At 41.6% G+C, this 252,931-nt stretch overlaps 4 protein-coding genes and 1 non-coding gene across 5 annotated transcripts; 3 read left to right on the forward strand and 2 right to left on the reverse strand.

Moving 5' to 3' along the window:
• Positions 1-11,017: 11,017 nt before the first annotated feature.
• On the forward strand, positions 11,018-135,351 carry ARHGAP31 (Rho GTPase activating protein 31). The gene is made up of 12 exons (XM_025375519.1): positions 11,018-11,647; positions 82,863-82,965; positions 85,838-85,982; positions 97,949-98,031; positions 99,027-99,134; positions 99,819-99,961; positions 106,526-106,724; positions 109,560-109,684; positions 115,246-115,308; positions 117,891-118,451; positions 125,402-125,682; positions 129,756-135,351. Exons 1-12 carry the CDS (start codon positions 11,548-11,550, stop codon positions 132,171-132,173), a joined length of 4,329 nt encoding a protein of 1,442 aa, XP_025231304.1. The 5' UTR covers positions 11,018-11,547; the 3' UTR covers positions 132,174-135,351.
• LOC112619803 lies at positions 59,251-59,357 on the reverse strand. Its single transcript, XR_003118306.1, has one exon. It is a non-coding gene; the product is annotated as a U6 spliceosomal RNA (small nuclear RNA).
• Positions 135,352-147,169: 11,818 nt separating the features above from the next.
• Positions 147,170-184,313, reverse strand: TMEM39A (transmembrane protein 39A). The gene is made up of 9 exons (XM_025375520.1): positions 183,967-184,313; positions 182,597-182,783; positions 175,744-175,966; positions 169,761-169,844; positions 164,093-164,247; positions 155,393-155,741; positions 154,441-154,628; positions 152,378-152,498; positions 147,170-149,853 (listed from the first exon to the last, which is right to left on the reverse strand). Exons 2-9 carry the CDS (start codon positions 182,707-182,709, stop codon positions 149,620-149,622), a joined length of 1,467 nt encoding a protein of 488 aa, XP_025231305.1. The 5' UTR covers positions 182,710-182,783; positions 183,967-184,313; the 3' UTR covers positions 147,170-149,619.
• Positions 184,314-189,799: 5,486 nt separating this feature from the next.
• POGLUT1 (protein O-glucosyltransferase 1) lies at positions 189,800-215,601 on the forward strand. Its single transcript, XM_025377435.1, has 11 exons — positions 189,800-189,961; positions 190,678-190,768; positions 192,137-192,280; positions 198,424-198,559; positions 201,177-201,298; positions 206,467-206,526; positions 207,991-208,090; positions 210,113-210,171; positions 211,687-211,854; positions 212,636-212,692; positions 213,143-215,601. Exons 1-11 carry the CDS (start codon positions 189,877-189,879, stop codon positions 213,297-213,299), a joined length of 1,179 nt encoding a protein of 392 aa, XP_025233220.1. The 5' UTR covers positions 189,800-189,876; the 3' UTR covers positions 213,300-215,601.
• Positions 215,602-218,891: 3,290 nt separating this feature from the next.
• TIMMDC1 (translocase of inner mitochondrial membrane domain containing 1) lies at positions 218,892-243,870 on the forward strand. Its single transcript, XM_025375586.1, has 7 exons — positions 218,892-219,709; positions 221,457-221,622; positions 224,270-224,358; positions 224,693-224,760; positions 232,862-232,940; positions 236,606-236,716; positions 243,383-243,870. Exons 1-7 carry the CDS (start codon positions 219,516-219,518, stop codon positions 243,531-243,533), a joined length of 858 nt encoding a protein of 285 aa, XP_025231371.1. The 5' UTR covers positions 218,892-219,515; the 3' UTR covers positions 243,534-243,870.
• The last annotated feature ends 9,061 nt before the right edge of the window (positions 243,871-252,931 follow it).

Genomic DNA, 252,931 nt, shown 5'->3' on the forward strand with positions numbered 1-252,931 from the left:
TAAGAAGGACATGAGATTTGGAAGGGGTCGGGGCAGAATGATATGGTTTGGCTCTACATCCCCACCCAAATCTCATGTAAAATTGTAATCCCCATGTGTCAGGGGAGGGACCTGGTGGGAGGTGATTGGATCATGGGGGCAGATTTTCCCATGCTGTTCTCATGATAGTAAGTGAGTTTTCATGAGATCTGATGATTTAAAAGTGTGGCACTTCCCTCCCTCACTCTCTGTCTCCTGCTTCACCACAGGAAGATGTGACTTGCTACCCCTTAACCTTCTACCATGATTGTAAGTTTCCTGAGGCCTCCCAGTTATGCTTCCTGTTAAGCCTGCAGAATTGTGAGTCAATTAACCCTGTTTTCTTCATGAATTACTCAGTCTCAGGTGGTTCTTTATAGTGGTGTGAAATGGACTAATACAAGCACGTTTAAAATAGAGGTGACTGGATGTGTGGCCATTTCTATGTCTTCTTTGGAGAAATATCTGTTCAGATCATTTGCTAATTTTTTAATTGGATTGTTTGTTTGTTTGTTTTTGCTGTTGAGATATTTGAGTTCCTTGTATATTCTGGATATTAATTCCCTCTCAGATGAGTAATTCGTAAATATTTTCTCCCATTCTATAGATTGTCTTTTCACTCTGTTGAATGTTTCATTTGCAGTACAGAAGCTTTTCAGTTTGCTGTGATTTCATTTGTTCATTTGTTTTCTTTCCATTGGCTAGGATTTTGAGGTCTCATTCACAAAATATTTTCCCAGACAAATGTCCTGAAGCATGTGCCCTATGTTTTCTTCTTGTAGTTTTATTGTTTCAGGTCTTACATTTAGGTCTTTGATACAGTTAGAGTTGATTTTTATAGAGAGTACATGGTGAGGGTCTATTTTCATTCTTTTGCATGTAGATATCCAGTTTTCCCAGCACCATTTATTAAAGAGACTTTTCTTTACCCAGTGAGTATTCTTGACACCTTTGTCAAAAATTAATTGGCTATAAACATATGGATTAGTTTCTGGGATCTTGACTTTGTTCCATCGGTCTGAGTGTCTGTTTTTTTCCAGTATCATGCTGTTTTACTGTTAAAAAAATCTGTACTACTACAGTTTTGTAGTATATTTTGAGATATAATATTGTGATACTCCCAGCTTTGTTTCTTTTGCTTAGGATTGCCTTGGCTATTTGGGATCTTTGTGGTTCCATAGAAATGTCAGGGCTTTTTTTTATTTTTATAAAGAATGTCATTGGTATTTTGATAGGGATTGCATTAAATATATAGATTTCTTTGAGTAATTTTAACAATGTTAATTTATCTAATCAATGAGCATAAGATGTTTTTCCATTTGTACCATCTTCAATTTCCTTCATCAGTGTTTTGTAGTTTTCCTTGTAGAGGTCTTTTACCTCCTTGGTTAAATTTATTTTCAGATTTTTTATTGTAGCTATTGAAAATGGGATTGCCTTCTTGATTGCTTTTTCAACTACTTTGTTGTTTGTGTAGGAAACACTACTGATTTTTGTATGTTAATTTTGTATCCCGTAACTTTACTGAACTTAAAAATTCTAAAAGTTTTTTGATAGAGTCTTTAGGTCTTTCTATATGTAAAATCATTATCTGCAAATGGGGACAGTCTGACTTATTTCTCTCCTATTTAGATGTCCTTTATTTCTTTCTCTTGCCTAATTACTCTAGCTAGGACTTCCAGTACTATTTTGAATAAGAATGGTGAAAATAGGCATCCTTGTTTTGTTCTAGTTCTCAGGGGAAAAGTTTTCTGCTTTTCCTTGTTCAGTAAGATGTTAACTGTAGGTGTGTCATATATGGCCTTTATTATGTTGAGGTACTTTTCTTCTATTCTTAATTTACTAGTTTTTATCATAGAGGGCTGTTGAATTTTGTCAAATGTTTTTCTGCATCTATTGAGATGATCATATAGTTTTTGTCCTTCATTTAACTGATGTGATGTATGACATTTATTGATTTGTATGTGTTGAACCATTCTTGCATCCTTGGGATAAATCCCACTTGATCATAGTGTAGTATCTTTTGGATGTGTTGTTGGATTTGGGTTGCTACTATTTTTTGAGGATTTTTGTTACTGTGTTCATCAGCGATATTGACCTGTAGTTTTCTTTTTTTTATTGTGTCTTTGTCTGGTTTTGGTATCAGGGTCATGCTATACATCATAGAATGAGTTAAGAAGAATTCCTTCTGCTTCAGGTTTTTTTTTTTTTAATTGCTTGAGGATAATTGGCATTAGTACTTCTTTAAAGGTTCAATAGAATTCAGTGGTGAAGGGATCCCATTCTAGACTTTTCCTTGTTGGGAGATTTTTTTATTACTAATTCAATCTCATTACATGTTACTAGCCTGCTCAGATTTTCTATTTCTTCTTGATTCAATCTTGGTAGGCTATATGTGTCCAGGCACTTATCCATTTTCTCTAGGTTTTCTAATTTTTTAGCATATAGCTGTTCGTAGAGTCTCTAATGAGCCTTTGTATTTCAGTGGTATCCATTGTGACATCTTTTTCATGTCTGATTTTCTTTATTTGGGTCTTCTTTCTTTTTCTAATAATCTGGCTAATGGTTTGTCAATTTTGTTTATCTTTTTTTTTAAAAAAAGCAGCTTTTTGTTTCATTGATTTTTTTTGTTTTTAGTCTCAATTTTTAAATATTTTGCTCTGATCTTCATTGTTTCTACCCTTCTACTAACTGGATTTGGTTTGTTCTTGCTTTTCTAGTTCCTTGAGGTGCATTGTTAGGTTGTTTATTTGAACTCTTTCTACTTGTTTGATGCTGGTGTTTAGTACTCTAAATTTCCCTCTTAACACTGTTTTTGCTGTATTCCATAAGCTTTGGTATGTTGTATTTCAATTTTTATTTGTTTCAAAGAATTCTTAAATTTCATTCTTAATTTCTTCTTTCACCTGTTGGTTCTTCAGATACAAGTAGCCTAATTTCCACGTATTTCTACAGTTTTTAATATCCATCTTGTTATAGTGTCTAGTGTTATTCCATTGTAGTCCAGTAAGATACTTGATATGATTTTAATTTTTTAATATTTTCTGAGATTTGTTTGTGTGTTAATATATGGTCAAACCTGGAGAATGTTCAATGTGCTGCTAAAAAGAATGTGTATTCTGCAGCTGTTTGGTGAAATGTTTTGTAAACACCTGTTTGGTCTACCTGGTCTATGGTGCAGTTTAAATCTGATGTTTCTTTGTTTTTATGTCTAGATGATCTGTGCAATGCTGTGAGTGGGGTGTTGAAGTCCCAAACTATTATTCTATCGGGGTCTATCTTGCCCTTTAGATATAGCAATATTTGTTTTATATATCTAGGTGCTGCAGTGTTGAGTGCGTATATGTTTATAATTGTTATATTATCTTGCTGAATGGATTCCTTTATTATTATATAATGACCTTCTTCGTCTCTTTTTACAGCTTTTAACTTAATGTCTATTGTTCCTGATATAAATATAGCTACTTCTGCTTGCTTTTGGTTTCCATTTGCATGGAATATCTTCTTCCATACCTTCACTTTCAGGCTATATGTGTCTTTACAAGTGAGGTAGATTTATTGTAGGCATCATATAGTTAGATCTGGGTTTCTAATGCATTCGGCCAATCTATATCTTTTAAATGGGGTCTTTAATCTATTTACATTTAAGGTTATTATTGACTGGTGAGGACTTACTCCTGTCATTTTATTGTTTTTTCATTATTTTGTATATCCTTTGCTCCTTGCTTCCTCTCTTGTTGTTTATTCTTGTGGTTGGGTGGTTTTCTGTAGTAATAAGATTTGATTCCTTTTTCCTTACCCTTTAGTGTATTGACTCTAACAGAGGTTTATTTTACATAAGTTTTGCATACTTTCGTGATTGCAGTTATCATCCTCTCAATTCCAGATGTAAGACTCCCTTGAGTATTTCTTGTAAGACCAGTTTAGAGGTGATGACTTCCCTAAATTTTGCTTGTTTGTGAAATTTTACATTTCCTTCATTTGTAAAGGATAGCTTTGCTGGATACAAAATACTTGAGTGGCAATTTTGTCCTTCAGTATTTGGAATAGATCACCCCAGTGTCTCCTGGCCTATAACGTTTTTGCTGATAAATCCACTAATATTTATAATAATCTAACAGAGATTCCCTTTTGTGTGACTTGATACTTTTCTCTTGTTCCTTTTAAAATTCTTTGTCTTTCAATTTTGAAAATTTGACTATAACGTACCTCAAAGAGGATTTGTTTAAGTTGAATCTCTTTGGGGTTCTTTGAGCTTCCTGGATCTGAATGTCCATCATCTGTCTCCCAAGACTTGGGAAGTTTTCTGCTGTGGGTTCATTAAATATGTTTTACTCACCTTCTTCTTTCTGTTCTCCTGGAATGCCCATAATACAAACATTTGTTCACTTAACAGTGTTCCATAAACCCTATAGGCTTGCTTCACTCTTTTTCATTCTTTTTTTTTTTTCTTCCTTACTTCTTTCTTTCTGTTTTCTTTCTCTCTTTTTCTTTCTTTCTTTCTTTCTTTCTTTCTTTCTTTCTTTCTTTCTTTCTTTCTTTCTTTCTTTCTTTCTCTTTCTTTCTTTTTCTTTTCTTTCTTTCTTTTCTTACCTTCTTTCTCCTTTTCTTTCTTTCCTGCCTGTATTATTTCAAAAGACATAACTTCAAGTTCAGAAATTTTTTCTTCTAGTCTATTGTTGAAGCTCTCAATTGTGTTTTTTATTTCCTTCATTACTGTATAATGACCTTCTTTGTCTCTTTTTACAGCTTTTAACTTGAAGTCCTTTTTGTCTGATAAAAGTATAGGTACTTCTGCTTGCCTTTGGTTTCCGTTTGCATGGAATATCTTCTTGGTTGATGTTCTTGCATGGAATTCTCTAGCTCTAGAATTTCTGTTTGGTTCTTGTTTATGATATCTATCTCTGCTGAAATTCTCATTAAAATTATGAATTGTTTTCCTGATTTTGCTGAATTGTCCATTTGTATTATCTTGTATTTCACTGAGTTTCCTTAAGATTATTATTTTGAATTATTTCTCTGGCATTTTGTATATTTCCTTATGATTGTGGTCTGTTACTAAACAATTACTATATTCTTTTAGGAGTAATATGTTTTCTTATTTTCATGGTTGATATGTCCCTACATTGATTTCTATGCATCTGGTGGAAAAGTCACCTCTTCTATTTTTTTGGAGAAGATTTTATAGGGAAAGACTTATTTGTGTGAATGGGTCCTGGGTGTCAGTTTGGTGGGGTATGTTGACGTTGATTGTAGGTGGACACAGTCATATAGTCTCAGTGTAGTTTCTTCAGCTGTAATCCATACTAGTGGCATTTGCAAGTTTCTCAGTGGCCTAGGCTGAGAGAGTTTGTGGTGACTATGCTGTGGTTTTGCCAGGAGTGGGCTTGCTGGGCTGTTTCTCAGGTTGAGAGTACATGTATACATGTGATGAGTTTGTCAGTTTGTGGTCTGGCTCACTAAGGTTGGGGCCACAAGGCTGTTACTCTGGCTGGGAGCATAGACTCATGGTTGCTCAGTCAGTTTGAGTGCATGCCTGCCAGGAGTGTTCTTCAGTGTTGAGATGCAGGTATACAGCTGCTTGGCTGAGCTGGGAATATGTCTGCCACGGGTAACTGGATGGAGTGTTTCTCAGGCCCAGAACATGGTGCAAGGCTGCTCAGTTGGTCTGAGGGTGTGCTTGCCAGGGATGGTCCATGGGGCTCTTTTTCAGTCCTGGTATATAGGTGCAGGGCTGCTTGGCCAGCTTGTCTGTAGAGGGCAATCCATGAGGCTGTTTTTCAGGCCCAGGATACAGCTACACAGCTGCTTGGTTGGCCTTGGGTGTGTTGCCAAGGAGTGGCCCATAGGCAACTTCTCAGATTTGGGACACAGGTGCAAGGCTGCTCAGCTGGCTCAGGGCTGTGCCCACTAGAGGCAGCCAACTGGGTTGTTTCTCAGGTCTAGTATGCAAATGTATGGCTGCTTGTCCAGTTTGGGGCGTGTCTGCCAGTGGCAGCCCATGGGGCTATTTCTCAGGTCTGAGACATGGACTTTTAGTGACTTGACTGTTCTGGGGGGATGCTCACCAGGAGTGACCTTCAGGACTATTTCTCAGGCCCTTTTAGGGAGTGCAGGGCCATTGGGCAGGCTGGGGCATGGTAAGGTAGAGGCTCTGGGGACACAGCGGGGCTGTTTCTCAGGTCCTGAGCATGGATGTGTAGCTACTTCACTAGCCTGGGAACGTATCAGATGCTTGGAGGCTCGGGGGCCTCTCCCACTCAGGGAAGGATATGTAGCGGTTTGGCTGGCTCATGGGTGGTTTCACCCTGGGCAGGACTGGCAGACTGTTCCTCCTTCTAGAATTGTGGTGGCAGGAGTTGGTTTCCCTGCTATATAGGACCAGAGTCACAGCTGATCCTTGGCCCAGTCTCCATACAGCTGGGGTTGTGGCATTCAGCCACCCATGTGGGCTTGGTACAAGGAAGATGGAGCCCCAGTACTAGGGAGGTGCGGTGGCTGCCGGCCATCAGAGCAGGGCACACTCCAGAGGTAGCTCTGGTCTCAAGATGGTACCATGCTGCAGCAGCTTGCCTCACAGAGGGTGGGTGTGGGTGAGGAGTGCACACGTTGTGCTCTTAATCAGGGCCACGTCGCTGTGTGAATTTCCATCAGCTCTCCCAACTGGGCTCAGGGCTTGTGAGGACTGTGGAATTCTCCTGTTGTAAGGACTGTAGGCTGGGCCTTGTGGCTCATTCCTACAATCCTAGCACTGTGGGAAGCTGAGGCAGGCAGATCACCTGAGTCCAGGGGTTTGAGACTAACCTCTGGCAAGATGACAAAACCCCATCTCTACAAAACGTTAGCCAAGCATGGTGGTGCATGCCTGTAGTCCTGGCTACGCAGGAGGCTGAGGTGAGAAGACCACTTGAGCCAGTGAGGCCAAGGTTGCAATAAGCTGAGATCATACCACTGCACTCCAGCCTAGGTGACAGAGTAAGATTCTGTCTCAGAAGTCCCTCCTGTCTATGGGCTGATCTGATTTGGGCAAAAGACATGGGGATGCAAAGGCTCCGTACCTTCATGCTGCCTTCCTGGACTTCCAATCACCACAGGTCCATCTCCACTCGCACACTGCACTCCAGCAACTCTCCTTTTGACACTTCAGTAAAATCTTAGCTGTTTATTTGTTGCCTGGGTCCTTTATTGTCAGGGGGATGAATGCCAGGCATCTCTAGTCAGTCATCTTGCTTTTATATATCTCTTTATTTACAGGAGAGAAGGTTGTTACCATCCTTGGTAATGAAGGAAACAGCACATGTTGATAGGCATCAGTTCTCAACAAGTGCAAATAAGAGGGATCACAGGCAGCAACAGAATTCGGAGGTATCTCTGTGTGAGCAAAGAGCTTTTCTAGTAAATTGCACCATGACAGTCTGCTAAAGGTATAATTTACAAGATCACCAAATAACTTCTCAATTAGTCTTTCTGTTAACATTCCTACACTATCTCCATACCAACTTGTTTCTTAGGTAATGCTCAGCCAAACAGAAATCAGATTTTGGAACCAAATCAGATTTTTTTCCATAGACCCAGAAAAGACTCTGCTTAGAATAAGCAAGGAGAAAGAAAAAAATGGCAAGAGAAAGAGATATGTAGAGGAAGAAAAGATAAAGAAAAATTGGAAAAAAAACCCTAAAACAAGCACTAGATTCCAGTTTGGCATCTATCATAGGACATACTCAACATTAAGAGGAGGCAGAAAACAAATGGGGAGGGGGACAGCTTTCCAGCTCCCCAAATCAGGTTGTCACCATGTGACTTCATTATCTCGCTTGATATATTGTGAATTCATCCCACCATTTGATGTGGACAATTGAGTTATCATCAAGATAACCTTGAAATGCACATCATGTGTACATTTCAGATAAGATTTGTTTAACCAGCACAGGAATAATAAACACCTTGCTAGGTGCTCAGTGTTACCTCCACCTTGAACTCTTACAAACTTGAACCCAACTTAACATGAAGCAGGGATCAAAAGGTCCATCAGGCCATTCCAGGTTGAAAATCCTGTTAATGCCAGAGGCATTTGGGGAAATTCCAAGTAAAGCATAGAAGAATCTCAGGGCTATGTTAAGGTCACCAACTGACCTCACTGGTTCACCTAGACAGCCCTGTTCTTCAACAAACTACATCTGCCGGGTTTGATGGTTATTATGGGGATTTTGTACATAGCTAAATTTATACTGTGAAGTGCTTTAAGAATTACTTATAAATTATTATTTGCATACTTAACTGATAGCCTTCATTATGAGAAAGACCATATTTAATAAAAATTGTATGTAATTAAAAAATTAATTCAGATTTGAATAAAGTCTTGATTAATATTACTGTATCAATATAAACTTTCTAATTTCTCATTATATAAGATATTAATATTTGGGAAAGTTGGGTGAAGGGTATACGGGAATTCCTTGACTATTTTTTTGTAAATTCTGTCTTTTTTTTTTTCTGAGACAGAGTCTCACTCTGTCGCCCAGGCTGGAGTGCAGTGGCGCAATCTCGGCTCACTACCAGCTCCCCCTCCTGGGTTCACGCCATTCTCCTGCCTCAGCCTCCCGAGTAGCTGGGACTACAGGTGCCCGCCACCACCATGCCCGGCTAATTTTTTTGTATTTTTACTAGAGGCAGGGTTTCACTGTGTTAGCCAGGATGGTCTCGATCCTCCTGACCTCGTGATCCACCTGCCTCGGCCTCCTAAAGTACTGGGATTACAGGTGTGAATCACCGCGCCTGGCCTGTAAATTCTTTATAAGCTGGAATTACTTGAAAATGAAACATTAAAAGAAAGTTTTAAAATATTTAAAAAGGTAATTCACAGAGCTTCACAATTTCTCCATTATTTGCACCCAGAAAAGGGGCTCCTTCAGCCTCTCTCTTTTGTTGACAAGATGATGAAATCCACCATAAGTCAGATGAAAGAATGAATGCAAAAGTCCTTGCTGAAGTAATCTGCTAAGCAAATGTTAATAGTGAACATTATAGTCCCATATGGAGCTGCTTCTCTATAAATAAAGGGAGGAACAAGCCATTATACGAAATGCCCTACCAGAGAGTCTCCAAGCAGTTTACAAAATGCTTAGAAATTGCTGCCCTAAAAGTAGGACTCGGGGAGCTATTGAAAGGTGTTCAGCAAGGCAGGCAGGCATACAACAGCAGCAATCCTTCAGGATGACTCCTCAGCTTTTAATACATAGGATGGAGGAAGTGGAGGAGATTGGACTCAACAAATCCCATTAGGAGTTACTTTAATAATTGAGGAGTGGATGGTCCTCACTGAGTGGGCCTGGAAAGGAATAAACCAAACTGAGAGGCATGGTGAAGAGCTCATCCGTCTGGGCGGGACTAGCTCGGAGGTGGAAGAGGAGGGAGACAAATGAGTCTGTGGTTACTTGAAGATGTTTCGCCAAGATGACTGGGGCAAATGCTTCTCAGTGTCACTGAGAGATGGAAAATGAAAAAAAAGGAAAGACAATTCATAGAGGTTCGGCTGCAAACTCAAGCGGCTGCAGAAGACAGGCAGGTGCAAAAGGGGGAAGACAGGTCATGGGGGCTGCAAAATTGCAAGAGTAGTTTCTCTAAAGAGGGTGCCTCCAAGGGGCCTGCCACAACTCAGCATCAACCGTCCTTGCCATATGGGAATGCACTTGTGGTGTAACCAGATCTTCCATATTTTCAAGAGAAGCCAGAAATTCAGATCTTATGTGAAATCTCTTAACCTTTTAATGCTAGCTTCTAATTTTAAAACATTTTAAAGCAGGGTGTCTGCCAGCCAAGCACATCTATGGGCCAGATCTGGCAGGCTGGCTATCAAGTTGCGACCTTTGACATAGAGAAAATGTCAAGGGTCAAAGTTCATAGACTGTTAAGGTGATACATAGAGAGACAGTGACTGTAAAGGGATTCAGTACCTAAAATGCTACAGATGCAGCTTTGCCAGCAATCTGAGCTGTATGACATACACCCCTACCCTTCAAGCCTGTATATGGATTTGAATTTATACAGAAGTTTCATCTAATCCTCAAATGGTTAAATCACAAGAATTTGAGTGCTTTCTGTGTGCTGAGTACACAGAAGTTAAAGAATTTAAAATCTAACTGGAGAAGCAAAAAACATGCCCTCTTGAAACAACTTGAAACAAATTGTGAAACAACCTGGGAGACTGCTTTCTTCACATTTAAGGTGTCAGAGGCACCTTAAATCCTGATTTGTCCCCCCCAACTCACTTCCATTTAGAAAACTTTGCAGTAGTGTGTGTGTGCGCGTGTGTGTGTGCGTGTGTGTGTGTGTGTGTGTGTGTGTGTGGCTTGAATTTGTAACCAGAAATCTGATTTCCTGGGCAGTGGTTACAAAGCTGCAGCCTCTCTTTGCCCAGGGGTATCTTTACCCAGCGTGGGGTGGGAGTGAGCTGAGGTGGGGGTGCACGGACGCTGCAGCGGAGGTTGGGATGGGAGTGGCCGGCGTGAAGCGACTGCCTGTCAAGTCTCTCCGCTGGAGTCCCCTCTTTGTCTCTGTCATAATTCTTTAAGTGTTTGCGTAGCAGACGGGCGGGCACCGAAATAGAAAGTGTCAAAGATACGATGACCATGAGGATAAAACCAGGGCAGAGGGTTCTGAAAGTCCCATCCAGCACGGTCCCCGCAGAATGCCAGCACACCTCCCGCCGCTTCAAAGAGCCGGCTCGGCGGGGCAGGAAGCGGCGGCTGCGGCTGCGGGTCCTGCGAGGAGAGCGCGATTTCCTCCGGGGCTGCCCAGTTATCTCTGGAGTCGCAGAACGGCTCTCGGGAGAACGCGTTCTCTACCCCCACCCCGTGCTCCTCAACCCACCCACCTACTTCCTCCAGCTCCACACACTCACAAGCACGGAGCTGCCAAAAATTTCCACCCTCCGCCCCCCTCCCTAGCTAACTTCCTTCCAGCGTTTCCTGAGCTGGATGATCCTAGGATTTGTAAGACAGGAAAAAAAGGAAGGCGTGAGGGCGGGCAGGAGGGACAGGATGCTTGTTTTTCGCTCTACCAAAGCCGACTGAAGGCGAGACAGCGGGCCCAGGGCGCAGGACCCACCGCAGCCCCCTGGGCAGTCTTCTCACCCCGCGTCCGCGTCCTCTCCGGGGCACTTAAGAAGCGGGGGGAGAGCTTGCCCTCCGTCCTAAGCGGAGGAGGAACACCCGAAGACACCGCAGGAGCCTGTGAAAGTCCCTGGGACTCCAAGTGAGGAAGTGACACTCCCAGGCGAGCCGGCCCGCGGCTGCCAGTCTGACGGCCTCGGCACGGCGGCCCCGGAGCGGCGCGGGGTGGATCTCAGGCTCTGCCGGCCCGCGCCCCGCGGGGTCCATGCGCAGGGCCCCCAGCCCAGGTTCTTCCATCTTCCGATGCGGCCCCCCAGAGCCGCGGGGCAGCCGGTGATCTAGCCCGGGAGCCCATCTTACAGCGGTGCCAAGCAGAGGGGCGGCAGAGACGGAGGGGCAGCCTCTTTGGGACTAACTCATGAAGAACAAGGGTGCCAAGCAGAAGTTGAAACGAAAGGGAGCCGCCAGCGCGTTTGGCTGTGACCTGACGGAGTATCTGGAAAGCTCGGGACAGGATGGTAATGTGCCTTGGCCTTTCCTCCACTTCTTTTTGTTTGAGGGAGAGATGGACTCTCTCGAGTTGTGTTAGAGTCGGTTCACAATTTAATGTATTCCAGGCCTGTGCGCTCATTGTACTTTTTTTTTTTTTTCTAAGAACATAAACGATTCTTAAGGTGCACAGCGCTGCCGTCCCGACGCGCGGAGACTGCTGTGTCAGTCCTTCCGTTTGTCTCACACAAGCTGTTAATGGGTGGTACTGCCGCAAGTTTACCGGGCCACCTCGGGGGATGGGGGTGGAGGCTGCAGAGGTCCCGATCCTAAATCTGGCATGTTGGTAGTAGGGAGGGAGGAGGGGTGGACATGTGGGATGGTGATCAGTGGGCTTCCCTGGGTACAAAATCATAACGGCCTTAGCTGTCCCTCCTGGGCTCTCCAATTTCGTCTGCTCACATCTTTTTTTATTAATGTGTTAGAAGGCAGTTGGGGGTGGGTGGTGGGGGAGGATCCTAACTGGGGGAGTGGTTGCGCAAACATTTCTGAATTTCTGAGCTGATGCCAAATATATAGTACCTCCACCCCCTTTCCACACCACCCCCCCCAAGACCTTTTCCCTCCTCTTGGCTTTCAGATTAACATTTGGTGTGTCAGGCAAGAAGAGTGTTGTAAAAAGGTCAGAGGGCCTCGATTTTTAAATAGTTTAGGGTAAGTAGAGGAAAGGAAAACTTCTCTGTTTTCAAGGTCAGAAACGGGAGGGCGGGAAGTTGGGGATGGCGGAATCCAGCGGAGACAATTTAAACATTTGTTGGGGAAGGGGGAAAGAAAACACCATCTAGATTACAATAACAGCGTTTGAGCTTAGAAGTGTTTAATCATAGGAAAGTTGGAAAATTGAGCATTAAATGACTCCTTTTGTAAGGTTGACTGGTTTTGCACTTACCCATGACAAAAAGGCCTTGTCTTCAAGAGGGAAAATAGCCTACTATATGGGCCATGTGTTTATACATAGATAGATACAACAAAGGGGAAAACATAAGGGCTGTGTAACTGTGCAGAATAATTCTGCCTCCAGGAAAATAATCTCAAAAACTATTTGATTAGTCCATATCGAATATGCATTTCAAAAACAGTGCGATGCTTTTGTTTCACTTCCGTTTTTTGGGAGACTCAGCACCACCTAGTAATTTGCAGTGGTGTGATATTCCTGTGGTATTCTAGAGTTCAGTGTGCTGTGTCATTAGGACAAATAGCTTAGGATTTTAGAGCTTGGAGAACCACAAGTTTCAAAACTGACTCTTTTGAAATTGATGCATAACTGAACAATTCGTTGAATCCTCACCAACCATCTGGAGAGGTAGATTTGAGATAAAAATCACTTGGTTTGAGTTTTTTTTGAGCGTGAGAGAACTCTAAGTATGCCTCTTAGCCAGTGTCATCAGAAGTTTACAATGAAATGCTTCCCTTCACCTGTTTTTGCAGGGGCCTTCAAGTTAACCTCCAGGTACACTAGGAATGCTCCTGGGATGCCACCTTTCACCATGCGGGTGTTATTCTGGCCCCTCCCTCAAAGCTATGAGAGTTGCATAGGGGCGCTTGCCAGCCCTGTTCATTCTTACAAACTAATAGATCATAGGATGAGCCAGAACCCCAGGGTTCTGTGAAGATACCTCAGAGGCAGCTTTAGGCAGCTGTTCTTTCACCTGCTTTATATTTTGGGCTTCTGCATATGTTTCATTTAGACAAAAAAAAAAAGGAAAGAGACTACTGCTTAAAAGAACAGCAAACCAGTACCCAGGGTTCCCCACCCTGGGGAGGAGGAAAAGAAGCCCAGAGGGGTAAATTGGCCTGCCTAAGGTGATACAGCTAATCATGAAGGATCAGAGGGCCCTCCCTGGCCTGTTAGGTTCCTCTGCCCTCCCTGGCTTCTATGTCTAAGCCAACATTCTCTTCTAATGATATTTTCCCCCTAAATTGAAAGCAGACAGCCCTGCTACAGGATCAGCAAACTTTCAAGACTGAACATACCTGATGAGAGTTCAGCTTTGAAAGGAAAGGCAACTGACCCACTTAATGATCCACACACTGTTATTGTGCTACACGGAAATTAGGCATGCATAATATACTGCTTATGTAAATAAGAGTAATTAGAATTTATTTTTTCCCACAGCTAAAACTAGTTGGATAGGTTTTTTCCATATATTTGTCATAGTGTAGCATCAATGAACAAAGTTAGTGCTAATGGTTTTCTCTAAAAGTAATGTTGCTTCTTCCTGGACTCTCTGAAACATGTATTGGTTCACAGACAAAGCCTGGACTCTGCTTCTGGGAGGAAAAGCTGAGCTGGGCACTGGCCCTTTGCCCACCACCTTGGAAGATCAGCCCAGAATGCTGAGGGTGACAAGTCAGTGTGGTAACTGGGAACCAGGGGGCTGGAGAAGGGCTCCCTGGACTAACATCATGGTTACTGAGCTTTGAAGGTCAAGGGTGGTGCAGTGGACCTGCACTGAGATAGGAAAAATAGGTTCGGGTCTGGGAGTACAAAGGGAGAGGGGAAGACCAAAGATTTAGGGACGCAAAGACAGCCCCTGTCCTTGGACAGGGAAGGAAAGCCCTGAGCTGGAGTGGAGGACAAAGCAGGGTGACAACGAGCTATGCTCAGGGCATCTGAACATGGGGACTCCACACGCTTGAGTGGGAACTCTGGGGAGACAAAGGCTGAAGACAGAGACTTAATGTCGTATGCTTCTGTAATTTGCTGAGGTTCAGCCCTGCTACTTTCAACTGGAGAAATCTGACAAGGCCGGGCGTGTGGTTTACAAATAGGTGTTCAGCTTAGGGCAGACATTGCTCAGGGACAGTTGTCAACCTTAATCTTTGGGAAGCTGATGAAAAACAGAAACCCTTTCCTTAGAATCACACACACACACACACACACACACACACGCACACACACACCGTGTATGCAATTTCTGCAGGTATCTACATAGATGCCAATTTCAGACCCTGCTCTGATCACCCCTCACTGGCTACACAGCGGGGCCTGATATCCAGGACCAATTTTCCCTCTTCTTTGACCACTTTTCTCTAGCCTGGTAAGAAGGGAGCAATGAACACTCTTAGCCTGGTAAGAACACTCAAGAATGGCATGAAGTGGCTCCTGGCAGACTTGTCCAGAGCCTGTTGCACTTCCCCTCCAACACAGTGGCTGCTGTCCCCAACCCCCAGCTCTCCCCTGGGAACCAGCTAACTTTCTCTTCCTGTCTGCAATAAAGGGAGATCATCCCTTCCTTACTGCTGCTGCTGAAAATAGTACAGTTTTCTTTTTCTTTTCTTGACCACTGAATAAGAAGGCCCTTGCTTCAGCTGTATAATGAAAACCATATCACGTTCCTGCCTAAGGTTGGAAGGTTGTGGGTGAAGCTCTGCGAGGTCATAATGTGCCCATGGTCATTTGCTACCTCTCCTTTATACGCCAAGTGTTCTGGGTCTTCTAGTAGAGCTTGGAGATGGTTGGGGCCAGGAGCCAAGAGACAAGTAAGAGAGTGTTATAGGGAAAATTGTCTTCTTCCTCTGGGTTGGCTTTACTTTAATGGCTGAGGATTTTTTGCTGCTCTGAACAAACTTGTTCATTTTACCCACTCCCTGGTAAAAAGTGATACCGAGCTTCCCAGTTGACAAAGAAAAGAAGGGGCGATGATTGTGCCGAAAAGGGCTGCAGCTACCTGCGGCCTCTTCGCTGCACAAACTGTGCCCAATGCGTGCCCAAAGACAAGGCTATTAAGAAGTTCCTCATTCAAAACATAGTAGAGGCCACTGCTGTCAGGGACATTTCTGAAGCAAGCGTTTTCACCGCCTATGTATTTCTCGAGCTGTATGTGAAGCTACATTACTGTGTGAGTTGTGCCATTCACAGCAAGGTAGTCAGGAATTGATCTCATGAAGCCTGCAAGGACCAAACACTCCCACCCTGATTTAGATGTGCCTGTGTTGTCCTACGGTCTCCACCAAAGCCCGTGTAAGGAGCTGAGTCTTTAAGGGCTGAGGGAAAACTGTCCTCTCGAGAAAAATAAAGTGGAAGTTGTACTTAAAAAAAATTAAAAGGTGATATTGCTTGCTCTGGCCCCATGGCTCTCAGTGATAGCAACACATTAGAATTACCTGAGAGCTTTAAGAAAAAAACGCTGATGCTCAGACCCCTGTAAGAACGATGAAATCAGAATCTTTCCTAGAATATGTGGATACGTAGGCAGGGTGGTAATCTCTGCTCAGATTACAGACCATTTTCCCCTGGATAAGCAGCCTTAGCCATTCAGAATGCACCTTCTGAATGTTTGATAAGAACCGTCAGCCTTTTTATTCCTAAAATTTTTTTTCCTAGTTCTTACCGCACTGAAAAAATATACATTAACATATATATGACATATCTTTAATATATAATGTATATGTTTGATTTGAGGCATGACAGAGGGAGGGTTCATAACAAATAAGTGCCCATTACAAGTATGACTTCAACCTTGATGAGAGTAAGCCCCAGTATTTCAAAGAACAAGGACAAGGCAATGGGAACTTTTAGATGTGACTCTTCTACGTTTCTGAGGCTAAATGATTCTCTTTCTTTGTTTATCTATTTATTTAACAAATATTTATTAAGGCACTGTGGTAGATACTGTGAAAAAAAAAGATGGGCTGCAGGCTCAAGAAAGTTATGGTCTAAGGGATATGAACAAACTTTCAGATCAATTAAGCTTTGAAATTAGCTGTCATAGCTGAAGGAAAAGCTGAAGAAGAAAATTTGAAAGTTTTGATCTCCAGTTAAATAGACAAGATACTCAAACATCAGCAGCAGCAAAGTCTTAGCAAAGAAGGTAAATATTTTCTGTTCAAGAAAATATTTAACCTTGAATGGAGAACGAAGGCAGGGGTTTTTTTTTTTTTTTTTTGGCTTAGTTGCTTCCTTTCCAGCAGCTTGCCTGGCACATCATGGTCACACCTTCCCTGACTAACTCTTCATCCTTTGACTCAGCTTTGGAAGATTCTGGAAATCTCTGATCCTCCTGAGGCAGGTGCCCCTGCTGGAGGATCCCATTAGGAATTTTGGAACCTTACTGCCTGGAATAGAATGCCAGCTTTGCTTGTTCCCAGCTGAGTGACCCTGGAGCCAGTTGTTTACCCTCCCTGGGTCTCAGTATCCTCACTCATGAAATGATAATAGGATTGATATGAAAATAAATGAGTTAATATAGGTAAAGCACTTAGCAGAGGGCAAGCACATGGTAAACCATAAGTGTAGCTATTATCATGGCACCCTGAGTTTACCCTAGCATCACCACCTACCATCCAGGACTGAGTGATGAGGCTCCAATTAAATGAGTAAATGATATGATAAGATTGAGCTAATCCATCACCAAAAGGGACCCGAAGCAGGTTGCTTGCCCTACGGAATGAAGAAGTCAATTTATGCAGGGATTTCTCACAGTCACTACAGGGTGGATCATCAGTATACACTCAGGAACTAAAGGTCACCTTAAAATTAAAGGGCCCTCAAAAGGCCTGAGAAAGACACAGCCACAGCCGGGCACGGTGGCTTACGCCTTTGGGAGGCCAAAGGGAGTGGATCACTTGAGGTCAGGAGTTCGAGACTAGCCCAACCAACATGGTGAAACCCCATCCTACTAAAAATACAAAAAAATTAGCCAAGCGTGGTGGCGGGGACCTGTTATCCCAGCTACTTGGGAGTCTGAGGCAGGAGAATCGCTTGAACCCAGGAGGTGGAGGTTGCAGTGAGCTGAGATCGTACCACTGCACTCCAGCCTGGGCGACAGAGTGAGACTCCATCTCAAAAAAAAAAAAAAAAAAAAAAAAAGAAATAAAGAAAGAAGGACACAGCCACTGCTGAGTCCAGCAGAAATGAAGCAGAAGTCAGATCCTGAATGTGGAGCTTGTGGAGTGAGAACAGCAACTTTGTGGGCTTGAGTTTAGCGGGCACCCCCGCCTTTGGGCTCCCAGAATGAAACAGAAAGAATTGAAAAAGGAGAATTAGGCTTTAAACGTGGAGCAAACTGACTGGCTAACTTGAGGCCGAGCTGTAACTTACTCTGTGTAGTCTGGAGATGACAACCCACACAGAGACTAGAAAGAACCACTTCCACATGCCTCCCTTCTGCCCACTCTTTAGACCTCTGCCAAGAGCCCCTGGGCCACAAGGACAGCCTCACCCTTTCTTCTCCCCTGTCTACCCCCACTGGCTGCCAACCAGATGCCTTCCAGCTTCAGGAGGCTCAGGCTTTGGGGCTGCTAAGGAAGCCCACTCCCTTGTTGCCCCAGCCCTTCCCTGGAGCTAAGAACCGTCTGCAGGGTGAGGGAGAGCTGAAGGCCTGCTCTTGTACTGGCACAGAGGGAAACATGTTGAAACTGGGAACACATTTTCCCATAGCTGATGCTGTAAGCGGTGGACACTCTCCAGTGCCATTAGAACTGTAGTTTTTGATGCATTTGTTTTATCATCCTCCCCTTAGCTTGTTAGGCATCTGTGGGCTAGCCTGGGAACCTTTTCTGTAGGATGGAAGCAGGTGTGAGGGGAAACACATTCCGAATTCCAGAAGTTGACTGATCAAGACAGTTCTAAAGCACTTGATGGGGACTATTTTTTACCAGGAATCACCTCACTGCAGAGAGGTTTCCTGGGCTTTTGTGGCTGTGGGTGAGGCTCTGCTGCAGTGGGTGGAGAAAGGGGATGGGGCTCTAAGTTCCAAGACTCTGGGCATAAGAACTGTCACTGCCCTGCCACCTCCCTTGCCATTAGCTAAGTCTAGCTAAAGATTCTGGAACAAAGTAGTGATAGAGTCTTCTAGTTGGGGCTACCCCCATTGCTCATTTCCTCCAGAACAGATCACACTTGCGCTGAGCCGCCTTCCCACCCTGGCCTCTGCGTCTCAGGACTCCACTTCCTTCTGGCGGTGCCTTCAGACCAGCCTTGAGGCCCAGGAACATGGAGTTAGCTTTCTTTCCATTCAGTGCTTGCTGTGTATTTAAGCCAATGTGACATTTTTCCACTTATCCCCAAGCTTCAAGTTATTTTTCTTTTTGCCTATGGGTACATGGCCTACCCAATTTCCTGAGCTGTTTCCCCCTATGCACCAACACAAATGCCACTCTTGAGTTGAACTGATCTTGCTATTTCTCCCCCAAGGGGCTAGCCTCAAGTACTGATTGAGCGAGGGCCACAGCCTGCTGGAACTTCAGGAGTCTAGATAGCACTCCCTGTCTCTCTAGACTTTGCTGCAGTATACAATTTCAACCAAGGCTTCAAATTTAAAACCCCTGGGAACAAACAGGCTGACTGTAATTCAGAGGAGAATAAGTATTGGTGCTAGATTTTTTTTCTAAGAGCAGAATTTGATAGAGAAAGATGAAAACATCAGGCTGCTGAGTGGCTGAAGGGAAGAGGAGGAAGAGGAGGTCTCTTTGAGGAAGAAAAAGGACTTAGGCATGAAGCCTGAGTCCCACATCAGGCCTTGTTGTTATTTTCATTGGTAGTAAGTGCTACTTATCTGTGTTGATTGTTTACTCTGTGCCAGTTACTTTACACATGCAAAGTAATATTTCAGTATGTTTAAGAATTGGGCATTTTAATCCCCATTTTAGAAAAGAGAAAACTGAGTGATTTAACCAAGTGATGCCGAGATTATAGAGATGGGAAAGGCAGAATTGAAATCAAGATCTGTATGACTCCTAAGGCCATGGTCTTAAGCATGAATCACATCTCCTAGGATAGCACATTTCATAATTTGGCATTAACAGTTTTGCCCCAACCTATGAAAAACGATTTTTCTCCCTTTGCTTTGTTTTTCCCCCAGCCTAAACCATGAAGGCTCCTAACAACAAAGGACATTTGCATAGCACTTTACCTTCTGCAAGGTGCATTTCACACACATGGATCTAAACCTACCAGCTTTGAAGCCCAGCCGGACCCTATCTTTTCCTCTCAGGTCCCTTGCCCACTGCAGCTACATCTTCACCTCTTGGAATACCCACTGCTTTAGGGTCAGGAGTACCCAATTTGTTATGCATTCTACCTGTTGTTTTCTTCTTTAACACTTTGTGTATGCAAATCGATGGTGAATTCCCCTGAAGGCAGATCTGGTAGCTCACTGTGGCTCTCTCAGGATGAGCCCCTTGTGGGACATGCAGCAGTTAATTCATTGACCCTAGTTCCTTCTTCAGAAAACCAGTGCTTGTGCCCTTCTAGGAAGCTCAGGACAAAGCACATTACTAATGTGTTGGATTATCAGGAATCCAATTGCTTAATGGTCCCCACAGGGGTTCATTGCTACTCCCAAATAGAAACTGATCCAGGCTTTGCACAGAACTCCCCAGAAACACCGCCTTTTCCTAGTGCCTCACCAATCACTCCTTGGTATGAACCACATTCTTGGCGAGGCCCCAGAACCAACTGAGTTTCTGGGATCGAGTCTCAGGCAGTCTTTGTTCTTGTTTAAGCTTGGTTGATGCATACCAGGCCCTGGTACCACGCCCATGGCCTGATGCTGGCCCAGAATGCCTTGCAGGCCCCCTTCCCACCACCACTGGAGGGAGACGGGTGAATGTCACCCCTCCCCCCAAAAGCAACATATACCAGCTCTCACCGTTACGGACACTAGAAAACAGAAACCGTAAATAAATCTATAGCCTATGTGAAGGCAATTGAGCTAATTTGTGTGATTATGCATATTTCTTTCCCCAGCTCTTTTCATGTTTTTTTTTTTTTTTTTTTTTTTTTTTTTTTGATATGGTGTCTTGCACTGTCGCCCGGGCTGGAGTACAATGGTGCCGTCTCGACTCACTGCAACCTCTACCTCCCAGGTTCAAGCGATTCTCCTGCTTCAGCCTCCCAAGTAACTGGGATTACAGGCGCCCACCACTATGCCTGGCTAATTTTTTGTATTTGTATTAGAGACAGGGTTTCACTATGTTAGCCAGGCTGGTCGTGAACTCCTGACCTCGTGATCCACCCACCTCAGCCTCCCAAAGTGCTGGGACTACAGGTGTGAGCCACTGTGCCTGGACTCTTTTCATGTTTTTAATCAGAACCTATCTGGAATGGGACTTTCAATTCAAGGCAACAAGTATATAATGGGATTCTAACATGCCAGACACTGTTGGCTTTACAGAAATGCTGTCAAGTTGCTCTTGACCTAAAGGATTCAAAGAGGGAAAACAACTAAAAGAAGTACAAAGAAGAATGGAATGAGGGCTGCAGAGGATGAGCAAGCAGGGGACATGCACATGTGAGGCAGCCAAGTGAGAAAGAAGCATCAGACAGAGTGGGTTGTTTTCACCAGGGGAAAAATCAGTAAAATTATAAAACAAACATCATCTGACTGAGTTATGACAGAGCTATGGGAGGATGGGGTGGTTGGTCTCTAGAGGCAGGAAACCACAGGGATTTGCCTGACACTTGGAATTGGTCACACCCCTCTGCACCCTGGGGAAGAAGAGGCTTACAGCTGAGGGTACTTAGAGTGGTGAGGCCGAGACTGGCTGGGCTGACAGAAGCCTGCCTTCAGCTGCAGGGGAGTGAACCTGCCCTCAGGAGATGGCAAACCAGCTGATAGTAACAAGAGTGGCCTTTGATTTGCTTATCGTGGCTTTGTCTATCCCCTGCCCAAGCACAGAAGAATGGAGAATTCTGTTAAAATTAGCTAGGCTTGGTGGCGGGCGCCTGTAATCCTAGCTACTTGGGAGGCTGAGGCAAAAGAATTGCTTGAACCCGGGAGGCGGAGGTTGCAGTGAGCCAAGATCACGCTACTGCACTCCAGCCTGAGTGACAGAGTGAGACTCTGTCTCAAACAAACAAAAAAAAAGATAAAACTTTTAAAAATGATGCTAGCTGACCCTCTGTTTCTTGATTAAATCTATCTGTATGGCATGAATGTCCAACTGCAGAGTCTTTGACTATATGGAAAGTTCTGTTTTATCCCCATCTTATAAAGGTGGACCAACTCAGAGAGGTTAAGTAACTTGCCTTATGTCACCCAGCCAGGAAGTGGGAGAAGCAAGACTCCAGCTGTGTCTGTCCAACATTAAATTCTCCTTCCACGGCTTTGTCTGCTCTTGACCCAACGAGACATAGCTATGCTAGCAGTAAAACAGGTCTGATACGCAGAGCTCCATTTTGCCATGCATTGCCAAGGTGATAAGTTCAGTAGGATTTAGTTAGACTTAATAACACTTCTGGCAATTGAGTTCCCATCCCCAGTTTTTCAAAGTAAAACACTTAGGTTCCAGAGAGCATGCCCTGTTACCATAAGTAGCCCCTTCCACCACTTCTTTCCCATCTGTTTCCTGCATGCTGAGTATTATTGGGAAACAATGATGTCAACTCTTCCATATAAATCTACACCTCCCTGCCAGCCCCTCCCCTACAATGCATATTTTTGTTCCTCTTTCTGGCTTTTGTCTTGCTGTTCTGCTAAGGACTCACGCTTTTGGCGACAATTGTTGGCTTTCTTTTTAATAAGTTTTAGCGATTTAAGCTTTATTGTGGCCTTCAAAGTGCACATGCTTTTTGGGGCCTATATTTGGAAAATCCTTTGTTTGGCTAATAGCTGGAATATGAGCTTGGTGCTCATGGAGAAGAGCCATTTTGCTTTCTGGAAAAGCAAAGCCAAATGCAGGTCTCCGAATCAAGCTCAGAGCTGAGGACAGAAACGCTGCTTGGGTTGGGGGCCCTCTGAGGCTGCATGAAAGCTGTAGCTGACCTGGGCACAGAGCCTATAGCTAAAGGCCAGAATATCCCCTTCAAGTAATCTGTAAAGGTCCTGTTTTCCCCCATCCTAAGCCTGACTTCCAAATGGGGCATGGTTTCCTCAGTTCTCCTTTCTTTAGTACCTCTAAAGACAATTTGGTTTCAGATGGAAAGGAGGGCTAGTTCTCTGGGTACAGTATGAGTTTTGAATACAGAGTCCAAGAATTCTGGACCTCTCTTGTTAACCCTTGGGCAGCATTTCTCAAACTTTACCGGGCATAAGAAAGACTAAAAATGTAATTCTTACTTTTAAATTTAAAATTAAATATTAGTCAAATTTAGTATACTACTAGAGATACTCTTTAAATCCAGTTTTGGACTCCTTGAGACAAAATGGACATCTAATAAAAGTTTTCAAATGGGGCGGGTGCGGTGGCTCAGGCCTATAATCCCAGCACTTTGGGAGGCGAGGCGGGCGGATCACTTGAGGTCAGGAATTCAAGACCAGCCGGGCCAACACAGTGAAACCCCGTCTCTACTAAAAAAATTACAAAAATTAGCTGGGCATGGTGGTGCGTGCCTATAATGCCAGCTACACGGGAGGCTGAGGCAGGAGAATTGCTTGAACCTGGGAGGTGGAGGTTGCAGTGAGCCGAGATCGCACCACTGCACTCCAGCCTGGGGGACAGTGTAAGACTCTGTAACAAAGAAGAAAGTTTCCAAGGCCGGGCGCGGTGGCTCGCGCCTGTAATCCCAGCACTTTGGGAGGCCGAGGCGGGCGGATCACGAGGTCAGGAGATCGAGACCACCCTGGCTAACATGGTGAAACCCCGTCTCTACTAAAAATGCAAAAAATTAGCCGGGCGTGGTGGCAGGCGCCTGTAGTCCCAGCTACTCGGGAGGCTGAGGCAGGAGAATGGCGTGAACCCGGGAGGCGGAGCTTGCAGTGAGCCGGGATCGCCCCACTGCACTCCAGCCTGAGCGACAGAGTGAGACTCTGTCTCAAAAATAAAAATAAAAATAAGTTTTCAAACGGGAATTTGCATAGGTTGTGTAGTGTCTGGGTCCTTGGAGAACATATGATTCTACTGAATGGGTTCCATAGTTTGTAGGGCAGCAAACTGTAAAGCGCTGCTGCAAGTCAGGATTCTGAGGTCCAGTTCCTCAGGGATTTTACTTTTGTTGGTCTGGGGTGGGAAATCCGCATTGTAAAGATGAGGTCCAGGTGATCTAATATCCTTGGCCTACTGATCTCACTTTGAGAAACACTGATTTAGCACATAGAAAGAAGCAGCTATGTGAAACGACGTGATTTTTATTTTCTTCATTATACTTTAATATTGCCCAACATTTCAACAGTGAAGATATATTTTTATCTTTTAAATTAGAAAGAAACATTTCTAAAATTATTGTAGGAATAGTGTGTCTTGAGTCACTGGCTTTTTCATAAATGCCCTTTGTTTCAATCCTTATTTTTAGAAAAATACTAAGTCTGTTAGGATTTTTTTTTTTTCCTGCCTTAATAGATGCAGTATAATGAAGCCAATTAATCTTTCCGCAGTGTAGCAGGGTGGTTGAGCATATGGTTTGTTTGCTGATAGTCTACCATGGTTCAAATTCCAACTCTACCACATGCTAGGTTTGTGACCATGGGCAAGCCACCAAACCGCTCTATGCCTCAGTTTCCTCATCTGTAAAGTAGAGATTATGATGATAATGGTACCTACCACATACGGTCATTATGAGCATTAAAGGAACTGGTGCACTGTTTGGAATTTAGTAAACCTTCCATACATGTTAACTATGGTTATCATTTCCTTGATGATTGGAAATCTTACCATGTTTCAGCCTTATTACTGAAAGTGTGGTTCCTGGGTTATGCTACAGATGGTGGAAGTTGAGAAAGCTGAGAACAAATGTTCCGAGATCCCCATCTATTCCTAGGGGCTCCTTTCTTTAAGAAGTTCTCTTATATGTACACAATTATTTATTTCCCTTGGATGGATGTATCAAAATGCTAGTTTTAAGATTCTAATCTGTTGATAAATATATCTGAGGTGGGAATGTGGCAAACTTTCTAAGTTTTATATTTCTTTAGCAATTAGAAAAAGAAAATAATCTAAAAATAATTCTTCCTGCCTTACAAAGCTTATGGTAAAAGGCTATAATCACAGTGACAGCCATCCAGCCTGCTAGTTTCCATCTGTATTTCAGGAGAGTTATAAATCTGGTGGTGAAGCCTGTTTCCATCATTGATGGAACAATGTAAGTCCTGGATTTTTGCTGGGCCATATTACATCTCTCGTATGCCTATTTATTTGCCCCAAAACTGCATTTTGGAAGTTGACGGAATGAGGTAAATCTGGCCTGAGAGTGAATTAATGGAAAAACAAAAACAAAAACAAAAACAAAAACTCAATCTTAGGCTGTAGGAACAGCAGCAGCGCGTATAGATCAAGGGATCCATCCCGCACTCTTCAGGACTGGAGTCACACACGGAGCGTTGTCTTTATTCTGGAGCTGCATTTTAACATGGAAGCTTGTACACAGAATTATATTTAGGAAGGTGATCAGAAGAGTGAAGGATTGTAAAATGCTACAGATGACAAATGAAGTTGCTGAAAATGTTTATTATAAGCAAGTAAAAGCTGCTTCCTTTGCAGACATGACCATGCTGGCCTCTCTGGGTTGTTGTGTTCGTTGTCATTTGTCTTAGTTTCCTATTGCTCCCATAACAAATTACCACAAACTTAATGGCTTAAAACAATACAAATCTATTAGTTTTGTAAGTTAGAAGTCCAACACAGCTGTCACTAAAGTCAAGGTGCAAGATGTATTTCTGGAGACTCTAGGGAAGAATCCATTTCCTTGCCTTTTCCAGCTTCTAGAAACCACCCACATTCCTTGGCTTATGGCACCTTCCTCCATCCGTCTTCAAAGCCAGCCATATTGCATCTCATCCACCATTTGTCCAAAGTCATGTCTTTCTCTTCCCACAGTGGGAGAGCTTTTCTACTTTCAATGACTCATGTGATCAGATTAAGCCTGCTTGTATAATCCAGGATGCTATCCCCATCTCAAGGTCCTTAACCTAATCACATCTGTAAAGCCTCTTTGCATAGAAGGTAACATATTCACAGGTCCCAGGGATTATGCATGGACATCTTTGAAGGGCATTATACTGCTTACCACCCTCCAGAAAGATGTCACACTGGGCAATTTGCCCATACCTGATGCCTTTGAAGTCTTCCCCAATTCCCCAATTCCTAAACGTGGTCATTATATGATTTTTTTTTTTTTTTAAGTTTAGACAGGGTCTCACTTTATCACCCAGGCTAGAATGCAGTGGTGCAATCTTGGCTCACTGTAGCCTTGACTTCCTCGACTCAAGTGATCCTCCTGCCTCATCCCCCCAAGAAGTTGGGACTACAGGCATGCACCCCCACGCCTGGCTAATTTCTGTATTTTTTGTAGAGACAAGGTTTCACCACATTGCCCAGGCTGGTCTCAAACTCCTGGACTCAGGTATTCCACCCACCTTGGCCTCCCAAAGTGCTAGGATTACAGGTGTGAGCCACCGTGCCTGGCCAATTAATCCTATTTGGTACACTGTTAGAAATACTCCCTAAATTCCATTTCCGATTGCTCGAAACAAAATGGACAGACAGAAAGCCGTGTATGTCAGGGTTTTGTGGAGAACATGTCATTCTACTAAATGAGTCTCTAGTTTGTAGACTGCAAGTGTAAAGTGTTGCTGGCCTGTCAGTAATATGTGTCCAGCCCTGTTGACTGCTGAGGAAGCCACAGAAGTGATGGAATCATGGTTCCCCTCGATTGAGAACTTGCCTCTTGCCAGGTCCTGTACAAATGTTAACTTACGTGTCTCTGAAAACAGCCCTAGGAGGTCAGAGAAGAAAATAGAGGGTGGGTGCAGTGGCTCACACCTGTAATTCCAGCACTTTGGGAGGTTGAGGTGGGAGAGTTGTTTGAACTCAGGAGTTCAAGACCAGCCTGGACAATATGGCAAAACTCTGTCTCTACAAAAAAAAAATACAAAAATTAGCCAGGCATGGTGGCACGGGGCTGTGGTCCCAGTTCCTCAGGAGGCTGAGGTGAGAGGATTGCGTGAGCCCAGGAGATCAAAGCTGCAGTGAGCTGTGATGGTGCCACTGCACTCCAGCCTGAGACACAGTGAGACTCTGTCTCAAAAAAAACCATCCCCCCCAACCACCGCCACCACCATGGAAAAGTTGTCTTCTTCAAAATCCGTCCCTGGTGCCAAAAAAGGTTCGGGATCACTGACTTAGACAACCACCATTTAGCGAGAGCACTTTCAGTTAGGTAATGCCTGTTGTAAATGCTCACATGCTTAGGAAGATTAAAGGCACTACCAACGGTTTTTTTAAATCTCAGGTTTCAAAAAAGAAAACAAAATAAAATAGAATCTCAGAGAAGTGAAATGATGTGCCCAAAACCACATAGCTGGTACTTGGCAAAGCCAGAATTCAATCTAAGCCCTGTCTCAGTCCATCACACTACATGGTCCCTTTCTAAATTATCCTCCCGTCAAGCTGACCAGCATTCACAGGAGAAGCAGCTAGAGAACAATAGATTACATCAGGTAATTGAATGCCTCGGCCACACAGGGAGCCCAGGCTCAGTCTTCAGGGGTCAAAAGAGAAAATCAGTTAGGGACTTGGCCTGGAAAAGCTTCCAGGAGAGCAGCCAGAGATGACACAACAACATTCTGTGGTCACCCAGTGGTGTGCAAGAAAGGAGATCCAGACTCCAGAACAGATTCTTAACCAAGTGATTCACCCTCCAGGGAGTTCTTGCCTTGGTAATATGGTGCAGACTGGGGGTCCCCAAACCTCAGGCTGCAAACAGGTATGATCCATGGTCCCTTAGGAACCAGGCTGCACAGTAGGAGGTGAGGGCAGGCAAGTTTCTACCGCCTGAGCTCTGCTTCCTGCCAGATCAGCAGCATTTCTCATAGGAGCATAAATCCTACTGTGAACTGTGCACGAGGGATTTAGGTTGCAGGCTCTTTATAAGAATCTACCTAATGCCTGATGATCTGAGATGGAACAGTTTTATCCCAAAACCGTTCCCCCCACCCCACCACCACCATGGAAAAGTTGTCTTCCGTGAAACCGGTCCCTGGTGCTAAAAAGGTTGGGGACCACTGGCTTAGACGACCAGCATTTAGCGAGAGCACTTTCAGTTAGGTAATGCCTGTTGTAAATGCCCACACGCCTGGGAAGATTAAAGGCACTACCAACTGTTTTTTTTTTTTTAATCTCAGCGGGAATTCATTTAATCAACTTCCTTTTTCCCAGCCCTAAATTGGAATTAACTGAAGAAACAGGCTTTTAAAGGGGAAAGGACAGCTTTGAAGGATAGACATGCGGATGAAGTGGGTGGGCTGGTGGGATGCTAACCTCCAGCAAGGCAGAAAGTGGTCAATGAAGAGCATAGAAGTGACAGCCTATATTCCCCTTCGTCTGCCTCCAGCTCCCCATCACTCCTGTCCATTTTAATGCCAGTAGATTCCCCAGTTGACCAATCGTCTCCATTCCCAGTGTTTCTGCCCTAGAGTAGACCCCTGTTACCTCTCACTTCCAACCGCTGTCATAGTTTCCTCCCTTGAGTAAAAAGAAAATGAGCTCCTTGAAGACTGGCACCCATCCTCTGTTCATCTGTGTATTAGGTGTCTGCAGGGCTGGTTCGTTTCTGGAGGCTCTAAGGGAGAATCCTGCCATTTCCGGCTTCTAGAGACCTTCCTTATTCCTTGACTCACGTCACCTTTGCTCCTCAGCCTCCATCCTCACATTGTCTTCCCTGTCTGATCTCCTGCGTCTCTCTTATGAAGTGATTACATTAGGACCACTCAGACAATCCAAAATAATCTCCCCATCTCAAGATCTTTAATTTGATAACATCTGCAAAATCCCTTTTGCCATATAAGGTAACATTCACAGATTGTAGGAATAAGGATGTGGACCTCTTTAGGGGGACATTACTCAACAAACCACAATTTGTTTTCCCACAGGACATGGTTGGCTAGTAGATAGCATTCACTTCAGTGAAGAGAATAGAGTGGTGATTATGGGAGTGGAGGAAAAGATGGACATCAAATGCCACCATCTGCTAAGCACTTATCAGGCATTGGGTCAGCTGGGACACTGGGAGGAACAGGTATTATCTGTCCTGGGGAGGGAATGTGGGAGAGAGGGTCACAATCCCATGCAGGAGATGGACATATCTTCAACTGATTCTCACACAAACCACAATAGGAACTAGATTACATCAGTTCTGACTCAGAGGAGTGGGATCTTAAAAGATGACTGGAATCTGAGTAGTCTCTGTCTGAAGGGAAGATATTCCAGACAGAGGTAACAACATAAATCAAGGTAGAGTGGTAACAACAGTACAGCAGGATCAACATTCTCAAAAGAGAACAAAGGTGACAGTATCTATCTGCCTGAACTCTATGTTTACAGGAACAAATGGCTAGATTTTAAATCTTCCAGGGAAAAGAGAGTGGTGAAGACAAATGTGTCCATTTAAATTCCAGACTGATAAAGGAAGGGGAAGCTCACAAGAGCCACATTTAAAACCACCTTGTCCTTTTTGTTGTTTTTGTTGTAGTTGTTGAGAAAAAATTGGACCCCCATCAGGGAATAAACTTATTTCAGGTGGAGAGAAAATGAGGTACCTGGGACAATTCTAAACCAGAGTTTCAAAATTTGTTCCATTTATTTATAATTTTAGGAAATTTCATTTCACTCAGTCCTGGGATGATAACTAGAAGGATGGTTAACCTTTCAAATCCAAGTTTTATTTGAGGTGAAAAACTTTGTAATGCTCCTTCTCACCCGCTTCCTGGTCATGCTTCTACTCCCTCCTATCTCTTTTTCTTCCAGCCTTCTCTTCATCTGTGTCATTTCCCCAATTTGAGAAACAGTGCAGGATATGATTTAATAAGGAATAAACACCTGACACAAGTACAAGCTGTCTTCTTCTCTTGTAAAATTACAAAAATAGCAAAATAAAATAGCAAAAGTAATTGTTAACAACAACAACAACAACAATGTGATTTATAAAGTATAAAGTCCCTTCTCACATCCTTGCAGTCCCATTTGTCAGTTATCAGTCTAGACAGATTCACCTAATTCGGTATAATGGAGCTTTCCGCAAAGATGGAAACTTGCTCTATCTGTGCTGCCCGGTATGGCAGCCACTAGCCACATGTGTCTGTTGAGCACTTGAATGTGGCTGGTGCTACCCAGGAACTAAAATTTTAATTTTAATTAATTTAAATGTGGCTATTGGCAGTTCTACTGCATAGCACAGAGACCTTTCTCCGTGTGTTTACTAAAAATTTACATGCAGATTGATATTTTTTGTTCTTTTCCCTCAAAAATAAAGTTATATCATACACATGTTCTGAAATATGCTATTTTCAAGTGAGAGTAGACCTTGGAGAACTATCGATTTTGTAACTATAATTGCTTTCTTTCTTTTTAATCACTGGATAGGATTCTACTGAACGGATGGTTTTTAAAGTGTTAATTATTTTTAAAACCAGATATCACATTCTTGTTGTTTAAAATGTAAAAGACTCTAAAGAGTATAGCAAAAAAACTTCCCTCCCATCCCTGTCTCCAGGTTCTCTGTTTCTCTTGCCAGAAGCAACTAGTGTTAATTTTCGTGGAAATCCTTCCAAAGATATTTTGTGTATATACAAGCAAATATACATACGTTTTATTTTTAAAATCATATTTTACCATTTCTTTGTGTATGAAACTTTCTCCTTTTACAAGTTCCTGTAATACTTAGTTTATTATCTAAATATTGATCACTTATCTATTGAATATATGAGCCACGTATCATTTTCATTGATAATTTCTATTGTCTATAACTTGTTAAATATCAATAATGGCTTCCCTTTGCTGAAGGAATGAGGGTAGAATTTACCAGCCCACATAGTTCTAATTATAGTTTAAACTTGTTTTCCAGTATTCGTGAGGGATTTTGTCTGGTCAATTGATATTCTGTTAGCTGGACAGCTGGAGTTTAGACCCTGGCGTAAAGCAGAAGCTGAGAACAGGGGAGACTTAGAAGCTGTCTGGCCCACAAACTGGCATATCCATGCATCTTGGCCACAGTGGTTATCCAGGCCAACCTGGCACAGATCACAGAGACCCAGGAAGACTGGCAAAAGCAGGTGAAATGGAGGTGGCAGCCTAAACTGAAAACGTATCCTGAAGTTGAGTATCTATATTTTTGCAGATGCTGTAACCAGAGTATATCTTAAGGTAGGATCAGAAAACATTTATACCCATAGACTCTTATAGTGGGCAAAAAGAGAATGTCTTGATAAGAGCTTGTCACCAGTGGCGCTCACTAAATCCGTCAATGGCTTTCCAATGCCTGCAAGACAAACACCAACTCCATCAATACCAAGGTTTACCGCCTTCACACACAGACACCTGCTTCCTTTGCAGCCTCAATGGACACATCTCCAGACAAGAGCATTATCCCTGGCCACACTCTACCTCTCGCAGTTCCTCAAAAGTGCCATGCTGCTCTTGCCTCCAAGTTTTTGCTCCTTCCTCTGCTTGGAACACTCTCAACTCTCTTTTTAGCCTCACCTTGGGCCTTGCCAACTCCAACTCATCTTTTGCATTTCAGCTTAGATGTCTCATCCTCCAGGATGCCTTTCCTGGTCCTTCAGAAAAAGAGTTAGGTAGGTGCCCTTGGTGTGTGTTCTCATTTTATCCTGTACTTCCCCAACGCTGCTCTTACCATCCTCACGCCCACCTTATCCCTGTCTCATCCTAGACTCTGAATGATCCTGGGTCATCTCTGTGAGACTCAGGAACTGTGTCTTCCGGTGTTCATTATTTTGCTACCAGGGCCTAGCATAATGCTCATAAACATGTGTTGACTGAGTGGCTGGGTCCAGAGAAGGGCAATGCTGTCTTGAGATTGCGTAGTAGTGAGGTGGAGGTGGAGGAGTGTTCTGTACGAGTGTTTTGCACATATGTGTGCATCTGTCATGGGTCTGTGTCCATCCAATGTGGAGACTGGAGAGATGGCGAAGGGATCCACTGATGGAGGTCAGGATTGTCTTCATTCTGCAGATAATCATCATCTGGTCTTAAGCAAATCATCATACTCTCTGCTTCTCAATTTCTTCATCTAAAAGAGGAGTGAGAATTAGGTGAGATAATATAAGCAAAAGAACTTTTAAAATACATTTGAATACTATGATTGTCCGGTAGTTTAGGCACTTGTGTTCAGGAAAAGCTAATGGCCCCAGAGCCTGTATTTACTGATAGGCTGTGAATGGAATGAGTCCTTGTAGACATCCCCCACTGCCATAGTGGAAGGAAATTGGCAGAGCTGTTTTCCTGACACAACCCTCCTCCCGACCCTTGTGCCTCCCCCCAGGCCTGACAGCTTCAGTCATCTGCTACCAGCAGAATTCCTCCAGGGCCTTCTAGTACATTGTCCAGGTGCATAGCTGGGGATCCCCAGGGGACCTCCTTTCATGCAGTACCAAGGTCAATGCAGAGATAAGTGAACTGGGAGATAATAAGTCATTTTAGGGCTGAAAGAATCATAGAAAATCTCTATCCAAACCTCTTATTTAACACTCAGAGAACCTGAGGCCCTGGCTGAATAAGTTGTCTGAGAAGATGCAGCTGGCTCGTCGCATTTCTGGCTGGCTGTTTGTGTTGGTCAGAAATCACAGGCCAGTGTGTTTCTCAGAACCAGCCAGCATCGAGGACCTCTGAAAGGGTGGGAGGAGGAGATGATGATGGTGCCTTTAGAAGAGAAGACTTCCAAAAGTAAGACTACCTCACAGCTTGTGAAAAATATCATTGATTATACAACTAGTTACAAAGATGACACATACTGAACGGCATGGAAAGATGTCCAAGAACATATTAAGTTAAAAGGTTTACAAAACAGCATATACAGTGTAATTCCATTTGGGTAACTATATAGATATAAGAAAAAGTCTGGAGGAAAATACTCAAAAACATTAGCAAGAGCTTTCTCTGGATGGATGCTTTTCTCTTCTGTGTATACTGCTGTTGCTGTGTTGTCTGAATTGCTTTTTGTAGCAATGAACATGTATAATGTTTATACTTTGAAAAACCAAAAAAGTTGCTTTCATTCTATAAAACGTACATATTTCCTAAATTATTCCAAGTTTCTTTTACTTTGATTTTATTTTTATCAAACACATTTTATTATCTGCAACTTGCTCTCCTCAGTGAGGCCCCCATCTATCTATAAGAAGCCTAAACCCAATTTTGAACACCTATACAAAATAATTCAATTGCCATTTGACATTACAAAGTCATCCCCTCTGAACTTAGCTGCAGAGCACAGATCACCTTCTAGTGAACTTGCCAAATTCAGGTTATGATTCTGCCAAGGAAAAGACAAGACCCTGGCCTGTGATGACTCTGCAAAGGCCCAGCTTCCCCCTGCCACCTCTTAAGGCCTCGCTAAGACATCAGCCTGACCCACAGTCCCTGGGGACACTGCTTGGGACTAGGGGTAAGGCAGCCTTACAAACCTTTGGTGGTGCATACTCAAATCTCTGACTGGGAGAGATAAAGAGCTTGGTTTGGTGCAAAAGAGGAGCTAGCTGCTGCCTGTGGATGCTGACCAGCAGCTAAAAATAGTAAGAGGCTTGCACAACACAAACAGAGAGTGTGCAACAAATTGTATTTGGTTTGTAAAAGTGAGGTCCAAGTTAATAGAAGGACAGCAAACTTGCCAAAATGTTGGGGTGGGGAAGGGAGAGAGTAACTAATCCTTAGATAGCACATGACAGACTACTTTTACAAATCGTCTCATTGTTCTTCAAAATCCTGTGAAGTTGTGAGGCATGTAATTATCACACATGCTGTATAATGAGGGCACTGATGTTCCCCAGGGACATAAAGCTGGTAACACCAAATCTGTGGCCTTTACTACTACCTCCCTAGGATGCAAGATCTATGTACACAGCATGTGTGTTTAAAGCTCGGGATGGGAATCAGAACTATGTGTTAGTCGTGTGACCTTGTAGCATTCTCTTCATCTTTCTGAGCCTCAGCTTCCTCATCTGTAAAATGGGATCATAATACCTGTCTAGCTTGCCCCATGGAGTGGGGATCTAACAAGACAATGGATGCAAAAATAGTGTGCTTTGAAAATAGTGGGTTGTTAAAGGAATATAAAGTATGATTAATCTCCTGGTGCAGTACTGAGGGATATAGGTTGAGAATAACTTTCTCTAAACAGAACTGTTGTTTTAGGACTGGATAAACTTGATACAGCCCACAACAATCCTACAACCCCCGCCATTTCCCTAGGAAGCCAAACCTATTTTCACACCCCTGTCCTGTGTAGGGTACACTCAGCTTTAAAGATAGGTAATCAGGTTTCTGGGAAAAAGAGGAATCCCTGGCCAGCAGCCTCTTCTCTCTGAAACCCTGAGCTGGAGTGAGCTTGAGTTGGGGGCTCTTTGTGAAATAGTTGCTGTGGGGCCCATACTTTAATCTTAAGAAATTGTGTTTGCCTGCTTATTTTAAAGGATGGTTTAGTACAAAAACCTCAAGTCTGTGCTATGCTTTTCCCATCACAGAAGCCACTAGCAAGGCCTTGGAGGGAAGGCTCTAGGGTTCCCCATCCGGCTTCAGCCAGAGAACTCTGCTTCTTTCGTGCTATTTGTTTTATGCTTTGGGGTGAAATTTATCTGAACAAAGCACTTCATGCTTTAAAAAATAAGCTGAAAACCACTGCTGCTTGAATCTGCAAATCAGCAAAACTTCTTTTGTGCGGCAGGTCACCCACCCAGCCAACCATTTATCCCCCATGTCTCTCCTGTCTTTGCTCTCCCTGACCTCACTAATACCTGCTTTCTGCGATCAGGCTTACTCCAGAACCTTTCCTCTGGGCAGTCCATGTGTTTTGTTTTGCGTAAGACATTTTGTAAATAGCCTGAAGAATACATATGCAAAGCCATGTATATTTTTGTTTGATAAAAAATGCTCAGCACTAATACGTCATGTGATGTTTTATGTTTTGTATGGTATGCCACATTTCTATTTTCAATAGAAGCAGTAAAGAAATAAAGCAGGATTGAAGTGCTGATATTAATGCCACTTAATACCAGCATTTCTATGAATAGTTCTCAGCCCTCCTGCCACTATGGGTATAAATATTTCTTATGTGAACACTAACAACACAGCATAATTCCTACCACTACAGATTCATCCCAATTACTGTAGGAGGAAAGGGAAGAAAGAAGAAGTGAGAGGGAAAAAGAAAGGAACGAGGATAGGAAGAATGGAATTAGAAGCTGGTACAGAAAAGTACAAGGTAATTTAGAATTTTTGAAGTAGTTGACTAAGTGGAAGTACTATTGTGACATGGGGTAAGATTCTTCCCTGAGCCTCAGTTTGCTTATCTGGAAACTGATGAATATGGAGATAAAAATATTTGCTTTGATAGACCTAAAAGAGATATTGTGAGGACCAGCTGAAGTAGTGAATAGGAAAGGGACTTTAGTTAAAGAGGGAATTGCTGTTCTTTCAGCTGAAGAGTCCTGTCAATTTTTTCACTGTTTTTAAATAGATGGTCTGAAGGGTTAGGATCTTTCCCTCTATTTTATTTTGGAGCAGCACCCAGGGCAACATACTGAGACTTGGTGTCTACCAAAAAAAAAAAATTTAAATTAGCTGGGCATGGTGGCTCATGCCTGTATCCCCAGCTACTCAGGAGGCTGAAGTGGGAGGACTGCTTGAATCCATAAAGTCGAGGCTGCAGTGAGCTATGATCGCACCACTGTACCCCAGCCTGGATGAAAGATCAAGACCCTGTCTCAGTAATACCCGGCAGTTTCTACAGAGTTTTCAGATGCTAGGTCTAATGGTTTTTCACTGGTGGACTTTCAGAATCGATTTACGTTGTCTCCATTTGAACTCTTGAAGGTGTAATAAGAATATTTCAAAGATGGCATTATTGACACAGAGGTTGTGCTCTGATCTTTTTTAAAACATCATCTAATAATTTGAGTATTGCATTAAATATAATTTTTCTACCCAGTAGATGCAGGTCAGCTTGATTTTTCTTAAACCTTACCTTAGTTAGCAAATTAAGGAGATACTTTACTTCCTGATTAATTTAATTCTGTTTCATAGAGCCTATAGAAGGAACAGTTCTCTCTTTTCTTGGCTAGGGTAGAAATTCACAAATAATATATTTACTTATTTTACCTAGACTTTCTCTCTAAGACAGCTAGAACGTTTTTACTCTTTCATACTTCTAATTTAATACTGTAAAATCAGTCTCTCGCTTATAATTATTTTGAGTTAAACATTTAAATCTCTAAAAATTCAAAATCTAAGCTCTGGTAGTAGAGAATGCAGCAATAATTCAATAAACAAATATGCCTGGGAAAAAATTGAGAAGATGAAAACGAGCTAAACTACATTCCAGTATTAGATGGACCTCCATCTCTTGGTCCAACAACCTGCCCATTTTTTTTACATACAGGTCAGATTGCTCTAAAAAAACAAAAAAATGCCTTTTCAAAATAAGCAGTGCTGCTGGTCTAGTCTATCTTGGGACTCATTGTTAAAAATTCTTCCCTTCTGCTGCCTTCTTTTGAGTGATACCAAACAAACATTAACAACTGTGGAACAGATGTTCTAACTGGTGAGGATTCCAAAGCTCGGCTCAAACACATTTTCAACCAGAACAAGACACCAACCACAGAGATTAATCTTCTGGTATGGGTGTTACGAGATAAAAGCACCTTCTGGATTTCATCATATATTTTGTAAAAATAACCTCTAGAGTTTTTTGTTTGTTTGTTTATTTGTTTCTTTTTAAGGATGGGTCAGAAAAATTTTCTATTTTGTGAGCCCAAGTGTCATACAAATACTTATGTTGGTGTTTTGATTTTAGACAAAGCAAAGATAATTGCTTTCTGTTCTGCTGTAATAACTTTTAAAAAGATAATTTCTCTGCCACCCTCTTTTATTTTTGTGGAAAATATTAAGAAACCACTGTACATTATAGCATAAGACGTCTTAAGAAGATAACATTTCACTGCATTCCATAAGTTGCAGGATATCAAGCAAGACAGTTCCCACCTTCCATCTAGGCGCCAGCACAAAGTCATATACAACCCAAACGTTTGCGCTTATTTCATTTAACCAACAAGTTTCTGTAGATAACCTAACATTTTCCTAGTACTGAAGCATCATATCTCCTGGCTCTAACAGACTTTAATTTTAAAAGTCTAAAAAGAGCTATGAGTGGTTCCTCTTCCTTCCCTATAATCTGTTCCAGTGATTGGAAAATAGGGTGATGAGGCTGGTGAGATGGTCAGGTTGTTACAGGAAGGTCATGAATCCACGAATGTCCAGGGTCTGGCCCTCAACTTAGTGGGACCTCCCATTTAATTCCCAGTAAAACGTGTACAGCTTTCAATAGGTGAGCTTTTCAACGATGATAAAAAGCCCACACAAGGTGAGATCAGCAAGGGATCCCCCCAGGCAGGGGAAGAATCAAGGGAGGGGAACTGGAATGACCCAAGATTTCCTTAAGCCCAGACCCACAGCGCTCTGTGTATGGCTTGGTAATTCTACATCTACCACCCAGAGAGTCCTAGATTTCAATCCCAGTGCAAAAGCTTTGCCTTCTATCATAACATAGGTCCTTGGCACAGTTTATGCTACATTCCTTGTTTAAGGTATGGTATGTAGTGTTACTTGAAGGATATTGCTGCATTCTCCATTCTACCAGATCCTCCCACAAGACTGAACAGTTCTCAAACTAGGGAAACCTGGTTTTATTAGTGTCTATTCTCTGCTGCTACATAAAGATCTCCAGGGATACAGGGCACTTAGACATGAGGCTTTCCGGATATTCTTTCCTTCCCTCCCTATAGAAGAGGAATAGGCCCCAAATAAGGGGCTACATGATCATTAGGCATTTTCCAACCCAAAATAAGCATAATCATCCTGTTGCTAAGGTAAGATAATAATACTGGTATCAACAACCTTGGGACAAATGTGAGGATGTTAAATTCATTTTGCACACCTATTCTTCAGGATTAAAAAAATATTATCCTAATAAATACAGTAAACCCATTGTAAACAAAACTTCTCATGATGCTGTAACCTTACCCATTACTCCCTTACCTCCTATCTTAAGTAATGTTTATGAGTGTATTCTTCCCTTTGCCATTAAAAGTTCCATTCCTTCTGCCCGCGAACCAGCAAGTTCTCACCAGTCAAGAATCAGCTGCGATCTCATCGTTTTCTTTTTGTGTATTCTAAAACTCAGATGTTTTCTCTCCTCTGGCCCACTGTAGCATGCCCTTCCCTTTCACTAATATCTTGGACATTGATATGGTTTGGTTGTGTCCCCACCCAAATCTCATCTTGAATTCCCATGTGTTGTGGGAGGGACCCGGTGGGAGGTAACTGAATCATGGGGCCAGGGTTTTCTCCGGCTGTTCTTGTGATAGTAAGTCTCACAAGATCTGATAGTTTTGAAAAATGGGAGTCTCCCTGCAAAAGCTCTCTCTTCTCTTGAGTGCCTTTCATCTTCCACCATGACTGTGTGCCCTCCCCAGCCATGTGGAACTGTAAGTTCATTAAACCTCTTTCTTTTGCAAATTGCCCAGTCTCCAGTATGCCTTTATCAACAGTGTGAAAACAGCTAATACAGACATATAAACATTGACCCATCCTCTTTAACTTCCATATACCCTTTTTAAATTGCAGAAAAATCATTCAATTAGTGGAAAAACTGCTCAAGTAAATTTTGTCATCTTTCACCTAGGCCCAGTGATTTCCTATTCAGCAGCAATTTCATATATATATATATGTATTATATATAATTATATATTATATATGTAAAATTTTGAAATCAATGTTTTAGTATTTTAATTAATAATACATGCTTATCCTCATTGTAGAGAAACTGGAAAATACGTAAATGTTTTAGAAAGAAAAAAATACTTGTATGTAATTCTGTCACCCAAAGATGTAACATTTTGGTGGATTTCCTTTGTTTTTTTTCTATGTGCATTTTCATATTGTGATTACACTCTGTGTGTGTGTGTGTGTATATACATATATATATATGATTTTGTATCTTGCTTTCTTATAACCAAAGTCTTTATTCAAGTTATAAAACCCTACATATAACATTTTAAGGCTCTGTAGGTTTTGTTTTGTTTTGAGACAGTGGCTTACTTTGTTGCTCAGGCTGGAGTGCAGTGGCACGATCTCGGCTCATTGAAGCCTCTACCTCTTAGGCTCAAGTGATTCTCCTGCCTCAGCCTCCCAAGTAGCTGGGACTATACCACCATGCCCAGCTACCCTTTTTTTGTATTTTTCGTGGAGACGGGGTTTCGCCATGTTAGCCAGGCTGGTCTCGAACTCCTGACTTCGGGTGATCTGCCCGCCTCAGCCTCCCAAAGTGCTGGGATTACGGGCGTAAGCCACCACACGCCCTGTGCCCGTAGTAGTTTATTATATAAATATGCCAGTTTATTCCCTGACTCCATTACTGGACATCTATATTTATGATTGTTTTAATTTTATGAACAAGCCCACAGTGAATATTGTGAGGCATATGGCTCTTTTGTTGTGTAATAATATTTCTTTGGAATAAACTCCCAGAAGTAAAATTGCTGGATTAAAAGGTGTGTTATTAGTCAGGACTCTCTTGGTTGTGAGTGAAGGAACTCAGACTGACATAAAAAAAAAAAAAACAAAAAAAAAACATGGGGGCTGATTACTGATTCACAAAAGCAAACTTTGGCAAAGACAAGAAGGGAGCTGGCTTTAGGGAGCTGGGACCAGAGGCTGGAATTTTAACCTTCGGACTTTCTCCTTGTCTCTTGAATGGGGTAGTAGCATTTATCTTAGACATAAATGAAAATAGAGGTAACTCAGTGTCTAACCCACAGTGACAATTGCTGCTCTGTTTTTAGAGCCGGGATTTTGTTCGTGGACTTGCCTTGCCTGGTGGTTGAACTTTGCAGCCCCTTCCTCCTCGGGGCAGCTTCTCTCAATGGCAGCTGTGTTCCCCATGGTTTGTCCTGGATGTCTCCCTTGTGCTATCCTTGCAAGCCCGCGACCAGCGCCTCCACCCACGCTCCGGCCTTGCTCCCACTCCCACCGCTCTGCCACCTCCCACCTCAGCCTCCCACCTTGGTGGGAAGGGGCCAGCGCCGAAGACAAAGGAATCTCTGACGAGGTCCGGCTAGTCCGGGAGGGACGGCGGGGAAGGGGGTACTGCTCTGGCGAAGCCCTCACTTCACTCGGTTCCCCTCGAGCGCCCCCCTAGCTGAGGACGCTCTGGGCCTGCTCCTCCTCCCGCGCCTGTTGCGGGGCACCGGGTCAGACCCTACAGGGGGCGGGCTCCGCCAGGGGAAGGGGAAGAGGGGCTCCCGCCAAACTCGGCCTGGCCGCGGGGGTCCCAGGTGCCCTCAGCTGGACTCCTTCCACGTCCTCTTCCCCCCTGAACTCCAGTTCCAGCCCTGCCCCCGCCCCCCAGCCGGGAACCGACTCGCTTCTGCCCCGCCCCGGTGTCCGGGCGCCCGCAACGTCAAGGCCACGTTCCCTCTGCTCCAGCTCGAAAGACGGTGGCGCTGACTCTGCTCTGCGCGCCGCAGCTTCCTCCCGCTGCTCCGCCCAGCGGTTTCTGATCCCCTTTCAGCGCTGGGGACCCACACGCTGCGGCGGCGGGAAAGCCCGCGCCCCCGGCCGCTTCCCGGAATGCCCTCGGGGACGGCTGAGTCACTCGGCGCCCGCCCGCGCGGCCACCGAGCCCAGAAGCGGGGAAACCCCAGGGACAGCCGCTGGCGCTGGGGGCAGCCAGCACTCCAGGCCGCTCAGCGCCTCGGGCCCGGAAGGGCTTTTCGCGCCCCAGGGCTGCGGCCACACCCCGCCGGGCCAGATTCCGCGGGTAGAGAAAGGAGGTACAACCCTGAGAGCCAAGACTTGGGGCTTTGCTTTGCCTTCCTTTCTTTCTTCTTCTTCTTCTTTTTTTAACCACATCCAGGAAGAGGAGAAACCTGCCTCATGACAGGAAACGAAGAGGGAGGATGCATCCGAACTGCAGGACATGGTTTCGGTTGCCTCACCTGACATACTGTCTCACCTGAGAGAGGGAAGCCGAAGAGGGAGCCAGTGCTGGCTGGAGCAAGCCCTGCCCTCGTAACCTGGGCTGGGGCTGAGCCCTGGGGCTCGACCGCTGTATGGCCTTGGGCAAGTCCTCGGAGCCTTAGATTCTCTGCAAAGTGGAAATGATGTTTAACAGAAAATATTTCTATAACTTTTATGGCTCACTTTTTGAAAAGCGAGAGAGGGATTTTTTTCCCTCCTCGCATCTCAGTCGCAGTGCTGGTTCACAGTCAGGCTGTTAACGCGGTTTCCACATTTTCTGTCCTCCCCCTTCTCCTTTCCTACTGGGAATGGGAATGTGGGCCCCCAAGGAGACAGAGGGTACACTCGTGCCTGGGCGACAGAGCCAGACTCCGCCTCAAAAAAAAAAAAAAGAAAAGAAAAAAAAGAAAAATCAGCACAAGGACCCTTTGCCGCAGAGATTTCTTTTTCCAGGTATCCTAGCTGGGGCTCTCGCCATCCCTGCCATCCCTGCCATCCCTGCTCAATACCAAAGGGGTGAAGTCCTGGGACTCTTATCCCTATCTGTATGTACTCCTAGGCAAGATTATTACAGTAGCGCTTTGCTCTCTACTTTTCTTCTTTTTAGAATATACCCTTGTCTAGCCCCTACCCCATCTTCAGGACAGTAAAGGTTCTCCACTCACTTCAAACCCTCCTAGCCATCTAGAACAGTGGCTTACAACTGCAGACCCATAGGAAATGTAGGGCCATCTATGTAATAAATTTATCCGGATGTATTATCACAATTTTAAGGTTACACTTGTCCTTTTTTGAACAGGGCAATTCTTTAAGACTGTATGCTTCACAGTTTTAGTTATTTTGAATTGTCCATTCTATTATGAAATATGATAGTTGTTACTATTGGTTGATGTCCTCTCTCAGAAAAATAAAAAATGAGTAGTTCTAGGTGGATCCCCAAAATCTTTTAAACTCGATCTGTGAAATCCAAAAAGCTTGGGTACCATTGCTGTATTCCATATGTGGTTCACATCAAGGTCCCTTGTCCCTCCCAAGGAGATTTGTAGCTATTAAAAGAAACAAACAAACAAATACAAACAACAAAAACCCTTTCAAGAATCAGATCCCAAAGAATGTTTAAGGATGGACATGGAAAAACAAAGATTGGGGAGAGGAGCCTTTCTCTATACTCTCAACCCCTAGCCCTTAGTGTAGGTGAAGGCAGCACAGTTGTGTCTATTCTAACTGGTATTTAGTATTGGGCAAGACTTTTAATGGACTACTTTTAGTAAAACAGAGAACCTATTTTGAATAAGCCAGGATCTCTTGGTCTTTCAGTTTGCAGATCAGCGGAATGGCTAAATGAAGGTGCAATACTTTACTTGAAAGGTGAAAATGTGGTCATTTGGGCAAGCAGTAAGTAGTACTCCTCATGTCAATAGTGGCATAGTGTGGACTTACATGCTGCCGTCTTAAATTAGGCCTCATTGGTTAATATTTATTGAACACTCTCAGTGTGTTCGGTGCTAATTAAAATATCTTCAAGTCACAGAACCACTGCCGTCCATAACTAGTGATGCAGCAAGCTGTAACTGTTGAATTATGCCTACCTATATTGACACAGATACTGCACATGCATATTCATCTTTTTTTGGTTGCTAAGATAAAATTTTGCTTAAAATTCTTGCTTAGTTGTGTGGGAAGTAGAGGAAAGGAAGATTTTAAAATTTGAAATGGTTATCCTAGGACAGGAAACCATCCCAGCTGTCACGCACATTAATATTTTAAAAACACTTTCACATATCATCTCTGTTGATCTTCCCAGACCCTGTGACTCTACAGGCTGATTTCAGAGATGTTGTTGCTCCCCTTTTACAGACAAGATGTTTTAGTGGCTTGCCCAAGGAGGCTTACCTAAGTCCGCACTGCTGGGTCGGGAGTCTGCCCTGGGTCTGCCTCCTCCTACTCTCACTGCTGTGGGCCAGTCCCAGAGCCTTTGAACCAGGGGAGAAAGGGTGGAGAGGAAGCATACTTCTACTAGTTCTGTATACGAAAGAATCCACCTCATGGAGGGGAAAAAATTACTTAGCCTGAAGGCGGGCTATTTGACAGCTAGGGCAAAACAGTGGCGAGAAGAAACTGAAGGAAAGGAGAGAGGAGCTACCAGTAATTTTCAAACTTTGCTTACTATTAGAATCACCTGGGAAGTTTTTAAAATTTTTTGATGCCTAGCTCTCATCCATACTGATTAAATCAGAATCTCTGAAGGTGGAACTAGGCTTTGGTATTTTTAAAAGCTTCCCAGGACTGGGCACGGTAGCTCATGCCTGTAATCCCAGCACTTCGGGAGGCTGAGGCGGGTGGATCACCTGAGGTCAGGAGTTCAACACCACCCTGGCCAACATGGTGAAACCCTGTCTCTACTAAAAATGCAAAACATTAGCCGGGTGTGGTAGCGGGCGCCTGTAATCCCAGCTACTCAGGAGGCTGAGGCAGGAGAATCACTTGAACCCAGGAGGCGGAGGTTGCAGTGAGCTGAGATCATGTCATTGCACTCCAGCCTGGGCAACAAGAGCAAAACTCTGTCTCAAAAGTAACAACAACAACAATAATAATAATAATAATAATAATAATAATAAAAGATTCCCAGGGTTTTAGAGTGTGTAGCCACATTTGAAGACAAGTGGCCTACAGCGATTCTCAGATTTTTGTGTGCATTTTCAATCACCTGTGGATCTTGTTAAAATTAGGGTCTGGTACAGTCAGCCGAGGATATGACGTGCTACTGTACAGATCCAGAAAAAGGAAACCCTGGGTGCTCGGTGGTCAGAAAGAGTTTTGTGAAGGAGAACAAGTCAGGGTGGGCTTTGGACATTGTGTAAGATCTAATACTTAAGAAAATATAAGAGCATATTCCCGTCTGGGAAATGAGACAGAGGCCTAAAGGTGGAAATATCCAATGTTTCAGGGGACCGTGCTGGTCCAGTATACCTGGTGGGGAGAAGTTTTTCAGAGATCTGATCTTCCAAATTTAGCACTTGGCAGTTAACTAACTATTGTTTTTGGTGCATTTGTGTTCTTCCCTCTTCAAGACCTTGGTGTTCAGAAACCTGCGTTTTAGTGTGTTTTGCCGTACATGATACTAAGCATTCAGCAGGTATTCAGAACAGACTGGAATCTTGCATTTGTATCTGCTCTTCCCTTTATATTCTGACAGATACTTACCCTGATCACTCGCTGATTTCCTTTGTGGCTTACACCTCAATTTATGCCAGGTGGGTTGGCTCATGCCTGTAATCCTAGCACTTTAGGAGGCCAAGGCAGGTGGATTGCTTGAGCTCACAAGTTCAGGACCAGCCTGGGCAACATGGCAAAACCCCATCTCTACAGAAAATCCACAGAATATTAGCCGGGCATGGTGGCAGGCTCCTGTAGTCTCAGTTACTCGGAGGCTGAGGTGGGAGTATGGCTTGAGTCCAGGAGGCAGAGGTTGTAGTGAGATGAGATGGCGCCACTGCACTCCAGCCTGGGCGAGCCAGACCTTGTCTCAAAAACAGAAGCAAAACCAAAACACCACAACAAAAAACCTCACTGTCACTTTCTCAGTGGGGCTTCCTTTATTTAAATAGAATTTAAAGGGGCTTGACCGCTCCATTGAAATTGCAACATCAGCCAGGCGCAGTGGCTCACACCTGTAATCCCAGCACTCTGGGAGGCTGAGGTGGGCGGATCACCTGAGGTCAAGGAGTTTTGAGACTAGCCTGGCCAACATGGTGAAACCCCGTCTCTACTAAAAAATACAAAAATTAGTTGGGCATGGTGGCACGTGCCTATGATCCCAGCTACTCGGGAGGCTGAGGCTGGAGAATTGCTTGAACCCAGGAGGCGGAGGTTGCAGTGAGCTGAGATCATGCCACTGTACTCCAGGCTGGGCAACAAGAGCCAGACAATGTCTCAAAATAAATTAATTAATTAATTAAATAAAGTAAAATAAATTGCAACATTCTCTTTCTCTTCCCCCACCTCTCCCATGCACTTCTTTCTGCTTTAGTCTTCCCTTTAGTGTTTGTCACCAGTTCGTTTATATTTTATCTTGTATATATTTACTTCTTTATCTTATTTACTCTCTGTCCCCTCCATTAAAAAGCAGGTCCACAGGAGCACAGAATTTTGTTTGTGTTTGTTCACTGCGGGTTCCCCAGCGCCTAGAACAATATTGGATACTCCACAATTATTTGTTGAATGAATGAACAGTACATATTGAATTGAATGCATATTACTTTTCATGTTACCAGCACAAGTAAATTCAACATTCAAGGGCAAGAGAAACCGAAATAATCCATCTTGCTACTGTTTCATTTTAGAAGAGACACTTATAGCACTATTTGATCATTAGATAGAAACATTTTGAATAACGTGTTCTGGAAAATAAATTGCCTTCCCAAGGATCAGAAAGTTGTTTTTAGATGTCTCATATTAGAAATCCAGGAAAAATGTTTGATTTAAAAAATCAGATTTAAAAAAATTAGTTTAAGAAAATCTCATAAAGCTACCAATAATTAGGTTAGCTTGATATTGAACTATTTTAAAATATAATTATGGCACAAGTGAAGGGAAAGAGTAAATGCCACCTAGTATAGCAGACTATGTGCAAATAAGACATTAATGGCTGGGGGGAACCTAATTTAAGAAGACAGTTCTGATGGTAGATTAACTGGTGGATTGTGGAATTTGGGGTTGGAAGGGACTGTGAAGGTTAGAGGGTCCTGATGCTTGACTCTCTTTGTCTCTGTATGGACATCTCCAGTGATGGGAAACTCCTACCTCACAAAGCAGACGATTCCATCTGTGAACAGTTCCAAATACTGGAGGGCCCTTCTTTCTTTTGAGCAGTTAGCAACGTCCTTATACTGGTTTTAGAGCTACCTGTTAGCTGCTGTACTGGGGAATTCCATTCTTCTTCTGGACAGCATTTCAAGCTTTGAAGATACCGATTATATCCCTTTTCCTCCCTGCCTACCCAAACCCCTATATATCACAAGAAACTCCACCTTTTTCTTTTTTTTTTTCTTCTGAGACAGAGTCTTGCTATGTTGCCCAGGCTGCAGTGCAGTGGCGCCATCTTGGCTCACTGAAACCTCCGCCTCCTGGGTTTAAGCGATTCTCCTGCCTCAACCTCTGGAGTAGCTGGGATTACAGGCACATGCCACCATGCCCAGCTAACTTTTTGTATTTTTAGTAGAGATGGGGTTTCACCATGTTGGCCAGGCTGGTCTCGAACTCGTGACCTCAGGTGATCCACCCACCTCAGTCTTCCCCTGCAAAGTGCTGGGATAACAGGCGTGAGTCACCACGCCTGGCCTCCAACTTTCCTTAAAGCCAAATAATCTCAGCCCCTCAGTTTTTCTACATAGGTTTAGGGTCCACTCACCTTCTGGGTCACACTCCTCTGAACATTTCAGATTCCTCTGAAACTCCAGTTTACCTATGTCCCTTATAAACCGTGTCCCCAAGAATGGAACACAATGTTCCAGGTGTGGACTAAGGAGTGCAGAGAGTAGCATTCTCCTCCCTCTTTCCAGACATTGTGCTTCTAATGCAGCCTTAGACACATCAATGTCTTTATCAGCCACATCACACTTTGGACATAGTGTGCTCCCTGTTGTCTGCCATAGCCAGGAGGACGATGAGTTGTGTTTTCAGAGATGAAAAAGTGATACTCAAAATGGAAATCACATTATATGACATTAAATATAAAATATTTATAAGATATTTTTAAATTGAATGTAATGTTTGCTTACTACTTTCTCAACTTTATTTATTATTAGAAAGACACAGGCTTTGGGATCAGACAGGCCTCGGAATGAAAACTATCTTGACCCTTTCTAGTTATGCAGCCTCAACCTCTCTGTACTTCTGTGTTTTCACTTATTAAAGGAGATAATACCCACTTTCCAGGATTGTTGAGGAGAGGAAATGAAACCATGTAACTAAATATGTGGCATATGATAAATGCTTTAAATGACTCCTAGAAAAATAATAATCATTGTTACGATTCTAAAAGGTAACTATTAGACAATTAAATCACCTATGTTGGAACCTCATGACATGATCATATAGCCATCTCATGTACCTTGGAAGGGACCTGAAAGTCGTATGGCGAGGCAGTCTGTCTGAGAATGCAAGTGAGTCCAGTGCGCACAGTCCCCAAAGGCTATCCAGAACTGGAGACCTTAGAGGTCCCTGCCACTTTGCTGCCTTCTAGATCGTGCTGGCCAATGGCCACCAAGCTCATCTTTCTTCACGGTTTATTCTCTTGAGCCACATGTCAATATAGCCTGCACCAAGTTACCTAGAATTGCCCAACATGCCATTTCATGACCAGAACTACACGCACATGCCACAAAAACACCACAGGCTCCTGGAAGTCCTCTGTAAAATCTTTGGCGCCTTTGTGAGTGGGAGCAGCTAAAAAGGAAACATTCAGGAGGTATTGAAGGAAAGCTAGAAAATACAGAATGCTTTTTGCAATGGATCTATACCTGACTGGGATCCTTTCTTTGTGAACCTGCAGAAGTTCTGAAAAGAGAAGTTCTCTTTCTAGTTTTCTCCCCTCCTCCTTTGCAAGGCCCCAAATCCAGCTACCCATAACCTCCTTCCCCGGAGTCTCCAGTTATAAACAAAGGCCTCTCACAGGGCCTTCCCACCCCCAGCCAGCTGTATCCAAGGTTACAGTGGGGAACTTCGAAACAGGACTTGGCTCTCAAACAGAAGATGCCCTGCCTGCCCGCTCACAGAGCTCATGCTCATTCCACAGTGCCCAGTGAAAGGACAGACTGTTCTGTGACTGAACCATGAACGTATTGAGAGGAGTCTGTCTGCAGTGTCCCCACCAAAGTGTTATCCAAGCCTCATTGTGTGAGTCCTCATTGGTGCTGAGAAACCTGGCAAATGAAGACCCTGTCTGGGTAAACAAACAAAGAGGCTGAAGAAGTCAAAGTGGAGAAGAGAATGAGGCTGTGTCTATGCGGAGTGAGTTTCCACTATCATCAGTGACTCCATTAGCCAGTTGCTTCATAAAACCAACTAGTGTGATAGATATTTCCATTCAATCGTCTGGTTGTTTGAACTGATGTAATCACCCCAGTTAGTGTTGTGGAGAGAGCCTTCAGGAAAAGAGCAAATGAGGCTCAAAGGCAGGAGCTGCAGTTGGGAGAATGTAGGGGGTGGGATTTGTACATTTTCCCATGTGCCTCTTCTTATCTTTAGTGGATCAATTCAGCTATCCTAGAGAACCCAGAACAGCCAAAGCTGCAGAGGATGGCCTGGCTAGATCTACCATTACAAAGCAGGGTGATGCCATCGGCTCAGCGTGTGGGCATCTAGGAAAAACCAGCCATCTTGTATTCCATACCAATGGCATGATTATCCCATGACCCCGATGGTCTGTGTTGCAATGGTGAGGAAATCAGACAGGGTGTGCATTCCTTCGCTGGGATAAGAACCATGACTCCTGGCTCTCAGTGGCTTTGTTTGTTTTTAGGGTTATTTTGTGGTTGTTTACAGTGTGGATGGTTTCTTTTCACCATCACTTAGTAAACTCTAGTTTTGGAACCATAAACCTGGATTTATTATTATATTAGAGCTAATTTTCTGGTGAGCCTTAAGCAAGTCACCTCCCCTTGGAATCCCAGCTTCCTCATCTATACAGTGAGGAAAATGGAGATTGTCTCCAAGTGACTGTCAGCTAGAGCCGTCTATGGTTCTGTGGGAAGGGCCCTTGCCCTTTATCTCTTTATCGTTTACCCACACTACTTAGGAGAAACTATAACTAAATGGGCTTTGAAATGCTTTTAAATAGACTGTTGCATACACACATTATGCATAGGAACAGACCTGTTCTGTATATGTGCGATATATTTATAAAGTGTGTGCCTTTGAAAGCATTAAAAATAATCTCGGCTGTCAAACTCTTGCTTCACCAGGGTGCTTTCAAGCTGCTCTCCTCCTTATCAATGGCTCCTTCAGATCCACCACGCTGCACATTCTTCAGGAGGTGGCATGGCTAGTGGTGGGAGTGAGGTTGTTTATAATCTTTCAGATTAAAATGTCATTGGGTGCTCCTCTGAAACTGCTGACATGGTTCAAATGTCCACTTCTGATGGTCTGCCCTTGGTCAAATCTTGAGTTCCAGGGGTGCTTGGCTAAGACCATAGGGTCCACAAATCCGCCCCAGAGTCCCCATGCTAAATAATTAAACATTGTTTCAGCCCTGAATCACATTTCTGTAGCACTCCATGATTCAGATGAGATAACTAATGTAGTTTACATGGTTGTATTTGGGAAAAAAAGGCGATCAAAATCGGCCCTTTAATTACTTTTCTTCTGTGTGTACGTATAGTATATGTTCTGAACAATTTGAGAGAAAAGAATAAAAATGAAAGAGGTTAAGTGAAGCCATATGAATTACTTTTAGACTTTAAACTTAAAAATACTTTAAATTTTAGACAAAACAGGGAAAAATAAAACTCTGACTCCATGTTGGATTTTGAAAAGGAGTGAGGGAAGAAGGTGTGTATATAGTACCTGCAAACTCTCGTAAATATTCATGAGTCCTGGACTAGAATGAAAATCATCAAAAACATTCTGAATCTAATTACAAAAAGAAAACAACTCCAAGAGCCCTAAATTCACTATTTCCTCTGGCTTTTAATGTATTCAGGCATAATCACCTCTTCAAACATTTTGAGGGACTTGAGATTGATAAAATATGATTTAATAAGGACAAAACAATTTTAGCAGGATTATGAAAACCAGGGCTCTTTTAAAGTTTGACTCAGAAGAAACCCCATAGGGCAGCTAATCCCAGCCCAACCCAGTACAGGAATCCTGGACCCAGGAGTCATCCAGCTTCTGCTCAGCTTCTGCAGTGCCTGGCTTCCTGCACCGCCTCACTACACAGCCTGTTGCCTTAGGTGAAGAGCTCCATGGGACTGACAGTCCTTTCTACTACTGAGCTGAACAGCCTGTGTCATTTCTGACTTTGGGTCCTGTTTTGCCTTCTAAGTCACAAAGAATATGTTTCCACCTACTTCTGCTTGAAGCCCTTTAATTATTTTAAAAGTTATTACTTCGCCTCTAGATTTCTCTTTTCCAAGTTAAATCCGCCAGCTCCTTCAACCATTCTCCAAATGAGCTGGTGTTTAGGTCCTCTGGATTCTCTTCATCGTCCTCTGGATTCCTTTTTTTTGTTTTGTTTTGTTTTGTTTTGAGACAGAGAGTTTTGCTCTTGTTGCCCAGGCTGGAGTGCAATGGCATGATCTCGGCTCACGGCAACCTCTGCCTCCCAGGTTCAAATGATTCTCCGGCCTCAGCCTCCCAAGTGGCTGGGATTACAGGCACCCGCCACCACGCCCAGCTAATTTTTGTATTTTTAGTAGAGATGGGGTTTCACCATGTTGGCCAGGCTGATCTTGAACTCCTGACCTCCAGTGAGCCACCCACCTCGGCCTCCCAAAATGCTGGGATTACATAGACAAGAGCCACCTCACCAGCCAGATTCCCTGTATTTTAAGATGTGCTTCTACAAGCTGTAACCAATCCTCCAGATGTACTCTCACTGGAGCGGAGTGCACAGCGCTCTCTTTCTTTCTGTCTCTCTCTCATACACACACACACACACACACACACAAACACACACACGCATACACGACTTCCAGACCTATAGTGGTACTCATTACTCATGCAGCCTGGCTGAGTGAGCCTTTTTTTGGCAGCTTTGCCCCGCTGCTCACTCATGTTGACAAGTAGCAGGCAATTGTCATGGTCTTTGTCCCTGACTTCCTGGCAGTGCTAAGCAGAGGTCAAGGTACTTTCACAGTGATAATGAGAACTTCCATTTACTAGTCCCTCCTCTGTGCCAAGCACTATACTTGAAGTATAGCAGATGTTATTTAATTCAACCTATTAGGTAGATACTGCTATCTTCATTTTGCAGTTGAGAGCAGCAAGGTTCAGTGAGGCTAAAGAACTTGCCTAAAGTCATACAGAAGACTAAGGGCCAACTTGGATAAGAGCCCAGGCTCATCAGATTCCAGAGCCCATGCGTCTTCTATTGCATTGTGCTGCCTTCATCAAAGGTGCTGTTTGCTCCATATGTTGGAAATACTGGACCCAAACAGCCCAACCCAGCATTCTGGTTTGAACCAGGCATGTTTGTTGGAAAGAAATGTTGCTCTTTCTTCTTCAAAAAGGGACTCTGAATTTTTGTTAATATTAATTTTCCACTATGAACCTATTATCCGTGGATGTATCCTAACTTTTTGAGAAGATATTTATGTTTTCTAACTGTTGTACATTTCTGGAAGAGCCAAGGTTAGCAGCTCCCACTAGCATATTACCCACTGTATAAAGGAGCATTTCTTTAGTGTCTGAAGTTGTTCTGATTGTGCTGTAGTACTAGAATTTGTTCATTATGTTTACTCCAGCTATATTCTTTTAAAAAGTATTTCGTCTTTTCTGAGCTTTTTTCTTAAAACATGTGGTAAATGTTTATTTTAGAAACTCCTACTTTATTATCATATTGGAGAGATGCCTAGCTTAGATTTGTGTAGCACTCCACAGCCTTTGTAATCTGTGCCTCCCCACACTTTTCCTTCCCAGCACTTATTACCTCCATTGACAGGCAAGCTCAGGGAGGTGAAGTGACTTACCTAAAAATTCTGAGTCAGGAAGAGGCAGAACAGAAACAGGATAGAACCTAGTTCTGACTCTCACCATTTTATTCCTTTCATTTCACAATGCTGCCTCTTGATTCTTCGTGCTTTCAATTATTACACCTCATTTATGAGAAGTGTTTTATGACTGCTACTTTGTGAGAAGTTAAGTACTGAAGTAAAATTGAAATAAGCTGCCAATCCTGCTCATTAAATGTGGTGGGAGGTTTAAATGATACTGCCTGCTTTAAGTTTGGTCTTTGTTATCACCAACAGTCTCAGAGTCACTGATCAAGCCTGTCACATGTGCACAGCACCATGGAGGAGGATATGACCCAAATGTGCCCTAGACAGTGCCTCAACTCCTTTACAGACAAAGAAGAGTGGAAGTAGGCTCCCGGAGGGGGACTGATGCCCAGGGACCCCCCTTCCCCCAGGCACAGTGAGACCTCTTGCCCTTCCGGCACCTTGCTGACCTCCCTTACTGGTGTCCCTGACACTTCATCTCCCGGCTCCCCCTCATCTCCTGTTTGGCTTGCTGTCTTGGCCCCCACTCCAGCCCCCACCCTGCCCTTTTGGCCTGGCTCCTTGGCAGGGCTCCTGTCGGACCAGACACTTGCGTGACTGCTGGTGCCTTTGGCTGGACTCCCTTATCCCTGAAGACTCTCTTCCTGGCTTCAGACCCTCACTGGGAACCCAGACGCTGCTTCTGGAAACATCCAAACAGTAGCTCTCAGCTCCCTGGTGAGATGCTCTTGACAAAGGCCAAATTTCCCTGTGATTAAGGAGCTCCAGCCTTGGGGCTTTGTGGTCCCCTAGAAGTCACGCCTTCTGGGCCCATCTTCAGGTAGGTTGACCCATATAACTTATCATCCAAGTTGGGGCACCTGAAGAGTACAAGGGAGTGCTGTTAATAATTTCATCTGCACTATAGGAATAAACAAGGACCATCCCTGGCCAGTAGGGATATGTTCTAGGTTGTAGTCAGCCTGACTCTCCCATTGAACAACGAAGGTCCACATTTATTGGAGGCTGACTCTGCACCAAGCACTGCACTAAGCACTTTACAAGCACGCACCGTTCATTTAATTCTTACAATAATCTTCTATGTGTAATGTTGCCCTTATTTTACAAAGGAAGAAACGGAGGCCCAGATAAGTTAAGTAATTTGCTTGAGGTCACATCAATTAAGTGGTAGGCCCCCGTCTGACTCTAAAGCCTTTACTTTTCAATCCTCCTTTTGTGTCCTGACCAGTAAGATAAAGTAATCAATAGAAATGAAACCTTCAGTGGGGAGACAATGGAGATAGTCTCCAAATTAAAAATGAGTTACGCTCTAGAAGAACACTTGTATGTTGATTGCTCAGAATTTGAAATTCATTTTCCCATGGGAAAAAAAAAAAGATCTAAAATGGTGGTTAGGCTCCAAGCCCAGCCAACAGCAGTCTATGCAGACTATAATTTCACTGTGGCCGTCTCCTCTATGTAATACTGAACTGGCATGGGAAACAGAAGCCATAGATTCCTATCATAGTTTTTTCACATACTCGCTGTGTGACTTGAGACAAATTATTTAATCTCTCTGAGCCTCAGTCTTATCATCAAAATTGAGATAATGTCTAGCTTCTAAAAAGTGCAAGAATCACAGGCGATAATGTACATAAAGTCTTTTGAAAAACAGCACTCATCACACTATAGGAACTGACCACCATTTATGACATTGCCAGGATGCAAGCCAAGTTTTGGAGAACCCTAACCCTAACTCAAAGGGGAGACATAAACTCCTATGGGATGGATGGGGTAGCGGGAGGATGGATGACCAGGCCAGGGCAGGCCAGGGGACTTCTGTGGAAATGTGTTCTCCTTGGTGAAGCCAGTGGGCCTGTGAGAAACATAGGAAGAGAATGGTATCGGGGAGGAGAACACAGGCTTCCACAGGGATTTGGGGCCCAGTTAGGCGAAGAGGAGTATGTGGCAGCCACAGAGCAGTGGGGGTCTGCACTCTGAGGAGCAGGGGCATTGGTCTGTGGCTGCAAGGTAAGATAGTCTCGGAGGTGGTGTCTCCACAGCTGTCAGGAGCTGTTCTAGTTTTGGGGTTGGGAAGAGCAGCAGACATTTGTACCTAGGGATTGTTCATGGTTCAGGAAGACAGCCACTCTGCAAATGGGCATGAAGAGCTCCCCGAGTGCACAGGAAATCTAGATCCTGGGTTAATTGAGTTTAAAAACTGTTTCTGGCCGGGAGCAGTGGCTCAGGCCTATAATCCCAACACTTTGGGGGCCAAGGTGGGCGGATCACTTGAGGTCAAGAGGTCGAGACCAGCCTAGACAACATGGTGAAAACCTGTCTCTACTAAAAATACAAAAAAATTAGCCAGGTGTGGTGGTGGGTGCCTGTAATCCCAGCTACTCGGGAGGCTGAGGCAGGAGAATCACTTGAACCTGGGAGGCAGAGGTAGCAGTGAGCCAAGATCATGCCATTGCACTCCAGCCTTGGCGACAAGAGTGAAATTCCGTCTCAAAAAACAAAACAAAAATACTGGTTCTGTGTAAGAAGTCTACAGAAGAGTCATTTAACTATGTAGAAGGCTTTATTTCATTTGAAATGGCTCTTGACTTCCTAAAATGGTTTTCACCTTATTTTTCAAATTCTTAAAATTTCTTGTAAGTCCCAGATTAGACTTTTTTCTACATATAAGCGATTTACATCAGCCAGTCGCTAGATGGGCCATAGCGTAGATCTACACTGACTGTGTTAGCAGGGATGTACCAGGTTGCAGCAGCGGGAGAGGGGAACCTTGCATGCTCAAAAGAAGGGGATGTGTGGTCAGCAGAAAAGTGAAAAATGACAATAAAACCAACTAAGAGTGGGTTTTAATCACCAAACACTGGTAATTCTAATATTGACAGTGGTAAAATATTCCTCCCCACAAAATCTTTTGTTGGTCTAAGTTCTAAACAATTGCTGCATTTACTGCTGGTTTTATTTTTAAATTTTATTGAGATATAATTAACATACCACACAGCCACCTATTTAAAGTATACAAGTCAATAGTTTTTAGTATAATCACAGAGCTGTACAACAATGACCACAATCAATCTTAGAACATTTGCGTCACCCTAAAAAGAAACCTCATACCCATTAATAGCCATTTCCCATTCCCTCACCTTCCCACCTACTCCCCCAGCTCTAAGAAACCATGAATGTAGCTTCTATCTTTATAGATTTGTCTATGCTGGACACTTCATATGAATGGAATCATCTGGCTTTTTGTTTCTGGCTTCTTACACTTAAACAATGTTTTCAAGGGACATACACGTTAAAGCTTGTGTTGTTAGTTAAGTCCTTTTTATTGTCTAATAATATTCTATTCTATGGATATACTACAGTTTATTCATTCATCAGTTGATGGACATTTGAGTTGTTTTCCACTTTTTGGCTGTTGCGAATAATGGTGCTATGAACATTTGGGTACAAGCTTGTATGCAGATATATGTTTTTATTCATTTAAGGTCTATATATGCCTAGGGCTAGAATTGCAGGATCATAGGGTAACACTGTTGACAGTGTATTGACATTTTGAGGGACTGTGAGTTTTAATAATATGTATGCAAATATATTTAGCATATTAGTACACTTTTATTATTTATCCTTTAATAAACATGGATTAGTACATTTTCATTCCTTGTCCTTTAATAAATGCTGTATCAACATGGATGTTACTTGGAGAACTCCTACCCATAGTGACATCCATGACCACATAACACAAGGGTGTTACATGGGTGTTACTCCTAGTTGAGTCCCAACCCATGTCCACGTAACACGTGGACTCAACTAAGTGTTCATTTAACAATTAGCTCATACTCATTTAAATAGTGTGACCTTGTTTCAGGTGCAGTGTGTGTTTCTAGCTCCTGCAGTACTACATATTCCTGCATTTAATCAGCAGATGTGAAATAAACAAAAATAGCATAGTAAATACAGAAAGAATCAGAACTTAAGTCATTATATGACCACTTGAGGTTTTTATTTGTGTTTTAAACTTAAAACAGTGACTTGGGATGCAGACTTCAAGGTATGATATTTTTGTTTCATAAGTACAAATTTTAGTTAATATGTGAAATATTTGACTGAATTTGAGTATCTTTAAAGTAGAATTCTTTTTTAATTGAAGCTCAGAATTCAAAGCTAAAAAACAGAATTTTATTCAAGTTAAGCTTGAAAAGAGTTTTAGTTTTAAAATAAAACTAAAAAACAAAATCAGAAAATACCAGTGATTGCTGTTATTGCATTATACACTTATTACTGAACATAAATCCATTCTGTAGAGGAGAGTAGCATTAAAAATCACCTGTTCCAGATGTCAGATATGCTAGGCCTGCCACTGTGTATGAACTCGTACAAGATGACCAAGTTATTTAGGAAATATTTCTTGCATTGAGTAAGCTTAAATTGACAGAAGAAAATGGAAGCAGATTGGCAGAGTGGAAGGAATTCCTGGCTAAGTTATATGTTTAGGGAGCAGTTCAGAGTCATGAGTTACTTGGGTGTATCAAGACTGAATGAGAAGTGGAAATTGGGGGAGTTTGAATAAGAGGGTAAACCTGGGCCTAGGTCTGGAGTAGGAAGAAATTTGAGATTCATAAACAAGACAGCAACTTTGGTGGGGGAGAGCTAGAGTTTCATCATTTTGGCAGCAACACACAGCATGAGTGGGAACAACAGAAGACCATAAAGAAAGGTGAATTATAAGGTTGGTCAATAATTTCAGGCATTAGCTAATGACATTCTCCTTGAGGGTCGCAGTTACGCAGAAGGAACAAATCAAAGAGATCTTATAAACAACACAGTAAAGATGTCTATTTTCCCCTAAGTTAACTGTAAGTTTAATGCAATTCTTATAAAAATCCCAGCAAGGTTTTTTTTGTAGATATAGATAAGCTTATTCTAAAACATATATGGAAAGGCCCTAAATTAGCTAGAACAATCTTGAAAAAGAAAGATAAAGTGGGAAGAATCACTCTACTCAGTATCAAGGCCTAGTATATAGCTACAGTATAAAGGTGGTGTCCTATTAGCAGAAGAACACATAGATCAATGTAACAGAATAGAGAATCCATTAACTCCCCCCGACCCCCCACATCCCCGACCCTGCACAAGTACAGCCAACCAACTTTTGAGAGAGTTGTAGAACCAATGCAATGAATGAAGAAGAGCATTTCCAAAAAATAGTGCCAGAACAACTAGACATTCCTAGGCCAAAAAAAATGAACCTTAATATAGACTTTATTTTTATTTTTATTTTTATTTTTTATTTATTTTTTTTTTTGAGGCAGAGTCTCACTCTGTCTCCCAGGCTGGAGTGCAGTGGCGCAAGCTCAGCTCACTGCAAACTCCGCCTCCTGGGTTCACACCATTCTCCTGCCTCAGCCTCCCGAGTAGCTGGGGCTACAGGCACCCACCACCACGCCCGGCTAATTTTTTGTATTTTCAGTAGAGACGGGGTTTCACCGTGTTAGCCAGGATGGTCTCCATCTCCTGACCTCGTGATCCACCCACCACGGCCTCCCAAAGTGCTGGGATTACAGGCGTGAGCCACCACACCCGGCAAGACTTTATACCTTATATAAAAGTTAGCTCAAAAGAGATCATAGACTTAAATATAAAATGCAAAACTATAAAACTCTTAGGAAAAAAAATTAAGGAAAATCCTTGGAATCTCGGCCCAAAAGACTTGACACCAAAAGCGTCACCCACAAAGGGAAAAACTGATAAACTGGACCTCATCAATGTTAAAAATGCACACTGCAAAAGACCTTGTTAAGAAGCAGAACAATCAGATAGCGAGAGGAAGAAAATAGGTGCAAACTGCATATCCAACAAAGGACTAGCATATGGAATATATTTAAAAAATTTTCAAACAGCAGTAAAACACAAACAATCTAATTAGAAAATGTGCAAAAGACATAAGCAGACATTTCATCAAAGAAGATAGACAAATGGTAAGCACACAAAAAGATGTTCATCATCATCAGCCACTAGGGAAATGCAAATTAAAACCACAATGAGACACATGCCATTTGGTCATTTCTGATTTGCCTGGGCCACACATTTATGGCACACACAAAGGGTCTAGTGCCTAGAAATTAATAGTTTATCCAGGAAAAGAGCTTAGCTGATACCAATGGCTATCTCTTAAAGTGACTTGTTCCCTTCTCGTTTTGTCATCAAGTGTTCTAATAGTATTCCCAAATTTGAAGATCCACAAAGGTCTCCAGAGGTCACTCTCCCAAATGCCATGTCTAAGTCCAGCAGGATTTAGTGACCAATTAGATATAGGAGTAGCTCAAGTGTCTTTGAAAATTAGCACCCTTTGACCTTACGTGGGGCAGAGAGCCTGGGCCACTTGCCAACTGTATGATGTGACAAGACATATTTCTTTGAGATTCAGTTTCCTTCTCTTAAAAGGAGAATAACAGTTCTTCCCTTACAAGGTCTTGTAAGAATTAGATCAAACACCATGAATATGAGGTACCCAGCCTAGTGCGCAGTGTGGTTGTGGGTGCTGTTTCCATGCACAAGCCAAGGCTGTGGTCTCCAGGAAAGATTTAAAAGTGAGTCTCTTTCCGGAGTGACTTAATTTTGTTGACCATGTGGCTGAGAATATCTGAAAAAATCCCAAATCTATTCTTCTGCCTTGCTCTTCTTTTAAGTATGCTAATGTTTGTCTGAACACATATCTTGTTTTTTTCAAAACACAAGATCACTTTAACTATACCTGACTTCTTCCCGTGCTCACTCAGCTGGCCAGAGGCGCTGAGCAAATGTCTGCGTGAGCTTTCCTTCAGTGTGTACGTTAGTGTGGGAAATATCATGGGATTTTTTTTCTCACCCAGCAGAGCCTGTACAGAGAAGATAACCATAAATATTTGCTGAATGAAAAAAAAATGAATGAGTCTTGATGCTATAGAGGAGTTGGGAGTCAGGAGTCCACATATATTCTCTTAGCCAGGAAGATATTTGGAGTCAAGGACAGCAGATAGTCAGGGAGGTAGGGCACATAGTTTAGTCTAGGTAGAGTTAGACAGATGGTCATAAAGGTCATGGAGGAGAGGATGCATCCAACTGAGGAATCCTGGAAAAGCTTCAGTGAGGACATGACATTCATGGTTGTCGTAAGCTGGTGTTGCTGTTGCTGATGATAATAATAATAGCAAACTAGTATGTAACACTTTTTATGTCAGGCACTGTTCTAAGTGCTTTCCACAGGTTAACTCATTTAATCTGCTCAGCAACTCTGTGAAGGAGTTACTATTATTCTCCTAATTTAACAGATGGGGAAGCTAAGGCACCAAGAGGTTAAGAAATTTGCTCAAGGTCACATAGCTTGTGAGAAGAAAATCTCCCCAAAATTAGCATTATGAACCCTTGCAATATGGTTCTAGTGAAACCAAGGGAGTTCCATCTGCTCTGATAATGGTATGACTCCTATCTTCTTAAATATGTATCTATAAACATGGGTAGTTGGACTTCACAGGGCTACTATATATACTCTTGTTGTACACTTAGAATGGTCGTGGTAACTTGCAGTAAAAAATGCATCACTGATACTATGTAACAACCAAAGATCTGTGTGTAAGACATTCCTGCTACCTCTCAGGGGTCTCCCAGACATCCTCTCACTTTTTTTTTTTTTTTTTGAGACCGAGTCTTGCTCTGTCGCCCAGGCTGGAGTGCAGTGGCGCGATCTCGGCTCACTGCAAGCTCCGCCGCCCCCCGGGTTCACACCATTCTCCTGCCTTAGTCTCCTGAGAAGCTGGGACTACAGGCGCCCGCCACCACACCTGGCTAATTTTTTTTTTTTTTTTTGTATTTTTAGTAGAGACGGGGTTTCACCGTGTTTGCCAGGATGGTCTCGATCTCCTGACCTCGTGATCCACCCGCCTCGGCCTCCCAAAGTGCTTTTTTTTTTTTTTTTAAATATGGAACGCTTCATGAATTTTCATGTCATTCTTGTGCAGGAGCCATGCTAATCTTCTCTGTATGGTTCCAATTTTAGTATATGCGCTGCCCAAGTAAGCACGCCTCTCACTTTCTGACATGAGACTTACAAGTTCTGGGCACTCCTAAAATGTTGATCAAAATGATAGCAGACCACAGGTCACAGCTTGTATCTAACCTAGTCCCCACCACTTTTTTTTGTTAAGATCATGGTTGTTTTACTTTTTCATATTCATGGCCACATTCCTCAAAGTAGATTCCCTCTCTGTTTCACAACCTGCTGTGACTCTGTGTGTGTGTTTGTGTAACAGAATGTGTGTTATGGCTGTGTGAGCTTTGAAAGAGCAGTTATAACCTAGGCCCCTCAATGATTTTTTGTTAATGAGCCCTGCATCCTCATCCAGCTCTAGCAATGCTTTGCTAAAAACAGACAGCGGTCATTCATGTGTAAATGGAAATACACCAAGAAAAAAATTAATACCAAATGTACATCAAGATCAAAAGAAAAAATAAATTTCTCAATGGACTACTCAGAGCTATGCAGAGACCATTGGTTACTGCTGCTTCCCATAAAATTGAAATTCAGAGCATGTTTCAGTAAGGTTCTTAAAAAGGCTGGGACAAACCAGAGACTGTGATTTGAGAATCCCACAAGGATGACGGCCCCCAAAACTGGCTGCATCCTGAATTACACAGGGAATATGTACCCACCAAAAACTGTAATACATGCCAAAAAAAAGTAAGAGCCTATGGAACTCAGGGCCTAGAACCAAAACATTTTCATTTAAAGACAAATACAGGCCAGGCACGGTAGCTCACGCCTGTAATTCTAGCAGTTTGGGAGGCCGAGGTAGGCGGATCAACTAAGGTTGGGAGTTCGAGACCAGCCTGACCAACATGGAGAAACCCCATCTGTACCAAAACTACAAAATTAGTGGGACTTGGTGGTACATGCCTGTAATCCCCACTACTCGGGAGGCTGAGGCAGGAGAATCACTTGAATCCGGGAGGTAGAGGTTGCAGTGAGCCGAGATTGCGCCATTGAACTCCAGCCTGGGCAACAAGAGTGAAACTCCATCTCAAAAAAAAAAAAAAAAAAGACAAATACACACAATGTTATAATAAAATTAGCATCCAGAGGCTGTAATTTGAACTATTTGATCACAAATTATAATTTGATGAATTTTTCAAAATCAAAAATATATAAACATGTCAGAACAAACCATTCTTCTGATTATCATTGACAGGCGAGTCTACAGAAATAAATGTAGACCTTAGAATGACCCATTCGTTTATACATTCAATCATACATTCCTCCAGGGAGTATTTATTGAGCACCTAGTAGGTGCCAGGGTGAACTCTGAAAACAGAGCAGTATAAGAGGCTGGTTAAGAGTGGGGTTGGGAGTCAGAGAGACTGGGCTTAAATACCTGCCCCACCACTTTACAAACTGAATGATGTTCAGCAAGGCGGTAAACTTCCCTCAGCCCCTGATTTCTCAGCTGTAAAATGAGGACTGTTAAACTTGCCTTGCAAGGTTGGATTGGATGAAGTAATATGTGTGACAGACTTAGCCCAGGGCCTGGCCCACAGTAAATATTCTGAGGAAAAGGGAGGAGCCAGGGGAGGTGGTACTCTTAACAATTCATACTTCCTAAACTCAGAGATACCCTGGCATCTTCCTCCTCACTTTTCTAGAAGAGTGCTCCAAAGGTACATCCCCCTGCCCCAGCCCATCCACATATTCATACCATCAAAAATGTGGCTGGTAGCCGAGGAGCAGAGCCACCAGGAGGTTCATGCAGAGGCAGGCTTAGAAGACAAAGACACCTATGGGAAGGGAAAACCTGATGAGGATTTCAAGGCTGGCTTCATCCTTGCTCTCCCTTTTCTCCCTGAGGCCAGGTAAGAAAACAGCTTCCCCTTATCTCTTCAGGGGGAGGAGCTCAGAGACACTCCTGGACATCTGGAAGTCTCTTTAACCCAGTGGGCAGTTTGGCACCCTGACACACTGACATCTGCTGCTGCCCACTCTTTCTCAGTTCCTCCTGGTAGAAGAAGCTAAATCATGAGAGGTGTCCCACGAGTAGGCCTAAGGTTGGCCCTGGAGGGCAAATAGGAGGCGGGGAAAGATTTGTGGTTGTGGCTGTGTGAGTGTGATACTGAGAGGGAGCACTGCTGCTGGCCGGGGGCCACAAAGAGTGGGAAAGGAACCCAGAGACAGAGTTGCCACATTCAGCAGATAAAAATACTAGACCCTGGACTAAACTTTGAATTTCAGATGAACAACAAATCATGTTTTAATCTATGTCCCATGCAATACTGGGGGCATACTGATACAAAAAATTATTCATTATCTGAAATTCAAATTTAACTGGATGTTCTGTATTTATCTGTCACCTCTAATCAGAAAGGGAAGAAGGAGAACATCCACCATTTTCCCCGTGTTTCCGTCTGAAACCAGATAGGACACAGTATCTCTGAACAGTCCACCCATTCTGCAAGTACAGCCTCATATGGCTGAAGCCTGTATCCCAGTCTCTTTGAGGAGACATTGAGTCCAAGTCACCACTGTGCAGGGTGTGGTGCTGGGTGCTAGGAATACAGAGGTGTACAACAGCCCCTCACTTAAGGACCCACTCACTAATGGAGGACCAAAGCCCAATGGGACATTAATCACAATTAAAATAATAACAGCAATTGTTAATATGTATTAAGAGCTTATTGGGCCAATGTTCCAAGCCCTTCATAGATATTTTATCTATGTTTTTGTTTTGTTTTATTTGTTTGTTTCGTTCTGTTGCCCAGGCTGGAGTACAGTGGCGTGATCATGGCTCATGGCAGCCTCAACTTCCCCCCATCTCAGGTGATCCTCCCACCTCAGCTTCCCAAGTAGCTGAGACCACAAGCATGTACAACCACCCTGGCTAATTTTTACCATCCTATGAGGTCGATTGTATTATTAACTTCAGTTTTCAAATAAGGAAACCGAACCTTGTAGGTAAGGTAACCAACCATACAGTTTTTTTACCCTAATTTAGATGTGTTTTGTTTATTTTTATTTCTAAGAGAAATTTCACTGCTGGTGGGATTTAAAAAAAAAAAAATTTTAGAGATGTGTATTTAAGTGAAAGGGAGCGCAATCCGTAACTGCACAGAGCAGCAGGTGTCCTCTGGAGCTGCCCCAGCACACTGCGGTTATGGCGTTCTGCTTACAGGAGGCAGGCCTGGTCTCAGTGGTTGAAAGTGGCAGTGGGAGGCTTTGAACCCAGGCAGAATGGTTCCAGAACTCATGCCCTTAACCAGGAACAGTAAGAGAGGAGACTGATCAACAGGCACTTCCTCCCACTGGATGCTAAGCTCCTGGGGATGGGGCCTCCTGTTTTGCTTCCCACTGTGTCCTTGGAACCTAACACCCAGCACCCAGTACCCAAGCACAGAGTGGGTGCCAAAAAGCACTTGATGAGCAAATGAAGCTGGAAGGCTTTTATGGAGAGGGCAGGATATGAGCAGAGCTTGAATAACAGAGCGGACCTGTGCAGGGACCCCTTTCTCTTCCTGGCTGTGTCCCTCTTCCCAGGTGTTTGAGGCAGGATCAGCAAGAGAGGGCCATTCAATGAGCTGTGCACGTGACTGTAAACCAAATCTCTGGGACGTAAAAAAGTGACACCTATTCTAGAAACTAAGTCATGAAGGGCTCTGTTAGCCCTGACTTGACTCTTCTACGTGGACACTCAGGTGCTCACTGCCTGCCCTCTCCAGTCCAGACCCTACAGATTTAGAATCCGTCACATTTCCTGCGTCCTGACCAGCTGACTGCCCTCTATTGGGTCCTGTAGCACCAGTGGTACTCTGTCTTCTGGGTGAGCTGACCCCTAGGGAAGTTTCCCCAGCTTCCATCTCCTTCACCAGCTCACGACTGCTTTCCTCTGTGTTCCCACCAGAGGCCCTAGCCTGAGGCTACCCACTCCCAGCTGCTCTGACTGCACCCACAAAGCCTGCTGCTTCCATCTCTTCAGTGAGTTTAAGCCTACAACAATCTACTGCAAGCCTACACCCTCTTTAAACAGGAATCATGAGATCTTTAGAACAATAAACAAACCCCTCCTTCTTGCTGAGGATCAGCTACTCACTATTTAAGAAGAGAAAGCAAATTTATAGAAGGGGAGTGACAGCCTCTGGCAGCTGGCTGTCCCCTCTCTCCAGAAAGATATCATTAAACCCAGTGACTCCTGCCTGACAGCTGTAGAATGAACAAGGAAGGGCTCTCTCTGGCATTTTTGTTCCACCCACGATTTAACTGCATGTAATTGAACTAACTAGACTGTAAACTGAGGTTATGGGCAGTGTCTTATAAGTATAAGCTACTTCTTTGAATCCCAAAAGTCTAGCACAGTGTTTTACTTGTGGGAATCCAATAAACATAATTAATTTAGCTGACTGCTAAGGGTGTGTCTAAGCTTAAATACTCTAAATTACTTCTGACACCAAAGTGCTAGTTAGTCTGGGGCAGAAAAAAGCCCAGGTACTTAAGCCCTAATCCTGAAAATCAGAGAGAAAAGGAAATCTTAATCACTTTTCAAATCACTCTGGTCCCCTCGTCTCAGTCTCTTTCCAACTCTAGGGCTTTGCTGCTGTCAAGCTGGGTGACCTTGGATACGTCCCTAAACTTCCTGGGCTTCTTTCTGCCCCAGACTAACTAGCACTTTGTTAGTCCTGGTGCTGAATCAGGCAGGTTCAATACGATGATCCTACGGTCTCTTCCAACCCTGACATTCCAGGATTCTGGTTGACCAAAAAGTGGAGAGCAGGGATGGAATATGGAGTGGATCCTTGGGGGTGGGGATGGTGTCTCTGGGAAGGAGAAAATAAATATAGATCTGGGAAGAGACTAAAAAGCACTAGAGACTAGGGTACACTTTCTCATTCCTTCAAAGGCTCACTGTGCTCTCACTAAGATGGTGTCATCCGTCACATCCTACATGGTGTCCAGCTGATGCCCATGCACCTGAGCCCAACCTTTTCTTCCACTCATTCCTCCATGTATGTGCTCTGCCTTGTTCCTGGCACTGCTCAAGGCACAGGGAAATTACTGGACTGTAAACTGAGGCCAAGGACAGTGTCTTGGAAGTTGAGTAAGACAGACATAGCTCTGCATATAGTTTACAGAATAGAAGGAAGGCAGATGTTTTAAAACAAAACAAAACAACTCAATTAAGTATTAAAAGTGAACCCATTGATTTAAGACTGTATCAAGTATTCCCTACTCTTGGATATCAGGGAAGGTTTCCCAGAGGAGGTGACCAGGAGATGGGTCACCCCATGCCTGGATTACTTCCCAGAGGGTCTTTCTGTCTCTAAATGATCCTGACAGAGCTTTTAAAACACCAGTGTCTTCATGGAAGCTTTACAGTGGCCTCCTTGGGTACAAGCTCGAGTAGAGATTCAGTCTCCATTTGAAACCTCTTCCTGGCTGTTGCTCCCAGGACAGGCTGTTGCCCTTGGGTGCCCAGAGTGCCCTGGATATAGCTCTGATACCTTCTGTGTACCCAAGAAAAGGGATCAGAATATGAGCCTTACCTTGTGAAAGCTCATCTTCCCTGGGCTACCCTTGAATCAGATCTGACCACTGACATTTTCAGTAGCAAACAACTGAAAATTCTAATTCTGAAGCTCTTAAAGTGTGAGGAGAGAAAAAGTTAGAAATTAAAAGCAAAAGAGATCTGTTTGATAACTCAGAGTCTCTAATTCTAGAAATAAGAGTGTCTGCATGATAAACTAGCATTCTCTTTGCTAGTTATATGTGCCCTTTACATTAGGGGTACCCAAGCCCTGGGTTACAAACCAACACCTGTCCATGACCTGTTAGGAACTGGACTACACAGCAGGAGGTAACGGGCGGGCAAGCCAGCAAAGCTGAGCTCCACCTCCTGTCAGATCAGTGGCATTAGATTTTCGTAGGAGCCTGAACACAGTTGTGAACTGCACAGGCAAGGGATCCAGGTTGCAGGCTCCTTGTGAGAATGTCATGCCTGATGATCTGTCACTGCATGTATTACATGTAATAGCATATACATGTATTTACATTACAGATTACAATGTAATAATAATAGAAATAAAGTACACAATAAAGGTAATGTGCTTGAATCATTGCGAAACCATCCCCCCGACCCTGGTCTATGGAAAAACTGTCTTCCACGAAACCGGTCCCTGGTGCCAATAAGGTTGGGGACCACTGCTTTATATATGATTTATGACTTCCTCCCCCTATAAGGAGGTGCCCACATATTTGACAGTAATCCTTTGTATCATCTTCATCATTAAGCCTTAATCCTAAAAAGAGTTGTCTCCTGGTACTCAAGGGGAGTTGGTTCCAGGACCCCCATGGATACCAAAATCTATGGATTGTCGAGACCTTGATATAAAATGGTGTAGTATTAGCATGTAATCTCTGCACATCCTCTCGTATACTTTAAATCATCTCTAGATTACTTATATCTAATACAACGTAAATGCTATGTAAATAGTTGTTACACTGTATTGTTTGGGGAATAATGACAAGAGAAAAATCCTGTACGTGTTCAGTACACACACAGCCATCCATTTTTTTTCTGAATATTTTCAATCCTCAGTTGGCTGAATCCAAGGATGCAGAACCCACAAATATGGGTGGCTGACTGTATATCTGGTGCAAATTACTTCTAAAAACAGTGCTGAGAGCAGAGGTATAACAACTGTTAGTGAGAAGAGGAGTGAGCAGGTTTGGATAATATCTGGCCTCTGAAATGAATGCTGGTTCCTCATAGGAGGCATTTCAGAGAATACTAAGCAATTTTTGAGCTGTAAAACTTCAGGATAAAAGCTTCAATATCATCACCCCTTGCTGTTTTAACAAACCACAAATTGCTACTATTTTTTGTCTGATTTTATATAAGGAATAATATATTATCTATAAAGGTAAAAGTATAGTCTCTCTGCAGAAAGCATATCTTTTTGTTGGGATCTGTCAGAGATATGGAGAGAAAATTGAGGAAGAGGCCAATGTGAGTCTCCAAAATACTTTACATCTTATCCCTCAAGTATATTCCCTGGGGCAAAACAGAAGCTCATAGAAATTCAAATATCTTGATTTGCACCATAAACTAGTGTTCAGAGACCTAGACACTGCAGCGGAGCTTGGTGTCCCATTTTTGGTGAGTTATTCTATTTGAGGTTACAGTAAAAGCCCTAGGGAGGACTTCTCTGGGCTGGGCTCTGAAGAACACAGGAGAGAAGCATCTCCTGGGGACAATTTCCATCCTGGACAGAGAATGCAAAGGCAGAAGGGGTGTTCTGAAGAAAACTGTGGGGAGTTTACGTGATTGGAGAGGGTGGTGTTGGGGAAGGGGTCACAAAGAACTTAGCATTCCTTGCTGTAGACAAACAACTAGATCTGTGTTTTCAAAAGCTCATTGGAGCAGCTGGCAGGCAGCTGGATTGAAGAGACTCCTGGAGTCCTGATAACAGTGGGCTCTCCCTCCTCCCTACCCTCTTCAATTGCCCCATGAGCCTCTCCCAAATTTAACAAACTATTTAAAGAAGATCTCTCTCAGAGTTTCTCCAAGTGTAGTCCTGAGAATTTGCAGGGGAATCTCCTGGAGTTTGCACTCTTGTTAAGCTGCTGGGAGGCCCTTTTGCTCAGAAATATGAGAACCTCCAGGAGAATGGATTCTGGGCAGGCTTCCCTGCTTCCATTTCCACTATTGAGAATGGTCATCTATTCAAGCCCTGAGTCTTGTGGTAAATTTTCTGTACATAGATGCATAATCTTAAAGCATGAACACCAAAGAGATTTCAGTGCTAATAGAAGGGGAAGAGATTTGGTGATTTTTTTTTTCTTTTGCTCATCTTTATTTTTAACTTGCACTACTTGTAGAATAAGAAAAATGTTAACTAAAATAAATGCAATGAGCAGTCAGTATTTGCAAGCACTGAACAAGCCCATGGAAGAAATGAATTGCCTGAAAAGGGTTACAAACTGCAGGGAAGTGCTGTTGTTTTCAGCAGGAAAGAGAGGCCTGGTAACAACAGGAAGCGCTGAGAGGCCTCAGTACCAAGGCTTCCAAGCAAAGCGGTTCTGGAAACAATGGCTGCCTGTGGCTCGGGAATATTGGGCAGGAAATGAAAGGATGCTGGGGTGGGGGCTGGGGCAGAGCGAGGAACTGATAAGCATTACCTGGCTGTTCTTCACATAGTCGTAGCTGGCCCAAGATGAAATCATTTTTCATAAATGCTCCCCATCTCCCATCAGTAAAATTGATTCTAGAAAAATACAAAAATGAAAAGCACCCATAGTGCTGTAGGTCTGGAAACCATTAGGAAGCTCTACAGCCTGGGAAACCAGAGGGTACAATAAGCAAAGGAAGGGATTTCTCACTCTTAGGCCATGGTCATATCAGTGCGGAGAGGACCTTCGGATGAACTAGGCATCTTTTAGAGGTAAGTCCCTGGAGGATTCCAGCCTCCATAAAAATAAAAATAGCCTTGGGGTTAACGGGCGTCTAGCCATACCAAAGGAGATATGTATAAACCTCCTGAGATTGCAGTTTATGTTTTATTTAACAGAAATTTCCATTTATATGGGTGGAGTAAGCTGGGGAACCATTAACAGTACAAATGAGAAACAAAAACAAAACAAATAAAAAATTACCTTAATGTTTTGTCCTGAAAGACCTAGCTGTAAACCAGAGCTGGTAGGAATCAGGACCTGAACATCGGCAGATAGAAATCGAATCTGCCTTCTTAATTTCCAGCCCAGCCTCTCCTCCCAGTGTCATCCAAGAAGCTGACAGATCCTGGAAGGAGGTTAGACCTGGAAGAAACATAAAGATCCAGAAATCATTTGGATCCAGAACTTGCTTCTAGCACAGATGAAAGTCTGAGGCTGGCAGTGGCTGATTTGCTGGAGGACATACAACTGGTTCATGTTGCTGTAACTGATGGATACCATAGCACCTACTGCCTGCAAGATACCTAGGGGAATTCAAAGAAGAGGAAGACTAGTCTCCTCAAAGGTCAAGAATCTCATACATGTAGATTAGGGCAAGAATCCATGTTTCTTAATTCATTGTCTAAGTCCTTCTCTCTCATCAAGTTGTGCTTAGTTGTGAAGTCAGTCTCTACCTTCTGCTGCTTTCTGGTCTTGCCCATTCTTGGTTTCCCTAGTGTGGAGGTTATGCTTATAAAATGTACTGGAAAGTGCATGAATTTTGGATTCAAACAGACTTATGACTGCACCCTAGTTTGCCACTAGCTGTTTGAGCTTGGACAAGTTGTCTAACCACACAGAATCTTAGCTTGCCATCTGAAAATAGGAGTAGTAATGCCTACATCTCAGAGTTTTAAGAATTAAATGAAATAATGATGGTGAATTCATCCCCATAACCACCCATGAGGTATGCAAGAAAAAAAAAAAAAAAGAGGTGGCCTGGACACACTCAGAGTAGAAAAAAATTTACATTGTCCTCATTCTTAAGATGATCAGTGTTAGTGAAGCATACAGTTCAAGAAACAAGTTTGCTTCTCTCCCATTAATCTGCTCAGTTCACGACCTTCTCCCCTGGGGCTCACTCTCAGGCACATGAGGCCATTCTCTGTATCCATTAGCACTTAAGAGCCTCCACCAGTGGTATCCCAAGGAGCAGGTGGCAAGAAAGCTGCTCATCCAGTAAATGAAACCCTGATCAAGTGATTCCACTGATGTGCGCTTTATGCAGTTACACTGAGGATTTAAATGATTTTAAATGAGTTGTTGTTGCCTAGGAATGTGCTAGGGGTTGACTGAGATCTTTCTGTCTTCCATCAGCAGCCCCATGGAGTGAGTGATGTCTGCCCCTACAAATCTGCTAATAACAAAGCTTTCTCCACAGACAGACAGTAGAAAGGATGAACCACATAAGTCTTTGTCAATTACACAAAGCCCAGCAGCTTCATCAATGGGACAAAACCCTTCTGTACAGTTTCTGTGTACAGATGAGCAGGGCCAGCTCTAAGACCAAGGTCATATGGGGACTCCTTGCAGGTTTGTTGTCTATGTTATAGCATTTGAACCTTTTTCTCTACCCTTCCTCAGCCACAATCACTCCCACCCCAAACACACATACCCAGAGGCACCCTGTGGGAGTCCCTCCTAAGCTCTCCCCACTGGCTCTTTTGCCACTAATGACCTGTGGACCCAGACACATTCACCACTCTCAACCAGCCTTTTACATGTGAGTCAGATAGGCTCTTACCTTTCCTAAAGAAATTTCAGGCAACAGCTAGAAAAGAGTGAGTCCTCTCACTTCCCCTTTCATTGACAAACCATGAGAGGTTGTCCCTTCTGACCCTAAAGGGACTCCTTATTTTTTTCTTTTTGTGGCAAGTCTTTTCTTCTAGATTACCTCCCATCCCTATTTCCCCCGCCCCTCCCCCAACACACAAAGGCCTATTTCTTTGAAGGGAAGAACTTCAGGGTGGCCCTGATGAGGAAGCTGAAGGTCTAGTCCCAAAGCTGCCTGTATTGGACATTATTCTACAGGCAATGGGGAGCTATTGATTGTTTTGGTGTAGGGGAGCTTTATCATCAAGGTAGTGTTTTAGAAAGATTTGTCTGGAAGTGGAGATCAAGATAGAATGCAATCTTCCCAGGCAGTCAGTAAAAATGCCCCCAAGTTCCCTGATGTTTCTCTTCCACCGGACTAGTCTAGTCAGCATTCCTGGAATTCACCACATTATTTCTTGCCTTTCACCTTGTTTATACTGCTCTCTGTTTCCTGTCCCAAAAGAATGTGTATGACATTTACTAAGTGCTTACTCTATGCTAGGCACTTACATGAGCGTTCTGCATGTATTGTAATGTATATTGCATCACGTCAATCACATCATATGATAGCATCTCACATCCTATCAAATCATCCCTCTGCACCAGTGTCAGAATTCTTATTGCAGCACCTTGACTTGTCCTTTATCCACTTAGCTCACAACATTGTGAGCCCCTGAGCGTGAGGGTCCTGTCTCAGCACTCCCCAACGTGGTCCCTCTCAGACAGCTGGCTCTCTATAAATGCACACAACTTCCTGTTCTTGTTCAACATCTAAAAGCTCTGCCTGACTTCCCCACCAGCTGTAATCTTTTTAAAAGAACTTTCGTTACATTTTTTGTGCCTGTCTAGGTTCCTTAGCATATTTTGTTTGATATTTTCATACTGGCCAAGTTACTTAATACCTTTGAGCTTCAGTTTCTTCATTTACAAAACAGAGATAAATACGATAAATACCTCCCTCATAAGGTGACTGTGAGGATTGCACTGGGTACAAATAATGGATAAGAAGTGTATAGCTCTGGGACCAGCACATACTAGGTTCACAATAATTACCCATTCCCTTCTTGGCTTCTTGAGGGCAAAGATCTTATTACCTTTTGTTCCTCTAGATGGGCCCTCAGTGCATCTGCTTTGGTAGAAGGAGAATCACTGTCATTGGGAAAGACACAGCATTGGCAGCAGAGACCTGAGGGTCCCAGCAGGGATAAGTCACAGAGTGGACCAGAGGAGGACCTGGACACCTCTGCAGGAAAGTGCTGGTGTCTAGCACTAGGTGCTAGAAAAGGCTTGACATCTGAGAGCCTAAAAATGAGGAGGGCAGGGACCCGCAGCCGGTGAACCGGGCTCCAGGCTGCCTTGCTCAGCAGGATAGCAGAGCTAGTCCTCAGCCATCCCAGGCCAGCAGGTTGGGCAAATACTTCTGCTTCACAAGGGGTAATAACCTCAACAGGGTCACCGGAAAGGACTTCAGCAAACATTTAGAACTTGGGTCACTGATTTCAGAAGCCCCTCCATCTTCCTAAATGAAACTTGTTTTTCAAAATCCCATTTCTTTCTTTAAAAAAAAAATACTTTTACTATATCCCCTTCACGGAAAATTTAGAAAAGCAAAATTAAAAATAGAGAAAAGCAAAAATCATTTGTTTTCTACCACTTAGCAGTAACTACCATTAACATCTCAGTGTGTGTGTGTCTGTGTGTGTGGTTTGTGTGTGTATGTGTGTGTGAGACAGAGTTTCGCCCTTGTTGCCCAGGTTAGAGTGCAATGGTGCAATCTCAGCTCACTGCAACCTCCACCTCCTAGGTTCAAGCGATTCTCCTGCCTCAGCCTCCCGAGTAGCTGGGATTATAGGCACCCGCCACCATGCTGGGCTATTTTTTTTTTTTTTTGTATTTTTTAGCAGAGACGGAGTTTCACCATGTTAGTCAGGCTGGTTTGAACTTCTGACCTCAGGTGATCCACCTGCCAGTGTGTGTTATTTTTTGTTATTTAATATACTGGGGGAGAGGTAGTTTTAAAGAGACATTCTGTACTCTATATTTATATATAATTTTAATTTATCAACTTTTTTGCTATTTTTTTCAAAAGGAACTTAAAAATAGATACTAACCATGAGCTGTTGAATACTTAAAGATCAGCCCTGCAGTGGTAGGATTTAGGCATTTTGGCAGTCAACAGCAAGGAGCCACTCCACTCTCCTCAAATCACACCTCCAAAGTTGCCACCAACTCATAGGACCTGCCTTCCTGTTGGGGAGTGTTTGAACCATGGTAGGTGTAGCTTGGGGCTTTTTCTATTCCTCGTCACTTGTGGTATCACAGAAAAAGCATGCACTTTGGCAGCGCACAAACCTGGGTTTGGATCCCAACTCTGGCACTTCCTAGCTGCAGGCCATTGGGCAATTTATCTATTCCCTCTGAGATTCAACTTTCCTATTTTCAAAATGGAGATCATTTTGTCTGTTTCATGGGTTGGCTACAGTTATAGAATGGAGAATGCTATAAAACAAACAAACAGGCCGGGCGCCGTGACTCACGCCTGTAATCCCAGCACTCTGGGAGGCCCAGGCGAGCGGATCACGAGGTCAGGAGATTGAGACCATCCTGGTTAACACGGTGAAACCCCGTCTCTACTAAAAATACAAAAAAAAAAAAAATTAGCCGGGTGAGGTGGCGGGCGCCTGTAGTCCCAGCTACTCCGGAGGCTGAGGCAGGAGAATGGCGTGAACCCAGGAGGCGGAGCTTGCTGTGAGCCGAGATCGCGCTACTGCCCTCCAGCCTGGGCGACTGAGTGAGACTCCATCTCAAAGAAAAAAGAACAACAACAAAAAAACAACAAATAAAAACCCACCTAAAGCCATGCCTGACACATAGTAATTATTTTCTTTGAGGAACCCAGATAGCAAAGGAGCACAGAAAATTCATCTGGAGAAAAATGAACAAGCTCCTGTTCAGGAAAACATTTTGAGTGCATCTGTTTTCTTTTTTCTTTTTTTTCTTTTTTTAAATTACACTTTAAGACTTTAAGTTCTAGGGTACATGTGCACAACTTGCAGGTTTGTTACATAGGTATACATGTGCCATGTTGGTGAGATGCATCCATTAACTCATCATTTGCATTAGGTATATCTCTAATGCTATCTCTTCCCGCTCCCCCCATCCCACAACAGGTCCGGGTGTGTGATGTTCCCCACCCTGTGTCCAAGTGTTCTCATTGTTAAATTCCCACCTATGAGTGAGAACATGCAGTGTTTGGTTTTCCGGCCTCGAGATAGTTTGCTCAGAATGATGGTTTCCAACTTCATCCATGTCCCTACAAAGGACATTAACTCATCCTTTTTTATGGCTGCATAGTATTCCATGGTGTATATGTGCCACATTTTCTTAATCCAGTCTATCATTGATGGACATTTGGGTTGGTTCCAAGTCTTTGCTATTGTGAATAGTGAGTGCTTCTGTTTTCAAGGCTATTCTGGATGAGTAAGACATGGGACTGTCCTCATTGTCCCCAAGGATCTCACAACTTAGTAATGGAGATGAATTAGAAACAAGCACCTCACACCTAGTGCTAGACAGAGTAGGCTTACAGTAAATATTTGCAGGATTAAATTTATTCTGACAAATTTTTTCAGAAAAGGTAATATATTCTTCTAGTTCAAAATTCAAAAGTACAAAAGAATATACAGTGAGAAGTCTCTCTCTTACTCAGAGGCCTAGCGCCAGCTTCCAGTTTCTTTTCCTGTAGACAACTAAAATTATTGCTTTCTTATGTATCCTTCCATAGATATTGAATGCATGTATAAATAGATGTGTATATTTAATCTTTCATTCTCTCTTCACAAAAAGGAAAAGAAAAAAAAAAAAATCATGGCCAGGCACGGTGACTCATGCCTATAATCCCAGCACCTTGGGAGGCCGAGGCAGGTAGATCACCTGAGGTCAGGAGTTCAAGACCAGACTGGCCAACATGGTGAAACCCAGTCTCTACTAAAAATACAAAAATTAGCCAGGTGTGGTGGCATGCACCTGTAATCCCAGCTACGCAGGAGGCTAAGGCAGGAGAATCACTTGAACCCAGGAGGCAGAGGTTGCAGTGAGCTGAGATTGTGCCACTGCACTCCAGCCTGGGTGACAGAACAAGACTCTGTCTCAAAAATAAAAAAAAAAGAGAGAAAACAACTAGATGCTAGCATACCATTCTTCTGGTCTGCTGACAATATATGTTGTTCTTTTTGCCTAACAATATATCTGAGAGACCACTCTATGTCTGTACATAAAAGTTTTCTCATTCTTTTTGGTGACCACATAGTATTCCACTATGTGAATCTTCCATTATTTGTGTTACTACCTGCTCTTAATGACAATCTTGTGCAATTATGAAAACTGCTGTAATGAATAGCCTTGCACATGTCTTACATATCACGTGTACAAGAATATCTGTGGGATACATTTCTAGAAGAAGAACGACTGGGTCAAAGGGTATGTGTACTTATAGTTTTAACGGATATTGTCAAATTGCCCTCCAGAGGTTGTATCAATGTCCCCTACCAGTTGCAACGCATGAGAGTACTTGTTTTCCCATAGCCTTGCCAACACTGTGTGTTAACAAACTTAGGTACCTTTGCCAATCTGAGAAGTGAAAAATGATATATCAGTGCAGTTTTAATTTGCAGTGGAATTGAATTTAGATAATTCTAGAAAGTGCCACAAAGGGAGGAGGCACAGGAGAGATGCGAACACGGAGGAAGGAGAACCTCGTTCTGCTTGAGGAAGGCTTTATAGAGAAGTTGGGGGTAGAGCTGAATCCCGAAAGATAAGCAGGAGTTTCTCAGTGGAGAAGGGGCAATGGGCTCAGACGAGGGAACATCGGGTACAAAGCCGGGAAGGTGTGAAGGTGCAGAGCATATTCAGGAAGTGGCAGGCTGTCCAGCGTGACTGGAACATGGCATTCCTGTGTGGGGCTGAGAGGGAGGGAGAGCTCCGCAATTAGCAATGAGACTGGCAGCGGGGAGTGTGGCCAGATTGTGGAAAACCTCCTAGGCCTCCTTCTAAATCAAATCTCGGTTTTTAAAAGATAAAATATATTCCCTGTGTGTAGGAACTAAAGTGAAAACAGAACTAAAGCCCATTCTCCCCAAAACGAATTCGAAAGTGAAATAATAATAAAACAATCGCTTTGAATCCTGTAGGGAAAATGAGAAGTACAGTATAAACACTTCTCACTCTTTTTTTCCTCTTTTTCTCCTGGAAGGAGGTTATACTTGAGTTAAATGTATACAGTTTCTAACTAACAGTTCCCAAAGGATGGTTTCAAAAATGTTCTGAGCCAGATAATGCTCTAGTTTCTCAAAGGATAGTGCTCCTTTGGATTTATATGTTCTCGTCTATAACAATAAGAAACAGTTGCATTACTTATAGCATCACTCTTTATGCATGTGAATAATGATGAACCATTATTCCAGTAACCAGTAATGAAGGATATGGACAATATAAATCAGAAATAAGAAGCTTTTCTCCTGATATAAAAAGCACAAGCAATAAAAGAAAAAAATAGATAAATTGGACTTCACTGAAATGTAAAACTTCTGTGCTTCAAAGAACACCATCAAGACAGTGAAAAGACCACCCACAGCATAGGAGAAAATGTTTGCCAATCATAGGTCTAATAAGAGTCTAGTATTCAGAATACATAAAGAAATCTTATAACCCAGCAAAGACCACCCAACTAAAAATGGACAAATTATCCAATTAGACATTTCTTCAAAAGAGATGTACAAATGGCCAGTAAGCACAAGAAAAGATGTTCTACATTGTTAGTTTTCAGGGAAATGCAAACCAAACTTCAATGAATACCACTTCACAACTACTAGGATGACTACAATAAAAAAGATAGACAATAACAAGTACTGACAAGGATATGGAAAATTGAAACCCTCATTCATTGCTGGTAGGAATGTAAAATGGCATGGCTATTGTGGAAAACAATTTGGCAGTGCCTCAAAAGTTCAATGTAGAGTCACCGTATGACCCAGCCGTTTCACCCCTGGATATATATCCAGGAGAATTGAAAACATATATCCATACAAAAACTTGGACGTAAAGGTTCATAGCAACAATATTCCTAATAGCAAAAAGTGGAAGTAACTCAAATTTCTGTCAACTGGTGAATGAATAAACAAAACGAAGGCTTTATTTGGAATTTTATTCAGCCATAAAGATGAATGAAATACTGACACATGCTACAACATGGACAGACCTTGAAAACACCATGCTAAATGAAGAAAGTCCATCACAAAGGCCACATATTTTAAGATCTAATTTATAGGAAATGTTCAGAACGGGCAAACCCATAGAAAATAGAAAGTTGATTAGTGGCTGCTGGAGCTGGGAGAGGGGAAAATGGGCAGTAACTACTAATAGATACGGGTTGCTTTCTTGAGAGATGAAAATATTCTGGAATTAATGTGATGGTTGCTTAACCCGTGAATATACTAAAAATCACTTAGTCGTACACTTTAAAGGGTGAATTCTATGGTATTTCAATTATATCTCAGGTTTTTTGTTTTTAACTTTTTCTTTTTTTTTGAGACAGAGTTTCACTCTTGTTGCCCAGGCTAGAGTGTAACGGCGCGATCTCGGCTCAATGCAACCTCCACCTCTCAGGTTCAAGCGATTCTCTTGCCTCAGCCTCCCAAGTGGCTGGGATTACAGGCATGTGCCACCAGGCCCGGCTAGTTTTTTATTTTTAGTAGAGACGGGGTTTCTCCATGTTGATCAGGCTGGTCTCGAACTCACAACCTCAGGTGATCTACCCGCCTTGGCCTCCCAAAGTGCTGGGATTACAGGCATGAGCCACCGTGCCTGGTCAACTGTTTATTTTATTTTATTTTATTTTTTTGAGACAGCGTCTCACTCACTCTGTTGCCCAGGATAGAGTGCAATAGTGTGATCTCAGCTCACTACAACCTCTGATTCCCAGGTTCAAACGATTCTCCTGCCTCAGCCTCCTGAGTAGCCGGGATTACAGGCATGCACCACCACACCTGGCTAGTTTTTGTAGTTTTAGTAGAGACGAGGTTTCACTGTATTGGGTAAGCTGGTCTTGAACTCCTGACCTCAGGTGATCCACCTACCTCGGCCTCCCAAAGTGCTGGGATTATAGGCGGCATGAGCCACTGCAATTGGCCTATATCTCAGGTTTAAAAATAAAAAATAAAAGATTTAAAAGGAAATTTTCTCCAAGGAGGACAAGCCAAAGCCTCAACATATTTTTAAATCTTTTTTCTTAGAAAATTAGAAATTGGTTAATTTTTTTTTTAAAGAACAGAACACATTATGCTTCATTAAATAAATACCACAACTTTTCAATATTTCTTTAATTCCACATTAGGCCAGGAGGAAGAGAGTAGAAATAAAACAGGGCAGAGGAAGGAGACTCAGAGGGAAAACTGGGGTGGGCAGTGACCTCCAGGCAGGGAGAGCCTCGCAGAGGCCAGGGAGGAGCATGGGACAGAAGAGTGGAACAGGGATGGGGAAAGGATGGGACAGGAACGAAGAACAGAGGCTGGCAGAGAGAGCTCTTGGATTCTGCGGGGGAAACGCCTAGAAAGTTCTGTACTCAGAACCCAGAGAAATGAGGAAGTAATGTAAATCTTTACTGCATCTCTTGGGAAAATGCGGAAGAGGGGCCCATTCACAGCACAGCAAAACTGTTTAAAACTCCCCCCTCTCTCCCACGTGCATCGCAACAAATGCTCACAGGATTTCTTCCTGTGTAGTGCCTTGTCTCTCTCATTATCTTACCCTCTTCCCTCAAGTATCATGATTCTTTGCCCACCAGCAGCTCTTGGTTCTTTTTATTACCTCAAACAAGATGATGAACATATCCATCATGCCCAAATGTTTCCTCGGGCTCCTTTGTCATTCCTCACTCCCGCCTCTGCCCTGCTTTCTCTTCCTAGAAGTTAGTTTGCATTTTCTAGAGTTTTACATCAATGGAGTCCTACCCTATGTAGTCTTCCATAATCTGGCTTCTATACCCAGCCGAGTGTCTTTGAGCTGTACTCATAGGCTTTATCGTATACTCCTTGTTGCCGAGTATATTCTGTTATGTGTACACACCATGAGACTTTACTTTGAAGGTCAGGATTGCAGGACTCAGAGAAGGGACAAAATCTGACCACGTCAAGACCTTACCAAATTCCAGAATGGAGATGGGGGAGTGCCTGTTTCCCTAAAATACAAATGCCATTTGCACTATGAAAGAATGTGGCCACCACAACCACGTAAATGACCAAATACAGCTGTGCTTCCTTCCATCTCTGTCTCCAGGTCTGATCAGGTCCCAGGCACACGGGGAGCTGAGGCAGCTTAGCAGTGTTGTGACTTCTGGGGGTAACTCTGAGAAATGTTTGACTTCTGGCCTTTTCTGCACTAAACCCTTCAAGAGGTTAGGACTTGAGGAAAACATGTTACTTATAAGTGTAAAATATGTTACTTGTAAATAAATAAAACAAAGGACTTTATAATGTTTTATAAACTGTAAAGCATAAACCAAAGGCAAGATTTTATTTTCCCTCAGAAACCACTTCAAGTTGTATTTTGTGCTCAGATTAAAATTTAACATTTAAGGTAACTGATCTAGGAAAAACAAAATGAAACAAGGGAGTTAGAGGGCCATCGGTGAAACGATTCTAAGAAGCTATAATATTATGTCATCAGCAGCAACTATGTGTACCTCTGTAGGAGGAGACTCAGAGTTCTGTGGGCCCAGGATGAATCCCACAGAATGAGCTCTGTGACTCTGACCTCCAGTGTCACTCCTTCCCATGCCTAAATCGACAATAGAAGCTTGCTTTCTGTCTGTAACTACTCAGCTATTTTGATCAAGCTTCTTCTACCCTTTTCAGAATCCTAGAGTGTCCCCAATCTGATTGGACCCCCGGGACAATAGTTTAAAGAATTCTGAGACTTTGAGACTAAACAGTAGCCACTGCAACACTACCCTCCAGGGCTATTTTCAGACCCTTGCTATTCTGAGTGTGTGCTGCAGATTAGCAGTACCTGCATGACCTGGAATTTGTTAGAAAGGCAAATTCTCAACACTCCTACCACCTACCTCCCTACTGAATTGCAATATGCATATTAGTGAAATCCCCGGGTGATTTTTTGCACATTAAGGTATGTGAGAAGCCCTGGTCTAGACTAGTGGTTCTTCAACATTCCTTTTTTTTTTTTTTTTTTTGAGACAGAGTCAGAGTCTAGCTTTGTCGCCCAGGCTGGAGTGCTATGGCACAATCTTGGCTTACTTCAACCTCTGTCTTCCAGGTTCAAGTGATTCTCCTGCCTCAGCCTCCTGAGTAGCTGGGATTACAGGGGCCCCCCACCACACTTGGCAAATTTTTGTATTTTTAGTAGAGATGGGATTTCACAATGTTGGTCAGGCTGGTCTCGAACTCCAGACCTCAAGTGATCCACCCACCTTGGCCTTTCAAAGTGCTGGGATTACAAGCGTGAGCCACCGCGCCCGGCGGTTCTTCAACTTTTGAGTACATCAGAATCATCTGGAGGACGCTGGGCTGCAGGACCTGATCCAGGGACTACAGTCTGAGAACCGCTGCTCTAATGTCTAGAGCTGGATGGTGACACAGAGATTGAGTCCTTTCCCATTACTAAGTAACAGTGATGGAGAATTCCTACATCTTCCAACTCAGCCCAAGATGAGAAATCCAAGAAAGCTAACACTCCACAGTGAGTGGCACCACGACCTCTTTCTGGGTTGTTTTAACATTGCCTCCCACTTAAGCAAAGCCACGGACAATAGGTTCTAAGGCCTTTGTACCAAAGCCAGAATAAATTTATGGCAGAGGCTCTGTCTCAGAATGTGTTTTCCCACCTTTGAGACAAATGGAGCCTGAAGTGCTGCAGATGAGAGCTACGGTACTGGGAGGTCCCTATCTGAGAACAGGCTGGAACAGGTTGGTTACCCTGTACTGCTCCTTTTGTGGAGTGTTCTTTATCAAGGTCCTTAGAGTCCAAGGCTTTTGTGCTTGAGTCCTCCTTGTGAGTGTTCCGAGTTCTTAAGTCCACTTGTGCCCAGCCCAGCACAGCAGCCATGCAGTGTGGTACAGACTTGAAATGCAGACCATCCTGAGTGCCAAGCACAGCTCCCAGACTGCTAACTCACAACCCATACACTGTTAGATCCTGCTGCCTTTGTGCTGCAAAGATACACCTACGTGCACAGAGAAGACATCTCATGGAAGCAAAATTACTCTCAAATAAAAAAATTTGCTAAAGAAGGACACAACAGCCATTCTAAGAAGTAGAGATGAGGCCAGGCGTGATGGCTCATGCCTGTAATCCCAGCACTTTGGGAGGCCAAGGCAGGTGGATCACCTGAGATCAGGAGTTCAAGACCAGCCTGGCCAACATAGTAAAACCCTATCTCTATGAAAAATACAAAAATTAGCTGGGCGTGGTGGCAGGCACCTGTAATCCCAGCTACTCGGGAGGCTGAGGCAGGAGAATCACTTGAACCTGGGAGGCAGAGGTTGCAGTGAGCCGAGATCACACCATTGCACTCCAGCCTGGGTGACAAGAGCGAAACTGTCTCAAAAAAAAAAAAAAAGAGGGGGAAGTAGAGATGAGTTTTGACCTGTACAAGGTTGGTCATCTACCCCAAGTGCCCACTGGATGGGAAGAGGCAAGCTCTGTTTTCACCAAGAAAATCAGATTATCCATTTATATTATAGATAAGTTGCAAGTAGAAATAATATTGGTCATTGTGGAATGCTTCTTATATGCCAGGGTCTGTGCCAAATATTTGTAAATATTATTTCAGTCCTAAGCTACAAGATTAATATCACTATTATCCTCCTTTCACACACATGGAAACTAAGAAACAGAACTCTTGTATATTTTGCCCAAGGGTACAAAAGCAGTTTGGTATCCAAATCTGCACTCTCAACCATAGACTGTATGCTGGCAGGTTACCAAACAGTGAGGTGTGGTGGGGAAAGAATCCACCATCATTGTTCACAATAGGGATTTTGAGAGAGAGAGAGGGAGAGAAAGAAAGAGAGAGAGAGAGACTTTAAGTATCATTGGAACTGTTTCTATTTATCTATCTATTTGCATGAGCATGGGAAACAAAATGTCACGAAGAACGCTATTTTATAAAACAGATCAAATCATAGCTCTTCTGGCTGAAGACAGGCAGAGGCTCTGGAACCCCGCCCACTCCCACAGCACCCCCCACCACACCCTACTCCCATGCTGTGCTCACTCCTAGGAAGTGGTTCCACCTCTATGGTCTCTGGCGGTTCCACCTCTATGGTCTCTGGCGGTTCCACCTCTATGGTCTCTGGCCTCAATATTTCCAATTCCAAGTCCATTCCCTGAGGGGCAAACCATGGATGTGTGCTGGAAGGGAACACTCCAGCCTTTGAGAATGCACAACCTTTGAGAGGCAGCAGAATAAGTATGGTGAACTTTATTGAGCACTTAAAATTACAGTTACTTGAAGGTCACAAGAGAAAGGAACGCTTAGAGCACATTATAATAGGGAGTTCAGGTAGAATGTTGAGTCTGAATGCCTTGTGTCTAACCGCATAAAGATCCAATCCAGCTTCGAATTGTGTGTAGGCATGAGTATATGTAATAAGCATTAATGTATTGGCATTGGTCTGATCTACAGCATTATGGATTGAGTATGTGTTGGAAGTGTGAGCACAGTAGTAGCCCAAGCGTTAATTCATGGAGGTCCCACATCACGGTGGTAGCCTCCAGAAGCCAATGAAGATCTCAGAGCCTTCAGTGGGTTGTTTGGTGGGTGGGGTTGTTCTATCCCAAACCTCCATTCACAGCACTCTCACATGGCGGAACTCAGGTGCATCTGTCCAGGGACCAAAGTGGCAAGTGATCTGCTGCTCTCTCTGTACCATCCAGAAGGCCTGTATCTGCCCCTCTGGGTCACTGAGCTGGCTGGTTCTCTCAAAGTCAGCCGCCAGGAGAGAACAGCACAGCCAGACCCTTCTACCAGGGCACTGAACCTCTGGAGAGGCAGGAACTCAGGAGGCCCTGTCAGTCCCTTTTATGTTGTCCATTAAATCAATGACTGGTTTCGATCCACGGCGGGTGGGGGGTGGAGGTGGGGGGGCAGTTCTCACCTTAAGAAACAAACAAACAAACAAAAAACACTTTAACCTTTAAATCACCTTCGATATTCTGGCAGATTTTCTTCCAGTCTTTTTTCCTTTGAATTTTTAAAATACAACTGAATTTACAATGTATATTCAGTTTGTCGAAGATTTTTTTCTTCTGAAAGAATGGAATTGTAAGCATTTTCCAATGTATTAATTATTTTTTTAAGCAACAAGTAATCATGAGTGACTTAAGTAAATTTGCCTGTGCCTTGATGTCCTCAGGTTTAGAATAAAGCAGTGGCTCTCTAATTTTTGCATGCATCAGAGTCACCCAGAGGGTTTGTTAAAAGGCACAGATTGCTGGGCCCCACCCCAAAATCTCTGAGTTAATAGGTCGAGAGTGGGGCCTGAAGATTTGCATTTTCAACTTCTTAGGAGATGCTGATGCTGCTGGTCAGAAGACCATACTTGGAGAACCAGTGAAATGAAGAGACCGAGTTGTGGGATGTCCAAGCTTACCAATGGTCTCAAAATCTAAGTTTCTGAATATTTTTAAAAATTATTTTAAAAAAACAATTCTTGGCCAGGCGTAGTGCCTCACACCTATAATACCAGCTCTTTGGGAGGCCAAGGTGGGTGGATCACCTGAAATCAAGTGTTGGAGACCAGCCTGGTCAACATGGCGAAACCCAGTTCTCTACTAAAAATACAAAAATTAGCTTGGCCTGGTGGCGGGTGCCTGTAATCCCAGCTACTTGAGAGCCTGAGGCAGGAGAATTGCTTGAACCCAGGAGGTGGAGGTTGCAGTGAGACAAGATCGCGCCACTGCCTCCAGCCTGGGCAACAGAGCAAGTCTCAAAAAAAAAAAAAAAAAAAAAGCAAAACAAAAAAACAATTCTTTAGCAACACCCTATGATTTTTTTTTTTAATACGAAAGGAACATCACCTACCACTTACAAGTAATCGTTTCCACTTGTAAGTCATATGAGTTCCATACTTATATCTCTTTGAAGATACCTGGATTTTTAAAAGGATATCTTTAAAAGACAGGCAGATTTACATCTAATACTTAATTGTTTTCTTCTTTTCCTTTACATAGTTCCATATGTTTTGAAGAGCTGTGCAGAATTTATAGAGACTCACGGCATCGTGGATGGAATCTATCGGCTTTCAGGCGTCACCTCAAACATACAACGGCTAAGGTAAGCTAAAAGAATAGCCCTAAAAGAATTCTCCCATGATTCTTCCTGTGTCCTTGCCTCTGTCCGCCGATGTCCAGAGTATTAAAAACCCAAAGGAACTGAGGGAAGTGTGGCAGCACTGAAGATCAGATGCAGTGGTTTTCAGATGCCTGACTGTTCTTAATCTAATTAGGAAACCCTCCAGCCTGATATAATTCTTTCCAACAGAAGCTCCTAAGGCTTTCAATCTGTTTCTTTGTCTTGCACTAGATATATTCTTCTTAGGTGAATTTGATTTAACTCAAATGATTTAAATTACAAGTTAAGGAAAACGTGATTTATTATCATTTGCTGGCCAGCCCAAAGCTCAGTTAGACTAGGTTCCTATTACTTAGTGTTCAGAACCCTGAGATCCATGTCAGTTTTTCTGCTGGCGCACCCTCAAATCTGATGTTTTGTCTGGTTGAGAAATCAGAAGCCTGTATGATTGTACGTGTCTCTAACTGATGCTAGGATTTTAAGAATTACTGATGACTGAAAAAAAAATAAAAATAAATAAAAAAAATTACTGATGGGTGAACTATTTCCAATTTTATGTATTTATCCTAAATATTTGGAAGAAATTTATATCACATTAAATAAAGAGGGCAAAACATTTTATACAAAACACAGGTATGTGTGTGTTTTATATTTATACAGAGAGTATATAGAAGGTAGAGTGTATATATATATGATTGTATATGACTTAAACAATAGATCTGCATATTTTGCATATTGTTCCTTAACACCAAAAGGAACATAATTTAATGTTATTTTAATTATAACATTTTATTATTACCTATGTTTATTATATGTTCTTTAGTTACAAATGTAGACTTTTAAAACAAAAAAATTATTGTTACAAGGTTAATATAATAAGTTGTGCAGGTAATTCAGTTTTCATATTCTTTCTCCTGTTTGGTTTCTGCCCTTTCCCCCCAGATTTAGATTGTAATTAAATTATACCAAAGAAATAGAGCGTCTTTTTTTTCTTCTAGAGAAGTGGTAGCTGTTAAAAAATTGGTTTATTGCAGCCATAGATTTTAATGAATCTATGTGTTTACACAATTTCACTAATTTACTAGTACTCCATTCAATGGCAAATACTTCTTAATGGTTTGAAATATACTGCATAGTAGGTTGCATCCTGGAAGGACACTTGGGTAGTAATGAATTATTTTTTATTTCAGCACTGACCTTATCCTTGACAAGAGAAATCTTTGGCTAAATAAATGAATAAGCTCTAGATTGCTCTTGTTCTGCTCTCTTAAAAACATTCTCTTTTTAAAAGAGAGCTATGCCAAGAGAACATAGCATGGCATAGTTCTGTTTTAAAACATAGCATGGGCCGGGCGCAGTGGCTCACGCCTATAATCCCAGCACTTTGGGAGGCCAAGGTGGGTGGATCACTTGAGGTCAGGAGTTCGAGACTAGCCTGGCCAACATGGTGAAACCCCATCTCTTCTAAAAATACAAAAATTAGCTGGGCGTAGTGGCGGGCGCCTGTAATCCCAGCTACTCGGGAGGCTGAGGCAGGAGTATCGCTTGAACCTGGGAGGTGGAGTTTGCAGAGAGCTGAGATTGTGCCAGCCTTAGTGACAACAATGAAACTCCATCTAAAAAAAAAAATAGCATTTCATAGATCTCTTTTCAAAGCCCCACTCAGTTTCTTTCAGGTTCTGAAAGCATCAGGGATTTCCCTACCCTTCATTAAAGGGGTAGGCCCAGAGAATAGGAGAATGGGCAGTGAGCTGTTTCAAAAATGCTGGTTCTGAGAGTACTGTTGACTTTGTCACATTAGATGACTAAGTGAATACTCTCAAAAAGCTTAACTTCTCTTCTATATTAAAGCTCAAATTTGTCATTTTTAAAACAGATTTTAATTTATAAGTATTAATATATATATTATTTGAGGCAGTATATTCATGTGACCTTTTTAGGAAATGTTTTCTAAATGTTTTTCAGGCCTGAAATTGGATGATGTTCCAAGACATCTGTCCTGTAGGAGTCACCATCAGGCAGTCTAGAAGGTTCTATTGAGCACCAAAAAGATAGTTGATTAGGCTGGGCATGGTGGCTCACGCCTGTAATCCCAGCACTTTGGGAGGCCGAGGCGATCGGATCATGAGGTCAGGAGATCGAGACCATCCTGGCTAACATGGTGAAACCCCGTCTCTACTAAAAATACAAAAGATTAGCCAGGTGTGGTGGCGGGCGCCTGTAGTCCCAGCTACTCAGAGGCTGAGGCAGGAGAATCACTTGAACTCGGGAGGCGGAGGCTGCAGTGAGCCAAGATTGCGCCACTACACTCCAGCCTGGGTGACAGAGCGAGACTCCATCTCAAAAAAAAAAAAAAAAAAAAAAAAAGGTCGATTAAAGTTCCAAAGTTTGGGTTTGAGTCTCCAGATAAAACCAGTTTGTTGATATGGATATATGGAGATGAGCGACAACAACCTGACCTACCCTAGTTTCGGTCTCTCCTGTAAGAAAGGGAAATTCATTTTGAACAATATTTTGGAAAAACTGAAATCTCAATAGGACTTTTTGGCAAATTGTGTTGCTATTTCCCCAATGTTCATAACCAAGACTGCAGACATGATGCCATGGGAAATCCATTTGTAAATGAGCATTGTGTCTTTCTCATCACAGCAGATTTTGCAAGGAAGATCCAAACCTGAAATGGAAGTCTTCCTGTGACTTCCTCGGGCCTGCAGTAGAAGATCTTCTTGAATTAAGGTCAAAAATATAGTCAGATCAGCAGTTTAGGGTCTTTTTACCCCTGAGCAGCCAAGCAGCTGCTGACATGGAACATACACTCCCTGGGATTGTTATGTCTCCGTCTGTGTTGTTTCAGGCAAGAGTTTGGCTCAGATCAATGTCCAGATCTGACAAGGGAAGTGTACCTCCAGGACATCCACTGTGTGGGCTCGCTCTGCAAGCTCTACTTTAGGGAGCTGCCCAACCCCCTCCTGACTTATGAGCTCTATGAGAAATTCACGGTGAGTGTTTGGATTTCCATTATGGTTACTGGGTGGGATGCATGGATGGGCCAAGAAGAGTTTCAGCACTAAAATAACAATAATAACACTCACCAGATGGTTGACATTATCTTAGCATGGTGAGGGAGGTAGGATAATATGGTAAGGAAAATAGGGTAGTGGAACTGTTTGCTAAATTTTTCTTTCTTGAATTTTCAGAATCATGTTGTTTGTTTTAAGAGCTGGGTTGAATTATCTCCATGTTTATTCAACTGAATGTGCCTTATTGTATAGGGAGGAAACTGAGAACCCCAGAAGTAAAGTGGCTGGCCCAAGGTCACACAGCAGAGGCAGGACAGGAACCTGAGACTTCTCGTGCTACACCCTTTGCTAGCTTTTTTATCAGACGATTCCCTCTGTGTTTCTTTTGTGGGCTGGGGAAAGAGGTGGGTGGGTAGAGAAGGGAGAGGGAACAAACAAATGTCAAGAGGGGTCAGAAAGCTGGGAAGCAAAAAGAATATGAGAAAAACAGCCAAGAGGGAGAGCAGGATAGGACGGTGAGTTGGGCTGTTGGAGAGGATGGATGGGCATTAGCAAAACACCTAAGTAGCAGCTGTATGGTCACCAAATAGGGCACAGTAGAAAGAAGAATAAATGCTGACAGGGTGGCTGTAGAGATAGCGTGAAAAACATGACTTGAACATTTGGCAGCATGAGAGAAGGTGTAGAGTAGGCAGAGGGCTGGGTTTAACCAAGGTTGGGGTTCATCTGGCAAAGAGGGATGAGGGAGATGAGAGCGTGTGCTGGGAACATTGAAATAATTGACCATGGAATTTAGTGTAGATGCGAAAGGAAGTGAGGGCACAAGGTAGATGAGTAACAGTATAAAAGTAGATCATCCCAGTGAAGTCAGTGGAGTGTTGAAGTATGGTAGTTAGAGAGGGATGTTTGAAAGTGAGATTATGGCGAGGTTACGATTTTGGGTAAGGACTAGATCTAGTCACCAACAGTGGGAGGGAACGTTTCTCATGGCTCCTGTAATAAATTTATTTTGAGTATATGAAAGGTTCTTCAATTTGAAATGATATAGGAATAAATGAATGGTATTTCTTAAAAATGGGCTTGGGCTGTAAAAATATGTTTAGGAGTTTTCAGTGGTACAGGGAAATATTCAAATGATAATTGAAGAAAAACTAAATGCACAACTGTATATTAAGAAAGGATTAAAAGGAAAGATGTTCAAAAGACTAAAAGACTAACAGCTATTCATTTCAGTGATGGGATTTCAGACAGTTTTTCCTGTTTCTTTAACTTTCATAATTTTGCCCACTATTAGTTTTTAGCAAACAACAACAACAACAAAAATCTTCTGGTTATATATACTTAAAGAATTTTAAAAAGGGAAAACAAAATCAAGAAATAGGGAGAGAAATGAAGATTTAAAAAAAAAAAGAAAAAAATAGTCCAAAGCACATTAAAAAATGGGCATAAATGTTGACCTCTAGAGAAGTCAACATGTACCAGCTGGCATAGGTTAGGGGACCCCTTTCCTTTAGATCTAAGGCAGAAGGTAAAGAAGCCTCCAATCTGCATGGCTAAGTTGTAAATAATGGTATCCCCTACCCATGGAACCACAGAAGAGTCTTTCCTAGGAACCAAGAAGGAAGGTGTTGTGAGCTTCATGTGGGTCTGTCAGATTATAATCACTTTCACCATATGTAAGTATTTGGTCATTTTAAGAGTAATCCTATTTAATAATAGACACTATGAAAAATGAAGGAAAGTAAAAAGGAACCATCAGTCTGTCTTCTTAAAGACCAAAGACAATTACAGTTAATATGTTGTCGATATTTCCTTCCATCTTTATTCTTTCCATAGTGTTTTTGCTGTGTTTTGTGTTTTGTTTTCCAAAATCAAAATAAAATTTTATTGCAAAAGTTAAAGTAATACAGAAACGTATAAAAGAGAAAGCATAAATCTCAAGTCACCTGAAATTCCATACCCCAGGCATATTTGCTGTTAACAGATGGAACTATTAACTATATCTGTAGTAATAAATGTTAACAGATCTCACCACACATACACACATACACAAACACACACACACACACACACACACACACACACTCTCACTTGTCAGTACTACATATTGCTGTTTGGGGATGCTTTTAATTCAACAGTGTGATCATCTTTGTGTGTTAAGAAATACAGGAAGACACTGTGTTTACAGCATTCTCTCATGTGTGCCATGATTTCTGAAACCAAGCTCCCACTAATGGACATTTAGCTTTTTCATTTCTCAAGACGTTCCTTTTATAAACATTATAATACACATCTTTTCACCTATATTTTTACACTATTTTTTATTTGTTTATATCCTTAGAGAAAAATCATTGAATTAGATTTGCTGTGTAAAAGGTTCTTGTTTAAAATGTTGTCACATATTGCCAGTCTGGCCTCCAGAAAGACAAGGAATGCTCTTTTCCCTGCAGACTTTCCAACCCTGGGTATTTCCAATTGGTTAAATTATTTGTCGACCTGAATTAACTAAAAATAATACCTTATTGTTGCTTTAATTTGTGTGTAAGACTTTATTGTTTTCAATAGAGTCATAATCCTCTTATCAGTACGATATTACCATCTTTGAATATGACAGAATGGAATATCATTATGTTAATGAACTGAATCAGTCTAATTTCTATTAACTAATATCTCATTCTATTATAGTTGGGGGTAGATAGGAATTCTTTGTCTGGAAACTTTAGAAATACAATTTCTCCTTAGCTCTTGTCTACAGGCTCAGAATGAAACCCGTATTTATCTCTCCCCTCTCCTGTTCCCTGATATTGCTAATCATTCTGTTTTCTCACAGCAACTGAAAAATACCAAGGCAGCTTGTCAACCTGCCATCAGAGTTGAAGGAAATCTGACATTGTATTTAAACAGTTTATTTGACATTAAAAAACAGGGATGTTTTGTTATGACAACTAACTCTATATACATAGGACCTAGTGAAGTTAACTATGTTGGAGAATGTTGCATTTAATAGATTTCTTTGATCACAGATAATATAAGCAAACCCTCAGGGGTTTGGAAATAGCTCTGTTACATTGTCATACATTCTCCCTATAGTTTACCCAAACCTACTTGCACAGCTAAAGTAGAATAATACCTTTTTTTAACTTTTATTTTAGGTTCAGGGTACGTGTTCAGGTTTGTTATATAGGTAAACTTGTGTCACGGGGGTTTGTTGTACAGATTATTTTGTCACCCAGATACTAAGCCTACTCCCAGTCAAGTAGTCCCCAGTATCTGTTGTTCCTCTCTTTGTGTCCATGTGTTCTCATCATTTAGCTCCCACTTATAAGTGAGAACATGCAGTATTTGGTTTTCTGTTCCTGCATTAGTTTGCTAAGGATAATGGCCCCCAGCTTCATCCATGTTCCTGCAAAGGACATAATCTGATTATTTTTTATGGCTGCATAGTATTCCATGGTATATATGTACCATATTTTCTTTATCCAGTCTGCCATTGTTGGGCATTTAGGTCGATTCCATGTCTTTGCTATTGCAAATAGCACTGCAGTGAACATACGTGTGCGTGTGTCTTATGGTGGAACAATTTATGTCCCTTTGGATAGATACCCAGTAGTGGGACTGCTGGGTCGAATAATAGTTCTGTTTTTAGCTCTTTGAGGAATCGCCACACTGCTTTCCACAATGGAAATTTTTTTACACTCCCAACAGTGTATAAGTGTTCTCATTTCTCTGCAACTGCACCAGCATCTGTTATTTCTGACTTTTTTATTTTTTATTGTTTTTTTTTTTGAGACAGAGTCTCTCTCTCATCGCCCAGGCTAGAGTGCAGTGGTGTGATCTCAGCTCACTACCACCTCTGCCTCCTGGGTTCAAGCTATTTTCCTGCCTCAGCCTCTTGAGTAGCTGGGATTACAGGCACTCACCACCACGGCCAGCTAATTTTTGTACTTTTAGTAGAGACGGGGTTTTGCCATGTTGGCCAGGCTGGTCTCGAACTTCTGACCTCAGGTGATCCACCTGCCTTGACCTCCCAAAGTGCTGGGATTACTGGCATGAGCCACCACGCCCAGCCTATTTTTGACTTTTAGTAATAGCCATAGAAGAATATCTTAATGGAATGATGAGAGAATTAGAAAAAATATTAACGGACTAATAATATTAATAATGATAATAGTCATCATTAGTTGAGTGCTTACTATATGATAAACTCATGATAAATATTATTTCATTTAATTCTCAGAATAACCCTGTGAGGTAGGTTTTATTGTCTCCGTTATACAGATCATTAAAATGTGGCTCAGAGTGACTCTTGCCTGGGGTGGTATAGCTAGTAGGTGGAGATAAAGATTTATTTCTGTCTCGTAACTCGCACACTACTTAAAAGTAGAGGTAACGACACTTAATTAAGGCTCAGGTATTAAATAACTTAATATGAAATAAAATAATGAAGGAACAATGCCATAAACAGTGCTAGGAAAATTGGCTATCTATTGCAAAAGGAGGAAATCAAGTTTCGTCTTTACCATTTAGCAGATTTCAGGGTGGAGAAGGGCTTCCTAACTATAAAAGCAAAGGAAAAAAGTCACACACACACACAAAAAAACTTAAAAACTCTACTACACATAAACTATTTTTCTTTATAAAAATATATTAACAAAATTAAAAGGCAAATGACTAAATACAGGAACTATTTACATAAAGGTGACGGGGATTAATGTTCTTTAATTATAAGGAACCTATCAATAAAAAGAAGTAAAACACATAATACCTCACTAGACAAGTAAACAAAGGACCTCGATAGATAATTTATAAAAAAAGAAATTGAATTGGGCTGGAGTGCAGTGGCGCGATCTCAGCTCACTGCAAGCTCCTCCTCCCGGGTTCACGCCATTCTCCTGCCTCAGCCTCCTGAGTAGCTGGGATTACGTGCGCCCACCACCATGTCCAGCTAATTTTTGTATTTTTAGTAGAGACGGGGTTTCACCATGTTGACCAGGCTGGTCTCAAACTCCTGACCTCAGGTGATCCACCTGCCTCGGCCTCCCAAAGTGCTGGGATTACAGGCGTGAGCCACCATGCCCGGCTGAGACTGGTTTTTTTATAGTTTTCTGTTGGAAGTGTAAATTGGTTGGACATCCCCGAAAGTCATATGAAATTACTATCAAGAATACTAAAATGCTCATATTCTTTAATCCAGTAACTCTATTTCTAGGACTCCATTCTAGGGTGACAATCAGATCGGCACACAAATAATTGATGTACAAGTATGTCCATTGCAATATTACATATAATAGCAACATTTTGGAGAGTACCTGTCTAACAATGGGAGATGATTTAAATAAATGATAAATCTATTATTGTTCAAACTGTGTAGCCATGAAAAGTCACAGTTTTGAAGAATGTTTACTGACCATATGATATGGTTTGGAGGCTTGTCCCTCTAAATCTCCTGGTGAAGTGTAATCCCTAATGTTGGAGGCAGTATCCTAGTGGGCGGTGACTGGATCATGGGGGTTGATCCCTCATGAATGGCATGAATAGCTTAGCCTCATCCCCTTGGTGATGAATGAGTTCTCACTTAGTTAGTTCGTGTGAGATCTGGTTAGAGTTTGGGACCTCCCACTTTGCTGTCTCATGCTCACTCTCTCACCACGTGGCATCACCTGTTCTCCCTTGGCCTTCCACTGTGACTGTTGGCTTCCTGAGGCCCTCACCAGAAGCAGATACTGGAACCATGTTTATACAGCCTGAAGAACCGTGAACCAGTTCAACCTCTTTTCTATGTAAATTACCCAGTCTTAGGTATTCAATATGGTTTGGCTCTGTCCCCACCAAAACCTCATCTCGAATTGTAATCTCCACATGTCGAGGGAGGGACCTGGTGGGATTGGATCATGGGGGTGGTTTTCCTCCTGCTGTTCTCATGATAGTGAATGAGTTCTCACAAGATCTGATGGTTCAGAAGTGTGTGGCAATTCCCCCTCAGCCCTCTCTCTCTCACTCCTGCTCTGCCGCGGTAAGGCCTGCTTGCTTCCCCTTCACCTTCTGCCATGATTATGTTTCCCAAGGCCTCCTAGCCATGCTTTCTGTGAAGCCTGTGGAACTGTGAGTCCATTAAACCTCTTTTCTTCAGAAATTACCCTGACTCAGGCAGTTCTTATGGCAATGTGAAAAAGGGCTAATACAGTATTCCTTCATAATGACACAAAAACAGACAAACACACCGTAATATCAAGTTAAACAGGGAAGAAAGCAATATCTGTAACTAAATAGGAAATGAAGCCAGTGTTTATGTTCGCTGCTTGGAGGCCTGATCAAACTGCTGCTTTTGTTTTTTGTTTTGTTTTGTTTTTTGCTTCACCTGTAAGTAGGTTAGTAGTAGTTATTTCTGGGTGATGTGATAAAAGGGGATTTTTTAATTTTCTGCAGATTTCCTACTTTAATTTTAAGTACATGTATTAGTTTCCTGTTGCTGCTGTAACTAATTGCCATAAACTAGATGACTTAAACAACAGAAACCTACTCCCTCACAGTTCTGGAGGCCAGAAGTCTGAAATTGGCCTCACTGGGCTGAAGTTAAGGTCTCAGCAGGGCGTGCTCTCTCCAGAGGCTCTAGAGGAAAAGCTGTTCCTTGCCCTTCCCAGCTTCTGATCGCTGCTGACATTCCTTGGATTGTTGGTGCATCACTCCGTCTCTGCCTCCAGGGCCACATTGCCTTTTCTTCTTCTGTCTGTGTCAAATCTCCCTTTGCCCTGCTCCTACATAGATACCTGTGACTGCATTTAGGATGCGACCAGATAATCAAGGATAATGTCCCCACTCAACATCCTTAATTTAACCACATCTGCAAAGAGTCTTTTCCAAATAAGGTAACACTTACAGGTTCCAGTGACTAGGATTTGGTATCTTCAGGAGCAGTTATTCAACCTACTACATTTCATTTTTATCAGAAAATAACACCATTTATTTTAGGAAAAATTCAGTTTTGTTCAGATTGATCCAGCTAAAACTATTACACCCAAAATAGGAAAACTTTGCTGACATGAGATTTTTGGAGAAGGCCATTAAAAGAGGTGTTAAATTATGTATTTGCCTTTTTTCTTTTTTTAATTAAACTTTTCACCTGTCAGAATGTATATTTAATTTATATCAAAATAGTATCTTTTTAAATTTTTTGAAATTTGTTTATTTTTAGAGATGCACTCTTGCTCTGTTTGCGAAATGTGGAGTGCAGCGGTGTAATTATAACTCACTGCAACCTCAAACTCCAGGGCTCCAGCAACCCTCCTGCTTCAGCCTCTGGAGTAACTAGGGCTACAGGTGTGTGCCATCAAGCCCTGCCTGAAATAATGTGTTTACCCATCAGTCTCCCTAGGTTAAATTGTAAGCTTCCCGAGGACAGGAATTGTGTTTATTTTATTTATTGCTGTGTTTCTCTGCTCCCTAGCTACTGGAAAATGTTGTAACTGTTACTTAGGAAATATTTACTGACAGATTTGTTGACTAGCAACTCTCATTTAAAATGTCCCTTAGGGCCAGGTTTGGTGGTTTATGACTGTAATCTCAGCACTTTGGGAGTCTGAGGCGGGCAGATCACTTGAGGTCAGGAGTTTGAGATCAGCCTGGCCAACGTGGTGAAACCGCATCTCTACTAAAAATACAAAAATTATTCGGGCATGGTCGTATGCGCCTGTAATCCCAGCTACTTGTGATGCTAAGGCAGGAGAATCGCTTGAACCTGGAAGGTGGAGGTTGCAGTGAGCCAGGATTGCGCCACTACACTCCAGCCTGGGTGACAGAGTGAGACTCCATCTCAAAAAAAAAAAAAAAAAAGGCAATGTCACTTAGGGCAGACACCTAACACCTTGCAACAGGTAAAGTCAGGCTGGTTGTGAGCTCAAGATGGCTGCAAAGGGGAACAGTAGCCAATTGTCTTGGTTTGCCAGGGACTCTCCCTGTTTCAACACCGAAAATCTCATGTTCCAGGAAAACTGTCTTGGGCAAACCAGGACATTGGTCATCCTGCCGGGAGCCCAGAGTCAAAAGGAGCTGCCTCTGCAATGCTGGTGTTCATCACGATGGGGAATGAGCCCAGGATGCTGGTCTGGAAGTGTGGCCCAAATGTGGCTATTTAGCATTTTCAAGCACAAAGCAAAATACTGACTCATTCACTTAGTCCTTCCATTCAACAGTGTTTATCGGGCATCTACTACATATATTTGGCAGGCACAGTTCTAGTTGTGGAGATTTAATGGTGAATAGAGCAGAGAAAATCCTTGTGCTTGTGAAACTTACATTTTAATGGAAGGGACAGATGATACACAATGTAAGACATAGACCCATAATGTGAACTGTTGATAAGTACTGTGAAGAAAAATAATGCAGGGCACAGGGGAGAGAATGATGGGGACTCTTCTTTTAGACAGGATAATCAGAGGTCTCTTTAGGAGGTGGCATTTGAACAGAGGCAAGGATGAAGTGAAGGAACAAATTGTGCAAGTATCTGGGAAAACAGGGTGCCAAGAAGAAGCAGCAGGTACAAAGGCTTTGGGGACAGCCGGGATACACTGGGTTTGCTTAGGGGACATGTGGAGGCCAGTGTGGCCTGTATGGAGCAAGGCAGGTGGAAATGATGAGAGACGGAGCAGGGGAATTTGCAGAGGGACCAGCTCAGTTAGGAGTGCTTGCTTCCAAAGGTGTAACAAAGACGTAGCTATAAAGACTGCCCTGAAGGACACACAGTGGTTCCTCTGGAGTCTGTAGTTGGAAGGAAGGTTAACTTTCCTTGTATATTCCTTTGGATGCTTTCCTTTTTTTTTTTTTTTTAAATTATGTGCATGAATTACTTTTTAAATTATGTGCGTAAATTACTTTTTAAAGGTCTGGTAAATAGCTTAAAATACCTTAAAATAATAAAAATGGTTTGATAATTTTAAAGTAATGAATAAAAAGTTAAAGTTGCAGCTGGGGTGTCGTTGGAAGGGAGAGCCTCAGACTGTGTTGGGCCACCCTGGTGACAGGGCTGCCTGGGCAGCAGGACTTGAGCTCAGGGACCGTGGTCGCTTTGAGTAAACAGAAACCCAGAGTGAGGATCCTACCACAGAGGACAAGAGCGCAGCCTCTGCTAGCGTCCTCCAAGGGCAGGAAGCTGGCCTTATTGATACTGATTTGAAAAGAACAAATAGTCACAGATTCATCTTAGATCTTTTAAGATTTAACCATTAGCCATCTTGGCCTGACTAATGCTGAGTGAAATTCTCTTATAGGCAAAAAATTGGGGTAGGTAAAATTTCCACTCCCATCCCCCAATTGGCCAGCTATGGGTTCTGTGGTCCTAATGGGAGAACATAGAGAAGCTCAAAATAAGGTAGCAGTGGCCAGGCCCCTCCAGAAGGAAAACCTGGATTTAGAAAGCTTCCGGAGAGGTTTGGGGTAGGATGGGGAGAGTTTGCAAATAATGAAATAAACGCCAGTCCCAAATGGGACCTGCAGGCATCCGGGGATGAGCCTGCCCCGCCTCTTGGAGAACAAAGATGACTAACAGCTTCCTAAAATATTAAAGGAACTTTCCATGAGGGTTGTTAAATTGACCTACACCTTTATTCCCCAGACACATTTTTTAAAGGAGGGTGGGGTTAGTGGTACAACATATGTGAAGCATGAGTCGGGCTTTGCAGAGAGAGGAAGAGAAGCTCCCCCTCCCGCGGCCCTGTGTGCACAGCAGAATGTGGGAGAGTCCACAGAGCATTCCGGCAGCCCTTCCCTCCCCCAGAGCTTCTCTCCCTCGGCTCCCCGTTGCGAGGTTCTCACTGCCTTGCAGAGCCAGGGTCCTCTCCACAATCATGTTTTCCAAATGACAGCCCCAGGGAAGAAAAGGGAGGTGTCAGGGTGCTTACCGGAGGCCCCATTCTTGCCCCTACCCTACACCCTGCGTATCTCACAAAGCAAGGATTGCGGCAGCGATGTTGCTTAGGCTGGGCCTGGTCTCAGGCTGGCAAACCCACCAGAAGACTGGACCGCCTATGACTGTAATCCTCCCAGTCCCACGTTTTTCCCCACTTCTGCTTCAAATGTGAGACCTCAAGATTTCCACATAGAGAAGTCGGATTGCCTTTAAAAATGGTGGGCTTCTGTATATTTGTTTTACTTCAATTAAATAAAAAAGATAAAAAAGAAAAAACTTGGTGGGCAAAGCCCTGACCTGCTGTCTCACACATACTGTGTGCCAGGCACTGTTTTGGACACAGGGATTCATGACGTTCCTGCACTCACAGAACTTATGTTCTAGCAAGGGAGACAGACAGTAAACAATAACTCCAATAACTAAGTGTATTCTTGTAGTGTAATAGCAGTGAGTCCTGTGGGGAAAAAGTGGGAGGGATTGGGAGGCCCAGGCTGGAACAGAACCTCAGTGGTCTCCTCTAGGCTAAAACAGATCACACTCAGCTGGTGGGTCGTAGGAACTGAAGATGCTGGTAAAATTAATTCCCTTCCACTTTTCTGTGCCTAAAACTTCTCATTACTGAGAGTGTGAAGTTCAGTATTTACATGCAACAAGCACACAGCAGCTAAAGGTTGAACAGAGGTGAGCAACATAAGAAAACCATCACCTCGTTAGGATCTTATTTTGGGTTGTATGGCAAGGGGCAATATTTATCAAATTAATTAAGATATTCCATGATTGTACCTTTTGTTATGTATCAATCTAAAGCAAGTTTCCAGCACTGGGAGGAAATATAAGACTAAGTGATGTGTGCCTGTGAATTCATGATGTTAAAGCCCTGTTTAAGGTACATCTTGATCTAGGTGGGTTACCCAGGTGTATACATATGAAGTAAACTCATGAAGCTATAGTTTAAGATCCACACGTTTTTAATATACATAAATTATATCTCAGTGAAAAATAAAAGATAGCTGTGGTTACCATGGACCTTAGGCTCAGGCGCTGCTCAGATGCTGGCAGTTCATGAGCACTCACACTGCAGTGGGAGGGGCCATGAGCACCGCAGGACAGATTCTCAGAACAGGGGTGCAGGGCTGGGACCAGGGGAATCTGCCCAGGGATGCCTGCATCGTGCAGCAACCCCCAGCAGGCAAGAGATGGACATGGGCCAGCCTGTAATCACGTTGCCTTTATTGCTATTCCTGCCTCTCCTTGAAGGCACTTGGGCTGATGGGAGAACAAAATACCCAGACAGCAAATAACTGGAGAGCAAGTCTGGGCAAGGCCACCAGGTTTCAGGGACTATCCCTGCCAAGAAAGGCACATCTTCCCTGCTTTCTGGCTTCTAGGACAGGCAGCAGCTGAGTCCTTGAGGTCATGGAGTAGTCGCGGGATAGGTAGGCAGTAGCTGTTTGCACCCACAAAGACAGCTGGCTGAGTGGACTTGGCACCACCCTGTCATCTCCATCTCATTCTGTATATGTCTCTTTTATTTATTTATTTACTTGCTTGTTATTCATTCATTCATTCATATTTTAGGGATGAGTTGCACTATGTCACTAGGCTAGATCCAAACTCTTGTGCTCAAGCAATCCTCCCACCTCAGCCTCCTGAGTAGCTGGGATAACAGGCATGTGCCACCATGCTGGGCCTGTCTCTATCTCTTTATCTCTCTGTGTGTAAGTCTCTGTGTCTCTCTACCCCCGAGACACACCCGAGATTCTACACATTCTTACCAGATGCCTAGCAACCATCTTAGGATACTCAGAGTCCCAGGCAGCCCACCGCCCCCTGTGCACACACGGTGAGGCCCTGCACACACATCCAGAACCGACAGAAACTGTCATGGGTTGGTGGTTTTCATAGTAAAGCGTGCCTCTTGGAAGGGTGATCTCTAGGCATGGTTGTGAGGCTGGAGTATGAGGGCTCAAGTGATTCCAGCGCATGCAGATGGCCGTCTCCACTCTCAGGCACTCACCAGACTGCCTTATGTTCTTCTCCACAGGAGGCAGTGTCGCATTGCCCTGAAGAAGGCCAACTGGCCCGAATCCAAAATGTTATCCAGGAGCTTCCTCCATCCCACTATAGGTAAGAATGGTTGGGGAAAGAAACCTGTGGCCTCTCAATGCAGTGTAATACCAAAGAGACAGGCTGGCATCATGGAAAGGAACCAATGTAGTGGACAGTAGCCAGTTTAGGCTTTCCCGAGGGCATTTTGAAGTGGGTGAACAGGTCACTATTTTCAAAGTGAGTTGGTGTCTGACCAGGGACATTGGCAGCAAGGAGCAGGCCGTCTCCAAATCACCTGCAGGACACCCCTCAGAACCCCTCAGGAAGTCATTCCGATGATGCATACTAGCCTCTTGGTGGCATTCTTGGTTCATACCCAGATTTGTAGCATAACCAAATCTATGGCAACCAAGATAGCTTTTCAGCAGGGGTTGACTGTGGGCTCTTGAGCATTGGCTGATTGTTCTATTTGCTCATTAGTACCATCCCTATCATCATCCCCCACCCTTTCATTTCATTCTCACAGTTTAGCCCCTAATTTTGCCACCTTTCCCAATGTTCCCTATGCCTGCCCATCTTTTACAAGGGGGCAGATTTTGATGTGGTATAAGAAAGAACTTCCTAATAAATGTTGTTTATCCATGAAATTAGCTCCCTGACAAGTACCAAGATCCCTGTAGCTGGGAGAATTTTTATTAAAACAAGCCTAGAGGAGAGCCTATTTCAAAACTGCTTGAAGCCATCCTACCCTGGTTGAAAAGAGGAACAAATGGCCACTAAGAGCCTCCGGGCTCTGAGGTGCTGTGATTCCCTGGTTCTGTCTCCGACTGGTGCTCCAGGGGCCTCTGCTTACATCTGACAAGATGGACCCCCTTCCCCACCCTGGGTCAGTGTGCCTAGGGCCAAGAAAATTACTTCTGGTCAATCTTGACATCTTCCCAATATTCCTTCCAAATTCATTAAGATAGAAATATTTAAAGTCTCTTAAATCCAAATTTAGAAATTATCTCCATATGTCAGGCTTCACACGGGCACTGAAGTTTCTTACTTTGTCAAAAAACAAACCATTCTAGGACCTTGGAATACCTGATTCGACACCTGGCCCATATCGCCTCCTTCAGCAGCAAGACCAACATGCACGCCCGGAACCTGGCCCTGGTGTGGGCGCCAAACCTCCTCAGGTAACCACTGTACCCTCCCCTTGTCACCACGCCGGGGGGCTCAGAGCAGCCCCCGATTGAAATGAAGATTGAATTCTTCACATTGAAGCCCCTTTAAAACAAATCTGTGGCTTAAGTGGTCATTTATAACACATATAGAATTAAAGGTGATTTAGGCGATAATAGCCTAAGCTCTCTGTCTGCTAACTTGGAAACTCTGAGTTCTAAAGACATTTTTGGCTACAGCTACAATATGGCTGAACTTATGGGTCTGTATGTTACAATTTCTTGAAAAGGCCTTTATTGTTTTGGGGCTCACTGGCTTGTTTTGGTGGAGTCACAGCTGGCTACAACTTGAATCAGCTGCTTCATATGATTTAATAGATGAAGACCTGCTCCACAGAACGGGTAGGTGGGAGCGGAAAGGCATACCATGCAGGAAACGAAAGTCCATTTCTGTATGTGTAAGGGATAGTGTTTATAGTATTGCAATGTAGAGTACCTGGTAACTGTTTCAAATTTGTTCAGTTTGTTGGGCTTCACAGCCTTTGGGGAGTTCCTTTAATTGGCCCTAAATAATTAAAATATTCTATAAACTGTATCAATTTAGGAGATGAGGCTTGTGCAAAAGGCCTACTGGCTCCCCTTGCTGCTTTAGGTTGTAAGGCAAACTCACTCACTGAATATGTTTCTTCCACACCGTAGGTCTAAAGAAATTGAAGCCACTGGTTGCAATGGAGATGCAGCTTTCCTTGCAGTCCGGGTCCAGCAGGTGGTGATTGAGTTCATACTGAATCATGTAGATCAAATCTTTAACAACGGTTCACCTGGGTCTCTGGAGAATGATGGTAAGGACTCCTGCTAGCATACACCCCACCAGCCTATCCTTCTTTCTTGCAACTAGTGGTGGGATTCAACAGAAAGTGAGGGTGGGCTTAGTTCTAGCTCTGAGTGTTGGCTGTGTGTATGCTGACTACTGTGTGTCAGTGTCTGAGGATCGTGCATATATACATCTGTATGTGTGAAGGGAAACTATGGCGTGCTTGCATGTGGCTTTAGCATGTTTCTAATCAGTCGTATACATGGCCTATCCTGTGAATGTGGTATGCTGAAATAGAACTAGAATAATGTTCTACTAGTTTTAGTGAGTTCTTAAACTCCAAGTTATTTTCTAAAAGAGGTACTGCCAGCATTCTTCTCCCTGACTGTTAGACTTCATCTTTACTTTCACTGTATTTCAGAAGACCCTTATGCCTTCACCTTGAAGTCTTAGAGGAACAAGTTAAGAGGCAGCGTGTTCATACTCACACATATATTCAGAACGCATTCTCTTCTCAATAATTTCTTGAATGCTTTGTTCTGCGCTGTGCCAGGCAGTAGGCATACAAAAGTGAGTGTGTTTGTGGGCATCTTGTAATGAATATAATGAGCCCTAGGAGTGAATTAAACTCCCATGAACCCAGTTGGTAAAGACCAGAAATCTTGCTGACTAAGAAGCTTGGTACATGAGAGTGGTTTTCCAACATCAGTGTAAATCAAAATTACCTGATGAGTTTGTTAAACCAAGGTTACTGGACCTCATCCCCAGAGTTTCTGGTGTAATATGTTTGGAGTGTGGCTGATAATTTGCATTTCTAACAAGTTTTCAGGTGATACTGATGCTGCTGTTCAGGTCCACACTTGGAGAATCACTGGTGCATAAAAAAAATATCTGCAATATATTTTTTAGCTGATCAAAGAACTCCTTTCCAGTTTGTCCAATATTTTGGAAAAACCAGTTTTCAGAATAATCAGTTGCAATTAATATCAAATTTTGATTCCTGGTATAACTGTTCCCATCCCTACCCTGTCCTCTATGTAGTTTATGACCATTTAAAAAATTATTTTATCTACATAACATAAAATTCATCATTTTAACCATGTTAATGTGTAAAATTCCGTGGTTCTTAATGTAGTCACAGAATTGTACAACCATTACCACTGCCTAATGCCATACTATTTTCATCAGTCCATAAAGAAACCTGTCTTAATCCGTTTTGTTCTGCTATAACAGAACACCATAGACTGGGTAATTTGCAATGAAAAGGAATTTATTTCTCATGGTTCCAGAGGCCGGGAAGTCCAGAATCAAGGGGCTAGCATCTGGTGAGGGCCTTACCTTCTTGCTGCGTCCTCCTATAGTAGAAGATGGAAAGTTAAGAGAGTGTGAGAGAGGGGGCTGAACTTGATTTTATAACAAACCCACTCCTACAAGAATGAACCCACTCCTGCAAAATGACATTAATCCATTTAGAAGGGCAGATTCCTCATGACCTAATCACCTCATAAAGGTCTCACGTCACAACAGTGTTGCATTGGGGCTCAAGTTCCCAACACATGAACTTTGGGGAACACATTCAAACCATAACAAACCCCATACCCATTTAGCAATCACTTCACATGTTCCTCTCCCCACAGGCCCTGGCAACCACTAGTCTACTTTCTGTTTGTATGGATTTGCCTTTTCTGGACATTTCATATCAATGGAATCATGCAATATATGGTCTTTTGTGACTTTTTTTTTTTTTTTTTTGGATGCAGTCTCACTCTGTTGCCCAGGCTGGAGTGCAGTGGCATGATCTTGGCTCACTGCAACCTCTGCCTCCCAGGTTCAAGCCATTCTCCTGCCTCAACCTCCTGAGTAGCTGGGATTACAGGTGCCCAGCACCACACCTGGCTAATTTTTTTTTTTGTATTTGTAGTAGGGAAGGGATTTCACCATGTTGGCCAGGCTGGTCTCAAATTCCTGACCTCAAGGGATCTGCCTGCCGTGGCCTCCCAAAGTGCTAGGATTACAGGTGTGAGCCACTGTGCCTAGCCGACTGTTTTATTTTTATTTTTCCTTAGCATATGTTTTCAAGGTTTACCCATGTTGTTGTATATATCAGTACTTCATTCCTTCTTATGGCTGAATAATATTCTGTTGTATAGATATACCACATTTTTATCCATTCCTTAGTTTGGGTTGTTTCTGCTTTTTATGATTACGTATAATGCTGCTGTGAACATTCACGTACACGTTTTTGTTTGAATATATATTTTCAATTCTCTTTATTATATATGTCAGAGTGGCTGGCCTTTCTTTTTTATTTCAACTCTCCAGTTATAGATTTTTTCTTTTAAACTATATAAAAACTTTTTTGAAAGTAAAAGAGAAGTAATATGCATACATTTATTCATTCACCCTTTTGAGCCCACAAAAAAATTTACTGAGGATTTACTCTACAGCGGGAACTGTTGTAGGTTTTCCACATGCAGCATTTCACTGATTTATTACAGCAAACATGATAAAGTCGTTATCAACCTTATTTTATACATGAAGAACAGAGAACCAGAATAGCTTACTTAGTAACTTCCCAGAACCACCTAGCGAGTAACTTGCTGCATGGGGACTGCTGAACCCAAATCTTTTAGCCCACGCTCTTTCCTTAACTCTATTCTGCCTCTGTGAGGAAAAGAATACGAAAATAGATAAATAAATCATTGTGGAGAACTAGGCCTTTTGGGAAATATTCTTCTGGACAGCAAATCCCATCCATGATTGTTAATGTTAAGGCTCATCCTAATTCCAACCTGAAAATGCCTTTTCTCTTTATGGCTATTGCCTTAACCATCTTTTTGTCCTGCATATTAAAATCCAGTTTTCTCTTTAGCCTTTAACTCTGATTGCCTCCGGTGCTCATTGTTCACATACATTTCGTTTAAAGGTTCTTATTATAAATTCTTACTGACTTTGGTAAAGTGCCATACTTAATATTTACACAAAATGGAATTTTATTCCCTATTCTCTGGAATTTTAGATTTGCACAGAGTTCTGCTTCAAACTGACAAGATTTTAGAAGTTGTCTTAGTCCATTTGGGTTGCCATAAAAAAATACCATGAACTGGTTAGCTTATAAGCAATAAACGTATTTCTCTCACTTCTGAAGGCTGGGAAGTTCAAGATCCAGGGACCGGTAGATTCAGTGTCTGGTGAGGGCCCATTCCCCACAGTCGGCACCTTCTCACTGTGTTCTCACATGGGAAAGGTGAAACAAGCTCTCTTGGGCCTCTTTGATAAGATCACTAATCCCACTCATTAGGGCTCCACCCTCATGACCTAAAGGCCTAAAGGCCTCACCTCTTAAAGGCCTCACCTCTTAATTCTGTTGCTTTGAGGATTCTATTTTAACATATGAATTTTGAGGGGACAGAAACATTCACAGCATAGAAGAAGGCATTGAATCCAGTAATTTTATTTGATAGATGAGAACACTGAGGCCAAAAAGATTGTGATATCTCTAATATTCACTGAAAAATAAATGTGTATTGAATATCTCCTATGAAGTAGGTGCTGTTCTAGACACTGGAGACACATCAGTGCACAAAATGACAGAGACCCTCTCCGGCATAGAACTATGGTCTGGTTGGGAAGACAAGCAATATATACCTTTACAAATAAATATATTATCACTCTAAAGACAATAAATACCAAGAAGAAAACACAGCAGAGTAAGGCAATAGTCAGTGACTTGGGGGTATGATTTTGGAACAGAGTGGTCATGGTTTCTAAAGAAGTGATCTTTGAACTGAGACCCGAATGACATGGGGAACCAGGCGTGTGAGGATCTATGAGCAAATGTTCCAAAGACAGAGAACAGAGGTTGTGAAAGCTGTGAGGCAGAAAACTTGCGGTGTTGCAGAACATTGGCCAATGTGGCTGGAACCAATGTGGCCTTCAAAGTGGGGTGCCCCACTCTGATGAGTACCAAAGACCAAAGTAATGAGTTATGGGTGTTGGGAGAAACTGTTCGAATTTCTTTTTTTCATTTATTTTTGTCTTATACTGTGTAATTTCTATTTTTTTATATGTTTGCTATTACACATGACACAAACACAGTGGCATGTGTGTATATATATAATAGGTATACATATAATTTATATATATATGTATATGTATACATTTTTAAATGTTTACTATATTTTTGGAGACTACTGGGCCAGTGGGCAAACAGGAAAGGGGAAGCAGATGAAAGATCCATTTAGGTCATGCGAAGGGATGGGTTTGTTCTGTGTCTTGGGAAAGCACTGGAGGGTTTTGAGCAGGCCAGTGCAGGATCTAAGCCTTCCAGCTGCTGTGTGGAGGAGAGGCTGAGAGGCTGGAAGCAGGGAGACCAGTTGAGAAGCTATGGCAAAAGCAGTGGGAAATCATGGCAGCCTGTAACAGTGGGAAGGAGGAAAGTGGCTGGGTTCCGGATGTATTTTGGAGGTAGAGTTACAAGCCTTGCTTATAGGCTGTATATGGAAGGAGAGATGCATTAAGGAAATGAATAAATAAAAAATAACAACCCCCCAGGCTTTAGCTTAGGCACTGGGTGGTCCGTGGTGCCACCTACTGACACAGAGAAGATGAGAGGAGGTACTAGAGTAGAGCAGAGGAGCACAGATCACAAGCTCTGTTACAAAATGTAAAGTTAGAAATGGCTAAGCAGAGGCCAGGCGCGGTGGCTCATGCCTGTAATCCCAGCGTTTTGGGAGGCCGAAGCAGGCAAATCACTTGAGGTCAGGAGTTCGAGACCAGCCTGGCCAACATGGAGAAACCGCATTACTATTTTAGAAAATGCAAAAAATTAGCTGGGCATGGTGGTGGGTGCCTGTAATCCCAGCTGCTCAGGGGGCTGAGGCAAGAGAATCACTTGAACCCAGGAGTCAGAGGTTGTAGTGAGCCGAGATTGCACCACTGCAGTCCAACCTGGATGACAGATTGAGACTCCATTTCAAAAAACAGAAAATGAAAACCAAAAACTTAGCTAACACACACACACACAAACATCTAAGCAGAGATGCTGAACGGGCCTTAGTCCTAGGAGCCTGGAGCTGAGGGGAGAGGTGGGCACTAAACTTGGTCTTCTGCAGTTTATGTTCTTCCCATTGTTGCAGTTGCTCCCAGAGTGAGTTAATGTATGCATTTATTTTTATGTATTTTTAAGCAAATACATAATCATGAATAATAAAGAATATGTGAGAGTCTTTGAACAAATACTGAAAGTAGATTAAATTTAAATATTTTACCCCTCTTTGGATTGGGTCAAAAGACTGCGCTAAAGCCAGAAAGTTTACTGAAAAGTTTTCAGGATCCCAGGCTGTATTTAACAGTAGTCCTACTGAATGAGTGCCATGCTAGTCCTCCCCAGAAACACCCCATTGTCACATAACAGTTGTCTCCATTTTCCATGAGGCCCTTTTTCAATAGTTTTACTTCTCCCCACCCACAGAGGGTCATGCGCTGCAAAGAGAAATAGTGCCATCAATTTGCTTTCTGAAAATACAGTGAGTCTTCCACCAAAAGTGATTTCAATTGATCTAAATTATCCCTGAGTCTCTTTACTACTTCAGAAGTCATAGAAAACTGGCAAGGTCACCAAAAGCTAAATAGAAGCACACTCAGACTATTTTTTAACTTAGATCAGCTTCACAACCTCAGCACTATTGATATTTAGTGCTGGATGATTCCTACTGTGGGGCACTGCTCTGTGCATTGCAGGACGTTTAACAGCATCCCTGGCCTTTGCCTACTAGATACCAGTAGCACTCCCACACACATTGATGACCATCAAAAATATCTCCAGACATTGCCAGATGTCCCTGAGTGGGGAGGGGAGTGGTACACAAAATCACCTCAAGGTGAGAACCACTGACTTGGAGAAAAGAGAATCCTGTGCGCCAGTGATTGTCATCATCGCTTCCGTTCCTTAAAAAAAATGCCATAGAATAGGAAGGGATCCGCTACATACACTAAAAGACAACTGGGTAGTGAGTAAGAAAACCGCAGGGCATAGTATAGGCTGTATCTTCCTGTGGCAGGGATATAAGCCTAGATGATCTGGGAAAGTAGAGGTTCTAACCTGAAATGGCCTTAGAGCATGTGCTCTCCAGCTGTGAGGAGGAGAGGCAGCCTCCTATCCTACTTTGGCCGTTAGGCTACCTCCGTGGCTAGACAGACATTCCCACCTGGCTGAAGCATGAGGCAGAGGCAGAGTTTTCAGGAGTAAAGACTCGTCGTTGTCACTCTGGCTCACAATGAGTGTTCAGTAAATGCTTGTTATAGGCATGAATGAATGAATGAACGAATAAGTGAATGGTCCCTCTCTGAAAAGTATGGAAGGTGCAGCTACCTCCTGAAGCCCCTGTTTGTCCTCTGGCAAGTCTGGCCAGGAGAGTCATCAGTTTCCTGTGTGCAGCCTCAGCCCCAGGCCCCACCATGCCCAAGAGAAGCCAGGGTGGCACTCAGCCCCCATCATGGGATCAGGAATGGAGGGACTGTGGATGGGGAGTCTGGATGGATGTGATGAGCAGGCCTCCTCCAACACTGAGCTCTTCTGTTGCCTTTACAGCAAACCGGCCTATCATGAAGAGCCTGACCTTGCCAGCCCTCTCCCTGCCCATGAAGCTGGTGAGCCTTGAGGAAGCTCAGGCCCGCAGCCTGGCCACTAACCATCCTGCTCGCAAGGAAAGGAGGGAGAACAGCCTGCCTGAGATTGTCCCTCCCATGGGCACCCTCTTCCACACCGTCCTTGAGTTACCAGACAACAAGTAAGTGGCACTCTTTTAAAAAAATTCTAGGAGATGTGTGGTTGAAGAGGAAAGAGGAGGAGAGGTATACAGTCTCAGGATCAAGATGGCGGTGTGGGTTGGAGGTACCATCTGGGTTGGGGTTTAAGGAAACATTCCAGAAGAGAAGGGAGCTGTCTCTACAACTCTCTCACCAGCGGTTGATGCCTTTATGCATACACTGCCCCAAAGTTAACAAGACCCCCGATCTCCCATTGATCAAGCACCATGTTGGGACAGTGTTAGAGGGGTCACATCATAAGTCATGACTGAAATTCCTGACTTTTTAGTATGGATAAATCAGGCTTGGTGTTTACAAAATAAAGTTTACTAAAAACAAAAATTTGACCCCCTCCCCTGACCCTCCATCCCCACATGACAATACAAAAGGCATAGGGTTGAGTGTTCTGATGGAGGACACCTTGACAAATAGTGTCATTCTAGGCTGATAGCTCTGGGTGAGCAGCACTTGGGGACGTGCAAACCTGGCATCCTTGTCAGAGCCTGTCAGAGCCCTCCCTCATCTCCAAAACAAATAAAGCATTGTTTTCATTGGTAGAATATTTTCTTTCCTCATTTCTCCCTGTCACTTCCTCTGTTGCCACCTGGGTCTCTACCCACCCCCTCACTCGTACCCCATGGCAGAAAGAAGCAGGGTTTGAACAGGAGTCCTAAATTCTAAGCAGATTGTAGGTGGAGGGGCTGAAAGGCAACCTTTCCATTGAAGGTGTCATCCCCACTGTTTGGTCAGTGAAAAGAGGTATGAAAGCAGGCACCTCTTGCACAGGCTGCCACCTTGCACAACTCAGAGATGCCAGTCATGCTGCATGCTATAGGAATGACATATCTGGAACTCATCTGGTGAGAAACCCATCTGTGTGCTGGAAAGTATATGGGTTGTGTTTTCTTGAGACTGAGCTCCACTGCTCCTTTCCCTATGTCCCTGGAGAATAAGTCTCATTTCTCCCTGATCGTCCAGAGATCAGGAAGAATACCTTGGAAAGACCATCAAATGCATTTTCTTTGTGCTTTAAACCACACCTGGGGTGCACCATACCCAAAGGTATGCTACCCTATAAAATATTCCCCAAGGATAAAAGCTTGACAAAATGCAGGCCAAGTCCAAAGGAAACCACCAAGCACTGCAAAGCTATCTCAGATGGATCATAAAAACATCCTGGGTCCAGGTACAATGACTCACTCCTGTAATCCCAGCACTTTGGGAGGCTAAGGTGGGAGGATCATTTGAGCCCAGGAGTTTGAGACCAGTCTGGGCAACATGGTGAAACCCAGTCTTTTTTTTTTTTTTTTTTTTTTTTTGAGACGGAGTCTTGCTCTGTCACCCAGGCTGGAGTGCAGTGGCCAGATCTCAACTCACTGCAAGCTCCGCCTCCCGGGTTTACGCCATTCTCCTGCCTCAGCCTCCCGAGTAGCTGGGACTACAGGCACCTGCCACCTCACCCGGCTAGTTTTTTGTATTTTTTAGTAGAGACGGGGTTTCATCATGTTAGCCAAGATGGTCTCGATCTCCTGACCTCGTGATCCGCCCGTCTCGGCCTCCCAAAGTGCTGGGATTACAGGCTTGAGCCACCCGCGCCCAGCCGAAACCCAGTCTTTACAAAAAATAAAAATATCAGCCGGGTGTGGTGGCATGTGCCTGTAGTCCCAGTTACTCGGGAGGCCGAGGCAGAAGGATTGCTTGAGCCTAAGAGGTCAAGACTGCAGTAAGTCTTGTTTGCACCACCGAACTCCAGCCTGGGTAACAGAGCGAGATCCTGTCTCAAAAACAACAACAACAACATCAACAGCAACAAACATGGTGGGCTTGAGATCTGGATGTTCCGTGAGAGCCCTGCAGAGAATAGGTCCCTTGTGGAACTCACAGATTGCAGGTTTTCATCCTGAAACTTTATACATTCCAATGGCTGGGCAGAGCCACAGCAGGGCGAGGCCTCCATGGTGACCCCTGGGGTGCCAGGCTCTCTCGACCCAGCCTAGTGCTCCCCTTTGCCCATCTCACCAAAGCAGCCTGGTGTGAGGCTAAGCCAGAGACATACTAACTACCCTCTGCATTCCTCTGTAGTGATCATTGACCACACCCTGCAGGGTGCTACTCTCCTCAGCCTCACCAGGCCAGACTCTTTTCCAGGTCGACTTTCTCATCCAACCCTTTTCAGTCCATGAAAGTCTTCACCAGCCCTCTCTTTGCCTGTGGATGTCCCAGCAGTGTGGTTATAGTGCCGGAGCCTAACAGGACTCAGGTCCATATGGTCTTCAGTGCTTCATCCTGCATAAAAACTGGCCATGTGTGGTGGGTGGCCCAGTCCTGTCATCCCAGCACTTGGGAGGCTGAAGTGAGAGGATGGCTTGAGGCCAAGTGTTTAAGACCAGCCTGGGCAAGATAGTGAGACCCCCATCTCTATAAATGAATAAATGAATGAAATGAATGAATGGTGTCTTTGAAATTCCAGAACAAAAGTGCTTATCAGAATTCCCAGAATTGCGTGTTTGCTTGTGACTGCTGAGATTCCCACCGATCCTTGCCTCTGTTTGCCCCCACCTCTGCCTTTAATATCACACTTTACCTCTTGCCCTGGGAAATACAGTTTGCTGTGACTCATGAAAGCCTTGCTTGGTCACCTGGGGCATCTCTAGACAAGGTAAGAATCAAGTTTACCTTGGATTTTAGAGGGAAATTTCCTGAAATATCAGAGCCATTCATAACTAAGGACATAAATGGAATATTTGGTCTCAATTTAAAAGTCCCCTTGAAATGACTAGTTAACAAACTAACCCCTTATGCCTTGGTTCTTTTAGGCGAAAGCTCTCCAGTAAATCAAAGAAGTGGAAATCAATATTTAACCTGGGACGTTCTGGATCGGACTCCAAATCAAAACTGAGTAGAAATGGGAGTGTATTTGTGAGAGGACAGAGGCTCTCGGGTAAGAATCAACAGTAATTGTTTTATGATACAAATATTAGTTTCCTAGCTCTGCTTATTAAGTCTTGGTTTGATCTTATCAAACACACTAACTCTGAAAGAGAAACTTATAAATTAACTGGGGGAAGAGGAGTCTTTTTAAAAAAAGTTTTAGACTTACCAAAAAAATTGCAAAAATATTACACAGAGAACCTGTATACCCTTCATGCAGCTTCTCCCAATCTTAACATCTTATATAACTATAAGTTATCAAAGCCAAAAATTAATATTGATACAATACTCCTAACGAATTTGCAGATCTTATTCATATTTGGCCAGCTGTCCCACTACTGTTCTTTTTGTGGTCTAGGATCCAATCCAGGATCTCACACTGCATTTGGTTGTCATGTCTCCTTAACCTCTGCCAATCTAGAACAATTACTCCGTCTTTTTGACCGTGATAACTTGGAAGAGTACTGACCATTTATTTAGTAGAATCTACTTCAGGGAGAGTTTGTCCAGTGTTTTCTCGTGGTTAGACTGAGGTTAGGAATTTTTGCCGAAAGCCTGCAGAAGTGACCCTGTGCCTGACTCAGTGTGTCATATTAGGAGGCACATGATGTCAGTATCGTATTGAAGAGAACTGTGATCCCTTGGTTAAAGTGCTCTTTGTCATGAATTTTAGGATCCTCTAATGGTTCTTGGATGTAACAATTATTCCTATGGCATTGTTAAATGATGATTTTCTATTAACTGGAATTCTGCTGAAAAGACCTGTCCCTTTTCCCCCAGGGTCGTGATTTTTAAAGAAGGATGCTACCCCATGGGACTTATTTCTGGGTATTGAATAGAAATTGATACAGGAAGGAAATGAGGGAACCATATATAGTGGGGAATTTAACCAGTGCAGCTAAATATGATGTCAGGAAAGAGAAGACCAACGAAATTTTTCATAATGATCTTTAGTGTTATAGATTGAAAGTATGATAAAAATGGAGGCAATAGTTATGAAACCAAGGTGTAAAAGAGAAATGTACAAATGCAATGAGCAAACTTTGACTGGATCCTGGTTAAAAAAAAAAAAAAAAAAAAAAGAGCTGACCGAGCACAGTGTTTCGTGCCTGTAATCCCAACACTTGGGAGGCTGAGGTGGGCGGATCACTTGAGCCCAGGAGTTCGAGACCAGCCTGAGGAACATGGCAAAACCACATTTCTAAAAAACAAAAACAAAAAACCTACAAAAGACAATTTGGGGAACAAAGAGGGAAAATGTGGATATAGACTGGATATTAAATGATATTAAGGAATTATAAATTTTCATAGTGTGCTAATGGTTCTTAGGAGACATATGCTAAAATTAAAGTATTCAAGGATGAAGCAGCAAAATACTGACACTTTCAAATAACTAGCAAATTATAGGTAGGTAGATAAATATCAATATAGAACTAGATAATGCAAATATAAGGCAAAATGTCAATAATTATCAAACTAGCTGGTAAGTTTAAGGGCGGTAGGTTTCTAAATGTTTGAAATTTTTAATAGAGATTTGGGGGAAAATTAATTCCTATAGGAAAAATGTGAGATAATGTTTTTAAGGACTTTCCTCAAACCCGGTAATAATCACATGCCAAGGATCAGAAAGTCCAGATTTTAGAAATCTTTATGTTTGCCTATTAGAGTAAGGAGGGGTGTCACAGTACAGCAGTTACAATGATTTAGGCTGTAAATAATGGCAAATCAATTCAATCAACTTATGCAATGAGGGAATTTACTGGCTTCTGCAGTTGAACACCCTGATAGAGGGAAGGCTTCAGGGGGTTTAATACATGGGCTCTGTCATGATTTCTCATGTTTTCCCCAGCTGTGTCCTCCTTTGGGTCAGCTTCATCCCCAGACTGGCTTCTTTTCTGTGGCAAAGTGGCTGCAGTAGTTCTAGGCTTTCCCTCTGACTATCCCTCTAGGTCCAGAGGGAGAAAGAACATTTCTGGTAGCTTGCTCCTAAGAGCAGGAACCCTTCTTTTCCAGAAGGCCTCATCAAAATTCCCCTTGTCTCAGTATCCTTCACTGAGCCACATGGTTCAGTCCCTGTTGTCAATGGTGTGCCTTGTGCTGATTGGCTTCAGCCTGGGATCCTGAGCCAACTCCTCGCATGAGGAATGGGACTCACACCCACGAAGTACAAGAGCCATGTGCGAAGGGCAGAAGGGAAATGGACTCTGGGTACGCATCTGTAATCACCGTATGGCAAAACTCAGCTTGCACAAAATGGAAAGATAGCCAGAATGAAGAGGACAGGTTGCCACAAGTGTGGCAAGACAGATACAAATCAGAAAATAGGATTCTTAAGGGAGAAACAGGGGAGAAGAGTACCTGACTAGAAACTCCTAATCTATGAAAAGAGCTTTGCTTAAGCACACCAAAGAGAGAATTTCAGTTGCAGAATTAGTGGTACAGCCATGAGAGAGGTTCACCAGCAATGAAAAGTCAAAAAACAACAAAACAAAACAACAAAAAGGAAATAAGTGGTTTGCTTTGATCTTTACTTAGGAAGATTTCCACCCCCATGTGGTTTTCAAAAAGAACAAGTCCAAGGCACTAGATCAAATGGTGGTAAACTCACAGAACATGCAAGATGCCCCTGGCCAGGGCTTCTCACACCTGGACCTCAGAATCGCCCACAGAGCGGATCACACCATAGCAATTTTGCCTCAGGAGGTCTGTGGTGAGGTCTGAGTATTGGTAATTTTCTAAAAACTCCCCAGGTGATTCTGATATGCAGCCAGGGTTGAAAGTCACTGGCTTATGATCTTATGAACAAACTAATCAGATCTTCACTAACTGAATGCAGGGGTGAAATTCAAGAATTGTCAGTGTCAATATAAGTGGCATCCTGTGGCCTTAACTATTGCCTGAAGTGGTTTCTTTTTACCAGAAGAATATTGCTGGCAACTCTGGAAAATAAAGACCAATAGGCTTCATGGCCATAACTTCAATGGAATCTGTGATTAAAGTTAGGCCATTGAACCCCATAACAAATGTAATCTACCAGTGTGGTCTCTGTAAGTGGCATGTGAGCTCACTGTTGAAATATGTATGTGAAAAGGGGAACCAGTGGATTAACACACGTAAATAATATGTTTTAAAATCCCGTAACTAAGGACATTTAAAAACTTAATTCACCACGAATAGTATTGGGATCGTTTTGGGTGGGGAGGAGTGGGTGAAGGGGTGTTTAACCATATGTAGAAACTGAAACAGGTAAGAAAGAAAGTGTTGGAAAAAATGGAGAACTGAATTAAGACGCATAAACTTCAGAGCCTTCCAGATATGGGTATTTTAATTGATTCCATTTAAGTTGTTTGTACATTATTAAAGAGAAAGAAGAGTTCAGGGCACCCTCTTGAGCAGAGAAATTTCAAAGCCATACGGCTATAGCAGGTCCAGGCTCACCTTTGAGTAACGCAGCTAAGAGAGGAGGACTCAAGGACACAAAGGCTGCCAGAAAACTGGGGGGTGCACCTCTGTGAGGCCAGGCCAAGGTCCCAGACAGAAAAATGTAATCTAAATATAGTCATAGGCCACAGGAGCCTGAGCTGTTAGTTACTCTCCAGAAAGGGGGCCAGGGAATGCTTGGGGACTATCCCCCAAGCCACATCTCTGATGTGCTGCTGTGCTGCGCAAGGCCACAAGGAACTGCATCATGAGAAAGAGGCTTCAACACCACCAAAGGTGGGTGGACACTGATGGACCTACAGACAGAGCTGCTGCCCGGCCTCTGTGACACAGTCAGGGGCACCTGGTCACTGCCTGTCAAGGTTGACACCTGGAAACCAGAGAAATTCCAGCCTGGAAAACAAAGGCAATGCATGTCCTAGAATACACAAACAAAGGGATGCTGACCAGGTAGGGTCAGGGCAGTAAATCAATGTATAGATTTGTGGAAATAGCAGATCTTCAAAGGATAAGAATTCTGGGGCACATTGGAAGTGAGGAGGTGAAAGGCGATCTCTGCCTTTGCAAAGGATTTGCATGGCGATGGCTGGGCGTCCCACAGCAGGCCCCAGAAAGACAGAAGCCCCACGCTGGGAGACCAAGGGGTTAATTCAGAACCTCCCAGAAGAAGCAGGTTTGGATCAAGGAGGAAGAACAGGGGAACTTTAAACAAGAAACAAAAACAAGCTTGAGTTACAGCTCAATTTTGGTTAAGGCCAACTCTAACTGCTTCTCATGGAACCTTCTCCTGTCTTCCCCTTTGTTGCTGAGCCCTAATCCATCCGGAATAGCAGCAACAACAATCAATAATTATTACTTTTTAATGAGTACTTACTCTATTGCAGATTAGTACAATATAATTACCTTATAGTCATTACCTATGTAATCCTCACAACAGCTCTATTTTTTCTCATTTTACACATGATAAAACTGGAATTTAGAAAAGTTTAGCTGTCACTTTGGGAGGCCAAAGCAGGAGGATTGCTTGAGTCTAGGAGTTTGAGACCAGTCTGGGCAACATAGTGAGACCCTGTTTCTAAAACAAATTTTTTTTTATTAGCCAGATTTGTTGGTGTGTGCCTGTAGTCCTAGCTACTCCAGAGGCTAGGGCAGGAAGATTGCTTGAGCCCAGGAGGTTGAGGCTGCAGTTAACTTATGATCACTCTACCACACTCCAGCCTGGGCAAGAGAATGAGACACTGTCTAAAAAAAATTTAGCTGCTTGGCTGAGGTCACACAGCCCAAAAGTGGCAGAGCTGGAATTCAAACCCAGATGTTTCTGAATTCAGAGTTACCTTAAGGGCTACTAGTCCTGGGCCTCCTGCTTCCACGTACCCTCTTTCCCCTCTTGACAAGCTCGACCTAGAAGGAACAACCTTTCAGCCAATTTAGTTCCCTGAAAAGAGATGGTGTTTGTGAATGCATCTATTTAATACTATGCCTGGAATACGTTTTTACTCATTTAAACCACACTTCCAAAAAGCTGCTAAGGTGGCTTACAAATATGCATGGCGCACACCCAGTCACAGAGTAGGTGTGCAAAAAAGGTTTTGTTGGGATCTGTTCCAGGGTGAGGTTGACGGGTGAGATCATTGGGGAGCACCCAGCCTGCAGGCCTCAAGGAACAGAGCTGCATCCGGCAGAAACCTAACTCCAATTCCCTTGGGCCCTCTCACCTGCTGTACCACATTTGCAGTAGCTGAGATATGGTCTCAGCTCTCTGCTGCTGAATACGAAGAGTGGCCTGGAGCCTCATGGATTCTACCCCTGGATTCATCCTTGAATACTTTTTGTACAGTAAAATTGGGACTCCTCATTTGCGATGAGCTATTTGACAAAATTGCAATTTACCTTTATTGTAAAATATTAATAAAACTTTGATCTATAACTGCCCTGAGTTTATGAAGTCTGTCCCATTAAGAAAGTAGGAACATCTAGGGTGGGGTAGAGGAATGTTTTCAAGGGGATCAATTATACTGGAAAAACTTTCCTAAAGAATTTTGTCTTATGTACTTGAACAGCCTGACCTATTTTTCTGAATGCTTTCTGTTAATATGCATTCATCAAGGATATTTTTTCTTTTGTCTTTAGTGGAAAAGGCTACTATCCGACCAGCTAAAAGCATGGACTCACTGTGTTCAGTGCCTGTGGAAGGTAAGATTTTACAAGTAGTTTCTGAGTTGGAGATTACAACTAGGAGGCTGGAGCTCACTTGCCTTTATAAGCTGTCGTGCCTGCTTCTCTGTAGTCACAATCACACACAACTACCTAGTCCCAAATCCCTCCCTAACCCTACCCTAATTTAAGGGGTTTACATAGCACCATAACCTCCCCTACCTTTCTCCAGGGCTAGGCCTAAAGAGCCATCCTCTTTGCCCATCCTTCCTCTAGCCACAGCTGGAGTCCATGGCTATTTTTCATTCAAACCTGAACCAGGTAAAAGGTCAACACCTGAAACCTAAGGCAGAAGAGGCTTCCCCTTTGGGCAGAAAGAAAGAGCCAAGCATTGGTTTATGCCCTATGGTTTTATGCCTAGAGGCCTATGTATCTTGAATTTGGCTGCTTCCATATGCATTCGCTTCCTAGTTTTTGTGTCAAGTCATGATTTTCGGTTGGTAGGTTCATTCATGTATCCATTCATTCATTCATTTATTATGTATCATTAAACATTAATTAGGCACCAGCTATGTATCAGCCATGTGCAAACCACAATATCCTTTGTTGGGGCAGACGTGTATACAGTTGCACACGAGGTAACACCCACCACCAAAATAATACATAACATTTGTTCTCACAGCTCTATCCTTCAGGGCTGACTTGCCTGTATCTCTCCCTTCTACTTCTGTTAAGTAACCAACAAGCACCATTACAAGTTACAAGGCAAAGGATTTGTCTGGCAACAGACCGTTAAAACTCCCCTATACTTATCCTATGTCTTTCCAGCCCCTTTAATACAAGACATTTTTCTCTTTCAAAAATGGATCAGACCAAAACAATACAGAAAATCTTTAGAACAACATTTTAAAAATAATTCTAAACCTGGGCCGGCTTTGGTGGCTCACACCTGTAATCGCAGCACTTTGGGAGGCTGAGGCAGGCAGATCACTTGAGGCCAGGAGTTCGTGACCAGCCTGGCCAACATGGTGAAACCCTGTCTCTACTAAAAAAATACAAGAACTTAGCCAGGCATGGTGGTGCATGCCTGTAATCCCAGCTACTCAGGAGGCCAAGGCATGAGAATCGCCTGAACCCAGGAGGCAGACGCTGAGGCACGAGAATCATTTGAACTCAGGAGGTGGAAATTGCAGTTAGCCGAGATTGTGCCACTGCACTTCAGCCTGTCTCAAATAATAATAATACTAATAATAATTAATAATAATTCTAAACCTGTAGAATACTCAGTGAGGTCTTCTTAAGTTAACTTGATAGTTTCAGCATTTTCTTACTTTTATATTCATACGTTTGCTTTGGTTTAGAAACTTCTTGGCAGTTCTTGCCCAGTTTTGCAGGAGTTAATATTTCAAAATATAGGTCATTATATACATGACATGTGAGTATTGGACAGTTCATCTAACTGCTGAGTCTTGGTGTCCTCATGTGTTAAAGATCATTGCACTTTCTTACTGGGTGGTCATAAGAACTTTAAGCATAGAGTTATGTAAGATGCCCAGTTTAGTGCTTAGTACCAAATTAGAAATTATTTTCTAGATCCCTGGCAACTCACATATCATCTCCAAGCTTATTTACTTCCTATGTAGACTTTTTTCTTCCTTACCTTCATGTCTAAGCCAGTCAAGAACTTGGTCCGGGCGTAGGGGCTCATGCCTGTCATCCCAGCACTTTGGGAGGCCGAGGCAGGCACATCACCTGAGGTCAGGAGTTTGAGACCAGCCTGGCCAACATGGTGAAATCTCCTCTCTACTAAAAATGCAAAAATTAGCCGGGCGCAGTGGCAGGTGCCTGTAATCCCAGCTACTCAGGAGGCTGAGGCAGGAGAATCGCTTGAACCCAAGAGGTGGAGGTTGCAGTAAGCCAAGATCATGACATTGCACTCCAGCCTGGGCGACAGAGCTGTACTCCGTCACAAAAAAATATATATATATCCACTCCTCACAACTGTACTTTCTAACATTTAGTTAATTTACATTTCTAGTTTCTCATCCTCTGAATCAACAGGAAGAAGCCTGAGAAAAGGTGGGAAAGGTCTAGTTGTTAACAGCATTTGTTTCCTATCTGGGAAATCAAACCCCCCTGTCTGGGTCCATCTGCCAGAGAAAACTTAAAACAATAAGTTTTAAAGTTCTAAAATAAGACAAGATTCTGTTTATTTTTCATTTTTGTCTTCTTCATTTTGAGCAAACATCATCCTACCACCTCCCATCTGTCTCTTTATTTTTTCATGATCTACAATTAATGCCTGGTGGATGATGGCTCTTTTTAGCAACTTTAGCAGTAATCTTTTTTTGAAAACTGCTCTACCTGCAAAGTTTAAAAGTGATCTGTATGGCACGACAGCAAATGGTCCTACCAAAGCATCATGCTAAAATTCTGTGCATATAAGGAAGTGCTTTCTCTTTTGTCATCCAGATGTTACCTGTCTTTATCTGGGCGGTTATGCCCCTATTAGAATGCTGTGCCTCTCTAGTATTCAAATGTCATGTGCCTGCCCTTACTGGAAGGCCTGCCATTGTATGTGTGCCCAGGCTGCTGACCATACACCTCTTCCTTTTTACTAGGAAAAGAAACCAAGGGAAATTTCAATCGAACAGTTACCACCGGTGGATTTTTCATTCCAGCAACAAAGATGCACTCCACCGGCACCGGCAGCTCATGTGACCTCACCAAGCAGGAGGGCGAATGGGGCCAGGAGGGGATGCCTCCGGGGGCTGAGGGCGGCTTTGATGTCCATCTCCAGGGCGCTCAGGCCCGGCCCCCACCGGAACAACTGAAGGTTTTCCGGCCTATTGAGGATCCGGAGGGCGAGCAAACAGCCCCAAAGATGCTGGGTATGTTCTACACTTCGAACGACAGCCCTAGCAAATCCGTCTTCACCAGCAGCCTCTTCCAGATGGAGCCGTCGCCGCGTCACCAGCGCAAGGCGCTGAACATCTCCGAGCCCTTTGCGGTGTCTGTGCCGCTCCGCGTGTCCGCCGTCATCAGCACCAACAGCACGCCGTGCAGAACACCCCCGAAGGAGCTGCAGTCTCTTTCCAGCCTGGAAGAGTTTTCTTTTCATGGATCAGAGAGCGGAGGCTGGCCAGAAGAAGAGAAACCGCTGGGAGCTGAGACTTCTGCAGGTAAGTAGAGGAGGGAGGGTCTCTTTCCATCGCAAGAGAGAAAAACCGGACTTAAATTTGCTTCGAGTTTGCAAGGCAATACAGTGAAGTGGTTAAGCCTGTGGGCTCTAGAGCCCGACTGGGTACAAATCCAGACTTTGCCATTTCACTGCGTGATCTCCAGCAGGTGTAACCACTCTGTGCCTCGGTTTCTTAATCTGTAAAATGGAAATAATTATGTTAATAATACCTTTTTCATAAGTTTGTTGTAAGTATTAAATTATTTAATACATATGACGCTCTCAGAACAGTGTCTACATACAACAAGTATATAATAAATGTTACCCATTATTATTTTATTTGCTCACAGAGTGAGAAGGCACGAGAAAAACTCAGAATGGAATGCAGAGCTGCAGAGCTGGAATTGGGAATTCAGGTCTTCCAGTCTCCTTCTCTCACCATCCACCCATCCTCATTTCTACTTTATATTTGCAGACAACATGGCCAGCAACCCTAGCAACGAGAAAGAGCATCCCTCTCCCAATTTTCTGATATCAAATGCAGGAAGGATTCTGATTGGATCTGCCTGAGTCACTGTTGCCCAGCTCATTGGGTTCTGAGATTGGCCAGACTTGAGTCTCTGGGTGTGTCTGGAGTGAGGAGAGGTTCTTTAATTAACGAGCAAACATGGGCCACATAAAATGGAAGCAGGGAGCACCCCAAAGGAAAGGATGGCTGACAATCAAACCAACAAATGTTTATTGTGGTTTAGGAATGTTTCTTTTCAGTTAATATTAGTCATTTTCAGCACCTATTAGGTTGTCAGGCACTCTCCTAAGTGTCCTGCAAATATTATCTCATTTCTCCCCTCTATCCTATGATATAGGTAGTCACTATTATCCCCATTTCCTTAAAGAGGAATAGGTTATTTACTCAATCACTCATAGCAAGGAAGTGGAAAAACCAGGATTTTAATCCAGACTTTAAAAAAGTCCACGCTTGTAACACGACCACGCTCCCTCCTGTGTTCACTATGGGCTGTGGAGTTACAAAGATTGTTAAGACATGATCCCTTCCCCACAGTGAGCTCACAAACTAAGAAGGGAAATTGAAACACTGCACTGAAGTCCAGCGCAGGGTCAGCCTATGGAAGAAGCATAAGAGCCTCCTCAGGATTTTTGGAATTAGGGAGGGGTTAGGTACCCAAAGCATCATGAAAGAGGTGTTCATAACAGATGGCAAGGGCATGAAGGAGAGGCAGTCCTCTCAGGAGGAGTCCAGGAAGATTTAGAAGAGGTGACATTTGGACTGAGCCTTCATAAATGGGTAAGGTTTCTCCATGCAGAAAAGATGAGAAAGGGCATTCCGGGCAGCTACATGTTGTGGGAAATATGTAGGTTTTGGAACCCAGCCTGGCTGATTCAGATGCTAGCTTTACTGCTTTTTGTCAGTGTGGCAGTGGGAGATTTTGGAGCCTGTTTCTCATCTGCAAAGCAGGGGAGGCTCCTATCCCAAAGGCTGTAGTGAAGTCTGAATGGGAAAATGTCCATAAAATACCTGTCCATAGTCCGGCTCACAGAAGATGTGAGTAAATATCAGTCCTCTCCTCCCATTTCCTTTCAGGATGGGTACACAGATGAGCACATTTCAGGGGATCCAGTGATGCCTTGTCTGGAAAACAGTGTCATGGGCTGGCGTGGATGCAGCAGGATGAAGGGTAGGGGAGGGAGTGAAGGCTTTGAGGAAAACAGTGTTTCCAAAGGCTTTTGTGAGATTTGTTATCCTCTGTGGAAGAGTGGGTCGGGGTCTTTTAGAGACAGTCTGTTATCCACTTTCCCCCCCTCTCTCCTCCCTATAAATTAGAATACCCATTTTACATTAAGTTGGTCTGGGAAAGACACTAAGGGAGACTCCAGCCCGCCTTCCTACCTGTGGCCAATGGGCAGTCAGGGCAGAAAGGGGGGCCTTGTGGAAGGCAGCCATCCAGATCTGAGACCCAGGGTGGAAGGGGACTGCTGAAAGTCTCAGGGGCAACAGGTCCCCTCACCCTGCTCTCTGACGGGGTGAGGTTAACCTCAGTGTTAACCTCGTGATAACGTCCATGATTATTCCAGGTGGAGAACTTCACCTTCATTGGTTAAATATTTTTCTTTCTGTTGTGAAGTAGCAGTGGGCAAAAGAAAAAGAATTAAAGACAATTTTCCAGGTTACCCATTTAAACTTTTAGTTGATCTAGTCAAACCAACTCTCCCACTTTTGGCCAATCTAAGTGAAATTCCAGTGCGACCCAAAGCGTAGAGATATCGAGTAAGTGGTGCATTTTAACTAAAGTTAAATGATTGTAAATACCGATTACTCTGAATGAAAAAATTGAAGGATTAATCAATGTAATCGTCATGGTTGATTATCTGACTTTTACCTGATTCAAGAGTATGTCCTGCTAACCTCATCCTCAGCTGGTGGGGAGGAAAGACAACAAACAGAATCCCTCCGAAAGTGAAGGATGAGCTTATGGGCTGGTTTAAAAATTACAACTAACACTGTCTGCATCCCGTTCTAGAAATGTTAATTAAGGAAGAGCAGAATAAACATATAGCTTTACAGAAACTTGATAAATGAAAATCCGGAATTTCCTTAAGAGATATTAGGAGTTGCCTCATTCTTTGACTGAAGAACTTACAGTAGAATTCTCTTAGTTCTATTTTAGTGCATCTGAAATATGATTCTGTAACATCCGCAAAAAGGTGTTTTGCCCTATTTTTTTTAACCAGGAGCAAGCCTACCTTATAAACTCATTAGTTGGTTATATTAGTTAAGGTACAGGCTAAGCTGCTATAATATAGAAAACCAAAAATACAGTGGCTCAAACAAGATAGAAGTTTATTTCTATCTTACGCACAAGTCCAGCGTAAGGTGACTGATCCAGGAGATCTGGTGTTCCAGGCTCCTTCAGCCATACCCAGGGGTGTTGTCCTTGTCTGCATGGTCAGAGTGGGCTCAACACCCCCGCAGTCACATTCCCACCCATGGGAAAGGGCTACAGGAAGAAGCTGAGCAGCTTCTACTTAAGGTTGTCACCTAGAAGCTGCACACATCATTTCCACTGCATCCCATCTGCCAAACGTATTTCACATAGCCACACTTACCCTCAGGAGACTGAGAAATGTTGTACTAGATGGAAAGCGATGTGCCCAGCTAAAACCTGAGGGGTGGGGGAGGTTCTAGCTCCAAATAAAGAAGAGGATAGATATTGGGCAACGATTATCAATCTCTGCCTCCATGGTCACCCGCTTTGTGTATAATGCGTCACATGCTGGGAACGTGACAATGCCCTTCCCTTTTGAGCTATGGAGATTTCTTGTAGTTTAGAAGTAGCCACCAAATCTGTCAGCCAACAAAAATTTGTTGGAGATTTGCAGGTAATTTTTAGGAATAGATACTGCCTCTGTTCTGAGGAACCTACCCAAGGATAGAAGCCATGTACCTGAGAAGAGATCATGGTAACGTGAGGACTGTGCAGCACATAGATAATAACACTGAGTGCTACGGTAGGACATGGTGTGGGAAAGCTACAAAGAGATGTTGTTAGGTTTATGTCTTGAGGAATGGATTCGATTGGAATTACAGAGAGGACCAAAGCTGTGGAGAACAAGGCCTGTTAGGGGAGTGGGAGAAGAGAGGACATGTGACTGGGCCACAGTGAGATGGGCTTTGCATGCCATAGTGGAGGCAATAGGGAGCCACAGAGGGTTTTCAGCAGGGGAGTGAGTGATAGGAACAAACTCATGGTTAGCATGGGCCCTTCCTCCACACCTCACATAGGAGTCCATATTAATAGTCATGATCAATGGAAAGAAGCTCTACCAAAAGGGACACTGGCAAGTTCTTCCAACTACTACATTTTAGGAGAATGTTAAAAAATATGTGTTTGAAAATTACGGATGCATTTACCCTTTCACCCAAAAGTTTCACCTCTAAGAATTTATCCTAAATAAATAGTTGCATAAATACAAAATGACATTTGCATGTCATGGCATTATTTGTAATAGCAAAGGACTGGAAACAACCCAAATGCCCCCTTTAGGGGTCTGGTTGAATAACTAGGATGCATCCACACAATGAAGTTCTATAGAGTCCATAGCTTCGTGAGCCTTGCACTACATTCCCCCAAACTCCTGTGCATCTGTCGGGGACAGTTTCTGTGCACACAAAAGGCACCTATTTCAGATGTCTGCCTTGCGTTTCCGGTTTTCTGCCTCAGAGCATTTTATGAAGGGACTGGCTCACTCAGCCTTTGTGTGGGACAGCTCAGAAGCATGGAGAATTAACTGGGGTAGCTCTCAAGTAATACAAGCCAGGAATCAGGAATGACCCAGCCTCTTATCATACGGAGGGATTGTTGGGGGGCACATTCTACATAGTGCTTCTTAGGGTTACCAGAGATTGAGTCCCTGCTGAAAATGGGAACCAACTCAACAAAATACTCTTTATTGACTTTTCCTCCGTTCCTCTCACTTTCTCATTTTTGCTTCCTGGGACCACCTTCTAAATAAGCCACCTGCTACTCGGACCCTGTTTCAGGATCTGCTTTGAAAGAAACCCAAACTAGGCCACATCATAAAGAATGATCAGGCTGGGCGCAATGGCTCACGTCTGTAATCCCAGCACTTTGGGAGGCCGAGGCGGGCAGAACACCTGAGGTCAGGGGTTTGAGACCAGTCTGACCAACATGATGAAACCCCGTCTGTACTAAAAAATACAAAAATTAGATAGGTGCAGTGGCAGGTGCCTGTAGTCCCAGCTACTAGGGAAGTTGAGGCAGGAGAATCGCTTGAACCCAGGAGGTGGAGATTGCAGTGAGCCGAGATCGCACCACTGCACTCCAGCCTGGGTAACAGAGTGAGACTCTGTCTCAAAAAAAAAAAAAGAATGACTAATTTCCCTCTCTACTAACATGGCATGGGCTTCAAGGTATGTTAAGTGAGAAAATGTAAAGCAAACAACAATCTGTATCACATAGTGTATTTTGTGTACTAAGGATGGGAAACTAAAATATATATAAGTATCTGTTTAAATATGCAAAAATAAACTGGCAGAATAAAGCAATAAACTAATAAAAGTAGTTATCGCTAAGAGACAGTGGGAGTATGGAACAAACCAGAAGCAACAGTGATGGACACATGGTGGGTGACCAAGGAGCGGTTGGTCTGGGAAGCCTTGAAAGAGGCGTCGTTAGGTTTGCCTTGAAGAAGGGGTTAGATTGCAACCACAGGGAGGACCAGAGCAGAAGAGTGCAAGGCCTGGCAAGGGGACTGGTAGAAGAGCAGACCTGTGGCTGGGCCAGCAAGAAGGGGCCTTTTTATATACAGTGGGCCCCTGACTTTCAAAGGTTCCACATCCATGGATTGAACCAACCACAGATCAAAAGTCTCCAGAATAAAACATTGCATCTGTACTAAACATGTACAGATTTTATTCTTGCCATTATTTCTTAAACAATACAGTATAACAGCTATTTGCATGGCATTTACAGTGTATTACATATTGTAAGCAACCTAGAGATGATTTAATACAAAAGGATGTGCATAGGTTATATGCAAATACTATGTATGCCGTTTTATATCAGGGTCTTGAGCACACATAGATTTTGGTATTGGAGGGAGGTCCTGGAACGAGTTGCCCCGTGGATACCAAGGAATGACCTGTAGTTTTAACTTTTGAACTCTGTAAATATTTTACATATTCAAAGATAAAACTGAATTTCAGGAAATAAGCCTACAAAGTGATGGGCAAAAGGAAATACCACTGTTGTAAATTCTGAAGCATTTTAGTTCAGACATCAGGATGCTGTCACTAGATCTGAGTTGCTGGGGTGGCCTTGTGGTGAGACACCTCAGAGTTAGGACACCAGTATAAACAATGGCAAAGAGTGGTTTGGTCTTAACCAATCTTAACCAACAAACTTTTCGGAGCTTGTGCTGTATGCCAGACACTGCTATATGCTTTATCTCCACTGTCTACTTTATCCTCATATCAGCCCTGAAAAGCAAGTCTTATGATGCCTTTGTACCAAGATTACAAGATTCATTGAGAAATTAGCATTTGAACCCAGGTTTCTTTAATACCACTGTAAATGTTAATTTTTCTTGAGGGCCTGCTGTGTGCCGAGCACAGTCCTGGGTACTCGCTCAGTCTTTAATCCAGAGTGTGGAAACAGCTTTATGCAATGAAATGGGGCTTTCCTTCATGCAAAGCAATAGAGACCAAACTTGAGATCTGCCTCCTGCTTCCTGATCTCATAGATGTTTAAGAACAGAGCTTAATCACTTTGGATAGATCCAAATTGACAAGAGATAACCCCTGGGAAGGGTCACACAGGAAGCTGTTAATCATAATTATAAGTTATCTTTGCAGCAAGATGTGAATAATAGATTTTTGTAACCTTGGACACCTAGATGGACTTCTCAAAGTCTGACTAGCTATTTGAGAAGTCAGAGACTGGGCTGGAGCATGGTGTCTCAACTTCAGCACTACTGACATTTTAGACTGGATAAGTCTTTGTTGTGGGACAGGTTCTGTACACTGGAGGATATTTAGCAGCATCCCTGGCTTCTATCCACTAGATGCCAGTAGCATTCACCCCTCCCCAGTGCTGTGGCAACCAAAAAATGTCTCCAGACATTGCCAAACGTCCACTGGAAGAAGAAAACGGTAGGAGCAAGATGGTCCCTGATAGAGAACCACCAGACTAGGTGATCTTTGATGTCCCTTCCTTCTCTGACAATCTTTAACTCTGGGAACTGAGGCCAGGACGTTGCTAGGAGAAAAGAGTAAATGCAAGGGGCAGTGAGCTGGGGGAATTCCCTCCATCCTTCTTGAAGCAGGGCCAGGAGACAGGACAGTGACTGTTTTAGGACAGTCTCTCTTAAAATGAAGCCTCCTTTAACTGATAACTCCCATTTTCACTGCAGCTTCTGTACCTAAGAAGGCAGCTCTTGAGGATGCCAAGCCAGTACCTGAAGCACCTGGGACAGTGGAATGCAGCAAAGGCCTGTCCCAGGAGCCAGGCGTCCACCTGGAGGAGAAGAAAACCCCAGAAAGCTCCTTGAGCTCTCAAAATTCAAGTGAATTAGAGAAGAGACCAAATCCGGAGAAGGTGGTGGAGGAGGGACAAGAGGCTGGCCAGAGGGAGTCCAGCGCCCTGCAGGAGAGCCCCAGGGCCAGGGCCGAAGTTGTCCTTCTCCATGAGATGGTAAGGTGCACTCTCCACCTGCTCCAGCCAGGTGGAGTTACTTTTGCCCAAGGGCTCTTGGTACAATGTAAAGTAAATTGAAAAACAATTTTTTTTGAAAATCAGTTTCTGCCAAAGGGACTTTAAGAGACAAACTTCTAATGAAGGTCTGAGATTTGTTTTGCAGTGGACTTTTCAGAAGTCCTGCAGGGATGGGGAGGAAATATACTGCTCAGATTCCGTAGTACAGACTCAACTCTAAATATTCCTGACCTGAGGTCACCATAAGCCAGTAACATGTCTTGGAATGTAATGACATTCAATCCCAGAAGCAGCACAAGACCTGCTTGTCATACCCCAGTCCCAAATATCATGATCATTCACAGAGTCCAGCCTTCTTCTTCCAGACATCCTGGATGGGCAGTTGTCTACACTTATTTCCAAAACCAGAAATATTTCCAGGATCCATTCTTTCCTCCCGTGGGCTCTGGGGAAGTTAAAATACAACACTGGAGCTGACTAAACCTTGTCTACTTTGTAGAGGTGGAATTTTCCAAGAAGGTTTTTATGGGATGTCCTTCCATAGAAAGTGTGAGGAGGTTTTCCAGGGATACCCAAGGAAGAGTCATGCATTTGGGTGGCAGCTCTGTGACAAGAGGAGGGTACCAGAAAGGAGGATGCCTTTGAACTTGCTTCCAGAGTCTTGATTTTCAGGATGTGCACAGAAGAACCATGTGTTGGGAGTTAGGGCAGAGTGAGGTGACATGGAGGCCTCAGGGTGGCTGAGCGAGGGTCTCTATAAGATCTATTTGCATTTGTTGAAGGGGAAGGATGAAGAGATTCATACGGGAATTGATTGAATTCTTACAGGGAGGACCCTGTAGGAATGAATGGCATTGCTTTGAGAAGCAGGTAAAGTTAGTGCTGGAATGAGAACCAGGTGGATTCAAGGGAACAAGTAAAGGCATCAGTTCATTCATTCATTCAAAACTTGTATTTAACATGAACTTTGTGCCAGACACTGGCATCACCATAGTGAACAAGGCTTTAGCCATCCCTGCCTTCTTGGAGCTAACAGCCTAGTTGGGGAAAGACATTGAACAAGTAATTCCTGGTGTGCTATGGAAGCATGGAGTGCATGGGAGCACGTAGCAAGAGGACCCAACCTAGTCAGAGGGAGGAGGCATGCATGCCACAAGGGTCAGGGAAAGCTTCTCTGTAGAGTGCATATTTAGGCAGATAACTCAGACGGAAGAAAGGGGTAGTGGGTGGAATAGGGAAGGAGAGAACTCCAGACAGAAAGAATAAGATGTGCCTTGAATCCAAGGTAGAAAAGAGCATTCCCATTCAAGGAATGGGAGCAAGCCTGGGATAGCCGGGCTGGAAAAAGTAAGACTCAGGGGGATGCAGGAGCCAGGACTGCTTGGAAGGGATTTGAGGTTTAACCTACGGGCAATGGGAAAGCATATGAAGTGTTCAGAATTTTATCTTTCGTGGGTCATTCTATTCTGTGCGGAGAACGGCTTGGAGAAGAAAGGAGGCACGAATGCATCAGGAGTGGAGTATATGGTAAGCCAGGAGAGAAAAGCTGGAGGTGTAGACTAGTGTGAGGCCATGGGGATAGAAATGAAGGACTACAATCACTATTTAGATGGTAGAATGGACAGGACTTGTTGAAGGATTAGGTAAGGGCTGAGAAAGAAGGAAACGTCAAAGGCACCTCATAGGTTTCTGGTTTGAGCAGGATGATGCGCTGTGGGTCCACTCACCGAGAGGGCAGAGTGAAGTGGAAGGGAGTTTAGATGTTCATTTGTTCATCTAAATTTATGGTTTCTTAGTACTGATTTCTTAGTAAGAGCTCAGTTAATGTAGGTGCTGAGGAGAGTAAAGAGATGAGGCTGTCCCCGCTCTGAAGCAGGGCACAGTCTAGTAGGCAAAATAGAAATGTTCACAGATAAATGCAGTGTAGTAGAAGCAGACTCATTTTGACAATCCCACAGAGATATGTAAAAGAAATAATCCAAAAGAAAACACTGAATTCATTACAGTTCAGCAGACCCTTTATTGAGCCCCCATTTACAGTATACTGGGCACCTTTTGGCCTTGATGAATCGAAGATGAATAAACACAATCCTGACCTCAAGAAGCTCACAGTCCATTGGGAATAATAAGACAAGCATAAAAGTAACTTTAATATGAAATAGCAAGTGATTAGAGCTCGGTGAGAAGGGTCGAGAAGTCAGCAGCAAATATTACTTTCACAAAGGCCTGTGCCACCCCAGGATGGAGATTTGTCCCCCGGCTGCCTCGCCCTGAGATAGAATTAGGCCCTTGAGGCAAGAAATGAAAGAAACTGGGCCGGGCGCGGTGGCTCACACCTTTCCCAGAACTTTGAGAGGCTGAGGCGGGCAGATCACCTGAGGTCAGGAGTTTGTGACCAGCCTGGCCAACATGGTGAAACCCCGTCTTTACTAAAAATACAAAATTAGCCGGGTGTGGTAGCGCATACCTGTAGTCCCAGCTACTTGGGAGGCTGAGGCAGGAGAATCGCTTGAACCCCGGAGAAGGAGGTTGCAATGAGCCAAAATCATGCCACTGCACTCCAGCCTGGGTGGCAAAAGTGAAACTCTGTCTCAAAAAAAAAAAAAAAAAACCAGAAAGAAACTGAAATTAGTTGTCCTGGCCCTGAGCAGGCCTCCTTCCATCCCTTTCCTGTCTATAGCTTTGGGCTTTAGGCAGGGAAAGGGAGGAGTCTAGAAGGACAAAGGGAAGCTGGACTTGAGGGGAGACAAGGACAGCAAGCAAGGTGGAGAAGTAGGCAGCTCCACAAACCACAACAAAGAAATTCCCACCATGTTAACAGTGGTTATCTGTGGGGAGTAAGGATATATGATTTGGTGTCTTTGTATTTTCCTTTATTTTAATACGTATTTAAATTTTTTCCATGTGAAATGTATATTCCTTGGTAATAAGAAAAAAGAGACTGGGCATGGTGGCTCACACCTGTAATCCCAGCACTTTTGGAGGGGCCTAGGTGGGCAAATTACTTGAGCCCAGGAGTTTGAGACCAGCCTGGCAACATGGTAAAACCTCATCTCTACTAAAAATACAAAAATTAGCCGGGTGGCACAGGCCTGTAATCTCAGCTACTTAGGAGGCTGAGGCAGGAGAATTGCTTAAACCCAGGAGGTGGAGGCTGCAGTGAGCCAAGATCACACCACTGCACTCCATCCAGGGCAACAGAGCGAGACTCTGTCTCAAAAAATAACATTAAAGGCTGGGCGTGGTGACTCACGCCTGTTAATTCCAGCACTTGGGGAGGCCAAGGTGGATGAATCACAAGGTCAGGAGTTTGAGACCAGTCTGGCCAACATGGTGAAACACCATCTCTACTAAAAATACAAAAACTTAGCCAGATGTGGTGGTGTGCACCTGTAATCCCAGCTAGTAGGGAGTCTGAGGTAGGAAAATCACGTGAACCCAGGAGGTGGAGGTTGCAGTGAGCCGAGATCACGCCATTGCACTCCAGCCTGGATGACAGTGCAAGACTCTGTCTCCAAAAAAAAAAAAAAAAAAAAATTAAAAAAGAACTATGTTTACTTATTTGGAAAGCAGGTGTCAGGGTAAGACTTAACATTTTCATTCCACTGGAAGACTCTCATCCTTGTGTGCCTTCTAGTGAACCTGAAGTTAAATGAGACCAGGGTTTTTGTTGTTTTATAAGGCAACAGTGCATAGAGATTAGGTACTTACGTTCTGGTGCAGACAGAACTGGATTTCAATCCTGGTGTGCTGCCGTATGACTTAGGTAAATTGTTTAATCTATTTGAACCTAGACCTCTCATCTATAAAATGGGTAATTATAGTAGTGTTTATCTCCTAGAGTTGTTGGGAAAATCACACAAGATACAGCTAAAGTATGTGATGGTGCATGGTGAGCACTCAGATAGCCACAGGTATTATCAGTGCTGCATCCTGTATTTGCTGAACTGGCACAGGCTGGCGCTGCCAGTCTTTTCCCTCTCACTGGAAATGCTGATGTCAGCACCCAGAGTACTTGGTTCTAAGACAATCAGTTTATTGATGTTTTTCAGGATGAAGATGATCTGGCCAATGTCCTGATCTGGCCCGAGATTCAACAGGAGCTGAAAATCATTGAATCTGAGGAGGAGCTCTCATCGTTGCCACCTCCTGCTCTGAAGACCAGCCCAATTCAGCCTATTCTTGAGTCGAGTCTGGGGCCCTTTATTCCCCCAGAGCCTTCTGGGAGCTTGCCTTGTGGCTCCTTCCCGGCTCCAGTCTCCTCCCCTCTGGAGGTGTGGACTAGGGATCCAGCCAATCAGAGCACACAGGGGGCTTCCACAGCAGCCAGTAGAGAGAAGCCGGAGCCTGAGCAGGGCGTGCACCCAGACCTCGCCAGCCTGGCTCCTCTGGAAATAGTTCCGTTTGAGACGGCATCTCCACAAGCAACAGTGGAAGTAGGAGGCCCAGGGAATCTGTCTCCTCCACTCCCACCTGCTCCTCCCCCTCCAACTCCTCTGGAGGAGTCACCTCCAGTCCTGCTTTCAAAGGGCAGCCCGGAAAGAGAAGACTCATCCAGGAAATTGAGGACAAATCCCTACATAGACCAGCAGAAGTCCCAAGACAGCCCTGAGATCTCTAACCGGTGTCAGGGAGAGGAGGCCACCCCAAGACACAGTGACAAGCAAAATTCAAAGAATGTTGCTTCCGAGGGGAAAGGCTGTGGGCTTCCAGGCCCAACCAGGGAGGTTGAGATCACCTCACAAGGAGAGGAGGATGTAACCCATTCAGTACAGGAGCCTTCAGACTGTGACGAAGATGACACTGTGACAGACATTGCCCAGCATGGCCTGGAGATGGTGGAGCCCTGGGAGGAACCCCAGTGGGTGACGAGTCCCCTTCACTCTCCCACCCTGAAAGACGCGCACGAGGCCCAGGTACGGGGCCTTCAGGGTCACCAATTGGAGAAGAGGCTTTCCCACAGGCCCAGCCTTCGCCAGAGCCATTCTCTAGACAGTAAACCCACGGTTAAAAGCCAGTGGATTCTCGAGGTTCCCTCCTCCAGCAGTTGTGCTAATCTTGAAACAGAGAGGAATTCTGACCCTCTTCAGCCCCAGGCACCCAGGAGAGAGATTACTGGGTGGGATGAGAAAGCCCTGAGGTCCTTCAGAGAGTTCTCTGGCCTGAAAGGGGCAGAGGCTCTTCCCAACCAGAAGGGACCACGTGGTGTGCAACCCAAGCCAGCAGAGACCAGCCCCATCAGCCTAGCAGAGGGAAAGGAACTGGGGACACACCTGGGGCACAGCAGGCCACAGATTAGGCAAGGTGATGTTCCTGGGCCAGAGAGCAGCAAGGAGACTTCACCCAGCATGCAGGACAGCCCTTCACCTGGAGAGCACCCCACAAAGTTACAGCTGAAGAGCACAGAGTGTGGGCCCCCAAAAGGGAAAAACAGGCCTTCTTCCCTCAACTTGGACCCTGCCATTCCCATTGCTGACCTCTTCTGGTTTGAGAATGTGGCCTCATTTAGTTCACCTGGAATGCAGGTCTCTGAGCCGGGAGACCCGAAGGTCACATGGATGACCTCATCTTACTGTAAAGCAGACCCCTGGAGGGTTTACTCCCAGGACCCCCAGGACCCTCAGGACCTGGACATGGTTGCTCATGCACTGACAGGCCGCCGTAACTCAGCTCCTGTGAGTGTGTCAGCTGTGAGAACCTCCTTCATGGTCAAAATGTGCCAGGCCAGGGCGGTCCCAGTCATCCCTCCCAAGATTCAGTACACCCAGATCCCACAGCCCCTGCCCTCTCAGAGCTCAGGGGAGAGTGGGGTTCAGCCTCTGGAGAGGAGCCAAGAGGAAGCCAACTCAACCAGTGGGAGCACTCAGAAACTTGCCAAAGATGATTCTCCCTCTTCCCTGGAAAGCCCAAAGGAAGAAAAACCAAAGCACGATCCCGGAACCGTTAAGTCCTCACCAGTGGATGCCACTGCACCCTGCGTGTGCGAGGGGCCCACCCTTTCTCCAGAACCAGGCTCATCGAACCTGCTCTCCACCCAGGACGCAACAGTGCAATGCAGAAAGCGCATGTCAGAGACAGAGCCATCTGGGGACAACCTTCTTTCTTCAAAACTAGAGCGACCATCTGGGGGTTCTAAGCCTTTCCACAGGTCAAGGCCAGGAAGACCTCAGAGCCTAATCTTATTCAGTCCTCCTTTCCCCATTATGGACCACCTGCCCCCCTCATCCACAGTGACAGATTCCAAGGTCCTGCTGTCCCCTATCAGAAGTCCCACCCAGACAGTTTCCCCTGGCCTTCTTTGTGGAGAGTTGGCAGAAAACACATGGGTCACACCAGAAGGGGTTACACTTAGGAATAAAATGACCATCCCTAAGAATGGCCAGAGACTAGAGACCTCAACTAGCTGTTTTTACCAGCCCCAGCGGAGATCAGTAATTCTGGATGGAAGAAGTGGGAGGCAAATAGAATGATTTCAGTTCACCTGCTGGTGTCTGAAAAATACCTGATTCATCTGGAAGTTATTACAGGGCCAGCTTGCCATATTCCAGGCACAGGTTATCAAGTTTGGGCCTATTTTGGCCTCTGACTTCTCTTTCTTCAGCCTTTTGACCACTTATTAATTAGTCCATTTGCCAGAAGAGTGGTCAAGGGAAAAAACGAGAGATGAAATTTAGTTAAGTCTGTGTGAGCAAGTGAGAGAAGGTTAGGTAAGGGGAGAGGATGGAATGCTTACCTCCAATGAACTTTGGAGCTTGTATATGAGTCGGATTGCTCCCCTATTTCTTTTAGCTATTACTCTTGAGAGCTGGCTGTCCTTTGAAAGAAAGAAATAATGTTCTTTGAAAGAAAGAAAAATCTCTTGCTGTGTCAAACCTCAAAATGTTGCTATTGGGGTTAGAAGGCCTCCTCTTCATGCTTTTTAATGCTCTTTAAAACGTGTTCTTTTAGACCAGTTTTCTAATAAGCTTTGTAAAGTGTACTATCCAAATTAGAAGTGGATTTGGAAATGCAAACTAACGTGCACTTAGATATCCAGGTGGGTGAGCTTACCCACTCTTACCCATGCTCTTTCCCTGGAATCCCTGGAGACCTGTCCAAGATAATTTCCATATACCAGCATAGAAAATCAGAATCAAGAGCAAACTCTGAGACTGGCACAATCCAAGAAGATTTCCTGGCTCTGGCTTTTAGTAATTTGGGGCCCCAACTGCCACTGTACTGGACTGTAATTTATAAATCCAGTAGCTGCGCAGGGTGGAGGCTGAGCTGAGGTTTACCATAATGAAATGTACTAAATCTTCATTTAGGTATGCAATCGTGAAGTGAAGGCATCTGCTTTCTTTACAGTATCAAGAGTCCAAGAACAGGATGTCATCATAGATAAAAGCCTCACACAAAGGCAGAACTACACTCCAAATGTAATGTGTTTAAATTGGTGGGGCACTAGCAGAAAACACTTCTAGCTCAGCTTTACTCTTCTTCCACACTAGGCTGGGCCCAGCAGTACAGGAGAGAATGAAGGGAGGAGCTCCAGGAGGAGAGGGAAGAGCCCTAGCAGGGTGATCATCACAACCACTCACTGAGAGTTGCCCTTCTTAAAAATGTATTTTATTTTAGCCAATGGGTCCCTTCCTTTCTCCATTCCTCTCCACTGCTCAAGAACAGATTTGAGGCCAGGTGCGGTGCCTCACATCTGTAATCCCAACACTCTGGGAGTCTGAGATGGGTGGATTGCTTGAGCCCAGGAGTTCAAGACCAGCCTGGGCAACACAGCGAGACCCCATCTCTTTAAAAATAACAGACTTGAGGAACCCCTCTCCCTTCCATAATTCCCCTCATCCACCGCCCACTCTAGGCACTCACTCAAACTTGCTCTTCAACTCTGTATACAAGCAGAAGCAATAAACCAATCTGATTTTCTTTTCAATTATGTATAACTTTCAATGGGTCTTTCCTTTCCAGCTGGCGAGAGAAAGGAGAACTAATATACCTGCTGGCAGATTTTTGGTGCTGCCCAAAAAAGGACTTCACAGGGCATCTCTTCTCAGGTTCAAGCCTGGCTGAATTCTGTCCAGAAGCTCAGTCATTGCAGAAATTTCTCTAAGGGCTGGGACATCACAACCAAGGGTGGTTCTGGGCTTAGTGGGGGCTGAGATGAAGTTACCTCCTCCATTGAGAAATTGGGAGCTGATTCCCTGCAACAGATACATATTCCTCTCTCTCTTTCTCTCCTCCCTCTCCCTTCCTCCCTCCCTTCCTCCCTGATAAACCTTACAGTTTTGAAATCTTGTTCTGTACCTTTTAAGCCAGTGTCTGTGACGAGGGTAACTGGCAAGTCAGCTGATGAGTTCTGCCTTCCGAGAGCACTGAGTGAGCAAGGCATTTCATCAGTGTTTTGGCCTCATTGGGTGAGCAAGACATTGGACCAACAGCCAATGAGATATGAACCTGAAAGAAAAGTCCTAGAATATAGTATTTTTCCCCTTGGCCAGAAAGTCAAGAAATAGAGTTGTGACAGATGAGAAAGGCCATGTTCAAGAGATCTGAGAAGTACATTCCTGCCTTATCAGAAAATGTGGCAGATAGGTTTTATGTCAGCCTCAGTGCCCCTGCGGTGTTCACGCTTTGATAAGGACCACGTTCCAGTTAGAATGTGAGGGAGGGAAAGAGCTGCACTTTGCTTCACCATCAGAACTCTGAGCCAAATAATGAAATATGTAAACTATTTTATGATTATTTTAAATGTTTGATAACATTTATAAGATATATTTTTATTTGTGGATAGACTGAGAAGTCACCATTTACATATTAACAAGTGACTTCAGTTCTAAGGGTTGAGGTGCCTGTGTGGATTTATAAAATGGTTGCAAGATCTTTTAGACTCTGACATTTATAGCATCACCTTCAGGAACACAATTCTGTGGATGTCATCATGAGACACACTGACAGCTGTGGAGATAGTCCCTACTGTCAGCTTTCCTTGCCAGTCAAGTCCGGAAGACCTTAGAAACTGACTCACCTTCTCAGTCAGCGTCCTGCTGCTCAAGTGCGGACCTCCGCTTTGACTCTCGCCCAGCCTGCCAGCCGTCACAAAGGCATTCGTCAACTTCCTGTGGTCTGGGCTAGCCTGACACTGATAAAATTCCATTCGAAAGAAAGAAAACTCATATTTCCTCCCCAAATTGTTCCCCCAAATGCTCTGGGATTGATTGCCTATTTCACCACTCATTTGAGTCTCTGAGAAAAGAACTCCCTGAGAATGGCTGGATGGGAATCAAATAGTCTGCTTCCATTCAGGAGGGGACAGAACAGGAGCTGCTGTTTTTAGGAGGATTTACCTGGTGCCCTAGAAAGGGCTATGGAATCAAATTCTCAGAGGGCTCCTTCAAATCAGCTATCAGTCCTCAAAATGGGGGTGGCTGATGTTAAATGATGAATTGGAGGTGAAACCCATGCATGTACTGTTGTTTTCTTTCAGCATTAGTGGTTGCTGAAGAAAATAGTAACCTACATTTTCTGCTACACTTGGAATATGAAGAGATCTGAACAAGAATCCCATTAAGACACCTAACAATCTAAACCCTAAAATTCAAAATACTGTCCAAATCAAAATTCTAGACTCTGAGGACATAAAAAATGTAAATGTCATCCTCCTCAACAAATATTTATCGGGAGCTTGGTAGTAGTGCAGTGGGTACCTTAGCACTCCCAAATCGTTCAAGAGTCTAGTGAAAAAGGGAGAGGGATGGCAGCAAATCAAACACCCCCATAAACAACCAGGAGCAAGGTTGAGAACCATTAAGTTGCCAAACAAAAGCAGAAGAGGAAAAACGTGTGGGAACCAGCATCTTTTAATAGGATAGTCGATGGTATTCAAGTGACCTACTGACTTCAAATAATCAAATTGAACACAATTGCAAATCCAATAGAACATCCCAGTGAGGCACTCAGGTGTTTGAGAAATTTGCTTTGACTTAGAAAACTAGAAAGTGGCAACTAGGTTAGAATAAGTAGTTTGGAGGTTTCGTGTGGTCATAATTGATTTGGCGAAGTGTGAGATCTCTGCAAATGAGCCAGGTAACATCAGTATTCCGTACCGCTTGAAAAGGGAATTTTAGAGACTTCTGTCATCACAAAGCAGGTTAACTCCTAGTTAATGATGAAGCAGTAGGCTGAAGATAAACTGTTCATTTCAAGATAAATTGTTCTTGTCAGTGTTTGGCATATGATAATCACATGTGGCTAAAATTGGATGGGACAGTCATTTGTCTACACAGGCACCTTGCATTCCTGCGTGAAGAGATACTGGGGAGCATACAATTATTTTGTCCAGTATTAGAGTGGGAGAAGTTCACAGTAAGTCCAGTTCCCACCAGGATTTATTTGGGCCACATTCTACCATGGCCAGTCCAATCTGATGACCACATGAGTCTTAGGGTTAAGTGTTGCTAAGAGTATGATTTTAGACTTGTCCAGCAGGAAGGTCAGCTCAAAATGTGACATGACAAAGAATGTGCTCTATTACCAAAACCTTTCCTAGCAAAACAAGGCCAGAAGAGGGAGCAAGCATCTGTCCAGGCATGGAGAGGAGGGGGCAATGGTGGAAGGGTGATTGCCTGAAATCAGTGCCAGTACAGATAGCATAAAATTGGGGGCCACCACAGATTGGCTGGCTACTGTGTAGATCATTTAGTAATCTTGAGGTACATTAATAATGCAGATTACTTTTCTGTGAGGGTAAGGAGGATGTAGCTAAATATAAGAAGCTTACAAAGTCCAAAGCCATGTGTTTTACTGGATAAATCACAATGCTTTGCAATAACTTAATGCCATAGTACTTTCTGGCTTATAATTCTGCAAAGTAAAGCACTTTTTTCAAAGGAGTGTATTGGAAAGCCACATGATTTCAGCTGTGTTTTAAGCTCTACAAATACGTTTCCAAAGATGTAATCAAAATGTAATTCTAGTGATTAAAAATATAAATATTAAAACTATCCATAGAGACATTTAAGTGTAATTAAAACAGATTGTTATGCTTTAAAAAATACTCTAATAAATGATATAAAATATAATGCTTATGATGGAACTATGAGCTAGAGGAGGACATGGAGTCACCAAAATCAATAATCAGAAAAGTAGATTATGTGCAGCAGGCTCATTGGTTCAGTTTGTTCTGTTTGATGTCATTTTTTGTTACTTCAATGTTTGATCTCACCAAAAAAGTCCGTGATGATTTGCTACCGTACATTTTTGTTGTTTTTGTTATTCTACATAGTAATAATTGCCAGATGTTTGCAACTTCACCCTCTTACTGTTGCAAACACATAGTCATGTCACTCAGGAAACCCAGTGTGAGTCCAGGATATCATAATGAGAAATGAGAAGAATAAAAGCTCCTTGCTTCTCAGAACTCCACAGCTTATGGAGGCACATGGGTCCACCTGCACAGATGTGAACTCAATTTTTCTATTACTTGAATCAATCAAAGGGGACTCTTCTTTTATTTGAGTAATTATATTATTGATGCTCCAGGGGGAAAGGCAAACATTTGTTGTCCTGGCATATATCCTGTTATATGTATGACCAAAAAGGTGGGGAGGGGGAGGTGAACAATCATACAACCTAGGTTCACAACCTAGTGATATTTGCAGTGAAATATTTGCAGTGATATTTCCCCTTTCATTGCCAACGGGTTGAAAACACTACCATTTTGGCAACAACTTTCTATTTAGAACCTTACACTACTCAGGCCTGCTCCTGCTATCCTTCACTACTGCCCTAAATGCCTTTTTCTCCTATATACTCCTGGATCGTCACACTCTGGTTTTTCTCCTGAACTTCCCCCAACCCCACTCCAACACACAGTTCCCCTCACTTCCAGTCTTTCCCACTGTTCTCTGGAGTCACTCTCTCCTTATAAACTCCCCTGCAGTCCCAGTCTCTTCACTGAATATTGTTGCCACTTCCTGAACTTCAAGAAAACTCATGTGAGAACGTTTCCTTCCCTCCACAAAAGGCTGCACACGTGCACATGCGCCCATATTATGAGACTTATACGAATGGTCAGAGGACGTTCTCCCAAGTCCTCACTTCTGCTTCTGCACCATTGCTTCTTCCCATCCCATACAAAAATCCCTCATTACCAAAATGTGTGGATCCAACTATTTCAACTTTTATCATTTGTGGCCATGATTATAGTGAATGTCCCAGATTCCCCAGTCTTGGGTACCAATCTCCGTTTCCTTCTACCTCATGTCCCACCATCATCCTGGATGACTTCAGTGTTTTAGAGGAAAGCCCACCCAGTACCCTTGCCATAACTGCTTACAGCTTTTTACATCTACTCAGTTTTGAGCATATGCTTCTAGGGTTACACATCAGGCTATTTCACAATAGAGAATTTTGTGATCCTAAATTCTCATTTTCCTTTTTCAGAACTTTCTCTAGCCTTACTACTTTATTCCTTGTATTTGTGCAAGATTACCATGCCTGCCCCCACAACCTCCTCTGATAGACAGCACTCCCACCACACTTCATAATTCCTTCCCTAGCCTTTCCAGACCTAAGGTGCATCATCCCCATTGTTCTCACTAGGACCATTAACTCCCTTAACCACTAGTCCTTTAGCCACACCTGCTTGACAAACCTTCAACCTGGAACCTGGACCCTTATCACACATCTCTGCCCTTTAACTGTGTCTGTGGATTAGATTAGAGAAAACAATACAACCATAATATAAGAGCTTTTAGATATTTGTGGTCCACCGCCTCAACAGCAGCCTCATTTCCAAAACCTACAACGGCTGTTCCACAACCCACAATGGCTATTCCACTATTCTTGACTCTCTCCTATACAACTCTTTCTTCCCCACAAACAAATAACTGTTATTTCTTCATAAGTTTATAGTATCAGACATCTTTATTCAAGCTCACACTGCTATTTCCCCTTACCTGTATATGTGTGGACCTAACCTCCCTTCTAGTTCAGAGGAATTGTTGCCCCTCTTTCCAAGAGCTCCCAGGCTTCTGTGTTCCCAGTCTCCTGACATCCACTATTCTTCCCTGTGTATTCAGCCAAAGCCTATTCTATCTTAAACAAAAGTCTTCCTCAATTCTGTCCACCTTTACCACCTTGTGTCTAGGTTCTTGGAAGAGTCATCAGTGTCATCAGTGCGCAATTTATACTTCTTCATTACAATTCACTATTCTGGACCAACTGCAGCCTGACCTCAGCCCGCATAGCTCCAGTAAAATCTCTATTGCTAACGTCACCAGTAGTCTTTCATATTCAAATCCAACATTCACTTCTCAGTCTCTAGACTTCCCTGTTATATGTGATCTTATTGATCATGCCTCTTTTGAAACTCTCTCTGCTTTGCCTCCTTCCATGGTCATTTCATTTTCTTAGCTTTGTTCACTTAAAAGGTTCCTCTTCCTGGCCGGGCACTGTGGCTTATTCCTGCAATCCCAGCACTTTGGGAGGCCAAGGCAAGAGGATTGCTTGAGCCAAGGAATTCAAGACTGGACTGGGCAACACAGGAAGACCCCATCTCTACAAAATAATAATAATAATAAAAAATAAATAAATTAGCCGGGCACGGTGGCGCACGCCTGTAGTCCCAAGTACTCAGGAGGCTGAGGTAGGAGAATCACCTGAGCCTGGGCAACAGAGCAAGACTCTGTCTCCCCAAAACAAGTTTTCTTGAAAGTGATTATTCGCCAGAATTCTGTCCTTCTTTACCTTTTCACTTCATATGCTTTCCCCGCACTGTCTTATGTATGCCCATAGCTGCTTCTACCACCTTCACACTGGTGACCCACCTCCCCACTATTTTCTCTTCCATGGGAATTGAAATTATACAACTGCATACTTTCATTGGGGGTACAAACTGATATTATGATTTATGAATATAATGTTAAATAATTAAATTGAGCTGGTTAAAATTTTTGTGGTGAGAACATTTGGAATTTATTCTCAGCAATTTTGAAATATGTAATACTCCATTAACTGTATTCACCATGCTGTGCAATAGAACTAAAAAAAAAAGACCATATTCTTTCTGAGACTTTGTACACTTTGACTATCACCTCCCCAGCCTCTGTAACTACCATCCCACTCATTCTGAAAAGTGTAGTGATCTCTTGTTGTAGTTTTAATTTGCACTTCTCTATTAACAATATTGAGCAATTTTTCATATGTCTATTGGCCATTTGCAGTTCTTCTTTGAAAAATATCTATTTTGATCCCTTGCCTATTTTTTAATTCAGTTTTTGTTTTCTTATAATTGAGTTGTTTGAGCTCCTTATATATTATGGAGATTAACTCTCCATTGGGTGTATAGCTTGCAGAAATTTTTTCCCAATATATAGGTTGTCTCTGCTGTTCATTGTTTCCTGTTAATTGTTTCCTTTTGTGGTGCAGTTAATTGTTTCCAATTGTAACTCCGTTAATTGTTTCCTTTTTGGTGCAGAATCTTTTTAGTTTGATGTAATCCCATTTGTCTGTTTTTGCTTTTGTTGCCTGTGCTTTTAGGATCAAATCCAAAAAATCATTGCGCAGATCAGTGTCATGTAGTTTTCCTCCTATGTTTTCTTCTTCTTCTTCTTCTTCTTCTTTTTTTTTTTTTTTTTTTGAGATGGAGTCTCGCTCTGTTGCCGAGGCTGTAGTGCAGTGGCGTGATCTCGGCTCACTGCAAGCTCTGCCTCCCGGGTTCACACCATTCTCCTGCCCCAGCCTCCAGAGTAGCTGGGACTACAGGTAACCACCACCACGCCTGGCTAATTTGTGTGTGTGTGTGTGTGTGTGTGTATTTTTAGTAGAGATGGGGTTGGTGGTTTTATAGTTTCAGGTTCTACATTCACATCTCTTAATCTATTTTAGGTTGATTTTTGTATATGGTGTGAGATAAGAGTTCAATTTCATTCTTCTGCATGTGGATATCCAGTTTTCCCAATACCACCTATTAGACTACTCTTTTCCCATTGGGCATTCTTGGAACCTTTGTAAAATCAACTGATTGTACATGTGTGGGTTCGTTTCTGGACTCCCTATTCTATTCCATTGGTCAAGGGGTCTATTTTTGCCAGTACTGTACTGTTTTAATTGTTATAGCTTTGTAGTATAGTTTGAAATCAAGTAGTGTGGCATCTCTAGGTGTGTTCTTTTTGCTTGATTGCCTTGGCCATTTGGGGGTGTTTGTGGTTTTGTATGAATTTTAGGAATATTTTTTCTATTTCTATAAAAATGACATTAGAATCTTGATAGGGATTGTGCTAAATCTTTAGATTACTTTGGGTAGTGTGAACATTTTAACAATATTGATTCTTCCACCCTATAAACACAAGAACTCTTTCCACTTATTTGTATCATCTTCAATTTATTTCACTAACATTTTATAGTTTTTGGTGTACAGGTCTTTCAAGTCATTGGTTAAATTTATTCCTAAGTATTTCTTTTTGTAGCTGTTGTAAGTGGGATTGTTCTCTTGATTTCTTTTCAGATAGTTTGTTGTTAGTGTATAGAAATGCTACTGATTTTGTGTGTCAGTTTTGGATCCTGCAACATTACTGTATTTATTAGTTCCAACAGTTTTTTTTGGTGGAGACTGTTGGATTTTCTATATATAAGATACATATAAGATTATGTCATTTCAGCAAACTGACAATTTCGCTTGTTCCTTTCTATTTGTGTGCTATTTATTTCTTTCTCTTGCCTAATTGCTCAGGCAAAGATTTCCAATACTGTATAATCTAGAAATGGCAAGAGTGAGCATCCTCATGTTGTTCCAGATCTTAGAGGAAAGGCTTTCAATTTTCCATCATCCAGTATGTTAACTATGGGCTTCTCATATGTGGCCTTCACTGTATTGAGGTACATCCCTTCTATTCCTTATTTTAGTGAGAGTTATTATCATAAAAGGATGTTGAATTTTGTCAAATGCTTTTTCTTCATCTAATGAGATGATCATATAGATTTTGTCCTTCATTCTGTTAATGTGATGTGTTACATGTATTGATTTGCATAAGTTAACCATCCTCATATACCAGGGATAAATTCCACTTGATCATCGTGGATAATCCTTTTAATATGTTGTTGAATTCAGTTTGCTAGTATTTTGTTGAGGATTTTTGCTTCTATGTTCATCAAGGTTATTGGCCTGTAATTTTATTTTCTTGTAATTTCCTTGTCTGGCATTAGTATTAGGGTAATGCTGCCCTCACAAAAAGAGCTTGGAAGTACTCCCTCCTTTCCCAATTTTTTTTGGAAGGGTTTGAGCAAGATTGGTATTAATTCTTTAAATGTTTGGTAGAATTAAGCTGTGAACTCATCAGGTCTTGGGTTTTACTTTGATGACAGACTTTTTATTACTGATTCAATCTCCTTACTTGTTATTGGTCTGTTCAGATTTTTCTATTTCTTCATTATTTGGTCTTGGGATTACACGCATCTAAGGATTTATCCATTTATTGTAGATATTCCAATTTATTGGCATTTGTTTATAGTAGTCTTTCATGATCCTTTTTATTTCTGGGGTATCAGCTGTAATGTCCTTTCTTTCATTTGTGAATTTATTTATTTGATCTATTCTTTTTTTCTTAGCCTAGCTAAAGGTTTGTCAATTTTATCTTTTCAAAAAAGCAGCTTTTTTTTCCATTGGTCTTTTGTATTGCCTTTCTATCTCATTTATTTCTGCTATGATCATAATTATTTCCTTCCTTCTGCTAACTTTGGGCTTAATTTGTTCTTTTTCTAGTTCTTTGAGGTATAATGTTAGGTTGTTTATTTGAGAACTTCTTTTTTGATGTAGGCATTTATTGCTATAAACTTTATTCTTAGAACTGCTTTTGCTGTATCCCATAAGTTTTAATATGTTGTGTTTCCACTTTTGTCTCAAGATCCTTTAAAATTTTCCCTTGAATTTCTTCATTGACCCATTCATTGGTTGTTCAGGAGAATGTTAATATCCATGTATTTGTGAATTCTCCAAAATTCCTCTTGGTATTCTTTTCTCATTTCATACCATTGGAATGAAAAGATATTTGATATAATTTGTGATGGGAAAAGATATTTGATATAATTTCAGTCTTCTTAAATTTGCTGAGGCTTTTTTGTGCCCTAACATGTGATCTATTCTGTTGAATGCTCTGTATGCACTTGAGAGTGTGTATTCTGTTGCTATTAGATGGAATGTTCTGTATATGTCTGTTAGGTCCATTTGGTCCAGTGTTGCTCAAGTCTAATGCTTCCTTATTCTGTTTGGACACTCTGTCCATTGTTGAGATGGGGTACTGAAATCCCCTACTATTCTTGTGTTGTAATCCATCTCTCCCTTCAGATACTCTAATATTTGTGCTATATATTTAGGTACTTCAATATTGAGTGCATATAAATTTACAATTGTTATGTCTTCTTGATGAATTGACCCTTTTATCATATGATGTCCTTCTTTATGTTTTTCTTTTTTCCAGAGTTTTCGACTTAAAGTCTATGTTGTCTGATATAAGTATAGCCATCCTACTGTCTTTTGGTTTCCATTTGTGTGGAGTATTATTTTCTATCCCTTCACTTTCAGTCTATGTCTAAAAGTGAGGTGAGTCTCTTGTAGGCAGCATATAGTTAGGTCTTATTTTATCCATTCAGCCACTCTATGTCTTTTTATTGGAGAAATTAATCCATTGACATTCAATTGTTGCTAGGTAAGGACTTACTGCAGTCATTTTGTTAGTTGTTTCTGATTGTTTTGTACATACTTCATTTCCTCCTCTCTTGCTGTATTCCTTTGTGGTTTGTTTTCTATAGGAGTATGCTTTGATATTTTTGCTTTGTGCTTCTAAAGATTTTTGCTTTGTGGTTACCATTAGGCTTACATGGAACATCTTATACTTACAACCACCTATTTCAAGCTTATAACTACTTAACTTTGCATATAACTCTATACTTTTACACCATCATTACAATCCAATAGTATTCTGAATGGGCTCTGCTTTATTTATACGTTTGAGTTTTGTGCATGTTTCATGTTATTAATTACCAGTTTTTTGTTTCAGTTTAAGTAATTCCATTTAGCAATTCCTACAACTACAAGGCAGGTCTAGTGATGATGAATTCCTTTAGCTTTTGTTTGTCTGGGAAAACAAACTTTTTTTTTTTTTTTTTTTTTTTTACTTCTCCCTCATTTATGAAAGACAGCTTTGCTGGATAAAGTATTGTTGGTTGGCAGTTGTTCTCTTGTGCACTTTGAATTTATCCTAATCTCTCCTGGCCTGCAGGGTTTATGCTGAGAACTCTGCCAATGGTTGTATGGCACTCCTTTTTATGTGATACGTTTCTTGCCTCTTGATGCTCTCAAAATTTTTTGCCTTTGATTTTTGATAGTTTATTATGTGTTGTGGTGTACTCCTCTTTGGGTTGAATTTGGTTGGAAACCTCTGCAGTTTCTATACCTGGATGTTGGCATCTACCACAGATTAAGGAAGTTTTTAGCCGTTATTTCTTTAAATATGCTTTTTGGCCCCTTTAAATATGCTTTTCAGGCACCTCTTTCTTCTCCTTCTGCAGCTGCTATTATGTGAAGATTTGGTCTCTTGATGGTGTTCCATAATCTGTAGGCTTTTAGAAATTCTTTTGTTCTTCTTTTTTTTTTTTTTTTTTTTTTTGCTCCTAACTAGATAATTTCAAATATTCTGATTCTTCTTGATTGAATCAGCTGTTGAAGCTTTCTGTTGAATTTTTCAGTCTCTTGAACTTCTATCCCATTCTTATTGTTTCTATTTATCAACTTTCTTTTTAGTGTACCATTTTCAAATTTCATTAAATTTTTTATCTGTATATACATTAATAGTTCACTGAACTTCTTTATGGGTATTATTCTGAATTGTCAGTTATTTCATAAATCTCCATTTCTTTGGGGCCTATTATTGGAGCTTTGTTAGTTTCTTTTGTAGGTGTCATGATTGATTCTTCGTAATCTGTATGTTCTTGTATTGTTGTCTGTGCATTTGAGGAGACAGCCCCCTCTTCTGGCCGTTACAGGTGTTCTTGGGCAGGGATAGCCCTTCACTATTTAGTCTATCCTATGATTCTGGAAGGATCAGCTGATGATAACCCCAGGCAGGCAGAGCTTCTTGTGAGTTCTCTAGCTGACTGGGCCACTGCCTTTGCTGTATTGAGTGGAATTGCTGGTTGGGTATTGCAATGACTTCTGGTCAGACTGGCCACTTCTGGTACTGCCTGGCTGATAATTCTGATATTTGGGGCCTGCAATTGGGCAGGGCTGTAGACTGGGCTACAAGGTTAGGCAGAGTCACTACTCATAACATGTGTATCCAGAGGCTGTACTCCTTAGAAATGTGCAATTAAGGGTTGCTTCCATCAGGATGAAGCCATGGAGTGAAATTTTGGCCGAGTTCAGTGGCTTTTGGTCTCCGGAGTTAAGCAGGTCTAGCCACTTTGCTTCTTCCGGATGTGTGGAGGTGGAAGTCTCTGCCTGGGCAGGGTCATTGGAAGTGCTTTTTGGCTTGGTGGAGCTGCTGCTTGACTTCTAAGGTCAAGGTGGTCTAGCCCCTTCACTTCTCCAAAATAAAAGGCAGGCATCTACCTTCCTGGCAGGGTTGTTGGGAGTTGGCTCTGAAGCTAGGCAGGAAGACCAGTAGTGTAGGCACTCAGGCTAGATTGTACTTCCCACTGTCCTTTTTTTTTTTTTTTTTTTTTGAGATGGAGTCTTGCTCTGTCGCCCAGGCTGGAGTGTAGTGGCACAATCTCAGCTCACTGCAACCTCTGCCTCCCGAGTTCAAGCAATTCTCCTGTGTCAGCCTCGTGAGTAGTTGGGATTACAGGCGTGAGCCACCATGCCCAGCTAATTTTTGTATTTTTTGTAGAGACAGGGTTTCACAGGCTGGTCTTGAACTCAGCGACCTCAAGTGATCCACCCACCTCAGCCTCCCAAAGTGCTGGGATTACAGGCATGAGCCACCACACTCAGCCCCCACTGTGCAAATTTTGAAGGTCACCAGCTCAGCCTTGCAGGTGGGCTATGAGGTTGGCTGATATCTTTGATCAGGCACCTCAGCCAAGCAGGAACACAGAGGTCCACCAGTATCTGCATGCTGTTCACTACCTCTGCTTCCTTTCTTTGTTTCTACCTGATTCCAGGCAGTCTAGCCATGTGGTTTCCCCTAGTGCTTCTCATGAGATGAGACCGGACTGGGCTTCCTGGGAAGCATCTTGGAATGCTAGGGAAACTGGATCTGGTTTTCTTTTCCCCCTGTATAAACTGTTGGCCTAGGGAATTCTTCATCTGGCATTATGTCAACTTGGGGGAAGGGAGTGAGCAATATAGTCAAAGTGAGACTGTTCTTACCCTTTGAATTCAGATTTCATTAAGCTTTATGGACCATACTAGTGTCTCAGACTAGTTTCTAAGTGTTGGGGTTTTAAAAAAGATGTTCTAGTCTGTGGAGTTGCTAGCTGAACTTTCTATGAAAGCAAGTGGAGGCTGAGACTTCCTACTCTGCCGTCTTGCTCTTTTTTATTTTCTCTTACATGGACTTTTAAGAGTTGGCTAGTCTCCTACTTGTAGTCTCATCGACATTGCCCCATCTCCAAACCTTCTACATACTGCTGCCAAAGTTGTCTAAGAGAGGACAGTGGTTCTCAAACTTCAGCATTCCTAAAAATCACCTGGACAACATGTTAAAACAGATTGCTGGGCTCCATGTAGTTTCTTACTCAGCAGGTGTGGAGTAGGGCTTGAAAATGTCCATTTTTAACAAGTTTCCAGTTAAGTGATGCTGATGCTGCTGACCTAGAGATTACTTTGGGAACTACAACCCATTGGATCGTAAGTTATTCTTAGCTTAAAATCTTTCATTAGCTATCTTCTGTCTACAAAAGTCCCAAGACATCTGTCAGCTTATTTGAAGTACTTATGAAAAGTGCACTTTATTGAGCTTCACACTCAAGATTCTTAATAGATCTGATATCTATTACATATCTCATACATATTTCTATTAATGAACACCTTTGTGTGACAATTGGTTTACTTGTCTGTCTTCTATTAGTTAATGAACTCGAACATCACTATCTCCAGCACCAGTGTTTGGCATATAATTGCCCAGTACATAGAAATGAGATGCCTGGCTAGCTCAGTTAATAGATATTTTTAAAAAAATTAATTAAAAAAAAAAGGGAGAAACGGCAGAACAGGTGGCAGTGGTGGTGACTGATAGGGACAGGAAGGAAAGGAGGATCAGGAATATAAACATGGAATCAGAGTAAATAGGATATTGAGGAAAACTTCTGTCATGCTCATTCCTGTGAACTGCCGTCCTCTATTCATTTATTTACCCACCTTAGACCACCCAGACTAGTCAAGTACCTTCTTTCCTTTTCCAGTATCCAAGTCCACCCAACTGAACTTTTGCTAAACCATGCTTTCCACAAACATTTTTAACTTCCCAACAAATAATTACAAAAAAGGTCATTATTTAATGATTACACATTTTTCCACTATCACTGAGCAAATATGGTGTCCCTTCTGTTACATGAACTATAATAGGATATCCAGGTAACTAGTAATTTTTCTCTCTTCCATGAACATGGCCCCTACAAAAACAAAACAAACAAAAACAAAAAAACAGCTGGAATGTGTAGAACACGTTGAACTAAACGGTCTTATGCCCCTTATGCTGCCATATCTGGAGGTGAGGGTAGGAGGAACTTTGCAATTCCATTAGCCAAAATTTATTTTTATTTATTTCTTATATCCATTTATTTATTTAGCCAAACCAGTATCTGGTTCTGTGCTATTCCCTTAGGACAGGACCAAGACAGATCAAGCCAGAAGGGGCATCATATCAGTTTATAAGACTGGTCTGTTATCTCTAATCAGGGTTATCTGGGTTACTTTTCCAAGCTACAGCCAACTTGGGGCAATTTTGATGAGATATCTCTGTGCCCATGCCACCCATTTTGCTCTAAACTACTGAGTAATCTCATCAAAATGTTTGTTGCTAAGAGAAGCATACTTTAAGATCCTATGGAAAGCATAGAGAGATGGCAGATTCCCTATTCTTCTCACCCCTACCTCAAGAACCACTATATTTAGGCTGAACTACTTTAAAAAGCAACTAACTAATATACTTATTTTCGTGCTATTCTTCCAATATACCAACAGTGCCCTTGCTGCTACTGTAACATGGCATTCTCCCCAAAGCTATTTATATGATTCAGTCTTGCTTTGCTTTGCTCAAAAATCATCTCCTCAAAGATGCCTTCTAGCAGTGCCATTCCTACCACTATTTCCTTGCCCTGCTTTCCCTTTGCTGCACTTATCACTACTACCAGGGAATGTTACATTATACATAAATTTATTTGCTGTATTTTCTGCACCACCTAACTCCCCCATCCCCATGCATATTTTAAGCTCTGTGCAGGTAGGACCTTTGCATTTCTTATTCACTGCTATATCCCCAGGGCCTAGTATAGTGTCTAGTGGTTAATATATCTTTGTTGAATGGTTGAACAGACTCAGACTGAATGCCAAATAATGTTAACTTAAAAAAAAGTATACGCATCAAAATATTTAAGGAAACAATTATTAATTTAAACATAAACTGATACTGGGTACCTTGGTTTTATACACACTCCTCACAATGCTTCCTTTGGTGAAACCTTTCAGAACTCTTCTGCAAGAATTATTTTCAGAGCCAGCTTGTGAACTACATGATTGGTCTTTTTACTTCATAAGTCTTATTTTGTCTCACCAGAAGTTTCAGAGTGTAACAAACCAAACTCAGCACAGAAAACATAAGACAATATATTTTAGATTCTCTAAGACAAGGTCTCATAAATTTAGATGACAAGTGACAATATCAATGGACTAAGTATATCACCTCCCATAACCTAAAGGGCTAATACTCATAAAAGTTCTGGAGTATGAAATTTAAAACACAAATTTTGGATATAAATTATCTGAATACAAAGCTGTAGGTAATTCTTATCTTTCACTTCTCCTCGTAACTCCAAACATAATGCCACTGTAGGTGGGTTGCTGCTAGACTACATCCAAGATTGTTCAGCTGAGGACTTGCCCATTCTCCCAGTTACCTGGAATTTTCAACCTTCCGATACTCTAGCCAACAAGGCATTTGCACTCAGCTTCTTCTACTGATCTAGCCACACATCATCTCCTTCACGAATGCGGGCAGTCTAAAGACTTCCTGTCTTGCAAAGTATTGTTTCAAACAACTAAAAGGAAAATCTTTGGAAGCAGAAGTGGAAAAACAGGAAAAGTGGCAGCAAAACCCTGAGCCTCAGGATAGTAGCTTATTCAAAAGTATATTTACACGTCACAGGGTAAAATAGACCAGCTGAGTCCCTATCTTAGAAAGGAAGCCTACTGCTTCCTCCTAGTAGGCAACAAAGAGAACCCCACCTAGGACTTTAACCCACTCTTTTCCCGATGTATTCCAATACTATTAGCCAGCTGAACTAAAAGAGAATGGGTGCTGGTAGGCAACTCCACTGATCTCCCTTTCTTTAGCAATAATTACTGGCCAGCTGAGGGCTAAAGATAATGAAGATTGAAAGGAAAGCAGACATACCAAAGGTACTGTGTCAAGTAATACATGAGATGTGTTCATAAACGAATGAGTTATTCCAGAGCCATACAAACAAATCAATCTCTTTACTGGACAGGCATACCTCTCATATGTATATTATTCAAATATACTAACACATGAAAGATCACATCACCTTGTTTACGGATACATTTAATATCCCTTACCCTTCCCGACTTTCAAAACATAATAGTATACAAAATATAAAATATCTTAAATATTTATAAAAATCACAAGAAAAAAATAGAACGTATGAAAATATTTTTATCTGAGTTCTCCCTCATTGTTGAGAGGCAGCTTAGTTTGCCTTGAGTTCATAACTGTTGAGTGGGTAGGAGTATGCCCTGCCTAATACTATTCTGTCCCGGAGAAGTTTAAATAAAACATAGTAGTTGCAGAAGAGGATGAGAGCCATGGAAAGTGTGTGGTTCCACTTCTCCGACCGCAGCAAGGAATAGAGCTGATAGAAGACGACACTGCCCTCAATAAGGATAAGCAGATTTAACAGCCTTAATGGTCGATGAAATAAGAACTGTAAGGAAGTTAAAAAAGCAAAATGTTATTTCATAGAAAAGTAATGGCTGTAGTTATTCTTGCATTTATTTTTCTAAAATAATTTAATATTTACAGGTTCCCATATATAATAACAAATAGATCTGTTTATTTACTATCAGGCTATTTCTTGCTATAAAGACTGAAACATTTTCCTTTTTGCCCAAGAAATAATGAAATAAGTTTTATTTCAATGCCCCTGAGACACGAAAAGAGATTATGCCCAAAAGAAAACTACTTATAAACATTTTTCTTAGACTGTATCTTAGGCATAGATTTTATTTAGGATAAACACGAAAGTATATTTATCTAGGACAGAGGTGGATAAAGGACCAAATAGGAAATATTTTAGGCTTTGTAAGTCAAGAGGCAAAAGTTAAGGATATTACATAGGTACTTATGTAACCACTTAAAAATGTAAAAAACATTCTTGGCTTGTAAACTAAGACATAAATACCAACACTAGAGAAGTTTGGGGAAAAGAGAGGTTACAAATCGAGTATCAATATAATAGTTTCTTAATTTTTCCTTAAACTGTTTACCCACCATGGTCACTTACTGAAATCCTCTACACCATATACCTGTGTGTTTAATTACTGATTTTTTTCTGGATATTGAGAAGTAGGGTACACAAAGACAGGATAAGGAGGAAGGAAAAATGAGTCAGAATTAGACTAAAAATAGGGCTTACTACTATATTTACTCCCACTAAATTCTCCACTCTAAAAGGCTAAATTCTGGTTTTCTAATACAAAGTTATGAATACAAACATATAGGCCACAAGTTGTAAAGGAACATTAACAGTTCAGTTTAACCAGTCTAATCCTAAATCTAGATGAAGACAAACAGTACAGTAACAGCAGTGATCAGATCTAAAAGAACTAATTTAAATGGAACTTAGATCTCAGAGCTTACACCTCAGAATGAAGCCAAATTATCCTGACAGCTTTAAGTTTCCAGGTTCAAGAGGAAGAAAATGTTTAACCTGGAGTCTGACAGCGATAGGTAATAGGCACATTTTAAATGACTGTTTTGAAACTTCAGTGTGCCTAAGAATCATTTCCAAATCCACAAATGCTGCCAATTCCTGGGATCATCCAGAGATTCTGGTTCAGGAGTCTGATATAGGGGCCCTGAATCACTTTTTAAAAATAGTGGGCCAGGTGGCCCATGGATCACTTTGAGAAGCACTGATTTAACTATCTATCCAGTCCTGCAAAATCAGTAATAAATCAACTTGCCTAATCTTCTTTCCATGGATTCCATCTGATTTTTCAGCTGTCCAAAGCTAGCAAGGAAAATACCTAATTTTCAAGCAGAAAATTCTAATGAACTATTTGGCTATCACAGGTCTCAAGGAGATAGCAAGGACCAACAGAAGTCATTAATGGCCTAGAGAATTCAGCTGGCTGAATTAAATATTCTATACAGAAATCAAATGCTCATGTACTTGTGACTTAAGTCCTTTCCTCCACTTTAAGGCATTTCCACTGGCGTCAAGGAGATGCCTGTCATTTTCTCATTCAAGGGCCTTTCACCTTCCCCATGTTCCTCCCAACCTGCCCCACTCTGCATTCCCCTACCATGGTATTTATAAGCATCATGCATGGTGCAAGTTCCCAATATTTAATTGAAGTGTCCCTCAGTAACAAACACCTGCAGAACCAGAAAGTCCATGTACCCCCCTCACAGGAACTGGGAAGGACTGAGGGAGAAAGAGATGCAAGTATTTTAAAAAGATCTTCAATTCTTGTTTAGAATATGATCCCCTTTCAAAAGCAACGCACTGCACTATGGGCATTTTTACTATAAACAGTCACCCACAGGCACCTAGTTTTCCCCACTCGCATTGGTCAGCTGGTCTTTCTTTTATAAGTATATACTTTTGTCTTGTACAGATAATTTCTGGAAGGCTGAAAGACCAAATAGATCATAACCAAAGGGATGAGTTCAATGGAACAGAAACTGGATATAGTGAGTTTCTATTGCTTTTTCCTTTTTTAACTTTTAAGTTTTCCTTTTGATGGCATTTATCTGACTTCCAAAGGGGAAGCTAAAGCCTTTTTAAAGAAACAACATATATGACAAATACCTAAAAATAAAACTACCACACTATTAATATATTAAATGTCACTTATGGATACACAGATACAGTATATCTTAACAATACCACTAAACCAAACTCTTACAAAACAAAAATGGTAAGATGAAAAAGGAGTCTTAGATAACTGCCTACTTGTTTCAAGTAATACTAGATTCAACAAATACCAATGTAACTACAGAAACCAGCTAAGCCACTAAAACTGGAATAATGGTATATGATCTTCAATCTGCCCTTCAGAAGACATTTCCAAAGTACAGGGACCACTGTTACGCTAGTGGCAATAATTACCTTGTAATAATTTCCTAGTATGTGCTACACACTATGCTACATGCTTCCACACAGGTGGCCTCCTAACACTTACCCCTAAGCTTATGTTTGAAAATAAATAAGTGGTACTTGCATAAAAGCGGGCATGGGATACATCTGAAGGCACTGCCACGTTGTAAGGCCCCATGGCTCTATATAAACATCTGCTGTGCCGCACCAGCACCCCTTGAGGCCATATTGTATTTTCTGACCAACTAAGGGAGAAAGAAATGCAATGTTAGCATATTGGCAATTACAGATAAGATAGTATCTGGCAAGGCCAGCTGTATTTTAATGGAAGGAATTAAACAATCAAGGCTTCATCTGCCTGAATTCTGAAAATACAGTAATTCCATGGTCAAACTGGAGTAGTTTTAGAAAGGATTTGTTACTTTAAATTCATTGCTATATAGTACACAGAGGTTGCAAAGAAGTACAGTTAACTCAGTGTCAAAGGACTTAAGAGGCTTAGAAGAATGAGCAGACATAAATGTGTAAGCCAGAAAATAGTGTGGCTATGAGTCACACTATGAGCCAGAAAATAGTGTGTAAGCAGGCAGACTGTCATCTCCATCCCAAGTGAGCAGTCTACTGGTGGAAATGCTAGAGGGAACAAACAAGAAGAGAAAGCTGATGGTAATAAGCGTAGTGGAGAAATTAGCACATTGTCAATCTAGCATGACATTTACTGCAGAATTACATCCCAAAAAACTATAGGAAATCAGTTTGCTTATCACACAATTCAAATACCTCACAACTGTAAGAAGGTATACAGTAGAACACAGCGACACATCTCACACACACACAGACTTTTCACTGCTTTTGTGGTTTATTTTTATAGGTTTCTCTGGGGGAAAAGAAGTTACAGAAGCAGCAGCTTCATTCTTTCCAGCACAATGGAGTTTGGGTGGGGACAGGGATCTTCAGGTTAAGCTTTTTTTTAAAAAATCTAAGTTAATTCATCTCTTCCTGATTTTGGAAAGGTTAGTTTCCTAGGGTAAGAACTGGGAGGCAGTTTAGATATGTTATTTAAAAAAAAAAAAAAAAAAAATTCTAGCACCCTGAAGCTTTCCCAGTTCAGAAAATGTTCCACCGGCCTTGCTCACACTTACCAGCATTAAAGTGATGATACACCTCATGGCCATGTGCCATCAGTAGCCTGAAGATGTACAGTACTAGTACTGTGGATTGTATTTTCAATTTTTATTGAAATCTGTCCTTTGCCCACAGTCGGGTTTCTTTTCAGCCTGGCCCAATCTCTTTCAGTTCCTGGGCTTGAAGGCCTGTGCTAATCTGTATCAGACATCAAGGCAGATAATTGAAGGGAGAACTCTCAGGGGGAGAGGGAAAGGGAAGGTCACCTCAATCTGTCCCACTTAACTAGGGAAAAATTTCTAGGAGATGAAATTTGTGAAATGTTCGAATTACAAAAGGGGGAAGATGAAGATGGTTTGGGTCTGAAAGAAAAGTATGATGAAGGACTCAGAAGTGACAGAATAAAACGGTCCTAATGTTAGCCATTTTGGATCACAGGAGCCATGTGGAGTAATGACTGATAAGGGGGAACACAACAAGAAAAATTCTTCCAAAGAACTCACAGTCAGGCACAGTTCTCACTTAAACACAGGAGAAGCAGGGAAATATTCAGTAGAGAGTTTAGAAAGAAAATAATAGTAAAAAAGTACAGGTAAGGAAAATTACTAGAATAAAACTGCATGTATTAGAAAGAAAAAAATGAGAGAAGCATATTCCAGCTAAGTGTGAGATGAGTAGCTAGCAACTACTCAGCTGTGGCAATGAAGATGAGAAGACAAATCTTAAAGTCTTCTAAAGAGGAATAAAATATATGACTCTTTGCATTTGGGCAAAGGGGTAAGATTGAAAGAAAACTCCAATTGCATTGCTTGGGAGACAAATTATACACTCTAAGAGTGACTGGGCAGCTGAAAGGTAGAACGCATTTAAGAAGCTGGGGGTGGTGGTGGAAATGAGTTAATGTCCCTTGTATTCAGTTTAGCATGATGACAAGCATCCATGTAAGACAAAAACTAAAAATTAAATGTTCAAAGACAAGAGCAAGAATGACATACAAAGCAAATAAACATGATCAGCAGCATGTAGAAAGTGTTACATGGTTTTACCCTCTAGCTTACTCACATGTGCTGGGGAGCATTGCTGTAGGACCCATGTTCCAGCTTCTGCCACTTGCCCAGGTGAGCAGCTGATTTATGTAGCAAATCACAGTATTTGGATGGCAACAGTTGCGTGGTGAGCATGACAAAAGCATTGATCCACACCATAATGAGGTGCTCGCATGACCAGCGCATGTCATAGTACTGGGTACTCTGGAAGAGATCAGAAGAGAGAGAAATGATACATGCACTGGTAAAAAGAGGCAGGGATGGGTGCGTGTACATATGCCCTGCAGACAAATGCCACACTGAATCACACATGCACTGGTGGTCCTGCTGTCCGTGCAGAAAGTTCAAGAGCAGAGTCCTCCACAATCCTTCAACCTGACTTTCTGGCTGTATGAGTTAGGGATGGGAGGGAGAGGCGATTATATTTTAAGTGTCTCCTTTCTAGAAGAACTGAGTGTTCTCTGAAGGACCATTCCGGCTGCAGAAGTACTTCTGAATGGGTAAAGAAAGGGCACTAAAATGTCCCAAAAGATTTTGGGCCCAAGTGACATCCAGACCATTTTTCTTTTCTATTGAAGTAAACTGAAGTTTAGATAAAGGTTAGATTAAATTCAAGGAAACTCCTGACAACCATGTTAAGATCAACCATAGCAGGCTGAGTTTTACTGAAACCTTGGTCCGCTTAAGCTACTACATACTGATTCTATTATAAGTACATTTTGATTCTCCCCAGAAACTAAAAATACTTAAAAAAAAAAAAAAGAGGGGACCACCACGGGTGCATCACATATATGGAAATACCTATCCGCCAACCAGGAGCGGTATTAGTGCACTCCAGATGCAGCCGAACTCCACCATCCAGGCTGCCAAAGGGGAGACAGAGAAAAGGGGGATTAAACAAGAAATACCCAGTTTATGTAATTCACACACAGATCCAGGAAGCACATAAAAGTAAGATAACTACTTACCTTCACAAAACACAGGGGGAGAAATGCAACATAGTAGGCACTGAAGAGGGAGTTGAAGAGAACCTCCTTGATTCTGTGGTTGAAATCTGCTTTCAGACATTCTACTTCATTGCGAATGAGGTCTGGAGATAGGGGACAACTGTGGGTGGGGATGGGTGTGGCATTATTAAACTGTTCTTTTAGAGACTCCAGCAACAAGGAGAGAAAGTCTTTGGATTTGGCCAAGCCTCCCACAGTCGAGGCACTTTCCTCTACTGCCTGGTGCTGAACCACATAGTTATAGTCTGTGAGAAGAAGATGAGCTCTACTATCTTGATGAAAACAGCAAAGAGGAACATAAACACCAAACCTGTAAAACAAAGTGTGAAAATGAGACCCCAGATACCACCTTAAATCACACCTTATAAGTTATGTCAATATAACTTACAACTTATGTCAATAAAATAGTCAGGACCCACAAGAGTAAACATAACTCAAGAGGGGCACTGCTGATAGTAAATTCATTATCTGGAGAGCTCTTCAATTTCTTTCCATAAAAGCTGTGTACATTCATTGTAGATTATAGAGAACCTACAGAAAACCACAATGGCAAAACACTCATCACCTAGCAATACTCATTTTTATAACTAGATGCACATATTTCCAATATAAAGTTTCTAAACTTTATATATAGTTACATATGCTTTTTTCCTTTTATGTTTGGCCTCATACAGTACAATGTGTTTTGTATCCTGCTGTTTTAACTTTGCATGTGTGCATGTGTGTGTATTGAGTATTTTCCATGTGCACTGAGTATTTTCTCAAGTCTAAATATTTTTCTATGGCAATTTTTAAAGATACAATAGTATTCTCATATAGAGATGCCATAATTTACCCATTTCTCTCTTGCTGGAAACTTAGGCTGTTTCTTATTTTCCACTACTATAAATAACAATGTGATAAGGATTTTCCTAACACGTGTTTACATTTGGTCATTTAAGTACAGCTTGTCCTTCACTTCAAATGTCCCCTTCTTAGTAGGGGACCCTCCTGCCTCCCTACTGTATCACTCATCCCACTCCCACAGGCGACCCTAGTTCTCCTTTCCTGCTTATTTTTCTCCACAGATCTTACCATGTTTATTTGATTTTTAACTCTGGGGCAGTTTTGGTGTTTTCTTTCTGAGTCATTCTAGAAGTACAAATGAATTTTTAAAAGTAAAATTACTTGGTTACAGAAGTGAATATTTTTGAGACTTTTGATAACTTCTTATAGTATTCCAACTGCTGGTTCCTTAAAATTTTTTTAAATACTTCAAGTCCTCATTAAGTAATTTCCACATTGTGACCTAGGTATTATAAATTAAATGCTCATTTCACGGACATAAATTCAGATATGAAAAATAGCAAATAAAAAGATATTTAGGGCCAGCCACAGTCCCTCATGCCTATAATCCCAGCACTTTGAGAGGCCAAGGCAAGTGGGTCACCTGAGGTCAGGAGTTCAAGACCAGCCTGGTGAACATGGTGAAACCCTGCCTCTACTAATAATACAAAAATTAGCTGGGTGTGGTGGCGCGTGCCTGTAATCCCAGCTACTCGGAGGCTGAGGCAGGAAAATCACTTGAACCTTGGAGGTGGAGACTGCAGTGAGCCAAGATCACACCACTGCACTCCAGCCTGGGCGACAAGAGCGAGACTCCTTCTCAAAAAAAAAAAAAAAAAAGAAAAAAAAAAAGATATTTAGTTATATATTTTATTACAAACTGAACAAATGACACTTATCCATAGTTTTCTACACAGGGAGAACAGATGTTACTTGTAACTAATTAAGAACATTCTTAGCATTAGCTCTGGGATCCACTGTGAATGTGCCCTTGGGAGGACATGAGGGGGTAGGGGTAGAAGTATTAATTCTAATTTTTTTTTGTTTTTGAGACGGAGTCTCATCTGTCGCCCAGGCTGAAGTGCAGTGGTTCCATCTCGGCTCACTGCAAGCTCCACCTCCCTTTTCACGCCGTTATCCTGCCTCAGCCTCCTGAGTAGCTGGGACTACAGGCGCCTGCCACCACGCCCGGCTAATTTTTAAAAATTTTTTTAGTAGAGACAGGGTTTCATCATGTTAGCCAGGATGGTCTCAATCTCCTTACCTCATGATCAGCCCACCTCAGCCTCCCAAAGTGCTGGGATTACAGGCATAAGCCACCACACCTGGCCTAATTCTAATTTTCATTTATTTATTTATTTTGAGAGAAGGTCTTACTCTGTCGCCCAGACTGGAGTATAGTAGCGAGATTATGGCTCACTGAAGCCTCAACTTCTTGGGCTCAGGCAATTCTCCTGCCTCAGCCTGCCAAGTAGCTAGGACTACAGGCGCATGCCACTACATGCAGCTAATTATTTTATTTTTGGTATAAACAGGGTCTCCCTATGTTGCTCAATCTGTTCTTGAACTCCTGCGCTCAAGTGATCCTACCGCCTGGGCCTTGCAAAGTGCTGGGATTACAGGTGTGAGCCCCCACACCCAGTCAGAGATAGAAGTATTAGACAAAAAAACTCTCATATGTGCATATTTGTGATGGCTACAGCAGGTCATCATAAGTTCAATGCTGCCAAAACACAAGCTGCATGTGTAGGTGTAGGGATGGGGATAAGAGGCAGAGTGTGTGGTAGATTGCAATGATGGTCCCAATTCTTTACCCTTCTTTGTAGTCTCATTGCCACATAACTGCATGGCCCTCATTCTATGGGTGAGGCCACCTGCCCTATCCCCATACTGGGCTCTACAATGGAGGGCTTTGTAAGGTAAATAAAATAATTAATTAAAGGATTTTTAAAGAGGGTTAGTAACATGATTAAATTTCCCATTGTGAAAATCATTCTAGCTACAATAAAAATGAAATGGAGGGGAACAAGAATGGATTATCAGAAGACCAGAAGAAGGTTGACAATGCAATAGTAAAAACTATGGAGAGCACTGGACCCAATTCAAGACACACTTAGGAACCACAACTGTTAGACTTTAGACTAATTTACCCTAATGAGAAACTATTTGAGAACCGAAGGGGGAAAAAACGAGGCAGAAAAGGGCCTCTTTCTTATTTTAACCTATGAATAAACAGGAAATTAAATATGTTGCTATTGTCATAATCTAGTATTTTAAATTTCTCACACTTTCAATTTTTAAATTGAAGTTTAGATAAAAGGTAGATTATACAACTTCTTAAAAGTAAAGAAGGCTAACACAGGCAGACCTCATTTTATTGCATTTCACTTCATTGCACGTCCCAGACACATTATTATAAACTGAAGGTTTGTGGCAACCCTGCATCAAGCATATCTGGGGGTACCATTTTCCAAAGTGCTCACTTTGTGTCTCTGTCATATTTTGAGAATTCTCCCAATATTTCAGACTTTTTCATTACTATTACATCTGTTATGCGAAATGTGATCTTTGATATTACTACTGTAATTGTTTTGGGGCACTACAAACTGCACCCATATGAGATAGCAAACTTAATGGATGAAAGTGTGTTCTCACTGCTCCATCAATGAGCCATTTCCCTCTCCCTCTCCCTCACGTCAGGCCTCCCTACTCCCTAAAACACAAGAATATTGAAATTAGGCCAACTAATAACCCTAAATGGCCTCCGAGTGTTCAAATCCTACCACCTTTAAGAATTATGCAAAATCTACTCTGTCAATGCTCTAGAAATAGAATAACATAATCTGGATGACAGCACATCTGTTTATAGCATGGTTTACTAATAAGCTCACTGTTGAACCTACTGCTTAGAAAAAAGATACCTTTAAAAATATTATGTACGGCTGGGTGTGGTGGCTCAAGCCTATAATCCCAGCACTTTGGGAGCCTGAGGCAGGACAATCACTTGAACCTGGGAGGCAGAGGTTGCAGTGAGCCGAGATCATGCCACTGCATTCCAGCCTGGGCAACAGAGCTAGACTCCATCTCAAAAAAAAAGATACTTACTTACTGCTCACTGACAATGCACCTAGTCACCAAAGGCTCTGATGGAGATTGTTTTTATGCCTGTTAACATAGCATCCATTCTGCAGCCATGGATCAAGAAGTAATTCTGATTTTGAAATCTTATTATTTAAGAAATACGTTTTGTAAGGCAAAACATATTTCTGCATTAAATAGAGATTCCTCCAATGGATCTGGGCAAAGTAAACTGAAAACCATCTGGAAAGAATTCACCATGCTAAATGCCATTGAGAACATCTGTGATTTATGAGAGGAGGTCAAAATATCAACATGAGCAAATCTGGAGGAAGTTGGTTCCTACCCTCACAGATGACTGAGAGGTTCAAGACTTCACTGGAGAAAGTAACTGCAAATGTGGTAGGAAAAGTAACTAGAATTAGAAGTGGAGCCTGGACTGGGTGCAGTGGCTCACGCCTATAATCTCAGCACTTTGGGAAGCCAAGAAGGCTGGATCACTTGAGCCTAGGAGTTCGACACCAGCCTAGGCAACATAGCAAAACCCCACCTCTACAAAAAAATAAAAATAAAAAAATTAGCCGGGCGTGATGGCACACACCTGTAGTCCCAGCTATGTGAGAGGCTGAGGTGGGAGGATCACTAGAGCTCAGGACAGATGTTGCAGTGAGCTGTGATCATACCACTGCACTCAAACTTGGGCGACAGAGTGAGACCCTGTTTAGAGAAAAAAAAAAAGTGAAGACTGAAGATGTGGCTGCACTCTCTCATGATCAAACTTAAACAGATGAGGAGCTGCTTCTTATGGATAAGAAAGTTGTTTCTTGAGATAAAATCTATTTCTGGTAAAGATGCTGTGAACACTGTTGAAATGACAACAAAGAATTTAGAATATTATATAAACTTAATAGTTGTTACAGCAGTAGCAGGGTTTGACAGAAATTACTTCAATGTTGAAAGAAGTTCCACTGTGGGTAAAGTATCATCTATCAAACACATCACATGCTACGGAGGTATGTTTCATGAAAGGAAGTGTCAACTGATGTAGCAAACTTCAGTGTTGTCTTATTTTAAGAAAGTGACAAAGCCATCCCAACCTTCAGCAACCACCACCCTGATCAGTCAGCAGCCATCAACACTGAGGCAAGACTCTCTACCAGCAAGAAGATTACAACTTATTGAAGGCTTAAATGCTCATCAGCATCTTTTAGCAATCACGTATTTTTAAATTAAGATATGTACTTTTAAAAGACATAATGCTATTGTGCACTTAATAGAATATAGATAGCGTAAAGCTGGGCATGGTGGCTCACCTCTGTAATCCCAGCACTTTGGGAGGCCAAGGCAAGAGGATCTTAAGCCAGGAGTTCAAGACCAGCCTGGGTAACAAAACGAGACCCAATCTCTACAAAAAATCTAAAAATTAGCCAGGCACGGTAGCACACGCCTACAGTCCCAGTCCCCTAGGACTGCTTGAGTCCAGGAGGGCAAGGCTGCAGTGAGCTGTGATTGCACCACTGTACTCCAGCCTGGGCAACAGAGCAAGACCTTGTCTCAAAAAATAAAATAAAATAAAATAGACTACAGTATAGTGAACACATAACTTTCATATGCACTAGGAAATCAAAAAATTGACATGACTTGCTTTATTGCTATATTCGCTTCATTGCAGCAGTCTGGAACAGAACTTACAATATCTCTGAGGTATGCCTGTATGTTTAAAACTAAAATGCATTTAAATTACATAATTATTTCATTGTTTTAAGGGGTGTGGAGAGCCTCTAAGAATAAGTAAGTTTCTTTATATACTTAAATTGAAACAGAAAAGTTCGTTAGCCATCTTGATGATGGTAATCCTCTTAAACTTGGCCAAAATGTTCTTCAATATATCTATAATTAGCCTTTCAAATCAGATATGGTTAATCTTCTCATTCAACCAGTAAGGAGAATGACTAAACATTTATTTTCAACTCAAATAGTTGAAATATTAATCTATAAACATAGAAACAATTGATGTAAAATATATTCCTCATGTGAAATCAGTCAAGAAAAATGTTTGTAATAGATAACTCATTTGTAGAAAACAAGGGTAATATTAATGAATTCAGTTGATGAGTGACTTACATAACTGTTTAAACAATGTAATCAGACCTACCATAGTATAACCAATAGACTCTTCCTGTCATCTTTATTAGCACAATCTCTGATTATGACTTGATTTTATACTTTGTAATTACCCACATAAATTCACGCTAACACTTCAGCACCATAAATAATATAAAGCAATAATTCTCAAACTTGAGCATGCATCAGAATCACCTTGAGGGCTTGTTAAAACACAACTTGCTAGATCCTACTTTCCAGTTTCTATGTCAGTAGGTTTGGTGTAGATTCTGAGAATTTCTAACAAATTTGTAAGTGATGCTGATGCTGCTGTTCTAGAAACTACATTTTGAGAACTACTGATATAGTAATAAGGACTCTGGAATGAAAAAGAAAAAACTTACTCCTCAGCCTGGGCAACATGGTGAAATCCTGTCTCTACAAAACAAAAACACAAACAAAACAAAACAAAACAAACCCTAAAAAATTAGCAGGGCATGGTGGTGTGCACATGTAGTTCCAGCTATTTGGGAGGCTGAGGTGGGAGAATCGCTTGAGCCTGAGAGGTCAAGGCTGCAGTGAGCTGAGATCACTCCACTGCACTCCAGCCTGGAAGACAGAGCAAAACCCTGTCTCAAAAAAAAAAAAGCAACCGTCTCTGGACAGTGGTGGGGTTTGATGGGAAAGTGGCATGACAGAATCTTGTTGAGTATGCATAACGCTCTGAACTCTTGATAGGGGATTAAGTCACACAGGTGTGTCCACATTTATCAAAACTCCATATACACAAGATTTGGGAATTTAATTTAATTAATTAATTAATTTATTTGAGACAGAGTCTTGCTCTTGTCGCCCAGTCTGGAGTTCAACGGCACAGTCCCTGCTCACTGCAACCTCCATCTCCTGGGTTCAGGTGATTCTTCTACCTCAGCCTCCTGAGTAGCTGGGATTACAGACACACGCCACCACGCCCTGCTAATCTTTTTTAGTAGAGACGGGGTTTCGCCATGTTGGCCAGGCTGGTCTCAAACTCCTAACCTCAGGTGATCTGCCTGCCTCGGCCTCCCAAAGTGCTGGGATTACAGGCTTGAGCCCGCGCCTGGCAGGAATTTTATTTATATGAATTTAACTTCAAAAGAAAAAAAAGCTGTAAACAAATATCGAGCTCTAGTTAATGATACATACATGCTGAAGTATTTAGGGGGAGGTAAACTGAGATCTGAAATTTAACTTTGAAATGCATCAAAAGTAAGATGAACTAATGGATACAGGGATGGAGAGATGGACAGGTAAGTATTACTATAGTAAAGCATTAATAGGCAGAATCATCTAGGTGAGGATTACACTGGTGATAGCTGTAAAATTCTTTCAACCTTGTTGAATGTTTAAAAGTTTTTGTAATAAAATGTTAGTTACAATCATAATACATATACATGTCTACAGCACTTGAATATGGCATACAGTAGACCCTCTTACCTGCAGGAAGACATTCCAACACCCCAGTGGATGCCTAAAACCATGGATAGTACCAAACCCTACATACACTGTTTTTTCCTATACTATATATACATACATACAATAAAGTTTTAACTTATAAATTAGGTACAGTAAGAGATTTAATAATAAAATAGAACAATTATAACAACATACTGTTTACAATTTCATGGATAGAAGATTCATTCTTACAGTAAATCTTAGCAACCTCAGCATGATTTTTCATCTTTCCTTATTAAGTCAAGAACTTTCCCTTTTCACTTAAAAGGAAGCACTTTACAGCTTTCCTTTGGCATCCCTAATTGTGAGCATAACTACACTTTGGAGCCATATTAAGTAAAATAAAGGTCACGTGAACACAAGTCCTGTGACACCATGCCAGTCCATCTAATAACCAAGTCCGCTACTAAGCAACTAATTGGCAGGTAGCATGCACAGCATGGACATGGTGGACAAAGAGATGATTCACATCCTGGTGGGACAAAGTGGGATGGCGAGAGATTTCACCATACTACTCAGAACAGCACACTATTTAAAACATAAATAGTGACAAATTATTTAAAACATAAATGTATGACAAATTATTTAAAACATAATTTTAAATAATTATTTAAATAAAATTATTATTTAAAATTATTTAAAACATAATTTGTCATATATTTCTGGAAATTTCTATTTAATGTTTCTGGACCTTGGTTGATCTCAGGTAACTGAAACTTCAGAAATCAAAACCATGGATAACGGAGGACTACTTATTGTTATTTTGTTACAGGAACCAGAAGATCAAAGTAGTATGACCAACTAAGAGTAAGACTGGTTTTCGAACCACTGCATTCATCTAAAATTAACTACCGTTTGTCTAACTACAGACAGCAAGAGGGGCCTTTACTTGATGAAGAGAGATAATTAAAATATTCTCCACTGGCAAGACAGCCCTACATTTCAGGTTCCCCAGGAGTAGTCCTGGTTTATGCCTGTTGTCCCAACTGTACTCCAGTTTAGAAAACAAATTGTATGTTCACCATGCTCATGGATTTCCCAATTTTCCAAATGCTTCATTTATATTTGAAGAATTTCATTTTTCACTCTTTTATAGTATCGTTTACATGACCAAAGTATTTCTTAAGATCTACTAATGAATGGTAAAACTGGAGTACTCACGGGTAGCCAAGGAAAAGGAGATTGAGGACTGAATGGCTTCGAAAGAGATTGACGAGGGTCCAACAAAGTACCCATCCACACAAAGTGAGTAGTACCAAGCGAGCTGATATCAGAACCATGTAGTGAATCATTGATGCTGCACCTGCCTTAGTAGCCTGAAAGTTTGGAAGAACCAAAAGGAACATTTTATAAATGATCTTCTTCAAAAGTAGTGTGATTCAAGTAAGAACTTAATAGGTTCAGTGGAAGCTAAAATGTGTCTTTAAAAAATGAAATAAAAGAAAAACTGCTCCATCCCACCTTATCTTCATAATAATTGAAAATTCAGACTTCTCCAGGCACAGCTGTTTCCTTCTTGCACCCGATAGTGCCATCTACAGACCTCTTTTAAGGTCTTATTATATCATCTAATTTGTTTACATTGAAGCTTCTCAAAGTATGTTCCACGAATCGTTTATTTTGTTCCATCAGAATGACCTGGGCTACTAATTGGACATGTAAACTCCTAACAACTTCCCTCTCCAGGGATAAGGAATAAAGTCAAGCAACCTATATTTTAACAACTTAACCAGTGATTTATTTATGTATTTATTTATTTATTTTTTAATTTTTTTGTGTGTGACGAAGTCTCGCTCTGTTGCCGTCGCCCAGGCTGGAGTGCGGTGGCTCAATCTTGGCTCACTGCAACCTCCGCCTCCCGGGTTTAAGCGATTCTCCTACCTCAGCCTCTTGAGTAGCTGGGATTACAGGCATGCACCACCATGTCCAGCTAATTTTTGTATTTTTAGTAGAGACAGAGTTTTACCTTGTTGACCAGGATTGGCTTGAACTCCTGACCTTATGATCCATCCACCTCCCAAAGTGCTGGGATTACAGGCGTGAGCGACTGTGCCCAGCCTGATTTTTTATGTACATAAACATGGAGAGCCACTAATTTATCTGTCTTACTTCCCACTAAACTAGAAGGGCCTCAACAGCAGTAACGATATTTTTATTTTTCTTTGAATCCTCACTTCTAATCTGCTTGGTGAATTAATGTTTAATAAATGAGTGAAGTTTCAAAAAATAATCTAATCTTCTCTGACAGATCCCTATATAAATAAGTTTCTTTTTTAACTTTTGCAAACATGGAAATAATGCATAATCACTTCCAATTCTTTTTATCACAGCTATTCAAATATGCTTCTTCAATTGCAAATCTTTAAAACCGACTAACTATAGTAAGTACTTGTCATAACTTACTCTGCAATGCTATTTTCTTTCCAAATTAACTAGGGAGAAGAGAATGAGCAAAATGTAGGGGAAAATGGAGGATCCCCATAACCTCTAAGAGAGCAGTGTTGGAAACCAGAAAGGAGAAAAAAAAATCTAGAGTCAACAGTACATGGTAGGGGATAGGAGCTTTTCAGTTTCCTCCTACATACCCGTTTCTTAGTTTACAGATCATATTATGGAGTACCTATAACATATATGCAATATACTGTACACTGAATACCATATATAGAGAGAGAGCATATATATGTAATATATACTTACTTTAAAATGCAAAAAAGCAGTTAAATAAATGCCATAATGAACGGCTTAAGCCTCAAACTATGGCTCAAGCTGTTCTCAGCCATAGCCTGGCGCACAGCTTCACATAACTCCCCTGATACATACCTTCATGCCAATTTACCTCACAAATCAAAGCTTAGTAAAGTTACTTAAGCTATTGGAGTTACTCCATTACCTCCTTTTCAAAAGTTCAGGGTTAGAAATAAAAAACACTGCTTCTGCCCAATGTCACCAGAGCACAGAGCTTGGATTTGTTGATTAATTTTGCCTTATTCCAGAGCCCAAGCTGCTAATCACTGTGCTATATGTGACAGACCCTTTACCGGGTCCTAGAGGCACAGTGGTAACCAAGACAAACAAAACCCCTGTGTTGATGAAGCTGACTAACCAAGAAAAACAAATATTAAACTTATATCTAATCATTTTTATAATTGTAATGAGTGCTATAGGAAGAGTAGGCTGCTATGGAAAGTAAACAACAGGAGATCCTATTCTAGAGACAGCTTGTGTTAGTAAATGATATTTAAGCTGAGACCTAAAGGATAAGCAAGAGTTCGCTAGGTGAAGGGCAGAAAAATATTCGTAACATTATGTTAATTTTAAAGTACAGGATATGAAACTGTATACAAATAATTCTCAAATATATTAAAATAAATGTAAATATAAAATCTTCATATGCATACGAAGATCAGGAGAAAATACAGCAAAATGCAGTCTTTGGCCAGGTGAGGTGGCTCACACCTGTAAACCCAGCACTTTGGGAGGCAGAGGCAGGTGGATCACCTGAGGTCAGGAATTTGAGACCAGCTGGGCCAACATGGTGAAACCCGGTCTCTATTAAAAATACAAAAATTATCTGGGCATGGTGGTGGGCGCCTGTAATCTCAGCTACTTGGGAGGCTGAGGCAGGAGAATCACTTGAACCCAGGAAGCAGAGGTTGCAGTGAGTCAAGATCATGCCATTTACAGCCTGGGCAACAAGAGCAAAACTCTGTCTGCCCTCCATCCCGCAAAAAAAGTGGTCTTCAATAATGAGACTGTGAGCAATTTTTAACTGTCCCTGCTTTATATTTTAGTGTTTTCCAAATTTTTTTTCAATAAAATATACTACTTTCCTATTTAGAAAAATAATTTTTAAAAAGAAAGTTGCTTCAGGTTGGTAAAAGAACAGCTAAATTTATTTCTAATCTTGTGAAGCAAGTACGTAAGTAGAGTTAGCCTGGAGGTGAACAGGCAGAGCTGGCCTGGAGGTGAATAAACAGACTCTACCTACATGGAGAGGTAGTCCTCTCTGAATAGCATTTCCGTTTATGAATTAATTACCAGCAGCCTCTCCTTTAATATTATTGATCTTTCTCAGGGTAGGGACCCTTTCTGTGATATATGCAAACAAAGGAGGAAAACATATTTTAATGGAAGGAAGGAAAGATGATTTATGATAGGTTTTATCCATCTAATTTAGATATTTTAGGAAGAAAATCACTATAGAGCTCTTATTTTAAATTTTTGAATAGGTAATACATTCACATCACTCAAAACACAAAACATGTAACAGTGCTTGTAGTGAAAAGCTTCCCACCTGCTGATCCTGTCTCCTAGCCACCAACTGTGCAACTGTTATTAGTTTGTGTGTCCTTCTGGAAACAATTTATTCATATATAAGCAAATACATTTTGTTCCCTCCTCCTAATTTATTAATTTTTTTTTTGAGATGGAGTCTTGCTCTGTTGCCCAGGCTGGAGTGCAGTGGCACGATTTCGGCTCACTTCAAGCTGCGCCTCCCGGGTTTATGCCATTCTCCTGCCTCAGCCTCTTGAGTAGCTGGGACTATAGGCGCCCGCCACCACACATGGCTAATTTTTTGTATTTTTAGTTTAACCATGTTAGCCAGGATGGTCTCGATCTCCTGACCTCGTGATCCGCCCGCCTCGGCCTCCCAAAGTGCTGGGATTACGGGGGCATGAGCCACCATGCCTGGCCACTCCTGTCTCATTTTAAACACTGTTCTGCACCTTGCTTTTTTCACTTAACACCCTGGAGGTCAATACATAAACACATCTTTATGTTTTCAATGGCTGTATGCTATTCCATTATGTAGATGTACCAAAATTATTTAAACATTCCCTTCCTGATGAAAATTAAGTTACAGAATTAAAACTTTGATAAAACTATGTTTAAATTTAGCTTAAGTATTCTGTTCCCATTAAAAACTGCAAGCCTTGGCCAGGCATGGTGGCTCATGCCTGTAATACCAGCACTTTGGGAGGCCAAGGTGGGTGGATCATTTCAGACCAGAAGTTCGAGACCAGCCTGGCCAACATAGTGAAACCCTGTCTCTACTAAAAACACAAAAATTAGCTGGGTATGGTGGTGGGTGCCTGTAATCCCAGCTACTCAGGAGGGAGACTGAGGCAGGAGAATCACCTGAGCCTGGGAAGCAGAGGTTGCATAAGCTGAGATGGCGCCACTGCGCTCCCGCTTCAACCTGGGTGACAGAGCGAGTCTCCATTTCAAAAAAAAAAAAAAAAATTGCAAGCCTATTCCAAGTAAGGCTATGCAAAAGCTGCTATACTACTTTTAGGTCATTCAAGTTATAATCTTTGCAGCAACAAGGTAGAAACCCCAGTTTTGAAGGGTTACACACGAACTGGGCATACTAACTGGACAGGTACAAGCAGCCATTTCCAAGTAACTGAAGGGATGAAACAGAATCATTTCCTATTTTAACAAATGAAAACATAAAATTCCATTGAGATCCTCTAAAGAAAGAACACGCTTTCTCAATATACTAAAAAGTGAGTTTCTATTTTCATCCTCTAAATAAAAACTCTGAAAGAAAAGATTATAAACAGACGTTCCTACTGTGAAAAACAAGCAATCCTACTACCCGTGCTTTTTGGTTAACTTCAAATGGTTTTCAGATCTTGACTTAGTATTTCCAATTACTCTGCTTCCAGAAATAGGGCTCCTGAAAATCAGAGCTTACACACACAGACTTTCCACATATGTTTTGGGAAAAACAAGTTGACTCTCAATTATTTGTGATTATAGTAACTATTCATTTAAAATTTCACACTGAATTATAAATTCCAAGATTAAAATCATTAGCTACTTCAGCTAAATTAACATTTTTTGTTTTTGTAATCACAGGGCACAAGATAACAATATTTTAAGAAAGCACATTTCCCTGCCTCATTGGGATTTACAAATATATGAAAAATGAGGCTAGGCGCGGTGGCTCATGCCTATAATCCCAGCACTTTGGGAGGCTGAGGCAGGTGGATCACCTGAGGTCGGAAGTTCGAGACCAGCCTGACCAACATGGAGAAACTCCATCTCCACTAAAAATACAAAATTAGCCAGGCGTGCTGGTGCATGCCTGTAATCCCAGCTACTTGGGAGGCTGAGGCAGGAGAATCGCTTGTACCCAGGAAACAGAGGTTGTGGTGAGCCGAGATTGTGCCACTGCACTCCTGCCTTGGCAATAAGAGCGAAACTCCATCTCAAAAAAAAAGAAAAGAAAAGAAAAATGATACCAATGGCTAGCTCTGTCAACAACTTTTAATTTTAAAAAGATCATTTAATATTCTTATTCTTTGTCATTCTGCTCACTAAACTTAGATTCTAATCTTCAGATTAATCCTATACAAATTCTGATAAGTCACTGCTTTTTAAAAATTCTAAGAAACTCAAATAAATGTTTCTTGCTAACAATCTTCTCAAATGGTATATATAAACAGTATCAAGTGAATATTATCTGGAACTGAATGTTTTAGGTACAACTGTATGTGTACAGATAATACTTCATATTAACAGTTACCTGACATTCATCCTATTTTTACTGAAACTATTTAAATTTTTTAAATTGTACTGAAAAACTCAGAAACAGAACACAAGCTCCGACCCTACAAATGAATTTTCTAACAGTTTTTGACACTTGAATTTTAAAAAATTACATTGCAGGGAAACCTTTTTTAAAGTACTGGCAGAACTCACATGGGAGTAAAGCAATTTACTGTTTTATTAAATTGGGACTGGTCACATTTTCAACCTGCACCCATTCTAGTAACTAACTCTAGCTACATGTGATAGAATACAGTGAATGAACTGTTACCTCTGAGATGAGAGCCCATACAAGCCTCCTCGCAAGCATCACTGTGATGAATGCTGCCAGATGATAATCAATGAGATGAAAATTCTACAACAGAAATAAATAACTAAATAACTACATCAGAAAGAAATATGATGTGTATTCAGCTGGCACTACTACAAGAATAGAGGTTTATCCCTGAAAAGATCTTCCTTAGATCACCACACCCTTACAGATTATGGGAATATGAGAGATCTTGAACAGACTATGTACCTTCTACTTCTCCTTTCACAACAAATTGCTTTAAGTTTTTAAACACTATTTTAAACTACCTGGAATGTATTCTTCTCCCTTTTCAAAAGTATTACTGTACTAAAAGGTAAAGATTGCAGCTTTGAGTTAACAAGTTATAACCTGCAGAATTATGGCAAGAATAATTTATATAAAATATTATATTTATAATGTCTTAAAGTTAATAGATCAGTTGGGATTCACAGTCTTCAGAAGTTTCTGTTGTTGGTCTCTTATGCAAGCTTACGTTAATCTAATTGGGCGTCTACTAAACTCTCTAGTAGATGGTACATCAATTATACTCATTTAGTGTTTCTCTCTAGTTTGATTTAGAAGTAGGCCTTACATTTGGTCTCTTCTATAAAATAACAGCATTTACCTAGATGCTGTCTACAGTTCCTTCTAGGTCTAGATCTGTATATATAACTGTGGTAATAAGCAAATGAAAAGTCTTTAGCAACAATATCCCAGGAACCACCAAAATCAGGATGTATTTTCATTTTGATGATCAAAAGGTCTATAGGTTTCCACAATTCCTTCCAGAATGAAATGTTAAATTTCTCAATTACTTAATTTAATAAATCTATACATAGCATCCACAATGTGCCAGGTACTCTCCTTCACACTAAAGATACAGCGTGGAAGATGACAGCCAAGGTTCCTGCTCTCCTGTCTTACTTTCCACTGTGGTGCGAGAGGGAAAGGAAATGGCAGAGATTACTATTCATTCCTTCTGCATCACCATAAAATTTAACTAGGCACTGACTCCTAGCCAACTAAAGGTTTATTTTCCAGCCTCCCTTGCAAAAACTACTTTTAGCCAAGGGATGAGTGAAAAAGTAATAGGCACAACTTCTAAGCCATATTCTTCTAAAAGGAGCTGTCCCCTTTTCTCTTTTCTTTCTCCTTCCTGCTGGTCAGGTATGACAACTGGAGTTGGAGTAACTACCATGGACCATGGTTTGGAAGAAGTATATTGGGGATGGAAGAGCAATATATACAAAGAGTCGCCATGCTGATGTTATATCATCCACCTAAACTTTTATTAAATAGGGAAATAAGTTTCTATTTTGTTTTAGTCACCCTGTTATGGCAGCTAAACCCATATCTTCAATAAATTTGTTTGGAGAAGCAGGGCAAGTAACGACAATAAACAAGCTCCCAACAAAAGCATTTTAAATGGTTAAAACTGCTTGTAAGAAATAAAACAGGAACAAATAATGACTAAGAAGGAGGTGCAGAGCCCATTTAAATTGGTGGTTAGGGAGGCTATCCCTGAGAGGATGGCATTTGGGCTGAGAGCTGAATGACAAAAAGGCACCCGGCATTTCAAGCTCTGGGGACAAAGGGCCCCAGACAGAAGAAAAAGCAATCACAAAAGCCCTAAGACAGGAAAATATATGCCCAGTGTGTCTAAAAGGCAGCAAGAAGGCTGGAGTAAGATAATTATTATAGTGGGGCAAGATAGTTAAGAAGCTCTTGCTTTTAATTCAAGTGAAAAATGATCACAGACTGAACAGGGTGAGTAGCAATGGAGATGGAATGAAGTGGCCAAATTGAGTATACATTTTAGAGACAGAACAGTCAGAATGTCAACAGAGTGGTTTGCCACTCCTTAGATCATTTCCTTTTCTCCCTCTCTAAGTATTATGGATTCTAACAGTATTTATCCCCTCCTATTTTTGGGACTTCTCCCTGCTCACCCTATTCCTCCAAAATAATGCACGCAGATTCACTCAACCCCTGGCTAATGTCTGGGTCTTATTAATGCATCACCAGTCCATCTAAGACATTTTTAAAAATCAAAACATTGGCCAGGTGCAGTGACTCACGCCTGTAATCCAGCAATCTGGGAGGCCAAGGCGGGCAGATCATGAGGTCAGGAGATCAAGACCATCCTGGCCAACATGGTGAAACCCTGCCTCTACTAAAAATACAAAAATTAGCTGGGCATGGTGGCGCATGCCTGTAATCGTAGCTACTTGGGAGGCTGAGGCAGGAGAATTGCTGAACCAGGGAGTTGGAAGTTGCAGTGAGCAGAAGTCGTACCACTGCACTCCAGCCTGGTGACAGAGTGAAACTCCGTCTCAAAAAAAAAATCAAAATATTTAAGTGCCTAATACATCTTTTTGTTAAGCAAATCATGTTATAACCAAATCAATGAACATGGTAATGTGGTTATGATTAACTCTTTGTAACCCAGAATATTTGATTAATCAGAGCCCTCTATTCCTATTCTGAATAATTTATTACGTCTAGCTTTTATGTTTCTTAGGGTTAAGACTCATTCAGTTAATTGGTTGACAGCTAGAATACTTCACATATTCAGGTGTCCACATTTTCTTTTTGATATTAAGATCTTGGAATGGAAAAATAAAAACCTAATATATAAATCTGACAAATTTATTATGAGTGTCTGACCCAGACACTCATAATCGAAGAAAACTTAAAAGACAGACCAGATATTTGGGACAGAAGTCCTTGCTAGAGCCTCCTGGTCAGGTAAGCACCTTCCACGCTTCAATACCTTCAGTGATGGAAAATAACTTGACCTCCAGCAGTCCATTCTATCTTTGAACAACTCACTGATACAGGCTCCTTTGAGATTCACAGGCTAAACTCATATATGCTATTTCACATGTTACTCTTGGCTTCACAACCCAATTTTAAGCTTTGTGTTAGCAAAGATTATGTGCATCAGATAAATGAGCCAATCTACTCTACAACCTCCGTTAAGTGTGCGTTCCTCTATTGCAGAGGCTGGAAAGCTAAAAATGACATTTCCAAACTTTCTTGCACTCAGACTCTAGATATGATTTCGGTTCTGTCAACCACAGGCATCATATAAAACTTGAATTCAGAAGTGAGTGAAGTTAGGGGAAAAGGTAGCAAAAGGCATCCATTTTTGGTGGTAAGGGTCAAAGCAAAGGAAGCATTAATTCTGGAGTCAGCAGCTGTAGCAGCACGTTCCTGATTATGACAAGAACACTGGCTTCCTCTGTTTCAAGGCAGTATTTGTAGGTAACTTTCTAAAGAGCTATAGTCAGATATGTTACACTGGGCAAAGAACTCTTTGATGACACTGAAAATTCAACACATGAGAAGTTTCCAGGGGAATGTCAAACCAAATAGAAATTTTATAATGAACTACCCAAAAAGAACTTACGGAATAAATATAGGACTAAAACAAGAAGTAAAGCACAGTAGATTGGTCTGGACTTGGGCACTCACTATGCCACTATGTGATTTTTGAACCAGTTTATAGGTCTTACATTCATTTATAAAATGGGAGTCATATAATGGTACCTACTCATTTTTATAAAGAGTAAATGAGATAATACTTGTAAAGAATTTACTAAATATTGGCCAGGCACAGTGGCTCACACCTGTAATCCCAGCACTTTGGGAGGATAAGGCGGGCGGATCACGAGGTCAGGAGATTGAGACCATCCTGGCTAACACTGTGAAACCCCGTCTCTATTAAAAATACAAAAAAAAAAAAAGGTAGCCGGGCATGAGGGCAGGCGCCTGTAGTCTCAGCTACTCGGGAGGCTGAGGCAGGAGAATGGTATAAACCTGGGAGGCGGAGCTTCCAGTGAGCTGAGACTGCACCACTGCACTCCAACCTGGGCGACAGAGCGCGAGACTCCATCTCAAAAAAAAAAAAAAAAAAAAAAAGAAGAATCTACTAAATATTTTAATGTGTGTTTGTTACTGACACTGTTAAGACAGTGAGTATTTATTTATATAAATATATACGTGGAAAAGGCCTTAAAGAATATCTAATCCAACTTCTTCTCTTTAAAACACCATGGCCAAAAAGGATGAACAAAGTACAGTTCCTACACTCAATAAGCTCATAATCCGGGTAAGAAAGAAAGACTATTAAAAAAAAATTGGCACTAAATCATTGCAATTTTCCAATACAGAAACTGACATTCTTATCACATGATATTAAGTAGACAGAAGGTCAATATAGCAAGAAAATTCTTAATAGTTAATACCAGGAACAACCAAATGATACAAATATTTAAAACAAAAATTTTTATTCTCTTTCCATACTATCTTAAGGATTTTGGCCCACATTTCCTTTCTATGTTCACCAGGCTAGGAAGGCTTTCTAATCTTTATTAGTCCCAAACACATATATAAGAAGACAATAGTCTTCTTTTGCCTAGAGCATATCTCTATCACCCATTCAAATCTGCCATTGCCAACAACCTATCCGTCAAGTCATCTGACTAGCCTTAACAATACATATACTTACATTTTTAAATTTTATTTTTTTTTCTTTTTTCTTTTTTTTTTTTTGAGACAGGGTCTTATTCTGTCACCCAAGCTGGAGTATGGTGGCCACAATCGTAGCTTACTGCAGTCTCTATCTCCCAGGCTCAGGCAATCCTCTCACTTCAGCTTCCCCAGAAGCCAGGACCACAAGTGTGCACTACCAAGCCCAGCTACTTTTGTTTATTTTTTGTAGAGACAAAGTCTCACTATGTCGCCTAGGCTGGTCTCAAATTTTAGGCTCAAGCAATCCTCCTGCCTTCGCCTCCCAAAGTGCTGGGATTATAGGCATGAGCCACCATGCCCAGGCCTTACCAATATTTTTTTTATATATCCATCTATGGTGAACCTTCTCTGCATCAAGACTATCACGGTACTCTTTTTTTTTTTTTTTTTTTTGAGACGGAGTCTCGCTTTGTTGCCCAGGCTGGAGTGCAATGGCTCGGTCTCAGCTCACTGCAAGCTCCGCCTCCCAGGTTCACGCCATTCTCCTGCCTCAGCCTCCCGAGTAGCTGGGACTATAGGCACCCGCCACCATGCCCGGTTAATTTTTTGTATTTTTAGTGGAGACAGGGTTGCACCGTGTCAGCCAGGTCTTGATCTCCTGACCTCGTGATCTGCCTGCCTCGGCCTACCAAAGTGCTGGGATTACAGGTGTGAGCCACCGCGCCTGGCCTATCATGGTGCTCTTAATAAATGGAAAGAGAACAGAAGAAATCTACAATATATTTTTATGTACCTCACCAAAGACAGCCAATTTCTCAACTTCACTTGTGTGACAGAACCCAATTTTATTTAAGTTCACTATGTACCCTGCTAAAGGACTATATTTAGTTTCTCTTGTAGTTAGGAGTGGACATGTGTGGAAATGATGCAAGCCTGGCCCATAAGAAACTCTCCTTTACATTGCCCTAAGCTCTTTCCCCTTCTGGCTGACAGGGATGGGTCACAACCACCTTAGAGGTCACATGGTGGAAGACAATAGAATCTCCATCAGCTTCGGTCCCCTGATTGATCACATGGAAGAACTCCTGGCAACCAGGACAACTGCCTCAGAGTTTATTTGTTACAGAAGCTACCATTATCCTAATTCAGCCATTAAAAGGGTAGAGTTGTTAGAATGTAGTAACACTGACACCTTATACTTACAAATTTAAAATGGTGTAGAGAAAACTAAATACCAAAACCTTTCTGTGATATTATAATAAATTATTTAAATGTTTTCTGCATTTTCATTTACATTTTTACTTCCCCTGATAGTACTTATATTTTAACAATCTTATGAAATTTTATTTCTGAAAGTAATCTGTGGTCTAGAAAAAAACATTTTATTGAAAGAAAAATTACTAAGAAAAACAATTTCTACAGAAAGCTTTCCAGGTAGTTTCTTGGGTAACTAACATGAAGAACTTAAAGGCTGAGTAAGACTTACCAGTGACGTACAAGAAGCAGGATGATTGTAAGGATACCACCACACTGTTTTATAAATGTTGATGTACTGAATGAAGAGAGCAACCAACAGGTAGATGAAAAAAAGGAATTCAAAGAGTAGGCTCCCATCCACAGGCAAGTCAGGAATTTGGCAATGACGAACAGGACCTGGGGTGATTAAGGCTGTGATAGGTGGGACTGGAAGGCCAATAGCACTACCATTCCTGAAAGAGAAAACTATGGTTAACTCAATGGTCATAACCTCCACTGTCACAGAACATAAAGGGCTCCTGCTGTCTCCTCCATCTATCCCTTCACTGTTGGCTTTCCCTGCAAGACTCCTTCCTGGGATCCTCTTACCTTCTCCCTTCACACATTGTCAGTGATCTAAGATGCAGCTATGGCCTCCATTATTTCCTACATGATGAAGACTATAATTTCTCACCATAGAGCTCACTGCTAAATTACAGACACATTATTCAAATCTCTACTGGACATCTGTGTTCTTCCCTCTTATAGTTCTGACCTTAGTTCATGGCCCACTCAGTTAGCTACCCACATCAGAAACCTGGGAGTCATATTAAAACTTTTCTTGGCCAGGCACGGTGGCTCACGCCTGTAATCCCAGCACTTTCGGAGGCCAAGGCGGGCGGAACACCTGAGGTCACGAGTTCAAGACCAGCCTGACCAACATGGCGAAACCTTGTCTCTACTAAAAATACAAAAATTAGCCAGGCATGGTGGTGGACACCTGTAATTACAGCTACTTGGGAGGCTGAGGCAGGAGAATCGCTTGAACCTGGGAGGCGGAGGTTGCAGTGAGCTGAGAACCCACTACTGCACTCCATTCTCAAAAAAAAACAAAAACAAAAACAAAAAAAACTTTTCTTCTGCCTCTCAATGTCCAATCACTCTCTAAATCTCCTAGATTCCACTTTATAAAACTTTGTCCAAACTGTACCTTCCTCTTTAATCTCATTTGCTTTAGTTCAAGCATTTACTATTTTCATCTAAACTACCGCAGTAATCCTCCTATACTCAATTCCACTTTCACCAAACTCTCCAACCTGTTTTCAGGGATCTTTCTAAGGTAAAACTCTTAATAGTGTTACTCTTACCTAAAAACATTTAATGGCTCTCTACTAATAGTGGGGTAACAGCCAAAAATTTTTAGTAGCCCTATGAGGTCCCTCAGCTTAACAGACTAGTTTCACCTCATCACTCCTTCACATGTACCCTATATGATACTTATGCTATTTGCTTTCTGGAACATACATGCTCTTCTTTTGCATATGTTACTCCCTTTAAATGTACTAATCACCTTCCATAATCACCTTCCTTAACTTCTCACATACATATTTACTGACAAAATCCTTCAAAACTTTTTTTACTCCTTCTTCAAGATTTTAAGCCACTCAAACACATTCTCTGTGAAGCTTATTCTACTCCATCAAAACTGATTCATCTCTCCTCTGTGCCACCATAATACTTAACTATACCTTTATTACTACACTTTTCACATTGTTACATAATTTTTTGTATACATCTATGTGTTGTCTACCAGATCATAATCTTAAGAACAGAGACTATACTCTTCTTAGTTCACTGCAAATATGTATCTTTAGGTTGAGAAGGCAGTAGACCAATATAGTTATGAAAAAGAGATATCCCTTAAAACACAAAAAGATGCAGATATTTTAATCCCTATCTTCTTATTGTTCTTTCTTCCATGCTCTTTTACAGATTAGAAATAGCCAGGCTATCTAAAGGTATAAGATGGAAGTAGGAGAAAAGTTTCCTTTGTTTATATGCCTGGGAATACTTACAGAGATCTAAGGGTCTACTGTTATTTACAGACCAAAGAAAAGAAGCTTGGCTTAGATACTTCCAAAGAAGATTTGAGAGAAGGAACAAAACTAGCGTTACCATTCTACTCTAAAATTTCCAAATATAGAAATTGGTATGTAGCACTTACAGTACTTTAAGTGACTCATGGGAATATGAACTCTGCTCATTCTGAACAGTTAAGAATACTATGGCAGAAACTCAGAAGACCTAGAAGGGAAGAACAGGAACTGGTGGAGGAGGGTATGGAAAAAATTATAAGTTTCTTCTTCTCATTCCCAGAGTATACTCCAATAGAACAAGCCTACCAAGTAATACATTGTGAACCACCAGTAGGTCTCAGAACCATACCTGCTCAATCACAAACCAGTCTTTGAGGTGGGCCACAGCACTGTAAAAACTCCAGAAGGCACCATTCCACAAAACACAACACGAAAGGCAGCCTCTGAAGTTTACAAGTTGGTAGACTTGCATGAAGAGGATTACAACAAGAAGCCAATCTACTCCCTCACTCCAGTTGATTTATGAAATTAAAAACTCTGATGAGAAGTTACAAGGTTACGAGCCTCTACTCCAGACAAACTAAAAATTCTTACTTCCCTTCAGTCAAAAATACGCTAAGGGGGAACACATGCTAAATTACTTGTTATGACTTAATGGTTAAAAGGTTCTTACAGAATTTTTCCCAAGTGAAGCAGACAAACGTGTTTTTACCATTAACAAAGTCAATAAAATGCTAGGCCTCAAAAAAGATATTCAAAACAAAGTAGAAAAGACCTACACTTGTCATACTCTATACAGCTTTGACTATTAAACGTCAAACCAGAAAACAAAGAGACCAAAGTCAAATAAAACGAGATCTGGCTGGGTGCAGTGGCTCATGCCTGTAATCCCAGCACTTTGGGAGGCTGAGGCAGGCGGATCACGAGGTCAGGAGTTTGAGACCAGCCTGGCCAACATGGTGAAACCCTGTCTCTACTAAAAATACAAAATTAGCTGGGTGCGGTGGCATGTGCCTGTAATCCTAGCTACTCGGGAGGCTAAGGCACGAGAATTGCCTGAACCAAGGAGGCAGACATGGCAATGAGCCGAGATTGTGCCACTGCACTCCAGCCTGGTGACAGAACAAGACTCTGCCTCAAAAATAAAGAAATAAAAATAAATAAATAAAATAAATGAGATCTAGAGATGTGGCGCATCAGTGGAAAAAAAGTACTCCTATATAAATATAAAAAGAATCTATGAGATTATGTCTTCTCTATCTGATCTATAAAGTTGAAAACTTGAGAAGAGATATGATCATTTTTAAAACTAAAATAAACAGATTTAGTCAATATATCTCAGAAAATCAGTCACAGAGGTATTATTTAGGAACAAATTTAAGTGTTATTCCTCTAATAGAATATTAAAAATAGGGCTGGGCGCAGTGGCTCACACCTGTAATCCCAGCACTTCGGGAGGCCGAAGCGGGTGGATCAAAATTACTCGGGTATGGTGGCTCATGTCTGTAATCCCAGCTACTCGGGAGGCTGAGGCAGAATCGCTTGAACCCAGGAGGCGGAGGTTGCAGTGAGCCAAGATAGCACCATTGCACTCCAGCCCGGGCAACAAGAGCAAAACTCCATCTCAAAAACAAAACAAAACAAAAATACATACATATATATATATAAAAAAACAGATTTAAGAATCTGTTCAGAAACCATATAAATTCTCTAGCAATGAGTTGTGACAACACATGTGAAGTGCTATTCAACCAGGAAAGCTCATTAGAGACTTGATGTCCAGGGTTTTTATTGGCGGCTGGCCACATGGGCACCTTCTTCCTCGCAGTACCAAAATTCTAGACTTCCAAAAGGAAAGCAGGTGTTCAGCATAGCTACTCTTAGGAAGGCCTGCTTACAAGGCTTACATCTGGGAACCATGACTAGTAAACAGTTCCCTACAGTGAGATAAACTTTCCCTAAATAACAAGAATGGCTCACTGTGCCTAAACTGTTTATATAAACAATGTGGTTTATGCTGAACACCTGTGTTTTGTCCTTGCATATAAAGTTTGTGTGTGGGAAAGGGTTAACACAGCAGGCCTGATGGAGCGAGCAAGCAGCAGAATTTAGGGAAGCAAATGGATGAAGGAAGAAAGATTCAAAGGCCTAAAGAGGAATAGAAGAGATAGGGAAAGCAGTGGTCATTTGGACATGTTCAGGTGATATTATTAACAAAGTATATATAAGCAAAGGAAAAAACAGTTCTTCTCAAATAAGATTCTCCCTCAATCAGGAGCTCTCTAAGAAATCCAGAAATACACAATATATCTTCCCTTTTTAAAAGGATAATACTCTAAACACCCTGTTGCAAGAACAAATCCCTGCTCCCTAAAGGTGGAAAGCAGGACAAGAACTACAATTTCAATCTTGACTGTGTTACCAAACTAGCTCCTTGACATTCTAGAGTTTAACTTCACCAATCAGACCACAAACACCTACCAAACAGGGGCAAATGCTCTCCTCTCCAGTTGACCTATGTCGGTCTTGCAGAATCAAATGTATCATCCAAAAGCATATAATACTTAAGCAATTATCTATTTCCCTCCAATACTCTACAGACACTCCAGAAGTGAGTTCTCCTCATCTGGACACTCCTTCTTTCTATATATCCTTCCTAAAACTATATTATAAGCTATCTGCTGGTTCTTTCATGCTTTTATACCTCCTCCCCAGGTCTTTTATAACAAATTATTCCAGCTGCTTGCTTCCTACCAAGAAACAAATATAAAGCTTTCTTTTTCCCAATTTCTCTAGGTAAACATGTCACAAAATAATCACTCAATAATAATAATCTTGGTAACTTTTCAAACCATAAACAATTATTTCTTTCATTTTAAAATGTTGAAAATACTTTCTTCTACCCACTCTCTCCCTCCCCACAAGTTAATTGCTAAATAAACATATGTTAAAGGAGAAGAGAAAGGCAGATTAAAGCAACCATGGTTGGAACCTCTAATACCAGGATAGAAGAGCTACAGTGAAGGCAGAGAAAAGAATACCAAACCCAGTCAAGAGCACAGGTATTTTCCAAATGTTCCTACTTCTTCCCAGTAAATCATCTGCAGACTCCAAGTGCAAGCAGAAGCATCTACAAATGACATTTTCATTGGCTTTCAGTTCTTTTTAATAGCAGAACACTTTATTTTCCTTTCCCCATAATATTTTACATAGTATCTTAATATTTAAAACACATAGGAAAATAAGTCAGTCTAATTAAGAGAAGACTAGGAAACCTCAAGCCTAGACTATTAGGCCTGCCTGATCCATTTTCCCTTCTAAGCCCTCCTACAGCAACACCTGAGACACTGAAGAGCAATTTCATGGGACAGTCTGAGAACATTTTTCACTGAGAACATAATTATCTAGAGGAATCCTCAAAGCCAAAGTCAAAGAGAATGTACAAAGAACTGCTAGAGTTAATACAGAGGCAAAGTTAGAATTTTTTAGCTAGGTAGAATCCTAGTTAGGGACAGCTAGGATTTTCTATCACAACTTGAAAGTACTGAATCAATAAGTTGATAGTATATATTAATAAAATTAAGGTATGTACCTCAAATAGCAAACAACTTTTATCTCAATACCTATATTAGATAGTACTTTTCTTCAAAAGCATTTTCGCATATTCTTTCTTATTTTTAAACATATAAAATAATACTTAATATATGTAGAAAATTTGTAAAATTCAGTAAAGTTTTTTTTTTTTTTTTTTGAGACAGAGTCTCGCTCTGTCGCCCAGGCTGGAGTGCAGTGGCCGGATCTCAGCTCACTGCAAGCTCCGCCTCCCGGGTTCACGCCATTCTCCTGCCTCAGCCTCCCGAGTAGCTGGGACTACAGGCGCCGCCACCGCGCCCGGCTAGTTTTTTGTATTTTTTAGTAGAGACGGGGTTTCACCGCGTTAGCCAGGATGGTCTCGATCTCCTGACCTCGTGATCCGCCCGTCTCGGCCTCCCAAAGTGCTGGGATTACAGGCTTGAGCCACCGCGCCCGGCCAAGTTTTTTAAAGTTACTGCAATTTACTACTTCATTTATTTCAACACTCTGCTATGATGCAAACAGTATCACCATTTTTCAAATAAGGAAATCCAACGAACAGCAGAGTAAAAAATACTCTAGCATAAACTAGTTCTATATACATACATAAACAAAACTTGGATTAAAAATTAGTATGAGAATCGGAGACTGGAAAAATCCCTTCAAACTGGAATTTCAGGGAGAGCTCGACTGAAACGATGAGATCAAAACTAATTTTAAAGATTGGAAGAGGGATTGGAAAGTCAGGAAAAAAAAGGGCAAAGGTCAGGCCTAGAAAACAAAAGTGCATTAATGCCATCAGATAGGCCTGAAAACACAGTAGTACTGATTGCTAGCTCTGAAAATTAAAATCAAGGCAAGAGAAAAACTTTTTTCAGGGAGGAAGGAGAAATTAGCTGGCAGAAATTATCTTGAGCAAATACTTGATTAGGTAAAAGCATCTCTTTGCACTGCTACATTATCAAACCTCCTGATGGCATGAGCTACCCCAGCTAATAAACAGCTAACGTTTATTAAGACCAAACAATTTTTTGACAATTTAAAACCCTTGATGGAATCTGACTTATAATTTCAGCTGGGAGTTTTAATTTGCCCTCTAAAAAAAGAATGCTTATAAGTAGATAAACCATCACACTTGCCTTGTATTTTCATTCACTTCTCCCTTCTTCTAATAGATAAAAAGGGGATAACTAGAATTTAGATGATCAGCCAAAAGAAAGAATGGGACTGCTTTCACTTTGTGGGCCCCATATCACATCTTTTTACCTCCAAAGTATTTTGAAATTCTGAATTTTGTCTTCAAAGGCAGGATTTCTACCTCAGTGTCAAGAATTAATCTCAATAAGCAAATATCTGAATGACAAGATGACTTTTATGTTCGTCTTACTGATGATAGGACATTACAAATTAAATATAGCCTTATTTTTTCTTTACCTGTTTCTCAAGCCTGTGCCATTGCCACAGCCCCCACCAACCAAAGTCTGCAAAGAAGGTAAAGCTGAACGGCTTAGCTGTTGCCGACTAGGGCCCCTCCTTCCACCGGGCATGTCCAGGAACCAGTCTGCTTCCAGTGCCACCTGTAGTTGCAACCCAGGTTAATGGTTGTCAACCAGTTTCAACTCTGAACGATAACAAAAACATATAAATATCAGTAGACTATTTTTAAAGTAGGCAACAAAACAACGAGAAAAACTGAGTGAGCAGGCCTTACAAAAGATTTTCAAACGAATGTTCCCAGTGTCTACTACCTACATTACGCGAATTAAAGGACCATTCAGACTCTAATGGGTCAACCCCTAAGTTCTGATCTAAGCTCTGTTAGGCTTTAGGCAAGTCATGATTTGTGTCTTTCGTCAATTGATTTGTATCATATGTAAGATACTATAATCAGACAGAAGTTTACAAGAAACATCACACTTTATACATTTCCTGCTCAATGTTTCACAATTAAATTCCTTGAAATATAGAAGAATCGGCATTTTATAAAACGTTAGGTTTTGTTATCAAGGGATATGGGTTGAGTTCAGATGGTCACATATTATCTGACCTTATCCGAATAAGTTAAGTTCTGAGTGTGTTTCTTCACTGTGGGTGAAAAAAAAAGTGTTCCCTGTTCTGTAGAGGTTGTCAGGACTGAGGAAGTGGAATGAAACGGCACCAGTAGTTCTCTTAACGGTTTAAAAGTAAAACTGTTCAAGTGGTATCTCTACATGTTAGGGTTAAAATATTGAAAGTAACTCTTTAAGTGGATGTCCGCTCCAGAAAAGCTGGTGTAAAATCATATAGAAATTACTGAAACTGCAAGATTAAGAGGCAAGTAAAAGATAAAGATCCTCACTGGAGACAAAAAAAAAAAAAAAAGTTATTTTCATCATTCTACGGCAAATATGATTCTGCCAATACGGATACCAATGTTTCCTAAACAATACCTAAAACCCCAAGGATGACACTGGAAAAACCCTTGTTTTCAAGTGCTCCCTATTCCTAACAGCCTTCGGCTGTAAACTAACCCCAAGTGAAACAAAGCATTCAAACCGCTGGATGCAGGGGCTGCTGGTCCTTGCTCCATTAACGAGCAAAGGGAAAGAAAAGTGCAGGGAAAAACCTGGGACGGAAGAGGTGAGAGTATGGGGTGGGGTGGGGTGGGGTGGGGTGGGGTGGACTGCAGGAGACCACAAACTTCAACAGACTGGTCCCAAAGAGAAGTCCGCAGAGAAGTGGACAAAGCAGTCTCCGCTGCACATCCAAGAGGGCCGAGGCAGGTCCAGGACAGCCGGACCTTGCGGCAGCTCAGTAATACTCACGCATGGAAAAGTCCCAGCCGGTGGGGCGGGATCCCTAGAAAGCGGCGACAACTTTACAGACTGGACCCCAGGTAAGGGAACTCCCTCCCCGCGTTGAAACGCTGCAAACCAGCTGCTTGCACGCAGACAGCCCCCGCCTAGAGAATCAAGAAAAGGTGTCCAGGCTTCGGGCTGCAAGACTCAGACCCAGACTCCGAGGCAGTTCCAGTGCCAGAGCTAAAGCTAGAGCCAGAGCCTGGTACCTTCAGCACCCATCCCCAGCCTCCATTACCGCGGAGCTGAGCAGACGTGGCAGCGCACAGCGATGACGTCAGCTACGCGACCGCGGTCCGCCCCAGCAGCGAGTGGGCCCCCGGAACCAGCCGGCACGCTAACCCCTCCCATTTGCACCTGCGCAGTGGGGCTCGCCTGCTCCTCTTGACTCGCGGTCCCGCCCCTTCCGGCCAGTATTGGCCAACGCATTTCCTCCCTTGGCCTCAGTCAGCTAGCGGCTACGAGGTGCGGGCACTGTGCTACTGATCCTTCTTGTTGTCTCTTGGACTCCGTGTAATAACCATGTACAAGTTATCACCCCCATTTTACAGATGAGTATAGATTAGGAGGTGTCGCCTAGGGTCACGTCATTGCTAAGTGAGGGAGCCTAAGTCATGAAGTCATGCGTCAGCATCCAAACCTGTGCTTATTGTTTGCTAAAAACTAGACAGATGCTGTGGTTACAAAGTCTCAGAGTCTAGTAGAAGAGAGGAGACACCAAGAAAATACAGTAATTACCATTTGTTACAATAAATGCAATATTAAAAGTATGTCCAAGGTCCAGAGATAGCATGCAACACCAATGAATTCTGTTGGATGGTGGTGGTGTCAATACCAAGAAAAGCTTTGCAAAGAGCTTGGGGTTTCAGCCAAGACTCCTCAAAGGCATAGGGGCTTTGTGGGAGAATGGCAGTCCTCCTGGAGAAGTGGCAGATAAAAAGGTAAAGATCTGTGAGCAACGTCACGTTGAGTTCAGGAATTGCCTATAGTTTGGTATTAGAAGAAGAGTAAAAGTGTCAAAAGGAGCATTTGTGTAATCTTTCACTCCAGCGATTTTAAGCTCCTTAATAGAAAGTTGTTTGTATTGACTGCATGATTAACCTTTATTAAGAATTTTGTTGTGTCAGGCACTGGATTAGTAGCTTTACACATTTCATTTAAATCTCACAACATTTTGATAGTTTCTACTATGGTTCCTATTTTACAGAGGAAACTGAAGTTGTTGAAAATAGCCTTCCTGGCCAGGCAGGATGACTCATGACTGCAATTCCAACACCGGGAGGCCAAGGCAGGAGGATCACTTGAGCCCAAGAGTTGGAGACCACCCTGAGCAATATAGTGGGACCTTGTCTGTACAAAAAAAGTTAAAAAAATCAGTTGGTCATGATGGCTCATGCCTGTAGTCCCACCTACTTGGGAGGCTGAGGTGGGAGGACCACTTGAGCCCTGGAGGTCAAGTTTGCAGTGAGTTGAGATCGTGCCACTGCACTCCAGCCTGGGCAACAGAGAGAGACCCTGTCTCAAAAATAATAATCAGAAGAAGAATAGAAAAAAAAAAAAAAGCCTGGCTAGTAAGTGCCAGAACCAGAATTTACAGCCAGAATGACTGATATCGAAACCAGTAAATTTACTAATATTCCCAAATATTCCGAATGTCCTAAAGTATCACAGAGCTGTCACTTAGGAATACACACAAATCTCCAACTTAGGATGGTTTGACTCACAATTTTTCGACTTTATGATGGTGCAAAACCAACACTCGTTCAGTAGAAACTGTACTTTCAGTACTCATACAACCGTTGTGGTGTTTTTTTTTTTTTGTTTTTAAGTACAGTCATGTGTCCCATAATGATGTTTCAATGAAAGACCACATAAATGATGATGAGCCCATGAGAGTATAATAGAACTGAAAAATTCTTATTGCCTAATGATGTAGCTGTCTTTATGTTGTAGTGCAATGCATCCTAGTGTACACAAACCTGCACTACCAGTTGTATAAAAGTATAGCACAGGCAATTATGTACAATATAGCATACTAAATAATGATAATAAATTACTTTGTTACTGGTTTATGTATTTACTATACTATACGTTTATTGTTATTTTAGATTGTACTCCTTCTACTTATTTAAAAAAAATGAAATTTAACTGTAAAACAACCTTGGACAGGTCTTTCAGAAGGTATTCCAGAAGAAGGCATTTTTATCATAGGAGATGGCAGCTCCATCTGTGTTACTGCCCCTGAAGATCTTCCAGAGGGACAAGATGTGGAAGTGAAAGATAGTGATATTGATCCTGACCCTGCGTAGGCCTGACCCAAACACACACGTGTGTGTTTGCATATTAGTTTTCAACAAAATAGTTTAAAAAGTAAAAAAGACAATAAAACATTTTAGAAATAGAAAAAAAAAAAAAGCTTGTAGAATAAAGATAGAAAGAAAGAAAATAGCTTGGGTGCAGTGGCTCATGTCTATAATCCCAGCACTTTGGGAGGCCAGGAGTTTAACAGCAGCCTGGCCAACATGGCAAAACCCTGTTTCTACTAAAAATACAAAAATTAGCCAGGTGTTATGGTGAACACCTGTAATCCCAGCTACTCAGGAGGCTGAGGCATGAGAATTGCTTGAACCTGGGAGGCAGAGGTTGCAGTCAGCTGAGATCACGCCACTACACTGTAGCCTGGGCAACAGTGTGAGACTGTCTCAAAAAAAAAAAAAAAAAGAAAAAAAAGAAAAGAAAAGAAAATATTTTTGTACGGCTGCACAATGTGCTTGCGTTTTAAGCTAAGTGTTATTACAAAGTCAAAAAGTTGAAAAAAATTAAAAAGTTTGTACAGTAAAAAGTTACAGTAAGCTAATTTATTACTGAATAAAGAAAAATATGTTTATAAGTTTAGTATGGTCTAACTATAGTGTTTATAGAATCTATAGTAGCATAATGTCCTAGGTGTTCACATTTACTCACCACTCACTGACTCATTCAGAGCAACTTTCAGTCCTGCAAGCTCCATTCATGGTAAGTGCCTTATACAGGTGTATCATTTTTACTCATTTACTGTACCTTTTCTACATTTAGATACACCAATACTTACCATTGTGTTACAATTGCCTGTAATATTCAGTACACTAACATGCTGAATAGGTTTGTAGCCTAGGAGCAATAGGCTATACCAAATATCCTCAGTATGCAGTAGGCTATACTAGGTAGGTTTGTGTGAGTATACTCTATGATGTTCACACAACAACAAAATTGCGTGACACATTTCTCAAAACATATTCCCATTGTTAAACAACACATGACTGTACTGCACACCTTCCTGGAAGTAGAAAAAAAATTGACTAAAGTTTCATTTGGATTCCAGAAGAAATATGCTGTAGTTTGGGGGATACATTTTTTCTTCCTCTCTATTCACCCAAAGTGAGCCTCACTCATACAAAAACTGGGTGGTTCTGCCCTGGTGGAATATAGACCAAATGCCCATATGGGTGTAATATGTGACTGATACGGCCCATTCCTAGGTAATCAACATTATTTTCTCTTCCACCATTCCTTAACGTGCATCCTAAAGCCTCCACTACTGTCAAGCTAAATTTGATCCCCACCTTCTGCATATTATGGCTCCCATATTTTTAGTGAGTCCAGAACAATATTCCTTAACTGCAACATATCCTTTTCTTCCGTACAAAATACACCCCTCCTACCCCTTTCTCCAGATTTCCAGTTCATATTGATCTTTTCCTCCACTGAAACCAGTGGCACTTAACTATTGTCTTAAATTGTAAACTATCTCTAAGGAAGCATATTTGTCTTCCCTACTAGTTCTAAACACATGGGAGCACAGATTTGATCTTGTACTTCTCTGTATTTCCATATTTCCACAAAGCTTAGGGATGTAACCATGTACATTTTAGAAAATAGATAAATATGGCTGGGTGCGGTGACTCACGCCTATAATCCCAGCACTTTGGGAGGCCGAGACGGGCAGATCACCTGAGGTCTGGAGTTTGAGACCAGCCTGACCAATATGGAGAAACCCCGTCTCTACTAAAAATACAAAATTAGCCGGGTGTGGTGGTGCATGCCTGTAATCCCAGCTACTCAGGAGGCTGAGACAGGAGAATTGCTTGAACCCAGGAGGCGGAGGTTGCAGTGAGCCAATATTGAGTAATTGCACTCCAGCCTGTGCAACAAGAGCAAAACTCTATCTCAAAAAAAAAAAAAAAAAAAAAAGAGGCTGAGTGCAGTGACTCAAGCCTGTAATCCCAGCACTTTGGGAGGCCAAGGCGGGTGGATCACAAGGTCAGGTGTTCGAGACCAGCCTGGCCAACATGGTGAAACCCCATCTCTACTAAAAATACAAAAATTACCCAGGCGTGGTGGCGCTTGCCTGTAATCCCAGCTACTCAAGAGGCTGAGGCAGGAGAATCGCTTTAACCCAGGAGGTGGAGGTTGCAGTGAGCCAAGATCATGCTACTGCACTCCAGCCTGGGTGACAGAGTGAGACTCTGTCTCAAAAAAAGAAAGAAAATAAGTATTTGTAGTTCTATGATCACTAAATATATCTACGCTGACCTATATATACCTATATAAAGATATATACCTGTACTATACTATATACCTATATTGTCCAGTATCATGTTGCCCACTGTCAAGAAACAAAATTTCACCAAATTTAGTTTAAAGTTCTTGGCTGGGCATGGTGGCTCATGCCCGTAACCCCAGCACTTTGGGAGGCCGAGGTGGGCAGATCACCCGAGGTCAGGAGTTCGAGACCAACCTGGCCAACATGGTGAAACCCTGTCTCTACTAAAAATACAAAAATTAGCCGGGCGTGGTGACACTCCTGTCATCCCAGCTACTCAGGAGGCTGAGACAGGAGAATCGCTTGAACCTGGGAGGCAGACGTTGCAGTGAGCCAAGATTGTGCCACTGCACTCCAGCCTGGGCAACAGAGCAAGACTGTACTCTGTCTCAAAAAAAAAAAAAAAAAATCTAATTGGCTTTTATTAGTGATTCATGAATCAGGCAGCATCTCAGCTATGAAACAGAAAAGTGTTCCAATGAGCTGAGCAGAAGGGGTTGGGCTTATAGGCAGAAGAGGGCTGAAGAAAGCAGAAATAAGGAACAAAAAGCAGATTGGTCATTTTGAAGTTACTTTCCTTAAAGAGTTACATCAGAGGGAGCTTCTTTATCATGCCAGCACAAGTATATGGGCCCCTTCTCCTATTTGTTGGAAAACTGGCCCCTTTTAAAGTTGAGTTTAATTATGTGGCACCTAGGACAAGTGCCTCCATTCTGATTTTGTCTACTGTCTTGAGGCCTAGTGCCAGAGATCAGTCCAAAACAACGACCTGCCATAAACTTTATTTAACACCACTGATTTTTTTCCCTACGTCTAAGTCACCCCAACTTTTATAAATTCATATTACAAAGGGACCCCTGCTATGCTAATTGCAACCTTTGGGTCTACACTGTGCTGTACACACACACACACACACACACACACACACACACACACACACGCTCAACGAATCTATGCTATTTGATAAGAGGCAATTTGATGTCAAGAGAAGAACTATTTAGCCTAGGCTCTATGCCAAGCCTTGGTTGTGCCACTAACTGTGAAACATACCCTCTCTGACCTTCAGTTTTCTGGCTGCAGACCTATTTTCCCAGGGATGCCAGGGAGGGAGGATAGGCAACTGGTCCATTGGTTTATTCTCCCCACCTTCCTGGCGCAGCCTTCTCAGGGAAACTCCGCCTCAAGGCTGGGGACTGGAGGAGGGGTGCGGGGGGAGGAGGCAGGGTGGCCATCTTTGTGCGGGGCCGCGCTTCCGCCAGCGCCGCGGCGGGGAATCTGCAGCAGGTCGGCTGGCGATGGAGTGGTGGGCTAGCTCGCCGCTTCGGCTCTGGCTGCTGTTGTTCCTCCTGCCCCCAGCGCAGGGCCGCCAGAAGGAGTCAGGTGGGCTCCGGGCAGTGCCGAACCTGCCCCTTGGGCTCGTGGTCTGGTCGTAGTCCCGAGGCGCTCCCCCGCGCGGCCGGCGCCCAGGAAGATGCTGTGGCCGCTGTAGCGCGGATCTGGACAGAGGGCACCGGGGCGCCTTGCGGCGGAGAGTGAAGTGCCGGGGTCTCTGCTCTTGCTCTGGACGCTGGAGAGTAACCCATCCCCCAGAATTCAGAATGACAGGGAGGAGAGAGAATTCCCCGTTCACCCGCAGGAGGCGTCGCCCGTGCTTGGCTACTCTGGACCTGCCTGAAACACTGAGGGTCGGGGATGGGGACGAATGTCGTGCGCGCGCGCGTGTGTGTATATGTGTTGCCAGAAGAGAAGAAGAGGGGTTTATTGTCTGTAGCTTTTAACCGATCCTCTTTGTGGAGTTCAATTTGATTAGTAGAAAGTGAGAGTCCGCGTCACTATCCATAGCATTCTGAGGGTTGGGCGTTAAGCTTGGGAATTTTCCAGTTTCTTGGACACCTGACACCCGGGTAGAGGAACAGACTTGACATGAGCGTGAGAGTTACACACACAAAAATTCCTCCCTGGCGTTTCGTTTCCATCAGTTGGATGGGAAGGGGATTTCTGAAAGTTTTGGTCTTCTGTTGCTTCTGCCTGTGTGGTGTTAGCAAATAACGCTCAGGAGACTTTTTTTTAACTCTCATTTACTTCATTTTTTAAAGGTTCAAAATGGAAAGTATTTATTGACCAAATTAACAGGTCTTTGGAGAATTACGAACCATGTTCAAGTCAAAACTGCAGCTGCTACCATGGGTGAGTTCTTTTCTTTGATGTGTCTTTGAGAGTTTAGTTGTGTCACAGGAAGTATTCTAACATCCTCGAGAGATTTTGGTTGCAGTGGTCAGAAAGGCAAGGATGTTTTTCTATTTCTAGGGAATAAATATGCCCTGAGATGGGAAAGGCTCAGGTGGTCTCAGCCTAACCACTGACTGGCTGTGGGATTCAGTGCACGTGCATCTGTTTTTCCCACTGGGCTGCAAGCTTCCTGAGGTCAGGGTCTGTGTCTTATTTGTTGTTGTCTCCCTGGTGCTAGCCCTCAGTACGTGCTCAATAAATATTGTTGAGGAAATAAACCCATCTATAGCTGAATCTAGTCCTAAATTTCCTGATGGTTATCTTTAGAAAATGCACATGCCTGTTATCCTAACACTTTGAGAGGCCATGGCCGGTGGATCACCTGAGGTCAGAAGTTCGAGACCAGCCTGACCAACATGTGGAAACCCTGTCTCTACTAAAAATACAAAAATTAGCTGGGCGTGGTGGCACATGCCTGTAATCCCAGCTACTCAGGAGGCTGAGGCAGGAGAATTGCTTGAACCCGGGAAGCAGAGGTTGCATTGAACCCGGATCACGCCACTGCACCCCAGCCTGGGTGAGAGAGTGAGACTCCGTCTCAGAGGGAGAATGCACCTCAGGGCCGGGATGAGGTATGGTAGATAGATAATTCTGAAAACAGACTTGGGTGTGAGTGCCGGTACTCCCACTGGTTACCCCTGTGCCAAGCCACTTCAACTCCTCTGGGTCTCAGATTCTTCATCAGCTAAGTAACAGGGTCTTTTAAGCTCCGCTTTATGTTATTTTTGACTCCTCAAAAAATTCCCTGGATGCTTATACTTATTGAAAACTTACTATACACTCAACTTTAAAAGGAATATAAAATAGTGTAATTTTGGTTACTGCTGTCAGGCTATCAGAGTAAGGGGGTATTGGGGAGAGCGTGGACCAGACAGACCAGAACAAAAGAGTCCGTGCTATACTGTAAGGCAGAAACTTCACCTCCTGTGGGATTGGGAGGAGATGCCAGGAGGACTGAAGTGACTAGAAGGACACAGGTGTGGCATGAGTGGTGAAAGAGGAATACAGAACTGCCAAGGGAGGGGCAATCCAGATGGAGGGAGGAAGAAGAGACATTGACCCACTTTTTACTTTTTATTGCCTTATTGCCGTTGATGTTTCAGATTACCTACAGGGCTTCTAGGGAAGAGCGGTTCATTCTCACCCTCGATTCTTTCCTTCCACTTACTGTGTTCTCTAATACGAAACCTAAATGCACTTAGGAAGTAGGTGGAATGGCACCACTCTCTTGGCCTGCTTTCCCTGATGACTCCCATTCTTTCCCAGTGTCATAGAAGAGGATCTAACTCCTTTCCGAGGAGGCATCTCCAGGAAGATGATGGCAGAGGTAGTCAGACGGAAGCTAGGGACCCACTATCAGATCATCAAGAACAGACTATACCGGGAAAATGACTGCATGTTCCCCTCAAGGTAAGAGTTACGAGGTAGATATATCTTCTGACTTTATTACATATAGGCTTACCGGATACCCTTTTATAGAGGAGCCAATTCATTGGACTAGCAAGCAGATCCCTCCTCCCATTTCAGGCAGACTATGAAATAGTGACAAGCTCTTCTCCTTGCCTGGGAATTTTTCTTGCGAGCTACTCTCAAAGCCTGTCTCCTCTGTGAGACTTGGCTCATCACTGGTAGCACTGGTGGTGACTCTGCCTCTTCTGCTCCTTCCCTGGGATACAGTAGCAGCAGGATACAGGCCGATGAGGCCTAGCAGGAGGGAGCTGGACTGAAGAAGGAGGAGGAATTGGTTGAATGTCATGGGCCAGTGTAGTTCTAGATACTGAATATTCAAGGGGAGGTGGTAGAGTCAAGAGGAGTAACTAGATGGGGTATGGTTGCTCCCACCTGTGATTCCAGCACTTTGTGGTGGATTGCTTGAGCCCAGGAGTTTGAGACCAGCCTGGATTATGGCGAATAATCTGACAGAGTGGCAAATAATACGACAGAGTGAGACCCTGTCTATAAAAAAATATAAAAAATAAAAAACAGGAGTAGCTAGTGCTGCAAATTACGCCAGCCAGGACTTCAGAAATTCAGGTGTGAGACCCGAGGTACCATGTCATTTGGCTGAAGGCAGGGTGGTAGGCAGGGAGGGTCATGGGCTGAGCATGGAGGTTGAGTTTAGGCAGCATTGCATTTTGGAGTTTTTTGTTTTTTGTTTTTTAACTCAAATCTTTATCAAATTAGAAGATACAAAACTCAGAGGGCATAATATTCCCTTATGTAAGAGCATCTTTCTAAACAATCCCTATTCTGTCATTAAAAGTAAAATAAATGTGCAGAGTTGCAAAAAAAATTATCAATTTGTACATAAAGATTTGTATTATTTGTATTTAATAACAACTTTGTAACAATTTAATATTTACTGTTATAAATATGTAAACTAAGCCGGGTGTGGTGGCTCAGGCCTGTAATCCCAGCACTTTGGGAGGCCAAGACGGGCAGATCACCTGAAGTCAGGAGTTCAAGACCAGCCTGACCAACATGGAGAAACCCTGTCTTTACTAAAAATACAAAATTAGCCGGGTGTGGTGGCGCGTGCCTGTCATCCCAGCTACTCAGGAGGCTGAGGCAGGAGAATCGCTTGAACCCAGGAGTCAGAGGTTGCGGTGAGCTGAGATTGCGCCATTGCACTCCAGCCTGGGCAGCAAGAATGAATAAATAAATAGATAAATAAATAAATGTAAACAAGAAAACAGGCTGGGCATGGTGGCTTGTGCCTATAATCCCAGCACTTTGGGAAGTCAAGGCAGGAAGATCGCTTGAGCTCAGGAGTTCAAGACAAGCCTGGGCCACGTGGCAAGACCTCATCTCTACAAAAAATACAAACATTAGCTGGGTGTGGTGGCATGTATTTGTAGTCCTAGCTACTTGGGAGACTGAAGTGAGTGGATCCCCTGAGCCCAGGAGGTCAAGACTGCAGTAAGCCTGAGCCATGATTATGCCACTGCACTCCAGCCAGGGTGACAGAGCGAGACCTGTCTCAAATAAATAATAATAAGAACAATGAAAAAGAAAGATTATTTAATATCCCACAACCCTAAGGAAATCAGTTACCCTTTGGCTATCAGATATCAGGGGAAATAAGGTTGTAGAGGAAAAAATCATTAAGGTATTTTAAATAGACATTTGTTTCGTTATTTGGGACTCAATAATATAGACTTTAAATATAAATTGTGAGTCTGGGGGAATTTTTAATTTCCACAAATGAGAAAGAAAATAAGAATATAGACATTGTTGGACTTTGAAAGCTTACCCAATGTTTAATAGTTTGCTGAACAATTGCCAAATGAAATGAAATGCTTTCAAAGTTTCTGAAAGGCACAATTCTCTTCTTCCTGAGCTCAGAACATTTTGATCATAATCATGAGCTTAGAAATGTTCCGAAGGGAGTACAGTACATTTCATTAGCAATAAAGTAATGTATATTTCCAATGACACTGAAAGTTCCCTATCCTAGCTACACGTACAACTAAGGAAAACAGAGAGGGACAAAATACAAATAGAATGCAGTATTCCAGAACACAATACTGAATGAAATGCACACAGTTGTATGATATCTTAAAGATTCCCATATAGCTAGAAATAATATCTTTCTAGGTCTAGATATGATCTTTTTTTTTTTTTTTTTTTTGAGAGGGAATCTCACTCTGTCACCCAGGCTGGAGTGCAATGGCGTGATCTTGGCTCACTGCAACCTGCACCTCCCAGGTTCAAGCGATTCTCTTGCCTCAGCCTCCTGAGTAGCTGGGACTACAGGCACCCGCCACTATGCCTGGCTAATTTTTATATTTTTAGTAGAGACGGGTTTTCACCTTGTTAATCAGGCTGATCTCAAACTCCTGACCTTGTGATCCACCTGCCTCAGTCTCCCAAAGTGCTGGGATTACAGGCAGGTCTAGATACTTTTAATCTATCCAGTTTCAGAAACCTATGTGACATTTTAAAAATTCAGTTTTGAATAAAATGAAATATAAACTCCACATTTCAAGGATGAGCAGAGGAACCAGAGATTTATCTAATTCTAGAGACAAGTCATTTCAAAACTGAGTTGTAATAGTATTTTTTAATAACAGCTTTATTGAGGTGTGGTTAACATAAATTACATGTGAAGTATAGAATGTTCCCACAACAAAAAAAGTATGTGAGGCTATGTTAATTAGCTTGATATACTCATTCCACAATGTAAACATGTATCAAAACATTACATTGGATCCTGTAAATATATACAATTATTATTTATCAATTAAAAATAAAACCTACAGTGTACACTAAGTCTTCATGTATGTTTATGCCAAGATAATGAACCTTCCATCACAACCAAAATATTCTTTCTACCACTTTGCAGTCCCTGTCTCCTGCATCTCCCTGTCTCCCTCTCCTCCCCATGCCCCACCTTCAGGCAGCTGATGACTACTTTCTCGAATTATGGATTATTTTCTAGAGTTTTCTATAAATGGAATTATATAAGAGAGTACTATTTTAAAAGCCAAATGTGGCTGGGCGTGGTGGATCACACCTATAATCCCAGCACTTTGGGAGGCTGAGGCGAGTGGATCACCTGAGGTCAGGAGTTCGAGATCACCCTGGTCAACATGGTGAAACCCCGACTCTACTAAAAATACAAAATTAGCCAGGCATGGTAGCAGGCACCTGTAATCCCAGCTACTTGGGAGGCTGAGGCAGGAAAAGTGCTTGAACCTGGGAGGCAGAGGTTACAGTGAGCTGAGACCACGCCATTACACTCCAGCCTGGTCAACAGGAAAGAAACTCCATCTCAAAAAATAAAAAATTAAATTAAATTAAAAGCCAAATGTGAAAGAAATATGAGTGTTTTAGCTGTAATGTATAAATTGTACTGCAACTTTTAAAAAACTTTTTAACTAGATTTTTTTTCTTTTAGTGTCAAAGAATATTACATGCACTTTGGATATGTAAAATATCCAAATATTTTAGCATGGTAAAATAAAAAACAGAGAGGGACAAAATACAAATAGAATGCAGTATTCCAAAACACAATCTTGAATGAAATACACAGAGTGGTATGATATCTGGAAGATTCCCATATAGCTAGAAATAATATCTTTCTGGGTCTAGATACGATCCTTTTTTTTTTTTTTTTTTTTTTTGAGAGGGACTCTCGCTCTGTCACCCAGGCTGGAGGCTGGCTGCCTCTTTGCAGTCCCTCTCTCCTGCATCTCCCTGTCTCCCTCTCCTCCCCATGCCCCACCTTCAGGCAGCCAATGACTATTTTACCATGCTAAAATATTTGGATACCTCCAAAAGACATTCAGTGAAAAGGAAGTTTCTCTTCCACCTCAGACCGCTAGTCCCTGAGACCTCTTTTCAAAAAACAATAAGAATTATGTGTCTTGTATATCCTTCTAGAAATAGTCTATACATATACAAGCATCTAGACTTATCAACGAACTAAAACGTGCTCTATCTTCTGTTCTGCACTTAGATGTCTTTTCCATATAACAGTAGATTTTGAGATTGTTCCATAAGAGTCCATAGAGAACGCCTCACTTTTTCATGGCTGTATAATAATTTATTATATGGATTTCTTTATTCAGCCCTCTATCAATGGACATTTAGATTATCCCTCACCACATCCCTTTGCTTTTTGGATAATGCAAGCAATGCTGCAGTGAATATCCTTGTTACCATGAACGCTCATGTAAATATATATGTAGGCTAAATTCCTAGAAGTATAATAACTAGGTCAATTAATGTCATTTTAAAATCTTGATAAATAGGCTGGGTGCAGTGGCTCATGCCTGTTATCCCAGCACTTTGGATGGCCGAGACGGGCAGATCATCTGAGGTCAGGAGTTCGAGACCAGCCTGGCCAACCTGGAGAGAACCTGTCTCTACTAAAAATACAAAAATTAGCTGGGCATGGTGGCCTGTGCATGTAATCCCAGCTACTCAGGAGGCTGAGACAGGAGAATCACTTGAAATCAGGAGGCGGAGGTTGCAGTGAGCTGAAATTGTGCCATTGCACTCCAGCCTGGACCACAGAGCGAGGCTCCATCTCAAAAAAAATAATATATATATATATATATACACGTATATAGATAGATAGATAGATAGATAAATAGGCTGGGCACAGTGGCTCTCACCTGTAATCCCAGCACTTTGGGAGGCTGAGGTGGGAGGATCACTTGAGCCCGAGAATTCAAGATCAATCTGGACAACATACCAAGACTCTGTCTTTACACACACACACACACACACACACACACACACACACTTGCCAGGTGTGATGGCACACACCCATAGTCCCAGCTACTCAGGAGGCTGAGGTGAGAAGATTGCTTGCTCCTAGGATTTTTGAGGCCACAGTGAGCCATGATCATGCCACTGTACTCTTCAGCCTGAATGGCAGAGCAAGAGACCCTGCCTCAAATAAAAAAATAAAAAAAAAAAGAGAGAAATCTTGGTAAATAGAAGCTAATTGTCCTACAAAGAGGCTGAACACTTCCATAGCTCATATATCATATGCTGGAAATAGATCTCACACCCTCACCAACACTGCACTATTGGACTTTTGATCTTTGTCAATCCGATTGGTAAAATTGGTATCTAGTTTCGTTGATATTTCATTATTATTAATACAGTTGAGCATCTTTTCCTATGTTTGTGAACCATTGATATTTTTTGCAATTATCTCCCTATATATAAAAAACACTTGTTTTTTTTTTTTTTGCTGGGGGATCTCACTACATTGCCTACTGTGTCACTATGTTGCAGGTCTAGAACTCTCGGGCTCAAAGAACCCTTCTGCCTAAGTCGCCCAAGTAGTAAAACAATATTTTAAATCAGTCATTTCCATGCTGCCAGGAAATTTTGATCAAGCCTTTGAATGCTGCCTCTAGCATCGTGCTGGTCAGGACCTCAAAGAATGAGGCAGAAACCAGCTAAACTGTCAGTGTATCTTCTTTTTCTTTCAAGAAATCCTCTGAGGATTCCCAGGGAATCTAGTCAGAAAGCTATGTTACAGTGTTTATGATTCTGTATATAACACTTTTTCTGGCTTGCAGAACTGATTTTGATAGTGTTCTTTATTCAGGTTGAAGATGATGAAAGGTTTTCTATCTGTTCTCATAAACTAGGAGACTTAATTATAATGAAATAAAAATGGTGTCTGTGAGAAGCAAAGCCAAAGGAACACAGGTAGAAAATTAGCTATTTCACCTGTTACGAGAGTTTGTATCTTGTCTACTAATTAAACGATGCCATATAAGGGAAATAAAGAAAAGAAGAATGAATAAAGTGGTAGAAGTAGCAATAATATTCCCTTCAAAGCTATGATGATTTATTTGGAAAATTTTATTAAGTATTTTAAGCTGGAGCAGCTTAGCTAGGAGTGAACTTGCACAATGCAAAAAAGCAGAATGACCCCTTTAGAAGCATTGCTTTCAGGGAACTTTGCAGTAGGCTGATGATCTGGAACACTGAGTTGTCTTACTTTAAAATGTGATTGGGACCTCACCTTGTCGTAGAGCCTGCAGGCACTGCTCTGCTGAATTTATGGTATGTCTGGTTGACAGGTGTAGTGGTGTTGAGCACTTTATTTTGGAAGTGATTGGGCGTCTCCCTGACATGGAGATGGTGATCAATGTACGAGATTATCCTCAGGTTCCTAAATGGATGGAGCCTGCCATCCCAGTCTTCTCCTTCAGTAAGGTAAGTACAGGGAGAGCCACATGGGTGGATGGAGGGTGGTCCTCTAAGTTATGAGCATGAGATCATTGTCCTGTGACATAGTCTGATGGGCAATGGTAAGGATGAGGACTGAGGTACAGAAATGGGTCTGTGTCTCTATTAGCGTCACAGTGATTGAGCAAAAAGACAGAGGAGAGGAAGTTGAGAACCGGTAAGTCATGTAAGATTGCTTGAGTGTCTATAGGGCTAGAGATGGAGGCTAGGGCGTGAGAGGCCTGAGAAACCTACAGGAATTAGAGGTGGGTCTCGAAGATCCTACAGAGCATGGGAGGAAGGAGTCCAAGAAAGCTTAGAGTTAGGGAGCACCTTCATTCCAAAAGTTTATTGAGCTCCTACTATGTATATATTCAGCCATAGTGCTGGGTATCATCTGTCCCATTTGTCACCATATTCCAGGGGCCCAGCATGGCTAAAAGTGAACCTGAAGGTGCCAGATAACTCCACACGATGTGTGTGCAGGCAGTGCCTTGAAGGGATAGGCCAGAGATAACCTAGAGGGCTATGCAAGGGGGTGATCTTTTAGACTCATCATGGAAGATTGGAATAGCTAGGACATACCTGTAGGCTTAGGGAATTGGGGCAAGGAATATCTTGTCAGTGCTCAGGTTCATGTAAATGTTGTATCGCCAGGGATGGGCCTTGGTTCCCCAGAGACAAGGAAAGCATTTGGGGGTGGGGGTGGAAAGGCTAGAAGAGAGTGGATGGAAGATTCTATGGGGTAACAGTGAATTGAGGAAAACCCCATGGAATCTGGGGAAAGGAACACTATCTCTGATTTGGTTTGTCCAAAGCAGAGGGACCTTTTATCCCCACTTTTTCTTTATCACAGTTTACTTTCTCCCTAGACTTGTTTTATTTCCTGTGTTGCAAGTGGGCAGAGGCCACATTTGTGTTGCATTTCCCATGATCTAGCCTCATTTCTCAAAAGTGCTTGGTTCCATTGTTTGTCGTGAAACTCACCCAGAAGAACAGATAGAGGCTCCCATGTAAGTCAGTAGGGACTTCGTGTTTGTTATCTATCTATTGTTTCTGCAGATAATAAAGTATGACCATCGGTATACTAACTTTCCATTCATCTTTACTTCCCTCCTGTTTTTTAAATCAGTGACTTCTAGTTTCCAAGGGAGGGTTTTACTCTGTCAACTTTATAGTTAATTGTGCAGCTTCTATTGAATAGCTGTTATGGTTAAGGTGCTTGATGAATCACATCTTTTTTTTTACATATTTGAGAGACAGCAAACAGCATATTGTGCATGTATTTCCAGTGGAAGAAACAGTAGAGTTAGAGGTTAATCAGTGGCCAGATTTTGAACAGAAGTAACCATAAAAAGGGAACAAATGGAGGCCAGGCACAGTGGCTCATGCCTGTAATCCCAGCACTTTGGGAGGCCGAGGCAGGTGGATTTAAAAAAAAAAAAAAAAAAAAGGAACAAATGGTTTCAAACTTCTTTCTTTTTTTTGAGACAGAGTCTCACTCTGTTGCCCAGGCTGGAGTGCAGTGGCGCGACTTTGGCTCACTGCAACCTCCACCTCCTGGGTTCAAGCGATTCCCCACCTCAGCCTCCCGAGTAGCTGGGACTATAGGCACCTGCTACCATGCCCGGCTATTTTTTTTGTTTTGTTTTGTATTTTTTAGTAGAGACAGGGGTTCACCATGTTGACCAGGCTGATTTCGAACTCCTGACCTCAGGTGATCCACCTGTCTCGGCCTCCCAAAGTGCTGGGATGACAGGTGTGACCCACCGTGCCCAGCCTCAAACTTCTTCAAAAAGATGTGATAACACCCCTTCCTCTCATTCTGCTCATCCATACTTCTGACCCTGATCGATGAATAACCAAGAATGTATTGACCAATCAATGTGAGCCCAACAGTGCCATAGTATGAGATAACACTAACTAATATTTATGAAGTACGTAAAATGTGCCAGATACTGTTCTAAGATTTTACATGTATCAACTCATTTAATATTCAAAATAAGCCTTTTAGGTAGATCATATTATTGATATTATTGTTTCCTCCATTACAGTGATAAGGAAGCTGAGGCATAAAACCATTAAGTAACTTGCCTAGAGCTATAAAGAGGTGGAGTCAGCATCCAAACCCATATGATCCACGTCAGGAGCCCACACTCTTAACCATTGCACTGTATTTCTTGGCTCTTGCTCTCAAAAAAACCCATTGGGAAATAACCAAAAACTGGTAAGACAGTGTAAACTCTTAAGCGTAATAGTCAAACAATGAGAGAGCTCTGTGATTATTCAGAATTGGGCATATTGTTTCCTTAAATTGAAAATCTTAACAGTATATATCCTCTAGGAAAACAGAATTTGGGGGAACTAAAAAAGTTGACCTTTAATGTGATTCTAAATTCTGGAATTCAGTGAGCCCATGACTTTTAATCCATAGTCACTTTTGCCTTTTAATGTCTACAGGCTAGACTTTGGAAAATAGGGAAAATATATCTTTGGCAATGTGACACTAAACCAAGGCTGTCCAGATCCAGTGGCATGATTGCAGTTGCCTCTTTTCACTCTATTCCAAGACTGATTTAGAACGACCTGTCTGTTTTTGTTGAAGACATCAGAGTACCATGATATCATGTATCCTGCTTGGACATTTTGGGAAGGGGGACCTGCTGTTTGGCCAATTTATCCTACAGGTCTTGGACGGTGGGATCTCTTCAGAGAAGATCTGGTAAGGTAGGTGCTTTAAAGAAGTTTTATTTTTTTCCTCTTTCTGGGTGTTCTTGAAATAAGCCATAGAATATAACCAATTGTTTACTTTTTTTTTTTTTTTTGAGACGGAGTTTCACCCTTGTTGCCCAGGCTGGAGTGCAATGGCACGATCTCAGCTCACCGCAACCTCCGCCTCCCAGGTTCAAGTGATTCTCCTGCCTCAGTGTCCTGAGTAGCTGGGATTACAGGCATGTGCCACCACACCCAGCTAATTTTGTATTTTTAGTAGAGATGGGGTGTCTTCATGTTGGTCAGGCTGGTCTCGAACTCCTGACCTCAGGTGATCCACCCACCTCGGCCTCCCAAAGTGCTGGGATTACAGGCGTGAGCCACCACACCCAGCCTATTTACTTTTAAGTAACTAATTTTTAAGTTAAAAATTAAGGACAGAAAACTGTAACATTAGCAATTTTGTATATGTCTAATAATGTTTACATATCCATAGAAAAGGGCTGAATAGTCCATCCTAAACTATCAGCAATGCCTCTTTGCAAGGGATTGTCAGAGACTTTTGTTTTCTATTTTAAATTTTTCTTTTTTTTAATTTAATTTAATTTAATTGTTTTTTGCAACAGAGTCATGTTCTGTCTCCAGACTGGAGTGCAGTGGTGCTATCGCGGCTCACTGCAACCTCTGCCTCCTGGGTTCAAGTAATTATCTTGCCTCGGCCTCCTGAATAACTGAGATTACAGGCATGCACCACCACACCCGGCTAATTTTTTGTATTTTTAGTAGAGATGGGGTTTCACCATGTTGACCAGGCTGGTCTGGAACTCCTGGCCTCAAGTGATCCACCCACTGGGTGCTGGGATTACAAGTGTGAGCCACTGCGCCCAGTCAGTATTTTCAGTTTTTCTATACTTAAGATTCTTTAAATAAGAGTGTGTTCTTTCATAGTAAGAAAAAATGAATGCCCGTGTCATGTGGGGGATAGAAAATTATTTGGAAGAATATAAACATACTTGGCAATTGAGAACGAAATACTTTAGGCAGGGCTGAGGGAGCATAAATGTTCCATAAGCATCTCAAGTACAAGCTTATTCCAGATCCTCTCTGATTCATGACTGAGACATGCCTTGGCCTGTTGACGCCATCCTGCTATCATTTCAGAATTTAGATTGTGTAGCTCATCCAAGCTGTAGGTATTTCTTAACTAGCTACATTTTACATCATGATTCAAACAACTTTGGTGCTTAATTAGGGAACTTCCAGAAACACAGTCATTATAGGCCTTCTCTCAGGTATAAGGAAAGCAAACAATTCAACCTTGTTTCCATAAATACCTATTACCTCTCCCAAGTGTGGCTGAAGGTTCAAAGAGGGTTAAGGGAATATTCCCCTCCTGAAGAAACATACAGGGCTGCAGTCCTCAGTGGTGGGTAGAGCCCTTTGTTAAAAAACAAACTTCTCCAGTGGGTATAATTTGGAAATTTAAAAAAATAATAACAGTCTCATATTTTACAGAACTGGAACTAGAAGTTGTCTTTGTCCAGCCCTTAATTTCAGGGATAAGGGAATGAAGGCACAGAAAGGTTTAGTGATCTGGTCAAGGTCAGAAGCAAATCTAGGCCTAAAGTCCTGGTTTCCAAGTGCTTTATGCAACCTTCTTTACTGGTTAATATTCCTTGTGTTTTCCTGACATTGAGACTGTCATTGCTTGCTTATTTTGGGGTTTTGAACATAATTTTGAGACGGGGGAAAAAGGTATGGTTTTTTTTGTTTGTTGGTTGTTTTTTAAAATTTTTTGTAGAGACAGGTCTTGCTATGTTTCCCAGCCTGATCTCAAACTCCTGGGCTCAAGTGATCCTCCCCCCTTGGCCTCCCAAAGTGCTGGGATTACAGGCATGAGCCACCACACTAAGCTGGAAAAAAGGTTTTAAACTTTTTTTTTCCCTAAGTTATTCTTGGCCTTGGCCTTGGTTTTCTAATCCTTTCCCCCACCCCACCCCCTCAGGTACTTGCAAATACCCTTTTCACATTCTTCTTTTTGTAGCTCTTTTCCCACCTGCCATGCAGCTGCCTTGTTTTTAAAATCTTTAAAAACATTTTAACTGATTTTGAAACCTATATATGCTCATAAAATTTTACAAATATGTATAACTCAGGCAACTTTCCCCCTAACTTATTGGTGTATCTAAGTAATCTTTCCATGTCAGTACATATGAAGCAGTCACTTTATTTATTTATTTGTTTATTTGTTTATTTTTAAGAGGCAGGATCTCACTATGTTGGCCAGGGTGGACTCAAACTCCTGGGGTCAAGGTGTTATCCAGTTACTCCACCATGTAGTTATTAATACCATTTTCCCCCATGTAAACTAGTAAACAATTTTTAGGCAGATAGAATGTTTTAAAGTGTAATCTTATATGAATGCTTTTTTTCTTTTGATACCTTCCTATTTTATTCAATTGAATTTATTCATGGTTATAGAATTGCCATTTTGTTTTTTAGAACCCTCTGTTTGGAATCTCTAGTGATGTTCATTGGTTACCTTGAAAATTTAATAATCTGCTTGTTTATCCATCTGCACTGATGTCTGCCTGCCATTTTCCATTCTATTTTTCTGATATTTTGGGAGTTTGTGCCCACTGATTTATATTTGACTCTGTAGAAGAATTCATTGTTCTTTACAGATTAAATATTTCATTTGTTATTGTCAGAGAGAGTTTGAAAAAGAGGGCTGGGGTAACACCAGGCTGTGGTGGCCACTGTTAGCACTTGCCTGGAGAAACAAGTCCTAACCTAGGTCTTTTGAGGGAGGATGGGTAGGTTAGGAGAATGAAAGAGAGAGAACAGTGATACACAGTTTGGGTCCTGTGTATGTATATTAAACACAGCTTCCGCAGGAACCCAGGAAATAAAGAGAATTAACTTTGAGTATAAATTGATACATTTTTTGTTAGATAGTTTGACAATATGTATCAAAATTGGAAATGTATACTGTGTATCCTTTGACCTAGCTGTTTCACATCTAGAATGTATCCTAAGGAATTAGACAAGTGTGCAAAGATTTGTGTACAAGGATGTTTACTACCATGTTGTTTCTTAGAGCAGAAAGTTGGAAACTACCCAAAAGCCCATCAATAAAGGATGAAGTGAATCATAATATGACTGTAAAATGGAATTTTTGCAGTGAGTCTTTGCCAGAGGTTATAAAATGGAACATAGTGCATGAATGGAAAGGCAGTGTAGGTTTTAAAAGCTCTGCGTTCAAATCCTGGCTCTTAATAGCTGCATGACTCTGCGCAAGTTGCTTAACCTCTGAAGGACCTCATTTGTAAAATAGGGATGATAAAACCTACCTCTTAAGATAGTGAGAATGATTTTATATTTACAAAGCACTTATAACAATGTCTGTAACATAGTGAAGTGCTATATAGATGTTGGCTGTTATTATTATTTATATTTCCTATTAAGATTGTTACCTGGGCTGGGCGCGGTGTCTCACGCTTGTAATCCCAGCACTTTGGGAGGCCGAGGCGGGCGGATCATGAGGTCAGGAGATCGAGACCATCCTAGCTAACACGGTGAAACCCCATCTCTACTAAAAATACAAAAAATTAGCTGTGTGTGGTGGTGGGTGCCTGTAGTCCCAGCTACTCGGGAGGCTGAGGCAGGAGAATGGCATGAACCTGGGAGGTGGAAGTTGCAGTGAGCAGAGATGCGCCACTCTACTCCAACCTGGGCAATAGAGTGGGACTCTGTCTCAAAAAAATAAAAAATGATTGTTACCTAACAGTATGTATGGTGTGACCTCTGTTACATAGAGCAAAGTTTCTCAGTATTAGTGTTCCTGACATTTTGGGCTGGATAATTCTTTGTCCTGGGAGCTATCCTGAGCACTGTAGGATTGTTTAGCAGCATCTCTGATCTCTGATCTATACCCACTAAATGCCAGTAGCAGTCCCCTAGTAGTAACAATCAAAAATGTCTACAGACATGGCCAAATGTCCCCTGGGTGGGAGGGAAGGGCAAAATTACCCCCAGTTGAAAGCTACTAATATGAAGAAATGATTGCCAGGAAATTCTTGGCTAAAATGTTACATTGTTACCTGTGGACGGGGAGATTCCAGAGGACTTCTTACTTTTATCTTTATGCTTTTTCATGAGAACTTTGCATGAGGAGCATGAAATATTTTCCACTAAAAACAAAACAACAAAAATCCAGTGCTATAGTGTCTCTGCTTGGGCAGGAAGAAGTAGGAGGTAAACAAGATAGTTCTGGCCTTAAGACTGGAGAATCAGGTAAAGGTGATCCATCCAGAAAAGGCCAGAGGATGAGCCAGGTTGGCTGAGGGTGGAGGTCTGAGGACCTGGAAGATACTGAGTGCATTCTCAGCTGAGTGAAAATGAGCAGCATGACATTATATGTATCTGAAAAGGATCTATGCCTAGAAAGTTTATATCCTGAGTTTCTCCATGACTGTAATACAGCCCACCAATCCCTCATTAACTTCAGTTCAGCCTTCCCCTCCTTTTTCAGAGGAAGATGCTGTGCAGACTTCTGTACAGGGAGGGTTCCTACGAAGCAAGTTAAGAATGATGCATCTGTGAGCTAGCAGTTTCAGTAAGGAAGGCTGGCCATGGTAATGTGTACTGAGATCTGAGTTTCAAGGACTTCATCTTTATGGAGCACTTAGTCTGGCTTTAAGAATACAAAGGTGCTTTTCAAATATCAGACTAAATCCGATGACACTTCCCACCTATGCAAAACATAAAATGAGAGAGTGATTTCCCTTTCATTCCATTTCTGATGCTTTTTTATTTTTTTGCAGTTTTGTTCACATAATTAATTTCATCAGTAGCACCCTACTTAAGGTACAGAGGAAATCCACATTTGCCAAATTATAAAGAGACCTAATCATGACCTTCACGGTTTGGGGGCTTTTCTTTCAATGTTGTTAACTTGTTAGTGGGGAGTAGATTTGTAGATACAACTGAATAGCACCTCCAGAGCCATGAAATGGTAGCAAAAGGAAACAAAGTGTCCTTTAGGGCTTTTTCTTTTGAGTAGCTTTGATTAGACTTATTTAGAAATATGAAGCTCTGAACTAATCTTCAGAAATGGTTAAAGCACATTCTTATATAGTTGAAAAAGATATATTGAAACTAATTAAATTCTGTATTCTTAGGTCAGCAGCACAGTGGCCATGGAAAAAGAAAAACTCTACAGCATATTTTCGAGGATCAAGGTGAATTATTTTCTGACATTTTACATTCTTCCAAGTAATGTAAAATATAAGTAACCTTGAGGGTATGACAAGCTCTGTAGTTCAAAGGGAAAGCTAAGATAACAAAGAAAGAAATGTGGAATCACAATTTTAGATTTGAGAATAATTCACATTATTTGCCCAAATCGCCATTGATTGAGTTGATATTCAAAGAAGTAAAGTTCATCCACTTCAGTCATTTAGCAGATATTTTACATAGTGTTACAAGTGTGTTGGGCATTGATTGTGTGATGTCAAACACAACAGATGGGTGTCTTCTTACAGTCCCTAGGAGTAGCTTATGATCAGTTTCTAGGAGTAGCTTATGATCATGCCACAGTCACTCTGCGGGTTAATGCAGAGCAGAACTCAACACCATATTTCTTAACTGCCTTTTTTATCAGAACATGTGACTGCCAAATAGTAGTTAAGAGCACAGACTGAGACTGCTGAAAATGAAGAAGAGAGCAGGGAGGAAAGAGAAGAGAAAAATGGCAAAGGTAGTAGAAGGTCCCTGTGTTGTTCAGTTCCATAGTCTCAGTGCCAATAACAGTTCCTAGCATGTCAATATACGATAAGTATCTGTGGAGTAGATGAATAGAAAAGACCGTGAAGGGGGAAGGGTTTTGTAGTTTTAGCAAGTGAGTCCTTGCCAGAGATTATACTCTCTCTCCACCCTCCTCTTCGCTTGGGAGATAGACTTTAGGAGGTAAATGGATTATCCAGCTACTATGTCCTGTTTCTTACCAACTTCTTTGATTCTTAAATCTTGAAGTCACAAATTAACTTGGGGACCATGTCTGGACTTCAAGAGTTTTAGGACTCCCTTGAAATTATGTGGGGATATGTGCATTTTTCTGGGAAGGAGAGGAGGTTGGTTCATAGTTCTTAACAGATTATCAAGGAATCCATGATGCCTCACATGTCAAGATCCTCTGCTACTTGGAACATCACTAGAAATTTTTCCACATATAGTCATTAGGTTTTTAAGCCCTTTGGTTTTTGTGCATTTTTAAAAAATTAAATATTATACTGGACTGTACAGAGTGTACGTAACAAAGGTCATGTAGCTGTTTTAGTGAATGGTGACTAGCTAGCCTCACAGTTATAAGCACCAGTGATTATAGAAGCTACATGAACTTTCCTAAAAGGGAAATCATTCCCTGGGCTTTGACTATAGTGACCTGAACAACATACCCTTTAAGACCAAACGCAGACAAAGAAGAGCCAAGCACTCCCCAACCCTAAAGGTACAGAGGGGACCAGCCCTGGACAACCTAGGTGCTGCAGTACCCAGTGTACCTCTCCTCTGCTGTCACGGCACCAATGAATTGTCCATTTGTGCAGAGTCATTGCCTTGGGTCCTAGTCCTGCTCACCTTTCAGGGATTGGGAACAGTATTCTAATACAGGCCACACAGTTTTATGTCATGTGTTTCTTTTATAGGACAAGTCCAGAACGAGATCCTCTCATTCTTCTGTCTCGAAAAAATCCAAAACTTGTTGATGCAGAATACACCAAAAACCAGGCCTGGAAATCTATGAAAGTAATCACCAGTCATCTGACTAGAACTACAGCAGTGAACATTCTCACTCAAAGAACATTGCCACCTGGGTAGAATTTGAGATTAGGTTTCCTCTCAGTAGTGAGGTGAATGTAAAGAAAGTTCCATGAACCAGCATTAGCATATATGTAAATTCTCCTTTTTCAAACTTACATTGCTTTTCTGGCCATATTATGACTAGTATATTGCACTACTTTGAAGGTTTAAACCAGGGGTCACAAACTTTTTCCAGGAAGGGCCAAATAGTAAATATTGTAGGTTTTGCAGGTCATATGGTCTCTGTTGTAGTTGCCAGCAGTAGTATGAAAGCAGCCATAGGCAGTTTGTAAATGAATGAGCCTGGCAGTGTTCTTATAAAAACTTTATTATGGCCGGGCATGGTGGTTCACACCTGTAATCCCAGCACTTTGGGAGGCTGAGGCGGGTGGATCACTTGAGGTCGGGAGTTTGAGACCAGCATGGACAACATGGTGAAACCCTGTCTCTATTAAAAAATACAAAAATTAGCCGGGCATGGTGGTACGCACCTGTAATCCCAGCTACTCGGGAGGCTGAGGCAGGAGAATTGCTTGAACCTGGGAGGCAGAGATTGCAGTGAGCCAAGATTGTGCCGTTGCACTCCAGCCTGGTGACAGAGCAAGACTCCATCTCAAAAAAAATTAAAATAAATAAAATCAAATAAATAAAAAAATTAAAAGTTTATTTATGGGCACCGAATTTTGAATTTCATGTAATTTTGTCATAAAATATTCTTCTTTTGCCTTTTCTTTTAACCATTTGAAATGTAAAAATTTCTTAGTCCATGACAAAAACAAGCAGTGGGTCAGATTTGGCTTATGGGTCGTACTTTGCCAACCCCTGGTTTAAATTAATGGTCTCAACCCTGGCTGTGCAGTACAACCAGAGAGCTTTAAAAAATGAATTAAATGAGTCAGAATCTCTGGGGCTGGTGTCCAGGAATCTTCATTTGTTTAAAACTTTTCAAGTGATTCTAAGGTGAAGCCAGAAATGGGACCATTGGTTTACAGTCCACTCTCTCCTCTTAACTCTATGGCTTTTTGCCTTAATCAAAGAAATTAAAGCCTTAACCTTCCTTTATATGACATTTCCATATACCATATGAGGATGCTATGAGAAAAAGCTTTAGACTTCTTGGGAGAAAACTAAGTAAATCTGAGGTGTATGTATTATTTCATACAGTTTTTTAATCAGATAGGAGCAAGTGAACTTACAAAACTTTATTAAATAATAAAAATATGAAAAATGTATTCATTTAGAATACAAATTGTTAGCATCTACTGTGGGAGGCTGCAGAAGCAAACAAAACTTGTCCCCTCATCAAGGAGTTTACCATCTGCTAAGGTAGATGGAGTGTACATGGGGATCTCAAACTCAGATGTCCCCAGGGACCAGCAGGTGATATCGGTAGGTGAGCAAGAGAGAATACTAACACTTCCAAGTGTTAGTAAGAGCCCAGTTTGCCAGATCATCCTTTTTATTCCCCAAGAAAGATTGGAAATCTGGATTTTTGCAAGAAATATCTTACCACCTATAAAGGTTGGCAATGATTGGATTTTTTTTTTTTAAATACTTTGCATGCCCAACATAATTTGAGCATGGGCTGTATACACCCCTAAGGTTATCAGCCAGCACTTGGGATCTTCTCTGCATACATAATTTATACAGAGTGAAGTGTGCTGCGGGCTGTGACATCTGAATTCAAAGAAGGGCAACATGGCTTTAGGTGAGCTTAAACTCTGAAATCAGAGAGACCCTGGTTAAAACTCTGTCTTCTATTTAGAGCCACATTGACCTTGAGCAAATCTCAACTTCCGAAGCCTTGGCTTCTGCATTTATATAATATGAATAATAATGTCTCCTGAGTATATTGATTATGAAGCTTAAATGAGGTAATGTTGATGAAATGTTTAACAATGCTTGCTGCACAGTGATCACAATAAATGCTGTTGCTACTAATACTAATAACTTCCTTTCCACTTAAAGGATACCTTAGGAAAGCCAGCTGCTAAGGATGTCCATCTTGTCGATCACTGCAAGTACAAGTAAGATTTCCAGTATGGTTTCCATACTGCTTTTGAAATAGCTTCACTTTGGGTGAGAACTTTAATATAAAGGCCCAGCTGGAGTAAATGAAAGTTGCATTAATGCATTTCACTGGCTTTTCCTGAGGGCCTGTATGCACTGACCTGAGTTCTGCGGGGACTGTAGAGAAGAATGGAACATCTGTAGAACAGAACAACAGATAGCTGCATGCTAGCTAGCAATCACAGTAATGTAATTACCTCTCCATATGCCCCACCCACTCAATAGTTGAAGTTAGAATAAATATTTCTCAGTTAATAAGTATTAGAATTATTATCCTGGTATGCTGGCATGCTCCTGTAGTCTTAGCTACTTGGGAGGCTGAGGTAGGAGAATCCTTTGAGCCCAGGAGTTCAAGACCAGCCTGGGCTACATAGTGAGACGCTGTCTCTAAGAGAAATAAAATAAAATTCCAGGACTAAGAATTCGATGAACAGGTAAAACCAGGTCTAGAGGAGGGCAGCAGTGGTGGGGGTGGCTCAGAGTTAGGAATGCCAGTGACACACAGAGTAGGATCTACATGGTGAAAGCAACTCTGGTTGGAGACAGGTGCATGCATGAGAAATGCTGAGAAGACAGCCTTTTTTTTTTTTTTTTTCCCTATGGGCAATCTCTGAAAATTGATTAGGTTTTCCTCATTCTCCTCTCTATACCAGAGGGCCCTTATCCCCGGCCATGGTACTGGTCGGTTAGGAACAGGGTTGCACAGCAGGAGGTGAGCAGTGGGGAAGTGAGCATTACCACCTGAGCTCTGCCTTCTGATCAGATCAAACCCTATTGTGAACTGCGCATGCAAGGGATCGAGGTTGCATGCTCCTTATGAGAATCTAATGCCTGATTATCTGAAGTGGAACAGTTTCATCCAAAATCATCTCCCCCGCACTGCCCATCCATGGAAAAATTGTCTCCCATGAAACCAGTCCCTGGTACCAAAAAGGTTGGGGACCATTGCTCTATACTTTAAGAGAAGAGGGTGATGTCTAGGAAGCAGTGGAGACCTTTGAGCAGATGGGGTACACTAGAGGAAAAACAAGGCTTTGGGAGGCCATGACTAGTTAGAGACGTTAGGCCTAGAAAAGCTTGTGAATTTTTTTTTCACTCTTTATATTTTATGTTTACCATTGAACATTTATTTTCTCAAATATGTTCCAAATCTACAAACTGTCATTTCCTTCTGAGCCCTGTATACACTCTAGCCGGCACCCAGCTCCTGACCCTATCTAGCTCTGTCTGGAGAAAATAATCCCCTATTTTTCCTCACCCTGACATTCCCAGAACAACCTGTAGTCCTAGCCCTGGCAAAGCAAAGAGTTGATAGAAACCCCTTAGGAACATACAATGTGTCCTTGAAAACTCAAAGTGGAAAGAGAGTGGAGAGGAATCATGAAAGAAGGGGAGGGGAGAATAAGCATAAAAGGTCATATTAGTGGCAGCAGGCATATAGTATCAAGTGTATTTTGCTCTTTTTTCCCCAGGTATCTGTTTAATTTTCGAGGTGTAGCTGCAAGTTTCCGGTTTAAACATCTCTTCCTGTGTGGCTCACTTGTTTTCCATGTTGGTGATGAGTGGCTAGAATTCTTCTATCCACAGCTGAAGCCATGGGTTCACTATATCCCAGTCAAAACAGATCTCTCCAATGTCCAGTAAGCAGTTATCCCCCAATGCAGAGTTTCTAAAGACCCTTCCAATCTGCTTTTAAAAATGCCTTAATGCCTTAAAACCAGTCATGTAAGACATTTAGTCCTATGATTTTTTTCCATTGAAAGCTTTTTTCCCTCTTGGTTTACATACATAGTATTGCATTATTATCCAAGTAGGCTGTAAGTGGAATTTAATTTGAAAAAGCGCTTTAATACTGGTTTCAAATGAAACATTCAGACAAAATGAAGTGAAAAAGCTCTAATCTCTCCAAGACTAAAGATAGGGATATTCAATCTTATTATATTGTCAAAAGGATTTTCAGATACAGCGTGAGAATTGATTCAAGTGAAGCTTCGGCAAATTTCCTCTCATGATGGGAGGAACAAGGAAGAGGTATAGAGAAGGACCAGAGTTATCTGCATATTGTTATGATGGTGATATCTGTGTGTATATATATATTTTTCTATATATAAATGTGTAAGATAAATATAAATATATAATATATTGTAAAATATACGTATACAAAATATATGTAAATATATAATGTGACTTCTGTATTTTCTCAAATATGTCCCAAATCTACAATAGGGTATCTTTAATCAGTGTGTGGGTTTTTTTTTTTATTATTTTGTTCTTGAGAGAACCCTGATATCTTTGCTTTAAAGAAATAATCCACCATCCACATACCTAAAATTATCCATAGACCTCAATCTATATGGTCTTTCTGATTTAGTGCTAATGAAGTTGGTCTACATTTCAGAATCTAAAATTCTTTTCTTTTAGAGAGCTGTTACAATTTGTAAAAGCAAATGATGATGTAGCTCAAGAGATTGCTGAAAGGTGAGTTTTGTTCATTTTCCCTTTCCACTTTACTTTGTCATCCCCATTATGCCCTAGCCAAAGTTACCTGAATACTGTTATCATGGTGATATCTGTATTTTATCCTCATCATATGGAGATAATTCAGAACTAAAGCTGTCCTGGGGGGAAACATATACACACGTCTACATATGCCCAAGCTTTATAGAAGTAGACTAAAATCTTTGAGGTAGTTAAACAGGTATGAACCTTGGCTGTTTATAAGTTGTTTTAAAGGAAAAAGATGTTAAGTTCTATTGCTACATGCATGTATGTGGATATGATTGCCATAGGGTTGGTTCTTGAGGCTCAAATGAATTAATTTATATAAAATGCTGAATAATGCTTGGCACAAGGTGAGCACTCAAATGCAGACTGTTATTATTATTAAATTCTGTGCTTTAACATCTTCTTGTTAAATCTTGTCTCTAGGGGAAGCCAGTTTATTAGGAACCACTTGCAGATGGATGACATCACCTGTTACTGGGAGAACCTCTTGAGTGAATACTCTAAATTCCTGTCTTACAATGTAACAAGAAGGAAAGGTTATGATCAAATTATTCCCAAAATGTTGAAAACTGAACTATAGTAGTCATCATAGGACCATAGTCCTCTTTGTGGCAACAGATCTCAGATATCCTACGGTGAGAAGCTTACCATAAGCTTGGCACCTATACCTTGAATACCTGTTATCAAGCCAAATACCTGGTTTTCCTTATCATGCTGCACCCAGAGCAACTCTTGAGAAAGACTTAAAATGTGTCTAACACACTGATATGAAGCAGTTCAACTTTTTGGATGAATAAGGACCAGAAATCATGAGATGTGGATTTTGAACCCAACTCTACCTTTCATTTTCTTAAGACCAATCACAGCTTGTGCCTCAGATCATCCACCTGTATGTATCCACCACTGTGAAATTGACCGTGTCCATGTGATGATGCCCTTTGTCCCATTATTTGGAGCAGAAAATTAATCATTTGGAAGTAGTACAACTCATTGCTGGAATTGTGAAATTATCCTAGGTGTGATCTCTGTCACTTTATTTTAATGTAGGAAATCCTATGGGGTTTATGAAAAATACTTGGGGATCATTCTCTGAATGGTCTAAGGAAGCGGTAGCCATGCCATGCAGTGATATAGGAGTTCTCTTTTGTAAAACCATAAACTCTGTTACTCAGGAGGTTTCTATAATGCCACATATAAAGAGGCCAATTGCATGAGTAATTATTGCAATTGGATTTTGGGTTCCCTTTTTGTGCCTTCATGCCCTACTTCTTAATGTCTCTCTAAAGAAAAAAAAGAAAGACAAAGCCTCTTAATAAATTTAGGAAGTAGTCCTCATTCTTTAATGGAACTATACATAGAGCAGCAGCTCTTCCTCACCCTTTGCATACCTTTAATATTTTTCCTTCTTAAATTGGCCACAGCAGGGGTCATTCACACTCTCACTGTCTTGCAGGAACCACAAGAAGTCTTCATATGTGAATGTGCCGTTCATTTGGTAGTTAAGAGCTTTCAACTTCAAATATATAGGAGATGTTTGTTTTAGTGCAAATCCATGTTGGAGTGCTTCCTTTTTCCTTTTTTCCCTTTTTGAAAAAGATGTTTTGGGTAGTAGTTTAATATCTCAGGGTGCTCTTTCTAACATAGTATAAAATGAAGAAAAATATTTAGATTAAAACTCTGGAGTCTGATGACTTAGAACTATCCTTGACCCTTAGGCCCACCCTTTCCACAGAGAAATCACCTCTCTTCTTTTGTCTCTTAAGACCTATTTGGTATTAACTAGTTTCAGAATTAGTAAATGTGAGATTCAGTCACATAATTATCAGACATTCCATTTGTCAGAAATCTATTAGGATTTTTAAACTCTTTTCCACAGAATTTTAAGTCTGTTGACTTTCTTAGAGAAGTTGAACATGCTTGGCAAGATCATTTCATGGAATAAGCAGATGTTTAAAGTTGGATTTTTGTGTGTGTGTGTATGTGTGTGTGTGTGTGTTTGTTTTGTTTAGTACTAGCAATGCACAGGGACTGTGTTCTTAGGTGCTGTGAGTCTGTCTATAGGCAGTCCAGATTTCTGAGTTGTACTATGGTTTTGCCTTGTCACTATGAGGCCCTACTAGGTGTAAGCATTGTCTCTGAATTTTAATTTCCTCTCATTAAAATAGGAACAAAATTTACTATCCTTTATATTAGGAGCTGAAGATTCATTTCCCTGGGAATGTTTCCCATTTAGCTTCAAGTTTTAGCTCAAACATCACCTTCTTTCTGACTCCTTTCATTCATTCCTCGAGGCAGTAAGGGGCTACCATAGTACTTTGCTTATGCCTGTATTATATGACATCACTGTAGTTGCTAGACTGTTTCTCCTACTGTTCTGTGAACTTATTAATAGGTGAGAATCTAGTTTTACTCATCTTGATGTCTCCAGGATCCAGCACAGTGCCTCATACAGAATAGATCCCAAAGAACTGGTGGGTGGGTGGATGGATGGAGGAATGGAGACAGTTGGCTTAACTGGATCCTATATACAGATTGTTACTGGCTCCAAAGGATGATTAGATAAAATCAATGTAAATCCTCACTTGCCCTTTGAAGAGCCAATAAGATCATCTTTGTCTTTAAATACAGCAAATATTATTCAGATTTTGTACTTGTCTATCTGTTTACCTCAGTGTAGATGATATGAGGATGGTATAACTATGTAAATGGTTTGTTTTTGAAAATAATTTGTTTCCCCACAACTTTTGAAGGTTTTATTTGTTGTTGTTGTTACTAGTTCAGTCCCAAACTTACCCTTTCCTTTTCAGAGAGCTAATGGCCATGCTTTTCTTCAAGGAAAGAATAGTTTATTTCAATGAAGTGGGATACTTGGATAACACAAATAATGCTTTTTATTTATTTATTTCGGGAGTGTTATCTATGTGCTGTCAGTGACCCACCTTATTCTACTATATCAGGTCAAATTTTCCTAGTGGTCAAGAACAGAAACTGCCTCTTGCTAGTTTAAGCAAAGTAACTTACTAGAAGAATATGAGGGCATCTCGTGGAATCTAAAAAGGTTTCATAGTGGTTAGAAGGATAGAAGCAAGGGCACCTCCAGGAATCTCAGTAAGAATTTTGACTGTTTCCAGGGTGCTACCATAATGCAGTTCCCTTGCCTATTGGACTCTGTCTCAGCCCAAAATTCCCAAGGGCAAAAAATTTAATTGGCTCATTTGGGTCCCCTCCAAGAGTTCCCTACACTTAACCCCCTAGACTGACTACAAACAAGAGCACAAACAGGCCAGACACAGTGGTTCACACCTGTAATCCTAGCTCTTTGGGATGCCAAAGCAGAAGGATCACTTGAGCCTAGGAGTTCAAGACCAGCCTGGGCAACATGGTGAGACCTCAGCTCTACAAAAAAAAAAAAAAAAAAAAAAAAGAGGCAGGAGGATAGCTGGAGCTTGGGATGTTGAGGCTGCAGTGAGCCATGATCACGCCACTGCACTCCCACCTGGGCAATGGGAATGAGACCCTGTTTAAAAAACAAAAAACAAAAAACAAAAACCACAGATACACAAAAGTCTATCTTTACATGCGTGTAAACATGCCCTCTCTTGGGATAATCTTACTGCATCCAGAGGTAAGGTGCTGTGGATGGAGCAGAGAGTTATATTTACAAGTCAGTCATTTAATACTTACCAGATACTTCTTGAGCATCTACTATGCACAGAGACAAGGTAAGTTTACATGAGGCTCCCAAACTTCAAGGGGCTGTGCTGTTGAGATGATAAACAATATGAGAGGCATCATATATACGTGGAAGGTGATTAAGATAACAGGAGTGCTGAGTATTCATGAAGACAATGTGGATCTGGAGTTTAGAGGAAGAATAAACTTCCAACTGGAGCAGATGGGAAACTTTGTGGAGGTAAAAATTAATTTACACCATGAAGGATAAGTAAATGAAATGGTCCTTGGAGTTCTCAAAATTCATTATCTCTCTACATGTGGAAAAGTTTTATATCATACATAATGTAACAAAATGTAAAATATGTAGCAAGGGCAGTACTTGGTGAAACTGGCAGGGAAGGGAACCTGCTGACCCCTGGGAAAAAAATTCACTATGAGGGAAGAAACTATTAGGTTCTACAAACAGAATTCAGCAACAAGGGCTGATGGTGGAAGAATGGTGTTCCAGGCAGTATGGTGATTCCACTGAAATCCTTCCCTGATGCAGTTACTCTGCTGTCAAACACATGTCCTGGGGACAAGAAAGCCATATGTGAAACAGTGGTCCAGTAAACCCCATAACACGTTTTGGCTTAGACCAAGCTTGTCCGACCCATGGCTCACAAGCTGCATGCGGCTCAGGAAAGCTTTGAATGAGCCCCAACACAAATTTGTAAACGTTCTTAAAACTTGAGATTTATGCATGGACTTTTATTATTATTATTATTATTTTTAGTTCATCAGCTATAGTTAGTGTTATGTGTAGGCCAACACAATTCTTCTTCTTCCAATGTGGCCCAGGGAAGCCAAATGATTGGACACCTCTGGCTTAGACTGTGTTGATCTGAGAACCTTCAAAAAGAGCAGACTACAGACTACAGGGTTGGGCACAGCGGCTCACACCCGTAATCCCAGCACTTTGGGCAGCTGAAGCAGGCAGATCACTTGGGGCCAGGAGTTTGAGACTAGACTGGCCAACGTGATGAAACACTACCTTTACTAAAAATACAAAAATTAGCCAGGCATGGTGGCACATGCCTGTAATCCCAGCTACTCAGGAGGCTGAGGCACAAGAATCGCTTGAATTTAGGAGGCAGAGATTGCTGTAAGCTGAGATTGTGCCACTGCCCTCCAGCCTGGGTGACAAGAGTTTAGACTGTATCAAAAATAACATAAGTAGACTACAGAGAAGGGTGAGCATTTCCTTCATTCTAAAAGAAGGTAATCCCTAAGGGATTGGGGAAGTAGGAAATGTGGGAGGGCTCAGATGGAAGAGCAGCAACAGTGTGAGCAGTAGCCAAAGGACTGGGGACTTTTTTGAAGTACTAAGTGGCAAAAGAAACCTTACAAATGAGTCTTCAGTTACCCAAAGGAGAAACAAGTTATGGAGTTTAAAATTTGCCTGTTAATATGACCTCATCTATAGGCTAGTGAATCCTGGGGCACTTGAGTTGTACACAAATGATTTCGTCAGTATCTTCCCAACACCCACCCAAACCCTCCTACCCATTTCAAGTCCTCCTACATCCCAGAATAATTCTGGGGTCATCTTATGCATTTAGCTTTTTCTACGTATGGGTTAGAAACAGACTGTACAGCCATTTTCTTGGGCTTCCAAGCTTTGCTAACTTATCTTGGTGCCTACTTCTACCTAACATGAGATAAGCAGCAACCCAGAGCCAGAAGTCAGGGAATCTAAATTATTCATTCAACAAATATTTACTGAGCACCTACTACAGTTCTAGGTCCTGGAGATACAGAGATGAATATATGTGGTCTGTGACCTCAAGGATAGTTTATTTAGACGGATGAACAAATAGGAAATTATGATGCAGTGTCATAAGTGCCACGATGAGTGCTGAATCAAATATTGTATCCCAGAGTAGTCTCTGTAGCGCCGTCACTAATTCAGCTGGTCACTCTAGTCAGCCACTTCTCGGAGACTTGTGTATAGAATGTCCAGCTATCAAATTCCAGAAGTCTGTTTACTGTATTCTACTACAGTGTGGCAATTTTGATTTACAACTAGAAAGGAATAAAGGAGGTGAAGGGATTGGTAAAATGAATAAGGGAGCATGCTTGTTAACAAGGATTGAATGAAATTACACGAATACTGAAAATATTTTAAATGCATTCATTTTAATGAAAACTATACTTCGAAGCATGTTAGCAGAGGTTGTAGTGACGGCAAATTATACAAACACAGAAATTCCAGAAATTCTCCTGCCTTTTGAGAAGCAGTAGGCATATGAACTAAAGGGAGTGAAATCCACCTTATGAAGACCTGCCAAAAAGCTGATTCTTCAAAAAAGTGTTCTCGAAATCTTGGTGTAACTGGCACCAAGACCCATCCCCTTTACCTGCACAAATCGCCTTTCCCTCTTTCCCTATTCCACTTGCACTGAATATTGCACTTTCTTCCTCACTGATGCGGGATTCCTGGCTTTTTTTTTTTTTTTTTTTTTTGAGACGGATTTTCGCTCTTGTTGACCAGGCTGGAGTGCAGTGGTGTGATCTCGGCTCACTGCAACCTCCGCCTCCTGGGTTCAAGCGGTTGTCCTGCCTCAGCCTCCCAAGTAGCTAGGATTACAGGCGCCCGCCACAATGCCCAGCTAATTCCTGGCATTTTAATTACGCTAAATTACTTCAACCTATGACCACCTCAAGCTGAATGTAACTAGCCGCAGACGCTGTTTGCATGACCCAGGAACCACTAAGACACGGAATGAACGCCTGCCGGGACCACGCAGAGCTTCACTACCGGCAGCCAACTCACTTCCGTGGTGGACTCAGCACAGCAGTGGCCCGACCCGCCCTCAACCGGAAGTCTTTTGGGCTCCGGCTTTGCCGTCGCCCGGCCCCCTGGCCTTTGCCCCGGTTGGGCGGGACTTCCTGTGTCGTATTTCCAAGGACTCTAAAGCGAGGCCCAGGACTGAAGGCGTTGGTGTCGAGCCCTCTGGCATAGGGTTATCCTGGGCCAAATGCACGGATTCTCACCTCGTACAGTTACGCTCTCCCGCGGCACGTCCGGGAGGACTTGAAGTCTTGAAGGCTCAATTTGTCCGTAGGTCGAGAGAAGGACATGGAGGTGCCGCCACCGGCACCGCGGAGCTTTCTCTGTAGAGCCTTGTGTCCATTTCCCCGAGTCTTTGCTGCCGAAGCTGTGACTGCAGATTCGGAAGCCCTTGCGGAGCGTCAGAAGCGGCCTCTCTACGTCCCAGAGCCCTATTACCCGGAATCTGGATGGGACCGCCTCCAGGAGCTGTTTGCCAAAGAGTAAAAGTGCCTGGGGTCTGAAGTGGGTAGGGGGACGCGAAAGCGATGTCCTGCAGCGTTGGCGGCCTGGGTCAGCCTTAGGACGCCAGTGTGCTTCATTTTTAAATTATATTTAAAGGTTCTGATATTTGTAACCCAAACTTGTATCTTTTTTTTTTTTTTTTTTTTTTCGCAGACAGGGTCTTGCTCTGTCGTCCAGGCTGGAGTGCTCTGGTGCGATCTCGGCTCACTGCAACCTCTGCCTCTCGGACTCGAGTGATCCTCCCACTTCAGCCTCCCGATTAATTGGGACTACAGGCGCGCGCCACCACGCCTGGCTAATTTTTTTAAAATATATTTTTTATAGACAGGGTTCTTACCCTGCTGCCCAGGCTGGTCTTGAACTCTTGGACTTAGGTGATCCTCCTACCTCAGCCTCCCAAAGTGCTGGGATTACAGGCATGAGCCACCGCGCCAGCCCAAACTCGTATTTTTTTTTTTTTTTTTTTTTTTGAGACAGCCGTGCTCTATCGCCCGGGCTGGAGTGCAGTGGTGCGATCTTGGCTCACTGCACCCTCCACCTCCGGGGTTCAAGCGGTTCTCCTGCCTCAGCCTCCCGAGTAGTTGGGATTACAGTTGCCCACTACCATGTCCAGCTAATTTTTGTATTTTTAGTGGAGACGGGATTTCACCATTCAGCAGTCTGGTCTCGAATTCCTGACCTCATGTGATCTGCCTGCTTCCGCCTCCCAAAGTGCTGGGATTACAGGCGTGTGTTACCGTTGTTGGACTGCGCCCGGCCTAGAATGGCAATTATTTCATAGTAACTTAAGACAGCTATTTGTTAGAGCAGTTTCAGGATGACATCTTGGAAGCTTCATTAGCAGTTCTAGCTTCTTACGCGTTTGAGAGTAACAAACTGAATTAAATAGTAGCTTTTCCTTATTATTTTAGATTAGCATGTGCCACCCACTGCATAGTGAACTTTCTCAGTGCGTTTTTTAAAAAACATGTATTTATTTGTTTATTTTTAGAGCCAGGATCTTTGCTGTGTTGCTATGCTGTCCAGAACTGGGCTCAAGTCCTGCCTCAGCCTCCTAAGTAGCTGTGACTACAGGCATGTGCCACTGTGCCCAGCCCAGTGCTTTTATTAATACAGTCCTATCTGAGTATTTCATGAAATTATTTAGTAAAATAGAATTTAGATTTTTTGTCTTAACGTCCACGTTTTTTTTTTCTTTGATACATTGCCCTAAAATCTCACGAGTTGGTGTGATTTCTTAAAGTTAGCTTAAGATTTAAACGGAAATATTGGTCTATCTAACTCACAAATTCTTCCTGTTTCTAGGGGTGTAATAGTCATCAAATAAAAGCACCTTTTAAAAAACTTTTTATTGAAGTAGGAAATGCGTTTCAAAAAATGTACATAAGTAGACTGATGAATGCATTTTCACAGACTGAACATAGCTGTACCCAACACTCAGAAGGAAACGGCAACTATTATCACATCCCAAAAGCTCCCTTTGTGCCTTTTCCAGTCATTGTCTTTTCAGGAGTTGCCACTATCCTAATTCTAACAGCATAGCTTCGTTTTGTCTGAGACTTACGTTCCTTTTAATATAACTGAACTGTTTAATTCATCTGAGGATTCTACCTATGATGAAAAATGTTGTGGTGTTAGCATTCGGGATAATTCTGATTATAGATTCTTTTGGAGAGTAATGTCCATAAACTAATCCCAAACAACATTGTCTTTTTGATGTTGTAGTGAACAGCAGAGAATTTCAAAGGAACTTGCTGATATCTGTAAGATGGCAGCTACAGCAGGCGTCCTCGGCTGGGTGTATGGGGGTATACCAGCTTTCATTCATGCTAAACGACGATACATTGAGCAGAGCCAGGCAGAAATTTATCATAACAGGTTTGATGCTGTGGTATGTACTGGTGGTCTAAAGAAATTTAGGGCACACTGACTTAGCAATTCACTTTACACTTAATCATTCAATTAGCTTGTGGGGATGGAGGGATGTTTTAAAGTGTCAGAGTAAAGAAATAAAGTCTATACTTAATAACAGTGGAAGTACTAACATTAAAGTGCCTGCATGTGGCTTGAGACTACTTCCTTATCTTCAGAACAGACATGTTTGGCATCACCACTGTGGCTTTTCTTTCTGAAATATCTTTCTTCCAATCCCCTGCTAAATCATCAAGGCTCAACTGTAACATATTTACCTCATTCACAAAGCCTCCCTGAGTATAGGAGCTTACACTAAGACAATAGTTAACATTTATAACTTTATAGAGTGCTAACTCATTTGTTACATCATTAGATCTGTACATCAGTTCTATGAGAATATTAAAGCTCAGAGAATTTTTAACTTTTTATTTTGAAATTATGGCAGGCTTGAAAGTTGCAAAAATAGTACAAAGATTTCCTATATAACTTTCATCCAGATACTCCACTGTTAACATTTTACCGTATTTTATCATTCTTCCTCTGTATAATATGTACTAATTTTTTCTGAACTACTTGACAGTAGGTTCTAGACATGATGAATACTTCAGTATGTATTTCCTAAAAACAAGGAAATTCTCTTATACAACCACGATTATAATATCAAGATCAGGAAATTAACACTGATATAGTACTATTACCTTATTTAAAGACATGTAAATTTTGCTAGTTACGCCACAGTATCATTTATTTTAAAAATAAATTAAAAATATGTATTTTTCAGAAGTTAGGCTTGAGTTCTTATTAAAAAATTGAAAAAATTTTTTTGTCTGGTCCAGAAACTGACCCTGATCACAGGTTGAATTTGCCTGTGGTGCTGCTTTGGTCTCATTTAGTCTGGAAGAGTTTCTCTTTGTCTTTCATGGCCTTGACTATGGGTGATTTATTTTGTAGAATATCCCTCAGTTTGGGTATGTTTGATGGTTTCTCATGATTGCATTCAGGCTATGTTTTTTGACAGGAATACCCTAGACCTGCAATTAAATTAGAAACCTATGATATCTCTGTCCCTTTACTGGTGATATTTACTTTAGTTACTTGGTTAAGATGGCCTCTGCCAACTATACACTGTAAAATTACTATGTAATTTTATAAGTAATTTGTAAGTTTGTAATTTATAAGTATTTTGAGTACTTGTTAGTTCCTTTGAGACTATGTAAATATCCTGCTTTACATCAAATTTCTACTATATAAAGGCTATTATAAACTATAATATTTCTACTATCTAAAAACTATTCTAAATTATAAATGCTATCTTAGCATTTGATTTTTTTAAAAAAAAAATTTTTTTCATTTGTTTATTTTTTGAGACAGAGTCTCACTCTGTTGCCCAGGCTGCAGTACAGTGGCACAATCTTGGCTTGTTGCAACCTCCACTTCCCAGGCTCACTCGATTCTCCTGCCTCAGCCTCGCGAGTAGCTGGGACTGTAGGCATGTGCCACCACTCCCAGCTAATTTTTGTATTTTTTGTAGAGACAGGGTTTTGCTATGTTGCCCAGGCTGATCTCAAACTCCTCAGCTCAAGCAGTTCACCCTCCTGGGCCTCCCAAAGGGTTGGGATTATAGGTGTGAGCCACCGTGCCTAGCCTATTTTTATTTTTTAATTAATTAATTTTTTTTTTGAAATTTTTTGAGGCAGGGTCTTGCTGCCTCAGTGCAGGCTGGAGCGCAGTGGCGGGATCATAGCTTACCACAACCTCAAACTTCTGGACTCAAGGTTTCCTCCCTCCTCAACCTTCCGAGTAGCTAGGACTGCAAACACACATCATGATGCCCAGCTAATTTTTAAATTTTTTTTGTAGAGGCAGGATCTCGCTATGTTGCCCAGGCTGGTCTTAAACTTGTTGGCTCAAGTGATCCTCCCTCGTTGCCTCCCAAAGTGCTGAGATTACAGGCATGAGCCACCATACCCAGGCAGTTTTAGCATTTAGTGATGATTCTTGCCTGTAACAATTATGACTGTGGTGGCCAAATGGGCATTTTCTAAAGTCTATCATTCTTTCTACATTTATTTGTTAGTATTATGCTCTAAGGAAGTGTTTTCCCTTCCCCCTCTATTTACATATTTATTTATCTATTTATAATTTATTTCTATCAGTAGGGTCTCATGGATTCTTATTTTATTCTGTAGATTTATAATTCGTTACAGGTTGAGCATCACAAATCTGAAATCCTGAATGCTCAGATTCAAAACTTTTTGAGCATTGACATGTCATTCAAAGAAATTGCTCACTGGAGCATTTCAGATTTCGGTTTTTTGGATTTGGGATACTCAAGCAGTAAGTGTTAAATACGCATATTCCCAAATCTGAAAAAATCCGAAATCCAAAACACTTCTGGTCTCAAGTATCAGATAAGGGATACTCAACCATTTTTCATCTCCTGACAGGAAAAGCTACACATGGAACTTCAATAATTAAAGAATAATATTTCTAGAGATTTTCTAGTGTTTCTGTCTGTTTAAGTGTACCTGACTAATCCATGGCTAAAATTCCTCTACCACAGTTCTAGAATAGGGAAAATATGATGGTGTCTTAGAACCTCACAGTTTTTAAATTAACTTTAGCAATCTGCACATCGTGCTGCTGCACGAGGCTTCATTCGTTATGGCTGGCGCTGGAGTTGGAGAACTACAGCATTTGTGACTATATTCAAGTAAGTTCACTCTGAATTGTGAGATAGTGACTTTTCTTGATACGGTTTTAGGAGTGTGTCTTTTGAGCGGGTGGGGTTATGAAAACTGAATACCCACATGAAAGTGATTCATAATGCCTTTTTTTTTTTTCCCCAAGAACTTTTGTCTGTGTAAAAGACTGGTGCAGTTATGGTTTTATAGCCATGTCTGGAACACATTGAAGGGCCTAGACTAGGACCAGGGGTTGATATAGTAGACTTTTCTAAATCTATTAAGTCAGTGAAAATAACACTAAAGAAGGTAAATGGGATATGCCTTAAATCTTATATTTTCCTTCTCCTCCCTTTTTCCCAGCACAGTGAGCACTAGTCTGAATGTATACCGAAATAAAGATGCCCTAAGCCATTTTGTAATTGCAGGAGGTAAGGCATTTTTGTTTATATTTTTCAATCTTCTCAAATATAGTTTAGAAAATATGTAAGGACTTATACATCAGAACTACTGAATTCTTTGGTTGGCTTCCCATCGCATCTCATCAACATTCATGCAAAATGTATTTATGGACAGTGTTGTGCTTCACCCTTGATATACTCAATGGGCAAAACAGCAAGGCCCTTGCTTTCTTTGAATTTTAATGTCTAATATGTATGTGATAAAACAGGTTGCTGTGATAGAAAGTAACAATTCGGTGGAACAATGGCATCTCATATGGACAGGGTAGTCAGAGAAGGCCTTTCTGAGGAAGTGACATTTGAGCTGATACCCAAAGAATAGGAAGGAACAAGACTTGCAAGGAAGGGTGTCCTAAATAGAGGGAACATAAAGGGGGGAAGGCTCTAAGGCAATACATTTCCTTAAAAGCAGGATAGTAACCTGGTGAGTGAGGGTAAGAGTAGCTTGAGATGAGATTGGTGAGGACGGTAGGAAGGGACTAAATTTTTTATGCTAAGAACTTGGATTTTATTTTAAAGCTTTCTGCCTCTAGTATATATGTCTTCTTTTAAATGAGCATTAAAAATAGAAAGTACAATGGTGATTACCAGAGACTGGATATGGGGTTAGGAAGATGTTGGTCAAAGGATACAAAATTTCATTTAGACAGGAGGAATAAGTTCAAGAGATCTATTTAGAACATGGTAACTGTGGTTAATAACAGTGTATTGTATACTTCAAAATTGCTTTTAAAAAGTAGATTTTTGTAATCCCAGCACTTCGGGAGGCCAAGGCAAGTGGATCACCTGAGGTCAGGAGTTTGAGAGCAGCCTGGCCAACATGGTGAAACCCCCTCTCTACTAAAAATACAAAAATTAGCTGGGCGTGGTGGCAGGTGCCTGTAATCCCAGCTACTTGGGAGGCTGAGGCAGGAGAATCACTTGAACCCAGGAGGCAGAGGTTACAGTTAGCCGAGATCACACCATTGCACTCCAACCTGGGCAACAAGAGTGAAACTCTGTCTCAAAAAAAAAAAAAAAAAAGTAGATTTTAAATGTTCTCACCACAAAAAATGGTATGTGAAGTAACGTGTAGGTTAATTCGCTTAATTTAGACATTCCACAATATATACGTATTTCAAAACATGTATACCATATGTGTACAATTTTTACTTGTCAGATTTAAAAAATAATTTTAAAATGAGCATTCGTTTCAGAAAGGTAAATTAAGTTAACTGCCGTATACACTCAATCACTAACTGATGTACATTCTTGTACGTACAAAAACACACATACATATTCTGAACATGTTTGTTTTTGTTTTTGTTTTTGTTTTTTTGAGAATCAGTCCCTCTTCTTGAATGCACTTTCTCACTACCACGATTAATTTTGTTCGGCTCCTACTTAACCTTACTTTTCAAAGTCTAGATCATTTGTCAGCCTCAGCTTCCCTAGAGAGTTCTCCCTAGCCATTTTCCTATGTTTAGTTCTGTTTAGGTGTCTTTCCCCTGTGTTCACATACTTCACTATTTTTTTCTTTATCTTTGATTTTCTGCAGTTTGAAAATGATATGCCCCGGTATAATTTTGAGGAACATTTACTGTGCTTGGTGTTTTCTGAACTTTCTGGATCTGTGGTTTGTTGTCTGACTTACTTTAAGATAAATTCTCAGTTATTGTTTCAAAGATTTCTTTAGCTTTCTCTTCTCCTTCTGGTGTTCTAATACACTTACACCTTTCGTAATTGTTTCACAGTTCTTGGATATTTTATCTGTTTGTTTGTTTGGTTTTGGTGGGGGAGGTTCCCATCTTTTTTCTCTTTGTCTTTCGGTTTTGGAAGTGTCTGTTAATACGTCTTCAAGCTCAGGGATTCTTTCCTCAGCTGTGTCCAGTCTACTGTTCTTGAGTTCTGTCACAGTGGGTTTTTAATTGTTTTATTGCTAGCATTTCTCTTTGATTCTCTCTTAGAATTTCCATCTTTCTGCTTATATTGCCTATCTGTTCTTGCATGCTATCTACTTTATCCATTAGAGCCCTTAGCATATTAGTCATAGTTGCTTTAAACTCTTCGTCTGGTAAGTCCAGTATCCCCATCATATCTGAGTCTGGTTTTGGTGCTTACTCTGTTAGTCTTACTTGGTCTCTTCAAACTGCTTTTGCCTTTTGGGATGCCTTGTAATTTTTTTTCTTAATAGCTGGACATGATGTACCTGGGTAAAAAGGAATTGTGGTAAATAGGTCTTTAGTAATTTGGTATTAAGATGTGGGAGAGGGAAAGTGTTTTATAGTCCTGTGATTAGGTTCTTAGTCTTTTAGTGAGCCTGTGCCTCTGAAATGTTAACTTCACAAGTGCTTTTCATTTTTTTTCCTCTCCTTTGGTGGGACAGGATACTACAGTGGGTTGGAATGGGTATTTCCCTTCTCCCACATGGGAGACTAGAGCAGTTGCATTTGGATATTCCCCAGATTGGTTCATCTCTGACAAAACCCCAGTAGGTTGGGCTGTGCAAAACCGTTTATCTTGAGGGCAGGCCTTGGTGAGAATAACAGAATGTTCTGGCATATTTCATAATGGTTACTTTTCTTCCCCCTTGCCAGAAGCCTGAGGGGATTTTTCTCAGATCTTTACTGGGAGAACCTGGTAGAGCTCCTGGAGTGTGGGGACCCTCTGTGACTGGGCCCCCTACAGTTTTTATGTCTTAGACTTTTCTATACTGAGCTTCCAGCGATTTATCATTTATAGTCAAGGTTTCCTACTCTGGTACTGGTTTCCATGGAGGCTTCTGCTCATGGGTTTCTACTATAATAAGGTGTGATTCTCTGTACTTATCTGTCTGTCTCTCCTATTTTGAGGGCAGCAGTTTACCCATGGTCTCACTTCTTTGATGCATCTAAGAAGAGTTGTCAGTTTTTCCATTTGTTTAGTAATAAGTGTTAAATTGTTGTTAACACTTGTTGTTAGGAATAAGTGTTAAATTCTAAACTTCTCACATGCCATACCAGAAACTGGAAGTCTCCCTTTGCTTTTTGCCCCACATCTTGACAAGCTGATAAGAAAGCCCAAGTGCTACCTTGATTGACACCGGCAAGAAGTTTCAACCATTCAAGCTCAGGCCTACATGAGGGACCTCTTGCTCTAGCCCCACCTTCTAAAACCACAAGCCAGTCAGTCACCCTTCAGGTTCTCAAGTAATTTTGGGATGTGCTTGGGATCCTGCCTTGCTCTCCCTAGAAAGCCTCATTATGTGTATAATAAACCTAATACCTCTTAGTACCTCTCGGTACTTTCGCATCTCAATATCTAATTCAAATTTTGGGTAGGGAAGTTTATTGTCTCTGGAGGGTAACCACAACATCTTGGATGTAGAAAAGCCAAATGAATTCAGAAAACCGTTGGAAGGCCAGGTGCAGTGGCTCATGCCTGTCATCCCAGTGCTTTGGGAGGCCAAGGCAGGCAGATCTCTTGAGGTTGAGAGTTCGAGACCGGTCTGGCCAACATGGTGAAACCCCGTCTCTACTAAAAATACAAAAATTAGCTAGGCGTGGTGGTGCATGTCTGTAATCCCAGCTACTTGGGAGGCTGAGGCAGGAGAATGACGTGAACCCAGGAGGCGGAGCTTGCAGTTAGCCAAGATGGTGCCACTGTACTCCAGCCTGGGCTACAGAGCAAGACTCTGTCTCAAAAGAAAAAAAAAAAAGTTAAGCATAATTTAGTGTGCAATTCAGCAGTTCCATGTCTTAGAATCTGCCCAAGATAAATGAAAACATGTCCACGCAAAGACTTACATATAAATTTTTATAGTGGTGTTATTCCTGACAGCCTCAAACTTAAACAACCCATAAGTTCATCAACTAGTGAATGGGTAAATAAAATGCATGTCCATTCACGTGAATATTTTCATCAATGAAAAACTGATACTTGCTGCAACATGAATAAAACTTAAAAACATTAAGTGAAAGAAGCTAGACACGTAAGACTTCATAATGTGTAGTTCTATTCATATGAAATGTCCAGAATAAGCAAATCTGTAGAGTTAGAAAGTACATTAGTGGACTGAGGTAAGATTGGGAACCAGGAGTAACCACAAAGGGGCATGGGGGATCTTTTTGTAATGATGGAATCATTTTAAAATTGGATTTTGGTGATGATTATATAACAATGCAACTAATTTTTTTTTTTTTTTTTTTGAGACGGAGTCTTGCTCTGTCACTCAGGCTGGAGTGCAGTGGCGTGATCTCAGCTCACTGCAACCTCCACTCCCGGGTTCAAGCGATTCTCCTGCCTCAGCCTCCCAAGTAGCTGGGACTACAGGCGCAGTCCACCACGCCTGGCTAATTTTTTTTTTGTATTTTTAGTAGAGACGAGGTGTCGCCGTGTTAGCCAGGATGGTCTCCATCTCCTGACCTTGTGATCCGCCTGCCTCGGCCTCCCAAAGTGCTGGGATTTCAGGCATGAGCCACTGTGCCCGGCCACTAAATTTTTTTACTACAAATTATTGAATTGTACATTTCAGTGAATTTTGTGTGATGTAAATTATACCTCAATAAAACTGTTAAAAATACACTAACACAGAAGGGGAAAAAAGCAGTGCTTTTAGATAGGAAGAAGCAAAATTGTCTGTATTTGTAGGTGATATTTTAAAAGATGACTTGAAAAATTATTGCTAGTTAGTAAAGTGTAAATATATAAATAGGCTTTTTATATTTCAATGGTTACTTGAAAAGTAAAAAATTTTCTTTATAATAATACCAAGAATGTAATATAATAAGGAATAAATTTAATAAATGTACAACTTCTCTGAAGAAAATTACAAATCATAAATAATAAAAATGGGGAAATAGTTGATAGTTAACCCAGTATTTTTCTACTTCATTTATAAATTGAAAGCAATTCAAATCAAAATTACAGACTTTTTTTAAAAAAAAGAACTTGATACAATATCTAAATCATATCTAAAATGCTGATTATATGAGCATAGCAAAGATATTTCAGAAAAAAATGATGAGGGGTTCTTGCAACTGTAAAATTAAAATCTGTATAAAGTTACAATAAAGAGGACAGTGAGGTATTGGTCAATCTGTGGAATGGAATTCAAAGGTCAGGAACAAAACGAAGCACACACAAGTAAGTAAAGGTGATATTTCACATTTGTGGGGAAAGAATAGACCATTCATGGGCTGGAACAGTTAACTATTTGGAAAGACATTATATCTGTATTCAGTTCAACAAAATTAGTTAACATTTATTATGTTGCTTATGTAAAAAACGTCCATAAAAGATTAGGGAAAGTTTAGAAGTAAATGTGTCTCTGATTTCTGCATAGGAAGAGATATAAATGTGTACATATACACAGTTGACCTTTGAACAACACTGAAAACAGCTTTGAACACAATAGCAATGCTGACCTCCACCCTGCGCAGTTGAAAAATCCACATATAACTTTTGACTCCCCCAAAAGTTAACTATTAATAGCCTACTGTTCTCCAGAAGCCTTACCAATAACATAAACAGTTGATTCACACGTAAATAGATTGGTATCTACGTATATTTTATGCACTTAAAGACACACATTTTTCTTAATTTTTTTTTTGATATTTCTAGGCTAGACAGTTTATCTGCAAGTTTTTTCAAATTATTGCACATTTCCAAAACATTTTTCAGTATATTTATTGAAAAAAATTCATGTGTCCGGGCATGGTGGCTCATGCCTGTAATCCCAGCACTTTGGGAAGCCGAGGCAGGCATGTCACTTGAGGTCAGGAGTTCGAGACCAGCCTGGCCAACATGGTGAAATCCCATCTCTACTAAAAAATGTTTAAAAAGTAGCCAGGTATGGTGGCGCACACCTGTAGTCCCACCTACTTGGTAGGCTGAGGTGGGGGAGAATAACTTGAACCCAGGAGGTGGAGGTTGCAGTGAACCAAGATCGTGACATTGCACCGCAGCCTGGGCAGCAGAGTGAGACTGTCTTAAAAAAAAAAAATCATGTGTAAGTAAATCTGCACAGTTCAAACTCGTGTTTATCAACTGTATATATTTTTAAGCATAAGAACTAAGAAACTAGGAAACAGGAAACCACAGTTTTGGCCACGTAAAATTTTTAAACTTATCTATGTCATAAATACTATAGGAGACATTAAACGTAAACAACGCCAAAATAATATTATGTGCAGATAATGGATAAAAGCTCTAATACATCAAAAAGAAAGGATAGCTCAGTTGAAGATTGGACAAAGGACATGAATTTGTAATTCACAGACGTACCATAAATAACTTGTAAACCTAGGGAAAAACAACTTCTTTTCTCTACTAATCAGAGAAATGCAACTTAAAATTACATACCACTTCTGGCCTATCGAATTGGAAAAAATAAACTAAGAGAATGCAGAAGACTAGATTACTAGCATACTTTTATTTGGAAAATAAGTTTATGCATCCTTTTTGAATAGCAGTTTAGTAATCTAAGTCAAAGGCCTTAAAAATGTTTATATTTATACCCTTTGACCCAGAAATTTCATTTCTGTGAGTTCATCCTAAGGAAACAGTCAAATGTATAAAAAGATTATTTGTGGAGGGATTATCATCACACCTTTATTTAAAATATCTATAAATAGAGAATCTAAGTGTTAGACAAAAATTTGTGGTACCTCCATGCAATGGAACCAGGAGGGAGAAAACTTAGTAATACAGAATTTAATAATATGTTCTGTGAAAATAAAAAATTTAATATGTACACCATGACACCAGTTTTTGTGTTTTTGTTTTGTTTTGTTATTTTAGACAGAGTCTTGCTCTCTTGCCCAGGCTGGAGTGCAGTGACACAATCTCCGCTCACTGCAACCTCTGCTGCCCGGGTTCTAGTGATTCTCCTGCCTCAGCCTCCCGCGTAGCTGGGATTACAGGTGTGTGCCACCATGCCTAGCTAATTTTTGTATTTTTAGTAGAGATGGGGTTTCAGCATTTTGGCCAGGCTGGTCTTGAACTCCTGACCTCATGATCCACCCATCTCAGCTTCCCAAAGTGCTGGGATTACAGATGTGAGCCACTGTGCCCAGCCCCAGTTTTTTTTGTTGTTGTTTGTTTTTTTTTGTTTGGAGGATCAGAAAAAAAGACTCACTCATTGCTGACTCTGGGTAATGGGATTAAAGGTGATTTTGGTTCTGGTGAATTTTGAAAATTTTTAAAATGAATATATAGTACTTAAAAATATAAACCTCAACTGTTATTTCTTTTATTTTTTGAAACAGAGTCTCATTCTTTCGCTGAGGCTAGAGTGCGGGAGTGTGATATCTGCTCACGGCAGCCTCCGCCTCTGGGGTTGAAACAATTCTCGTGCCCTCAGCCTCCTGAGTAGCTGGGATTACAGGCGTGCACCACCATACCTGGCTAATTTTTGTATTTTTAGTAGAGACAAGGTTTTGCCATGTTGCCCAGGCTGGCTTAGAACTCCTGACCTCAAGTGATCTGCCCACCTTGGCCTCCCAAAGTGTTGAGATTACAGGTGTGAGCCACTGCACCTGGCCTCAAATGTTACTCTTTAAAAAGTGTTACCACCTTAGGTGGTATTAGTTGCATTGTGCATAGTGAAAGGAAAATGAATGAGCATGATTGATGCACAGTCCCAGCAGAAAGGAAAGAAGGCCAAATGCTGCTTTCTTGTCACCCTGCCTGAGTGGTGTCATGTAGCAGTACAGAGAGAGTGAGTCTAGGGGAAGGCATAAACTGGAGGGGCTAGTGAAGGTTTTTTACTTTTTTATTTTCCTTGAAGAAAGAAGAAAGAAAGAGAAGGGGGAAAACATTTTCAAGTTTTTAAGGAGAGTTGGAGAAAAATGAAGCAGAATAAATGGATCCATAGAACAGATTGGAGATTTTTTTTGTAGGAGAGATGTTTCTTCCTTTGAATCTGCGGAGTGGATGGGAAACTGCCTGTGTTGGCATATTAGATTCAGGAAGTATAGGCTGTAGTTCTATATTAACATTGGATTCGGAAAGCTCACTTAGGGATTTGTGCCCATTTTATAGAAGGAAAGTTTTAAAATAGGATTCTAGTATTTAAAGATGATTTAATACTGCCTTTCTTGTTTTTAAATAGCTGTCACGGGAAGTCTTTTTAGAATAAACTTAGGCCTGCGTGGCCTGGTGGCTGGTGGTATAATTGGAGCCTTGCTGGGGTAAGCATTAACACGGTTTGGTTCTAGATTGGCACAACTTTCATTAATGCCTTGCCTATTAAAAAATCTCATTTATTTTCAAAAAACAAATTTAATCCTTAGAATCTATAAAAGATCTCTACTCTTGTATTGGTAGTAGCTTTGACTGTCCAGTTCTAATTCTACCCCAATAGTTTATCTTACTTACAGTTTTTTTTATAGTTTATTTTACTTAACAGCTATTTCAAAAAATAACATTTATTCAGTACAACTATCTAAGGTAGGGCCCTTATTCAAAATTCCTTTTTACCGGGTAAAACTGTTTAAAAACTGCTAACACCTGAAACTATAGTTTGAACAAACGTATTTATGGGAGCAGGGAAAAAAGAACAAAAAACAATTAATTAACAGGCATATTATATAAAAATTGTTGGTAGGATTTTATTTGTTTTGCTTAACCCCGTCTCTACTAAAAAATACAAAAAACTAGCCGGGCGAGGTGGCGGGCGCCTGTAGTCCCAGCTACTCGGGAGGCTGAGGCAGGAGAATGGCGTAAACCCGGGAGGCGGAGCTTGCAGTGAGCTGAGATCTGGCCACTGCACTCCAGTCTGGGCGACAGAGCGAGACTCCATCTCAAAAAAAAAAAAAAAAAAGTTCTTACCCCAACTTTTTACTTTGAACAATTTCAAACCTGCAGAAAAGTGGAATGAATTAGTACATTAAAACCCCATATACCCTTCACCTAGATTCACCAATTGTTAATGCCTTGGTGATGTTTTCCATATCTGTGTATATGTGTGGGATGTGAATATATTTCTTTTTCTTTCCCTTTGCTTCTTGGATAAACTGTTTGAGACCTCATAATACTTTGCCTCCATATATATTAGCATGTATCTCCCACGATGAAGAAGACTCTTCCATGAAATCATAATACAATTATCACAGTAAACATCGTTTCAACACAACTATCTAAGTTAGGGTCTATATTAAAAACTCCTCAATTATCATACTAATGTCCACAATGTTTCTCCATTTTGTTTGATCATCCCATCATGATTACATTAATGTACTTTTGTCAAGAATACAACATAGGTGAAGTTGTATCCTCATGTATCACATCGGGAGATATTCTGTTACCCATTATAAGTAATATTAACTTCAATTACTTGATATATTGGTTTTCTGCTGTGTAACAAATTACCACGAACTGAGCATGTATTGCATGTGAAACAACACCCTTGTAGTTCTATAGATTATAAGTTTGGCTGGGTTTCACTGCTCAAGATTTTACAAGGCCAAAGTCAAGCTCTTGGCCGGGCTGGGCTCTTTCCTGGAGGCTCTGGGGAAAAATCAGTTTCCAAGCTCATTCAGGTTGTTGACAATTTAGTTCCTTGTGGCCAGGCACAGTGGCTCACACCTGTAATCCCAGCATTTTGGGAGGCCGAGGTGGGCAGATCACTTGAGGTCAGGAGTTTGAGACCAGCCTGGCCAACAGGGTGAAACACTGTCCCTACTAAAAATAGAAAAATTAGCCAGGCACGGTGGCAGGTGCCTGTAATCCGAGATACTCAGGAGGCTGAGGCAGGAGAATTGCTTGAACCCCATATACCCTTCACCTAGGCAGAGGCAGAGGTTGGAGTGAGCCAGTATTGCACCATTGCACTCCAGCCTGGGCAACAGAGTAAGACTCAGTCTCAAAAAAAAAAAAAAAAGAGAGAGGAAAAGCAAAAAAAGAATTTAGTTTCTTGTGCCTGGAGGAGGTCTGAGGTCCATGTTTCCTTGTTGGCTGTGAGCCAGACTATTCTCTGTTCCTGGAGGCCACCACCCATATATCTTCTCCCAGGACCCCTTTGTGTTTAAACCAGCTATAGTACATTGACTCCTTCTCATACTTCGAATCTTCAACTTCTACTCTGCCACCAGCCAGGGAAAACTCTGCTTTTAAGTGTTCACTCAGATATCTATCTCCTTTTTCATTACCTCAGATTCAACTAATTAGTAACCTTAATTACATTTCTCACATAAATTTTGCCATGTATGATAATATAATCATGGGCATAATATATTCACTGTTGAGTGATTAGGCAGGATATTTGGGGGGACCACTTTAGAATTCTGCCTACCACATTTGGTTAAGGTGTTATCTGTTCAGTGCCTCCATTGCAAAGATATCTTTTTCCCAATGTGATTAATTAGTAATCTGGAGGGTGACACTGAATATCCTGCTCTCCAACTATCTTTTCATCATGTGTTTTTAATGATCCATTGACGACCCATGCTGTAATCGGTTTGTTACTAGAAAGGTGGTTGTAAATGTTGATAAGCTAATTCTGTCAGTTCTTCTGTTTTTATTAGTTGGTATTTGACTAGAAGAGTGCTACCTTCCTCCTGCACCTGTTCACCCCTTTTTCTACCTCCTTTAAAGGAGAAGATAATGCTATAGATTTAATGATTTTTTTAAAATTTAAATTAAATAAAATCAGCATGTCATAATCTACTACTGCCATTACTTTTGTTGTAGTGTTAATATACCAGTTTGGTTTGAAGGGAAGACTTGTAGAAGTTAGCAACAAAAATATTTTATATTGTGGTAATAAACACATAGCATAACATTCACCATCTTAATCATACTTTAAGTGTATAGTTCAGAAATGCTAAGTATATTCACATTGTGTGTGAGATCTCTAGAACTTTTTTCTCTTGCGAAATGAAACTATATCCGTTAAAAACTAATTTTCCCTCCTCATACCCTCCAGCCCTCAGCAAACATATTTCTACTTTCTGTTTCTATGATTTTGACTACTTTATATACTTCATATGAGTAGAATCATACAGTATTTTCCTTTTGTGACTAGCTTATTTTACTTAGCATAATAATGTCCTTGAGGTTTATCTATGTTGTAGCCTGTGACGGATTGCCCTCTTTTTTAAGGCTGCATAATACTCCATTGTATGTGTATGTCACATTTTCTTTAGCCATCTGTCAGTGAACATTTATGTTGCCAAGTAAAAGTAGTTTTTAGTATGAGGTTACTTAAATTGTAGCTGGAGGAAATTTAAGGTATGTGAAGGTCAAATACTTCTAGTTTGAGAACACAAGAACCAAATTCTCTTCATCACTATAGCAATTATTATCTAAATCAGTTTCTCAGTGGGTTGCTATTGGCATTGTTGGTGAGACAGTTATGCCAGACTCTTGAACTTTAGGATATTTTGGTGATCCCACCCTCAAAAGCCAGTAGCATCCCTTCCTCAACCAAAAATGCCTTCCACATTTCCTGTCTCCTAGAGGAGCTGGTGCCATTCTGAACTAGAAATTTCATTTCTGAGAATTCTTTGGTGTGGGACTACTTACTAGATCCTGTCATAATTATATACTTTTTTCTCTTCGTTTTGATTTATTTCTCATTCGTCATAAAAACAACCAGTTTCTAGATCTGTTGTTTTATTATATATCAGTTAACTTTAGGAGGTTGTAGTGATTGTTTTTCTCTGTTGTTCAGACCAGAGAAGAGATTACCTCAATGTTTTTCTTTGTTTGACAAGGACACTTTAATTCTCAAATGTTCCTATACCTAATAGTGAACAAGTGGCTCTGGTGTTGCTCACACCTTAGCAGAGAATCTCACATGTTGCAAGGTCTAATGATTCTTTTTTCCTAAGCTTTCCCTCTCCTTTCTTCTCAGTACTCCTGTAGGAGGCCTGCTGATGGCATTTCAGAAGTACTCTGGTGAGACTATTCAGGAGAGAAAACAGAAGAATCGAAAGGCGCTCCATGAGCTAAAACTGGAAGAGTGGTAAGGAACATGTTAAGCCCAGGGAATCTTGGCTGTCTTGCCCCAGGCCTTATATAGTGGTGCTCTGTTAAACTTGTGTACTCTAAACTGCCACTCAGTTCAAAGAAGAGTTTATTTTTACTGAGTCCTTCAACTCATTCTGTACATTGTCTTTTAATCTATTTAAGGAGAATGGAAAAATGAAAGACATTAATTTTAATTTTAATTTAACAAAGGTCTTTCTTTGCATTTTTTTTTTAAGTTAAAATGTTGTAAATCTTACTTGCTTGCATATTTTTTATATTCCTATGTTCTTGACTGCATAGGAAATTACCTAAAGGGAATATTCACCAAGGAGTGAGCTTTACCTGGCTTACTTAAAAAGTGACATCCTTAGCCAGGCAGGGTGGCTCATGCCTGTAATCCCAGCACTTTGGGAGGCCAAGACAGTTGGATCACCTGAGGTCAGGAGTTCGAGACCAGCCTGGCCAACATGGCGAAACACCATCTCTACTAAAAATACAAAAATTAGCTGAGCATGGTGGCACGTGCCTGTAGTCCCGGCTCCTCAAGGAGGCTGAGGCAGGAGAATCACTTGAACCCAGGAGGTGGAGGTTTCAGTGAGCCATGATTACGCTCCAGCCTGGGCCACAGATCAAGACTCCATCTCAAAACAGGAGAAGAAGTGACATCTTTTTTTTTTGCACAAATATGTATGTAAGACACAGCATGTTAAGTCTCCACAAAGATTCTATTTCTTGCTGTAGACACAGAGGAATTAGGTGGACAGTGGTTGTTCATGCACTGAATGCCACTGAGGAGCATGAAAACTTTTACCTATTGCATCTAATCATTTCCTGGGATGCAATTTGTGGGGTAGGGCAATCAGACTGATAGCTGACTTTGCACAGATTCAGTGTGTAAGATGAATATAACAGGCTGCTATCTAGTGCTCCTGAGTACAAATGATTCTCACTAGTTCAGCTTCCTGGGTACCTAAGATAGCATTGGCTGCTGCTGCTGTTTTGGTATTATAATTGGATAGATAAGAAATCATTTTTTTCCAATGTTTTCATTTGAAACCTCCATTTCTGCTAACCACACACACACATACATGGAAATTCTTAAGAGCTGTAGTCCATTATCCAAAGACTTATGTGCTATATGAGGAAAAAAGCATTGAGGTTGCAGTGAGCCGAGATCACACCACTGCACTCCAGTCTGGGCCACAGAGCAAGACTTCATCTCAAAAAAATAAATTAAAAATTTAAAAAATAAATGAAAAATTAAAAACTGCAGAAGTTTGTCAGTGATTTAGGGATCAGTGATTTTGAGATGGAAAAGCTTAAGAATGGCTGGCTAAGGCCATTCTAAGGTCATTCACCTGGAGTCTTCCACCACTGGCAACGCTGCCAATTCTAGTGGTTGAGCTGTCATGTGCACTGCCTGAAGACTGGCCCATCCAGGGCCTGCTGCCACCATTTACCTCCCCCCATCCGGTTAACAGCAGATTTGCCAGCAGAAAACTTACAGGTCAGGAGAGAATGGGATGACACATTCAGAATGCTGAAAGGAGAAAACAAACAAAAAAACCCCAAAAAACTCCTGCAAAGAGTATTATACCTAGCAAAGCTGTTCTTCCAAAATGAAGGAGAAATAGTCTTCCCAAGACAGGCAAACACTGAGGGAATTCATCACTACTGGACTGCCTTATAAGAAATGCTTAAAGAACTCCCGCATGTGAATGCAAAAGTATGGTAACTACCATTATGGAAACACATGAAAGAATAAAACTCACTAGTAGAGCAGATAGATACACAAATAAGAATGAGAAAGGAATCAAACCTTATAATTACAAAAATCCACCAACTATGGAAGTAAATAAGAGGGGAAGAAAGGAACAAAGATTATACAGAACAACCAGGAAACAATTAACAAAATGACAGGAGTAAATCCATACCCACAATAACAACGTGGAATATAAACACTTTAAATTCCCCAATTAAAGATTTAGACTGGCTGAATGAACAAAAAAGAATTTAAAGACTCAACTATATATACTGACTACAAGAGACTCACTTCACCTGTAAAGGTACAGATAGGCTGAAAGTAAAGGGATAGAAAAAGATGTTCATGCAAATGGAAACCATAAATGAGCAGGAATAGCTATACTTAGGCCAGATAAAATAGACTTTAAATAAAAAACTACAAAAAGAGACAAGGTCATTATATAATGATAAAGAGATTAATTCAGCAAGAGGAAATAACTGTAAATATATATACATCCAACACGAGGGCATCCATTTTTATATAAACAAATAATATTAGAGCTAAAGGGAGAGATAAACCCTAATGTAATAGCTGGGGACTTCAACACCGCACTCCCAGCACTGGACAGATCGTGTAGACAGAAAATCAACAAAGAAACATCAGACTTAAACTGTACTATAGATCAAATGGATCTAGCAGACATTTACAGAACATCACATCCAAGAGCTGCAAAATACACCTTTTTCTTATCTTGGAATGTTCTTCAGGATAAACCATATGTTAAGCTACAAAACAAGTCTCAACAATTTTTTAAAGCTCAAAATAACATCAAGTATTTTTTCAGGCCATAGCAGGATAAAACTAGAAATCAGTAACAGGAAGGACTTTGGAAACAGTGCAGATACACAGAAATTAAATAATATGCTCCAGAACAATGAATAGGTCAGTGAAAAAAGAAGGAAATTAAAAAATTTCTTGAAACAAATGAAGGTAGAAACACATCATACCAAAACCTATGGGATACAACAAAAGTATCACTAACAGGTATGTTTACAGCAATAAATGCCTCCATCAAAAAGTAGAAATGTTTCAGATAAACAACCTAACACTGCGCCTGAGGGAACTCGAAAAGCAAGAACAAACCAAACCCAAAATCAGTAGAAGAAAATAAATAAAAATATCAGAGCAGAGCTGAGTGAAATAGAGACTTAAAAAAACACACACACACACACACAAAAGAACTAAATGAAAAGTTCGTTTCTTGAAAACAAACAAAATCAAGAAACTACTAGTTAGACTAAGAAAAAAAGACCCAATTAAGTTAAAAAACAAAAAAGGAGACATTACAACTGATACCACGGACATACTTGTATCATTAGAGATTATTATGAAACAACTATATGGCAAGAAATTGGAAAAGCTACATGAAAGGGATATGTTCCTGAAACCCTATAATCTATTGAGATTGAGCCGAGAAGTAATAGAAAACCTGAACAGACCAATAACAAGTAACAAGATTGAACTGGTAATAAAAAGTCTCCCAACAAAGAAAAGTCCAGGACCACATGGCTTCGTTGCTAAATTCTGCCAAACAGTTAAAGAAGAATTAAGACCAATTCTCAAACTATTCCAAAATATTGAAGATGAGAGAATTCTTCCAAACTCAGTCTACAAGGCCAGCATTACCCTTATACAACAAAAACCAGACAAGGGCACGTTAAAAAACAACACCACCACCACCTACAGGCCAATGTATTCTACAAAACAATCCTTAACAAAATACTAGCAAACCAAATCCAAGGGTACATCAAAAAGATTATACATCATGAACAAGTGGGATTTATCCTAGGGATGCAAGGATGGTGCAACATACACAAATCAATAAATGTGGTACATCATATAAACAGAAGGAAGAACAAAAACCATATGATCATCTCAATAAATGCAGAGAAAACATTTGGTAAAATTCAACACCCCTTCATGATAACACCTCCCAAAAAGTTAGGGGTAGAAGGACTATTTCTCAGTACAATAAAGGCCATATATGCCAGACTCACAGCTAATATCATACTGAACAGGGAAAAATGAAAAGCTTTTCCCTCAAAGAACTGGAATGAAATAGGAATGCTCACTCTTACCAGTCTTATTCAACATAGTATTGGAAATCCTAGCCAGAGCAGTTAGGCAAGAAAAAGAAATAAAAGGCATTGGAGGCCAGGCACCATTGCTCACACTTGTAATCCCAGCGCTTAGGAGGCTGAGGCAGGTGGATCACTTGAGGTCAGGAGTTCAAGACCAGCCTGGCCAACATAGTGAAACCCCGTGTCTACTAAAAATACAAAAATTAGCTGGGTGTGGTGGTGCACACCTGTAATCCCAACTACTTGGGAGGCTGAGGCAGGAGGATTGTTTGAGCCTGGAAGGTGGAGGTTGCAGTGAGCCAAGATGGCGCCACTGCACTCCAGCCTGAGTGACAGAATGAGACAAAAGAAAATTAGCCGGTCACAGTAGTGCATGCCTATAGCCCCAGTTACTTGGGAGACTAAGGCCAGTGGATCCCTTGAGCCCAGGAATTCAAGGCAGCAGTGAGCCATGATCGTGTTACTGCACTCCAGCCTGGGCAACAAAGTAAGTCCCTGTCTCTTCAAAAAAAAAAAAAGAGTGGGGCAGGGGGTTGGGGGGAAACTTGTGTTTCTCAAAAAATACATACAAGTGGCTAAAAAATATATGAGGAAGTATTCAACATAACTAATCAGGGAAATGCAAATCAAAACCACAGTGCAATGTGGTTTGGGGACAGTTTGGGGAATTGGGGTGATATTTACCCCAATTAGAATGTTTGTTATCAAAAAGACAATAAATTTTGGCAAGGATGCAGAAAGAAAAGGGAACTCATGTACTTTTGGTAGGAATGCAAATTAGTACAGCCATTATAGAAACGGTATGGAAGTTCCTCAGAGAACTGAAAATAGAGCTACTGTATGATCCAGCAATCTTCCCTACTGGGTATTTATCCAAGGAAAAGAAACCAGCATATCAAAGAGTTATCTGCACCCCCATGCTTATTGCAGCACTATTCATAATAGCCAAGGTAGGGAATCAATGTCATTGTCCAACAGATGAATGGATAAAGAAAATGTGGTATATGTACACCATAGAATACTATTCAGCCATAATAAAGAATGAAATTCTGTCATTTATGGGAACGTGGATGAGCCTGTAGGACATTGTTGTGTAAAATAAGTCATACACTTACAAATACTGCATGTTCTGTTGCTCATGTGGGAGCTAAAAAATGGGCTCACAGAAGTAAAGAGTAGAATTATGGTTACCGGAGGCTGAGGGGACAGGGAGAAGCATAAGAAGAGGAGATTTAAGGGATTGATTAATAAATACAAAATTATAACTGGATTGGAGGGATAAGTTCTAGGGTTCTGTGGCACTGTAGGATGACTGTAGTTAATAATAATTTATTGTGTATTTTCAAGTAGCTAGAAGAGAGGATGTTTGAATGGTCCCAACAGTATGAAATGATAAATGTTTGAGGTGGTGCATATGCTAATTACCCTGATTTGAGGTGATGCATATGCTAATTACCCCAATTTGATCATTACACATTGTATATGAAAATATCACTTTGTACTTCATAAATATGTACAATTATTAGTTTCAATTGTAAGAAGGATAGATAAAAACAACTTGAATCATAGTAATGAAAGAATACTTTGGCAGAATGAAAGTGTCAAAATTGTATAGCATATACACCTATGTGTGTTTATGTGTGTGTGTGATATTTCTAAGGACGGTTAATTCAATAAACGTTTAAGTGTCTTGTATGTGCCTACTTCTTCGCTTGAAAATAATACAGGAAAATCAAATTGAGAGTCAAGAAAATTGCCTCAATGAGCAGAAAATGTAGAAAACTGACTATAGAGCTATAGAAGAACAAATGACCAAATCTGTTTGTGAAGAGTTGAGAAGAAGCTTTAACCCTGATAATCACTTAAGGAAGATACTAATACTTGATTTAGAAACAGAACTGATCTATTATTTGGAAATTAGATTTTAACTCTTCATGAATGTAAATCTATAGTGTTGTTCTATCTGACTTTTCTCTACCTAGGATTACCTTTTTTTTTTTTCTTTTAAGACGGAGTCTCTCTCTGTCACCCAGGCTGGAGTGCAGTGGTGCTATCTTGACTCACTGCAAGCTCCGCCTCCCAGGTTCATGCCATTCTCCTGCCTCAGCTTCCTGAGTAGCTGGGACTACAGGTGTCCGCCACCACGCCCGGCTAATTTTTTCTATTTTTAATATAGACAGGGTTTCACCATGTTAGCCAGGATGGTCTCGATCTCCTGACCTTGTGATCCGCCCGCCTCAGCCTCCCAAAGTGCTGGGGAGGCATGAGCCTTTACGCCCACTGATTACCATTGTTACAGCCTTTGTCCAGTTCCTACAAGGTCTGGTCACAGAGTTTAAGAGTGGCAAGGTACTCACATTCCCCCAGCCCTGGGAGCAAGAGGAGAGCAAGACTTCAAGCCTTCACACCTTAGCACAAAGTGTGTTGGTTCCCACACATCACTCCTGTGAGAACTCTAGGACCCAGCATACTAGGAATATCTTACGGATCAGAACTGTCACCACAAGGGTATCCATTATGGTAATGTGAAAATCATAATTGGCTTTCTTCTCTCCTAACCTATTAGAATATAGAATATAGTCTCCTCGTAGAATATAGTTTTACAAAGGAGAGAAGAGAGTTACTGCATTTGAAGTGCAGGCAGCAGTGTTCACTTCTAAGTTGCTGTACCAAAGCAGGGAGGAAAAGACAAATGCTATCCTTTTTGTTTTAAATCTGTAAGAACTAAAGAAATGGAGCAGTATTTGATTTATCCTTTTTTTTTTTTTGATTACAGGAAAGCCAGACTACAAGTTACTGAGGACCTCCCTGAGAAAATTGAAAGTAGTTTACAGGAAAATGAACCTGAGAATGATGCTACGAAAATTGAAGCACTGCTAAACCTTCCTAGAAACCCTTCAGTAGTAGATAAACAAGACAAGGACTGAAAGTGCTCTGAACTTGAAACTCACTGGAGAGTTGAAGGGAGCTATGCTGCCATGTCCGTTGAATGCCAACAGACAGGCCACTCTTTCTTTGGTCAGCCTGCTGACAAACGTAAGTGCTGGTACCTGTGGTGGCAGTGGCTTGCTCTTGTCTTTTTCTTTTATTTTCTTTTTAAGAATGGGGCTGTTGTACACTCTCTTTACTTATCCTTAAATTTAAATACATATTTATGTTTGTATTAATCTGTCAATATATACATACATGAATATATCCACTCATCTAGATTTTAAGCAGTAAATAAAACATTTCCCAAAAGATTAAAGTTGAATTTTACAGTTCATATATTCATGTGGTCCTTTGAAAGGGTATTCTAGAAATCACTGGAAGGAGGAGAGGAAAGAACCAGGTAGGCAAATGGTCTGTGAAACCCTTGGGTCCTGGAAGCAGTGTGAGTGTAAACATGTAGTAGTGTTTGGTTTACTCTTAATAAAGGTGATTTATTTCCCACTTGAAATAAATACAAATTCAACAAAAAGTAGATCAGTGTTATTAAAGAAACTGTTCAACTTTGTTTCTTCCCTTAGTATTGCTGACAAAGTATTGCTGTAGAATACAGGAATTACTTAGAATAGGAACATAGTCATCACAACTGTTACTAAATGGAAAAGAAAAGAATTTCTGAATTAATTATTCCTGTCAATACAGGAAACACTTCTAGTATCTTATGTTGGTATTAGACCTCTCTGCCTGCATTGAGAATATAGTTTTACATAGTAGCAAGGTTTGTGAAGCAGCATAGTGAGGTAGCTAAAGCCATGGGCTGCCTCTAAAGGCTTTGAATCCCAGCCATGTGGCTTAGCCATGAGATGTGCATTTGAGAAATGTTGTCGTCTTTTGCTGTCCAACTCCAAATTTTCAGATGATAATGTGATTATCCTAGCTTAAGTTGCATCCTGAAGGGGTGGCCTGCCCCTCCACACCTGTGGGCATTTCTCGTTAGTTGGAACGAGAGACTTGAGAAAAGAAATGAGACACAGAGACAAAGTATAGAGAAAGAAAAAGTGGGCCCAGGGGACCGGCACTCAGCATACAGAGGACCCACACGGTCTCTGAGTTCCCTCAGTATTTATTGATCATTATCTTTACCATCTTAGAAAAGGGGAAGTGGCAGGATAATAGGATCATAGTAGGGAGAAGGTCAGCAGTAAGACATGTGAATAAAGATCTCTGTGACATGAATAAGTTTAAGGAAAAGTGCTGTGCCTTGATATGCATATGCAGACATCTCCATAAACCTTTTTAGTGCATAAAGAGCAGCATTGCCACTAGCACGTCCCACCTTCACCCCTAAGGCGGTTTTCTCCTTTCTCAGTGAACAGAACATACAATCGGGTTTTACACCGAGATGTTCCATTGCCCAGGGATGGGCAGGAGACAGATGCTTTTCTCTATCTCAACTGCCAGGAGACCTTCTTTCCTCTTATACTAATCCTCTTCAGCACAGACCCTTCACCCTTCACGGGTGTCAGGCTGGGGACGGTCAGGTCTTTCCCTTCCCATGAGGCCATATTTCAGACTATCACATGGGGAGAAACCTTGGACAATACCTAGCTTTCCTAGGCAGAGGTCCCTGTGACCTTTGGCAGTGTACATGTCCCTGGGTACTTGAGATTAAGAGAATGGTGATGACTTTTCACAAGCATACTGCCTTCAGGCACTTGTTTAACAAAGCACACCCTATACAGCCCAAAATCCATTAAACCTTGAGTCACCACAGCACATGTCTCTTGCAAGGACAAGGTTGGGGGTGGGGTCACAGATTAACAGCATCTCAAATACAGAACAAAATGGAGTCTCTTATGTCTGCTTCTTTCTATATAGACACAGTAACAGTCTGATCTCTCTTTCTTTTCCCGACATGTTCCCCCTTTTCTTTTCAGCAAAACCACCATTGTCATCATGCCTCGTTCTCGATGGTCGCTGTCTCTTTGGAACTGTTGGGTATACCTGCAGACTAACAGCAGACAGGCACACAAGGATTAATGTGAAATTTACAATAGTAGTACTTTACATGGTCTTAACCGAAGTGACAGGGTTAAGATTTGTGAGGCCATCAGCAACTCCTGCAATTGCCTCAGTTTCTGGTACCAACACAGAGATCACATACGTCACAAGGTAATAAAATATCACAAAGCAAGTGGAGGCAGGATGAGATCACAGGACCACAGGATGGCGTTAAAATTAAAATTAAAACTGAAATTGCTAATGAAATTTTGGGCACACTTTGTCATTGATAGCATCTTATCAGGAAACAGGGTTTGAAAGCAGACAGCCTGTGTGACCAAAATTTATTAGGCGGGAATTTCCTCATCCTAATAAGCCTGGGAGCACTACAGTAGACTGGGGCTTATTTCATCCCTTTGGCTTCTACCGTAAAAGGCGGCACACTTCCAAGGGGGTCGTTTATAGGTCTACCCTCAAAGTGCATTCTGTTTCTCAGGGATGTTCCTTGCTGAGAAAAAGAATTCAGCGACATTTCTCCTATTTGCTTTTAAAAAGAGAAGAAATATGGCTCTGTTCCATTCAGCTCACCGGCGGCCAGTTCAAGGTTACCTCCCTTGTTCCCTGAACATTGCTGGTATCCTGTTCTTTTTTCAAGATGTCCAGATTTCATATTGTTCAAACACACATGCTCTACAAACAATTTGTGCAGTTAACGCAATCATCACAGGGTCCTGAAGTGACATATATCCTCCTCAGCTTACAAAGAAGATGGGATTGAGAGATTAAAGACAGACATAGGAAATTATAAAAGTATTAATTTGGGGAACTAATAAATGTCCATGAAATCTTCACATTTTATGTTTTTCTGCTGTGGCTTCAGCGGGTCCCTCCGTTCAGGGTCCCTGACTTCCCGCACATCTGTTCTTCTGATATCACCACTTTGTTCATCTTGCAAATCAATGGTGCTCGATTGCGGTGTTTCCGTCTCCGTGGTGCTCGATTGCGGTGTTTCCATCTCCGTGGAGGCGCTTTTCTTTGCATCTCTGATGGGTTCATTATAGAACTTCAAATGTCTAGTGGGTATCCAAACAGGAAGCTGATTTTCTTCTGGTGAAACACAAGCAAAACCTCTTCCCCAGGTTATCACCTTCCTTATTTCCCATGTCTTATTTTTGTTATCTTTCCACCAAATCAGTTTTCCTTCATGTGGACTGTTCTTTTTACCAGTAAGATGTTGCTCTGCAGAAGTAGTAGTCTGATTTCTATAAATGTTTAAAAAATTTAAAGTATAGAGTGCTAGATTAAGTTGCATCTGAGGAGTGGTATACTCCTTATTGTCTCCCCCTTCTTTTTGTTTAACTGAGTTTTGAGTGTTCTATTAGTTCTTTCAACTATGGCCTGTCTTTGGGAATTATAAGGAATTCCTGTTATATGTGTAATTTTTCAGTGATTTAAGAATTTTTGGGAAGCTTTACTACAATATCCTGGTCCATTGTCAGTTTTAATTTTTTCTGGAACTCCTATTACAGCAAAACAAGATAATAAATGTTTTTTAACATGGGAAGTACTTTCTCCTGTCTGGCAGGTTGCCCATATGAAATGTGAATAAGTATCAACTGTTACATGAACATATGATTATTTTCCAAATGAAGGTACATGTGTGACATCCATTTGCCATAATGCGTTAGGACACAGACCTCTGGGATTAACTCTTGCCTCTTTAGTGGGCAGGTGTAGTACTTGACACTGGGTGCAATGTTGTGCAGTATCTTTTGCCTGTTTCCATGTGACATCAAATTTGTTTTTTAACCCTGCTGCATTTACATGAGTCAAAGCATGAAGTTCTTGTGCTTTTATGAATGCAGAGGATACCAGTAAGTCAGTTTGTTCATTTGCTTTAGTTAAAGGTCTTGGTAAATTAGTGTGTGCTCGAATATGAGTAATATAAAATGGGAAATTCCTTTTTCTTACAGTTTGTTGTAATAAATTGAACAGCTGGTTTAACTGAGCATCCATGCTATATTTAATTAGTGCTGTCTTAACATCCCTTGTAGCCTGTACTACATATGCAGAATCTGATACAATATTAACAGGTTGATTAAAATCTTGTAACACTGTAATGACTGCAACCAACTCTGCCCTTTGAGCCGATTGATATTGAGTTTTGATTACTTGCTCTTTTGGCCCTGTGTAAGCCACTTTTCCATTGCTGGAACCATCAGTAAATACTGTCAGAGCATTTTCTAAAGGTTCATGTCTGGTAATTTTAGGTAAAATCCAAGTAGTCAATTTTAAAAACTGAAGATTTTTGGTTTTGGGTAATGATTAGCAATAATTCCCACAAAATCAGCAAGACCAATCTGCCATGCACCAGAATTGATAAAGGCTTGTCTAATTTGTTCCTTGGTTAAAGGAACAACTATTTTGTCTGGGTCATTACCACAGAATTTTATTATTTATAATCTTGCCTGACCAATTAATGTAGCTATTTGATCCAAGTACAATGTAAAAGTCTTAATTGTACTGTGAGGAAGGAATGACCACTCCACAAGATCAGTATTTTGAACAATGATGCCTGTTGGAGAATGTGCAGTAGCAAAAATCAAAAGTTGGAGTGGGGCTATTTTACTTATTTGCGCTGACTGAAGTTTTTCTTCCACTAATTTAATTTTTTTTTGTTGCCTCTGGGGTTAATATTCTTTTACTATTTAAGTCTGGGTCTCCTCTTAGGATAGAGAACAAATCTGACATGGCATAAATAGGAATGCCTAGAGTTGGCCGAATCCAATTAATATCGCCTAACAATTTCTGAAAGTCATTTAATGTTTTTAATGTGTCTTTTCTTACTTCTATTTTTTGTGACTTAATTTTTTTATTTTCTATCTGCATCCCTAAATAATGAAAAGGAGTAGAGGTTTGAATCTTATCAGATGCTATTGTTAGTCCTGCGTTGGCAACCTCTGCTTGCAGAAAAGTGTAACAGTCAATTCATTTGTCTGTTTCTGTAGCACATAAAATATCATCAATATAGTGAATGATACAACAATCTGAAAATTTGTCTCTGTTTGAAGGACTTGACCTACAAAAGTCTGACAGATAGTTGGACTATGAAGCATTCCCTGAGGTAACACTTTCCACTGAAGACTGGTGGCTAGTTCCTTATTATTTACGGCTGGTGTAGTAAAGGCAAAGTTTTCACAATCCTGCTCTGCCAGAGGAATGGTAAAAAAGCAATCCTTTAGATCCTTTAATTATAATTAAAGGCCAGTCTTTTGGAATCATGGCCGCGGAGGGCAACTCGGGTCGGAGAGGCCCCATGGGTTGAATTACAGCATTTATGGCTCTTAAGTCCGTTAACACACGCCATTTGCCTGATTTTTTCTGAATTACAAATACAGGAGAATTCCAGGGCGAGACTGAAGGCTCAATGTGTCCCTTTTCTAATTGTTCCTTTGCTAATAAATGTAAAGCCTCCAGTTTTTGTTTCAGTAGCAGCCACTGATTTACCCATACCGGTTTTTCTGTTTTCCAAGTTAATGGAATGGGTTTAGGAGGCTCTACAGTGGCCGCCCCTAAAAAGGATACCCTATTCCTTTTCTTTCTTGAGTTTTCTCAGTCTCAATTGGGACTTTAATGCCATTTTCATTTTTTCCCATTCCCTTTCCTGGTATATATCCCATCTTAGTCATGATTTTTTGACTCGTGGGGCTGTATAATGGAGCGGGCATAATGATTTCTGCACCCCACTGTTGTAACAAATCTCGACCCCATAGACTAACAGGAATTGAAATAATCATTGGCTCAACAGTACTTTCTTGATTATCTGGCCCTAAACAATGTAAAATCATTGTACTTTGAGACACTTCTGAAGCTGTGCCTACGCCGACAAGTCTTGTAACAGCCTTTTGTTTAGGCCAATTTTTTGGCCACTGATTTAAAGCAATGACAGAGACATCTGCTCCAGTGTCTACCAATGCTTCAAACTGTTTTCCTTGAATAATGGTCTTACAGGTCTGCTCTCAGAGACCTGACTTGCCCAACATGCAGCCTTTCCTACCGGATCAGTGCTTCCAAACCCTCCTGTTCTTTTTATCTCACTGTTTCCAACTTTAATATAAGGTAGGAGTAAGAATTGAGCAATCCTGTCTCCTGGACTGGCACTCCAAGGAATTAAGGAACTAATAACCAATTGAATTTCGCCTTTATAGTCTGAATCAACCACACCAGTACGAATTTGAACTCCCTTTAGATTTAAACTTGATCTTCCTAAGATTAGTCCTACAGTCCCCTCAGGCAATGGGCCCTATACTCCTGTGGAGATTTTTCATGGAGGCTCCCCTGGAAGCAGAGAGACTGCTTGTATAGTACATAAATCTACTGCTGCACTGCCACATGTGTTGGGGGGATAATTGCCGTATTGTGATAACTGGCTTATTCCCTGAGGCACTTGTGACAGTGGGGGTTGTTGTTCCTGAAAACCCTGAGGAACAAAAGGCTGAATTGGGAATGCCCCAGTTTGTTGCGGGACCTGAGGCTGGCCCTCCTCTCGTTTCCCGACTGGTTGCCCATTTTTATCAAATTTAGAACGACATTGATTACCCCAATGTTTTCCCTTTTTACATCTTGTACATAGGCCAGGTGGCTCTTTATCTGTTGTAGTAGCTTGAGTAGTTATATTTTGTTTATTTGAGACTAGGCAATTCTTTTTTAGATGACCAATTTGACCACAATTATAACATTTTCCCCCAAATGTTCTAACTTGTCCTCCTAAAGTAACCCCTGTGATTGCTTGAGCCATAAGCATAGCTTTATGCATAGCCTCTCCAATTCCATCACAGGCTTTAACGTACTCTGAGATTACATCTGATCCTGCTGGGACCCTTCCTTTTAATGGCTTAATGGTTGATTGACAGTCAGGATTGGCGTTTTCATATGCCATCAACTCCACTATGACCTTTCGGGCATTCTCATCGGTAACTGACTTTTGAGCAGCATCTTGAAGCCTTGCTACAAAATCAGGGTAAGGCTCTTTAGAGCCTTGTCTTATTGTATTGAAGGAGGGGCAGGCGGTTCCTGGGTCTTGGATTTTCTCCCAGGCCCTAAGGCAGATAGCCCTAATTTGCTCAATGGCCTCATTTGGCATTATTACTTGTTGACTTAGCAGTGCTCCAATTTTGACCTGTTCCTAATAGTTGATCTACGTCTATGTTAATTGGAGGATTGGCAGTCCTATTTCTTAGGACCTATTCTTGTGCCCCATCAATCCACCAAGTCTTAAATTGTAAAAATTAAGAGAGTGAGAGTGATGATTTTGCCAGAATCTCCCAATATAAGGAATGAGTCTATGTCCATGAGCAATGGAATCTAATAATGTTCTCATGTGAGGAGAGTTAGGTCCATACTGTTTTACTCCCTCTTTCGTTTAGCATTTTTATAGAAAAGGACTCATATCTGGCTTCAGCTACGGGAGGCTCTCCCTCTTGGGCCCCTTCTCCAGGTGGTCTTGATTCTAATATTACTGGAAATTGCCACGCTTCAATAGCTCCTTGTTTTCTTGCCTCATCAATAATTTTATGTAATGCACCACTCTGTCCACTAGGCAGTGCTGTAGGCTTACGTTCCATGGTGGGCAGCTGAGGATTTAGCACCCTGCCCTGTGGCGCTGGAAACATTCCTGGCTGTCCATATGGATTTTCTGGGGGCAGCCGATACTGAAGTTTGGCTGGCGGCCAGTATTGATAGGCTACTGGCGGCTGGGTCTTATTTTCTACCGGCTGATATTGTGGACACTGTATTTGGATTGGCATTGCCATGACAGAGACTCTATCTTTTTCTATTTGATCTTCTTTTGGAGTTTGTACTTGTTTAACCTGCATTTGAGGTTGTAAAGTTACAGGCATCTGAGCTGCTGTAAGAGGAGTTGGCCATCGTGGTTTAGACTCTGATGGCTCTGCTAATTCTGGACCTTTGTCTTCTAATTTTAACGTTTCAGGATCTATCACCTCCTGTAATTGATTATCACCAACATTTTGCATTGACCGAGCCATTACCGGCTTTGCTACACATTTACAATGTGAACTTTCCGTTCCTGTCCAGGATTCTATCCCTGCCTCTTTTTCACAATCTACTGCACAGCTTTCAGGGACATCAGAAACTGAAACACTATCTTCTTCTGTTTGAAACGGTTCTAAAGCTACTTTAATAATGACCCAATCATTCCATACTGTAAGTGGGATGATTTTACCTTCCCTACTTGCTTGTTGTAATTCTTTGCCAATTTTTTCCCATCTTTTAGATCTAAAGTTCCCTGTTCTGGAAATGATGGGCAAAATTGTTCTATTGTTTGAAATAGTATAATTAGATTTTTGGTAGAGACTTTAACTCCCCCTCTTTTTAAGAGAATTTTAATAAAGCTGCGATAAGAGGCATATTTACTTTTAGTTTGCCCCATTGTAACCCTAGGTTCTTCCGAGCACACCAGCTTACCGCAAGGCTGACTGTAGACATACTCGGGAATCTCTCGTCGACTTGTCCTCAATGACCAAGCTCGAGCGTACCTTCACCTTAGAGAAAAGCACCCACGTCGGGCACCAGATGAAGGGGTGGCCTGCCCCTCCACACCTGTGGGCGTTTCTCGTTAGGTGGAACGAGAGACTTGAGAAAAGAAATGAGACACAGAGACAAAGTATAGAGAAAGAAAAAGTGGGCCCAGGGGACCGGCACTCAGCATACAGCGGACCCACGCCGGCACCAGTCTCTGAGTTCCCTCAGTATTTATTGATCATTATCTTTACCATCTTAGAAAAAGGGAAGTGGCAGGATAATAGGATCATAGTAGGGAGAAGGTCAGCAGTAAGACATGTGAATAAAGATCTGTGACATGAATAAGTTTAAGGAAAAGTGCTGTGCCTTGATATGCATATGCAGACATCTCCATAAACCTTTTTAGTGCATAAAGAGCAGCATTGCCACTAGCACGTCCCACCTTCAGCCCTGAGGCAGTTTTCTTCTTTCTCAGTGAACAGAACATACAATTGGGTTTTACACCGAGATGTTCCATTGCCCAGGGATAGGCAGGAGACAGATGCTTTTCTCTATCTCAACTGCCAGGAGGCCTTCTTTTTCTCTTATACTAGTCCTCCTCAGCACAGACCCTTCACGGGTGTCAGGCTGGGGACGGTCAGGTCTTTCCCTTCCCATGAGGCCATATTTCAGACTATCACATGGGGAGAAACCTTGGACAATATCTAGCTTTCCTAGGCAGAGGTCCCTGTGACCTTTGGCAGTGTACGTGTCCCTGGGTACTTGAGATTAAGAGAATGGTGATGACTTTTCACAAGCATACTGCCTTCAGGCACTTGTTTAACAAAGCACACCCTGCACAGCCCAAAATCCA

This window comes from Theropithecus gelada, chromosome 2 (assembly GCF_003255815.1).
Source record: "Theropithecus gelada isolate Dixy chromosome 2, Tgel_1.0, whole genome shotgun sequence".
Taxonomy (NCBI): Eukaryota; Metazoa; Chordata; class Mammalia; order Primates; family Cercopithecidae; genus Theropithecus; species Theropithecus gelada.

Excerpts from the sequence above, each read along its gene's own strand:
- ARHGAP31 (XM_025375519.1), top strand. The coding sequence starts at position 11,548 with ATGAAGAACAAGGGTGCCAAGCAGAAGTTGAAACGAAAGGGAGCCGCC. Across the intron at positions 85,983-97,948 it reads AGCTCTATGAGAAATTCACG|GAGGCAGTGTCGCATTGCCC; the intron begins GTGAGTGTTTGG and ends TCTTCTCCACAG. Across the intron at positions 115,309-117,890 it reads GTGTTCAGTGCCTGTGGAAG|GAAAAGAAACCAAGGGAAAT; the intron begins GTAAGATTTTAC and ends CCTTTTTACTAG.
- TIMMDC1 (XM_025375586.1), top strand. The coding sequence starts at position 219,516 with ATGGAGGTGCCGCCACCGGCACCGCGGAGCTTTCTCTGTAGAGCCTTG. Across the intron at positions 224,761-232,861 it reads CCATTTTGTAATTGCAGGAG|CTGTCACGGGAAGTCTTTTT; the intron begins GTAAGGCATTTT and ends GTTTTTAAATAG. Across the intron at positions 236,717-243,382 it reads GAGCTAAAACTGGAAGAGTG|GAAAGCCAGACTACAAGTTA; the intron begins GTAAGGAACATG and ends TTTTGATTACAG.
- TMEM39A (XM_025375520.1), bottom strand. The coding sequence starts at position 182,709 with ATGCCCGGTGGAAGGAGGGGCCCTAGTCGGCAACAGCTAAGCCGTTCA. Across the intron at positions 169,845-175,743 it reads CTGCTTCTTGTACGTCACTG|AATTTTCATCTCATTGATTA; the intron begins GTAAGTCTTACT and ends TTTCTGTTGTAG. Across the intron at positions 149,854-152,377 it reads TATCCCATGCCCGCTTTTAT|TTCTTATTTCATCGACCATT; the intron begins GCAAGTACCACT and ends ACTTCCTTACAG.
- POGLUT1 (XM_025377435.1), top strand. The coding sequence starts at position 189,877 with ATGGAGTGGTGGGCTAGCTCGCCGCTTCGGCTCTGGCTGCTGTTGTTC. Across the intron at positions 201,299-206,466 it reads TTCAGAGAAGATCTGGTAAG|GTCAGCAGCACAGTGGCCAT; the intron begins GTAGGTGCTTTA and ends CTGTATTCTTAG. Across the intron at positions 212,693-213,142 it reads GCTCAAGAGATTGCTGAAAG|GGGAAGCCAGTTTATTAGGA; the intron begins GTGAGTTTTGTT and ends TCTTGTCTCTAG.